At 39.4% G+C, this 288,358-nt stretch overlaps 2 protein-coding genes across 8 annotated transcripts; one reads left to right on the top strand and one right to left on the bottom strand.

The window, feature by feature from the left end:
* Nucleotides 1-60,010: 60,010 nt before the first annotated feature.
* MPDZ (multiple PDZ domain crumbs cell polarity complex component) lies at nucleotides 60,011-216,973 on the top strand. 7 transcript variants are annotated; one of them, XM_084898206.1, is made up of 47 exons: nucleotides 60,011-60,238; nucleotides 87,166-87,230; nucleotides 90,952-91,118; nucleotides 113,212-113,421; nucleotides 113,903-114,042; nucleotides 114,937-115,150; nucleotides 115,907-116,035; nucleotides 117,604-117,813; nucleotides 120,657-120,771; nucleotides 121,127-121,215; nucleotides 130,296-130,479; nucleotides 131,502-131,573; nucleotides 134,286-134,395; nucleotides 136,146-136,292; nucleotides 137,152-137,316; nucleotides 138,567-138,752; nucleotides 139,915-140,124; nucleotides 142,250-142,366; nucleotides 145,938-146,105; nucleotides 153,057-153,326; nucleotides 153,596-153,719; nucleotides 156,529-156,727; nucleotides 164,107-164,211; nucleotides 167,550-167,642; nucleotides 173,027-173,204; nucleotides 175,939-176,049; nucleotides 181,253-181,351; nucleotides 184,589-184,751; nucleotides 186,937-187,133; nucleotides 188,504-188,595; nucleotides 188,811-188,901; nucleotides 191,537-191,617; nucleotides 196,917-197,009; nucleotides 197,096-197,170; nucleotides 198,381-198,555; nucleotides 200,859-201,004; nucleotides 202,413-202,496; nucleotides 202,709-202,902; nucleotides 204,663-204,810; nucleotides 206,653-206,739; nucleotides 207,619-207,709; nucleotides 208,604-208,647; nucleotides 209,475-209,597; nucleotides 210,982-211,086; nucleotides 211,645-211,757; nucleotides 213,062-213,185; nucleotides 215,029-216,973. In XM_084898206.1, the coding sequence occupies exons 2-47, from the start codon at nucleotides 87,215-87,217 to the stop codon at nucleotides 215,173-215,175; spliced, it is 6,201 nt and encodes a 2,066-aa protein (XP_084754332.1). In that variant the 5' UTR covers nucleotides 60,011-60,238; nucleotides 87,166-87,214; the 3' UTR covers nucleotides 215,176-216,973. The 7 variants fall into 7 exon arrangements, with proteins under 7 accessions (XP_084754332.1, XP_084754335.1, XP_084754337.1 ...); XM_084898207.1 differs by lacking the exon at nucleotides 60,011-60,238 and adding an exon at nucleotides 60,334-60,441; XM_084898208.1 differs by lacking the exon at nucleotides 60,011-60,238 and adding an exon at nucleotides 75,898-75,920.
* Nucleotides 216,974-240,782: 23,809 nt separating this feature from the next.
* LOC311630224 (large ribosomal subunit protein uL15-like) lies at nucleotides 240,783-257,218 on the bottom strand (the record flags this gene model as incomplete). Its single annotated transcript, XM_084899098.1, has 2 exons — nucleotides 240,783-241,246; nucleotides 257,167-257,218. The coding sequence occupies 2 exons, from the start codon at nucleotides 257,216-257,218 to the stop codon at nucleotides 240,798-240,800; spliced, it is 501 nt and encodes a 166-aa protein (XP_084755224.1). The 3' UTR covers nucleotides 240,783-240,797.
* Between the last annotated feature and the right edge of the window lie 31,140 nt (nucleotides 257,219-288,358).

Here is a 288,358-nt window from a genome sequence, read left to right as displayed (position 1 = left end):
TATATATATATATATATATATATATATATCCCCAGGAGTACAAGAAAATAAATTATTCTAAATTTTATAGATATTAGAGATGTGCTGTTTATGCCTAAACATTTTCATATCTGAATATCAAGAAGAAAAATACTAAAAAATGTGATCTAGTCTTTTATTTACACAGTCTGCTAAGCCTCCATAAACCTGATTTTAGCAGGAAATCAAAAGGTTGTTTCACACTGTGCCGAATTCTTTGCTATTTTCTTTTTCTTTCTTTTTTCTTTCTTTTTTTTTTTTTTTTTTAAAAAAAAAACACACATGTTCTTTCTCTTAAAAAAAAAAAAAAAAAAAAAAAGAATCAATAGAAAAGGTGCAGGAATGGTGTGCCTAATTGTTGTGCACATAGCAGCAAATCATAATGAAACCCAACCAGGAGTGTGCCAAACTACACCAAACTGTGAAATAACTGAAGCCACACTGTGAGGCAAAAAAAAGATTTAGGTTGCTGGTAAATGTAATCTTTAAAGAGTATGTGAATAGAGGAACAGGACAGAAGTAAGTTGCATGCAATGTACTTATTTTTTTTTTTCAATGTGACTTTAAACTATTTTTTATTCTAAAACAACTATATATATATATATATATATATATATATATATATATATATATACACATGTAGTTTATATGCATGTTCTGTTATTTTTGATAGACGTCAGGAAATTAATTAGGCTTTGGAGTGCGAGGATATCACAGGGAAGTGGAGTGTCTGTCCTTTAGCTCAGTGGGTGCTCCATAGAGCAGAACAGCTGCAGCGACTTGAAAGGCTTTTCCATTGTGCCTGCTCACTGTGGGCCTGAGAACCGGAACTGAGGGAGGGCTACCAGTGCCCTTCCCCGCCTTTATGCGATGCGGGTGCACCTGCCCTTAAGGAAGGAGCATACTCTATAAGAAAAGAGAAAGCAAAGTTCTGCTCATGTCCTTCCATTTCTTTTCATGAAATTAGTGCTATGCATTCATATAAAAATGTTTAGCGCTGGTATAAAAATTCCTCTTAGAGCAATTCCTTTTTTTTTTTCCCAATCACATGATGAAAGGGACAAGATTTCTTACAAGTCACTAGTGGTAATCCTCCTAAGAAACATTTGTACAGACTAACATGAAACTGATGATTCTCTCTAAGACACCAAGCCCTCCTGGGGCTTGTTCCACATAAAAGCAATTGCCTTAGCCGTTCCGTATAGGAAATATTCCTTTAAATACTTGGAGGGGCAGCCACTGTCTTCCAACCTTTAAATGAAATCAGTCTTCTGTGCAAGTTTCCTTAAGTTTGACAGGAAACGTCCTGTCTTGGTTCAGGGTTTATTTGTTTGTGTCCTTGTCTTAAATTTATTGAGCACCTATTATGTGCCAGGTGCTTTTTCATAACTTGATTTTATTTGATCCTCTCAACCTGGAGATATATTCATTAATATCACCATTTTTAAAGACAATAAAAATAAATAAATACAAGAAAACAAAGTTTCAGGCAGGTTCAACAATTGTTTAGAGACTCCACATATAAGTGAGGTCATATGGTAGTTGTCTTCTTCTTGCTGGCTTATTTTGCTTAACACAATACTAGTACTCTCCAGGTCCATCCATACTATTACAAGAGGTAAGAGTTCCTTCTTTTTTTACAGCCACGTAGTATTCCATTGTGTAATTGTACGACCGCATTTTTATACACTGCTCTACTGATGGACACTTGGGCTGTTTTCAGGTCTTGGCTATTGTAAATTACGTTGCTATGAACATAGGGGCGCATATATTCTTTCTGAATTGTGTGTTGGGATTCTTAGGATATACTCCTTACAGTGAGATTGTTGAGAATTTAATGAACAAAATAAACGATGAACAAAATTAGAACCAGAGGTATAGATACATGAAACAGATTGACAGAGGTAAGAGGGGAGGGTTGTGGAAATGGGAGTGGATGAAAGAAGGTGGAGAGCTTAGCCAAAGAACATATGTGTAGCCCAAGGACATAGACAGCACACCCAGAGGGAGAGGGGGTGGGGACTGGGAGGGAGGAAGTGGCTAAAGGGGAGGGTATAATTGGGGACATCTATAATAGTGTTTTAACAATAAATTTTTAAAAATTAAGAGAAAGAATTAGCATTTGGACCCAGTTTTTGTCCAATTTCATAATCTATTCTATTTTCACAAACTTCTATATTTATCAAGAAATAATTGTCATTTTGTTCAGAACCATAGGGCACAACCATCCGTGGGCTGTCCCTATTAAATTTTTCAGTGTACAAATTTAGGAATAAAAAATGAGAGTGAGAGAGAGGTATACAGAGAAAAAAAAAGACAGGAAGGTGGAGAGGATGAGAGAGGAGAGGGAGGGAGGGAGGGAGGGAGGGAGAGAGAGAGAGAGAGAGAGAGAGAGAGAGAGAGAGAGAGAGAGAGAGAGAGAGAGAGAAAGGGAAAAGGAGAAAGGGAAAGAAAAAGGGAAATAGATCATGAATAGTAGTGATTGGTTCATTCTAGAGACAAACAACCCGCCAGCCCTGTGAGTTAACCCCTTGCCGGTACATTTAACAAAGAAAGGCAGAGCCTAAAGTATTGAAGATCAACCTCACAGCACGCTGGGATACTTGAGATCTCTAAGGCAATAAAAGGTTGAAACCAGTTTGGCTCAGTGGATAGAGCATCGGTCTGCGGACTGAAAGGTCCCAGGTTCTATTCTGGTCAAGGGCATGTACATTGGTTGCGGGGATGTCCCAGTAAGGGGGGGGGGGGGGGGTGGCAGGAGGCAGCTGGTCAATGTTTCTCTCTCATCGATGTTTCTAGCTCTCTATCCCTCTCCCTTCCACTCTGTAAAAAATCAAATAATATATATAATCATATATATATATATATATATATATATATATATATATATATATATATATATATATATATATTTTAATAAAGGCCAGGCAAATGATTTTCTGCTGTTCTTCCACTTAGCAAAGGTTTCATTGGCTAGTAATGTGTTCTTGCATCCCTTATCAACTTGAATGTTCCCAAGAATCACCTAGGGTTCTTATTCAACTGTTGATTCTGTCTGTATAAATCTGGAGCAAGCCCCCAAGATTCTGCATTTCTAACAAACTTAAGGTGACCAGACGTCCCGCTTTTTTAGGGACAGTCCCGATTTTTAACAATTTGTCCCGCGTCCCACGGCGTTTTAAAAAAGTCCCAATCCAAAAATCGAGACTGTTTTTTAAATGCCGCGGCACTCGGGACAAATTGTTAGAAATCGGGACTGTCCCGCCAAAAGCTGGACGTCTGCTCACCTTAAGCTCCCAAGTGATACTGATGCTGCTGATTCAGGGACCACGTTTGGAGTAGCAATGGTGCAGAGGAATTCATCAGCCAGGGCTTCAGACAGACCAGTACTAGAAACCCAGCTCCACCAGGTAAGCATATGAATGAAGGCAAGCGTCTTTACCCCTGAGCTTCCGTTTCCTCATCAGTAATGTAAAAGTCAGTAATATTTCATTAGTACTCTATGCCAGGCACTGGTTGTAAATGCATTATATAAATTAATTTATTTTATGTTTACAACAATTTTATCATACTACTAATGATGTTGAAAGTGTTAGCAAAAAAAAAAAAAAAAAGCTTAAATATCCGCATCAAAGCCAGGTGTCTAGTGAGTGGACTGAAGAGAATTTATATCCGAGGCAGCTTAGCTGAGGGGCCCACTCATTACAGCGACAGCACAGAGGAACACACTGCAGAGGTCTCACTATCATGCCTGTGAAATACCATGGTTAGTACACACTAAATCTGAGTTCCACTTTGCTTCCTTCCCTGCCTTCTTCTACACCGAGGTTGATTGTCCTTAAGCAGAATCTGCTGATAAAATGTAGAAATGGATACCACTTTCTGGGATGTGTGTTTCACCATAATCCTCTCATGCAGAATTTTCTTGAGCTGGAAGAAAGCCTTTAGTGCTTAGAGATTTGCATGAATTGCTACTATTGACAAAAGGAATTGCTTTGATCTCTCTTGCATTATTACTTGATCCTTTTGTTCGTTTCCTTTCTAGAGGTGCCAAGAAGTCTTCAATAGATAGAAAACTGCATTTGCTACAGCTATACCTTGCCTTTAGGAAAATAAAAATCTAGATTTATCGAATATAAAATAGTGGTAGTTCCTTTTAACCAAGAGATTTACCAGGGTCTCTTTTAAATAGTAAGCTCCCCTGATGTTTTTAAATTGTTTCATTAAAATTTTGTAATTAAAAGCAACCTTAAAAAAAGTATAACTATTGGAAGCAGGAAAGGCAAAACTATAGAGACAGAAAAACACATTAGTGGTTGCCCGGGGTGGAGAGGGGGATGGGACATTGCCTGTAAATTGAGATGAGGAATCTTTCTGAGGTGATGGAAATAATCTAAATTTGGATAAATTACAATTCTGTAATTTACTGAAAATATTTGACTTGTACAGTTAAAACAGGTGAATTTTACTTATTTTGTAGAATGTTAAATATACTTCAATTAAGATGTTTAAAATGGGGAAAATTGGCAGCAATAGAAAAAAATACTTTAGTTTACAGATAAACGTATCATATGAGAAGAATTATATAGGAAAGATGAGTGAATGAAAACTATTTTGTATTCTTTAGTGGCAGAATAGCTTTAAGAAGTAACTTCACATATTTTATATTTAAACTTAATTATTAAGCCATGGGTAAGCATGAAATTTGTTTCTCTTTGTCATGTCTATGCTGAAGAATGATGTGGTACTTCTTATAGTGGGGAATTTCTAGAATCCAGAGCTTATATTTTGGATATATTTCTCTCATATGCTAGAATTGCTTTTCTTTTCTTTTTTTCCACAATAGCTCCGTCTCCTGTCAGAGAAATTCCAATTTTTTAAAAATACATTTTTACTGATTTCAGAGAGGAAGGAGAAGGGAGGTAGAGATAGAAACAATGATGAGAGAGAATCATTAATCAGCTGCCTCCTGCATGTCCCCTATGGTGGATTGAGCCTGCAAGCCAGGCAGGTGCCCTGATGGGAATCCAACCATGATCTCCTGGTTCATAGGTTGGTGCTCAACCACTGAGCCACACCAGCTGTGCCCCATTTTTTACAGTTAATCCTAATTTTGATCTATTGTACCATCTATTTGGCTCTATGGAAAAGATAAAAAATCATGAAGAATTTGTCTTAAGAGTATGGTGTGTGAGGATGAGCAAAGGACTAGCAATATCAGATTTTTAAAAATTAAATTGTTAGTGATCAAAACAGTGTGGTATTAGTATATGGGTCAATAGACAAGGCAATGATATACAATAAAGAATCCAGAAATAAATTTAAATACGTAAAAGAATTTAGACTATAAAAGGGAGGAGTCTCAATCCATTTAAGAAAATACATATTATTCAATAAATTATGTTAAGATAAATGGTTAGTCAAATGAAAAACATAATTGGAACCTACCTTAATCAAGTGTAAATTTTTAATAAATCATAGATTTAACTGAAAAGATAAGCCATTAAAGTGAAGGAAACAGCAAAAGTTAAGGAGAAATCACTAGAAACTTGATATATAGTGTAGCATCCTTGGAGATTTGTGAGGAAGGAGATTACTACTCTGTACACTTCCAGCCTCATCCCCACCAATGAGCCTATCTTGGAGACTCTGAAGTCTTTTTCTTCAATTGCAACTTTCCCTGCTTTTGACCTATTCTTAGCTAAGACAGAAGGCATGTTAAAAATGCCTGTCCTTGCCCTTGCTGGTGTGCCCTAGGTGGTTGAAGCAGTCACCCCCATGCACCAGCACCAAAGGGTCATAGGTTTGACTCCCAGTAAGGGCACATGCCATGTTGCAGGTTATCTTTGGTTGGGTGTGTGTGGGAGGCAACTTATTGATGTTTATCTCACTCCCTCTCTCTTCTTCTATGTCTAAAATCAATTAAAACATATCCTTTGGTGAGGATTAAAAAAAAAAATGAAATGCCTGTCTCTGACTTAGTCTTCTGTTCTGTTCATATTTGCCCCTGTGCTCACCAGAAGATAGCAGTTCTTTTAATTTGGTAGTGTTTGATGACCTTGTATATTTCTTCTTCCACTCTTCCAAGGAAGAGTCTTTCCTTCGATTTCAGAAAATAAACATAACCTAATATTCATCATTGCCATCATTATTACATGGAAACAAAATATGAATTTGAATCCTGAGCTGATTTTCTAGTTCAATATCATTGTTATTCCTCTTTGTTTTCAGAACAACAACAACAAAATAATTGTCTATCTTAATAAATTGAATCAGAAGACCAGAAAGTGCATCTGGTTGTTCATGGGTTCATGCAAATAATATTTGTGCAACTATCTGGTTGATGACAACATAGCTTATTTGGTGATAACACGTGAACAACTGTAAGATGAGGTGGTACATAGAATTTTTCTACCTTTTTTATCTTCTGGAAAATAAAATCCCTGCCGGAATGAACCCTGGTTCCCTTAATGAGTTCACTGAGAGTCTCTCTGGCCTGCTATTGTTTGATTAAAAGAGCATAAATTGGGATGTTTGAAGGTTCAGAGGCATTTCCTATTGTAATTTTAATGAAGCCGTCCTAGGGTAGTAGCCATTACTGATCTGTGCTCGTAATGGGATTAGAAAGGTTTCATGAGTGAACCCAAATTACCAAATTTCCAAAGTTTTTAAATATTGCTAATACCACTGATCAAAGGTACATTTTAAAAGAATAAACATATAGGAACTAGAGAGAGTTTGAAAATAAGAAAAGCAGGTGCAAAATCAAAACTTTGCACAAGGAGTAAAAGAACTTACTAGCTTCAAAAGAAATTACCACACACATTAAAAAGCCCTACAGTTCACGGTAAATCTAAATTACAGTTGGAAGAGTGCCAGCTAGTTACAGAGCACAGAAAAGGTGAAAATCCCCAAACTAGAGAACAATTATTGCTGCCTGAGCTCTCTGCAATCCTTTCCAAATGTATTTCCAAATAAAAGTACTCGGGTTCTCTATTGGATGCCAATAAATGGTAAAACTTAAACTTGGGAACTTACTGCCCAGCAATAGCCCAGAGCTCATTTACAAAGTGCCACGAGAGGGTACTTTTCTCACATGACATGTGGTAGAAAGGATCTCTTTCTTAAAAAAAAAAAAAAAAAAAAAAGTCCTGCTTATCGGACATTCCGCCCTTTACTATCAACATTTTGTCTTTGCTCTGTCGGAAAGGAATAGTAATGACTAGTAGACAAGTTTGGTTATGAAACTAAGTAAGGAAGTTTCCACATTCCCTTACGACACCAGGTTTCTTCTCTGGTGGGTTGTAGGGTTTTTGTTCTCTCTCCAGAACACTGCCCTATGCCCACTGGTAAGTGATAAGCAAGGCCAGAAATCACTGTTCTTTAAAGCTATAAGGGAGCTTACAGATTCTAGCACACCTCCCTCCTTCAACAGATGTGGGAAATGGAATTTTAGTGTCTTAGCCAGAAACACACAGCTAGCTAATGGAAAGAAAGAAGGCCTTAATTTCCAATTAAGTTCTTAATAATAGCTAGCATTGTTAATTCGGTTCTTAATAACAACTCCCATTTATTGGACACTTTCTTTGAATAACACTGCAGTAAAATCCCCCACACAAATCTCCACATTTTATTTGTGCACACACCCATGTACAACCCTCGAGGCAGTTATTAGCACGAGCCTTCCTAGATCAAGGAGGTAAAGGAGAGCAAGCAGCATGCCCACGGTCACCCTAGTCCTGAGTAATGGATCAAGGATTTGAACCTGGGCCCTGTGAGAGAAAGAGCAATCAAATGGGCAACATCCCACGCATCAAGGATAAATCTAGATAAAAATCCAAGATGTGCTTACTAATAATTCTAGCATAAGTATGAAGGACTACATAAACAACTATCCCCAATTGGGACTGTACCCATGACTCTCGCTTCATTAATATTGTGCATACAATTCCAGAATAATACAGGTATGCTCTCTAGGCAAATGTAAAACCACACAGAATGCAAACTATCCTACTGTATTGCCTGCCACAGCCAGATCATTCTTCAGTTAGTATTTGAAAAATAGATTCAGTGTCAATTATCTACAACTGAGAATCAGTTACCTTTGATATAAAAGAGCAATAAGAATTTCTTCAAACCTTGAGTCACCTACGGAAGATTTGGCAAACAGCAGAAAGAACTTGGATTACCTACAATTTACCTGAGAAATAGTAAGTAGTACATAGAACTCATCTAAAATCACTTTCTTAAGAAACATTAAAAATGTTTCCATCATATCACTATGACGGTCTGTTCTTTGGAAGAAAAAGTGTTTCTTACTTGGTTTTTAAAACTAGGTATGGGTCCCCAACACTGTCGGTTGCCTAACCAACAGTCACTTTCTTGCCCCCTCATCCCATAGAATCTGAAAATGCACATCAATCAGGCTGGCAGGGCAGTGGTTAAGGGGTGATTAGGATGGCAGGCAGAAGCAGTTAAAGGCAATCAGGAAGGCAGGCAGGTGAGCAATTGGGAGCCAGCAGTCTGGATTGTGAGAGGGATCCCAGGTTGGAGAGGGTGCAGGCTGAGCTGAGGGACACCCCTGCCCCATGCACAAATTTCCTTCACTGGGCTTCTAGTGTGTGTGTGTGTGTGTGTGTGTGTGTGTGTGTGTGTATGTGTGTGTGTGTGTGTGTCTGTGTGTGTTTATGTGTGTATACACACAATATATATACACACAATAATGTATATTGGCCCACTTTAAGTGGATAGGTATTTAATTTTGAACATATTCTGAAAGTGCTATGTTTTTACTAACTCCACCATGTTTTAGTTTTTTATCTCATATTTTAGGTCTGTTTGTTTTGTGTATTTCCTAACTACATTTTTAGTTATAGTTGATTTTATTATTTTGTCTTTTAATTTTCATACTAACTTTTTAGGTGGACCATCTATTGCCTTTGATATATATTTGTCTTTAACAGTAAGAATTTTACTTTCAAATATTTTCTTATGTCCGGTTATTGTTTTTTTCTACTTCAAAAACAAAGCCTTTAAACTTTTATTTGTAAATGGTTTAGTAGTGATAAACCCTTTAGTATTTGCTGTCTAGGAAGCTCTATCTCTTCTTCAATTCTGAGTAAAACCTTGCCTGGTACAGTATTGTAGATTTTATGTCTCCTTCATAGACTAAATATATCCTGACAGTCCGTTCTGGCCTGCCAAGTTTCTGCTGACAAATCAGTTGATGGGTTTATGGGGTTTCCCTTATATGTGACTAGCTAGCTGTCTTTTTCTTGCTGTTTTCAAGATCCTCTCTTTAACTGTTGCCATTTCAAATGTATTATGTCTTTTTACAGATCACCTTGGGTTCCTCTTAACTGAGACTATGTGTTTCCTCTAACTGGTTAAAATATTTCTTTCACAGGTTAAAATATTTTTCAACTTTTATTTCTTTAAGTCTGTTTTCTCCCTTTCTGTTTCTTCTCTTCCTGGGGCAAATATTAGTAAGTTTTATGTTTTCCCAAAGGTTCCATAAACTGGCTTCACTATGTTTAACTGTTTTTGCTTTTTGCTGTCTTGAATGTGTGATTTACACTATTCTATCTACCATTTTACTAATTTGTTCTTCTGTATCATCTTATCTGCTGTTGATTTCCTCTAGGTTTTTTTTTTTAATTTCCATTATTATATTCCTTGTGTTTTTCTAATCTCCAGAGTTCAGTAAGCACTATATAACCATTACTTTGAATTCTTTATTGGACAATTTACATATTTATATGTCGTTGGGGTTTTGTTCTTGGGTTTTATCTTGTTCTTTCATTTGGAACATGTTTCTTTGTCTTCTCATTTTGTTTGACTTTCTGGGTTTGTTTCTATGAAGTAGACAAAGCAATCAGCTCTCCTGATGTTTAAAAAGTAGCCTTTCATAGGAGCAACTCCTTGTGTGCACCAAGTGTTCCAGCAACTTTGCCAGGCCAGTTCAAGCTGGAGAAGCTTGGCTGAGGTGTCCCTGGCATGCAGCACTAAGGTCTTCATGGCAGAGTGGCCTGGCTGGAGCTGGTCTGAGCCCAGATACTCTGGGGTGGCCTTGAAGACTGGCTAGAATTCTTGGACTGAGTTCCCTCTTATTATTCAGGTTGAGATGAAGCACTGTAAAAATGGTGCTTCATGGTGCCTCTGAACCAAGAGAGTTTCAGTGCTTCTCCATCCTTTTGGCAGATGCGTTAGGGTAAATTGATTTTCTTTACATATAGCCTCAGTGGTTTTCTTTTGTTTGTTTTTTTGCTATTCCCCATGGCAGGCAAGTCTGCATGTCAGCCCTCAGTGATTTCCCTCAGTACTGTAAGTCACCACATTGGAGGTGGGTTTCCTTGGTATGATATCTTTGTCTCTTCTACTCTACTGTATGTGGTCCCTCTGTTTTCGTATAGATGTGTTCAATTAGCCTTTGTTCTTATTTAGGAGGAATTGCTCTATATGTAAGTGGATATTTGGTATGTCCATTGGAGTAGGTGAATCCAGGTACTTCCTACACTACCATCTTGGATCTGGCCCTTAAATGTAACATTTCTTAGGGAATCTAGAATTTTTTTTTCTTTTTTATTATATTCACAAAATCATGAATAATTTTTGTTTTGGGTTCCTGTGCAAAATGACTGGAGAATTGAGTTCCACCTAAGTAAAAATAAGAAATAAGACTTAGCAAGCATGTCAAACTCACAGCCATTGGGCCGAAAGTTTGACATGCTTGTAAGGTATATCATATGTTAAGATTTGCTGGAAGGAGTATCAGGAGAGCTTTAAGAGTGAGGTGGGTGGGTGGTATAGGATATGAAGTAAATATATATAAAGAAAAAAAGACATATATATATATATATATATATATATATATATATGAAGATGGAGTATTGGTAAACTGGTTAAGCAAGCACAATACCAATTTCTAAAATTTAAGAGAGAAATTACATTTTAAGGTTGTTCTTAAAAGCAATCTGCATGTCAAGTAACAAAGCCCATATTAAAGATGTCTCTGCAAAAAAAAAAAAAAAAAAAAAAAAGGTCACATGAATTAGATTTAGTTTACAAAAAAATTAGTTTAATGAAGATGGAGGCCACTATGGCACCTCTTCTCTCTGGGATCACAGAATATGATATATCTTAGACTTCAGCTCTCTGGAATCTATTTATTCTGATATCCTGTTTCTCTCCTGACCTGATATTTCAGGGTTAACTTATCCAAAGAAAAGCTAGCCCAAATCCTCTTTGTGAGCCTTGGCAAGTTTGTAGTCTGTTGGTGGTATGGCTGTAGGCCCAATTCTCTTATAGTGAATGTAGTCAATGACTGTATGTTTTTGGTATGCGGTCTTGTTTATGTGTACCAGAGAAAGAACTTCTGCATAAAGGAAAAAGCCTTGAAGGTAACTGAGCTTTGCACCTACTGTTAAGTGTGAGGTGGACTACCTTCTTATTATACTGCCCAGATTTCTCTCATTTTGTTAATAAAAGCCAGACTCCCATTTCTATAGTTAATCATGGCAATGATGAGTAAGAGGTAGAGAGAACAGATGTGCAGAACTATAACACCAAATAATAATACTTATCCTTTGGTAATAGTTTTAAATGTTTGCTATTAAAGATAATGAAAAAAGGGCTGAAATCTTTTCTGAGGTGTTAATTTTTTGTGGCTCAGGTAAGCTGTTTTCCTTAGAGAGCAATTTAACACTACCATTCTACCATTCTGGAATTAAATCAGTAACTCAGATGCAGAGATTATCTTCTAAAAAATTAAACACACTTAACAACTGAAAAATTGAGTCCTATATCCAGATGTTTGACCATATACTATCAAACATCTGCATATTCATTCTACATTGGTTCAACAAGCTTTTATTGAAGTTTTTGGAAAACTATGTATAAGTGAACTAACACATTGAGAATATCAGACATGGAAGGAGACCTAGAGATCATCTAGTTGGTACATTTTAGAGCTGACAGTAGAGTGAAGATAGCACTGTCCAGGAGTGGATATAAAATTGGGACAAAGATTAGGGCCCCAAGAGATAAAATAACTTACTGAATTTTATTCTAGTCATGTTTGTTTTTAAGTAGATATAGCCAGGATGTTTTTAATTTTTACTAGTTTATTGGCTAAGTCTTTGGGGACGAAAAATAAAATACACTGACCCAAGTTCTCAGAGTCATTAGTTTGCCTCAAAAGGAAGAAATGAAGACCTCTTTCAGTTACCACTAAAACTCTGCCACTTTCCAAGGACTGACATTCATTCTTGTGGTATACATATGAAAACGATTTAGAGTGCCTAGCCATGGAAAATGTATTAGCTCAGTTCTTTGGACTTGAGTTAATAGGAGAACTTTAAGATTAATGGGACTAGAAATATTGTTGCTTCATTTGGCATGATCCTTACAGCATCTTCATATTCTTAAAATATAATATGTTGCTATGAATGTACTTTGTCTTTTCCCTTCAAATTTTTTTGCAAATTCTTAGGATGATTAAAACAACAAAAAATAAGGAATGATCCTTTTCCTGTGCCACACAAATCAAATGATATTTAATGTTGTTGATGTAAATTCTCTTAGAGACTTGTAATGCACAGTATATAGAAGTTATATATAATGATGTTCTTTAAAATTCCAAGACTGAATCAAATAATCTAGGGAAGTGGAATCTACTGTTCAGAAAATACTATCAGCCGTATTGCTGTTCTTTCAATAGTAAGATCTTAATTATTCATTTTTTCATACAATCAATCATCAAGTATTTATTGAGGATAAAATTGTAAGTCTAGGAATGTAGAATTCTTTGAAGCATGTTGCTTTCTCTAACTTAACAGTGTAGATAGAGACATTAATTTCATATTAAAATGATAGAAAGCAATAAAAAGCCGAGTAAGTTCTAAAGTGTACATTTTGAACTTCAAATTTTTAGCTTTTGAAGTAAATTAAAACCCATATTGGCAGAATTTTAGAATCCAAGATTATGTGTGCGTCTCTTAATGTAGGGTGCTGTTTATACACAGTATGGCCAAAGCCGGTTTGGCTCAGTGGTAGAGCGTCGGTCTGCAGACTAAAAGGTCCCAGGTTTGATTCCATTCTAGGGTATGTACATTGGTTGCGGGCACATCCCCGGTAGGGGGTGTGCAGGAGGCAGCTGGTCGATGTTTCTCTCTCATCGACGTTTCTGGCTCTCTATCTCTCTCCCTTCCTCTCTGTAAAAAAAAAAAAAAAAAAATCAATAAAATATATTTAAAATATACACAGTATGAAGAATGGCAACGTAGCCATCTAGGTTAAACTGCTAACACTTCTACCTGCATCAATATAATTTACGTAAATGATGTGTCTCAAGTAAAAAGGGTAGGGTTTGTTGTGGCAACTGTAATTGGCAAAGGAACAAGAAAGGGATTGCCATATGTTCAGCATTGAAAATCCCAGATATTTCCCATAAGTTTTCTCATTTGGTCCTCATAATACACTCATTGAGACATTACTAAAATTCATAGAAATAAAGTAATTTTCCCAAGATTACATATCTAGTAATTGGAGGGTAAAATTTCAAATCCAGATCCAATTACAATTTCAGTATTCTATGACAGCTAACTCATAGTAAATTTTCACGTATTATGCTGTTTACACATGAGTATTTAAAAATATAATTATCCCATAGTTGAAATGATATTGTGGGACCAAAAGAGAAGAGATGAACACAAGCTTAACTTTGCCATTGAATCAGGGATAATTGTCTCTCGGTCACTTAAATAGAGCGGCCCCTGCTTTGGCATTTATAAAAACAGCTCAACAAAAAATTTAAGTTGGTCATTTGGAAAATGCATAGCTTCCAAATCAAATGATTGCTTACTTCCCTTCTGAGATGACAAATTGCAATGATTAAACCTATCCATATGCCAAAGGGATAAACATATTTTAAGCCAAAACCTAAATTCAAAATAATATATTTCTCCTATACCAGTTTGATCATATATAAGTCTGAATAACAAATACGTGCTTTTTGTCCCATTTTGTATTACATTTACAAAGTTAGAGAAGTAGGGACATATTGTTTTAGAAGAAATTCTCAAATCTTCACATATGGTACTCTTCTTACTATTTTAGACATTAAAATTTTTAAGGGGCTATTTAAAAAAAAGTTTTTTATTTCTTTAATTCTAACAAAACCTTTGTAAGTTGGGTTAAAAAAAAACTCAAGGAATTTGTAAAATAAATTGATCATATAATGTTAAGATTGGGAGAGTAAGATCTTTAAATATGATATCCTTCCCTGGATGCCCCTATCAACCATTGTTCAATGTGTCAATATAACAATTAACATTTACTAGGGAATTCATTATTAAGAGTGCTTATCCACCCCTCATTCTTAGTAATCATTCTATTATCAAAGTTAAATATTTACTTCTGTTTTGACAATATCTTTCCCATTTTTAAAACCATTCAAATGCTTTATAAATGAATACTAATTTCCTGTCTCAGCTTTAGCAAAATTTACCAGAATACCCTGAGTCTAAAATCAATAAACAAAATATTAATGCAAAAAGGGACCTTAATGAGTCACTTTCCCTTACCTTAGCCCATATCTCCTCATTTTCCTTCACCCAGACCAGCCTTCCTCTCCTGGTTATCCCATTCCTCCAAGCCATATTCTGAGCCTAGAAAGGCAATGCATTTCTGACTCAATACAGTTGTTTGCTTTGCTAATTCAAAGATGCCTCAAATTTCAGTCTTACACATTCTTTCTGCTCATTGGTCTTAAAATAATATAAGATATCTATGCCTACATCTTAAACTCCAACAATGGACTACTATTTCTAATCTCAAGAGCTCCCTTTCTAGTTTAACAGATATTTTTGCTTTGAATTGAGAGAAGTCCTAACGCTGTATTTTCCAAACTACCTGGAAACATAATTTCTATGTGAGTTCTACCCTAACATAGACCTACAGACTCAATTCTCGCAATGGTATGCAGCATAAAGAATTGAGTATTGTGGTAGGTTCTCAGTGTTGTTTCCATTTCCTTCTAGCTGTGGGTGGTAATCCCTCATACTTTTATTGTGAAATCTAGTGGGTAGGATATAGTTACCTATGTGAATTCTAAATGTAATATAGGTCCATTCTGAAGACACGTTCTATTTCTTTTGATGCATTTTATTTTTACTCTACCTCACTTACTCCTCAGCGTCCCAGAGCCTACAAGGATATATATCCTATAGCCATACAAGAGTAAAAGTAAGTAAGAAAGATAAAAACAAACCAAGAGTGTTTAGGAGTGAAGTTATAATAAAAATGTAAACCATATTAACTATTATACTTGCTCCAAGACTGTAATTTTGGTTCCATGTTTTTTTTATGAGCCAAATTTGGGGGAGAAAGAGGAATCTGGTTATTTTAAAAAGAATATATTGTGTTAAAAATTAAATTGAAAGTATTATAAAGAGCTTAAAAGAAGCAAGCCATCACTGACACAGTTTAAAAGTGGGAACCCCATAAAACGTAACAATCAGCATTCTCAACAATATCTTTATGCCTAGCACACCAAGTTGCAAAAAAACAAACAACAACAACAACAAAAACTGTTTCTGATGCTGGCCCTCAATAAAAGCCAAGGGCATCCCAGCAGAATGAATGAAAGTAAAAAGAATGGCAGTAGGTGCCACAGTAGTATGATTGAAATATATTGATCTCTGAAGTCCATTTTATACAGATGTACTTTTTAGACTACATAAGGCAGATTGGCCTTTGACTGCAGCAGCCTTCACATCAGAGTGCTTCTCCCAACACTAGAAACTCAGTGATTTGTGTATCCTGCAGTTGATTGACATGGTTTTGTCTCTCTGTTTTGTCTTCCTTATAAGATCTGTAATGTAGGTTTAGAGTGTAGGCTTCATAGAGAGCATTGTCTACATCTTATAGTGAGCACAGTTATATGATGTGTTAAGAAGACACATCCTTGACATTTGTTAAGTGTTTTCCAAAGGTCTAGATTTTTAGTCTATTGTGTTATGTCTTTCAGAGACAGTCTAGTATTCTAATAGGTCAAAAATAGTATCATCTGACAGGCAAAGACAAGAGGCTCCCAAAGTTCTTATTAGTATACACAGAGAAAAAGGCAATGCGATGTTCCTAAAATACTTTAGGTGTTACAAGGACATGTTAAAACACAGGGTGTCTGGAAATGTCTCGTTTTTTCCTGATGAAATCAACAGAGGTAGGCCAGGATAGGAGAATCCTTATGGCCTGCAGATATGTAATTTGCACTGTTTCTAATTTGAAAACTAGAATAGATTTTTAATTTATGATTGAAAAGATTGAGTTCACCTTTGAACAGTTTAGGTAAATTAGATTGCCCCCAAGTCACACTTGAAAAGCACCACAACCACCACCATCAGTTTCAATTTGTAAAATGGAGCCAGTGAAATAGACGCTAGGGGCACATTCACACACCTAGCCTTTAAATTATGCATAAATAAGAACCACCAACACCTCCAGCAGGCAAATTAATTTTAAAGTGTGAGGATTTCTATTGAGAATACCGTGTTCAAAAGTTCAACTCAGCAATACCAGCAGGGCTGAACTAATGAATCAACTCTAAAGCCACAGCAGAAATGGAAGAGAGATCAGTGTTTTGTTATGGCCAATATTTCTCTGTGTCAGATGCCTGAAATCCACTAAAATATGCTTGTCTAAAAAAGCTTGGTGAATTTAACTTCCTAATATTAGAAACTACATGTTTAAAGGGTCAAAGAAATCCAAAAGAAGGTAACTAATATAATTCAAATTTAAATTCTTAATTTCCTCTCCTCTAAGAAAACATATAAGAACGTTATAAGGGTGAAAATGTCAATTGCACAAAGATTTAGAAGGCAGCAATGGGTCTATGAATTCTCATTAAATTAGTTCTATAAATCAGGCTCTATAGAATAACTGTAAAAAGCAAACCTTGTCTTATCCAGGAACCCCACGGAATGTATTTAAGACCTCATAAGATTCTATTACTGATGCTCTGTATTGTGCTAAGTAAGCCCATTTAAAGTATACACTTTAGCTTTCTTAAGCCAATGATTTTACAAGTTCATGACCATGACAAAATATATTGCTTTTTAGAATAAATATCCTTTATGCCTATCACAAGTACATTCTACCAATTTAATTACACCAACGTTTGTGGGACAAAGTTCTCAGAAACAACGATCGTGCTTAATGCCTTCAGTGACACCTACTGGTTATGAAGTACACCAAATTCTTGAAGATATTTGAAAATAATAATATCATAGGTCTTGATATATCACCCCCAAGTCTTGAAATCACCATCCACCACAAATTCTTTCTTTTCACCAGCTAACTCATTTCAGTAGCTTTTTAGTAACATAAAATATATACAAATAACATTTTCTTTTTGAGACGAAGGATTTGGCACGCAGGAGTTCCTGTTATCTTTGCTGAGTATGACGAATAAATGCCCTTTTTGTGGATAACAGATTGTCACAAATCATTTCATTTATGCTTATGCAAAACCAGATGTCTGTTCTTAGCCAAGATGTTCAAGAGAGAGGATGCTTCTGACAAACTGAGCAGAAAAGGAAGTGCAAGGGAGGCTTCCGCATGAATTGCAGATTTACAGGATGGTCCAACCAGTGCTTTCCCTGCTTTTGAGTTCTCATTATTCTCTAGTCTGTGTTACCCCATTAAGACATTGTTCACATGCTCTTCTGTTGTCACTGCTAATATTATATATAATAGAGTCCATTGGGAGATCATCCTCAAAAAGATGGGAAGATGGCAAACTGGATGTAATGACTTTAATCCTTATAACGACCCTTCAATTTAGGTACTATTATCTCCATTTCGCAGCAAAAGAAAGTGACGCTCAGAGACGTCGGATGCCTTGCTCAAAGTAATACATCTTGACAACATTAGGATTCTAATTTCAGTCTGTCTTGAGTCCAAACATCTTCTCCCATAATGACACATGAATTTGTTATCAGAAATCTCTTTCTATCTAAACTCTAGCCTTCGTGGCTGTTGGGAATATTCCATCCTCTGTAGGCTGCTCCCATCCCTTCCCACAAACTGACAACTCTAGCAAGTGATGCTCCTGCTCCTTGTCAGCACAGTTTCAAAAACATGGTTCTGCGTTTTGCCTGAAGGTTAAAGCTACCGGGAGGTGATGGGCCTATTGTAATTTTGTTGACAGTAACATACTGCCTGGACATCAAGCCTGTCTTTGTGGCTCCTTACTGGTAGAGCAGTGGTTTACCAAGAGAGCCTTTAAAAACTTCCAGTCTGTAAGATCCTCCAGTGATAGACACATGTCTCCATATGTCTGTCAAATCCCGGTGTGCAATACAGAGAATGAGCCCTACTCTAAGGACTTGGGAGATAATGACCTGTCATTGTGTTCATCATCGATTATAAGAAATGTAAAGAAATGTACCTGTGTGGTATGAGATCTTGCTGAGGGGGAAGATTGTGCCTGTGTGGGAGCAGGAGGTATATGAGAAATTGCTATACTTTATGCTCAATTTTGCTGGGAACCCAAAACTGCTAAAAAATATATAGATAGATAGATAGATAGATAGATAGATAGATAGATAGATAGATAGATAGATAGATATTAATCAGAATGAAAAAACTGGTAATACCTAGCAATACCTAGCCCCACCCACCCCTGGCAATTAACTCAGAATCTCTGGGAGTGGACTCTTAAAGTTCCCCAGGTGATTGTAATGTGCAGCCAGGTTTGAAAACTGCTGTGCTGTGTCTCCTATGTGTCTGGAGGGTCTCTGCCCTCAAGGTCTGAGTTTGTCCTATTCACCAACACTCTGGAGTGATTGCCATGGAGATTCCTTAGCTTCAGTCTCCCTTGAATTATGATGATACTTTAGGTTGGTTATATTGTTATTTATAATAAATATAATAATAAATTCATGGCGTTGGTAAGTGGCCAGGTGTGCAGCTAACATAGCAAATAACCACCCATCTCACTTCTGAGTCACTGCCCCAGAGCCTCTAACACAGGACCTTCTTGTGTGCCTTCTGAGACTTAGATTAGAGTTGCCAGCCACTCCACTGTGGCTCCAGATTTGGCACTGGATGCCTATCAGCTCTTGCCATCATCCTTCTTCAAGTCTATATCCACATTTGTTTATAGAGACCGAGCACTTCTTCCAGTGTTTCTCTCCTGACCATTGGAGTCCTAGCTATGCTGCTTCCTCTACTGTTAACCTGGTAGAGGTTAATTCCAGCTTTAGCTTTCATGAAAATGTCCATAGAACTCAGTACTAAAAGCATCCCATGACCGACCTCTAAGCACATTCATCATCCATGCACACCAGCTCCTAGGTATGAGTGAGCATACTTAAGTCCCACTTCATTTTACTGGACTGCAAGCCATCTGAAAGCAGAAAACACAACTATTCATCTTTATCACCTGGTACTGTGTCTGATAAACCTAGCTAGACGTTTACATATTGTAAATTAATGAATTAGTCTTTCCTTTCTGAGATTTTTGAAGTAAGTTTAGAAAATTAACATTACCTACTGCCATCTATATCATGGGTTTGGGCTGCTTTTTTAATTGTGCCAGTAAAAGTTTCTACTAAGTCATACCACTGCTTCACTTGAACACTCTTTTGACCAATGTCAAATTATGGAAAGCTCCACTAACTATTTAGTTGCATAAATTATTTGATGTTGTCTAAAGCAATCAAACGATTCACCAGAGGGCCATAATATGTCATTTTATTAAGCACTTCATTTAATTTTGGAATAAGGGATAAACTAATCCCAAATAGGGAAAGAGATCCTAAGGCAGAACATGGCATCTGCCATTAAGGCCCAACTCTACCATTGCTTAGGTATCTGAACACCTACAAGATGCTTAATGACTTCAACCACTTTATGGGGTTTATTATGATGTGTTTCTTGTAATAAGATTTATGTGCCACTTGCAGGTCACATCACAATAATGGCAATTATTTTGGTCATTGTTATCATTGGCATTTTCTTTACTTCTCCATAAAAAATTAAGTCATTACTTTTCCTACAATTCATAAATCTAGATTGTTTTTGGAAAGCTTTGCAACTTGCTGAATTAGCCAATAGTCTTAAAATATACTAGTTTTTCATTCCCAAGAATACATTGTTTAAAAGTAAGTTGGCCACTAAAGCTCAGAAATATATTGGCAATGTAAGGAAAGGTTTCATAAAGCAAATTGTGTATATTTATCATCTGTGTCAATCAACTAGGATCTAAAAAAGCACCGTTATGTTCTACAGATGTTTTATGAAGAATGGACCATCTTAGGTTAGCTTAACCACCAAGTCCCTATAATTTACTCCGACATCCTAATTCTCAGAGAATTTTGCCTCAGCAGTAGAAAAGAAAGATCAAGTCAGCTAGCTCTACGTGATATAGAAGAGTTAGACTTTGGACCAGATACTCCCCAATTTAATCTGCCTGCGATTGTTTTGCTGCCCTGTAAGTAGAAGATGGATATGTTGGAATAGGAACGCTGCAGCCAGACAGACCAGATGTTTGTTTCTGTCTGTTTGGGGCTGCGATTGTTTAAATACAATAAGACAAGGTCTAATGAATACTTGCTGTGGTGATGATAGTCCCTGCAGTGCTTCCAAGGTTGCATTATTTCATCTGAATTTCAGCCTGATGTCAGGGTGCTGGTCCCATTATGCCATTTTATAAAACATTTTTTTGTTGCCTAATTTGGTATACATTTAAATGTATATATGTACACACATAAATGTTTGTGCTTGTTATGTGAGGTATTTCAAGTAAGCTTTAAAACATTGAAACCATCTGATTTGCATTTTTCAACAAGAACCAACATTTGTATTTATTTATGGATACATTTTTGGCATAAGACTTTCTATTAAATTATAATAAGAAGCTTTCTCTATCACCCTGGGGTATCTGGCAACCAGCCTACCTCCTACCCAGATCAGTCTTCCCCACCTACCCCTGCTTTCGCACCCAAAATATGCATAACTTGTAGCTGTAGCCTTGCCTAAAGCTGGTGTTGAGGAGAAATGAAAGGTTGAATAAGGCAATTATGTATGAACATGGCTGTAATTCCCATAGTTTCCCAGGTCCCACAGGAATAGACAGATGGACCTCTTTGATTTTCTGTAAAATGGACACAATAGTATTTTATATTTTAAATCTTAAAATGTATATTTTATATCTCAAAACAACAGCCAAGAAAATAATTGAGTACAATTATTCTTATGCCCTAATCTTTAAATTTCCTAATTTAATCTAATTTATTTTACCAGTCTAAACTGGATCCATTACTGGTCCCCCAAATAAAAACTATTATTTGAAAAGTGTAATTATCATTAATTACTACCACTAAGGCAATAATAATAATAATAATAATAATAAGTGCTTATTTTTTTTCAAGCAATACTATCTACACACTCTGTCCTTTCATGATTTCATTAATTACCAAAATTCTACTAGGTAAGTTATGATAATGCCCACTTTGTAGATGGTGAAGCTGAGAATTCAAGATATTAAAGTTACTTGTTCAAGATTATATAATTAGGAAGTGGCAAAACAGGATATCTCTTTGAATTGTCATATATGTACTTTAGTATAGGCATAAGTGAGTCAAATATGTTATATTTATCAATGGCTAGTAAAGGTGAAAAACAAATTCTTCATGACCCAGCAATTTGGCTTTTACATAATTATGCTCCAGAAGCAATAAAATAAATCCTGGAATGTTTATCACAACATTTATGTTTTTCATTGCATTTATTGAGTTGACATTGGTTAATAAAATTATATAGGTTTCAATGTACAATTCTATGGTACATCATCTGTAAGTTGTATTGTGTACACACCCAAAGTCAAATCTTCCATCACTATATGCTTGACCCGCCCCCCTACCCTTCACTACCTCAACCCCCTTTCTTTCTAGTAACCACCATACTAGAATCCTTGTCTAAAAAACTCATTGCATTTCTTATAATAGTAAATTTGGAAATAACTCAAATTTCTAATATTATAAGCCAGGATATAGAAATTTAATCTCAAATAAAAGGAATAAACAATTAAAGATATATTTTAAAATATATATTTAATTAAAAGAACAAATTGCCTGCCCTAACCAGTTTGGCTCAGTGGATAGTGCATCGGCCTGCAAACTGAAGGGTCCCAAGTTCAATTCTGGTCAAGGGCATGTACCTTGATTGTGGGCACATCCTGATTGATGTTTCTCTCTCATCAATGTTTCTAACTCTATCCTTCTCCCTTCCTCTCTGTAAAAAATCAATAATTTTTTTAAATAAAAGAATAAGTTGCAGAATGAAATATATGTGAATATGTGCAAACAGGGCCTGTATGCTCTAAATTTATGGCAGGGTTACCTTGGGACAGGACAAGAATTTTCTCCACAGATGGGTGAAAAATGATTTCATCTTTATAATGTTGAATCACTTAGGCATATCAAAAGTAGCCAAAACAAATATGACAAAACTATCATCCTTTGTTAATTCTGGATACAGAAGTACTAGACTACGCCCTTTAAAAATAAGGATAAAATTATCTTCTTGTAAATTTCATATTTAAATTTTTATTTTTTGCAGTAGGTTTTGCTACTCCTGATGAATAATTTTAGCTTTTTTTAATCAATAAATTTAACTTAATTTTGTTGAGACTTAGTAGCTAAACCTAGAGATAGCTGTAGAACTAGTGAAAACTCATCAGCTTAGGAATTAATACTAATCTTTTTATTCTAGTTTTTGGAAGTTTAATACAATAGGAAAATGAAATATTCTAAACTTATTTTTAGGACCTGTTCTTTTATATTTATAGTGACAAAGTTTTTCCTGTCTCCTTGTTCATTAAACAATAATAATGTACAGTGAGTTATGACTAAACATTGTACTAATTTTTACATGCTGTTTATCATTTAATTCTCATAGCATTTCATAAAAAGGCAGTTTCATCTCAATCTAAGAGATGAGGAAATTATTTGTCACATAGGTGAAAGAAGGTGCTAATAGCTACTTTATAGATTGGTTGTAAAGGCTGAATTGATGTATATAATGTACTTACCCATAATAAGCTAATATAATTGATTTGAAAACAGGGAAAGCAAAGCTTAGAGAGGTAAAATAACTGGACTGGAAGCATAGAGCCAACAGGGATGGCTGTCCCAGGAATCAGGAGGACATAGTGATCGGTGCTTAGCTGCTGTCAGGAAGATTAGTTTAACTGTTGCTTTTTTAGTGCATAGCAACGAAATAGCAGTTACCATGTACTGGTTTCACAAAGATCCAAATATTTTATTTAAAAGTACATCGTATTGGTGAGCTTGAGAGAAGCAAAGCACTCGTGGTTGTAAGGAGTTTACACAAATTGTTATGATTTGTTAATTGGGAAGTTTAACCATCTCTATCAAAACTTATGCCACCTCTCTTCTAGTGGCATCCCTTCTACTTCGCTGTTACCATTGAGACAAGGACACAAGGAGACTCACTTCATCATCGCTGCAGCAAAAAGACTGGACAACATCAGTGACCATCAGTGGGGATTGGTTTAAAATAGGATGCGTTCATATAACAAAATGCTCCGTAACAATAGAAAAGAATAAGGCAGACCTGTGACACTGTATTAAACTGTCTCTCTTACATTTCACTAACTTTAAAACGGTGGATGAAAAAGAGAACATATAGCATGCTAGCATTTGTATGAAAACAATCATAACTATGTATGCCTATCTGACTCTAGAAATAGACATGGGGAGCTAAGAACAGGGGTTCCCTCTGAGGTGAAGTGCCACATGAATAGGAATCATGGCTTGGTGGGAAATGGACAGTCAATTCTACCAGTTTTGCCACTTTTGATTTTTACAGTGTGCCTGCATTAGTTTTGTAAAATATTTTAAACCAAAACAAACAAACAAAAAGCCCACAAAAGGTGTTTATACATAGCATCACCTATTTAAATGCAACATAGAAATACTCTGTATTTAAAGTGAGCCTCGCTCTAATATTTCCTTTCCCAGAATAAGGCACAGACGGGGGAAACCTTGGCAAGGAAACCAGTTTGTCTGGAAGGAGGCTGGGAGAAGCTGGAGCTCGGGTGACTGAGGAAGGAGGAGCAAAAGGGGACTCAGCTTTTCCTGTCCTGTGCAAGAGAAGATATCAGTGTGTGTGTGTGTGGGGGGGGGGGGGGGGGGGGAGGCATGAACTCTCCCAGAAATTCAATCACAATCCCAGCCCAGAGTCTAGATCCTAAAAATGGCAACACATACAACAAGGTTGCAACTTGCACCTGGAGAGGCAGGGGCAGAGAAGCAGCATCTGGGGAAAGGGAAGGCAGCGGGAGTGCCCTCCTGGGGACCTGCATCACCCGGGTTGGAAGCAGGTCATTGCAATTAGTTTGACAGGTGGTTTCCACGAAAATACCAGACATACAGGTAAACCTGTTGCTGGGGGCTCACAAATCCGATGGCCTGGAAGTGGAGAGCAGGGAGCCTTCTTGGCAGCATCGGGTATCATGGAGAACAAACAAAAGGCCAGTGAGCATTTTGGGGGCACCCCTCCATCCTGGAGCGTTCCTCTTGAAGTGGAAGTACCGTGATGGGAGTGCAGTGGGCGTGGCACTGATGTTTCAGGATCCCAGATGGAGTGGGCCAGCCATGCAGGTGCACGTAATGCCATTGACACCCAGGCTGCAGGGCTTAGGGAAGCTACGGTTTCAGTGGTGAAATATTCCCTAACGTAAAGTCCAATCATGACTTTTTTTTTTTTCTTACTGCTTTTACATCTCTGACGATATAAAAACATTTAAGAATTTTCTTGAGTAGAGGCCGAATACATCAGACCTTAATTTGGAAGCTATTGAGAGAGCAGTGTTACATAATCATGGTAGGAGCGATAGGAATTTGGCTATCCCTAGATAGGAGGGATCCAATGTGCTGTTTACAGCAGCATGGGGATATGCAGTGCTTTTTGCATGGGCATGATGTGTAGTCTGCAGGAGCCTGTGTGATAAATCCTGCAAACATTTCATTTTGCAACTGTGAGAACAAGCAATTCCAAAAAGAGTTAGAGATAGATAGAGAGAGAGAGAGAGACCGAGAGAGACACTGAGACACTAAATAATGTCTATACTTAGTGTGTGTAGGCACTTTGTAAAAAGAAAAAGTGAGCTTAAGAAATAACTTTAACTTCCCTAATAACAGAATATTTGTTGATGAAATACATGTCAGTTGACTCCTCTTTCTTTTCTTCACAAATAATCTAGTTGTTCTTAGTCATTAGCCATCCATTCTTACACTTTTGGTAAAAGAAGCAATTCCTCAGTTTTACTTTATTGTTACTTGGGAATTTTGTTGATTTATATTATGTCTCAACTGATGTAAACTTTCCAAGAATTATCCCACATTCTAGCTTATTGAACCACTTGCCAAATTGATTTTACTTATCAAGCTTCTTTGTTTATTTTTTTAAGAAGCTATAATGAGAGTCGATCAGATTTGGTCTTTTTCTCAAAGAAATACAGATTGAGTTTTAACAGATGTTCAGATGTTTTAATTTCCAGAGTTTGCAATTCCCACTTGGCTTTAATGAGTTCATTCAGCAATACTGGCTTTTACTAGACACTGTATGTTCTCACGCTTGGTTTTTCAGCTCTAAACCACAATGGGGTACTAGAAAGGAGAAGGAGTGTCGCGAGTCTATGGTGGGAATGGAATTCTCACATGCCTGTGGGTTCAGATGCAGAAGCAGCCTTAGCTGAGGTGTGGGAGATGAGGTGCAATGATAAATAAGAAAAGACCCCAAAAAGTAAACTTTCCACGATGAAATTTAGCAACTTGCCTCTTATCAAACAAATGCTAAATCTTCTCTGATATTTGTAACTCCTTTTTATTATAAATAGCTATAGGCCTGGTGCACGAAATTCATGCACAGGGATGTGTGTCCCTCAGCCCAACCTGCACCCTATCCAATATGGGACCCCTTGAGGGATATCCGACTGCCAGGTAGGATTTGGCCTAAACAGGAAGTCAGACATCCCTCTCACAATCCAGGATTTCTAGCTCCCAACTGCTTGCCTACCTGCCTGCCTGATTGCCCCAATTGCTTCTGCCTGCCAGCCTGATCACCCCCTAACCACTCTCCTGCCAGACTGATCAGCACCTAATTGCTCCCCTGCAAGCTGATTACCCCTACCAGCCCTCCCCTGCAGGCCTGGTCACCCCAACTGCCCTCCCCTCCCAGCCAGGTCCCGTCCAACCACCCTCCCCTGCAGTCCTGGTCCCCCCAAACTACCCTCCCCTGCTGCCCTGGTTATCCCCAACTGCCTTTCCCTACAGTCCTAAGTCCCACCAACTGCTCTCCCTTGCAATCCTGGGTCGTCAACCTCCCCACCCCCCCGTCCCAACTACCTTCCCCTGAAGGCCTGGTCCCTTCCAACTGCCCTCCCCTGCTAGCTTCATTGCCCACAACTGCCCTACCCTGCTGGCCATCTTGTGGTGGCCATCATGTGTCCACATGGGGGCAGCCATCTTTGACCACAGGGGGGCAGCCATCTTTTGTCTTGGAGTGAGGGTCAATTTGCATATTACTCTTTTATTAGATAGGATGACAGTTTTTCTTTATGGGGTATTTGCCTGAAATAATTTTAAATGAAAATAAAAGGTTCAATATTTGCAGATTCTATTCTTAGACTAAGTCAGATCAAATCGATTAGAATTTAATTTAAAAGTTCAGATACAATCTTTCTAGTTGTCTATTTCCAAAGTTAGGCTCTCCAGGAATATAATTAATACTGTTGGCTTTCATATGTCAATAACTCAGCAATTATATCAGTAGTTAGCACCAAATACATATTCATACAAATTCTAATAAAAGAGTAATATGCAAATTAACCATTACTCTGATACACCCACAAGCCATGCCCACCAGCCAATAAGGAGTGAATATGCAAATTAACCCAACCAAGAAGGCTGCAGCCACGGAACGAGCAGGAGGCTTGGATTTTCCGGCAATGGAAGAAGCCAAGCTTTCTGCACACCCTGACTGGCCCAGGCCTCCACTCAAGGCTACAAAGTTTCAATTATAGAAGATAAATAAATCCCTGATACCAGGGCCTCTGCTTGGGTCACCAGGGCATGTGGCCAGCCTGCAAACCACTACAGGCCCCTTGTCCAGGCTGCCCCACGCCCCAAGGAAACCCCCACCCTGATCTGGGACACCTTTCAGAGCAAACCAGCTGCCCCACCCATGCACCAGGCCTCTATTCTATCTAATAAAAGAGCAATATGTAGATTGACCATCACTCCAACACACAAGATGACTGCCCCCATGTGGTCAAAGATGGCTGCCACCATGTGGACAAAAGATAGCCACTAGAAGATGGCCAGCAGGGGAGGGCAGTTGGGAGGGACCAGGCCTGTAAGAGAGAGCAGATGGCTGATCTGGACTGAGGGAGAGGGGCCAGACCAGCCCTGGAGCCCTCCTGTGGTCCCTCCCTGGTTGGTCTACCTCCCACATCTCTCCCCAGCCCCAATTGTGCACTGGTGGGATTCCTGGGACTGGCCTGTGCCCTCTCGCAATCCAGGACTCCTCAGGGTTATTTCGGAGAGCCGGATTTGGCCTCATCCCACAGGTCAGGCTGAGGGACCCCAGTGGTGCACAACTTCGTGCACCTGGCCTCTAGTATAGACATAAAATTGGGATTCCAATACATTTTTTATGAGAACAGCCTTAATATGATACTAAGTTAGAATGTAGGCTACAGTACAGGTGACCGCTTTTGTCTACATTTGTATGCTCATGTGACTGAAAAAAAATTGAAGCTGCTAGTCCTTGAGCACATATTAGATTCCAGGCACTGTTCTAAGTGTTCGACAAGATCTGCCAATTACTAATTTACTGTCTCTCAGCTCCAACTTTGCCCTTTTTGTCTGCTCAAAGAAAATGGAACTAGACCCTGTAAGTATCTTTCTTTTCCCACCTGGAGCACTGTTAAACTTTGTCAGTAGAGGCTGCTGGAGAGACACTACAGGAGGAAAGGGTTTTACTCTCTGTTTTTCAGCTTTCCCCAGCACTGGTTCCTGCAATGCATGGTGAGCAGTTGCTTCCCTTGGCACCTGTCCTTCCCCCACAGACAGTTATCCATCATTTCCCAAGGAAGCTTCTTTTTAACAAAATAAATTATTTGACCTGAATTCTTTATATCATATGTGATAAACTACTCTCTACTGTTCTATTGACTATACTACAACCTTCTTATTCATTTTCCCCTTCTTATTCCTGAAATACACTTTCCTCATGTGGGTGCCTACCATTCTGGGAGAATCAATCTCTTGATGTGCCTGATATTCTTACTACCCTGAAATGATTCAGTGTCAACAGCAAAGCAATTTTTTTTTTTTACTTATAAGAAAAAATGGAATACTATACTTTTCCTGCATGCTTCTACATACATTCTGGCAACATAGTTGGAATCAGTATCCCTATATTAAAACAGATGTTTTAAGGAAATCTGTAATCACTTAAGAGAACTTCAGGTCAAAGCTCATTGTCTTAAAACAGTGGGGATTATTAAAGTTGTATATTATTAAGGATGTATACACTGAGATTTTAGTTTTTTGTACTCATATTTAGAATACTGTTTTCAACTGTCCCAAAAATTATGAAGTTTATTAGAATCTCATATGATCATAAGGGATCTTAATTATTCATTTTTATTAATTTTTTATTTGTACTTTCTTTATACATTCAAATATTCAATCAATAAACATTTATTGAGTCATAAATAATGTCTAGAAGAGAAATACATATACAGTTACTAGATAGTTAATACAAGCTTCATATATATATATATATATATATATATATAACAAATATGAAGACAGCATAATATAACTTTTATAGTAATATCATGCTAAAAAATTTGCTCAAATCACTTAGTCATCTTGGGCTGAAAAAATTGGCTTATTTCTTGCTCTATCTGTATTTATTTTCTTTTTTCATTGTTCAGGTTCTGCATCTGGTGTATTCCTCATTGCTCTTCTTTTTCACAACCTAAACCAGGAAGGATTTCATATGTAATGACCTTACTACTATTGTCAGGAAATTCTTATTCATTACATTTGCAATTACTTTATTTTTTTAGAATAAAAATTTTATTTCCAATAGATTTGGTGGTATGCATGCTACAGCAAAAGCTGGTTATTGTAAATAGTTTAATTTCAAATCTGCATTAATATATAAATTAGGCACTGATAGGGAATGATTCATTTCTGATAGATTCAATCTAGCAATATGCCAATTCTTTTCATTTATTGTAGACTCTATTTTAGTACTAGAGGTTACATTTTCATCACCACAAACATGAAAATAACAGCTACTCCTAAGGCAATGAGCTGTGAAATTCATTCCTCATTGTTGCTTTGAAGACATACGGATAGGTTGTTAAGAGAAAATCTGGCTTCATACAAACATACTATTTAACTGGAATCCCTCAGTCATCATCTATTGTTGCCCTGATTGTTTCTCCTCTTTTTATTTGACCTCAACCGATTAAACACCAGCATTTCTCAATTCTTCCACTAAGGGTGATTTCATTTCCTACTTCTGTGCACACAGGGTTAGTCAAAATGAGTTTGTCCAAATCAGCCTTGACTGGGCTGCCTCTTCCTCCAGTCGACAGGGGTTCTATCTCACTGCCCTCTTAGACAACTTTTGCATCTTTGCTGCTTTCTTGTCTCCTGCAGTGTGTGCATCTAGAAGCCTTCCAAGCAGGAAATAGGAGATTTCCAATTCTGTGAAGATCTCAGGTAAATCTCCAACTGAACCCAGGACCTGCCCCAGCATTCTGGCAGCCTGGCACAAAGTAGGGACAATTCTTCAAAAAATATATTTTTTATTGAATTTTTTTTTTTACGGAGAGGAAGGGAGAGAGATAGTTAGAAACATCGATCAGCTGCCTCCTGCACACCCCCTACTTGGGATATGCCCACAGCCAAGGTACATGCCCTTGACCAGAATCGAACCTGGGACCTTTCAGTCCACAGGCTGTCACTCTAGCCACTGAGCCAAACCAGTTCCAGCAGTAGGGTTAATTTTTGTTCCAACTCTCATAAGACCTAGGAGCAGCATACTGAAGATCATTATATGCAGTAAATAGAGAAACAATTATTTTTTTAAGAAAAATTTGTTTAATCCTCACCCAAGGATATGTTTCTTTTATTGATTATTTAGGGAGTAGAGGATGGATAGAAACATCAATGTGAGAGAGAAACATAGATCAGTTGCACCCTGACCAGGAATCAAACTCACCACCTAAGTATGTGCCCTGCCTGGGAATCGAACCCACTACTTTTAGTGTACTAAAAAACACTCCAACCAACTGAGGCACTCGGCCTGGGTAACAGTGAAACAAGTTTGTAAAAGACTGAGTTTTCCTTCACTATCTTTGGAAACAAATCAGGTCTAACTTCTATCTCCTGCACCAGCTATACCCTCTTAAGATCATTGACTTCACAGCCAGCTTTATTGACATCAATACGATTACTTATTTTTAATGTATTTTACAATCATATTAATACAGAGGTTTTGCTTTCCGTGATATATTTTATAAATGACTATGCTAGGTCCTTGTTACCAATAAAGGTTTTGTTTTTTTAATCGTTGAAGTTGTCTCTATTATAGGTGTCTGTGTATCTTGCTTTGTCTTCTTGACTATTCCTTCTTCTAAGGATCTGAGTGTCATATTAGAAGAGTAACTTCTAGATTGTTCCTCAGTAGGAAGGGATTTCTCAAACTCAGAAACACACGAGTGTCATGATACTTTCTGGGGTAAAGGTGACCCCAGTTTGCATCTTCAGGATGGTCTCCTGGAGCATTCCCTATTGGGAGCCCTGGACAGTCAGGTTAAAAGCCCAGCTTCCCTGAGATTATCATCCTGGCTGGTGAGTCCACAGGTAGATGCTCTGGTCCATAAACCCAGCCATGCTCAGCCTTCCAGTCATCCCTGCCAAGGTGCCAATGTTCCATTTGAAGCCACCTTGTATCCGCCAGACCAGCTTACTCATTGGCTGAACTATACCATGTAACCTCCATTCATGCCAGGTAGAACAGAATAATCACCCAGACCAGCTTGAATTCCTTTTCCTGCAAAATTATGAGATGTTAGAAAATGGTTGTTCTTTCAGCACATACATTTTTTGGATAGTTTATTACGTCGTAATTAGTAACTAGAACTTTCTTCCGTGACTGCAGCAGTTCGGTGGTTTTATTCTTTAGACATGTCATACCCATTTTCATGCCAGCAACACTAATATGGTAGATATTACAAAATATTATGCATTTGCTCAGCCAGGAGGTCATGGTTTGACTTCAGATCAGGGCACTTGCCTGGGTTGTGGGCTCAATCCCCAGTGGGGGGCATGCAGGAGACACCCAATCAATGATTCTCTCTCATCATTAATGTTTCTGTCTCTCTCTTCCACACCTTTCCTCTCTGACATCTATATATATTTCAAAATAATTATGCTTTCTACAGAATAAATTGAGATGCAGAATCATGTATTCATCAGGTGAAATAGGATTTAAAATGTCCAGTTGGCCATTTAATTAAGTGAATTCACAGATTCAGTTCAACTAGAAAAATATTTCCTGGCAGAAGAAACAGATTCTTCATAGAATGGTATATGGAGGTGCTACCCTTGCTCAGCATTATTTATAAAAAATAAAACACTAAAACTTTTCTTCAGGGTTAAGACAGAGGAGGTGAAGGAACATTAGGGAGGCAAAAAAGCTCCAAGTACATTAGGCAATTTATGAGTTTATCAGATAACAAATTCCTGATTTTTTTCAAGTCCTTTGGTTTTTGTGTGTTTTCCCCCTACGTAAGCAACGTGTTTCTTGCCTCTGCCATCATCACTATTTCATACTTGCATATGTAAGATACAATCTTGCCTCCTAAACTGAAGATAAGAAATGTGAAGAGGTATACTAGATTGTGAGCTATAATTTCTATCTGAATTTGAAAGATGAGAATCCTCACCAAAGAACACAGCTCACAAAGATCTTTGTTCTTCAAAGTAGTGATGCCCATGCCGAAACTGGTTTGGCTCAGTAGATAGAGCATCGGCCTGAGGACTAAAAGGTCCCAAGTTCAATTTCGGTGAAGGCCATGTACCTTGGTTGCGGGCACGCCCCATTGGGGGGTGTGCAAGAGGCAGGTGATCTGTCCCTCTCTCTTTCTCTCTGTAAAAAAAAAAAAAAAAAAGTAGTGATGCCCAAACCAGGCTATGCATCAGAATCTCTTAGAAAGTTTTTAAAAATGCTTTTGTCCAAAAATTATGATGTGGGATCTGTGAATATGTATGTCTGTATTGGACAAGACTCTATAAGTGTTAAAAAAAAAAAAAAGTAATTAAAAAAATTAACTCAAGCCGAAACCGGTTTGGCTCAGTGGATAGAGCATCAGCCTGGGAAATAAAAGATCCCAGGTTCGATTCCGGTCAAGGGCATGTACCTTGGTTGCAGGCACATCCCCAGTAAGGGGTGTGCAAGAAGCAGCTGATAGATGATTCTCTCTCATCGATGTTTCTAACTCTCTATCCCTCTCTCTTCCTCTCTGTAAAAAATCAATAAACTATATTTTTTTTAAAAATTAACTCAAACTGACAAGCAAAAGAGATAGTTTTATTAATTTACATTACTGAATCGTCTACTCTGTTAGATGTTGCTATTGGGGTATAGTTGCTACTTCTGAATAACCTGAGTAGTTTCAATTCTTTGTTTTAGTTATCTACTGATTGCCCACGGTGGAAGATGAGAGTATTACCATCTGTCACTTGCATGCCTCTCAAACTCTTCTATTCTTTCAAATATTGTTCAAAATTCAAGATTACAAATTCTACAGTCATGTAGATGCCTATATATGAGCCATGTAAGTACATTTTAAATTTTATATGTAAACTCTGCCTCTTAAAAGTATTAATCTTCTCTCAGTTTGTACAAATACATTGTCTTGAATGAATTTCATCTTCCTTCACCTGGCTGTTCGTGCTCTAAGGGATTTTCTTTTGCCTCTCTCTTCTAATCAGTTCCTTGCTTTCTGGCTCCCATATCTTGCTCTTTCTTGATTTACTCCCTTGTTTTTGTAAATGGAAGATAATATATTGAGACACAGTACAGTTGAAAAGCATTATTAGATACCCTTAGTTGTGAAAGCTAACTGAGTTTAGAATTACAAATTGGAAATATTCTCTTGGAATTTGAAGGCAAATTGCCTTTGTCTTCTAGCTCCCAGAAGACCTATTGCTCAAGTTCAGTACCGTTGTGATCCTTGATCTTTTATATGAAATATGCTTTTCCCTTTAGAACCTTCTAGGCTCTTATCTTTTCTCCAAAATATGTGAAATTTCAAAACGATGAGCCTTGGTTGGTTTAGATCTATTTTGATCCATTTTGCTGTCAGGGGACTTTATAATCTGAAAACTCATGACCTTTAGTTCTGGGAAATTTTCTTGAATTATTAGTTTGGTGATCTCCTCCCTCCTTTTGTTCTCTATCTTAGCATCTCTGATTGGTAAAAATTTGGACGTCCCAGACCAGGGGTCCTCAAACTTTTTAAAGTGGGGGCCAGATCACGGTCCCTCAGAGAGCTGGAGGGCCGGACTATATGAACTACTAATTCCTACTGTAACACGTTGGCTGTGCTCACTGCCCAAAAAACCTGGCGGCAGGATCAGACTCCCCTGGGGGCTGCATATGGCCCGCGGGCCGTAGTTTGAAGACCCCTGTCCCAGACTGATCGTCTGGTTTTTCTTATGTTTTCTCTATTATTTCCTCTATCTTTTTTTATTGTGGAGAATGTTACAGATGTCCCCATATTTTCCACTTTTTGTTTTATGCCTTATCTCCTGGCAGATTTCAACTTAATCCAACATTTTAAAAAAATATATATTTTATTGATTTTTTACAGAGAGGAAGAGAGAAGGATAGAGAGTTAGAAACATCGATGAGAGAGAATCAATGATCAGGTGCCTCTTGCACACCCGCTACTGGAGATGTGCCCACAACCAAGGTACATGCCTCTGACCAGAATTGAACCCGGGACCTTTCAGTCCGCAGGCTGGTGCTGTATCCACTGAGCAAACCAGTTTAGGCTTAATCCAAAAATTTTAATGCAGTTTTTCATTTCCACCATTGTTTTTTAAATTCCAATACTCTTTTTTTTTCCTTTTTTTTAAATGTTATTTTCTGAATAAAATCTTTTATTTTTTTTGTCTGAATTTTAATGGGGGTGGGGGGAACAGGGTTGTTCTGTTTTTATTTTGCATTTACCTATCCCTAGATGGTTTCTACAAAGTTATCCTATGTGTTTAGGTTTCTCTCTTCCATGTTTGAAGCTTTCCTCAAACTCCTGAGGTTAAGTCTCCAGTGGTAGATATCATCACCAGTCATCAAAATCTTATTTTCCCTCTCCATTAGAGTACAGCTGCTTACATCACTCCATCCCTGTCTTCTTCCCCTCCCTTAAATATGAGATTAACAGAGTGCAAAAGACGTGGTACCAATCACAGGCATAGGCCTTAGCAAGCCTGACAACTTTCACTTTATTTCTCTTGTATGGTTTTCACTACCATATAAGGCAGCCCATGAGGATTACTGAATAATGAATTAGCCTATGAAGGAGAAACTAGGTGCTCTGATCAATAGCTGACATCAATGGTCATTTTGGGAAATAGATGATATCTTGGTGATTTAAGCCCCTGCTGATTTCTCAGTTGAATACAGCTATCTCAATGAATCTGGCTGACACCACAGAAGGCGAAGAATAACCACATCAAGCTTAGCCCACTTTAGAATCATGAAAAGGAATACTTTAATACATATTGCATTAGGTCACTAAGCTTGGGGGTGTAATAGATAATGGAAGGAGGGGATGTTACAATATATATTCCCACTTTATGACATTAGGCTTAGCCTTATGACGTTTTAGCCAATGACATGTTAGCAGAAGTGATGTCTGTCACGTCTGAGCTTAAAAGTCAGTATATGGTTTGCCATGGTCCTTCCTTTCTGCAAAAAGCCAGCAATAGAGGCTGTTCTCCAGAAGCCTAGATCTCCAATTGAAGCAGACTTTGAGCAGAAAACGGCATTTCTATAAGCCACTGAGATTGGGAGGTCATGTGTGATTCCAGCACAACCTGCAAGGTAATCTCCCTTTCAGACTCTATTTCCTGGGGAAACTAACTTACAATAGTTTTTAATTTGTTTTATTATTAAAAATATTTTAGGGAGGACCTAATATCAATATCTTTAGGAATTTAACTTGGATAGATTGAATTGCTCAATAAAGAATGTTCTATTGTCATGCTCAAGAGTATAGGTCAGGCTGATAGAGCTCTGAGAGCAGAATTGAGGAGAAGACTGTTGAATACTGACAATTATTTTCTCAGCCTTCCCTTAAGTATCCCTATTTTCAATACAGTATCCTGGTCCTCAACTGCGCCCAATATCCTCCAGGCCAAAGACCTTTGGTTTTACTATCCACAAAGAATAAGCTGTCTTCTGCTGTGACGGGGAGCCTATTTCTACTTAAAGGTACTTTTTAGTTACTACAATTTTTTCACTATTCCTAGGTCTACAATGCAAATCAAGTAGTTTTTCAGCTCTCCACCTCTTTTCAACTTCCAGATTTTTGTTATTGTGATCTCTTGTCTTTGTGTATTCATGACTTCCAAAGATGGTGACAAACATCCCCTCCCACATCATCTGACCTTATGCCGTGTGACTGCCACTCTTTGCCAATGCCTATGCTATACCAGTTGTTAAACATTTTGAATAGACACCAGCTCAATCTAGTCAACCTCAAACAGTTGCTGATTCTGGACCATGGTGCTATGTCATTTCCCTTCGCTGGAAGGGAATGGATCCATTCACAAATGCATCCTTTCTAGTGGCCTCTAGATAAGAAATGACATTATTACTACTGAAGGCTTTCACTAGAGCAGCTTTTAGAAACACCACTGTGATTCTGAAAAGCTTCTATTAACCAAAAGATACTTTAGTGCTTTCAACTCAAGACTAGCTGGTATATTGTATAACTGCTTTTCAACTCTGATCATTGCATATTAGATCTGAATTCAAAGAATATAGATATGACTGAAAATAAACTAGGACCAAATCATATTCCACATCAGATAGCTAGCATCTAAAAAATATGTTGTGTTTGTTTAGTCCCCAATTTATTGTATCAGCTGTTTTGCTGCGTTTACTTTGGTAAAGCTGGAGCAGTTGTTGTAAGATTATTTTAGCGCAATAGTAAAAGTATTTTAATGTGTTGTAATTGCAAAGTCCTCTTAGGGATTGTTTTAAAAAAATCTCCAAAATGATAACATTGTAATCCCCAGTTCTACATTAAGGACCATATTCTTCCCAAGATACTAATGCATAAAGTAGAAGAGTAATAATAGGTACTTGAAAATGTGTACTCAGGGAAGAATAGAACCTTTTAAAATTACTTACAAATGGAAATCCATGCACAAGGATTGCCAAAATACATTTCATCACAACTAAAACTAATTTTCTGTTTTTGCAAATATAATTACACTAATGTCAAATGAATTCCAAGTGGTAAACTTAAGATAAACTTTCCTAATTCCACATTCACTTAATACCATGGATGGTGCTTCATGAACTATTTATTTAACTCAGTAGTTTTCAAACTTTCTGAGAGAGGTGGTGCCTGTCTTCAAATAAAATCTTAGCCAAGACTAATTGATATAAAACCAATAAAAATAGCTTCCTCTAGTTGAAGTGATGAGGAAAGGGCCCAGAGTTCTACCCAACAGATTCTCTGACTCTAATTCTGCTAATCAGTTTTCTCAGAGAGGTTCATGAAGCACTTCTAAGAGATAACTAACACTTTTTAATACCACTTATATCCCATTTATTAGGTATTTATAATATATAGGGATGGGCACAATTAGGTTTAAAGTTGTGAGTACACAAAACTCAGGGTATATTTTTGTATTATTATTTAATTATACTATTATGTATTATTATTATTATTATTATTATGCTACTTTTGCCCACTCCTGTATAAAATCTTACCTAATAAAAGAGTAATATGCAAATTAACCTTCACTCCACCACACCCACCAGCCATGCCCACCAGCCAATCAGTGCAAGTATGCAAATTAACCCCAACCAAGATGGCTGCAGCCACAGAGAGCAGGAGGGAGGCTTGGGTTTCCCCAGCAATAGAGGAAGCCAAGCTTTCCATACACCCTGGCTGGCCCAGGCCTCTACTCAATGATGCAAAGTTTCAAATATAGAAGATCAATCCCAAGAAAAATGGCAGCAGCCACGGAGCTAGAGAGAGCAAGCTAGGGTTGCCCTCGGCGACTGAGGAAGCCAAGTTTCCACCTGCCCTGGCTGGCTTAGGCCTCTGTTCCAGGCTACAAAGTTTCAATTATAGAAGGTAAACAAATCCAAATAGAATTTGGGGGGGGGGCGGGGGGAGGGAGAAAAGGTGGGGCATGGCCAGCCTGTAAACCACCACAGGCCTCTCGCCCAGGCTGCCCCCACACCCCAAGGGAACCCCACCCTGATCCAGGACACCTTTCAGAGCAAACCAGGTGGCTCCCACCCATGCACCAGGCCTCTATCCTATCTAATAAAAGAGTAATATGCAAAAGTTTGGGGAACACTGATGAATGGTATAGCTTCAGGTGGGAAGCTCCCTCTTAGGCAAAGTGCATTAACAGTACTGGGAAGAGGACCTAGGATGAAGACCATCTTTCCTTCCCACACAATGCAGCCAGGCAAGGCACCCTGAGTGTTCAGGTGGCCACCGCAGAGACTATCCCAGCAGACCAGCATTCTCACAGACAGCACCAGGAGCCTAAGGCGTGCCTAGGAGCACTAAAAGAAGTGCTAAATAAAGACTGTAATGATTGTGCTTCTGTATACAGGAAACTCACCAACAGTCTGGCAACAATCCAAAATTATGAGAGGCTGCAGTCCTGCATAGGTAAATGGGTTCTGAGAGGCATTATAAATATGATATTGCTGATTGTGTGGTAACATGCACTTGAAGACTGGTGAAGTATCAGAAACCTGTCACAGATCCATTACTGTGTCACTGCAAGGACTGAGTCAATAATATTTTACATTATGTTAGAATTATGTGTGCTTAGGTTATCATATGTCTGTGAAAACTGAGCAAGTTCTACTTACTTTCACTGACAGACATATATATGTGTGTACGTCCTAACGGAAGTATTTTAGACTTCAAACTTAGCTCTTATTTAGACATATTAGTAGGACTTTCTAATGAGAACTGAAGTACCTTGATAACTTGCCATAAATTTGCAAAAACTTAACTTAGAAGAATCATAGATTCAAACTCAATTTGCCTTTCACGTAAAATTTCTATATAAACATTGGCTATGAAACAGATTTTAGATGTTGCAAAATAAAAAGTATGAGCTTTATAAATGTCACTTTAGGGCTTATAATATTAAGTTGATCATTAAGAATGAAATGTGGTTATTCTATTCAACACAGTGTGCTGCAAAGAACAAACTGTGACTTGCAAATTATTAAGTTGCCCATAAGTACAACATTCTATGCCAAAAAAAATCATTAATGGTAGAGATTAGAAATTATACAAAGACCTCTGAGAAAACATAAAGTCCACTTTTACACATTGCAATTATACATTTTCATAAAGAAAATTTTGTAGTATTCCCATTATTTTAAATCAGTTTCTCATAATTACTCAGTTTAAATGTATGTGAACTAAGCGGAGCAATTCCATTTCTTCAAATAATTTTTTTAATAGATGATGTAGGTAATAATAAGTACATGTTAGAGTTATTGAAGAATTATAGATATCATCTATGATCTTCTGGCTCCTTATTTTCTCAATAAGATTGGCTCAAATCCTCAATTTGATAATATATGAATGTGCAAAGCTCTCTTGAGAATTTCTGCAAATTCCTGAGTGGCATTTGAACCTGTGGTCACCTCTGTTTTCCAGTTCCTGCTTGTACTGCATGTACTTTTTACTCTTCCACTTCATGACAATCCATCTGTAAAAACTGTCCCCTTTCATAGTCTGCACTTAGACACAGACACAGCACACAATGCTTGTGACTATAGATGCACTAAAGTTCTGTAGTTAGGTGAGAATGGAGAAGATGTTATCACTGTAAGGCAAGAAAGTCAAAAGGAATACTAGCCATCCTTGGAAATCCTACAGCAGGGAAATTTCTGCTCATTGCTACCCTATATTTTCCTCCCATTTAATACCATCAGATTGATTCTTTTTTTCCTTCTCTATCCTGATCTCTTCTCTTCACCTCCCTCCCTGAAGTAACGGGGAGCTCTCAGAAAAGAAGGTCTTCATGTCCTCTTGAAAACCTCCGTTGCTATCAGTCATCCCATCCCACACATGTCTCTCTATGTCCAAGTTCTGGAAACCTCTCCCTTCTCTCTCCTCTTCAGATCTAGGAATTATGAAAGCTCTGTTGTTTCTAACCCTTGAGTACTACTACACTTTCCCCCAAGGCATCCCTACTCTTTGCCTACTGTTTCTTTTTTAATGCCATCTGCTTCCTGCTGGAACCGTGGCTGATACATGTGTCAAACACGTTGCAGTTCCAGGCCTTCGCTTTGGCTGGTCTCTCAACCTGGATATCCTTATGGTAGCCAGGCCTCTGCTCAATGTGACTTCATTCAAATGTCTACGAGGTCAGGCTATCAAAATGGAAACCTCTCGCACCCCTCTATTTCCTGTCTTCTTGTTTTTCTTCATTGCACTTACTACCACCTGACTTTTTAAAAAATTACTTTCCTTTATCTGTTTCTCCACACAACCATTCTAAACACCTCAATTTGCCTGGGATTTCTTCAGTGTTGGAACGGAAATTCCTGTGTCCGGAGGAAAGGCCCCCTCCCCCACCTCCCCACCCCCACCCTCACCCCCACCCCCCGAATCCCTGTCAAACAGGGACAGTTGCTTATCCTACCTAATAGTAGGATGAAAGCGCTGTGAGAGCGAGGCTGATTTTTGGTTTCACTGCTGTATGTATCCTCAGCAGTTAGAACAGTGTCTAGCACTCAGAAGTAGCAAAATAAATATCTGTTGAATGAAAGAATGGGTATGCAAGATCACTGGAAAAGTGTGGTGAGGCGTAATCACCAATAAAAGAGCTGAAAAGCCCTTAGAAGCCAGCACAATCCTCATTTTGTACAAAGGGACACAAGTTAGTGGGTGTATCAGGGTCCAGGCAGAAAAACAGCACCTATGCCATCTAGTTTAATCAAAGCAATTTAGTATGAGAAATGAGGTACAAAGGCATTAGAAAAGCATTCAAACCAAAGAGGGAATGGTGAGACTTCCCATATGTTAACTACGTCTGTCTGCCTCTAGTGCCTTTAAGATGAAAGGACAAAGGGTTAGGGCAGGTTAATCAAAGCTCAAGAGCAGTATGAATGGAGGTCTCTGTATTCATCCAGAAGCAGCAGGAATCTCCAAGGAGACAGGCCCTGCCAGAGGCTGCCCAAAGCAAAGAGAAAGAGGGCAAAGCTGGTTTCTTCCTGCCCTTCCATTGTGGAATTGAGCTGGACACCAGTTGACCAAAGATCCTGAAAAATGTTGTTTGCAAAGATAGGTAAGAGATACATCTCTTCTGGTTCCATACGAATGTTAGGATTTTGTGTTCTATGTTCATGAAAAATTCCGTTGTAATTTCAATAGGAATTAATTGCACTGAATGGGTAGGTTGCTCTGGGTAGTCAGATATTTGAACAATATTAATTCTTCTAATCCATAAGCTAGGAATAGCTTCCCATTTATTTTTGTCTTTCTTATATTTATGTATTTGTTTATTTATGTATTCATTTATTTATTTTGGTTTAGGTCTTTTATCTCCTTTGTTAAATTTATTTCTATGCATTTTCTTCTTTTTATGCAATTGCAAATGGGATTATTTTCTTAATTACTTTTTCTGATAGTTCATTATTTGTGCATAGAACCACAACTGATTTTTATATATGGATTTTTGTATCCTGAAACTTTATTAAATTTATTATAACAGATTTTTTTGTGTGAAGTTTTTAGGGTTTTCTAAATATATCTTGTCATCTACAAATAGTGACAGTTTTACTTCTTCCTTTCTGATGTAAATGTCTTTTCTTATTCTTAACTAGTTGCTCTGGCTAAGACTTCCAATACCATGTTGAAAAAAGTGGTGAGAGCAGGTATCCTTGCCTTGTGTCTGATCTTAGCTTTTCAACATTGAGTATTATGTTAATTATGGGCTTGTCATATATGGCCTTTATTATATTGAGGTATTTTCCATTTACCCACTTCAACGAGAGGTTTTTTTTTATCATAAATAGATATTGCATTTTATTAAATGCTTTTTCTGCATGATCAGATGATTTTTATGCTTCATTTTGTTAATGTGGTGTATCACACTGATTGACTTATAGATGTTGAACCAGTTTGAATCCCTTGAATAAATCACACTTGATCAAGGTGTATGATCCTTTTAATGTGTTGTTGAATTTGGTTTGCAAATATGTGTGTATACATATATACATATATACATACATACATACATATATATATATATATATATATATATATATATATACGTGTGTGTGTGTGTGTGTGTGTATAAATCCTCATCCAAGGATATTTTTCCCATTGATTTTCAGACAGAGTGGAAAAGAAGAAGGTGACAGGGGGCGGGGAACGAGGGAGAGAAACTTAGACTTGAGAGAGACACATCAATTGGTTGCCTTCTACATGGGCCGACCTGGGCCTGGGATTGAACTAGGGACCCTTTGGTCAGCGGGCAACACTCTAGCCATTGAGCAAAACTGGCGAGGGCTGGCTTGCTAAAATTTTGTTGAGGATTTTTTTTTTTTTCATCTGTGTTCATCAGGGATATTGGTTTGCAGTTTTCTTTTCTTGTGGTGTCCTTTTCTGGTTTTGGTATCAGGGCAAGGCTGGTTTTATAAAATGAGTTTAGAAATGCTTCATCCTCTTCTGTTTTTTGGAAGAGTTTGAGAAGGATTGGTATTAAGTCTTCTTTAAATGGTCATAGAATTCACTGGAGAAGCCATCTGGTCCTGAGCTTTTGCTTATTGGGAGTTGTTTTGTTTTGTTTACTATGTTACTGAATTATTATAAAAGGATGTAACTCAGGAACTGTTGGGAGGGTTTTTTTTATCATTAATATAATATTCTTACTGGTAGTTAATCTGTTCATAATTTCTATTTCTTCATGACACAATCTTAGTCCATTTCTCTTGAAGTAAAACCAAATATAAAAATGTCTCCTTTCTTTGTGTCATTTTAAGCTACGGAAACAATTCCATTCACCACACATTCAGGACTAACTGAGAGATAATGCAAATTGTGGTCACTGGGTACTATTTGTAGCCTTTGGCTTTGTCTCTGACCTGCTCTTGCTCAGCTCCAGTTTCTTCACCACTCCAATTTCTGTACTGATCCTGATACCCAACTATCTTTCCTGTTTGTTACTTTGCTTCTGACTTTGGACTTGCTTTTCCAGGCTTGACTCGGTCACGCCTACATTTCCTTTCATTTGGCTGAGCTGACTGTGCCCTAATCTTGCTGTACTCTCCTCAGCACTGAACTTTTTGCACTGCGTCGTTTTCTATGGAGAGAAGGGAAAATATGCAAAGCCTACTCAAAATATTTCAGTTTTACTTGAAAAAGAACTATAGAATTAAGAAAATATCTGGAAAATTTATTTGTTTAAGCAAAGTCCACAATGATATAGGAAAGGATGATGATGTTGGGACAGTCTTTTGAAAATAATGTCTAGAAATGTAGGCAATTTTCATAGACCTATAAAAGGCCAGAACCATTTTTTTTTCTGGGACAGCTCTAAAGGGTCACCTGAGTTCCAGAGCACCCTGTAGGATATGCAGAGGGCTATATTCAACAACTTCCTTTGCCTAGTTCTTCTTTCACAATCCCTTCACCCAGATATTTACCCCAAGAGCATTTCCCAATAAATCTCAAATTCCCCAGGGAATCAGAGTGATGAAAAGTATTGATAAAGAATATACAACCAAAAAGTCAAGATATGAAGATACAATTATTTCGACAAAGAAATAGCTTATTTCTGTGTGCAGGTTTTGATGGCACCTTCCTCTAAAAAAGGTAATAATCAATATCAAAGCAGAGAATAATAAAAAAAATGTTACCAAAACATTTTTTACAGAAAGAATGTTGGGAAGAAATAACCAGAGAAGAAGAATTACTTTAAGAGCAAATAAAATTTCAGGAAAAAGACATTTGAAACTGTTCATTGGATCAAATCTAGTGCAAAAGTTGGTTGGGTGAAATGGCCACAGAGCAATTAGATAAACGTAATTTTGATGGGTGGGTCAGGGTTAGGATTTTCTATAATCACATATTACTCTGCTGAAAAGTTGGATGTGGAAGAAAAACACTGCATGCAAGATGTGAAAAGAAGCAAAAATATATCTAGAAAAACAAATCAATAGTACATCAAGTTGGAGGAAAAGAAAGAAAGAAAGAAAGAAAGAAAGAAAGAAAGAAAGAAAGAAAGAAAGAAACTACAGACAATTTTACTAGTTCTCTCTGTTTTCAATGAGGGGGAAAATTTTTCCAGAATTTAATTCTTGAAGTGGATACAATCAGTTCACACCAAAATGTATGTACTGCCAGAATGGTCTAGACAATATTTAAATACCCCACAAAGGCATGCAGGATGCTGGTGATGGTTGGAGTGCATCTATGTGGGTCAGGGAGTAGTGGAGGTGATGGTGGGAATGCAGTTATGGTGTTGGTAGTATAGGAGCTGCAATGGGGAAGTCTTCACACTCCTCATTGAAAGTAGCAGTTATGGCATTGAGAGATAATGTCAGTGGGGACCCTATGAAGCCCTGAAATCAGAAATAATAGGGGATTGGAATTGTACAGTTTTATAAACTATATATAGATTGTGAACACATGATAAAGGAAAACCAGACTTTGGGTTAAAACTGTTATGAACATGGCCATAGAAAAGGAATAATGTTCCTGAACATTTTTATATCACCCCCATGTTTATAATTAATTCTCTGTAGTATGCTCACTCCTTCCCCTCTTTGCCTTCAGATTCTAAGTTTAGGCCTGGATAAAGCCTTAAAACACATAGTCCTTGATCTGAAAAAGAAGGGAGAACGAAGACCGTGTCCTGAACAGATCATTCCACTTGGCTTTTTGGTCTTTAAGATTTGTGAAGTTGATCATTTTCTTCCCCACCTTAAAATTCCTCAGTAGCTCCTTAATGCTCTTGGAAAAAGTTACCAAGGGTCCCGTAATCATGGATTACAGCAGCAAATCCCCCTGGCTGTCATCATGTAGCCTGCCTCTCTTTGGAATGTGATTGCCCTGGGAGCAGGAGCTGCCTAGTCTTGTCCCTGTGAGGATTTCATACCAGGTACTCAATTATCCTTTATTGAAGAATGAGTGGCAGTCATTCTCTTATCCCTGCTGTGTTTAAGGTTATTAATTACGTAGTAAAAGTGAAACACCAGAGTAGAGGGTGCAAATGTGCCTCAAATAAAATGAGGCACAGGACACTCCTTTTGATTTTAGTCACCTGATAGCAGACTTTTCTGGGCTCTAAATTCCACTGGTCTTTGGAATGAATATAGAAAAGATCTTCCTCAGACTTATTCCTCTTTCTCCCATCCCATGTTTACCTGATGTGTCTATGTAAAAATAAAAAATATATAGCATTAGTTCAGTGACTCTGCATGCTACCTATATATAATTATCATATGGCATAAACCTTTTGGACATCACTACATATACATCAAGTTAATCCATTTTTAAATTTTATCTTCTATTAAATAGCATTCTGAATATTATTTATGTAAGGTCAGTCTTCACATGTCATGTATATGTGATCTAACTGAAACATAAATAAAAGAAAAAAATCTCAAAATTTAATTAATATTAAATATTAACAAGCTCATACTTGTTGAATAAACCATAGCACATTTTTTTCAATAATTGAACTATTTCATAAAGACCAGGCCATGTATCACTGAGATAAAGAGCCAAAATTCAGAGAATATTGTTGAGGCAAAAAGCTCTCTAAAGTAGAAACTCAAATATTCCCTTAAAATAATGGTAGTGATTATGTTTGCTCTTGTCAAACTTTTTACTGTTCTTCTCTATTCTGCAATCTCATTATTGAACTAAGATTACTAATAATGTACCATGTTCATTCATTTTATATACTTTTAAAATAAAACATGTCTATGTTTACCTCATCCTCTTGCAGCAAAGATAAGACTTTCAGAGGGTAACTATTCAGTCTATGGATAATTTGAGTCTTTCACTTTGAATATATATATATATTTAATTTCAGCAATCATTATCGCAATGGGAAGATTAATAACTAATAATAGGAAGGCATAGACTTTAAAAGGTTTGGATAATAACATAATGCAGCATATACTCTTAAAGTCTTTTTACTTGCCTATTCTCTTCACTACTCCTTTTCATCCAGTTTCCAGCTTCCTCTAAGCAAGCTACATTTTAAAAGTATGACTGATAAAGCAGATCTGAGAATTCACTTAACACCCTATCATAACTTAACTTGCTAAGTGACCTCTGGCTGACTGATTATAATTCTAAAGAGAACTTTGGGAAAGAAACACATCTTAAAACCACTACTCTTAAGTATTCAGTTCAAAATGATAGATTCCATAGAATCTGTCATTGTTGCTATGTGTAATAAAAGATGCAAATAAATTCAGATTCTATTAAAAGAAAAACAACCTAAATATTCTGTTTGGGTTATGTTTTAGATTATCTAATATTCTGGATTTTCATAAGTAAAAGTATATACTTAAGGAATTATTTTATTAGGTGAGAAAAAAATAGTAGTAGAGATGCCACATTATTTTCTTACTTTTTCATTACAATTTTCATTCAGTAATATTTTGTGTTAGTTTCAGGTGCACTGTATAAAGTGTTCCCTCTGATATTTCAAGTACCCACCTGGCACCGTACTTGGTTATTACAATCTTATTGACTGTATTCCCATTGACTATTTTGTAACTGTTAATCTGTTAATCCTGCCACCCTTTTCAGCCAGACCCAAAGCCTATTCCCTTCTGGTAACCATCAGTCTGTTCTTGCATCTATGAGTCTGTTTTTATTTTGTTTGCTCATTTATTTTGTTCTTCAAATTCCACATATAAGTGAAATACATAAAGTATTTGTCTTTCTCAGTCTGATCTATTTCACTTAGCACAATACTTTTGTAGTGCTCTCATAATTGGTAAGATGTCATTCTTTTTTATGGCCAATTAATATACCATTGATTATATTTCCACCACTCTTTTATCCACCTGTCTTCCACATCTTCACTATTGTAAATAATGTTGCAATGAGCATAGGAATGCATATATTCTTTTCATATGTATATTGGCCATCTATATGCTTTTTTTTGACAAATGTCTAATCAGATTATCTGCCCACTTTTTAATTGGATTGCTTGCTTTTTTGTATTGAGTTGTATAAGTTCTTTTTAAAGTTTGGATATTAACCCTTATTGGATGTATCATTGGCAAATATATGTTTCTATTCAATAGGTTATCTTTTCATTTTGTTGATGACTTCCTTTATGCAATAACTTTTTAGTTTGATGTAGTTCCATTTGCGTATTTTATTTATTTTTCACCCCAGGAAATATATATCAGAAAAATATTGCTGAGAAATATATAAAAAAACAACAACACTGCCTATGGTTTTTTCTAGAAGTTTTATAATTTCTAGTCTTACATTTAAGACTTTAATCCACTTTGAGTTTATTATTCTATATGGTGTAGAGCACATATGTCAAACACAAGGCCCGCGGGCCAAATCCAGCCCGCCAGGCCTTGCAATGTGGCCCGCACCGCGCTGTCATCACTGCACTCTGCTGTCAGTTTATGACATTGTCAGTTTATGACTGTTCAGTAAACCATTCGGCCCGCGATTTAGGCTGAATTTTAGATTTTGGCCCCTTCTCTGATTGAGTTCGACACCCCTAGTGTAGAGAGTTGGTTTACTTCCTTTTGTGTGTGTGTGTGTGTGTATGTGTGTGTGTGTGTGTGTGTGTGTGTATCTGTCCAATTTTCCCAACACCATTTATTGGTGTTAGGAAAACACCATTTTCTCCAATACATATTCTTGCCTTCTTTGTAAAATATTGTTTGAACATTTTAGTGTGGGTTAATTTCTGGATTCTTTTCTGTTCCATTGATCTATGAGTCTGTTTTATGCCAGTACTATGTTGTTTTGATTAGTTTAGCTTTGTAGTATAGTTTGACATTAAGTAGTGTGATACCTTAAACTTTGTTCTTTTTTCTTAAGATTGCTGTAGCTATTCAGGTTCTTTGTGGTTCCATAGATATTTTGGATTATTAGTTCTACTTCTATGAAATACTCATTTGACATTTTGATAGGACTTTTGTTGAATCCGTAGGTTACTCTGGGTAGTATGGACATTTTAATAATGTTAATTCTTCCTAGTACAATATGTGGTTCCATTTATTTCTATTTTTTTTCAATTTCTTTCTTCAATCTATAATAATAAAAGCATAATATGCAAATTGACTGAACACCAGGACGACCCTCAGGATGCCCTTCCCTCCTCTGTGTGGCTATCAATCATGGAGCCCTGGCCAGGTGGACAGGGCCTACCTCTTTTGGGTGATCAATCATGGGGCTCCTGGACTGTGAGAGGGCACAGGCCAAGCTGAGGGACCTCCTCCTGTGCACGAATTTCATGCAACAGGTCTCTAGTATTTTATAATTTTTCAGGTCTTTTACCTCATTGGTTAAATGTATTCCTAGGTATTATTTATTTTATGCAATTGTAAGTGAGATTGTTTTCTTAGTTTCTCTTTCTGATAGTTTATTATTGGTGCATAAAAATGCAACTGATCTCTGAATATTTTTGTATTCTGCTACTTTGATGAATTCATTGATCTGTTCTAGTAGTTAATTTTTGGTGTTTATGTGCGCGAGTGCACGTGTGTGTGTCTGTGTGTCTCTGTGTGTGTGTAATGTTTAGTGTTCTCTCTATATAGTATCATGTCATCTGCAAATAATTAGAGTTTTATTTCTTCCTTTCCAATTTTCATGTCTTTTAATTCTTCTTCTTATCTGTGGCTAGGTCTTCAATACTATGTTGAGTACGAGTAATGAAAGTGCACATACCTGTCTTGTTCCTGATCTTAAGGAAAGTGTTTTAGTTACAAAGCTATAATAATTATAACATGATATGGATGTAAGATATATAGGCATTATAATATGTAACTTTAATTTAAGATATCAGAATCATTATCAGTGCCAATTTGTTGTCCTGAAGCTTTAGAAAACCCTATATCTCTGAACTCAGGTATATTTGATCCACATATTCTAAGTAAGAGTACTAACCACATCCCTATGGCACTTACTAAGAAATGTAGCATTGATCCTCCTCTCCCCTTGCCATCACCTATCATCAACTTCTAAGATAAGATAAAAAAGAGTAAGAATTCAAAGAAGGGCTTTCAGAGTGAGGCTTTCTTTAAAGAAAACTTCACACTTGGTAGAGAGCGTTTTTCCTTCACTCATCAGAGTGGGCAGAGTCTTGCTCTTCACCATCTCCCCAGACAAGTGAGGGGAGCTTTTAAGAGAATCACTTACTAAATCTGATTTGTCTGACAGTGGATCAGCATTTCACTTCTCAGGCGGTGTGCTTGCAGTTAGGATATAAAACCAAGCTCTTGCCTGGTGCCACTGTTGAAACAGTGTGGTGAGAAAATCTTTATGGAAACTTTATCTGGGTCTTCTGGAGTTTGGGGAGCACAGAGATTACTGTCTGATGCTCCCCTTGAGGAGTTTGAATGTGAGGGCTGTTACAATGCCTGTGACCACAGGTCCCAGACCATGCTGCAGAAGTGTGTGGAGCTAAGATGCTGACTTTCTCTGTGGTGCCATATAGGCAACTTGGAATGTAGTGAGTCTAGGCTATTACCATTTTGAAAGGGATTCCCTGAAGAACTTACTGTCTGGATGAGTGAATGCTGGGAAGAGGTAATGCGGGAACTCATGAGTTGAAGTGGAATTTAGCAAGATCAGAAGGAATGTATCTCATCCCTATAATCGGCAAATGTCCAAGGAGCCAGCATGGAGAAGGACTCCAAGCACTCACTGCCTTACCCCATGAGAGAAGGAGTTAGCCTTTGGCTATCTTCCATGGAAAACAGTTTTCAACATGCAGCCAAGTGAAAAGATAATTTCCTTTTCATCTCCTTCCCAACTTCTTACCCTTAACTTGGATGATCCAGAAAGAGCAGTGAGTGAATGGAGAGGAGACAGTGAATAAATCCTATAATATCCAGCTAAATCTGGGAGCAAACAAGAGCTCATTTAAATGGAACCCCAATTAAATTTTTAAAATTTTATTTAGATAGGAATTTTTCATACTTGAAAATGAGAGCTATTTGTACTCCAAATTTGCTATGAAAGCATTGGGTGACATGGTAGCTTTAAAATACATCTGTGCCCTAGCCAGTGTGGCTCAGTTGGTTGAGCATTGTCCTGTGTACCACAAGGTTACCAGTACAATTCCAGGTCAGGGCACATGCCCAGGTTGCAGGCTTGATCCCCAGTAGGTGGCATGCAAGAGGCAGTTGATGATGTTTCACTCTCACATCCATGTTTCTCTCCCTCTCCCTCCTTATCTTTCTTTAAAATAAATAAAACACATCTGCAAATTCTTCAATACTCCTTGAGTCAAGAGATAAACTCCTTGTACATGGCGAGCGTTTGTGGTTGCCGTGACGAATTAAGTATAGCAGAAGTTGCACAAAGTGAGTTCTAAGGCTGGGTCAGATGAGGAATGCAGCTGGCCTGCTGGCTTCTCTGGGGCACTTGGTCTGGGAGCCTTTACCTACTACTATGTAAGAAGTTCAGCTATTTTGAGGCTGTCATGTGCAGAGACCACAGGGAGAAGTCAATAGACAGACAGAGAGAGAGGGACTCAAGGACTATATGGCTGCAACTAGGGAGAGGCAAGTGAAGGGATTGTGGCATTCACCTTGGGTGCAAAATTCAAGGTGAGGGGGCACATAAAAAAACACCCAACAACCAAGGTAAATAATATTTTAGTGCAATATTTTTTAAAAGATCAAAACAAATATAAATGATGAATAAAGCATTCACTTTGTAAATAAAGGCGGAATCAGTATTCCTGATTGTTCCTTTAGTTGCTAACTCCAGTATGGCTTGGCAAGACACTGTCACACCTCAGATTGACTGGAATGGATACAGGACAACTTTCTGGGGTGACAGACATGTTCTACACCTTGGTTTGCTTGATGTCTACCTGAACATATATAATGGTCAAAAGTCATCGAACAAGAAACTGTATAGGTAAGATCTGTACACTTGCTGAAACCAGTTTGGCTCAGTGGATAGAGCGTCGGCCTGCAGACTGAAAGGTTCCGGGTTCGATTCCGGTCAAGGGCATGTACCTTTGTTGCGAGCACATCCCCAGTGGGGGTGTGCAAGAGGCAGCTGGTTGATGTTTCTCTCTCATTGATGTTTCTAACTCTCTATCCCTCTCAATCCCTCTCTGTGTAAAATCAATATAATATATTTAAAAAAAAAGATCTGTATACTTTATGGTTCGTAATTATACAATTCTCTCTATGTGTACATGTTTTTAGAACAGGCATGCGATCCAATTCAGTCTAAGGAATGTTGGAGGAATGTTGCAAGAGGTTCGAGGGACGGAAATTTACTTTTTAAAGGAGAGCAACTGCAAAGTTTGGTCTCTGGAGGAGCATTCTGTGTGGATGCCAGAGCTGGGATTCCCCTGGGTATCTATCTGTTTGCTGTCCTGAAAAGGAAGTTAATGCTTGGAAATGGGCAGAGCTGAGAGATGTGGGCAGGGCGAGCCCTCCCTGAACTATGCAATTTCCTGCATTCGCTCTGTGCCATTTTAGTTACATACATCAGCATCCTTTTTTTTTTTTTTTTTTTTTTATTGTATAACTCAATTTGGGTTGATTTTTAATAACAAATTCCAGAGACACACCGAGAAAGCAATAAACAGAATCAGTGAGGCAATAGGAGCTAGGAATGAGCAGAAGTTAAGAGATAAACAAATGGAGTGCAGGCAGCCTTGCAGGCAGTTCCTCCCACTTACCAGGCAGGCATTTTCAGGGTGAAGGACAGGAAATGAGATAAGACAAGATCTCTGCTCTCCTGGAGCTCACCTTCTAGCTGGGGGTGGGGACAGGAAGAAGGACAGTACTAAATTAAAAAGTGATAAATACTAGAAGGAAAATAATACAAGGTAAGGTGGTGTGGAAGGGGCTAGCACATTTGCTGGAGAGCCAGAGTAGCCTTCTCTACAGAGGTGACATTTGGGCAGTGACCGGATGAGGAGACACTAACCATCTGAAGCTCTAAAGGAAAACTTTCTAGGTAGAGATATAGAGATACAGTCCTGGAAGACAGGAAACAGAAAAAGTGTGGAAACTCCCTAAAAACTTCACTGTGCATATGAATCATTGGAGATTTGTTTATCGATAAAATGCAGATCCTGATTCAGGAGTCCAGGGTAAGGTCTGAAATTCTGCGTTTCTAACAAGCTCCCAGCTGATGCTCATGTATCTGGTTTGTGCACCATACTTGAGAGCAAGGCATTGGAGAACTACTCTCCCAAGTGTCGTCTCCTGCCTGGCCCACAAAGGAATTAAAAGTTACTGTAAAGGTCTTTATAGCCATCTAACATTGATGCAACATCCAAACATGTAATTATCCTTCTAGTCGTTCATTTTAAGTGCACTGGTCAGTGATACCTTGGAAATTAAAAAACAAAAACAAAAACAAACAAACAAACAAAAAAACTCTGACCCTCTACAGTGTGAGAAGCACTGTCCTAGGTCCTAGAGTACTGTGGCTGGAGGGAGCTAACCTACCTACTAAAACTGCAAAGAAGCTGAGAACATTGGAATACCAGGTGCAATGGAGAGTGAGAATAAAAAATGTTAGGCACAAACAATCGACATTACCATAGCAACCACTATCACATACACCCATTCAGACAGACATACACACACACACACACACACACACACACATACAAAGAGGGAGAGGGAGGGAGGGAGGAAAGGAAGAAGAAGAAGAAGAAGAAGAAGAAGAAGAAGAAGAGAGAGAGAGAGAGAGAGAGAGAGAGAGAGAGATTGATTCTATTCAGAACTCCTAGAAACCAGGCATCTTTTTGTCAGACAAACACCCAAATACGTCCTCTCTAACTACATCAAATAGAAGTGAGCAAAGCCTTCCTCATTCTGAACTTTAACTTTAGAGACTCCTGAGTGTAATGCTGCCATCTCCCCAGTCAACAAGCCTTTCAGTGTGGACAGTCTAGAGCTGCTTATTTCCTCATGTTTAAGAAGAACAAAACATTAAGGATTGTTAGACTTCCAAGGAACCAATGGAAACAAACATTGTTTGCTAGAGCAGAAGGAAAGCTAGGCAAATAGGGATAGGACCGCACTGAGTCTTAGTTGTGGTAGAATTGCCACAGAAAGACTCCAAGAAAGCCTGGTCTCTAGAAGTGCATCCTGTGGAATGACCTTCCATTGCTCTCCATATGCTTGTGATAGAACAGATTTCTCTCTGTGTTTCACCCATGGAAACCATTGCTAACTATTCTTTCACAAACTCCTGCTAACTGAGGTCATCTCAGTCAGTGTATTCCTTAAAACTTAAAAGCATCTTTCTAGCTAGCTCACTATGGATGGCTTAACATGTATATTGTATGAGCTTGAATTATTTTAGTTGCATATAACAGAAAACCTAGTTCAATCTAGTTTAAGAACTAAAGGATATTTATTGGCTTATGGAAATGGAAATACAAGGGGTAGGATGGACTTCAGGTAATCTGTGATCCAGTGACATGGAGGTGATCTCACTCAGTTTTTTTCCTCTATTATTTTTCTCATCTCAAAGTAGCGGTATTACCAAAAAGATACTATATAACTGGAACAAGTTTAAATATATATTTCAAAGAGGAAGGGAGAGGGAGAGAGAAATAGAAACATCAATGATGAGAATCATTGATTGGCAGCTTCCTGCATGCCCCCTACTGGGGATCGAGCCCACAACCCAGGCATGTGCCCTGACTGAGAATCGAACTTGGACTTCCTGGTTCATTGATACATGCTCAACCGCTGAGCCATGTCAGCCGGGCTAGAGCAAGTTCTTTCCATTGTCATCACTGCTGATTTTTCTTGACTTTTGTTTGGACAACTGACTTATACCTTCATAGCATGAATGACCCCAAAGAAAAAATTTTTAGGAGAGAGATTCCAAAATGTCATTCTAGCCAGCTTACATTAACTTGAGTCAGAGAGTCTGGAACAGTGCTTGGATGTGTTCCAGCCAAAAGGTAACCTGGTCCCAAAGCGAGCTCCCACGATTTCCTCACTGTGCTAGGATTCTGTGTGTACAAAGCTAAGGAATTCCAGGTCAGATGGTCATGACCTCCCAGTGTCTTATCTTTCTCCCTTAGAGGGATGAGACCCAATCAGACACAAGGAAGGTTTCAGTCCTTCTATTCTTCTATAAACAGTTTGTTATATGAATAGAGACAGATAGCTCTCTATGTTCTCAAGTGAGATATAATTTTACATTTTTCTCATGCCTGAGATTTTTTTTTTTTAGCCAATCCTTCCTCCTAATAGCTTTCTGCTAGACACACAGATTCATTATCCTAACATTCTTCTCTTTATTCTTCATTGTCTTTTTTTCTAAATCTTGTCTGTTTTCAGTAGAGGGGGAAAAAAAAAGTTAAAGATTGTTTAAAATGGTCCATTTTCCTAACATGGAACCAACTGAAAAAAAGAAAAACATTCTAACTCCTTTCTTTAATTTGATAAACTAGAACCAACTGGAACAGGCAGACTATAAGCAGGCAGACTATAAAAATCTTCTTGCAAATTATAATAATTAGACTGCATATTGGTTATAAATATGCAGTTTATAACAAACATGCCATCTAGCTTGCACTTAAAAGAAGCGTTCGTAAGAAGAGTCAGGGCTGGTGAAATGTATGGAGATAGATCATTGCCCCATAATTAGGATCCCCCCAAAGCCACTCAGTCCTTGGGAAAGGATTTGGCTTGTACTTTGCTGACCCTGGAGCCCTGCAGTGACATGATCCATGAGAGACTGCCTGTTGCCCACCTCTGAGTCAGCCATGGTTAGAACAGAACCAAGGCTGAGTGCTTGTGGGGCAACTTAGAAGGGTTCTCTATATCTTGATGGATCAAAATGGAATTCCCAGGATCTGTCTTTCCAGCAGACACTAAAGTTTTGAGTAGACAACTTGGGCCTTTCACCAGTTTCAGAGATATAGAGGAGCTACAAATGTAAAGTAATATTATGTACTTGATTCATGTTTGTACTTGTTAAATCATAATAAAAAAAATTTTAAACCAATCCTGGAACTCCCCTCTACTCCCCCCCCCCCTTTTTTTTTCTTACAAAAATTAGTCTGAGCATTATTCCAATTTAAGAGGGGGGAAAAAAAAAAGATTTTCTATGGAGGATGCCTCACTAGAGATAAAGGTGGAATGCAGACAACATTCCTAGTTCCTTCATCTTCAAATCCAGAGGCTGTGATTGACACTTAATGGAAAGAATTGTTAATCTATATAAATGGGGTGAGTGTCAACAGAAAATAGCAGCCCTGCTTTATGTGCTTAAGACTTTGGCTTTCTCTATAAAGTTTTATTTCTAGGAAATCTGGGAGCCTCCAGGTGAGAACAAGCACAGGAGGACCCAGCACTAACTCTATGGTTAACTTCAAAAGGGGAAGCTGCTGCTTGGACGCTTCCTCCAGGGCAGTATTATTTTATGGAGGAACTAATGTAAACAGAGTGGTTTACTGTCCTCCAAGTCACTGCTCTTCAAAGTAGGATTCCCTCTGCTAAAGGAGACCAAAACAATAATCTCATTTGTATACTTGAGATAAACCAGGGGATTTCCTTCAACTTGCCTCTAATTCAACGTTATGAGCACTTCCATGTGTCATTTTCCAAATCTGGTCCTTCTCAAATGCAAAAGGAAAAGGTGCAGGAAGTGCTAGCTGCTAGGAGAAATATAGGGGGACCATTGCTTCACTAGCTATTAAAGGCATTCTCAGAGTCCTCAAAAGTAAAATGATACATATTTCCCCTAGCAGCTAGTACTTCATACTATTTCCTTTGCGTTTGAGAATGACCAGATTTGGAAAATGGACAAATGGAAGTGCTTTACTATTCAAGGAATAGGAATGCATTGGAATTTCTAAGCATTAAGAGGATCTTCTCCAATGAGTTGCCCTGAGATAATGACTGTATGGCAAGAACACCAAAGTTACACATAGACAAATTGTTTGTTATTGCAGGCATATATTCATCCCATGTCATTGAAAGATGAACTGAGTGTTACATTGTGGAGTTTATGATCTAGCTGGGAAAGGAGATATTGCATAAGTAATGATAACACTAAATATACAATTATAAAGTATGATGAATACTGTGAACAAAAGTATAGGATACAATGAGAATGTATCACAATGGGTCTAAGCTAGTTTGTGGGAGACATGGAGTAATGTCCATGGCAGTGCCATTCACTGAGACACTGAACTGTGAAAGATGAGAAGAAACATCCTGAAATGGTTCCATTTTGGATAATCTAGGTTTGAGACAGGCAAACAGGGATGTCAAACACTCAAATATATGGTGAAGTCTTGATTGAAGATAAAAATTTTGGAATCTTTCACCAAAAGATGATAAGCTAGAGGTGAAAATAAAAAAGAGGGTTTATCACATAAGGAATTCCAGAACTTAAAGGTTAAGGAGCCCTGGCTGATGTAGCTCAGTTGTTTGGAGGGTCTTCCCATTCACCAAAAGGTTAGGGGTTCGATTCCCCGTTGGGTGCCTACAGATGCAATTTATCAACGTTTCTCTCTCATATCAGTGTTGTTTCCTCCCCTCCCCCACCTCACTCTCCCTTCCTCTCCCTCACAATTCAATGAAATTAAACACATACCCTCAGGTGAGCACTAAAATAATAGTTATGTAGAAGAGGTTAGTTGGCAAAGAAGATTGGCGAGTGAATGACCTGATGACAGAGGCAGCCTGCTGCGAAGCTAAGGAAGCTTAAGACTCTGGGTCCTTCTCTGGCCTCGGAGGAGCCCTAAGCAATGTTTACATGGTCCTATATTTTTGTAACATTTTCAAAAGAAAGATCTCTCTCTTTTTTTTTTTTTTATCAAAGCAAAGCCCCAAATTGTATAAGCTTCAGGTCCCACACATCTGCTCCTGAGTAACAGGAAAGAGCACAAATAAAAATGTGATTGCATGGACTGGGCTGGGGTCAGGACTTCTGAGGAGGATGTTCAACTAACCATTATGGGTGCTTCTGAGAGGACGAGACATATGAGCAGAGACACATATCCATTGGATTTATGTAGTGGGTGTTCATCACTGCAGTGATTTGGGTAGGAAGCCAGATGGAGTTAGTTGATTTCAAGAAAGTGAACCATAAAGAAGAAGGGAGAAAGAAAGACTGGTAGCAAGAGAGAAGTGGACTGGGGAGGAAAGCGCTCTCTCTCTCTCTCTCTCTCTCTCTCTCTCTCTCAAGAAAAATTTGATCTTAAGTGCTTTGCTATTAGAAGAGGAGGAATCATTTGGAATTTCTAAGCAAAACAGAACCCTCCCCAAATGCTCTGAGATAAAGCTTTTTCCATGGCAAAAGCACAAACGTTATGGAGAGGGAAAGTGTTTAACGTGGCAGGGGGAGCTTGGGAATTCTGATGGAAAGGATAGAGATGTGTTGAAGATACAAGAGAACAGATAAGCTCAGCTGAATTTTCCCTTCATCAGAACTTGACTTTCATTTGCACAGGACCCAGAGGAAGTGAATATCCATAGAGTCTGAAGAAATCTAGTCGGTGTCTTATTTCCTCAGTGGGCAAATCTACATTGACCATGCTTGTTAAAGCACAAGGAGCTTTGGATTGACGGCACCCAGAGTACTGAGCTCACGTTACTTAACTCTCAATCATTTGCAGGCAAACAATCTGTTTTGCAGCTTTCAGAAAATATCCAGTCAAAAGCTCCAAATACCCCTGGACAGCATGGCTCAGTGGTTGAGTGTCGACCTAAGAACCAGGAGGTCACGGTTCGATTCCTTGTCAGAAATCAATATATATATATATATATATATATATATATATATATATATATATGCCCAAATCAATTTCCCTCCAAAGCCTTGTGTGTGTGTGTGTGTGTGTGTGTGTGTGTATACACACACACACACACACACTGTGTTACCTTTTAAATATTTGGTGAATATTGGAGAAATGCAAGGGTGTTTTTTTCTTTTATTGTCTGTTGTTTTTTTTGTAGACAAACAACAAATTTACATGTCTACCAAAGAAAATAGAACTTTTATTCAGGATATTAAAGAGAATTTTTTGTTGTTATTTGTTTTTTAGAGAGAGAGGAAGGGAGAGAAATAGAAAAGTGAATGAGACAGAAACATCATCACATTTTCCATTGATGCCTTCTGCACACTCCCTACTAGGGATCAAGCTCCCAACCCAGGCATGTGCCCTGACAGGGAATGGGATGTGGACCTCTTGGTGCATGGGTTGAGGCTTAACCACTCAACCACACCAGCTGGGCTAAAATAATATTTAAATATTTTAAACTAGAATCCTTGCACTGGGGCGGGGGGTCCCTCAGCTCTGCCTGTGCCCATTCGCAGTCCAGGGGCTCTCAGGGGATGTCTGACTGATGGCTTAGACCTGCTCCTTGCAGAATCCTTAGTGCTGCCATGGAGGCAAGCCGCTGTGCTTGCCAGCCTATAACCTGGCTTCTGGCTGAGTGGTGCCCCCCTATGGGAGAGCAGTAACCATCAGGGGGGCAGTTCCTACATTGAGCATCTGCCCCCTGGTGGTCAGTGCACATCATAGCAACTGGTTGTTCTTTGGTTTGGTTGATTTGCATATTGCCCTTTTATTATATAGGATTGGACTTCTGAGTATTTGTTGATGTATACTCTAATATCAAGTCTATGTATTGAGAAAGAGAGCCATTTTCTTCCACAGAAAAGATTACTGGGATTCAGGAGCTGAAAGTATGAAAAAAAGACAATCTTTTTCTTACGCCTTTTAAATAATTTACTTATTTATTTAAATTTACTGGGGTGACATTGGTTAATAAAATTATACACATTTCAGGTGTACAATTCTATAACACATCACCTATATACACTGTATTGTGTGTTCACCACCCCTAGTCACGTCTCCCTCCATCAGCATTTATTCCCTCTTTAAGAAAAGACAAATCTCAAGTGGCACAAAATGGAAATAAATGCTTTTCCCAGCACCACGCCATTCTGAGCTCTTCCTCCGTGTTTATTGTTTCTGTCTTTTAATGGGAACACATGCCTAAGATTTCACATTGATTTGCTGAAAGGAACTTATGAAGTGAAATTATTAGGGCCCCTTCACCCCATGCCTCCTCATTACAGCGCTTCTCATGGCATTCTTCTGCTTTCATAGGCTTCCTGTGCAGAAAGCATCCACAGGGCAGTCCACATGATAAAACTTTTTTTTTAAAAAAAAGTCCCTAGAACTAGAAATAGAGGTTGCCAGTTCCGACAGATTGTGAGACTTACAGATTAAACTACGGGACTCCAGTTAAACTCGCATTTCGGTTCATTCATGAAACATGTGTTTTCTGTATGTCCCAAACAGGACACGGGCCACACGTGTCTAAAAGAACGATCCCTTTCTGTTTGACACCCTATGTAACCAGGCGTCCGGGTCCCCTCTGGCCACCTCGCAGGGCCTGCTCCCCACCTTCCAGGCCCGGAGCCCCGGAGCCAGTTTAAAACTCGCGCCATTCCTGGTTTGGTCCTGGGCATCCTTCAGCAACATGCAGCTGCGTTACCACATGCAGCTGCATTACCACCATTTGTCCACCAACCAGATCTGAAATATCATGGCTGACATGTACACATAAGGAACTATTTGACATTGAAATGGGGACTCAAAAGAACTGTTGGCCGAGAAAGGAACTCACTACAGACTGGATCCATTTGCCTCTCAGCATAACCATTATGGCTTGTCGCAGTTTCGGTTCTCACAAGGGTATTTCTTGGATCACATGATCTCAAGCATCTAGAGCACATGTGTCAAACACAAGGCCCGCGGGCCAAATCCAGCCCGCCAGGCCTTGCAATGTGGCCCGCACCGCGCTGTCATCACTGCACTCCGCTGTCAGTTTATGACATTGTCAGTTTATGACTGTTCAGTAAACCATTCGGCCCGCGATTTAGGCTGGATTTTAGATTTTGGCCCCTTCTCTGATTGAGTTCGACACCCCTAATCTAGAGGAAATAATGAACAACATAGACTGATGAACAAAAACAGGCCCAGAGAAAGAGAAGCAGCGATCAGACTCTCAAACCTCAGAGGGAAAGTAAGGGAGGGTGGGGCAGGTAAGGGGAAGAGATCAACCACAGGACTTGTGTGCATGCATGTGGGCCTGGCCAGTGGCCATGGACAACAGGGAGTGGGGTGGTGGGGGCGTATTGTAGGGAAGGATTTGGGATGGGAATGGGAAGGGGGGGGATGAGGACAATTTGGTGACACCATAATCAATAAAATAAATAAATAAAATAAAACAAACAAACAAACAAAAAACACTCAGACTGACCGCAGGCGGGGCCGCGCCCCCTGATTGGCTGCGGCGCGCCCGCCCCGCAAGCTGACCGACCGCGGGCGTCACGCAGCCCGAGCCGCCCGGCCCCGCCGCCTCCGCAGCGCGCGCGGGGGGCGGGGGCGCGCTCGGCGCGGCGCGGCGCGGGCCGGCGGGCGGGCGGGCGGCGGGATTAAGTTTCTCGGCAGCGCGTGACCGTGGCTGCGCGTTTCTCGAAGCTCCTCCCCGGGCCGTTACTTCGAAAGCCGGAGGACGTGGGCGAGGCGCGGCGCTGGGCGTCCCCGGCGACCCGGCCCCCCAGCCCTCCGCCCTCTCTGCTTCCCCTCCACCGGGGGCGGCCGCCGCGAGCCGGGTAAGCGGCGCCGGGACGGGCCGGAGGGCGGAGCGCGGGCCCGCGCCCTGTGCGCGCGCCGGGCGGGGGTGCGCGGGCGCGGGGCGCGGGCTCCAGGCTCGGACGGAGGGGGGGGGGCGCGGGGCGGGGGCGGCTGCGCTAGCCCCACCCCGCGAGGCCCTGGAAGGGAAGCGGCTGCTCCCTTGGCCCTTTAAAAGGATGAGGTCTGGAAGTTTCTTTCCTCTGCTCCTGGCTTCCCTCCCCCTCTTTCCCCCCAAACCACAGTCCCGGGTCCTTCACGCCTCCCTCCCCCACCCGCTTGTTTCTGTTACTTTCAGGGGCTGGGAAGTTTGTTCCTTTCCTTCGCCCGGGGCGGGGGGCGCGGTGCCAAGAAGGGGGGCCCGGGCCTGGCGCGCGGGCTGGGCGCAGGAGCCTGTTGCTCTGCAGCTGAACGGGGGCCCTGTCCGCCGTTATGTGGCGCCGGGCCGTGCGGGGCGGGTAGAGGGTAGAGGGTGGGGTGGGGGTGGGGGTGGGGATGGGGGTGGGGATGGGGGGGAGGATGTCCCCGCTTTGGGTCTCACGCCCCGCCCGCTGGGCACCCAGACCGCGCCGCTAATGGGCACCCCCTCCCCTTGGCGTCTGTGCCTTGGCGTCTGCTGCCCACGCCGGTGCCAACGTTTTGCTTCACATCTTCCTCTCCCCCACCCCCTACCCCGTCCCCGTGCAGCTGGGGGAGTTGGGGGAGGAAGAGCTGATTTTTATCTGTGATTTCGCAGACCGGGGTGCCGGATGCGCCCTGGGGAGCGCCCTTAGGGAGACGCTTTGTGTCTTGGGAGTTGCGTGAGCGCAGGCGGTGGTGCGGGTGTGCATCGTGGCCTGCGCTCTTTGCAGAGGCACAAAGGCCAGTTTCGTGCCTGCAGATCCCTTGGGGATGGAAGCTGGGGCCGCGGAGGAGAGGAGGGGCCTGCGCGGGTGGGCGGGGGCCGCTGCTGGTCAGGGGTTCGGGGGTAGAGACTGGTTGGGATCTTCAGACCTCTGGGTCCGTCTCCTCCGCGGGTGGGGCTGCGGAGGCTGCTCTGCTTGGGAGGAGCCCGGGCGGGGGCGCTGTGGGCGCCTCGCATGGGGAGGGTTCGGGTGGCGACTCGGGTTTCACTGGTATGTATCCTCAGATGAGGTGGTCACGGCTTTGCCAGGCCAGAAGGAACCCCCTCCGGGTTGTTTTGGTGTTGAGAGGGGAAGGATGCGTAAAGTGGTCTATCATCCAGCTTTGAGGGACAGCTGTGGTATAAACATCCTTCTGTGTTTGGGAACATTTAGGAAACATTTTCACAGAATAAGTCACACCTGATCTGAGGAACTAACCAGGGGATGGTTTGGGGCTTGGGGCAGGTGTTTATAATGAATTTTTTTTTTTTTTTTTTTTAAGGGTTGAATTATCTGCATGTGTAATATATGCATTTAGTGCCTGGTAGAATTTAAGTAGACAATTGTATTTAAAAACCCAACAAAATTTAAAGTTCCTTGGCTTGAACTTCCATACAATGCGGAGCCCTGGATGGATGCACCTGTGCCTGGCCTGAGGGAGGGGTGGAAAGAGTTTAATCTTGTCTGGGATGCCTAGATATGCTGCTCCTTAATGGAGTACTTTTCAAATGCGTTTTTCTGTCTAGATTAGGCTCTATCCCTGCCCAGACTTCACATTAGGTTCAAACAAACAAACAAACAAACAAAGGAGAGGGTGTGCAGATTTAAGGGCCATAGGCCAAATTGGCCTGCTGCAGTGGTTTTTGTCCCCAAGGTTTAGGAGTTAGGAATGGTTTGTACACTTTTAAATGGATGAAAGACACAAAATATTATTTCTCATGTGAAAACTATATGAAAATCAAATTTGCCTCCGTATTTAAGTTTGGTTGGAGCACAGCCACACTTAAACCTACTGTCAGTGTCTCCTCCTTGCTGTGCATGGCTGCCTTCACAGCTAGTGGCAGAGTTGAGTGGTTGCATAGCAGAGACAGGTGTATAGCCTTCAGAGTCTGAAATAATGTCCTGTTAAATACCGTTACTCTGTAAGGGAAAGTATTGTTGAAATACTCCCTTTGTGTGATAGGCGCACTGTTTAATTTTATTGCCTCTCAGGCCCTGTGTCCGGTGCCCCCTCAACTGGCAGACTTCCGCCGTCCTCCAAAGTAGACTAATTATAAATCATCGTGTGGGATTTTCTCATTTCCAAGTTTCATCCTTAACTTTTTGGTATCTTCCTCTGTTGGAATCTAGGATAAAATGGAGTTTCTCATGAGCAGAAATTGTGTGTTTACATATTTTTAACTTTAATATAGATGGCCATATTTCAACGCGTTCTGCAATGAGTTCTAGTAACTTCTAACTGTTCTGGTACCTGAGTAGGTTTGAGGACTATCGTTGTGTTTTTCTTTAGGTAAAGAGAGCAAGGGGCTAGAGCATGTCATGGGTTCTTTTCAGAAGGCAAGGCAAGCTAGTGTGAACTTTTCCCTACTCTTTTCTACCTCACTTGCTAAAACTAACAAAAAAACTGATGAAAAAAAATGATGAAGCGTATCTCCATCGTATTAATAGGTCAATCAGATGGACACCATACCTCTTACGTGTGTTCCTTTTCTTTTTTTGGCAGTATTTCTTCCCCTCTTCAGTTCCTGATTTTTCTTCTCTCCTTAACACATCTTTTCCTATTATCTCCTAGGCCTGACTGTTCTGGCTTCGGAAAAGAGAGATGTCAGTCAATTTTTATTGTGCTCCACATTCCTACATGTAGATGCTTGGCCCTTAAAGATGTCTTTCCATTTTAGATACCTTTTTACTGCACATACACTGTGAGGGAGTAGAGGCTTTTTCCAGAGTGTATTATATCCCAGCAAGGTGGGTGTGCTCAGGACACGTGCATGGAAATCCTTGAAGAGTAATTTGTCTTGATGCAGGACTTTAGTCTTGAGCTGGTGGCGGGGAGGCTGTGCTTTACAAATGAAGAAGGGAACACTTTGTCTAGAGTTAAGATGAAGAGATTTAGAAGCCAACGTGTGAGAATGAATTTACCTGGAAGGTAACTGTCTGAGTTAAAGGCAGATTGTTCTCTCCAGATTGCATCCCAAGTCTGACATCATAGACTTGACTCTTTTAGGTTGATTGGCTCCATTTTGTATATTTTCAGCACGCACGAAGGATTCTGTGACTTTTGTAAAATATCTGAGCCCATAACAGAGTTCTTAAAGTTGATGTGTTGGTCTGGAAATGTCCCCATATATGCTGGAGCAAACAACACACCTGCCAGGGACAGATCCTGTGCCTCAAAGGAAAGAAGCAGAGAGCTGCCATAGATTCAGAACTGCTTGATGGTGCCTGTGAATGACTGTATCCTATATCATGATTATATTTCCCAATCAGTAATATCTGCTCGAAGACCATATGTTTGCCTAAAGTAGGCATTAGTTTCATAGAGTTACATTGTTACATACATTATTTAACCCCATACTTACAAGAAGAAAGATCTTTTTTTCTCTTGTAAATTAGTGTCATTCATAGGAGAGCATCCACATAAATACAGTTGGGAATTTATATGTAGTATGGTAAAGTTGGTATACTGAGATTAACTATAGTGAAGTCCCATATGGGCAATTAAGAATGAGATGAAAAAATACTTCTGGATAAAGGAAACTGATGCTGAGAAATCCATTGCCTTCCTGTGAAATATTTCCCATGAAGCTCCGAGGTAGTTACTCATTTAGTAGGGAGTAGTAGATGGATTCGAAGGCATATTGTATAGGGCTAGAAATCAATATACTGCTATAGTTTATTAATTGGAGAAATACACAGAGAAAAGAATAAAGTGTTTTACATTTAATAAAAGTTATAGGGATTCAAATAAATTCGATATCAGCAAGGGATTGCTTGCTGACTACTTGTGGATGGCCGCCTTCTCCCTTGTTTTAGCACGGGCTCCCATCTGTGTACGCCTCTGTCCAAATTTCTTAAGAGGACACCAGTCCTAGTGGGTTAGGCACCACCACAGTGACCTCATCTAACCTTACCTCTTTAAAGACCCTATCTCCAAATACGATCATATTCGGAGGTACTGGTTAGGATTTCAACATACAAATTTGGAGACATAAGTCAGCCCATAAAAGAGTTCTTAAAGAGATGGCAAGGCTCTCATAGACTTAGCCTGTATGTAATCTGGTGACACCTTGAAGAATAGACTAGTTCAAGGTAATGGAGAAAGGTCATGTAGGGGCTGTGATGGTAGTGTAACTAAGTATTATTGTGTAATTTGATGTTTGTGAATAAAGGGAAACTGCCATGTGAGGATAAGGTATTTTAGCTTTGGCCTGAGGCCACTTGTTTTCTTTATCCTGGTGCTTACTGGGAAATTGGCATTCATTCTTGTACACATAGAGTCTTAATTTTTTTTTTAAAATATATTGTAAAATATTTTCATGATAGTTTTGGAGTCTGATAAAGCAGCATTTTTTTTAAATTTTTTTAAATTACATTAATCTAAAATCTATATATCCTGTGCATGTTTTGTGGGCAAATATTTGGCATAATCTTTTTTCCCTAGAAATATTCCCATTTTTGAAAAGATAAAAAGATTTTAAAAGTAATAATATGTTTTCTGTATCACAAAATAATGAAACTGTTTTTAAGTGTTGAAATTATAATTATTGATAATGTTAAAGCAATTCTTTAGACTAAAACTCTTAAAACAATTCCTCCAAATTTAGCCAGCTGAGTTAAAAAAAAAAAAAAAAAAAAAAAAAAGGTAAAAGGAGACAAGTTCTTGCTCTTTTCTTTTTTTTTTTTTTTCCCCCCTGTGGTGGTGAAATTTGTTTGGTCTAGGGTAGGGGTGTCGAACTCAATCAGAGAAGGGGCCAAAATCTAAAATCCAGCCTAAATCGCGGGCCGAATGGTTTACTGAACAGTCATAAACTGACAATGTCATAAACTGACAGCCGAGTGCAGTGATGACAGCGCGGTGCGGGCCACATTGCAAGGCCTGGCGGGCTGGATTTGGCCCGCGGGCCTTGTGTTTGACATATGTGGTCTAGGGAATACATATTTTTATCTCCTTTTAGTTTGATTTGTATCTGTGAAAACAGCATTCATTGTTATTTCCTTGTAAACAACTCCACCTCCAGATCTAAGGTGATATAAATAAATGCATGAGGGGAACATGAAAAAGAAAACACTTGTAAGAAAAGAAAAAACAGAAATATTAGCAGCATACACACCAAAGAGAGAGTGAGAGGGATAGATCTTGAGGAAAAATGTATTTAGATTCTGTTGATGACTTAATGTTGGTCATTTGAATATGTGTTGATATAGTTTACCCATTAATGCTTAGATCTTAAAACTAGAATAAAATATGTAAGATAATTATTTCTTCTGTTAACTTTTTTATGATTAAAAAAGCATATTTAAAAAATATGTATATGGAAGACATAGACTAGCTCAAAGATGGAAAAAATTTACCTGTAATTCTATCACCTAGGTGCAGCCTCCTTTCCCCCAAAGAAAACACGTATTTGTAAACTGAGGATGCTACATTATTTTGATATAAAAATGGGAAACCAGAGATGTTGATCAACAGATTTCATTGATTGATCATTTCCTCAGTGAGGAAATGGGGTCTGAGGTTGTTAGACCTCCATATCTTCTTTAATAGCATCTGTCTGAACCAATGTCTCTTGACTCTGAGGAGGTTAACTACCATGTGGCACACAGGACACCAGTGGAGAATGCATGTTTAAATCTTGATTTCTGCTCAAAATTATTTGTTACGTGGACTACAGTTAACCTTAGAATAGCTTTATCTTATGGAATTGCGTGGGCCCCTGGCATGCCTTACACCAGGGAGCTGGTTGTGGAAATGGTCAGGAAATCTGCCATTCTGTGCTCTCAGAACATCAGTGACCTAAGAAAACCGCAGGGATAGAATCATGAAGTTAAAAGATTTTTTTCTATGACTTAAAGACGCTATCTGATCTATACCAGGTATGCCCAGCTTTTCTTGAATGTTGCTAGGCCTCCTTAGCAGGTCCAGTTTGTCTAAGGTATAACCGGGTAAAGTTCACACAGCCTTAGGTGAGGAGCTCCCTTGCTATGTCTCACCTCTCCCAGCCTTCCATGAGTATTTAGTCTTAATTAGTCAAAGTGTGAAGTCTGCCTCTGGGGGACATTTATTTCCCACTGTAGGACCCAGGGAGGCCTCCACTCTGGGATTGCGTGCAATTGGAATTCTGCCTTTCCTCCCACCCCACCCACTTCCTTCCACATGCACGGTTTTGCTGGGAATAGTTAAATAGATATTCTATTCCCACTTAGAAAAGTAGAGCACAGAACGGCTCTTTGTTCTGATAGAATCTGCTGACTCTATAGGTTGGGTCAGGCTAAATCACAGAGTACTCTGAGATCTGGTCTGAAGTAGGAAAACAAAAGAACCAACACCCCTGGGCCTGGGTTACTGGTCCCTCGCCAGCTCCATTAAGTTCAGGGGACATTGGTGGGGGCTGAACCAGGACATTCAGGCTCCACCCTTTCTCCAGTCGGAGGCAGGGTTGTTTAATCGTGGCACACTTTACAATGGGCATGGTGAACTGCACACATTAAAAGGGTGCAATCTGTTGAATTTTGGTCTGTGAGAAACCATATTCCCAGTCAAGACAGTGGACATAAACTATGCTCCTGCCCCCGTGTAAGCCTTGCCAGCCTCCCCCTTCTGCCTGTCTCCCATCTCCCATGACTTGCTTTCTGTCCCTGTAGATTAGTTCACATTCTCTAGAGCAGTGGTTCTCAACCTTCCTGATGCCTGACCCTTTAATACAGTTCCTCATGCTGTGGTGACCCCCAACCATAAATTATTTTCCTTGCTACTTCCTAACTGTAATTTTGCTACTGTTATGAATCATAATGTAAATATCTGTGTTTTCCGATGGTCTTAGGCTCTACAGCAACGGTTCTTGACCCACAGGTTGAGAACCGCTAGCAGGATTGCCTAAGACCATCAGAAAACACAGATATTTACATTATGATTCATAACAGTAGCAAAATTACAGTTATGAAGTAGCAACAAAAATAATTTTATGGTTGGGGGTCACCACAACATGAGGAACTGTATTCAAGGTGGCAGCAGTAGGAAGGTTGAGAACCACTGTTCTAGAGTTTCATATAACTGGGATCTCACAGTATGTTCTTTTTGTTTGACTTCTTTTACTCTGTATTTTGGGATTTTCCCAGGTTTTCTGTATTAATTTATTATTTATTACTGAGTACTAGATCATTATATAGATATACCATTCAGGAATATTTAAAATAGTTTAGGATTCTTTTATGCTTTATACATTGTCTTGTAGAGTATTTGCTCTTGGTTTCCACTGTGTGTGTCAGACTTTTGTGGTTGATGGTATTTATAAATGTAAAAGTTAAGTGCCTTTATTTAGTGTTACTTGAAGTTTGAAACTATGTAAGTCATACTTTTAAAAAACCTACCAGTAATTGTAAAATGAAGAAATTTAAAGGTTTCTAATTTTTAAAGATATCAAGTGATTTTTTTTTAAAAAGTCACATGAGTATTGAGACTCCATAGCTTTTGCATCCTGTCTTTTGAAGAGTAGAAGCACAGCATGGTGAGTTTCCTAAGCGAGCCAAAGCTTTGTTGTCCAGACTGCTTGCCTAATACTTCTGACTTGCTAATTTTTGGCACTTCTTTATTTTTTATTGATTTATCTGTCACCGCTTGTGACAAATTTATGTGACAGCCATATAGTGAATTGGTTAACAAAGGAGTAATTTGGTGCCTACATTATCCAAATAATTGTCATGCAGTATACGTTACAACCAAGACCATCAAACATAGTAAGAAATGAAGTGGGGATAATCATTATAGTGTGCAAACACAGTATTCTGGAAGAAATTATTCAGACTTTTTGGGTCCCTTTAAGCATTTATATGTCTGTCTGTACTTTCTGATCAATTAATTGAAATTAAGTGGCAAAACCCAAAAACAATACAATTTTAGGCAGATGTGCTCTCTAGATTATCAAAAAAAGTAAAAAATGATTTATAATCTTACTAACACTTAGTCCTTGGAGTAGCATAGTAAAATACAGTTAATGAACGTTGTTAAGTAGTGGGTGAGTAAGAAGCAAATAGTTTTGTTTATTGAAAGAGAATAAAACCTTTTAAAATGTTTTCAGAGGGAAAATACTAGTTTTCAGGACGGCTCTAGTGCTCTAGTGAGTCCTATAGAATTACATATGGTAACTAAATAGTGTAGCCTATTATATTTATCTGTGAATCAGTAATTAGGGAATTGAATTGGGCCATGCTAATTTATCTTTTATGGCTAGGATGCTAGGACTCATGTTCAGGTAGGTTCATATTAATTTGCTTTTTTAATATATATTTTTTGTATCTGAACTACTTGCAGTCTTGTGAACATGCTGTAAACTGTGTAAACTGTCATTCCTTTTGGCTATTTTTTTTTTTTTGCCTTTGCACAGGTGGTCCAGGCTTTATTATATTGTTTCCTGTGTGTGAATGTGCGCTCTTTGTTCCAATCTTTAAGGTGAATTCATTCTTGTCACAAAAACAAATTGAATATCAGGCAAAAACAAAGGATATTAATTTCAATAATTCCTCATGTTATTGCAGCAAAATAACTATATATCAGTTCTTCTTCTCCTGTCTTCCCCTTCTATCATCTCCTCAGTTTCAAGAATAATCAACCATAGAAATACAGAATCACCAGTCAAATATGTAATGCATTGCATAACATTACGAGATAAATATTATCATTGCAGGCATAATAAACCATCAAGTTTTTCCTAAAAGTAACAACTTAAAAGTTTGCCTAGACCAGTGGTCAGCAAACTCATTAGTCAACAGACCCAAATATCAACAGTACAATGATTGAAATTTCTTTTGAGAGCCAAATTTTTTAAACTTCTTCTAACGCCACTTCTTCAAAATAGACTCATTGAGGCCGTGGTATTTTGTGGAAGAGCCACACTCAAGGGGCCTAAGAGCTGCATGTGGCTTGAGAGCCGCAGTTTGCCAACCATGGGTCTAGGCTCTGGATTTATCAGTTTGTATAAGGTTGCACCTGGCCTGTAATTTCTCATGTCTATTTTACATTTCACTTATTTATTTTTACTGTTGGCTCTTACAGATGCCCCAATACCCTCCTCCTCTGCTTCAGTGTATTCTCAGCAACGCACACTTGCACATTTCCGCTGACTAACAAGATTATCAGCTGATTCAGACAGTGACAGCTCTTTGCTGACAGAGGAATACAAGTTTTTTTCCTGGTAATTCTTTAGTACAGATTATGGAAAACACTAGTTTTATTAATGTGGACATTTTTTCTTGAGTATGTGCGTATTATGCAAATACGCATATGGACAGTTTTGTATTTTTTACAGTATTCCCCTCCATATACAGAGAGAGACTTTATCTTTAAACTTGCTGGTATGTTTTTTTCATTCCACTAGAATTTTTAACTTACCTCATAGATAATTGTGTGAAGTCTGTTTAAGATATTTTATCTTCTATGTAATTTGACCTTATTAAGGTTATTTTCCATAAGTAATTTATTTTCATGTTGGTATAGGAAGCAAAGTGATGTCAAGTAAGCCTTATCAGCTAAATAAACATGATTTCTGGCCTAGTATTTTGAGTGCTTGTGAGTGTGATATTTAGTGTGATCAAGCATGAAGGATCTTTATTTCTTATTGATTCTACCACTGAAATAATTCTAAAATAAAATATATTTTTAATGTTCATATTGACCAGTGTTCCATCCTCCCTCCGTTCTCCCCTTTTGTTCATCTCTATGACTTCTTACTGAGAAATCAAATCTGCTGTAACTTCAGCAATACCTGGAGGCTAGGGATTTCCTCCTTTTCTATTTCTGAATTCTTTTCGCCCTAGATTCACTCTTTCAACAAATATTTATCAGGTGTCTACTCTGGGCCAGCCAATATTACTGGTTCTGGGGATATAACTTTGTGAGGGGGGAAAAAAAGGAACCACCAACAACAGAACAATAAAAATCACCGCCCTCGTGGCACTTAAATTCTGGTAATTCCTATTTTACAAAGGTATTTCAAGATCAATATGTCGGAAAGGAATACATTTCCACTCCTTCCTCTAAAAACAGATGACATTCCTATTTCTGCAGTTTTTCTTTAACCTAAGGATGTCCCAATGTTTCTGGTTTCCCAGATTAAAAACTTTGAGAGTTGATCTCTGTTGCTCTCTCTCCCTCATTCCACCTGCCCCCAACATACGTCTAGTGGTCATTGAATCTTTTTATTCCCTCTACTGAGCGTATCTCCTTTCTTTTTCCTTGCCACTGCCTTATGCTAAGCTTGCCTTATCTTAGATAGGGCTGCTTTAACAGCCTAACATGTGGTTGTATTGTCATTAGTTCTTTTCTCTCTTTGGTGAATTATTTGTCCATTGGCCAGCATTGTTTTTCCAGAAAATAAATTTTAGTAATCTCTCCTCCACTCCCCATTGTGTATGCTCACTGTGCCTGCCTTCAGGGCAGAGTCCCAAGGAGACTGAGGAAACATTGCTTTTCTAGCTCCTGTCTAGTTTGGTGGCCTAGTATTATAGAACCACGGTCATTAAGTTCTCTGTGTTCGTTACGGTTTCATTGCCTTCGCAGACAGCCTTCCCTTAGCAAGAGATGCTTTTACTATTCATCCTTCTAATTGTTCGTCCTTCAGGATGATTCACATGTCACATTTCCTCCAAACTCTGACTCATGGTGCCAGCTTTGGATTCCTCTGTCCTCGCACAGAATTGAGTGCACCATGCTGCAGTGTAATTACTATTTTCCACTGAGTCCAGAACTCAGAAGTTAGTTGCTGTCCTTATTCTGCTTTTGTCATATGCTTCCAGATATAGACAGCTACAGCTTTGGAGCGGGTGGAGTTTATAGAATTCGGGATGCTCCTTTTACATAAAAAGTAACAAAATTATGAATTAAAAACTAGATTAAAAGTGCATGTTTATTAAAATGGGAGTGGAAGGATCCTGTGCCCCATGCCTAGGGAAATGTAAGTGCTTAGTTAAAACTTGCAGAAGTAATATAGTGGGGGTTTTTAATATGTTATATTATAAAAAGCATATTTATGACATTTTTCTGGCTGTTGATTTTTTTTTAAATGTTTTTCATTGATTATTAGAGAGAAATGGAGAAGGATAGAGAAATAGAAACATCCATGAGAGAGGAACATCATCAATCAGCTCCTTCTGAACACCCCCCCACTGGTGATCAAGCCTGGAACCTAGGCATGTGGCCTCTTGGTTCCTGGGTCTGAGCTCAACCACTGAGCCACAGGGCCAGGGCGGCTATTGATTTTTTTTAAAGTTAGGACACAGTGGTTAGCCATTCTGTTGCTAATGCTGTTGTTAGTAAGAATGCCCAGAGTTTCAACAGCATTTGTCGTTTTCTGAGCAAGATCAGATTTCACTTGGGTGGGAAATGATTCAGTCCTTTCTGTGGTCTGTAACCTCAGCTGACACCCTGCTCCAGCGCCTGTTAGCCTGGTGAATGCTCAGGAATTTTCTGAGTGCTTCCTAAGTTATCTTGCTGCCATTCCATCTTTCTACCTCTTCTCTCTCTCTGCTTCCTCACCTCATTATTTCTTTTTTCCTTTCCTCCCCTATATGTTTATCTGGGTCTTGCAGTGCAGCAAACTTATTCCATCCCCATCTATCTTTTCTGGTAGATAACACTTTTAAATAAGTGTCAGTTCTTTGGCAAACTGAATTTTGGAGTTTGCAATTATTGACTTCACTTCTTCCTTTTGAAGTGCTGTAGGGGGTCATTTTGAAGTTCCTCAGTAGAATAAAAAGTATGTTTAGTTTCCAGCAATGGGAAAGGAGATGTCTTAAAGCCACATGCTTTATTTACAGCAGAGGGAAAACATGGTGCAATTTACAAGTAAGTCCCAGTCCGGAAGTGATTGACTTTTATGTGTTTTAAGGGCTTACTTATTTAATAAGCATCGTTAATCTGGTAGCAAATTGGAAACAGCAAAACAGAGATTAGTGTCCAGAGATTAATAGAAGTCAAAATGATGATAACGATAGCTTTTGTATGCTCTCCACCCTGGAAGCACTTAGTTCTTTACTTGATTCTGAATTACTTTATAATTGACTATTGTACTATAATAAACCTTTATTTTTTTGTCATAAATTCTTTAAAAATTGAAAACTATATAATGAAGTGAAAACTATATAATGAAGTACACTTCATAGATGAGTGATAAATTGATAATATTGAATATAAATTTACTATTTTTAGAATTATCAAAATCATACATGCATTATAAAATTTTAGACATCACCTCAGAGAGATGGTAAGAGATTTGCAAGTCCCACCACAGAGATGACCATAATAAGTGGCTTGATGGATATCTCTCAGGCTCTGCCCCTCTCATTCTGTTTGTCTCTGTCACAGGCAGACTCATTCTCACGTATGTGGATTCTGCCTGCTGACATCACATGTGTATGGTCTAACAGGTAGGATCCTGGATGCAGACAGTGAGTCCACGTGTCTCATATGAGAGGGCCCATGAGGTCTTTATCTTCAGGCATGTAGAGATTCCTGCACTCACGTTAGCAGCTGTTCAGCTTACCTCATCCATGTGGACCAGGACTGGTGGATCCCATCCCCTTTCCATGGACATTAGTGGTTTTTTCCAATTCCGAAGGCTATTTCATCAGTGCTGTGATGGGCAGTCTTGAAAATCCATCTCTGAACGATTGTGCACAAGTTTCTGTGGGGGAACCTCCTGTTTTAAGACTTTATCCCAATGAATCATTCATTTTTAAATCAGTGTTTTGGAATTCTTAGGATATATTTCCAGAAGTGGGATCACTGGATCAAAATGCAGTTCTTTAAGAGCATTTTATAAAGCGGTCTGGGAACTGAAAGCATAGCTGCCTAGGACTAGTTAATCTGAAGGTAAATACCTTTTTGCTCTTCTGGTGTGTGTGTGTGTGTGTGTGTGTGTGTGTGTGTTGTTTTTTAATCCTCGCAGGAGGATATTTTTTTCCATTGATTTCTAGAGAGAGTGGAAGGGAGGGAGGAGACTGAGGAAGAGAGAGGGAAGGAGAGAGAAAAAGAAATAAAGAGAAACATCAGTGTGAGAGAGATACATCAATTGCATGCCTTCTGCACAACACATGCTTGGTCTTGACTGGGAATTGAACCCTTGTCCCTTTGTCCCATTGGCTGATGCTCTAACCAACCAGAACTTGCTTTCCTTTAATTTTATTAGAGCCTAGAACTATGATTTGGTGGAAGGGACTTGCTTTGATGTCAGTCAGAATTGGGTAGGCTTTAAACGTTCGCTCTGTTACAAACTTCATGAATGGAAGGGAAAACAGTTGATCTCTCTGAGCCTCAATATTCTTACATGAAAATTGGGAGGAGCTAATACAAAGCTGGAGTTAGGTTGCAGGGAAATATATGTGTGCAAACCACATGCTCTGTTTAAGGAGATGTGAAAGCTTTTTCAAACAATAAAATGAATGGTGGTTGATTGTCTAAAAATCTCACAGAAACTATTTTATACTCTGAAGAAGTCATTATTACAGTAGATGCAATTGCAATCAATTCTTAAATACAGTGTTATCATTAGTTTTTATTGAATAGCAGTTTGTAGACATGTCAAATAAATGACTGCTTCCATTTGTGTTCCAACCAAACCTACATTTTAGACATCCAAGGGTGAATATATATTTGAAAACTGTGACCTCTTGAAGGGAGTATTTGGTGATAAATTTGTAACTGAGGAATAAAATTGTAGTTGGTTCTTATTTGTTTTTAGTCAGCAAATTGGCATGGAAATTTAAACAGTTTATTACTTAGGGAATCTACTCAGGATACACACCTAATCTGATTGAGTAATAAGGCTTTTAAGCCTATAATTTCTTATTTATTCTCTACCTGCAAATTTTCTTGGAGCTGAATTAGATTATTTTGGGCTGAAATGTTCAGGTACTTGTTGATGTTTTATTACATAGACTTTCAGTACCCCCACATAATAATGGCTGCAGAAATGTAGTTGCTTAATAAAATGCCCAAATTACGTGACCTTGAGAAAGTTAGTCATCTCTTTGACCTTGCATTTCTACATCTGTGAAATGTGTTAGCAAGTTATGCTTTAAAATGAGTAAAAGCGCACAAAATTTTATGTCTTCAGATAAGAAATTATTAAGCATTAACAATTTGTTAAGCATTAATACTTTATCAAGCATTAATAATTTCAGACAAATTTGAAATGACTTCTTCTGGATGAATTGAAGAGTTCTAAATTGCTCCATGAAAAGTATTGCAGAGAAAGAGATCATTCATGAGCCCTTCTCAGTATCTCAGTACACGTGTGGTGCTTCTCAGAGCAAAGAGCTAACACTAAACCCACTGGGGCACAGACCACTGGTTCCCACAGACATGGTACAGGAAAGAAAAACAGCCATGTTCACCAAAACCGGTTTGGCTCAGTGGATAGATTGTCAGCCTGTGGACTGGGGGGGGGGGGTCCCGGGTTCAATTCCGGTCAAGGGCATGTGCCTTGGATGCAGGCACATCCCCATTGTGGGGTATATGGGAGGCAGCTGATCCATGTTTCTCTCTCATTGATGTTTCTGACTCTATCCCTCTCCCTTCCTCTCTGAAAAAATCAATAAAATATATTAAAAAAGAAAAGGAAAAAAGAAAAACAGCCACGATAGACATCACTCCAGTGTGCTGTTTTCTTCCCAGAGGATTTCCTGTCAGAAATTTGAGCCTGTCTTTTTCAAAGTAAGGTTTGAAACTTGATCTTTATTCCTGTCCAAATTCAGCAAAGGGAAATTATGAAAGGCACAAACTGAATTTAGGAGGCACTGATTGATGGGGAAGGACAAAAATATCTATTTGTAGTTCTTACAGCTTGGTTAATACTAAGTAGGCGACATGACAGACGGCTCTCTTCATAATTTTTGTAGAAAAGATTCCAGAATGGGAGAAATGATTTGGAGCGATAATAGGGAAATGGGGTGGCGGGGGCGGGGGAGAATGGGGGTGAGGGTGGGGATGGGAGTAAGGAGGGGGTTGTAGAGTGACTTTAAAACCTATGGGGAAAAGCATTAGGAAGTGGTCTTTGGTGAAGGGCATGGAAGTGAGGTAGTTGGGTGGGGAAATAAGTTGAAGCAGCAAGGTTATAATATTTTGTTCTACCTTCCCACCTCCCAGTTCCACAGGTTTGTCTGTATTAGAAAAGTGGTTCCTGTTCACTACACTGTAGGAGAGTGATTTTCATCCGATGTGGATGCAGGAATTTTAAAAACATTCAATACTGACTATTTGGTCATGGCACTGACCTCTTTTCCCTTAGATTGTCAAATTAAAAAAATGAAAACAGACAACACAGCAACAGCTGTTTGGTGTGAATGAATCAAAATTATACCTAGTTTTTGTTGTTGTTGTTTTTGGCTTTTTGTCAGATCAGCAAAAAATATAAAATATTTTGTTTTAGTGCTGTATTATTTTATTTTAAAAAATATATTTTATTGATTTTTTTTTTACAGAGAGGAAGGGAGAGGGATAGAAAGTCAGAAACATCGATCAGCTGCCTCCTGCACACTCTTCACTGGGGATGTGTCCACAACCAAGGTACATGCCCTTCACCGGAATCGAACCTGGGACCCTTCAATCTGCAGGCCGATGCTCTAGGCTAGGGGTGTCGAACTCAATCAGAGAAGGGGCCAAAATCTAAAATCCAGCCTAAATCGCGGGCCGAATGGTTTACTGAACAGTCATAAACTGACAATGTCATAAACTGACAGCGGAGTGCAGTGATGACAGCGCGGTGCGGGCCACATTGCAAGGCCTGGTGGGCTGGATTTGGCCCGCGGGCCTTGTGTTTGACACATGTGCTCTAGGCACTGAGCCAAACCGGTTTTGGCAAGTGCTGTATTATTTTAGTAATTAGTTTATGTGTGCCATGAGATTAAAAAAAAAAAGGTTGGAAATCGCTGTTTTAGGACTTTATCCCGAGGAATCATTCAGTCACAACTGACAAATCCACATATTGTTCTGCCCCATATCAACATGGAGACCTCACAAATTCAGTGAGAATCCTGTCCCTGGGAGGGGGGCTGAGAAATGACAGGTCTTCTGTATGGTTACCTCCTTCAGCACCTGGCAAGCCCTACCACAGGACAGCTGCCCGCCTGGTGGGTCTCAGAGGGACACTGAGTACTCCTGCTTTGTCTAACAACCAGGGGCATGGCCTCCCTGGGCCCCCTGGGGAGCTGCCTCTTTGCAGGCAGCAAAAGGGCAGGAGGCGGGGACCCAAAGCAGTTTCTCCGGAGAGCTTGTTGGCAGTGGAGGAATTGCACCTGGGAATTCTGTGGCGGGGAGTTAATCCCTGTGCACAGTTTTTGTTTCTCCAGGAATAGAATGTGGCTGGAGTGAGTGCTTTAGCGGCCTCCGTGGTTTGCCTGCAAGGACAGCCCTTGGAAGAATCCTCTGCATTCCTCTTACAAAGCATGGGGGCCTGTTGCATCTTGGTCTTTAGCACAGAAAATGGGATAACAACAGGGGCAAACTGCCCAAGAAACCTGAGTCCCCCTGACTGGAGTGAGAGAGCACAAGAGTCTAAATCTTCATTCCCAGAGTCATCTAAATCTTTTCTCTGAGTCCTCATGTTTAGTGTGAATTAGCCATTGAGGGCCCCTCTCCTATAAGGCTGTCTTAAGAGCGAACATTATAGATAGAAAATATGTAAAAGGGTGTCCAGAGAGAAAAAATTGGAATCCATAGTTATCTAACATGTATCTATGTATTCATTTTGCTTATTAAAAAAAAAAATCCTAGATGAGGGTGGAGGAGGAAGGAAATAAATACAATAGATCATGGAATAGATTTGTGTAATATATTTTAAAAAATGAAAGTTCAGTCTTTCATATAGGCAGCTGATTAACAATAGCAGCCGAGATTTTAATTGCAGAGTACATACAACTAATCTAACCATACCTCAGTGAGCTTTAGCTTGTCAGTGAACTATATGTTTTGGGGGACTAATTCTAAAATTGACTTCATAGTTGGGTGTGAGCAATAAATAAGGAAGCTTAACTCAAAAGCATCCCAAAATATAATTAGTTATCCTGGAAATGTCTGTGAATCTGGTAAAATGTCTTTATAGAGCTATTTTGTGCTTTAAGGAATCTGCAATTAAGGTAAGAACATTATAATTTTAAAAAGACAAGGAACCTTTCATCTCAGGCCAACAATCTTAAAAATGAAAGGAAGTAACTTTCAAAACTGAAATGATTGAGTGAACACGTTTGTTAGTATACATACATTTGCTGTGTAAGTATGGCTATCATAAAATATTTTCACTTTTGTGTTACATATGTTTTTCTTTGCAACAGGTTTGGTTTTTCTTGTCCATTTTAGGAAATTCCTAAGAAAGGAATGAGATATTATTTTTACCAGAATTTGATTAGAGTGTGTGGATTCTTGGTCAAAGTAATGATTTTGATTTATGTATGTCTGCGTACTGTGGATTAATATGCCACTTTTTCATATTAGAGCAGTGATTTTCAATTGATGTGTCTCTAAGGAGTATACTCGTATGCCACAAGAATTTTTAAAATGTAGTTCTTGACTATTATAGTCAGGGGCACTAACCTCTTTTCTCTTAGATTGTGGGGGGAAAAAAAATGACAACAGCTAACAGCAATAGCCATCCAGTGTCAATGAATCAAAAGTATACCGTGTTTTGTTTTGTTTGCTTGTTTTTTTGTTTTAGGTGTGTGTGGGTTTTTTTGTGTGTTTTTTTTATGTCAGATTGTAAAAAAATATATTTTTTGGTGTGCTGCAGAATTTTAGTAATTAGTTTATATTTGCTATGAGATAAAGAAAGGTTGAAAATCTCTGGAATAGAGTATTTCCTAATTTTTATTATGAAAAATGTCAAATGTAGATTTTAATAGGTACATATTTATCTGTAGCATATATTATTTTATACATTTTGCAAATATAGATAAATGATATCAAACTATACTTATTCTGCAAATCTCAGTTTCATTTTTAAACAAATTTTTTAAAAGATGGAGTCTTATTTTATATATATTTTTATTGACTTCAGAGAGAGAGAGATAGAAGCATCAATGATGAGAGAATCATTGATCTGCTGCCTCCTGCATGCTCTCTACTGGGGATTGAGCCTGCAATGCAGGCATGTGCCCTTGACAGGAATGGAACCAAGGGCCCTTCAGTCCACAGGCCAAGGCTCTATCCATTGAGCCAAACCAGCCAGGGCTCAGTTTCATTTTTGACATCTGCATTATGAATCTATTCTTTAATAAGTGAGTCTGACCCATTAGTATTTATTATGAGTACAGAAATCTAGATTCATTTCAGTTGCCTTGTTTTTGTGTTTATTGTTTTGGGTTTGTTTGTTTGTTTTGTTTTCTTTTTCTCTGTTCCCCACCTCTTGTAGATTGTTTTAGTCTTTATTTCATCTTTTCCCCTCCTGGTTTATAAATTACAGATTTTTTAGTGTTTTTTAAATTTTGACATACATATTTGACTTCTATTTCTAGGGGAGCTTGCAGTGAAACTATTACTTCTAGCCTTCCATGTCTGGAATATTTTTGCTAAAAACATCATTATTTAAAATATTGCTCTGTTACTGTGGTTTCATTTTGTAGAATGAAACCTTATCAATCGAATCTAGCCTTGCTATTTCAGTAGTGGATGAATGTTTGTTTAGTTGAAACCTAAGGGCTTTTCTCAGGCACTGATCAAACGGAATACTTCATAGCATTTTATTCATCTGCCATAATAGCAGCTACCCTGTGCCTTATTTTTCTGATGAAATTAAGGATGCTTAATTATCTCAGTGGTCCTATCATAGTTATCTTTGCTTATAGCTCCTTTTATTGAAGTAGAGTGTTCACATGGAGAAAGGGCACTTCTTAAGCTGGAATGCTTGAGGGGATTGCTTTGTTTGGGATGTGATGGTATGCTGCTGTACCAAACAGGTTGTTTGAGTGGAAGAAAGAGCCTTACGCTAATTACCTGTTGCCAGATGGAGTTCATTGTAAGAATGGGTGCCAGTGACTGCATCGTAGGAGCCAATCAGCCCGTTTCCACCCCATTGACTGTGTTGGGTCTCCCAAGCTGTGTTCTTCTATCTCTTATCAACTGACTTGTTTTGTTCTCTCATAACTCAGGCTTGCGTGTGCCTCTTCCTCCTTTGCTCATCCTCCTTCCATCTTTTCAGCTCTGGCTCTACCACTAGTTAGTGTTTTCTCTGAACGTTTCTCTTCTTAAGTTCCTAGTAGAGACTCTACCCCATTCTGCTTTTCGGATCAGCACTTAGACTGTCTTCCTTTGAGTGAGGAGCCCAAACCCTTGTTCCACTGGTTCTGGTCGCAGGAGAGGGGCATAGCATAGTGTGCAATAATGTATTTCTCGGAGCAGGAGCTGTGGGAAAGTTGAAATCTACAGGGTAGGTGCAACAGCAGGTTTATAGTTGTCCATGGGAAATAATACAATAACTAATAATACAAGAATAAACTTTGTGTGTGGAATAAATCTACTTTTGCCCCGACCTGTTCATTTTGGGTTGCCATAGCAAATGCCATAGGCTGGGTGGCTTAAATAACAGAAATCGATTTCCTCGTGGTTCTGGAGGTTGGGAAGTCTGCCGTGAGATCTGGCAGGTTTTGGTTTCTGGGAGAACTGTCTTCCTGGCTTGTGGACGGTCACTCGGCCTATCTTTGGTGTTTGCAGGGGAGGCAGGAGGGAAGGAGGGAGAGGGAATTATCTCTTTCTTACAAGTTCCTAGAAGTCTTATCTCCAGAAACAATCACATGGAAGGTTACAGCTTCAACATGTGAGTTTTGGGAGCATACAGTTCAAGTCATAGCATCATGGTAAGGTACAATAATTCAGCCTTTGAAACTCTTGATAAGGACAGATTTTATTTCTTGAACAGTCATGCCACTGACCTGCTAGGCTTTATATATTCTTTATGTAGGCGATTGGTATTACCATTCAACCAGCAACTCAAGCAGGAAAGCTGGAATTCATGCTGGACTCATCTTCATTACATCCACATTGCCAGGTCCTGTTACTTATGGCTCTTAATTAATTCTTAAATTTGTCTCCCATTTTTATTTACTTTTCACTTTCATCTCCATTTTTAAAAATTATCTCTTCCCTAACTTTCTTTTTTTGTCAGTTTCTCTTGCTTCTTCCAAGTCTTCCACGCCATTATCAGAGCGGGCCTTTCTGAAATAAAATAACTCACTGTAACAAAATAAACTTCAAAATCAAATATTTGAGCTGGTTAAGCATGGTGTGCAGGGCCCTCAGTGATTTCGTCTGTACCCACCTTTCCAGCCTCATCACCTCTGCCTCTGCCCTTCCTTTTCCTTCAGCCCCAACCCAGGTGTGTGAACCACCTTACAGTTCTCAGAAGGCACAGTGCACCCTGGCCTACAGGAGGGAGAGCTTTCATTATTCCTTCTGTCCCAGGTCCTGCCTCTTCTTCAGGACCCTGGGCAGGGGTCTCAGAAGCTTTTTGGTTCTGGTTTGGTGTCCTTGTTTGCTTCTAAGTGTCTGTTTACGAGTTTTTTCCTTTAGTCACTTGGCCTGTGAGTCCCCAGACTGTGTCCTCCTCATGTCTCTAACTCTGCCACCCACAGCATGCCATTCATGTAGGTAGCCCATGTGTTGTTGAATCAGTAAGTAACAGAATTTGAGTTCTTTTTTTAACCCTGGGATCCGCATTTTCACTTTGGACAAGTGGTTTATCTTTCCATTTTATAAAGGAGGGCAAGGCTATTAAACAGTATTTATAGTGTGTTGTAAAGGCAAGGTTCCTTGATACCTGCTTGTCTTTGGTGTGTGTGTGGGGGAGGAGGCAGGTAGTGTAAAATAGAGTTAATAAATTCTGTTATTGAAGGAATTAAAAAATTCATAAATGTCAACTTGAAAATAAAGATATTGTTTGTGAATGGTTTTTCAATCAAGCCTATAAGAACGAGGGAGAAGTTCAGAACAGATGCTAAATGGCTGAGTGTTTTCTGTTGGATGAATGCTTGATGCTGCTGGGTAGTGGGTCATTCCATGTTTTTGGAGCAATAGTTCATTCAGTCACATTATACTAGAATATGAATTTTGACTGTAAGTTTTGTTGTCATGGTCAGTTCATTATATGACAAACTGCCTGCAAATGACGACAGCCTTGCCTTTGCTGCTGACTTCAGGTGGTGCCCGTGCAGCTATGAATGGGACCAATGCTGGATTTAGATGCAGTAACAGGTGCTGAGCGACTTTGACAAGCCGCAAACGTCGCAGCCAGCTTTGATTGTTGTGCTCCTTTTACAGTCCGAATTGTTTAAGAAAACTAGAAAATGGTATGCATTTGGGACAGTTTCTCTTAGTAGAGTTATTTTCAGCCTAAAACATATTTTCACTTGTTAGTTGCCATATAATCTGCATTGGGCAGAATGGTTTGTTTTATGTCTCAAGCACTGATTGTCTACTACATAAAAGCTGTGCCTACACATTACCAGTACAGCTTGTTGAAAAGTAAAATGACTAGTCATTTATTAAGTTTCCGTTTATCAGTAAAACCAAATATCCTACTTGATATTTATCCTCTGCTGATACTGGTCTTACTGACCCATCGTTGGAGAATTCTATGGTATCACAGCTAAAGTCTTTAGAGATTTCTAAAGGATTTGGCAACTCTGACATTATGTTAAAGTTTTGCAGGAATCATAAAGACCTTAAAAACTATTTTGGAAATTTGAGGTTTATTCTAAGGTACTCTATATATATAAAAGGCTGAGTGATTGTCATATCCAAAACAACCAGATGACCGAAGGGCTGTGTGGGGTAACCAGGCTGCCTGGGGGGTGGGGGTGGGGGTTATTGAGGGGCAACCAAATGACTGAGCAGCAGGCTGCATGGGGTGACCAGGCCTGCAGGACGGGTAGTTGGGGGCATCCAGGCCAGCAGCGGGAAGGGGGGGGCAGTGTTGGTCAACCAGGCTGGCAGAGGGGGGCATTGAGGGGCAACCAGGCTGGTGCAGGGCAGTTGGGGGTGGCCATACTAGTATGGGGGGCAGTAGGGGTGACCAGGCTGGCAGGGGGCTATTAGGGGTGACCAGGTCAGCAGATGGGGCAGTTGGGGCTGACCAGGCCAGCAGGGGGGAGCAGTTAGGGTCAGTCAGGCAGGCAGGCAGGTGAACACTTAGGAGCCAGTGGTCCCAGATTGTGAGAGAGATATCCCCTGAGGGGTCCTGGATTAGAGAGGGTGAAGGCTGGGATGAGGGGACCTCCCTCCCCTGTGCACAAATTTTGTGCATCGGGCCTCTAATCTATAGATAAGTAAGGTTCTAGGTAAAATAATGGATACCAAGTTAAATTCGGATTTTAAAAATTATTTAAATTTGAGTTGTTTTTGCACACTTTTTTATTTTTTCAAATATATTTTATTGATTTCAGAGAGAAAAGGGAGAAGGGGGAGAGAGAGAGAGAGAGTTAGATAAATCAATGATGAGAGAGAATCATTGATTGGCTGCCTCCTGCACACAACCGGGCCTGTGCCCTTGACTGGAATTGAACCCGGGACCCTTCAGTTTGCAGGCCACCATTCTATGTACTGAGCCAAACCAGGTAGGGCTAAATTTGTATTTTAGGCAATCAGTAACTTAGTGGTTAGTATAAATATGTCCCAAGTATTGCATGGGATATACTTACACTTCAGGTTTTTTTTTTGTTTGTTTGTTTGTTTTTTAATGTATCTGAAATCCAAATGTAACTAGGAAAGAGGAATGAGAATGGTAAGGTGAATTATCTCCCTGTCAACAGGTAGGATATTGGGGAAGTTAAATTGTTAGTTAATTCTGGAGCCAAACTGCCTGGGCTGCAATCCTGGCTCCATCACTTACCAGTGGTATGACCTTGGGCAAGCTAATTAACCTTTCTGTGCTTCAGTTTCTTCAAAGTGTATGGATGAGGTGAGGGCTAAAGCACTTACTTGTGTAATATGCTTTGAACAGGGCCCAGCTTGTGGCTGGTGCTGTGTTTGCTGCTATTATTACTTCTTCTACTTTAGCATTAGTGTTGACTCCTTTGCTATTGTACCCACATCTCGTGTCTTCTCTTTACTGCCCCTGATTCATCATCCTCACTGGTCACAGGAATTGCCCTGAAAAAACCTTCAGAACGTGGCATTCTTCTGACATGTATTGCATCTTTTTAAAGTCTTATTCACTGACTATGACCCACTGCTACCACTCAGATACCGTCTACTTCCATGTAGTGCTGAGATGGGTACTGAGAGAAGGGTGATGGTGGGCTGGCGAAAGGGTAAGCTGGAGGAGTCGTGTCTGCAGTGTGATGGGAGTAGACTCCAGCTCTGCATCTCAAAAAGTCTGTGATTATAAATGAGTTGCTTTATATTTAGAACTGAATCGTTGGGATAGCGGTATAGGACATAGGAACACATTTTTTTAAAATCTCTTGTCTCTGCCATGGTTAATAATGGTGAAATCTGGAAAACCACACACACACACACACACACACACACACACACACAGAAGTCACATTTATTTTAGGGACATCAGAACAGATCAGATAAACTGAAATTAATTTTCTATCCCTGAAATCCAGAGGCATGGGGCTCGCATCTGAGTGCTAATATCAGCATCCTGCAGCTTGAGCCTTTAAAAAAAACTATGAAGATAAATATTTATCTGAAAAAGTAATTTGTTTTTTCACATAACGGACTTATAGATGAACTCGGATGCCAGTGTTTTTCTCAGTTGGGAACTGACTGCTCTTTCTCTGTAGACTCCTAAATCAGTGGCCTCTGAATTCATAGAGCGCCTCCCCCTCCACCTCATGCCCATACTGTCCATACTGCCTATCTTTCTGAGGGTAATGTTTTATCAGGGAAATAGAATAGAACCAAATGTTATTGTGTATACCAAGATGTGGCTATAATAATAAATTAGTACCTATGTATATCATTTTACCCTTTCTAAACTTTATGAATACCATTCATGTGAATTAGAGATTTTCAAGTTCAGAAAAGATAGGTAAGTAGCTTAGACACATGTAGTAAGTGGTCAGGCTGAAATCATCAGACTCCCCAAGCCATGCTCTTTCATTGCTACCATGCTTCCTATGGGTAAGTTAATTCAATATAACCATGTAGAGCTGGGCTTCTTTATATTGAAGTATCTGCACTTATATTTTTTAATTGTCAGACATTAATAACTTTTTTGAGGTGTGTGGAAATTAATTGTATGCTCTTTTATGATGGAATGTTACAGTCTCCTTGTCAGTAACAATAAAAAAAATATGACTATATAAGATATTGCTAAAATAAGATCTTGCTGCATTTTTTCCATGAAATCATGTCATTGGAGCCTGATATTGGACTGCTCATCTGTATGGGCTCAGCATTAATCCTGAATATATATTTCATAGTTACGATTTATGTAGTGATCTGGAAATTGGTAGATTTTATTTATTTCATTTATCATAGTATTAGAGGCCTGGTGCACAGAATTTGTGCACGGGTATGGTCCCTAGGCCTGGTCTGCAGTCAGGGCCATCTTCCCTGCCTGCTGACAGCAGGCCTTCCCCCTTCACCCCTCTCACCACCCACCACCAGTTCCCCATTCACCATTGGTATTGGAGCCTGCCGGCCAGGGGGAGGGACCAAGAGGTTGGCCATTCCTGCCCGCTGTCCCTGTCCCCAATGCCAGTTGCCCTTTGTGTGTGGGGCCATTGGCAGGGCGGGGTCTTGGCCTGGTGCCGCCCGCCATCCACCCCTGGTTCCCCATCGGGCGATCAGAGCCTGCCTGATCAGGGCTGCGGGCTGGGGCAGCTCCTGTGTTGAACCTCTTGGTGGTCAGTGTGCTTCATAGCGACCGGTCGTTCCACCCTTTGGTCGATTTGCATTACCTTTTTATTATATAGGATACACAACGAGTAAGTGTGTTTTCTATGAAACTAAGGTTCGGGTGCTGGGCTCCTTGCTCGAGGCCACACCACAATTCAGTTCCAGGCTAGAGCTAATGTCCTCTCGTTATGGCACTTTTTATTTTATTTTATTTTTTGTCCTTGCCCAAGGATATTTTCTCTATTGATTTTTAGACAAAGTTAAATTGAATGAAAGGGAGGGAGGATGGAACAAGAGAGAGACGATAGAGAGAGGAGAGAGGAGAGAGACATGGATGTGAGAGACACACATTGATTGGTTGCCTCCTGCACGTGCTCCTACTGGGGCAAGGGATTGAACTTACAACTGAGGTATATGCTCTACACCAGGAATTGAATCCAAGACCCTTCAGTCTGCAGGCCAACACTCTAAGCCCTGAGCAAAACCTGCCAAGGTGAGGGCACATTTTAAAACAGGTGTCAGTGGTTAGGTATTTGTTTGAAATGGAGTTGATGTTGTAGATAGTGTATTCTAAATTGAGGTAAGGAAAGTAAGTATTAGTCTTTGTTATTACACGGCTAATTGCAGGCATTAATGGTGTATGCATGTGTTCATATACATCACATACTTCCATTCCTTCTAAATGCATTTTCTCTTAAAGAAATAATAAACTTGTTTCTTCTCAAGGAGATCCATTTTCTCCATTGACGGAATTACTGGCTCAGTTTCCTACAAGACAGAGGGTAGCTGTAACTATGGAGACATTGTGAAAAATTCTGGGGCAGCAAAGATTAAAGATGGGCTAGTGGTGTGGGCATTGTCAGTGGAGATGTGCTTTAAACTACCCAGATAAGTATTGTCAGGGAAAGATGAGATATGTGTTAATTGAAGGAGTTGAAAAGTGTTTATCTTTTTTTTTTAATGGGAAGGAAGAGAATATTATAGTCAGGAGGGTATTTTGAAAACCTTTGAAGAATCTCCTTTTATTTAACACTCTTGTACCTAGTTTTTCATCTCTGCTTTCATGTATTGTATTGCAGTGACTCACATTCTGCTTGAGTATCACAGTTCCTTTCTACTTGGGATACATCATATCCCAGGTTAAGTATTATATAATACTCCCCAGTTAAGACTGAATATGCAAGGCCAGGGCATCCTCTACTTTTTATGTTGTCATTTTTTTTTGCCCACAGACTTTGTCATGCAGAGTCTAGTTAGCTTACTCTACAGGTAAGGATATTTAAAGGAACCCAAGGTTTTAGTGTTCTATGTTGAGGAACTCTTAAAGAAGATTTGTATACGTTTGTCATCTTCTTTAAAAGACGCATTTTTACCTTATTTTGCAAGTATTACCTGCAAATAAAAGGTAATTTAGAATTAGTTCTAAAATGATTACTTTTTTGGCCTATTAGGAAACTGTCTTATAAGTCAACAAGATTTTAAAGGTCAATGGAATTATAATAGCATCAAGTGCTTTTTATAATATACTAGAGGCCCGGGTAATGAATTCATGCACAGGTGGGATCCTTGGGCCTGGCTGGTGATCAGGGCTGATCAGGGCTGTCTCACCTACTCCCAATTGGGACCAGCCGGGAGGAGGGACCTTGGAAAGTTGGCCGGCTGGGGGAGGTTGGATGTGGAAGTGCACTGACAACCAGGGGGCAGCTCCTGCCTTGAGCATCTGCCCCCTGGTGGTCAGTGCACATCATAGCGACCTGTCATTTGGTTGATCATAATGGTCACTTAGGCTTTTATATATCTATATCTATATCTATATATCTATATCTATATCTATATCTATATCTATATCTATATCTATATCTATATATCTATATCTATATCTATATCTATATCTATATCTATATAGTTTCAGAGTATAATCTTAAAGTTTTGATAAAACATAACCATTTCATTCTAATTCTTTTTCCCCCTAGAGTTCTATTTTGGTTGCTGTATAGAGAAGAACACTGAACTTTGATAAGAAAATGTTAGAAACTATAGGTAAGATCTATTCCTTTCTGACTATTTTTTTAAAAATTGAATCTCATTCCACTGGGATCTTTGAAAAACAGTATGTTCTATATAACAGAATTATACCTATCATAACTTAGTTTTTAAAAGTCTTTGTCGCCTAGCATTTTAGTAGATAATGTGTTTCTACATTTGGACAATTTCATCTGAAGTATTATAAAACATTTATAAGCAAAAGTTAAAAGCACATGAGATGTTTTACTAAGTATGGGTTTTATGCTTAATGTAAACTCACTTCTCATATATGAACCTAATGTTGGTTCATGTTTATTTCTGAATAGCACCAGAAAGTGTAACGGTATTTTTAATACTGAAAAAGATAATTTCCAATGCCATATTTTTACTTTATAGCAGGTAAAATACTTCTGAGTGCTTATTTTTAAGTTGCTAAAGATAACAGTAAGAAAATGTAGGCTGACGAGCTTCAGTGATGATGTAAGGCAGTTTAATTTCTACATGAGATCATTTAAGTTGAAATAATGCAGATTTCCCCAGATCATGTGTTAATTTTTTACATTGTTGTTTAGCTTTAGAGAAACTGGTTTGTGGAACTATTTAGTTTTGGGTGTGTCAGGTGTGGTACACCCAGTGGCTGTTGTCCTTCATCTGACACCACAGTCCTCACCTACTGCAGGGAACCTCAGGTGTGAGTGTGGAAAGGTATGGGATTTCTGTCTGGCACCTTGTTGAGTGCAGCTGGTGTCCTGGCTGCTGTGTGTGTTGAGGGGTAGAGTGAGAGTGGGTGGTAAAAAAGGGGAAGGGACTGTTTTTCTGATTATGGGAATCATTACTGTGACTTTTATACCTAGTGCTGTGCCAGTAATGAAAATGCATGGAGCACAGTGCACAGTGCACATTCCTTATCATAAAAAAAGAAAATGCATGGTGGTCCACTTCCTTCAGCACCCATTTGCCACTAAAGTCCCACATGAGGAGGACTGTTCTCCACATAGGAAACTTCCTCACAGGAACTTGAAAAGCAAAGGGGAAATTTTACGTTATTTAAATTATTTCTTTCTAATTTTTATTCTGCAAATTATTACTGAGTTGCACACCTTCCAAGAAGTGACAGGATATGACCCAGAATAAAGTTCTCATGTGCCTCTTTTATCATTATTTGCTTTTAAAATTCTGCATATGAGTAAATATGGCTTGTTTAAATTTGTATATGTTTGTGAACTCACAGTCAACATTAATTCATGCTTTAATTTCCAGTTTCTGTATAATTCCTCCTTTAATATTATAAAAAGTGTATCTGGTGATAATGTACATATAATAATGCAATAAAGTACAGTGGTGCCTCGCATAAAGAACGCCTCGCACAGCGAACGCTGCACACAACGAACTTCATTTCATGATTCATACAACGAACTTCGTTTCACACAACGAAGTCGCCCAAGCTTCCACGACCGCTTTGCCCGAGCTTCCACGATCGCTGCCGATGTATTGCATCCTTCCGCGCAGGCACTGCAGGCAGTCGTTAGTCACTGCGCTTAACTTAAGCACGTATCGCGGCAATCGTTCTTCATTACGAATTAAATCACGCACGTATCACGACAGTCGTCCTTTTAAGTTAAACTCAATATTTTTTTTATATCATGGCTTCTAAAAAAAGCAGGAAGGTGATTTCTGTTGAAATGAAACAGGAAATAATTAGAAGGAGTGAATGTGGGGTAAAACAGTGTGACCTCGTCAAAGAGTTTGGCCTCAGCAAGACCACCATTTTCACCATTTTGACAAATAAGGATGCAATCAAATCAGCCAAAGTAGCCAAAGGAGTATCAAAACTATTTCATGAAAAACATAGGTCTTCAATCCACGAGGAAATGGAGAGGCTATTAGCGATTTGGATTAAGGACAGGCAGGTGAAAGGTGACGTAACAACCCAAGATATTATCTGTCACAAAGCCAAGAGAATTTATGACGATCTAAAGAAAAACGTCCCTGGAAGGAGCAGCAATCAAGATAATGAAGAAGAATTCAAAGCCAGCAGGGGGTGGTTTTTTAGATTTAAGAAAAGGTGTGGAATCCACAGCGTTACTATGCATGGTGAGGCTGGCAGTGCTGACAAGAAAGAAGCAGAAAAGTTCTCTAGTAACTTTCAAAAATGTATTAAGGATGAAGGATACTGCCCACAACAAGTGTTCAATGCCGATGAAACGGGTCTTTTCTGGAAAAGAATGCCGAGCAGAACCTTCATTACAAAAGAGGAGAAGAAATTGCCAGGACACGAGGAGCAACAATCAAACAATCAACCAATCCCAACTGCTGACATCAAGAACATCCTAGTCAAATGGAAAGCAGTTCAGGAGTTTACCAATGCCCACTATCCGGATTCAGCTGAAGCAAACAGGATCAACGATCTTTAGTCCGATACTCTTGTCCGTTATTTCCTGCAGATGTTGGAGAAAAGAGAAAAACAAACGACTTTGGACAGGTTTTTCATGAAACCATCGGCCAAAAAGCAGAAAATGGATGAAGATGTGCAAGATTCGGTAGACTCTACTTAGTTTGTCTTAAAATTAAAAAAATGTGTGTTTTTTTTTTAAAAAATTATGTTTTTAGATGTATCTAAATAAAAATAATAACAAAAAATTTATCTTTTTTTATGTCATCTTAGCATATTTTATGCTACAGAACGAATTATTTTTTTTAACATGTATTGTTATGGGAAAACGCGTTTCACATAACGAACTTTTCGCATAACAAACTTGCTCCTGGAACGAATTAAGTTCGTTGTGTGAGGCACCACTGTATATGTAAATTTGCTATTTAAATTCTTGGAAAAACAGTTCAAGTATTTAAAAAAGTGGTGCTCTTGAAGAGATATGCATTATTGTGATGTATTTTCAGGTAAATTCTCAAGTATAGAATGTTTTGCTCTTAATATGTGAAATTGTCTTATTTTGGATGTTATAACATTATCCACATTCACTTATTTGTGAGTTAGTTATATTTCTGTTTTTTTATTGTGTGTAAGTAAAAATTTTAAAAGCTAAAAATATCAGCATTTGCAAGGTCCCAGAACATTTAGTATTCAGTAGTTTTTATTAAAAAGTTCAAGTAGCCGAAGCCGGTTTGGCTCAGTGGATAGAGCGTCGGTCTGCGGACTGAAAGGTTCCAGGTTTGATTCCGGTCAGAGGCATGTACCTTGGTTGCGGGCATATCCCCGGTAAGGGGTGTGCAAGAGGCAGCTGGTTGATGTTTCTCTCTCATCAACGTTTCTAGCTCTCTATCCCTCTCTCTTCCTCTCTGTAAAAAATCAATAAAATATATTTTTTTAAAAATGTTCAAGTAGCTGGCTTTAGAACTCAATTATACTTTATCTGACTTAGTTTCTGTACTTTACACTTAGCTGTGTTGTAGCCTACACTCTAACTCCTGCTTCCGAACAGACTCTTAGGAGAGACCTCCAGGTTGGAGGGACATATTTACAGTGACACCTTTCAGTCCCTCTTTTTTTCAGAGTCACTTTTATGCTCTCAAAAGGAATTTTTTTATGCTGGGGGGGGGGGGGAGGGGAGGCTAGGGGGAAGACAGAGGGGGGAAAAGGAGACATATGTACTACTAATTACACCGTTTCAAACAATAATAAAAAATAAAGTCAATGTTTTAGGATGTCGGTGAGCATGGGTTGATTGTGTGTGCGCGTCTGAATCCTGATACTGACTGATGCTGCTCTTCGGTGTAGACAAAACCCGGGCCCTGCAGGCCGCAGAGCGCTTGCAGGCCAAGCTGCGAGAGCGCGGGGATGTGGCGAACGAAGACAAGCTGAACCTTCTGAAGTCAGTCTTGCAAAGCCCGCTCTTCAGTCAGATTCTGAACCTCCAGACCTCCGTGCAGCAGCTGAAAGACCAGGTAGGACATCCTTCACCCAGAGCAGGCGTCCACGGTATGGCACAGATCTTGGGGAAGGCTTGTGTGGTTCCGAAAAGCTGGTTTTTATATGTGTTAATGAGTAGTTAATGAAGTCATTTAAGCCTCCAAACGAGACACTCGGATTCACTGTGTCTCCCGCCCCCCCCCCCCCCCAGTTATTTTTGTAAAGGCTGTTGCTATCTACTGTAGATGATATGACATTGTGTTGAAAGCTGTGTGAATGCTAAAGAATGAGCCCCTCCAGGAGGAGGGGGTAGTAGAATATGTTTAGGGTGGATGGCTGTAGACTTGGTTTCCATCATCACCGCCGCTCATTGTTCCCGTGGTCTTGCTCTTTCAGATTCAGACATTCAGTACACTCACAAGATTTCAGATAAGCCTGGATTTGCATGTGTAATCGTGTGTGAGGAAGGGAAATCACCTTTATTTTGACAGTAAAAGGAATAATTACATTGTCATCAGTTAGAGGAATTGCAGTTCTCACTTCTTAAAGAAGTGTAAGTAGCAATTCCTTCCGTGACAGCATCAGATGGTGACAAACACTAGAACTTCTAAATGTAATAACACAGTGGTTTTTTTTTTTTCCCCTGTAAAAATCATGAGCATTTAAAAGTCCTAGCATTTATATTAAAACCGAAACATATCGCAATGACAGAATGAAAATTGAAGTCAGCTGTTCTTTGGATTCACTTATTTTAATCGCCATTTCTCAGGGTGTAAAGAATATATTTTTAAAGTGGTGGTTATCCTCACAAGGCTTAAAGTCAGCCGATGCCTCCATTCCAAGCTAACTCCCACTCTGATATTTTTCACATCACTTTAATCGTAATGGATGGCTTGCTAGCAATCATTCTGCTTCTGCCTTAAAAGTTTAAAAATGAAACTTGAAGACTAGTTTTATAATTCAGTTGACAGTACAGCTCCAATGAAAAAAACACACACAAAAAAAAAACTAAAAAAATGTGCCAAATGCAAAAAGAACCAATAGTAGCAATAGAGAAGGAATTTGTTTAATGTCATGAAACTTCTTAATCTATATATTTTGGTAGCCAAAAATGTAAATCAAGAAGAATTTTTAATTTTTTTTTTCTCTATTGAGTTTCTATGTAGAGGTTTTGGAGAACCAGTATCCTGAATGTAGGTGTGATCAGGATGTTGAAAACTAGAGTGTGTGAAGTTGAGCAGAAGTCTTCTCCTCTTAGTGTAGTGCAAAGATATGATTAGAATGAGAGGAAAAGTTGAAACAAAAAGTACTAGTAAGTATATCATGAAATACTGCAAGTCTAATGAGATAACTGTCAAAATACCCCTTCCAGTCAGCCTCATGTGAGCCGAATAGTGTTTGTACTTCTCAGGTCTGCGGAAGTGTGTTTGTACTTGTCTGCATAGAAACTCGCTAGAGAAAGAGGCCTATGTGTGTGGAGCTTGCTTTCCCGTTTCCAGGTAGAAGTGGTGGATGGGCCCCACAGGATTCCGATGCACCCTCCTTGGGAATGTATGGCGCACAGTGACATCAAGTCTCCTTGTCTGTGACCACATACAGGGTGATGTTGTGTTAATGGTCGACGCTGACATATTTCAGGACTACGTAAGCCGTGAGGTTGATGACTTCTTAAGTGCCTTTGGCCTTTTGGCTCTGTGGTCCCCTGTCCAAGCACTGTAAGGGACCAAGGAAGCTATGTGGCCCACACGCTGTGATAAACAGCAGCTTAGAAACGTTGTATGACCAGAACTAGAACTCGGTTTCCTTGGCCTCCCAAGCCCCAGCCTTTGTCCTTTTTTAACTTGGCAGCCTGTCTCCCATCATCCTCCCTCCCTCAAAGGCAGGTGCTTAGCTGATAAACATTTAGCGTCTGTTAAAACCCCTGGTAGCTTCTCGGTTGTATTGAATTGTCAAGTTAGTCTCCATTCTTTACTAATTCAATTTCATTTGTGTATAGAACTAGATGATTTTTTTAAAAAAATATATATTTTATTGATTTTTTTACAGAGAAGAAGGGAGAGAGATAGAGAGCTAGAAACGTCAACGAGAGAGAAACATCGACCAGCTGCCTCTTGCACACCCCCTACCGGGGATGTGCCCGCAACCAAGGTACATGCCCTTGACCGGAATCAAACCTGGGACCCTTCAGTCCGCAGACCGACGCTCTACCACTGAGCCAAACCGGTTTCGGCTGAACTAAATTTTTTTTTTTCCTGTATGACTAAAGTAACATTTCAGAAATTTGTATTATTTTTTGTTTTAAAGTTTAAACAAAAATATTCTAAACTTTATGCTAGATTTAAATTTTTCCATATAGTTTTCCAACTGGTAATTTGTTAATATGTGTAGCTTACTATTTAATCAGTGCATCAAAGGAATGAAGTTTTTTTGTGCTTTGAAACCAGTAGCTACACAGATGTGATCAATGGCTAGCTTTTGTTTAGACTGTCCCTAAATTATCTTTTCAGGTGTATCTGTATGCACATTTTATAGATGCAAGTGACTATCGCCATCTTTTTTTAGTATATGTATATTTGACCCCTCTGATTTTTCTCCACCATAATTCTCCAGTCTTTTCAAAATCGAAGGGAGTGAATAATTCAAAAGCTTAAGGTAAATGCAGCATATTGGAGAACATGATCATATTGTCGCTTTACCGACAGATGCTGTCTTGCCATGTTGAATTAAGCGTACTATTTCTTCCCTCTCAGATCCTCCTCATTACTTCTATTCAATAATGTTTAATTTTTCTAATTTGCTCTTCAGTATTAAGACTGCCCTTAGATATCAAACTGTTTCCCTTTGGCAAATTAAGCACTTGACAGGTGTGTAACTGAGAGGGCAAAGAAAGCCATGCCCTGAAGGGATGTGCTATTTAAATATTGTCAAAAATATTAACAGGTCTGAGAGTATAATTGATGCCTCTGTTTAACTCTGCCACATTGTGCATTGTTCTAACCGCCAGCTAAAAGGATGTGTGCTATTAAACCTGAATAATCGCTAATGGCTCCGGTTTATTTCCTACTGCACGATTCCTGTTGAGTGAAGAGAAGGAAAAAAAGAGAAATGGGACTGTGTGTCAATGATCTGTCAAGCACACATTCTCCAGTCGTGTCCTCCCTGTCACCTAGCCATCACGGCTAATAACTGCAGAGCTCAATGTGTATTCATGACAAAAATCCAGCCATTGAGGGGCAAATAAACACGTTAGCGGTTTGATAATAGGAACTTGTCAGCCATGAGAAAATTGGATTTGCATATTTATTCTATGATGTTTCTCCAGTCCGGTATAGGTGCATGCTACTTTCCTGATGAATTAATTGCTTTGCCTTATGCACTGACCACAGGCACTAAATCAAACATCTTTTACCCTGAGTTATTTGTGGGAAAACTGTGGATTAAAATTATTCATTTTTAAAAAAAATTTATTTATTAACTTGATTGGGATGACATTGGTCACCATGAACATATACAATAGATTTTAGGTGTGGGTTTCTGTGTTACAAGATCTTCTCCTGTCACCCAAAGCCAGGTGTTGTCCTGTCACCCTCACCTTCTCCCTCCACCTCTTTCCCTCTGGCAGCCACCACACTTCGGTGTGTGTTCATGAGTTTCAGTTTTATATCCCACAGATGAGTGAAATCATATGGTCTTAGCTTTTTCTGATCAACTGATTTCACTTAGCATGACGTTCTCAAGGTCCATCCGTGTTAATAGAAATTTGGGACTAATTTTTAAAAACTTATATTGCTGAGTTTTTCTTTTTTTAAGTTATGGCAACAGAGACCAATGGTAAGATTAAAGAAATAGTGTGGGTAATTCAGGTTATAAGAGCTGCTGATGTGGAAACCAATCTCAGCGGCTCTGAATATTCTAGAGGTCTCTCCTTGTAATGATTGTCAGATTGTCAGAGACTAACACTATCTTATTTTGTTTTTGTTGTTGTTGTTTGATAGTCCCAGGCTCCTGGTTCATTCAGCTTTCTCCCAGAAAAGTATTGGCTCCTATACATATCATCTATTAGTAGATGTATAATGTATATATACACAGAATTAAGCCAGATTTTTCTAAAATTTTCCATGAAAATTTTGACATCACTTGAAAAAGCTGGAGAGATACTGACTTAACATAAAATCAAGTTGGAAATTACTCTTTTGTGTTAGTGAACATTATATTCTTTTTCATTTTTATGCCTTTAAAATACAATTTTATTTACTTCAGAGAGGAATAGAGAGAGAGAGAGAGAAAGAGAGAGAGAGAGAGAGAGAGATCAATGATGAGAGAATTGAGAGAATTGGTTGGCTGCCTCCTGCATACCCCTACTGGGGATCAAGCTCACAACCCAGCCATGTGCCCTAACCAGAAATCGAACTGTGACTCCTGGTTCATAGGTTGACTCAACTACTGAACCACACTGGATAGGCTCATTTTTATCCTTGAAATATGGTATTAATGGTATAAATTTTTGGTTTGTATTTCTATGTTTCTAAGTTTTCCCTTAGTTTGCTTTTTAAGATTTACCTGCTTGGTTTATATTTATTTGTTTCCAAGTTTTACTGTTCACATTCCAAAAACAAGTTTGACAAAACTTCTGATGGCAACACGTGTTGCCTAACAGTTGATTCAAAGATAAATCTAAACAAAGATCAATTACAACTATCAGAGAACTAGATATTTCCAGGACCTTGGGTTACTAAAATTGAGTATGTCATCTAATTCCCATTTCCCAGGGGAAAGACAAGACAAAATAAAACAAAAAAAGATGGAGAATTATATATTGCTTGGTGTGAGACCTCATTCAGCGAACCAGATTTTCCCTTGACAATGGGAGGATGCTTTTATAAAAGAAGGCCCCTAATTATTTAATAATAAACGTTTACTGAGCACCAAAATATAAATAAACTGTAGTGAATGCGGTAGAGGTTCTCATCATCTAGTCAGGAAAACACAACATATATATTCTTATGGAATCAAACAGAAAAACAAGGAGGTAGGTGGCACGAGAGGAACGGGTTGCAACTTTGACTTGAAGTTCACATTGGAGATAGCATGTACGATGGGTTTTGAACAAAGAGCGGGAGCTCTCTGCAGAGATGGGGGGATTATTTCAGGTGGTGGGAACAGTGTGTACATGGGTATAGAGCAGTTCTCAGCCGGGTGTGATTTCACATTCTCCCCTGCTAGGGGACCTTTGGCCATGTCTGGAGACATACTTGATTGTCCTAATTTGGGGATGAGGATGGCATGCCCCTGGCATGTCATGAGCGTGCTGAACACCCTGGCTGCACATAATGACCCTCCCACGCAGAATAGTTGAGTCTACCAAGTGTGCAGGGCTGAGGTTGCCACATTGTGAAACAGTCACACACAGACCTGTATTATCAGAAAAATAGAATATGTGCAGGCTTTTGCCAAGAAAGGAAACGTTCCAGCGAGATTGTGAAGGATTCTGCCGTTTTTAGGTTTTTTTTGTGTTTTTTTTTAAAACCATCTTTGCTCTTTTGCATTCAGCTTTCTGTGTCAAACTTCATTGTATTAAGTTGAAATTGTATTAATCCTATCTTCTGATCATTCCATTAGATACAATATTTTAACAATTAATTGTTGTTTTTTTTATTTTCCCAAATTTTAAAAATTCTAGTAAAAGACACATAATATAAAGTTAAGGTCAGAGTTTTAATAACAGTTTGATAGATAAGAGTATCAGTTATAATGGTAAAATACGTCAGTTGGTCTCCTAAGAGATGATTCATGCCTGGGTTGTGGGCCTGATCCCCAGTAGAGGGCGTGCAGGAGGCATCCAGTCAGTGATTCTCTCATCATTGACTTTTCTATCTCTCTCACACTCTCCCTCTCTCTCTGAAATCAATAAAAATGTATATTTTTTTAAAAAGAAAGAAAATAAACCTTGACCCTATTAACGGGAATTATCTAAAAACGGGAATAGAATTCTTCCCAGTTCATATTGCTTGTGAGAATGAAAAGAGGTTTTTCTTATCCCTGAAATGGCTTTACTGTTACGGGAGAGTGTTGCAGCCAGGTACCAGAGAAGTGTCTGGGTGTTGAGATTCTGAAGTACAGGGTCTTTAGAGAAGTTTAAAGAAGTGATTCTTATGTTGCTACATTTACCATAAAGTTTATTTACTGTAGGAATTTAAACTACTTTATTTTTGGTACAATAACAGCTTTTAAATGTTTGTTCCTTTAACTAAAAAGTTTGTAAATATAGAGCCTTTGAACGGACTGAAATTCTTGTTTTATCCTGGGCGAGAAGGCACTGTTCAAGCTTTTTATACAGTGCTGGATTAAAATGCAGCACCATCTTGCCATTGGGTATGCGTGTGTGTCTAAAACAGCAAATGGTGTTAATTGTGTAGTGTTTTTGTGACAAAGTTAAATGCTCTTTGGAGGGAAAAAATGTGAAATTCACTGGGTATAACCTAAAGGAGTTTTTTTAACCTAAGAATGTAAGAACATGCAGCTCGCCTTTGAAGCTATTGCAAAACAGTTACCTTTAGGAAGCCCTCGTGTACTGTGGGCTTTGTCTCATTTAACCAGTCCGTCAGCTCAGAGGTAGGTGGGGTTATCTCTATTTTGTCCCGTGAGGAAAATGGGGTTTAAAGATGGTATGTATTACTGTCCCACGACTATTTGTAACTACCAGTTTGTACATCGTAGTTCTTCACTTTTTTCACCATCTCACCAACCACTCTCACATCTAGCAACCATTAAAATGTTCTCTGCATCTAAAAAGGAAGGAAGGAAGGAAGGAAGGAAGGAAGGAAGGAAGGAAGGAAGGAAGGAAGGAGTTATATAACTAATCTGGACCACAAAATTATTCACGGGTCGATTTAGAAGAATATAAGTCTGTCTGATCCTGAAGCCAATGCTTTTTTACTTTTATTTTTATTTATTTATTTATTTATTTATTTATTTATTTATTTATTAAATATTATCTTTGTACATATACCATTGCCCCCCCCCATAGCTTTTTACTTTTAATTGCATTATTTCTAAACTCTTAATTCTCTTAATATAAAGGAACAAATAAGTTGGGGGGAAAACAGTTAATAGCCTTCCTAAAGAGAATTGCACTTAAGCAAAACATTTTATAAGCTCAAATTTATTAAGATTGTCATTTGTCTTAAATTCTGCCCCCTCATTTTAACCAGGGGGTTTTTAAAATATAAAGTAAAACTTTCATTCTGGTTTTATTTATAATTATGCTCAATTTTAAAGTAAATGAAGATAGTGGGATGGAGAGGCAATATGGCAAAGTAATATTAGTCTTCATGTGTTCATTGTTATATACAGGGGTTTACAGTGGCGATTACACAAAACAGAATGAACTGTAAACCCACTTTTTTCAATATGAACTGTAAACCCACTTTTGCACATACTTGCCTGTAAGGTTTCGTTTTATTTTTATTTTCTCTAAGCAGATTGTGAACAGTGAATCCATTTTGTCTTCTGAAAATGTAGGACTGGTAGGAAAAACACTGCAAAAATTCTAACATGTCGTTTGCCTAAATTTTCATTTCCTGATTACTGCTTGTCTTGACATTTAAATTAGATAAACTTCATTTTGATATCTCCTCCCCTTTGATGTAGAAATTTTCTATGTCAGCATTTTTTGATAAGAACATTATTTTTGCTTAAGCTACGTTCTTTTTACATTTTTTTTCCCCTTGGCAGTTTTGCTAAGAAAGCACAGAAGTGTTGAGATTTAAATAAAGAAAAGACATTCTGCAAATACCCGTCAACACACATGCCTAGGCTGGGTGTCTGTGCTGCGCTCCACTTGCCATTTGTTCTTCACAAGCGTGCACAGCAGTGAGGGATGGATTGTAGTGCAGGTTTGTTTGGAGTCCACTTACTGAGAATGAAAACCGTGCCATTTTCATCTTTGCATACCTCCTACCTAACAAGATACTTGACTCACACTCAGCAAATGACTACTTAATGAATGAATGCATTCATAGTTTTAAATATCCAGACTGTTGTACATTAATAATTTATCTTTCCTTATTAGAGAACTAATTTGTAACATAAATACATTAGCCAAATAAATGAAGTGGCATTGAAAATTCAGAATTTTTCTCATAGTAACCATATTGAGAAGATGTTACTCTTTCCCCTCCTCTTCCTTTTCCTCGTCATAGCAATTAGTAGGTGTTAAGTTCTTATTGTGAACTATTCTGTACAGTTACCTGTTTCATCACTACAGCAATATTATGAAGTATATAGTGTTATTTTCCACATTGTAAAGATAGGGAAACAGGGGCACAGAGAAGTTAAGAGGCCAAGCTAGCATTTGAAGGCAGGCAGGCTGGCTCAAGAACCCAGGTCTTAATCATGAAGCTGTGTCATGTTCTGTCTCGTTGTCTTCATAAACATCTTAATGAACATATTTTAATTATATCCTTGATAAGCAAGGGTTTATATTTTAAAATGAAAATGCACATGTAGTGTGTGTGTGTGTGTGTGTGTGTGTGTGTGATCATTGACCCTCTTTTTTTCCTTCTTTAGTTGTAAAATGGGAACTAAATAACTGGATCTAGCAACTCTAAGGCATAAGCCTGATGCTTACCAAGCACTTAATATTCCTTCTTCATTTGAAATTTAATTGTCTAAGGCAGTAGTTCTCAAACATTTTGGTCTCATGACCTGATTTTATTCTTAAAAATTACTAAGGACCACAATGCACTTTATTTATGTGGGTGTTTTTTTTATACATGTATTTATGAGGATATAAATTAAAATTGAGAAATATTTAAAGATTTTGTTAATAACTTTAAACTATCCGTAATAAACCCATGATATTTAAAAACTAGTGGCCCAGTGCATGGATTCATGCACCCACGGCAGAAGGTGGAATCGCATACCTTTTGAGGAATCAGGCTCTCTCCTCTCTGATTCTGGGGTGGTGTGTCACCTAAGAACTGGAGCTGCTAAGTCACCACAGCTCAGCAGCTCCTGCATTGAGCGTCTGCCCCCTGGTGGCCAGTGTGCATCATATGTACCAGCTAGTCAGGCAGTTGGATGGTCAGAGGGTGACTTAGCCTTTTATATATATAAATTAATGAGAAGGGTGGCATTGCTTTACATGTTTGCACATCTCTTTAATGTAGCATAATAAAGACAACTGGATTTTCATATCTGCTTATACAGTTGATCTGTTTGGATTTGTGATATTACTTAGTTGATACATTTAGAGAAAATCCGATGTCACACAGATATTTAGCTTGGAAAAGTTGTAATGTAGCCTTTTTAGATACTTGTGGTTATTTTTCTTTGATAGGGCTACCAAGATCTTCTTGGTAGTTTCTTAAATTTTTCCCCCCACTGATTCCCATTTTATTTTATTAATTTTTCATTTTAATTTATTTATTGATTGAGGTATTACGTATTTGTCCTCACCCCCCCCCCCCCATTACTTTCCCAACCCCTCCCACTCATGCCCTCACCTCCCTGTTGTCTTTGTCCACTGGTTAGGCTTATATGCATGCATAAAGTCCTTTGGTTGATTTCTCACAGTTAAGTTACAATGTAGAATCTGAAACCAAATCAATTAAAATTTTGTATTTTATTAAAGTCAAGTCTGTTTCTCTTGCTCTTTGAATATTTTATTTTATTTTAAATGTGTTTTTATTGATTTCAGAGAGGAAGGGGGAGGAAGAGAGAGAGAGAGAAACATCAATGATGAGAGTCATTAATGGATCAGTTGCCTCCTGCACGCCCCCCAGTGGGGATCAAGCTGGCAACCAAGGCATTTGCCCTTGACCTCCTGGTTCATATGTTGATGCTCGGTCACTGAACAACACTGGCCGGGCTGAATATTTCAAACTTATGTATAATTTTGTATATCATATTGGTCATCTGGAGAATGTGAAAAGTGGAAACATTATGTTTCATTGTATAATACAAAAAAAAATTACACTTGGAGCCTCTCATCTTATCAACAGAGTCTTTAAATTATGGAAAGTTGTCATGCTTAAGGTGGCAAATACAAGTTTTCCAAAATTCTAATTATCACTTGAAAGATCAAATTTTATTATGGCAACAATTGCTGTCAGTTGTTTTCCTTGAAGTGACAGGCTTACTTCCTTCATTTTCAAGACAGTATCTGCCATATACCTAAGTAATCACTTTTTGATATTTAGTAATTTTTTTAAATAATATCTCACGAAAAAGCATAGCTAGTTCAGATTGCAACTCAAACAATAGTGGTTTTCCTCTAGACAATAATTGTATTTTTTATGCAGCACAAGTACTTAAAAAGACATACTGTACTCCAAGCATGTGAAACTCGCAGCCTGTGGGCCACATGCCTCCTTTATTTGGCCTGGGTTAGCCTTTTAGTTTGACATGCTTGCTGTACACACTTGAGTCAAGATATTAAAAGATAAATAATTTCACTATTAATTTCATTATTCCATCAAGAACTTTTTCTAGTGATTCAGTGGGTGGGGGAATAGACTGTTGCTCCTGATGCGAGGAGATGAGAAGAATTTGCTGTCATTTTCCTTTTTCATCCTATCTCCCCCCCCACAGCAATGCAAATAATAATAAATAAATAAAAAGGTGTTATTAAAATAATCAAATAGTGTGACAAAGAAACCACTGATTTTGAAATTAGGGGAATCTAATTGGAATCTTAGTAGAAAGTCAGGATAGATGAAAGAATCCTGTTATATTTTACTTTATTGTTGGACCTAACTTTTTTTTTTTTAAGTGGTAAGCTTAAAAACATTTTTATAACACTACATAATGAAAATAGTTCAAAACAAAACTGTGACTTTTAATTTCAAGTTATTTTCTCGTCTTTATCAAAGTGTTCATATATGTTTTAGGAAATTGTTGATGGGGTGTCTGATCCTTTTGTGTATAGTATTTCTAAGTAGTTAAATTTAGACCTTCTTTAAAATTATTTTATAAAATATACATGGAGTACTCTGCATTATGCTGCCTGATGCCAACATTTTAGTGAGTATGCATTTTAATCAATATATTTTATGATCTAATTTTAAGAATGAATACAATCTTTATAGATGCAGTTTTGGATGAAAACTAGAACATGACCTGCTACTTGGTCTTTCACTTAAGTTGATGACAGTGTGTAAAAGTACAAAGTTTTGTGCTTGATTTTGTCACTTAATAAGCTAATTCAATCAGCATTGGCTTTGGTTGGTTGGTAATCACCCATATATAGTTGACTACCGAAAGAGAGAAGACAAGAATCTTACTTACTCTTTAATACATTTTCTTCCTTAGGTTTAAGTGTTCTTGGCTTTCCATCTTGAGTTTCATCTTTCATAGTTTATCCTTTTTAGCACAGGGGGATTTTGAAACTATGTTCTTTATACACAGGGACAGGAAGAGAAAATTTTCATTTTGATTACTTACTAACTCCTTAAATATTCATTTTAAAACAGTTTTTATTTAGCTAAACATTCTTGGGTGAAGGAATTATTCTCTAAAGTCAATCTCCTTACCTTTTAATTTGATCAGCTAATGATAGTCAACAGCTACTTTAAAATATCTACAAACTATAATGTGGTTTTTAGACCACTGTCTGCTTTGCTACTCAAAAATCGTATCTAGTAAAAGAAAAGTGGGTGAACTAATCCTGGTGGAGTAGTTTCATAGGGTATTTAACATAGTAGTGATTATAGAAAGCATTTATTTGCCTCTTTCTCTTCAACTAGAGCCCAGTGTCTTGAATATTTGAGGTGCTCACTAAGTATTTAAATGAATGAAAGGAAGGTCTCATAGAAAATGTAAAATTATGCTTATTTCATTTGAAAATGTCCCTCACCCCTTTATAACTTGCTGCTACATTTTGTATCTTGTGTACTTCAGGAGCTGTGAGCGACTTTATGTCCAAAATAGTCTCATCACATTAAGTTAATCCCCTTTGAACATGCAACTCAATTTCTTTGATTAGCTTTAAAAAATAAGGAGCATTAAATCAAAGTGCCATCATCAATTATTGTGCTAGGGATTTTGCCTGTTCAATAATGCATCAGAGTTGTGCTCTAATCAGTATTTCACTGAAAGATTTATGTAAAAGGAGGTTTGGTTTGCAACCTCCTTTGGTTACAAACTTGAAATGCAGTTCTATTATGTATAAAAAATATTTTTCCTGTGATTGCTACAGTTTTAGGTGCTGTATTTCATTGAATACCCTCAACATTCCATCCATCTTTGATTTCATATTTGGGACCAGTTCCAGAGAGTGTTTCATAGCATTTTTGACAATTCACATTATTTTTGTTTTGCAAAAAAAAAAAAAAAAAAAGTACAAGGTGCAGGTTTTAAAAAGTCTCCATTTTTATGAGGTTCATCTGTTTTGTCAGGTTCCCCAGAGAGTGCCTATTTCTTATTTCTCATTATATTAAGGAATTACAAACAAAAAATGGGAAATCAAACTGGCAATATAAGTTTATACATTTTTTTTTGAAGTCTGTGAAATCAGGATTGCAAAAGAAGTGGTCATTTTTCTTGCTTCAAAATAATATACATTTGGCTTTCAAATGATCGAAATGTAATACCCATAAAATGTCCATAGTGCTTGGATCATTTTATTCTCATTGCTATACTGAGCAATCAAAGTTGCAGTAACAGAACCACAAGTAAATTTTGTTTGATCCTAAGCAGTCATCTTTGTAGACAGTACTTTGGAGAGATTGATGTTAGCCATTAAAATAGAACTAAACACATTAACTTCCTTTTCAATTAACAACCCAGGAAGGATAGATGAAACTTAAGAAGACAATATTTCAATATTTTTATAGCAGATTGAGTTATGTGACTCTGCATATTTGAAGAATTTGGTTAAGCTTAAGTACTTAAATCATATTAATATAATAAAAATATTTAAGTAATTGATTTTTGGGCTATTTTTGGAATGACACTAATTTTATAGAATATGTATTATTATTGAAGAAAAAAAAATCATAAAAAGCAGTTTATAATTTTGAGATCTCTCAATTATGTCAACCTAGTACCAGGGTCTACAAGTATAAGATAACATAATGGTTATTTTTTCTTCTTATAATTTGAACTGCAGATAAATGATTACAAGTTTCAAAAATGTATAATTGTTGGGGGTAAAATGCATTTGCTGACGATTCATGTTGACTTGAGTACCTGTTACATGATTTATTCTGGGGATGGAAATCAGCCCGTTAAATCCATAAGAAGCCTGAGGAAGGTCATCCATCACAGTAATAGAGTGAGCTCCATCTTCAGATGGACATGTATTCTCTATTGCCCCCTTTACTTAGGGTGAATGCCTGGTAATTGAACTGTAAATTCAGTGTCATAAAAGGTTTAGCGTGATATGTAAAGGCTATTTCTACTTTTTTTAAAGGGAAATAGTTTTATGTCATCCATTGTAATGTCCAGGTTCTGTGTTCTGGTTGTATTAGTTATTTTTCAAACTTTTAAAAAAAATGTTCAAAAATAGTTTACAGTAAAGGGCAAAATTATATAGCTCAAGGATGTTTTACAAATCAAATGTACACATATAACCCTTCACCTAAATCAAAATACAGACAGTTACCACCACTCCGTAAGACTCTCGATGTCCCCTGAGTCAGTCCTAATATTCTGCCTAAAAGAAATCACTATGTTTTGTGTAGCCTATCTGAGATATAATTAATATATAACATCTTGTAAGTTTAAGATACAGAACATGATATTTGACATACATATATATTGTGAAATGAATGCCAAAATTGGGTAAGTTACCCATGAATTTACATAATTACCTGTGTGTGTGTGTGTGTGTGTGTGTGTGTATGTGTGTTGAAAACATTTAAGAATATTTAAGATCTACTCTCTTAGCAGTTTTCAAGTGTGCAATACCGGATCGTTAACTGTAGTCACCATGGTGTATAGATCCCCGTAACTTATCTATCCTCTAACTGGAGGTTCGTACCTTTGGCCACCATCTCTCCATCTCTCCCTGCCCCAAACCTCTGGCAACCCCCAAGATGCTCTCTTTCTATGAGGTTAGCTTTTTTAGATCCCACGTAAAAGTCAGATAACACACTGTTTTGACTTTTATCCCATAAATAAGTATTTGAATTTTATATAAATGCAGTCTGAGTGTGTGTGTGTGTGTGTGTGTGTGTGTGTGTGTATGAGTGTGTGAAAAGAGGTGATATGCAAATTAGCTGGGAAGCCTTAAGGCAGGGGTCCTCAAACTTTTTAAAGTGGGGGCCAGATCACGGTCCCTCAGAGAGCTGGAGGGCCGGACTATATGAACTACTAATTCCTACTGTAACACCTTGGCTGCGCTCACTGCCCAAAAAACCTGGCGGGCCGGATCAGACTCCTCTGCGGGCCGCATGTGGCCTGCAGGCCATAGTTTGAAGACCCCTGCCTTAAGGTGTCAAGACCTGCTCAGGAGGCATTGCATACGCAGATGGCTGGGAGGCTATAGGCCTTGGAAAAGGCCGAGTATGCCATCTGAGGTGGGGGGTTGTGTCTGCTTCCCAAGCCTACAGCCTGGGAGGGAGAGGCTGTAAGCTTGGGAAGTGGCTGAGCCTGGAATCGGAGGAAAGGGGAAAAAAATCAATGGAAATTTATCCTCAGGTGAGGATTAAAAGAAAAATAAAGAAATGCCATATCTTATGAAAGGCACAACTTGAAAATGCCTAAAGAAAGTAGTCATTTTTTCATGGTGAAGGGGCTGGATTCCGTGTTGATGAAAACACCTTGGTGGCTGTGGTGACTGGCAGTGGCTGCAGCAGCAGGGTGATGGGGCTGGCACCTTCTTCTGATCAGCCTGATTGCCTCCTGCAAAGGCAGGCCAGACTGCTCCAACAGGGAGCGGGCCTAAGCCGTCAGTAGGACATCCCCTGACATATATCTCCCAGTATGTGAGAGGGGGCAGGCTGGGCTGACGGACCCCTCCCCATTATAAGAATTTCATGCACCAGGCCCCTAGTTATAGATAAAGCCTGTTTTTGCATGGACATAATTTTTTAATCTCTCTACAGTAGATGTCCAGGAGTATAATTACTATGCTACATGGTAAATGCATGTTTAGTACTTTTTTTAGAAACTGACAATTGTTTTTCAGAGGGGTTCTAACATTTTACCTTTTTACCAGCAATGTCTGAGCAATCCATTTCCTCCATATCCTCTTCAGCATTTGGTGTTGCCACTGTTTTTTTTTTTATGTAATCATTTTGATAGGTATATAGAATACTAGTATTCCAGTGCACAAATTTGTGCACAGGTGGGAGTCCCTCAGCCTGGCCAGCAATCAGAGCTGATCTGGGGGGCCAGCCAGGGGGAGGGACCACAGGAGGTTGGCTGGCTAAAGGATGTTGGCTGTGGGAGTGCACTGAACACCAGGGAGCAACTCCTGCATTGAGTGTCTGCCCCCTGGTGGTCAGTGCACATCAAAGCAACCAGTTGACAGGTCGACCGGTCTGGTTGTTTGGTGGCTTAGGCATATATATATATATATATATATATATATATATTCTTTGTGCTTTTCTTTTGCATTTATCTAATGTGTAATGATGTTGCAAATTTTTTATATTCTTATTTGAAATCCATATATCCCCATTGTTGGAAAGTTTTTACTGATTTTCTAATTGGAAATATGTACTTAACTATTAGTTTTAGTTTTCTTTATATAGGCCTGATATGAGTTGTTTGTCAGATGCCTGTGCCCTTAATTTATTTGTTTTTTACTTTAATTAGTACTTTCACTACTTCCTGGAAATCGCAAGGAACTTAATGCAGTTAAGCCCTATTGACTCTACTCCTGTGTTTTGTGTGATTATCCTGCAGTACTTTAAGTTTACATATATTTAAACCTCAGCCCTAGCCAGTTTGGCTCAGTAGATAGAGCATTGGCTTGCGGACTGAAGGGTTCCAGGTTTGATTCTGGTCAAGGGTACATGCCTAGGTTGCAAGCTTGATCCCCAGTAGGGGGAGTGTAGGAGTCAGTCAATCAATGATTCTTTCTTATCATTGATGCTTCTATCTCTCTCCCTCTTCTTTCCTCTCTGAAATCAATAAGAAAAAATATATTAAAAAATAAAACTCAATAAGTTCAGATTGTTTATTGTTTTAAGCAATTTCTATTGATTTACTAGTCCCAATTTTAAATTCTTCTTTGTGCTCTTCAATCTTTTCTGCGTTAGGGAAATTGAACCAGGGATCATTTTCTTTCCTTGAAAGGAACGGTGGTGGGCACAGGGGTGGGTTCAACCCATCCTCCATGCCCCGCCCAGCCCTTCCTGCCACGGCCTTCAGTCCCATGTCTGCCAGCAGCCCCACTCCCACTGCCGCCACTGCTCCCACGTGCTAACAGGCACTAGCCCTGTGTGCACCCACAGATGGCACCTAGCGAAAGGGACTGGCACTGGGCATTGGCAGCGGTGTGAGCAGTGGCTCAGCTGCCGGCTCCAGGTGTGAGTGGTGCTGGCACCGGCAGCAGGTGCGAGTGCTAGGTGGGACTGTGGCATGCAGGAGCAAAGAATTTTCAGTAACAACCAGAGGCTCGCCTGATGACAGCGACTGGTGTCCTGCCTTGCTCCACCATCCTGCCACTACCCATCGTGTTCCACCCTCTGCCACCTGATGCCAATGCCTGCCATGTTCCATGCGCACCCCTGGTGGTCAGCGGACGTCATAGCAACTGTTTGTTCAGTTGCTCTGATGTTTGTCTATTTGAATATACCCTTTTATTACATAGGACATATAAAAGCCTAAGCAACCGGTAGGATGGAACAACCAGTCGACCAGTCACTATGATGTGCTCTGACCACTAGGGGGCAGATGATCAATGCAGGAGTTTCCACCTGATGGTCATTGCACTCCCACGGCCAACCTCCCATGGTCCCTCCCTGATTGACCTGATTGCAACCACCTGTGGCTCCTTCCCTTCCCCACCCCCTCCCTCCCCAAGCCAGCCAACCTCCCTCAGCCCCTCACGCTGTCTGGCTGGCACCAATTAAAACCCATTAATTAATTTATATATTTATTTACTATGAACATAAAAGGCCTTTTTAGATTGAAATATTCAGCCAGATGTTAAATATTAAACACATAGTGATTTGGTAACTATTGCTCATTTACTAGCAACTGCCATAAATTATACAGATTGTTTATCTATATGTAAAAACCACTATAGTTGTGTTTCCTTCTGTTTGTTTAATATTCTAAACAGCAAGTAGGTTATTTTTATTAAACATTTCTACTGTATGCTGTGAACAAGCTTACCAAAGAAAATAAAATCCATTCTCAATTCTCAAGGAGAGCAGTTCAGAATGCTGTTTTAATAAAGTCATAGCAAAATCTGAAGGGGGCTTTGTGCTTTTTTATGGGCATAAACTTGAAAATTTAAAAACAAGCCTTTTGTATGATAACATTAAATTATAGTTTTTACATGTGTGATCCCTTTAATTTTTGCTTTTCTTTTTTTTTTTTTTATTCACAAGATTTATTTTTTATTTTGTGTTAATCCTCACTTGAGGATATTTTCCCATTGCTTTTTCAAATTAACTCTTTGAGCTGGGACCAGTTTGGCTCAGTGGATAGAGCGTTGGCCTGCGGACTGAAAGGTCCTGGGTTCGATTCCGGGCAAGGGCATGTACCTTGGTTGCAGGCACATCCCCAGTAGGGGGTGTGCAAGAGGCAGCTGATCGATGATTCTCTCTCATCAATGTTTCTAACTCTCTATCCCTCTCTCTTCCTCTCTGTAAAAAATCAATAAAATATATATTAAAAAAAAATAACTCTTTGTTATATTACATATGTCTCCCCCCTCCCCCATTGACCCCTTCTAGCCTACCCCTACTCCCCACCCCACCCTAATAGGGCCTTCACCACCCTATTATCTGGGTCCTTGGGTTATGAATATATGCATACAAGGTATTTGGTTGATCTCTTCCCACCCATCCATCCACATCTGCCTTCCCTCTGAGATTCCACAGTGTGTTCCATGCTTCTATGTCTCTGGATCTGTTTTGTTCATCAGTTTATTTTGTTCATTAGATTCCATGAACATATGAGTGAGATCCTGTGATACTTTCTCTGACTGGTTTATTTCACTTAGTGTAATACTCCATTTTTGTGAACCTCAAGGGCCAGGAGGAGACAGGAAGAGTCATTAACATTGGCTAAACCTCTCACATATTTGGAGAAAACACTGATATTTAACACTTTTATACATTTTTATATAATAACTAGTGGCCTGGTGCACGAAATTTGTGCATGGGGGCTAGGGGGTGTTCCTTAGCCCAGCCTGCACCCTCTCCAATCTGGGACCTCTCGAAGGATGTCCTACTGTCGGTTTACAGGGATCGGGCCTAAACCGGCAATCGGACATCCCTCTCACAATCCGCGATTTCTGGCTCCCAACTACTTGCCTGCCTGCCTTCCTGATTGCCCCTATCTGGTTCTTCTTGGCAGCCTATTTGATGTTTAACTGCTCCCCTGCCAGCCTGTTTGCCCCCAACTTCCCTCCTCTGCCAGCCTGGTCACCCCTAACTGCCCTCCTCTGCAGGGTTCATCACCTCCACTTGTCCTCCCTTGTAGGCCTGGACCCACTCAACTGCCCTCCCTTGAAGGCCTGGTGCCTCCCAACTGCCCTCCACTGCTGGCCATCTTGTGTCCATATGGGGGCAGCCATATTGTGTGTTGGTGTGATGGTCAATCTGCATATTACTCTTTTATTAGATAGGATAGGTACAAGGGTGGGGCCAGCTGGTTTGTCCTGAAGGATGTCCCAGATCAGGGTGGGGGTTCCCTTGGGATGTGGGGTGGCCTGGGCGAGAGGCCTGTGGTAGTTTGAAGGCTGACCACAACCCCTGGCGACCCAAGTGGAGGCCCTGGTATCTGGAATTTATTTACCTTCAACAATTGAAACTTTGTAGCCTGGAGCGGAGCCAAGCCTTCTGCTTGCTCCATGGCTGCCGCCATTTCTGTTTGGATTTGTTTACCTTCTATAATTGAAATGTTGTAGCCTTGAGTGGAGGCTTAGGTCAGCAAGGGCAGGCGGAAAGCTTGGCTTTGGTCATTGTCTGGGAAAACTAAGCCTCTCTCCTGCTCTCTCTGGTAACAGCCATCTTGGTTGGGGTTAATTTGCATACTCGTTCTGATTGGCTGATGGTCGTGGTTTGTGGGTATAGCAGAGGTATGGTCAAGTTGCATATTACTCTTTATTAGGTAGGATATACTTGCTCTGGTCCTATAGCTTTCCCCTTAGGATGCCCTTCCATTTTGTCTTACATGTATCAGAGCTTATACTTCATCAGTTGACTTCATATGGACACACTGTGTTCTTGGAATGTTATTTTTCATTGGGCCTTTCCATAGTAAAAATCCAAATATTTTTCCTATGAAATACCCTGTAGGCCTTAGGTCTGGGTGTGTGGGATCTTTAGCATGTCAAAAACTTCATTATGCCATCTGCTTCTACCTGAGCAGTGTATCTTCTGCTGGCAAGCTTCATTGAAGTGCCATGGCTCAGGATAAAAAAAATAAGCAGGTTTGGCATAGGAAGCTTGTTTTTGAAAAAATAATAATTGATCGTGTGCCTGCTCTAGATTTAAAATACCCATTTGAAAGGATTCCCAGAAGCCTCTTCTAAGCATATTGATCTCTTTTTCATCTGTGGTTGAAGATAGCAATTATTATGGTTGAATAATTGGTAACTTTGGTAAGTTGTTGAGTTTTCTGTTTTATTTTGAAGGATATGTAACTCTTAGGCACAGATTGGTGATACATGGTGAAATATTTTGATAACTTCTGATGATGGCAGCTCTTTATCTAATATTTTATTTGCAGAAATTATATCTTAAATGACTTCTTTCTATATATAATACAAAGATGATAAGAATGCCATGATGAAAAAAAAGCTAGCTAACTTATACTGTGTCTGCTATATACTGTGTGTGACTTTGCTAATTTTGTCCCTTGTAAAATGAAAATAAAGTTATTTGGACGCTTGTTGGGGAGATGATATCAGAGTAGGCCCTTATAAAATCCATAGACATTTATTCTGCAAATGTTTGTTGAATGTCAACTCTATGTAGGCACTCTTCTAGATAATGAGGATGTAATTCAGAGTAAAGTAGTCAGATTCCTCTGCTGGAGAATTCCACAGTCTAATCTGTCTTGACAGATTGGGATGAAAGCTTTGTGGCAGTAGGGTACATGCTAGGTGGCAACAAGCACCATGAAGGAAAACGGGGCTGGGCAAGCTCCTGGAATACTTATTTAAAAAGAGGCACAATGCTTATTTAAAAAGAGGTGCCGGCCGGGACCGGTTTGGCTCAGTGGATAGAGTGTGGGCCTGCGGACTGAAAGGTCCCGGGTTCGATTCCGGGCAAGGACATGTACCTGGTTGCGGGCACATCCCCAGTGGGGGGTGTGCAGGAGACAGCTGATCGATGATTCTCTCTCATCGATATTTCTAACTCTTTATCCTTCTCTCTTCCTCTCTGTGAATAAATCAATAAAATATATTTTTTTAGAAAAATAAAAAAATAAAAAGAGGTGCCAGGGAGGACTTCTGTGTGGTGGCATTGAGCACACTTAAATGGAAGAAGTAAGCCTGTAGATAGTTGGGAGAAGGATGTGCCTGGCTGATAAAGGGGGCAGCATGGCAGTTTGAGGAAAGGTGAAGTGTGGTCAGTATAGCTGGAGCTGTGGGGACACAGTTCAAGGGGATGAGTTCAGAGACTGATTCTGAAACGCAATTGGTATCGCCTTGCTGATAAGTAGTTACAGATATAAAGTTAGATTCCAGACAGTATATAGAAATAGGAAATCGTGATTGGCTGTTTGCACTCTGCTGTCAATTATTTGGCTTTGGCTTGGGGCTTCTATAACAGGCACACAAAAGTAAGCATAGAAAGAACACTTTTCCAGAATGGGATTATTTGTCATTGTTGTTGTTTACCTTATATCATTGTATCTGGAATTTGCCAGTTTGTGAAGTTTGAAGGTACCGTCCTCCAGATTGGCATCGCTGCCTAAGACCTTTGAGAGCAACAGCAAAGGAGTTAAAACTCCAAATACAGAGTTAGACGGAAGACCCTCCACAAGACAGAACCAATGGCCAGTTTAGGAGGTTTGTTCCCAAAACTACCCTCCAACATTTAACAAGAAGGACCAAAGAACTTACTGAGCTACTAAGCTCCTGGGTGTGGTCTATTTTAGGGAAATGATACAGGTCAGATATTAGCTGAAGGAAGAGACACATAGCTCAGTCTGGTAGGATTTCAAATCAGAGCTTTTATTTTTCTTAGGAAGTATCTTCCCCCAAATCTATGCATGGCAGTATGCGTGGCGCATTGCCAGCCAGCAAGCTCACCTGAGCTCTGTGTTCGGAGTTTTTATTTGAACATCATTTCATGGGTATGATTCATTGATTGATTGCCCAGGTGGCTGAACATAGTCTAGAATTGGAGCTCCTATCTCCTGACCTTGAGGCCTCCCATGAATAACAAAGACACTCTTATTGTCTGGGAAACCCCAGGAGTTTAGCATTTACTTCCTAGGAGCCAAAGACAAAAGGCAGACTGCTCTTCTTCGGGGAAGACCAAATTCTTTGCTACACACATTGCTATAAAAATTCATACAATATGGAAAGGAAATGACCCCCTGGAGTCCCATGTCTCTGGAATAACTAGTGTTAGTATTGCTTGTTTGTTTTATATTGTTCCAGCGTTTAATAAAGTTCATTGAATTGTACATATTATTGTACAACTACAACTAGCTTTTTTTTTTTTTTTTTTTTTTTTTTTTTACTTTAAGGTGTATATGGGTGTGTGTATGTTTTTGCATGTATTTTAACAAGTAACCTGAAGTTGAACACTGGATATAATTAGTTTATAAATATTTTGTCATCTAATAAATAATGGTGCATTGCACATCTACACAGTTCCTTGCATGTTATTGTAATTTTTCTCATTGAAATAAATTTTTGAAATAGAATTGCTTAATTAAAAGGCATGACCACTAATTCATTATTTCTCCTCTTGGGTTGTTTTCTGTTTTTAATAGTTTATGGAATGTTGAAATTGTTAATGATTTTTATATTACTCTTAGGTAAACATTGCAACTTCAGCAATTTCAAATGTTGAATGTACCCATATTCCACATCTCAGCCCGGCTGTAATTACTACTCTGCAAAATGAATCATTTTTGTCATCCCAAAACAATGGAAATCTGGAAGTACTTACAGCTTCAGGTACTCCAACCATCAATGGGAAAACTGCTTGTGATGAATTTGATCAACTGATCAAAAATATGGCCCAGGCAAGGACATTTTTTCTTTTTAGGTGTGATAGAATGTATAATATCTTAAGAATGTAATCAAGTCCTGGATAATTTGAAGAATATTTATATGTTTATCTTATGTAACATGTTAAATATACATTAAATATATATGTATTAAATGTAGTGTTAAATATATTTATTAATACATTTATAAAGTCTGTAAAATATATAATAGGAATGAAAATGAAGTAGATTTTATGTGTTTGAATGGCTCAGAGATTTTCCTGTTTTATTTCTTTAAATTATCTCATTTTCAACTGAGTATTATATGTTATGTTCTGGAAATATTCTGCAGGATAAATAAAATGTCTCATTCTAGGTGGTGAGGGACCAAGATTATTTTAGGAAAAATATTAATTTTTTGTTGTTGTTTTTTTTAAACCAAGTAATGCCACTAATAAGATGACTGTAAGTGCAAGATTAGCTTTTAGTTTTATTTCTTGTTTTGCTTCCTATGTAGGGTCGCCATGTAGAAGTTTTCGAACTCCTCAAACCTCCCTGTGGAGGCCTCGGGTTCAGCGTGGTGGGACTGAGGAGTGACAACCGGGGAGAGCTGGGGATATTTGTGCAGGAGATCCAGGAGGGCAGTGTGGCTCACAGGTGAGGCTGGCGGCCTGCTGGTCTGGGTTTGATACTGTATTTGGGAGGTGTTGATCCCCTTGGGACAATGGTCAGCAAACTCATTCATTAGCAGACCCAAATATCAACAGTACAATGATTGAAATTTCTTTTGAGAGCCAAAAACCGTCTTCTGCGCATGGGCCACGAAGTCTTAACACAACAGTACCTGCACCACGCCCGCACGTGGTATTTTGTGGAAGAGCCACATTCAAGGGGCCAAAGAGCCGCATGTGGCTCACAAGCTTCAGTTTGCCAACCACTGCCCTGGGAGAATGTAGAGAAGCAAAATGAATGAAAACAAACAAGAATCCAAAAATAAGGAGATTAATCAGTGTTTTTTTTTTGACATATTGGCATTGCTATGATAAAAAGTAAGTCCTTTTGAAAGAAGAGTAGCTAGCCATTCAATATAGTCATGACTTAATCACTTTTTAATAAGGAAAGAAAAATTTGATGGGGGCATGTTCTCAAGGTTAATAAATGGACTCTTCTGATTAGATCTTAAAATTACTTTTTAGAAAACTATGCATGTAACCCATGATGATTTAAAAAGAGATTTTATTAATATACTCAAAGCAACAAGTAAATCTATGCCTCCTTGCTTTTATTTGTAGAAGATAGGAACATCCAAGTTACAATGCAAAGGCTGGGCAGCTGAAAGAAGAGAGCTCTAAAATGGGAGGTGGCGGGGAGTTCCTTATATCCGCTGGAGCCAGAGTATATGCCTTTAAGAAGTAGAAGTCCCAGCAAAAGCTACTTAATTGTGGACATTAGGACACAGAACTAAAATAATCTGATACTACATGCCAGGAAAGCTGTCATTGTCTTGGGAGCCATCAGATTATCTTTTATCTCCTTTCTCATTCTTGATAGAGATGGAAGGTTGAAGGAAACTGATCAAATCCTCGCTATCAACGGACAGGCACTTGATCAGACGATCACGCACCAGCAGGCCATCAGCATCCTGCAGAAAGCCAAAGACACTGTGCAGCTCATCATTGCCAGGGGCTCCTTGCCTCAGCTCATCAGTCCCATAGTTTCCCGCTCCCCATCCGCGGCCAGCACCATTTCTGCTCACTCTAATCCGGTGTGTATGTAAGATTTTCACAAGGAATAGAACCCATTTTTCTACTTCTTTTTAAAATTTTTTTTACAGGTTTCTAGATGACTATTTTACATTTTCCTTAGCTTCTTGGTATCCCTTGAGTTTTTGCCTTTTTATCCTTTTATCTCTCCCTTGCCCGGATAGTTATTATTTAATTTTGATAAGTTTCTGGCTTCTAAAACAATTTTTGCCATCTTTTGTATAGTTTCTCTTTTATTTGGTAACATCTCTTAAATAAAATTAAAAAATAGACCTTTTACAAAATTGACTCTATCTGCCGACAGATATTATTTTGAGTTTGCTTTGTAATTTGTCTATTATACTCTGATTATTGTTATAGTTAGCTGTCTATGATGGCTTTAAGAAGTAATCTAATTTGGAATCTTGCAAGGCAGGATTATGCAGAAAAAAAATAACACATAAAAGCTTTTTTTCTTGATCTTTCTTTTATTAAAGAAAAAAGTTCTACAAACAATCTCCCAAATCAGTGCCTATCTTTACCTTGTTAAATGTGGTCACTGTAAAATGATGTATTGATAATTTCAAGATTGATTATGCAGTAGCAATCTTTTGAAAGGGAAGTGTAACTAAACAAGAGACAAGTCTTGTGACTCGTTTTTATGTTTGAGCTCAATTATTTAATACTATTCATAAATAATTTCCACAGAAATCTCAACTGTAATGAAAATTTCATGTTTCCCTAATTTGTTCAGATTCTTATAGGAGCTTTGTTTTCAGGTTCACTGGCAGCATGTGGAAACTATTGAGTTGGTGAATGATGGATCTGGTCTGGGATTTGGCATTGTCGGAGGAAAAGCAACTGGCGTCATAGTAAAAACCATTCTGCCTGGAGGAGTGGCTGATCAAGTAAGCTACTCCCAACAGGTGTTCATGCTGTTTTATTAAATAACACGGCTTTGTCTTTTGCATTATCTGCCAGAAAGAAGAAACTGTGGCCTTAGACAATATCAAAGAATCGAGTTAGACTTCTGTTTTGCTGGCCTGTCCCTAAATTGTATTTTTAGAGAAATACCATTGAAAGGGGAAGATTGATCTTTAGCTAAAGGAATAGATCCCCAGACTAAAGCCCAAGTTATGGTTTTGATCATTGTAGAGGTAGGAGTTCTTTATTTTATGATCGTAAATCAAATTTATAAACCTAGTCAACTGTTTCATGGCCATATGATTCTATAGGAAAAATATATACTTTGCTGCAGTAGGAAAAAACACAAGATTCATCTGTCCTTTTAGTGTTGGGTCACTGATGTTGTCTTTGTCCATGAAACCTGGCCTGTTTTTGTCACTGAGAGTTGTACATTAAAGAATTACCATTTATGCTGGAAATGCATGTTGGCATATGTGACAAAATTTTAGTTGCTTATTATAATTTATAGTTTACTTAGACAAGTTCAGCTAATGCAAGTATATTTGTGCATTGGTTGTAACATTTCATAATGATGTTTGCTTTTACAGGTGTATTTGAACTTACTTAGGAGTCTTGTTCATCAAATTTTGTCATATTCATATGTGAAAGTCAAATTTATTGGCAGAGATATTGACAGTAACACAATAGCTTGACATTTAAGAAAGTATTAGCCAATATCTAGCAGTATCTGGTGAAATCCTCTTCATTGACAGACTTGTGATAAATAAGTTTTATCTTCATTATAGAGCCACATTGTTCAATACTGTGGGTAATTGCCAGATGTCGCTTTTTAAATTCAAATTTAAATTAATTAAACTAAATAAAGTTACAAGTTTAGTTCCTCAGTTGGTCTGGCTACATTTCATGTGCTCTCTAGTTGCATGTTGCTTGTAGCTACCGTATTGTACAATACAGGACATTTTCATCCTTGCACAAAATCCTAGTGGCCACTGTAGAGAGGCTTATAAGACTGCTTACCACTCCCCATCTATATGAATTTATACCTCACCATGATATCATCTGAAGATGAAATCTTTAGAGATATTTATAACTTAAATGGCAAGGCAGAAAATTGTGGTGTTAATTCATTGCTTTCTTGTGGTTCATACTATATTTTGTGTAATGTATATTTGTATAGTGACTTTTACTATATCTTTATTTAATGGCATTTTCTTCCTCTAACCCTCAAAAAAATCACAAAATGTCTTAATATTTTCTTATATCTAGTGGGTAGCAATCAAATTGAAAAGCTTATATCGGCTATCAATTTAAGGAATATTTGTGAATTTTAGTTACTTATATCACATTGAGTGATATTAGGCTGCTTCAAAAATGTAGTAGTTAAAAACAAACAAACAACAACCAACAGTTAAAATCACAGCCACATGTCTAGTGTCCCATGATTGATATCTCATATTGCTGATTTTTTTTATTCTCGTCCCCTCATTTAAGACTTCTCTGATGAAGGTAATGAAAGTAAAGCCTGATAAACCAATCTCTCTTTGTTCAGCATGGGCGGTTGTGCAGCGGAGACCACATTCTAAAGATCGGTGACACAGATCTGGCAGGGATGAGCAGTGAGCAAGTAGCACAGGTCCTCAGGCAGTGTGGAAACAGAGTTAAGCTGATGATTGCACGAGGTGCCCTAGAAGAGCCGGCGGCACCCCCCTCTCTGGGCATCACTGCGTCCCCATCCCTGTCCTCTACACCGGAGATGCGGGTAAGTAGGTGAAAATTAACGGGGTAGGTCATAGACAGTAGCGCCTACATGATAGGATGTTTGTTTTGAAACCAGATTTATTAATGTTTGTATATTAGTGATAGATGCACAACCAATTGACCCAGACACTAGTGTGGTGAAGGCCTTAGGATGGGGTGGCAGGTGTGGGCTAGAAGGTGGTCAGTGAGGAGATAGAGGGGACATCAAAAATACTTTGAACAATAAAGATACATTTTTAAAAAAATGAACAATAAAGATACGTTTTTTAAAATATAGAGATGTTTTGGCACAATATGTTATTAATTGGGAATAATGTGTAAAGGTGAAAAATAGATTGCTTAAAAGATTCTAGATGACTGTTTTGCATTTTTCTCTAAGCAGTACATTTCTGAGGATAATGTTCTGTAGTACAGAAAAGTTTTAAGGAATTATTTGCTACTAATATCTAAACTGTTGGATATTTTCTCTTACATTGAAGGCCCTCAGTAGGGTGTGGTAAATAAAGCTTACTAAAACCTTTTAATATTGTTTTATGTTATATCATACAACTGTTATCAAATTTATAATGATGACTCATTATCTTTCACCCAGTTACGATAAATTTTTAAACACAAGTTATGTTTTTGAAATTGTAACGAAAGCTTTACCCATATGCGTAGCTTCCCATTTGTTTGTAACGGTATAACAAGAGCTAAAAAATTTCAGAATTATTCAAATGTGGTGGTTATCACAAATATTTCAAATCACAACATGACTGTAGTGCATAAAAAAATCAACAAAATTATTTTATCTAGAAATCATATATTTAAGGAGAGAATTGCACTCAATTTTTAGATTAGCTTTTAAGCAAATGTAAGTTCTACATTTTTCTCCAGTAGTTCTAAAAACATCTGATTGTTTTTCTATTGAAGTTTTTTTCTAACCAGTTGCTTTGAATTCTTTTTTTAGTATCCTAACCTCCTCCACAAACCCTTTTAAACTTTATTAGAACACTTGAAATTTCCATGATTCTCTTGTTTTCAGGATTGAGTTTGGTTGCTATTTTTTGCAGAAAGAAAGAAAGCTTGTTTATGAAAGTATTTAAGTGGCATTCTTTTGTGGTAAACAAAAACATTTTATTCAGCATATATAAATGAATGCAATACCGAGACCCACTTGATGTAATTGAAAGCTTAGAAAAATATCTATTCTGTGCATATCATCATTTCTGAAGCTTGTGCCCCTTTTAAAACCATTCGATAGTCAAATTGCCACCCTCTAAAATAGCACTCGCATAAGTCTTATTAAAAATAGAAAACACATTTGTTTCCATTGAAGCAGATTTCATCCTGTCATTTTCTTGTAATTATCTAAACTTTAAACTTTTTGCTAAGTTTGCACAGATAATTATGTGCAGTGAGAAAAACTAAGTGAAACTTTACCATAAAATTATATGTCATTTAGGTGAATTATCAGTGAGATACAGTCAGAGTTTACTTAAAAAAACAACAACCAGAAAACATTACCAGCTAGCCCCAACCAGCATGTCTATTCAAACTCATAGCCTGAATTCTGTCCTGATCTTCTTAGCGTTATCTGTAAAATACTGACACCCCTTTAGTATATAATGCCAATAGCTTAAGGAGAACTTATTGCATTAATCCACTAATACTTAATTCAGGGATTCTTGCCCTTAGGCCCATATAGAATTAATAGCAATGCTCCATGTTAGAGAAACTTGCTTTCAGCTATCATTGCAGGAAGTAAGGAAGTCATAGTAGAAAGGCATTCTTTCCTTACAAATAGCTTTTACAATTGAAGTATGAATTTACAGAACAAATACAGAGACCATTTTAAATGGTTCGTGGGTACATTTTACTGATTTAAAAAAAAAAAAAAATCATCAGTCCTAGCTGGTTTAGCTCAGTGGATAAAGTGTTGGCCTGTGGACTGAAGGATCCTGGGTACCATTCTGGTTAAGGGCACATGCCTGGATTTTGGGCTCCATCCCCAGTAGGGGGCGTGCAGGAACCAGCCATTCAATGATTCTCTCTCATCATTGATGTTTCTGTCTCTTTCTCCCTCTCCCTTCCTCTCTGAAATCAGTAAAAATATATTTAAAAAAATACTCAGTCTATTAAGAATATTTCTGAAGGATAGATGAAGGCATACTTAGGATCAACTACTAACTTGGGATAATAGTAGCAAAGTGTCCTGAGAGAACACAGGGGCCCCATCATTCCCTGGGGCTTTACATTCTGCTGAGCATTTAAGAGCCGGGGTTCTGCAACCAGCCGGTCTGCATTGAATTCTGCCTCCGCTAGGATGCTTCCTGTTTGTCCTTGGAAAGGTTTCTGTTCCTCCGTTTCCCCAGAGAAAAGTTGGCAGCAGTTGTGCCCACCTCAGTAAATGTTAGCTGCACTTGTTATCCTTATTCCTGATAGACAGCTGAAAATTAGAAAAGTTCAGTAGTAAAGCCAGATTTGAACCTGATCTGAATTAAAAATGTGAGTTCTTTAAACCTTCTATATCCTTCTATAACAAATGCAGATGAGCATGTTGGAGAATGGAATTTGATAATAAGAAACTATTTGATTTCTGAAGTTTTGTATACACAAACAGTATTGTATTTCTGTGATAGGGGGAGTGTTTCCTGCTGACATTCCCTTCAGCACAAAGGAATGATGCTCAGTGCAGGTTAACGACGTTATCGAGACGGAAGTAGTAATCGCACCGTGACCCTCCAGCAGAGTTCTCTGACAGCTAATTACACCTTATTCCAAAATAAAGATGTGGCTTTTTGAGTTACCTTGTTTATTTACCTGTTTATTTTTCTGTGTATTTACTCATCTATTTTATTTTAGGTTGATGCTTCCACTCAGAAAAGTGAAGACAGTGAGACATTTGATGTAGAACTCACTAAAAATGTCCAAGGATTAGGAATTACCATCGCTGGTTACATTGGAGATAAAAAACTAGGTAGTTTTAAACACTGATATATATTTTTTAACTTGACAGTTGCCTCTAATGCAATTATCTTATGAATTATTGAATCATGCTTGTATATTTTTATATTATTAGATAAACAGATTGAAAACTTTTCTAGGAACAAGTTAATAATATGTGAATGTATGTGATTGTGATTTTGTATTTATGAGACAAAACCATTGTCTCATCCTCTGGCCTATTTCTACTACTGGTTTTGTTTGTGTGGATTGCTGATTCATATTTCCTCAAAATTAGGACTTTATATTTGGATATTAGAGGATGGATATTATTTGTTTGAGTGATTTTCATAAATAGTAAAAAGAAAATAAACTATTTCCAATCTTAGAACCTTCAGGAATCTTTGTAAAGAGCATTACAAAGAGCAGTGCTGTGGAACATGATGGCAGAATCCAAATTGGAGACCAAATTATAGCAGTAAGTAGCACATTTAATTTTGCTTGTTAATTGTCATCGTTGAGAAGTGCATTCTCCTCCTTTACACAGTTTTGAGAACTACATTTAGCTTGATACTAATTTAAGCTTGCTTTGTTAATTTGACTCTCATTACATTGACCAGTTTTATTTATTTTTTTGGAATTAACAGCATTCAATAGAAGCTTTACTGATTTCACTTATAAAGGTGGGGCTTCATTTGTGAATAATTTGTGATATATCTGATTTCTGGTTGTAATATGAATGTAATAGCTATACATTAGTTACATTCATGTCATAGTTAGACTTTAGTTGCAGACACCATGGTAAAGACCAGTTGTCATAACTTTTGGTTTGCTTGAATCTGAATTTGGGATGTGTGCATTTTCTTCCAGGTTAGCAAAACAACACTGTTATTGTTGACTCCATCACCAAGGCTACTTTTAGCTCTAAGACTATATAAGAATAAAGAAAAGGTCCAGCCCCTCTAATCAACCCATCATTCTTATTGTGGTAACTTCAGTAGGCTTTGAGTACGTGGTTATTCAAGGCAGTGTACAAAAGAATCTAACTTCCAGTTCAGTGTTCACTGGAAACAGGACTACTACCTAACTCCTCCTTAGAACACAAACCAAAAGGATCCTGCAAAAGGGGCTTCCTGGTTAAAAACTTCAAGAAAAACTGCAGGTTATATATTCTCTTAGGGATTCAAAATGCACATGGAAAAATCAAAGACTGAGAAGTTCTGCAATAGAGAAAGTTATTCAACACTTTTACATCAGTGTTTCCTAAATTTCTGTAATAATGGGTTCTTTCTATCTTCAAACACATGTTAATATGATTTGGAAGACATTTTGAGGAATGCCAGTTTAGTTTAATGCTAGAGGCCCAGTGCATGGATTTGTGCACATTGAAAGGAAATTAATTAGAAGATGGCGGTGGGGTGGGACTGGGTGAGATGGCCTGGACACACCCTGGAGCCAACATCTAGCGGTCCCTTACCGGCTGGCTGCACCTAGGGTGGCACTGGGGCTCGAAGGGCATCTGCGGAGTGAGTGGGATGTCTCCGGAAGGTGGAGGCCCTCAGCCTGGCCTGTGGGGATCAGGCCAAACCTGGCAGTCTGACATCCCCCAAGGGGGTTCCAGAGTGTGAGAGGGAACTCTGTAAAGATGCTGTTGCTAGGCAGCTTCTGAGTTGAGCATCTGCCCCCTGGTAGTCAGTGAGTGTCAGACCTACAGGCAGTCACTTAACTATATATATATATATATATATATATATATATATATATATATATACATACACACACACACACACACACACATACATACATATACACACACACACATACACGGTTAAGTATATATATACATACATACATACATATATACACAGACTAGGGGCCTGGTGTATGAAATTCCTGCACTTGGGGGGTGTCCCTCATCCTGGCCTCCACCTTCTTGCAGTCTGGTACCCCTCCTTTCTGCCTGCCTGCTCGCTGTTCCTTTCCGCTAGGCTCGAATGCTCCTTAGTGCTGCTACAGAGGTGGGAGAAGCTCTTGCCACTGCCACTGTGCTTGCCAGCCGTGAGCCTGGCTTCTGGACGAGCGGTGCTCTCCCTGTGGGAATGCACTGACCACCAGGGGACAGCTCATGCGTTGAGCAGATGCCCCCTGATGGTCAGTGCCAATCACCATGACCGGTTGTTCTGCTGGTTTCGTCGTAATGGTCGCTTAGGCTTTTATTATATAGATGTGTTTGTTTAAGCTTAGTTAAGTATCTGGGGTTTTCTTGGGATTATAAGAAAGTAGAATGCTAGGATAGAATAGTTCTTGGTCACAGCAGCATTATTCACAGTAGCTAAGATGAGGAAGTGACAATTGGTGTTCATCGAGGGATGAATGGCTAAACAAACTGTGATGTACATACAATGGAAAATTAATGATACATAGAAGGAAATTCTGCCACATCCTACAACATGGATGAACCTTGAGGACATTATGCTAAGTAAAATAAGCCAGTCACAAAAGGATAAGTACTATTTGATTCCACTTAGAAGAAGTGCCTAGAGTCGTCAAAGTCATAGAAGCCGAAGACAGAATGGTTGTTTGGGGGGAAGGGGAGGGAGGGGGAAATGGGGAGCTGCTGTTTAATGGGTACAGAGTTTCACCTTGCCGGATGAAACATCTGGAGATCTATTGTATGACAGTGTGAATATACTTAGCACTTCTGAACTGTATGTATGTTTAGAAAAGGTTAAGATGATAAGTTTTATGTTACGTGTTTTCTACCATAATTTAACAGGAAAGGTAGAAATGTCCTTTATCTCTGACATTTGCTCCTGTATTCAACTCCCTGAGTTCTGGGGCTTAGTTCTGTACTGCTCCCAAAAGGAGCACCTGTTCAGCTGTTAATCGACTCTAAAGATCAGATGGTGCTTGCTGGATCCTATAAGGAGCCTTCCCATTGCATCTTTATTTTAATGTACAATGAAAATTAACTACTTTAAGTTTTGTTTTTGTTTTTTTTGAGGAAAGGAGAGTGAATAGATACAGACTCTAAATACATATTTGATACTGAATTAAAAATTGAAAACACAGCTCCTTATTTTTTTCCCCCTCAGCTGTATAATTTAACTCATTAGAAAGCTTTTGAAAATTCTCTTGAGTTATAAATCACATGACAACCAATTTACCCATTTAAAGTGTATAATTCAGTAGTTTTCGGGTACTCACAATTGTGTATCAATTATCACAATCAATTTTAGTATATTTTCATTATCCTAAAAAGAACCCCCTTACACATTAGCAGTTACTCCCTAATTCCTCCATCATCTCAATGCTAGACAACTGCTGATCTAATTTCTGTGTAGATTTTCCCATTCTGGACATTTCATGTGAATGGAATCATACAGTAAGTGGTCATTTGTGATTGGCCTCTTTTGCTTAGCATAATTTTTAAAGGTTCATCCAAGTTACAGCATATAAAGAAATCCATCATTTCTGAATAACAATCCACTGTATAGGTAGACCACATTTTATTTATCTATTCATCAATTGATGAGCATTTTGGTTGCTTCTTCTTTTGGGGGGGATAATGCCTCTATAAACCTACATGTATAAGTTTTGTGTAGATGTAAGTTTTCATTTCATGGATATATACTTAGTGGAATTGCTAAATCATATGATTCCTTTTTGTTTAAGTTTTAGTTAGCTTCTTTTACCTACAAAATTGCAATAAGGAAACATCTCTTGTATAGTTTTTTTAGGAAAACCATATGAAAAAATTTTAAATACCTAGCGTAATACTTTGCACCTAAATGCAATTTGATAAATTAAGCAGGTATTTATTAAGGGCCTGAAATGAGGCTCTTATACATTTGAAAGAGTCTCATAGTAGCTTCCCTCCTCCTTGTCATTCTTTTCATTCTTATATCAGTGGAACTTTAAATATAATTTTGCTTAGGCAAGGTCAGTGATAAAGGAAATTGTTGACCCAAAAGTGGAAGCAGCCTTCTTGTGAAATTTTTTTCTTGCAATGAAGTCACCTGTATTCATCATCAATGTTCTGATTTTTAACTTTTAGCAACATTTTTAGAAGCACCTTAAATGCTTAAGGAGCATCATGAAATGCCTTGATTATGCCTTAATTTAATGTAAAATATCACCATCTTGTGGACTTTTGAGATACTGATAGTCAAGCTCTTCACGCCAGTTGTGTTTTCACAGCTGCATTTGTTTTTCTCAATCTCTGTTTTGGTAACAGCTATTTTGAACTATACATTATTTTCATTTTATAATTGTTGAGGTGGTGAGATTAATAAATTATCTCTTACTATTTTGAGGAATTATTATTTTATAACATTAAAATTTTTTTTGTAGGATTCATGTTTCACAGATTGTACTCTGTGGACCCCTAGGGTTCCACTATAGACTTTACAGGGGAAAAGAATAGAATAAATGAACACAGTTTCCCCCACTTTATTAGTCAGTATGTTAGAATTATATGATAAAAGGACTCTACTTTTAAAGTTGGCCAAACTTGTCATTAAATAAAAATACGTACACTCCTTTTTAGATTGATATACAGAGAACTTGGCTAAAAGCAGTATGAGGTTATGATTAATTAAAATATTATTAAACAAGCATGTGAATATGGAAAGATGTCAGATGTTGCCTAGTATGTTCTGTGACTTTGCACATACTAGAGACTCATTGCATGAAGAGATTTGTACAATAGGCCTTCCTTCCCTTGGCTTCCTGCACTGGTTTTCCTCCTGCACCCGGGACCCAGGGCTTAGCTCAGGCTGGAGTCTGCCATCTTTGTCTTTGCTGCAAACTCCAGAGTCTGCAGTCTTGTCTTCGCTGTGTTACTCTGCTCCTGTAGATCCCTTCATCCTCGCCCTCCCTCTCATAGCAGGCGTCCTGCCCCACCTGGAGCAGCTGGGCAGCCTTCATCTTTGGCTTTCTAATTTGCATACTCACTCTGATTGGCTCTCCGCATAATGGAGGTACGGTCAATTTACATGTTTGTCTATTATTAGGTGAGATAGGTATAGGCTGTGTTGGAGGAGGGCTTGGCCAGCTAATTGAGCGTACTAAGAAGCTGGGATTTTTGGCTTGTTCTAGATAGTTTTTCTCCCTATAACTGTTCCTGTTAATTGATACATCTGTACTGTGTACTGTGAGAATGTTAGATCTTTTCTTGAGATAACGCAAAGGCAATTTTCTGATACTGCAGTCTTGTCCATGGCACCATTGGATGTGAAGCCACGGTTTAACTCTTCCTTCTATGATGAGGGACCAGAGCTGGTCTGGGGTCTGGTTTAGCTCTGGTGACCTTGTCTCATAGGTATGATGGGTCTAATTATATGGAACAGAAACTGCTCCCATGAAAGCTTGGGGTTGTCATGTTCATTAATCACTTCTTCACTCTGCTACTAATCATATCAGCTTATGAGTATTTTCCTGGTCCAAAGTGCCATGCACTGTAATTTTGGGAAGTACCATTAGTCCTTTATTACGGATGGAGATAATAAGTAATTTGAACTGAAGTCTGGAATTAAAAAGTCCATGATTATTTCATTAGAGCAGTTTCTTTGGTGCTACCACCATCTCTGACATTTGTTTTCTTGGGAGATCCTTGTAGAGATATTTGTAGAGATATTTACATAGCAAATGGTGATTTTTTCACCCAACTTACTCTTCCCTTTGGCCCTTTGTTTCTCAGCAGTTTACTCCACAGATTCATTCTTTTGGGTGCCATTGTTCCTGAGGGGTACTGTGTGCCCTTGATGGGTTTCAACATGGCCTGAGCCTGGCTTTCCATGGCAGTGGCATTCCTCTGGTATCTTTTCCAACCAAGTCAGGCTGTTGAGCAGTCCCCAACATAACAGCAATTTTCTCTTGCTTCACAGTCAAAGCCTTTTTCTTATTCTTATAACAATCCCCTGCATCCTTCCCTCTTTGAGGTGACACAGCTCTTCTGAGTTGGGGTCAAGGAAGAACCATCTAAGTGGGTGTGGTAAAGACTCAGAACTCTTCTCTCTTTAAAACAAAAACAGGCCTCTTAAATTTTCCCTTACTTTAACAACTCAGTTCTTTCATGTCCTAAATGTACACAACATTTAGTTGTTAACCACTTAATTTAAATTTCTTCTTGATGGCCCGTCTCACAACTTAGTTTAGCATGGGGATATGGATAAGAGTAGCATCTCAACCATAATTTCATTTTCACATATATTACACTGAGTATAAAGCTCCCAGTTCATCATTTCTTCACCATAAGTTCTCTGGATAGCCTGCTTATTCTGCCTCTAAGGTGGATTCTTTTTTCTTTTAATCTTTGATATCCAAATATTATACCAGGATATGTACAGATGTTAAGTGTTTTCATTTTTCATTTTGTTTTCTGGTTTTTCATGTACCTCTTTGATTTGTAGACTCAGGTAAATTTCCCTACCTCCTAATCTGATTTTCCCCCCTCACTTATTCTTTTCTTGTGAATTCTTTTCATAATTATGTTAATTTATTAGGATTAGACTATATTATTAGTCTTATTCCGCTGATGATTTTTATCTCTTTAATCTTTTCCTCTGAAATATGGAAAAATGGTATGTTCCTGTCTTCCATTTTCTGTCAATTCTATTGACTGCCATCACAATAAGTTATGTTTTTCATTTTAGGTAGATATTTTTTTTGTAACTATAATCCATACTTCCATAAAAACAAGGAAATATGAATCTCTTTGAAGGGAAGTTTCAGGAAATATACTTTTTTTTCTTTTCACTGCAATAATGACTTCATTGGAAGGCACTTGCATCGAAGCTTCAGAGCACTCACCCTCTTTTGGACTGGGCCATCTAATTCCACATGTTGTGACCTTTAGTCACTGTCAGTAATAAATATGCTGGTATAAATGGAAGCTGAGATGGGTCCTGGTGAAGACTGTGTAGGTTTTTATCCAGATGGCTCAGGAATTGGCAAATCAAGAAGGAAGGGGAAAGTTCAGATTTACCGTTTCACTTAAGATTAATAAAATAGAGAGAAAGCCAGTGCTCGAGCATCACGATGGGGCCTTTGCCCTTTGTCCTGGGCGATTGTCTTCTGTGTTTGTTGTGTGGCCATGAGTTGGTTGGGATTGTGTATATACACACATTGTGTATGCTGTGATTTTATAACATATATGTAATTCTGTGCTGCTGCATGCTCCTCCTAGCTTGGGATGGCCTCCTGCATATAGTGTATATTTTGGAATTACTAGTTAGGGTCTTTTTACTTGGGTGGGTGGGGACTTGATTCTGTGTTTCGTGGAATGCCTCAGACTCTGACAGGAGGAAGATTTTCATATACATTTTACTAATTTTGTTTCATATCTGACACTTCTATTATAGAGAAAGGGCAAATAGCAATATTAATATTAGACACACACACACACACACACACACACACACACACACACACACACACACTAGAGGTCCAATGCACGAGATTCTTGCATTGGGACGGGAGGGCGGGGTCCCTCAGCCCGGCCTGCACCCTCTCGCACTCTGGGAAACCTTGGGGGATGTCAGCCTGCTGGCTTAAGTGTAATAGAACTTAGGGGAGTAGGCCTAAGCCAGAATGCAGACATCCCCCAAGGCATTCTTAGCCCTGCTATGGAGGCAAGAAAGGCTCCCACCACCATTGCTGCGCTTACAAGCCATGAGCCCAGCTTCTAGCTGAACTGTGCTCCCTTTGTGGGAGTGCAGTGACCACCAGGGGGCAGCTTCTGCATTGAGCATCTGCCCCTAGAAGTCAGTCAGCGTCATAGCAACCAGTCATTCTGCCATTGGGTCAATTTGCATATTAGCCTTTTATTATATAGGATCTTTCTAAATGCGAATCAACAGGGTGGAGGTATGAGGAAAGAGGAGAGAGTTAGACATTTGTTCAAGTTTTTATGTAGCTCAGAAATATTATACAAGTTTAAATAACTTGCAAGTATTAACATTTTGCCATCCTTCTCTTTTCTCCTCTCTTTGTGTATACATGATATACATTGTTTTATATGTGTACTATTCATTGTTTCATATATAAAGAATATGTACATTATATGTGTGTATGTAAAACAAATGGGATTTTTAAATGTTTAATTAAAAGTTTTATTACCTACTTCTTAGAACCTCTGCCATAAGGGAACTTCATCTTGGAGACTGCTGATTTATGTCTTACTCTGATTCTCATATGTTTAGTAAATATTTGAGTGTCAGATGTGACCAGCACTGTGCTTAAAAAAGCTTGACACCTACACAGCCATTTAAATCCATTTCATAATTCAAAATAAGTGTCAGCGACTTTAAATTTCAACATCGAATGTATTGTTCCTCTTTTCCTAATTGTTTTCAATGTGACTGTACAAATATTTAGAAATAAGGTATTATAATATGCTTTTATTTATTCCAAAAGGCAATCTGCTTTACAAATCAATATTTGACACCAGTTAGTGGCTCTGCCTACTCAGGGATGAATATAAACTGGCAGGTGGCGCTGTGTTTTGGTGACACACAGAGCCTGTCCTCTTGGAGCATGCAGTCAGAAACCAAGTAATAACTGACATTTAAAATTAAAATCCTGTGCTGTGAAGGAGAAATGCTAATGGGGGAGCTTTAACTGTAGTCTGGGACAACAAGCTAGGTCAATGTGGAATAACTATTGGATTGAGATCTAAGACATGGTAGGTGTTTTCTAAGTGAGCAGATAAGAGAGACCATGCATGGAGCGGGCTGCCCAGAGAGCCTGGACTGAGGAACAGAGCATGCAGAGGCCTCGTGGCTGAGGGAAGCCCCATGTGTCAGAGGAAAGGAAATGAGGCCTTGGTGGCTGGAGGACAGAGCAGCAGGCACATCGCTCAGGATGAGGATAGGGATGGGGTGTGAGGACAGTGACGCAGGCCATTCTGAGAGAGAGAGATGGGAGCACCGATTGTCCTAAGGAGTTTCTGTGTAAGGCAAGTAGGTTCATGTGATTATATCTTCAGTTTGGAAAGCTCACAGGGGCCTCTTCAAATGTCTTGTCATTTGTGAACTAGAAAAAATCACATAAGTTTTTTTGAAGAGGCAAGGAAATTAAAAGAAGTGAAGTTTTATTGTCTTTCCTTTTCTTAGAGAGAGAGTGTGTGTGTGTGTGTGTGTGTGTAATGACTTTGGAAAACATTAGCAATCTAAGTGACCACTTTTGTCACTGTCTTCTCTGCTTTTCTGTCCTGCATAAAACTGGGTTCCAGACTTGACGGTGCATCCAGATCACCTGAGGAGTAGAAACAAAATATTTTTAATTATATAGAATCCTGGGGCCCATGCTGGAGCTGTTAGCTCATAATTTCTAGAAATGAGACCCCATAATCTGTAATAGGCAAAACAAGCAAAACCCTCCTGAGTGATTCCAGTGAATGTACGCTCGTCCTGGGCCCCAAACAGTCATCAGCCCGTTTCCTTCCAGGGGAATCCTCACTCCCCATTCTTCTCATGCTGACTGGCAGTAACTGCCTATCTGGTGAACCTTAATACAAACATCCATTCAATTTTTAACATGCCTCGTTCTTACCAGGTCGATGGTACAAACCTTCAGGGTTTTACCAACCAACAAGCCGTAGAGGTATTGCGGCACACGGGACAGACCGTGCACCTGACACTGATGAGGAAAGGAACGGAGCAGGAAGCTGAGCTCACGGCAAGGAAGGACGTCACAAAAGATGTGGTCTTGTCTCCTGCTAATGCCAGCGTCAGCAAAGGTAATGCCGTGTTGCCTGGTTTTCAGTTACACCTTTACAGCGTTTCATTGTTTTTCTAATTCTAAAATCATTTAAAGAATAGTTTTTAGCCGAAACCGGTTTGGCTCAGTGGATAGAGCGTCGGTCTGCGGACTGAAGGGTCCCGGGTTCGATTCCGGTCAAGGGCATGTACCTTGGTTGCGGGCACATCCCCGGAAGGGGGTGTGCAGAAGGCAGCTGGTCGATGTTTCTCTCTCATCGACGTTTCTGGCTCTCTTTCTCTCTCCCTTCCTCTCTGTAAAAAAAAAAAAAAAAAAAAAAAAGAATAGTTTTTAGTCTTCGCTATTTAGTATGAACCAAGTTAAAAGGAAGTTTAATAAAGTTGGGATGAACTGGAACCATGTGTGTTCACTGACTATAGAACGGACTTCAGAATAAAGCCGATCACTTCCAGTCCTTTTTTTTCAGTCACCACTTCCGAGTTGGAAACACACACAGTCATTGACCTTGCTGTCCCTGCCTTACTTTTTCAATGTCCTCATCCTGTTTTCTCCTTAGGCGGAGCCTATCTGCCTGGATTATGCATGTGAGCCCCAGGATGTTTCTGGCTCCTTAGTCTTTCTTTGAAGGAATGGGTTTTAACTTCCCAGTTAGAAATGTCATTCACAACCTGCTTACACATGAGTGTTTCTGGGAAACGCTGACATCCCTATGAAGCTCCCGGGCTCAAGGCTTACTGGCAGAAATCAGGCTGTTGGTTGGAAAGTGCTGCTTCATTTCTCAAACTGCTAACCATCCGGGTATTTGTGGTGTAAACTACCTATCACAGTAGGAGGAGACAGGAAGGCCAATCCCAGGAGGAATTTATTACTTCTTTGTTCCATTAACACGAGAACATTCCTTTAAGAATAAGTGGCTATTGAAGAGTTTCTTTACAAAAACAACTTCTCATTTAGGCATTCAAATATATACAGTAGGGTTTGAAAAATTCAAATGTGTGATTCTCTGACAGATATAACTACTAAAATATTCTTCTCTTTAAGAAAATTATGAAAAAGATGAAGATTCTTTATGTTTGAGGAGAAACACCAGCATAGTACCCATTGAAGAAGAAGGTAAACACCTGGAGCCAGGCTGTTTTGTGCTTTATATACTTTATAGATAAATGACTTTTATAAATGTGCATAAGCCTCTAGGGACATATTGTAAATTATAGAAAAACACTTTCAAAAAAGAGATGTTTGTAAATCCTCATTTATACATGTGATTAATTGCTCTGGAAGATTAAAATAGTTCAATAGCTGGCATATTTTCTACTTGATCTTTTCTTCTGCATTTTTTAAAACTAACAACCCTTTGGGACTCAATCAGTAAATACATGGTTTTTATTTCAACCCCAGTATGTCTGTACAGCCAAAATATGTCTATCTTAATGAATAAACAAACATAAAATTATAAAGCATATTTAAAATAAATACAAGGGACTCTGTAAAGCAGGGGTCTTCAAACTACGGCCCGCGGGCCACATGCGGCCTGCAGAGGAGTCTGATCCGGCCCGCCAGGTTTTTTGGGCAGTGAGCGCAGCTGAGGTGTTACAGTAGGAATTAGTAGTTCATATAGTCCGGCCCTCCAGCTCTCTGAGGGACCGTGATCTGGCCCCCACTTTAAAAAGTTTGAGGACCCCTGCTGTAAAGCATACGATACTAGGAACGAAACTTTCCAATTTGGGGAGGCTTTTTCTTCTCCATTTTTAAAAAAGTTCTGAACTTTAATTTTAGGAAATTGGTTCCAAAAGGAATATTAGAGAGAAATCAAGCCTTTCTGAGATTTCTTTCACTTATAAACCAGGTTTCCATGACTCTGTTTAAACATTTTTTAGAACAACATTGTTTTAATATGTAATTATGCCAGAATGCTGTGGTGATCTTTTTACACTGTGTGCTATGTGCCTCTCTTCTCTGTCAGGCTGTTCTTGGTAGTTTAGTAGCTTAAATCCACTGAACAAAGAACAAGACTACAAAATAGTTTTCTTGAAGCTTTGTAGATCTTTAAAATATCTACTACTCCATTATTAAATTATTTATTTTTGCTGAAAATTTTATTTACCTTTATTATTTTAAAGCAGTATTTGTGTTTGCAAAGATATACCTGGAGGGAGATGTGTAAGATCCACTGGTGTTAATTGCATTCTGTCATTTTTTCACTAATAGGTGAAGAAATTATTTAGGCTAAAGTGTAAGTGAGTATCAGGAGTAGGGTGAAAAGATAAAAATGAGATAGTAAGTGGGGATGGGTGCGGGCATTGTCTGGAAGCTCAGACTACTTAGTTGGCTCTGTGTGCAAGGATAGAGGGGTGAGGCTGAGAATCTCTAGACTGAGAATCAAGACTCCCAAATTCCTTTGGAAAAACTTGTGTTCTAATGCACCCATGCTAGTGCTTGGTCCCTAGACAAGGGAGTAAGGTACTACCTCCACAGAAATCTGACTCATTGTGTGAGCCGGGACAAGTTATTTGGCTTCTCAGTAAAATCAGAGGACTGGACTTAATGATTTTTTAAATCTGTATGAAATTTTGACTTGGGGCAGTTGGGGAAGGAGGACAAGGGAGGATTGTGCATGTGGGTTGTATGAAGACAGATCTCAAATTTGTTAGCAGCAGCATACAGATTCCCCCCTTTGTGCACTCAGAAGCCCACCTGTTTGAGTCACTGCCCAGCTCTGGGTGGACAGCAGAGTCAGAGAAAGGGTGAGTGAGGAGTTAGGGCTCTGAGCTGACTCCTCTGTCTAGCCCTTATCAAGTTCAAAGAGTCTGTGTTCACCCCTGCGTGTTGATGCCTCTCTGGACTGAATTTAATTTTGAAAAGAAAATACTCATTTGGTTGGGCTAGTCTCCAAATCAAAAAAATATATATATATAGTTTATTATTTTCAGTTTTTCAAAGAGAAATCAAATCATTTTATTAATTCAAGGCATAAGATGTGCAGAATAGACCTAGAGTGAAAGCTCATTAATTCCATTAAATAGGAGGCAGTTAAGAAATTTGAATTTTACAACACTCTTTACATTTGAAATTTGAATGCTAAAAAAGATATTGAAGTTTTAACTTAGCGTGTGCCTTGTAGAGATTTTTAAAAGACAACCTTCATGAGGAAGAACTATGATGAAATATGGAAATATTTGAATATGACTTGCAAATTCTTTTCAACCAGTTTCTTACTTTAGCTAAATATTTTAACTCAATATTGTTTACATAATTTGTTTAGTGAATTTCTTTCCAATTTTTTTTTTCTTTTTACCAATTAGTGCAATTCCAATTATGGGGTTTTATTTTAATGTGCATTCTGTTTCTCAAGTTTTTCTTATTTTTGTATTCATTGTACATGAGTTGCATATATTATTTGTTAATTTCTTCTGTTTTTGTGAAGGTGTGGCAGGGTTCTTCTTTACTCTCTAGAACCAAATGAAAATGAAATAGATAAACTAACATAAAAGGCAGCATGGTTTTTTACTATAGAGACACCAAAAACCACCAAGTGAAACCTGGAGGGACTTGGGGTCCTGGTTCATTTAAATAAATGTCAGATAATATATGGCTACTTTAATGGAAATGTGGTCAAGATTTAAAAGACTTCTCAGAAAAGAAAATAGTGTTTGAACATGCAGATGTTAGGGTTCTAAATATGAAGAGAAGTAGGGTACCTCGTCTGTTGGATGATGAGTCACACTTTGTATGATAGACAGGTTCTGATCTCCCCTGGTACAGAGTGTTAAAATAAGGATAATTTTTGTGGGTTTGTCACTAACGTAATTGTGTTGACTGTTTCAGGGTATCCCTTACTGCTAGCTGAAATAGAAGAAATGGAAGATGCACAGCAACAGGAAGCTGCCCTCCTGAAAAAGTGGCAAAGGATTATGGGAATTAATTATGAGATAGTGGTAGGTCCCTAACTTCCTCATTTGTAACTATTTGATCAAGAAGTTCATGAGAGCAATAAAAGTGTTGGTCATAAAGAGTCTTTGAGAAGTAGCAAATGCCCAGCGTTTTTTTCAAAGATCTAAATGTGCTGACTCAGGTATTTAAAAAATTCAATTTGGAGAAAGTTTGATAGTAACCAGGAAACTGAAATAAATGGCATTGAAGTTTTAGAACTCATAAATCATCAATGTTTTAATATTCCTTCTGGTAGTATATCTTATATAGATACTAGGAAGGTTGTTTTTCTGATTATTAAGTGGGATTCATAGAAAGAATCAGAAAAGAATGACAATATTTACTTAAAGATAAAATAAAAATGAATCATGACCTATAAACAAAATTGTAAAAATACTTTTCCTATTACCACTCATATATTTACTTAAGAGGTATGTACTTCTATCTGCTTTTTTCATATTACTAATGCCATATTGAATGTTTTATATTTATTAATACTTTTCATAGCTAGGATAGCAATTGTCATTTGCTTCCTAAAAAGAGGTTTAATAAAATGGCACATATTATTAGCCTTTAGATGTACACCAGCAAATTTTAGGGATTTTAAAAGGAAAAATGTAATACTAGGTTAGGTTGAATTTATATTATTGCTTATAATATCCATGTAACTCTAGATTAGAAGAGATAAAAGACAACAGATTTCATATATTATTAATAATTAACATTTTTGGAGCACTTTGTGCCAAGCAATATTCATTGAATACTCATGACAATGACCATTTTTTTTTAAACATTCAAGTTGCTTAACAGTCAGTTAAGAAATGAGTAAGTACAGCTGTTACTACCATTCTAAATTGCATTGAGGAAAAAATACAATAAAGCCCGGCTTCACTGTGGTTAATTTAACACGAAAAGAAAGTTGAGATGTTCCGTCTTTGAGGAGGCTTGTTTGCATAACTGAGACTCCACCGCTTCTGCTGGTAACTGAATAGTGAAGGGGACCTTTTGACTAGCCAAGTGTTGACTAGTCAGATGTCAGACCTGAGACTGGGAACTTTTAATTGCCTTTGTGCACATGGCACTCCCAGTCTGTCAAGGGCAGAAGTGTGCTGTAAGTAAAAAAGAACTAAGCTATTTACTGGCTCTCAAAAGTAAATTAGACGTAGATCTGACTTTAAATTGTTGGCTGCGTAGTTGAACAGCATAAACGTAATCATAGGGAGAGTGGTGCAGTAGAAAGGAGGATTGATGGGCATTGTGAGTGGGGTACTGGGAGACTTCTCAGGGGAGGTGATATATAGAATGGGATTTAAGAAGTGAGAAGGATTTCATCCAGCATTAGATTTCAGCGTCAGGTTTACTGCACGCTTGCATTTGCGTTCCACACCCTGTAAGACAGCAGCTTTGCAGAGTTCCCTCTGGTATTCCGGAACCCCTCAGGGGATGTCAGAGAGCGGGTTTTGGCCCAATCCCTGCAGGCCAGGCCGAGGGACCCCACCTGCCAGCAGGACCCCGCTCGCTCAGTAGAAGCCCTTTGAGCCCCAGCGCTGCCTCAGGTGCAGCCTGCAAGGAAGGAACCAGGAAAGGTTGGCTCCAAGACGTGTCTGGCCCATCTCACCCAGTCCTGCCCTGCCAGCCATCTTCTAATTAATTTCCTTTCAATGTGCCCGAATCCATGCACTGGGCCACTAGTAAAATACATATATGAGAAAAAATAAAAGAATATTAGAATTGTGATGATTTTTCTTTTTTTAGGTCGCCCAAGTGAGCAAGTTCAGTGAGAACAGTGGTTTGGGGATAAGTCTGGAAGCAACAGTGGGACATCATTTTATCCGATCTGTTCTACCGGAAGGTCCTGTTGGACACAGTGGGAAGCTTTTCAGTGGAGATGAGCTCTTGGAGGTAAGGAGCTATGCCATTTTACCCTCCCTCCCCAAGTAGAATTCTTAAAAGGCTGCAGGAGGTCTCATGGTAAGTAAGTTCTTATTTAAATTTTCCCTCTAAAGGACACTCAAGAGAGATCTACACATAAAATCCAACCCGAAGCAGACATTTCAAATCTGTATTTGAACTGATTTTCAGACCTAATTCCATGCTGAGTTTGTTTGTTTTCATTACAGGGAACTATAAGAACTTCTTAAAAAATTTTAAAACATTTATTCAATTTTTAGAATATGCAATACATTTACATATTTCAAAATCACAAAGAATGCAAAAGCTTTACAATAAAAAGCCTTTTTTTCCTATTCCAATTCACCCAGTTTCTATCTCCTTCATTAACTAATTACATTTGTTTCTGTGCAACCTTCTGGATATTTTTAATTCATAAATACTAAAGTTTGAATGTATTATTTTTCCTCATTTTTATAAAATGCATGCTAGTGCACAATATGTGCCATTTTCCATTTTGACATTTTCTCTTAATAATAACATAAAATGTAAATTTTAAAAATAATCCATTTTTCCCATTCATCCTTTGAGGAAGTTTTTTATTAAGTCTTTCTTCCAAACTACTACTCTGGGAGATCATACGTGGATGCAAAGTTGGTGAGCACTTTCTGAGTGCTGCAGAAGGTCCAATTCCAACAGACTCTAACCTTGTGCGTAAAATGTTTGCAGTAGTATTGTTACAAGTCTAACTATAGTTCACAGGAGAACTGTGGTAATAGTAAAATTTGTATTTACTTAGTGCAAAATTGTTCTCTAAAGAATATTCATGCTATGAGAAGTTCTTTCTTGGACAACTTCTCTTTTTCCTCAGGTGAATGGCATCACACTGCTTGGGGAAAACCACCAGGATGTGGTGAACATTTTAAAGGAGCTGCCGATAGACGTGACCATGGTGTGCTGCCGCCGCACTGTGCCCCCCACCGCCCAGTCAGAACTGGACAGCCTGGACCTGTGTGACATTGAGCTAACAGAAAAGGTATTGGATAACGGATAGGAGGCCAATCTGAATATGGAAAGTATAAGTGGTGTTTGAAATTGTTTTTAGGCCTCTTTTTTATTGGGTGTTTGGTTTCCTTATATTACGCCATGGCTTTTAAAGATAGACCTCGGGGTCAGACAGACCTGGGTGTGAATCAGGCTTGGCACTTCCCAGCTCTGGGACCTTGGGCAAGTCACTTCACTTTTCTGAATCTCAGTTTTTTCCTCTGTGCAATGTAGGTCATGTTGCCTGTCTTGGAGCATTACTCTGCAGCTAAAATAAGGTCATGTAGGCATATTTTATTTCATTGCCCACAACATGCTTATATACCTTATTCATACTACCAGTATGAAGTCAGTACTTACATTGTCCCCATTCATGGAGGAGAAAATTGAAGAATGTAAAAGTATATACTATCTTTGTGGTGAGTGATACTTTTATGTAACCTACTGAGCTCAGGACCTGGCATACAGTACTGCTCAGGGAATGGTTAAAGTATGAATGTACACATCATTTCTGCATATACTGGTCTTACTTGCACACTATTGATACTTTAAAAAATGAGAAATTTGAGCTCGTAACATTACATGTCAGATAATACTCTGTGATATCCAGAAACTCCCATTTTTCTGTTTGCTCATTCTTTTCCATTCAGATCAAAATGTCAAGAAATGGAGCTCATTAGTTTTCCTGAAGACTCACAGTAGATACCTGAAGTTATGATTTTGACTTTGTATCTTTGCAATCTAAGTGAAATCCCATGTAAGATACAGCCAGAGATGATGTTAGGATTTGATTTACATTATACTGAAGGAATAATTTTGAAAACTTTGAAGAATAAAGTGTATAGTTTAATATTCACATGGGTGACTAGAATAGGGTAGAATAATAAATGTAAGTCTAACTTGTATAGTACCCCACATAACCATACACATTTTATGTGATATAAATGTGATTCTTGCAATAAAAAAGGTGAACAGATTTGCATCCAGTACTTTCAAAAGTAAATATAAATTTCCAAAAATCCATCTAATTTTAATGCCTGTTATAAGTTAGGTATTTCTTCTTGTCTAGTAACTTTAATTCCTAAGGGTTTCCTGATAAATTATTGCTGCCCTTATTTGAGAGTGTTTTTTTTTTTTTTTTTTTCTGGAAAGACACTAAGAATCTCCCTTTTTCTTGGAGTGCTGTTATGTGTATCGCTCATCTACTGCCTCTGAAATAAGAGCTGTCTGGTCTGTCACCAGCCTCATGTAGATCTCGGCGAGTTCATCGGGTCTTCGGAGACCGAGGAGCCCACGCTGGAGATGCCCGATGTGGGTCAGGATGCAGCCAAGGTTCACGGACCTCTGGCCATGTGGGAGACAGATGTGCAGCACATTGAGCTGGAGAAAGGCAGCAAAGGACTTGGCTTTAGCATTTTAGATTACCAGGTAAATCTATCCAACTTGTAACAGTTTTTTTTTAAATAGAAGATGATATATACGGAGGCATGTTGTTGATAGCAGAGAAAAGGCAGATACTATTTTAGTCATCAAAGGCATTTTCTTGTTCCTAGTAAAACCTTCAACTAGTACTTTATATGCTTCATTGATTATCATAAAGAATTTTTTTAAAAACATTGAATTCCTTGAGCTCTTTTATATTGTAACTCTTGAGGATTTGAAGAATACGCAGAATACATTTTAGGAATTTTGTAGAATCCCGTGGGGTTTTGTTTGTTGTTGTTTTTTTGGACATTGGGGAGTATGTCCAAACTATTGTTATTTCCATGCACTTAATTGATGGTTCATATTTTAATGGTAAGACAGAAATTATTAGATATTTATTGTGTCTGAAGTAAATAATAGTTTTATAATTGGCTATATTATAAATTTCAGTATTCCTGTCATTTGACTAAATTTGTGAATAAGCTTAAATTGGTCAAACGTGACCTGCAGCCTTACCAGCACTGTGTTCTGTGGTGTGAGTAGCTGAGGGAATGCTGTGGCCCATTGGAGAGAGACAGCCGTTGCTCCTCATTAATTAATACTGAGCCAGTCGCCGTCTCCCATGTCTCCCGCGGGACGTGTCCTTCATGCGGCCTGATTCTGGAGCCTGTGCGAATGCAACGTTGCTGTACGTCTTCCACGGCATCACCAAACTCTCTACCGCCACTCCTTCCATTTCCTTATTTCAAGAGAGTGGCCCTACTACCTTCAGTATACTCACAACTACGGGTGCTCCAGAGCAGTTATTTTCTATTACACAAATGCTGGTGTTAATAATTCGTATATCTGACATCTGTCTACCCTCAGATGATAGTTATAAAATTTGACAAAAGTTAAAATTATTTTAAACTTATCTGTGCAATTTGAAAGGTCAACTCAGGAACGATGCCAAGAGATGGGAGCTTTGTTTGGGGTGAGTGCTTCCTAAACTCCAGAGTGGAAGGAACTTTTGCCCAGATAATTCATTAGAAGGGTTAACGGAATTTTTCAAAGACACTGGAAAGAGTTACCCATCCATCACAGGGCAGGGGGAGCCGCCTGTAAACGTATTTCCCAGTGTGAAATGAAGCTGCCTGCTCTGTCCTTTCTCCATCTCGTCTGTCAGGACCCCGTAGACCCAACGAGCACTGTGATCGTGATCCGTTCTCTGGTTCCTGGCGGCGTTGCTGAGAAGGATGGGCGCCTGGTTCCTGGTGATCGCCTCATGTTTGTCAACGACGTGCACCTGGAGAACAGCAGTCTGGAGGAAGCTGTGCAGGCCCTGAAGGGCGCCCCGGCAGGAACGGTGAAAATAGGAGTTGCCAAGCCTTTACCCGTAAGAATTTGGATTTTACCGATTCTTTTCAGTATTTGCAAACAAAGTGGCTTGTGCGCTTATTTTTAGCTTCACATGTTCTTAGGATAGATCTTGACTTTCAGTACTTTTTTATCAACACAGTTGTTACTGGCTTTTGAGAGTGAAGGTTTAATGTTGAATAATATTTTTTTAATATAAAGGAAATTAGACAGGAAGTTCAGAAATAAATCTGTAGCATTGCTTTGTGCTTCACTTTTGACCTTTTGTATTTGATGATGATGATGTCATAATACAGAATTGAAATATTTTCAAAGAAATAGTGCCTCAGAATATCTATACCAATAGAGTAGAGTATTAGAGAAATTAATAGCATTAACAACTAGCAGCGGGATCTTTAATTTGGGTGGGATAAATAGAATCTCTGTAGAGTGGCTTGAAGTCCCGCATTCTGTCAATTTCAACACATTTGTTGTCTAATTACTGGGAAGCAAGAAAATGAACTTCCCAAAGTGATTCATCAGCAGGTGGCTTCCTGAGGGAGGGAAGACCCCTCCTCTCATTAATTATTGCAATATTAAAAATAACTAATGACATGCTTACATAATATCAATACATTTAGTAGGTGTAGTGATTGCAGCACAGCACTTTAGACTGAATTGCAGTGAAATCTGAGAGACATTCTCACTCTGGGAGATTTCCCCCCCCCCCCCCCCAGTATATAAATATATTCTTAAACGAAAGGGCAAATATACCTTCTCCTAAGAAACCACAGACACACGGATATATTTGCATAAACATCAAGGAAAAATTTGTTGACTGTGAAGTAGTAAGCTTTGTTAGTATGTTTTAAGTGTTAATTACATTTTTGTGTCTCACTTTTTACTCCACAAAGAATTGGTAACCTATGAAAATATATTTATTAAAAAAAAAAAAGGGAGGAAGGGAGAATCCTTTCTGAAATCAAACCTGAAATCAAACCAGAATTGTAGAAATCACAACAGAAGATCAATATGAAGGTGATGTAAGAATGAAGATAGGCCATTGGGACTCTGCATACATAGGGTGTGGCAAAAGTGGGCTTCCAATATTATAATCAATAAATAATAATATAAGAAAAAACTGTTTCACATACTCATGTCTGTAAACCTACTTTTACCCCACCCTGTGTGTTACAATTGACCATATATTTGGTTCTGGTCTTTTTGTTCAACAAAGAAAATGGCAAACAATTCCATATTTATTTTTACTGCCCTTAGAAGAATCCATGCCAGTTATTAAGAAGCAGACTGTTTTTTTCTAGCTAGTTCCAAAATAAATTTCTTTCATGAGAATGCTCACTATTTTAAATTTCATATGCATTGCAATAATATGAAAAAATAGCTTTTATATTTAGTGAGGTTTATTATCTAACAAACTTATATTTGTGGAACAAAAAGAGAAACTTTTTCCCCCAAAATACTTTGGTATGTAATTGATGATACAGGCTGATGTAGGCATGACAGTTATCTATAATAATCCATAATAATAAAAGAATAATATGTTAATTAGACTGACGTCCTTCTGGGCTACCTTCCTAGGGCTGTGAGGGAAGCTCAGATCCTTGGTGCCAGAGGGAAGCGGGTGCTGGCAGCCAGGGGAAGGAAGGCCTCTTCTTGCATGAATTTCGTGCATTGGGCCTCTAGTCTTAACTGTGTTGGCCTATTTTCTCTGAGGTTGGAATACAGATGTTAGTGTATTAAAAGTTGCCTTATTTTTATGTGAAGAAGTTGTTGAGCCAGAATATTTGTCAGATAAAAATGACCAGATGATTACTTTGATATAAAATATTATGTTGTTATATTGTTGATTTTGATCATCTTTTATGAGAAGAATGAAAAAACTTAGTTGAAAGGGATTCTTACCTAGTAGATGATGTTGGTATTTGAATAAATATCCTCATGCATCTTAAATACAAATGTTAAATATGAATATAATATTTATGTTCTATGTTAAAGTCATGTGGTTTCATTTAAAAACTTTCCCATTTTTTTTCTCTCCTCCTTTATCTTTTTCTCTCTGTTCCCTCTCTCCTCTTCCCTCTCTTTCCGTTCTCTTTCCTTTTCATGATCTCATCCTCACTCTCTGGACTTCCTTCTCCCTGCAGCTTTCTCCAGAAGAAGGTTATGTTTCTGCCAAGGAGGATTCCTTCCTCTACCCCCCACTCTCCTGCCGGGAGGAAGGGCTGGCTGACAAGGCCCTCTTCAGGGCTGACTTGGCTCTGGTTAGTGGCCACAGCTTTTCAAGCTTTCTTTCAAAAATCTTATGACTTATTTTATCTTGCAAAATATTCTAAAGTCTTACTGTATTCTTTGTTCATTATATTTGTGAAACGAAACATTTCTCACCAACTCCAATAGTTCTAATAATTCAAAATGTGAAGAAAAACAAACCTATGTGAAAACTATTTGTTGGATTCGTGGAAATTTTATTTAACAAGGCAAATGTCAACAGTAGAATTAATCTTCACATCATACCAAATATTTGTCAGAGCACTTGTTTATTCTCATTTCATACTGAGTCTTTCTAGGCATTTGTTACTATGTAGTATTTAGCCAGAAATAAGCATTTTGCCTACCTTTTAAGGATATAACAGGTCTCCATGGACATTATACTAATACTAGAGGCTTGGTGCATGAAACCCTTGCACTCGGGGAGGGGAGTTCCTCAACCTGGCCCACGCCCTCTCACAGTCTGGGAGCCCTCCAGGGATGTCCACCTGCCACAGAGGTGAAAAAGGCTCCTGCCACAACTGCTGTGCTCGCCAGCCATGAGCCCGGCCCAGGGCTTCTGGCTGAGTTGTTATCCCTGTGGGAGTGCAGTGACCACCACGGGGCAGCTCCTGCATTGATCATCTGCCCCCTGGTGGTCAGTGAATATCATAGCAACTGGTTGTTCCACTGTTTGGTTTATTTGCATATTAGTTTTTTACCAGGTATACCAGTGAATAATACAGATTTTATAATAAAAGAAAACAAGATAATTTCAAAAGAAATATCAAAAATGCCTTTTTCAAAGTAATGTCCATTGCTAGCTACACATTTCCAACATCTTTCATGTAATTTGTGGATATTGTCCCAATAGAACTTTTCTTGTTCTGAGGCAGACCATTCAGAGACCCAATTTTCCACTTCTTATGTTTTGAAATACTGCTCAGAAAGTGTGTGTGCCATCAATCAGAACAAGTGGTAATCTGAAGTAGCAAGGTCTGGGGAATATGGTGGGTAGGTTAATACTTCCCAGGCAAGATCTTTTAAGTTGTCTTTAACTGGTTTTGAAGTATGTGATGGTGTGTTATCATTAAGCAAAATTACTTTGCCATGTCTTCTGGCCCATTCTGGTGGTTTCACAATCAAAGCTGGTTCATTTTGATTATTTGTTGTCCATAGGGATCAGTATTAACCATTTCCCTGTTTCACACCTTCCTGATCCCACCAAACGCAGAGCATTGTCTTCTTTCTGATGTGATTTGGCCTTGCAGTCCATGTTAATGGTTGATCTGGAACAACCCATGATTTTGTGAATTTTGGATTCTCAAAATAAATCCACTTTTCATCGGTGGTCACAATTCCATGCAAAAAGACTCTTTTTTTTGTGCCATTGAAGCAGCATTTTACTGATGACTTTTCGGTTTTCCATTTGTCTTTCGTTCAGTTGATGTGGCACCCATTTTCCTTCCTTTAAAATCTTTCCCATTGCTTGTAAACAATCAGAAATTGTTTACTGACCAACGTTTAATCTTTCTGCAAGTTGTTTTTGAGTTTGACATGCACCTTCATACAATAATGCTTATAATTGTTGGTCTTCAGATTTTTTCTGTTGACCTGGACATTGTTTGTCTTTCATATTGAAATCTTCATTTTTAAAGCATTTCAACCAGCGTTCACAAGTATCTTGAGATGGAGCATATTCACCATAAGCTTCCCAAAGTATACGATAACTTTCTGCAGCACTTTTCTTCAAAATGATGAATTAAAACTTCCCACAAATGCTCTTTTTTTGGCATGAAATTCAACATTTTTAATCATAAAAATATCTGTGATGTTAATGCCTTCAGAAAATTTGACCTATGAAATATTGAAGCTTGCTAATCAGTACAGCAAAATAGCATACATATCAAATAGCATGTATATCAACATATGCGTAACTCTTATTGAAAAAAAAATGTGCATTACTAACTGGTACACCTGGTATTATGTAGGATTATGTTAACACTTCAAAACTAGATAGTTTAGAACTCTGAATTATATAAAGTACTCTGGTATAAATATGTAAAATAGTCTCCCGCCATAGAAAATTCTTTTGAAATGTTGCATTTCAAATGTACCATTGTCTCTAAAAGTGCCCAGAGAAATACAATTTTTTTCTAGAGTTGACACAGTTTCCTTGAATCTCCTTAAATGAATATCAAAGAGAAGATTAGTTTCACTTTTCTGTGAGCTCAACATCTTATGGTAGGAAATGTCCTGGGTCTTCTCCCTAACTACATAATCTTCTATTGGTCACTCAACGTTCGTGGACCCTGGTGTTTTTATCTCGACAATAATTAGATTAATTGATTGTAGGATCTCCTTTAAGATTCTGAGGCATCAACTAAAGGTACACAAATTATTTTAAGACTTTTTTAATGTTACTTATATTTTTCTATTATAATATATGGCCCAAGGCTTAGTTAATACTATCTGTGAAGATAGCAGATGTTAAATATTTAATGTTTGGATTATGATACATAATGTACATTCATAAAGGATAAATATCCATGTAGATACTAGTGAATTTGAGCATGTATTGAAAAAATGTTTTAGAGAAGTTCATTTTGAAGTTGTCCATTAGTATTCCTTTAATGTTTTTTGCAAGAATATGATCTGGTTTTAGTGCAACTTCTCCTGGCTAAATGTGTAAGTTGAAATCACAAAGATAGACAACATATCAGTTTTTGCCATTAAAGCAGAAAATGCTGGTAGTATTGTATAAGGATAGTATTTATTTCTGTTCTACCTATTCTGAGATATAACAGTGAGTGAATTGTAAGGAGAGCTTCAAGCTTATCATGCTTTAAATCTTTCACTTGGTTCTGCCACAGAAGATAGTAATAGGATTTTTAGGTAATTCGTAGTGAAATTTGCTACCTCCCTCTATGTGAGTTTTCCAACAATAGCTGTTTATAACTTATAGTTTTACCATAACTAGATCATAATTAGGCACCTTGTTTGCTAGTGTAATTTCAGCATAAAATGCCAGATTTTTCTCTTTGGTTTCTGATGATCACCATTAAGTTTTGGGTCTGTAACTTGAATGGTTTTTAAATCTATTTAAAGGCATTTTAAACAAAATATATAATCTCGGTGCAATTTACAAATAGAGGATTGTCTGGCAGTCTGTTGAAAAAGTTTATGTGAGTTGAATAGGAAAAGAGCTGACCTCATTCATTTTATTATGAAAATCTAAAATTTGAGCCGGTATTATTTTAAAATAATGTGACCTTGGAAAAAGGCAAATATTTCCCTTAGTTTATGACATTTCTAAACTTAGAATTTATCCAGGTCCTTTATTGATTGTTACCTTTAGCCCTTTATTGGTGGAATAAAATACCCTTTGATGCCAGCAGGCTAGGCTACAGGTGAGTAGTTCATCCTTGTACTCTTGCATTAGCCTCTGAAGTGTTGAAGAGGGTGAAGAGGTCATGTAGAAGATAGCAATGACAAAGGAATGATACTAGGGACCTTTTGGTCTCAAGTGGAGACTTTGCAGTGGAACAGAATTTCCAACTGACATTATTTTTTTTTTATCCCTAGGTGGACACAAGCGATGCTGACTTAGCTGATGAATCTGCATTTGAGTCTCACTACTCTCCCGATAATGACAGCGTCTACTCTACTCCTGCCTCTATTTTGTCTCTTCACAGCAGTGCTTGTAGTGATGGCCTGAACTATGGTCCCTCCCTCCCATCGTCTCCTCCCAAGGTACGAAGGGAATGCCGTCTCCGTTGTGGGAGAACCTGGTGTGCACTTTCCCAGAGGGCACTGTGTATGCAGGGCTGAGTTGTAGGAGTAGCAAGCCAGAGACATTGTGTTTCCCAAGTCATGGATTCATTATTGGATTAAAGTTCAGTTTCACTTAGGTGATATTGATTGGGTCATTTGTAGACTCCCAGGGACTGTTCAATTATAGGGTCTGTTGTGCAGAGTGATGGAAACAGAGGTTCAAAGCTATCATTAGGGTTTTCTTGTTAACATAAAAAACAATTGGTGAAACTTATTTCTCAAATTGTGTTTTTAACCGTGTCTCCTTTGGAAAAAGTATTATTATTTTGTGCATGCAGAGTTGGATAGTAAAATATTTCTTGCGTTTATTTAATATTTACTAGCTAAGTTAAACATAAGGCTGTCATGTGGTTTTATGTAAAATGAGACCAAAGAATACACAAAAATCATCGTGAATAGTAAAATATGTTTAAATCACTGGATATGAATGAAGAATTTGGTTGCTATTTGATATATCTGTGCCAATTCTATATTAAAAATACATTATTGATATAAATGCTCCAGCTTTGTTCATTTTCTTAGTGACATGATCTATAATGTTTAATAAGTAATATTTAAAAACCTACCGACTCTTTTGGGTGTTAAATGGTATCTTACTATTTAATTTGTGGTTCCTGATTACTAGTGAGGTTGAACACTTTTTCATATATTGGCCATTTGGGTTTCACTTCCATCAGTGGCCTCTATGTTTATAATGGGTTGCTTATCTTTCCATTGATTTGTTGGCATTGTTTATATTTTCTAGACATTGATGTACAAAGCAATTCAGTGTGTTTTTATGAGTGTGTCTATGTGTGCATGTGTTAAAAAATACTTAACAAGTGTAGGAATAGTATCTTTCAACTTCAGGAAAGAAGTTATTCTTAAAGATAAAAGGAATCATGGAATTTAGTTTAATACTTTTATTGTTATAAGTAGAGTGATTGAAGAAAATATGGCAAAATGTTAAGATCTGTTAAATCTTGGCAAAGCTTTTATATGTGGATATATATGTGTCTTTAATTTTCTATGTTGGAAATATGCCACCAATAACAGTTAAGGTAAAAAGACTGGACAATAATTCTTTCTTGGATATGTGAAATATATATTTTCCACATAAGTTCAGTGGGGAGGGAATTTGAACCTATGAATAAGTTGGAAAGTAGAATTTTCCTGTCTAGTACAGTTTTCCTGAATTAACAAGTTTTTTTGGCCAGAACAATCAAAGCATTTTCTTTTATGTTTGAGTTACACCTGTTATCCTTGCAAATGATGCTGGGCAGTCTCTTTGAATTGGTTTGCAAGGTATAATCTTGAATGGAGCATCTGCTCCTCTCTCTCCCCACCTGAGCCTGCCTCTGTGACTGCGTCCTGTCTGGACCCTGTTCAGCCTTTCCTGGCCTCAGGGCTGGAAGCTGAGTTCATCTCCTAATGGGGTCTCCTAATCCACAGCATAGCACAATTCTTGCCAGTGGGACAGATTGTATTGTTTAACTTTGTAATTGTTACTTAAAGGGATTACACAATCTGCATACTGAGAAGCATATATTTTACAGGGCAAATGCTGGCTGCATGCAGCACAACATATTGGCTTACTGAAGTCTGTTTGCCTCCTATTTTTTTTTTTCCATTTCCCAGGCAGTTTACTCTTTTGTTGAAGCAAATTTTTTGGCAAGCTGGCTTATCAACTGAAATATTTAAACTGCAAAACAACAAAGAAAGCATTAATGAGGGTGTTTTAAAACAAATTGTGAAACTCCGGTGTGCTTTTAGTTTTCTTTGAGAGCAGCTCTGTCCCTAGGAAGTGGTGAATCTCTGTGGCGTTTTTGTTTTGTTTTGATTTTGTTTTTTTCTGTGGCATCTTTTTAGCATGTAGATATTTACTAGAAAATTGTGTGTAAATAAATAAAAATTAGATGATGCACACATCTTTTTGTCTCTTTGCACTAAATTTATTTTCAAAAGACAGAATAGCAATTTGTTATGAAATTTCAAATGGACTGTTTTTCTTAAAGTGAGCTCAGACTGCGACTTTTTAATTGATGAAATAAGATTGGATAGCATATGATAACTGATGTGAAGAAGGATGAAATAGAATGTGAGGATCTCAGTGATTCCTCAAGTTTTTGACCTTGCTAACTATGTAATAAGTCTTAAATAGCCTTAAATTGTGTCTGGAAGCACCCAGGGATTTTTATCTGCATCCTTACATCGGTGAGAGGTCTCCTCACCGTGGTCAGGTGTGCTGGAAGCACTGGTCCCCCAGAGCAGAGACCCACCCTGAAGGGAGCACTTCCCCGGTGCAGAGCCTGGGCCCTGCAGCAGCTCAGACCCTCACAGACCTCAGCCTCAGGCGGAATGAGCTCCTCTGTACGAACTATTGATATATCCTAAGGCAGCCAGTTCTGCCGTCTTTTCCTTTTAAAGAAGTGGTGTCTCCTTACTTTGATTAATTATCATATCATGATTTAAAGGAAATAACCATCACTCACAAATCTAGAAAAATATATCTGCTTCTGGGGCATTTGGATTAATAGAAGCAGGCCATTGAAATGTGGATCTTAAAGACAGAAAGCCAGTGGGATTTTTTCTTTTATACTCTTCTAGGTTTTAATTTTTTTTATTAATCTTTCTTATCCCCGTTTCCTCATCACCTTCACTGACATAAACAAATGCAGAGATAATTGTTTTCAAACTTAAATGCTTCTAGACTTTTGTTTAAAAGCTCGATATATTTTGGGGGCTAGGATGCTTTCATTTATTTTTTTTCTATTTTGGCTGAAAAATTACACCCAATAAAAATGTAATTGCTTTGTAATGAGTCTCCCCTTCTAATCCTCACCTGCAGGCCCTGCCCTCGCTCTTACTCCAGGCATGAAATGATTACTAGTTGTACACGCCCTCAATTTCTTAGTATCAGTCCCCTAGGAGATGCTGTTGATTCTGGTGCCCAGTGAACTTGGTGTTTGTCAAGATAGAAACTCCTTTTTGCACCTCCTACACCAAACACATCTCATGGATTCTGTAATATTAAAAAAAAATTTACCAAATCTTCACTTACTGTCATTCTGTAGCCTAGAATATTGCTATCTTTACATCCTTGTTTAAAATATATGTAATTTTTGAAGGAGAGGGTTAGTGTCAAAAACTAAATCACTTTAGTCAAGGTGATGAAAGTGGTTGTGGAGATCCTAGTGACAGAACTGCACATTTTCAAAATATAAAAGATGTTGCCTTTCTGCAGAGGAGGGCCAGTGCATAAACAATAAAGGATGAATACCCTATCTCAGAAAGAGTGGGAACAAGGTAAATTGGAGTAGCTGTGCTTATGGCACATTTTCCAAAAGTCTTGAGAAGCCTTCAGTGGTGGACTGCTTATTAGAGAAAAGCAGGTTGTGTCCAATGAATGTTTAAATTTAGCCAGCTTATGTAAAAATATATTACCTGGGTAAATACTGTGCCCAAGTATAATCTCAGCTTATTCATTACACTTAAGAAATACACCTGTTTCAAGTAACTTTGACATTTTTTATTTAACCTTTTCCCCATTTCCCCCCCCAGAAAACAAGACTATATCAAGTGGAGGCACGTGTTAGATGGATTTTTGGTATCTCAGCTTCATTTAGATACCAGGTTGCAGTTATTTTTGGACATATATGGGGGAAGAACGGTTTTTCTTTTAGATCCATAAGACTTTTAAAAATAAAACTCGGTTGGTTGTTCAGCAACCAGAAATGTTTCTTAAGTAGGCTTATGTTGTCTGCTGTGTTGATTAGCTCTTTCTCTTTGTGTGTCTCTGTTAACTCCTTCATGAATAATGCATGGAAATTTGTTACTCGGTTTACAGTAAACCCCAGCTAAGGAGGGCAGCTTGTACTCTTTTTCTGATGAAAAGTGGTTTTTGTTGTTATGTTTATTTAGAGATTGGGAGAGATGACTTACTGCTAGTTATCCTGATAAATTTAGAATACAGAAGCTAACCAATTGCCTTAGTAAGTAAACTGCTATTTTTAATAAGACTGAAATAATCAAACTTGGGTGGATGAGCTGACAGGTTATTGATTAGGTTCTCTGAGTGCAGAGGAGGATATTTTTCTATCATTCTCTCCCCCCCCCCGAGGATTCTAAAGATGTTATTTGCTTGTTTGGTATTTCCATTTTTCTCAGTTCTTTGTACCATGGACATGTTAATTCCAGAGAGATGACAACTTTTTTGAGGGAGTGGAAAGATAATTGTGTTGGAGCAATTGATTACCCACTTAGAAAATATGAAAAGAGACCCTATATCTCACACCACACCCTGAAATAAATTTTAGATGATTTAAAACCGAATCTGAAAATGAAGCAATTATAAAATAGAAGAAATATACTATAAAGAATTTTGTTTACTTTGTGCAAAGGAATGACTTATTAAACAATATTGAGTAAAACCCAAAAATACACACAAAAAATTTGACAAATTTAATTGTGTAAAGAATTTCATTAAAAAATACATAAAGAATTCTTGATTACATATAGAATTTAACTCCTGCATGTATAGACCCTACAAACTTAGAAGTAACAAGCTGGGGAAAGATTTTTAGTGTATATATCACAAAGGCCATATATTTACAATATGTCAATGCCCACAGAAAGTGAATACCATCTGAGAAAATCGTTGGTAAAGTATACTAACATAAAGAGAGAGTTCACAGGAGGCATACTAATGGCATGTCCTCACCTATTGTCAGGGGTGCACGTAGTAAAGTAGTAAAGCACTGAACCCCTAATTGGAAGCCCATTTGATATGCACAGCATTGCAAGCTTATGTATCATTTGAACAACAGCTCTAATTGCAGGAGTTTATACTAAGTAAATTTTCACGGCTCCAGAGAGATGTGCAGTAAAAATTAGTAAAGATGACTAATACTTATTATACAAGGCACTTTCTAGTAAGTCGGGTATGTTTTTAGTACTTTGTAATTTTAACTCTCTCTATCCTCCCACCATTCCTGTACTAGGTCCTACTATTTTCCCTGATTGATAGAGGAGAGAATCAATGCACAGAGTACATACAAGTAACTTGTCTAAGCTGAAAGCGGTACCTCCTGGTGGAGCCAGCATCTCAACTGAGGCAGCTTGGCGCCAAAGTCTGCACACTAGGCCTTTCCAGACTTCGGACTGTTTTGTAGCTTTAAGAAGATTGAAGTTGACTTTTATTCATTGGCATGGAAATCTCTCATGTCAGGGTATAAATTTACTTCAAAAGAGCAAGTAGTGCCCTGGCCAGGCATTTCAGTTGGTTAGAGCATTGTCCTGTTCACCAAAAGGTTGAAGGTTCACTTCCTGTCAGGGCACATACCTAGGTTGCAGGTTCAATTAAACGCACAGGAGGCAATTGGTCTGTTTGTCTCCTACATTGATGTTTCTCTCCCTCTCTTGCTCCCTCTCCTTCTCTTCCTTCCTTTCTCTCTGAAATCAATAAACATGTCCTTGGGTGAGGAAACCCTGTGTAGAGTATGGTTCTGTTTAGGTTTTTAAATGTATATATGTGCTTGGATGTGTGAGTGTGTACATTTGGATATATATGTGAAAGAATTTTAAAATCTGACTCATAAACACACAACTGAAGCCAACCACGTTTTCCTGGGGAGAGGACCAGAAGTAGGAGCCACACAGGAAGACTTTAATATAGTGCGCATACACACTATGCACCTCTATGGCTTAAATCTTTTTCCGGTGACAGTGTATTCATATACTCCTTTTATACTTTCAAAACATCCATCGAAGAATTGAAGAGAAAATTGATAAGTTTATTCAACAGCAGCAGTTCATGGAGCTACTGCTTTCCCAAAGCATATAAGTGATATAGTATAATATATCTATGTATATTTATGTAGAACTATAGAATTTTAGAGTTTAGGGAATTTTAGAAATTTATATAAAGCTAAGAGAGGTTCTTTAATGTACAGATTATTAATGAGAGAGCCTGAATTAGAACCTACGTCTTATAATACCCCATTTTAGTGTTTCTTCTGTTATATCTTGCACAATATTTATGAAAAGTTTCCCTATAAATAATATGAATTGTGTGGCTTTCTGTTCTTCTCCATAAATACTTATAAATATCTGTTGAAATAATTTTACCTCCAAGGTTTTTGTGAATCTGAATCAATTAATGTCATTCTCTGTATGCATTTGATCTTACAATATTTAAAAACTCAGGCTGCTCTTTAAATAAGATTTGGAAATACACTGAGTGGCCAGATTATTATGATCTCTGAATGCATAATAATCTGGCCACTCAGTGTGTGTGTGTGTGTGTGTGTGTGTGTGTGTGTGTGTGTAAATATATATGTGTGTGTGTGTATATATATACTAGAAGCCTGTTGAATGAATTCGAGCATGGGTGGGGTCCGGCCAGCTTGCCAGGGGGAGGGGACATGGACAGTTGGCTTGCCTGTTGGTCTAACTCCTGGTCGAGGGGACAATTTGCATATTAGCCTTTTATTATACAGGATATACACTGAGTGGCCAGATTATTACATATTCAGAGATCATACTAATCTGGCCACTCGGTGTATGTTACTTGCTTTCCCATTTAAATTGACTCTGAATGCTTTTATTTGTGAGCAGAACATACTAATTTATCTTAATGAGCTCATATAAAGTATAGTGTACAGCATGAGATGTATGATTGCAGAAAATGTATTGAAAAGCATTTATAAAAATAAAGGTATGTAGAATATCAGCTAAGTGATGAATTTGTATGTTTGCTAATGCTTTTTAACTAATGAATAATTAATGTTGTGTTTAGGTTTCTTCCCCAAGTCGTTAAAAAAGGATCCTACAAAATACATTGAAGTAATTCTGGCCATCGTTTTTTCTCCTTTTTTATTCTCTCATCATCAGGATGTTACTGACACTTCTTCAGATCCAATACTTGACCTGCACGTGCCCTTGGAAGAATTCTACACCCAGAACCTCCTGCAAAGACAGGATGACAGCCCACCTTCCATAGACTTGAGCATGGGGCCTGCTTCCGGGTTTACTGTAAATGACTATACCCCTGAACAGCAGTACGGATGTGAGAACACAGGCGTGTGGGCTGAGCCTCACCTACCCAGTGAAGTTATATCAGGTGCAGAGCTTACTTCTCTGCTGCCGGATCCAACGGGACAGGTACCATTTTAAAGACACGGTGTGCGTGTGTGAGGGTGAGGTCCTGAGCTCAGGGACAGGGAAGTATGCTGGCTCGGCTCCCCACGCGGAGCTGGCGCTCTCCTGACGCTGCGGTGTTCCAGAAGCCAGCCAGCCTATGCACTGGTCTTGGTTATGGGTCCTCATGGAATCAAGCACAACCAATGAGAGACCATGTGTGATGTTGAAATCATATTCCAAAGTCTAGTTTCCCTTTCCATGTGCCTTTTTTTTGTTTTTCTTTCCATCAGGGCTCTGAGTTCCTAAATCAACAGAGCTCTCTGGCCTCTACTGCTGAGCGTGCCATGCTTCAGAATATGTCCAGAGAGTTTTTTGAGAAGACGATTACCATAGCAAAAGGCAATTCTAGCCTAGGTAAGTCCCTTATTTTCCACACATACCTCCCCAACCAACCCCCTCACAAAGAGGAAAAACTGAACCTGTTTTGATATTTTTGGCTATAGATAAGAAAACAGATGTCCTAAATTTTACTGTTGTTTTTGTGGTTTCTCTTTTTATGTACTCATTATTTTTCCTGAAATGGTTAACAGGTTTGTTTAGTTCAGACTAGCTTAAATCCCTCACTCCCTTAATTACTTTTAAGTATGTAGTGGCCTCATTTACATTCAAGTAAAAGATACACGGAATTGTTTGTGTATGAAACAGCAAATCAGAAAAGGAACTCTTAGAAAATGAAAAGTCAGCAATTTGGAATCCTAAATTCTTTGGAAAAGCAAATTATTAGCTTTTTTGAATGTTACCAGTTACGCATTAAGTCATTTTGTATTTAATTTCTTTCATTCACTGGAAGAAAGACGAAAAAGACAGCCAGGTGTGCCACTACCAAAATATAAATGCAAGTTATAATAGTCCTTCCCAGGTGGCGGAGTTTTGTGTCCTTTCTTAGCCAGCAGGGGTGGTGGCTAGTTAATAATCATACAGCCTTCAGATTTGGGCAAAGAAAACATTCCGTAAAGATGAAATCCTAATTTTAATAACTAAAGCTCTATTGAGGCAGAGCACATTTGTTTTGTTTTTTTGTTGTTTTTTTTTCTTTCAAGTTAAGCTGTCATGTGACTCAGCTCTGTCCCCAGTGCTCTCCGGTGGGAAGTGAGATGTAGGATGTTAGAACAGGTACTCTGAATGCAGAGTGTTGTCCAGGACTCTGGGCAGCTCTGTGTCAGAGATGCCGCTCCTTCTGGGATGTGACCAGCCATGCCCTTTACATTGATATCTCAAGGCAGGGTCTTGTTTCCTTGTTAAATCTGAGAGTTGGCAAAGAGGTCCAGCAGGGCTTACGTGGTGAGTTGGATTCTAGTCTATGTCTCGTGCTTGATTCTGTTCCATTTGGTGGTGGCTGGGTCCTACCAACAGCACTAAATGGAGAATTATAGGAGAGGCTTGCTTTGGCTGATAGAGGAGTGTGTTATGAAAGGTCTATCAGTGAATAACTGAACACTTTTTCTTAGATTCACAGTCTCCCCTTCACTTACATGAGCTTGTGTTTAAGTTTTGTTTTCTGGATAGGTTCTGTAAAAGTTGTCATAACCCATTTGTTTTGATTTCATGAATCACTTTTTTTTTTTTAACTCTGTTAAATTTAGTAAGGAAATGCCATACGCAGATGTATGCACATATGTACACATGCATATAGTGACCTTTTAAACTTTTAATCCTGATGATTTTTGGTAGGTCTGTAGTCCTTTCTGTAGTTACATTGTATTAAGACTTGAAGGTAATAAAGTAGGAGGGAAAGAAAGGTCTATCCTCTCTTCACAGATTAGGTACAGAAACATAAACAGACTCACTCATTTTTCTGAAAGCGCTCAGTCTTTAGGAGATGGAAGCAGAATTGAAACCTCAGTCTCTCTCTGATTTCCACATACTACACAATACACAGCAGTGCTTGAGTTACCCAAGGCTACGTGGAAATTGCTGTGATTACAAGTGTCATTGTGAAGCTGAATTATGATTTCCTTTAGCCCTTACAGAACAATGTAGCTTTCGATTAACATAGAGATGCATCTTAAATATATTTTGTGAGTTGTGATTTGTGTATGTTTTGTACTTTGTTGGGCACTTTGGGCCAGGCACTTTGAAAGGTATTCTACATAAGTTTTTATTATGTATTTATTTTCTCATTTAATACAACCCTAAAAATAGGCATTATACCCATTTTACAGATGAGTAAAATGATAAAATGAGGCCTATTGTGAGGTTAAGTCAGTGGCCCAACGCCACACTGATTAGAAGTGGTGGAACTCAGATTTGGAACCAGTTCTCTAGTTCTACAGTATATGAGCCTAGTCTAGAGTTAGTAAGGAAATGGAGAAGGATGAATGGACTTAGGATAAGTTCTGGAGATAGAAAAAGCAGGACTTGGTGATGGATTAATTATAAAGGGTGAGGAAGGTGGGAATCAAGATTGATTTCAACATGTCTGCTTTAGCAATGGAGAGCAGTATTGTGGTATCAACCCCCAAAAAGAGGAAGACATGGATAAACAAGGGTATGGCAAAGCTTGGGAATTCAACTGTATGCATACTAAGGTGGCATTTCCTGTTATGTATCCAGGGAGCATGTCAGAAGGGCAATTAAATATCTAGATCTGGAGCTTATAGAAATTCAGATTTGGACATAAAATGGGAGTAGATTAGTATTAAGTTCACATCAGCTTAGTTCAGTAGGCACTGTGATAGGCACTGAGGATAGGACTTAATACATGCTTCTTGATGTTAGGAATTCTGTTATGCTTTTTTTTTTATCTCAAGCCACCAACATAGCATTTGGCACATAGTAAGCATATAAGAAGTCTAAACTGAATGAACAAATGACTTGGGAATAAAGTAGTAGCACAGAGTTTCTCGATGTTTTGAACTAATTTTCCATCCATGGTCCTGTTTTTTATTCTCTTACACATATAAGTTGGACTCCCATTGTGAAATTGATTTGATATTGTGAAAACATGTCCCCTGGGAGAGCTTTCTACATTAAGGGTTAACACATCAGTTTGCCTAAAATACATCCCTCCCCTTCAGTGTAGGCTTGTGTATCTTTCATTTTGATTGTTTTTTTTTGGCTTGAAAAATGAGTGCTAATTCATAGGGATTTATGTGACTTTCAAATGAAAGTGAATTTGAAAGTCGCAAATGTAATCCACATCTGTGTTCCTCCGTTACCACAGGGATGACAGTCAGCGCTAACAAAGACGGCTTGGGGGTGATTGTCCGGAGCATTATTCACGGGGGTGCCATCAGTAGAGATGGCCGGATTGCCGTTGGGGACTGCATCTTGTCCATTAATGAAGAATCCACCATCAGTTTAACCAACGCCCAGGCCCGAGCCATGTTGAGAAGACATTCCCTCATTGGGCCTGACATTAAGTAAGTATCACTGAGACTCCCCTTTGGCTTGGGAAATTCAGGAATTTCAGTTTATTAATCAGAGGTGTGTTTTTTCCTCCAAATACATCTCTGTTAGATATATAAAAACTACATAATTACTTAATATAAATTACTTACGGATTTGACTCTCCCTGAATAGTTTTTGATTTTCGATCATTTTTAAGATAACACTGCTGAAATATTTTAGGACTGCGCATGCATGCCCACACACTCTCAGCTCCTGGATGGGTGGCTGTTTGCAGGAGGATGCTGCCCCTTCCTGTGGGGGGAGCTGTGGGCATGAGAACACAGTGCTGTGTCTGAGGGCTGCATGCCATAATGGACAGCAAAAGCTTAAAGGTCATCCGTGAGAGTCTGCGGTTCAGACCCAGGTGGAGATTCCAGAGAGGATGTGCAATGGTCTTAATGAAAGACAGACATGAGTAGCAACCGGAAGCTGTGGGAGGGCGGTGACCAGGGCAGCCACATGCTACTCATGTTCCGTGGTTCCCTGGGGCAGCTGCAGAGAGGATGCATGCACCTGTTCCAGCACATTCCCATGTCTGAGAGCAACTTCACCCAGGTCAGCAAGAGAGAAGGAGTGATGGATGTGCACACAGTGTACGAATGGTCACTGTGGGCACTGCACGTACCAGCCTCAGCTCCCAGTGCTGATGTCCTGCTGCTGGCACCAGCTGGTGTCAGCTGTGCAGTTGGTGCCAAACATGGCCACAACCGGGGAAGGGGACTCAAGTCAGCCAAGAGCTCCAAGCCGACCAGGCTGCCTCCTTTGAAGTCTGTAAGGATGTCCATCTACCATCATGAGGGAAAACAGCTCCTCTTGAAGCTTGTACTGGCTGCTCTTTTTACCTACAATTAAGCCCCCTTCAGATGCAAAGGCAGAATCAGTTTGCACACTGGGAATTCTTGGTATTCTTCTGAAATGCCAGTGGAGGCTTACAGTGGTACTCATGCCCTACCAGCTTGTGATATGATTGATGCACATACCTGTGTTGGAAGCAGAAGACAGGAAGAGTCCAGTGACCACGACCTGGTCAGTGCCAGGAGCCCTCCCCTGGTTGCTGAGGTGTCTGGGGTCACTTCTCTCACTTATGCTAGTGGAGAAGGGGTCCAACAGTATGTTTCATGCAGACACTCTGCTTAGGGACTGGCTGTCTTTCCCAATCCTGCACCGGCAGGGCCTGGCCAGGCTGCAGTACCAGGGGCAGCAGCAGTAATACTGTGTGCAGTGTGAGTGTGGTTGTAGGAGGGAGATGACTAGCCGACCTGTTACAGAGACCTTAGAAGGCCCAAAAGCTGGACCCTGCATCTCAGCCTAGCTGTGCAAAGACAGTGGAAGTGAACAGAATGGAGGCCAGAGAGTCTGCTATTACTGAAGCCCTTAGGAAGAGAGAGGAAATGGAGAACAATCCCACCCGAAAGGCCCTGCCATTCTCCTAGGATGTGAGAGAACAAGTCAGTCGTAAGATCCCGTGGAACCCCTCAGGGAGGTTGAAAGGAGACAGATGAGGACAGCCCAGGAGTACAGCAGCCTCAGCATCACCCAGAAGGGCTCTGATTATCTCAAACAATTGAAGGGGAGCTGATCTTCAACTAGTATTGGGGGCATACTCCAGGGATCCTTTCCCTCGTCTCCTCCCGCCCCATCCTGCAGCTCCCCTGGAATAAGAGGGAGCACTCTGGCCATTCCTGGAAGTCCTGCCTATCAGCTGGAATGGGTTTCCAGTGAGTCCACCCACCCCTGTTAAGAAGGGGAAACTTAACTTTTCTCAAGTGAGCCACTTCTTTATTTATTTGATTTAAATAAATACCTGCTATTAAAAAAAAATACTTTAAAACCATGTTGTTTTCTCTTTTTAATTTTACTCTTTAAATGATCTTTGCAAAAACCTTAGATATGAGATATGTAAGATATCTCTCACAGAACAGGAGGGTCCACTCTTAAAATCTTATAACATTTTTTTGATCGGCCCTCCATAGAAGGAATTGTGTACTGCCTATTTGACCTGTATGGATCCTAGAGCTAAGCCAGTTGTTTGAAGGCCAGTAATGGGCAAGACCCTATAGCACAGTGCCAGTCAGAGCAATAATTTACCTGTGCTGACCCTCAGGAGCCAAGAGAATTCACCAGTATGATGATAGACTCTGAATGTAGGTCATGTAGAATATTCTTTGAGGAAGTGCTTAAAATGTCCCCCATCATTCCATAATGCGCCCAATGCACGTTACACATGTAGTTTGGTTTTTAAGGCATCAAACATTTCCTGAACCAACATAAAATTAGTTCAAGACTTTGTTGTCGTACCTCTTCCATGAAACAGCTTGACTGTTCCCTATAGCCATAACCATTGAATATTTGCATTTATTGTATAAGGGATAAACTAGTAAAATAAGATCTCAGGGAAAGATTGCTGACCTCAAATTAATGTAATTGTTACCATTAGGGAGACTTTTTTTTGTATGAATGCTATTTTATTGACTGCATTCTGTATTATTCTTTTGCAAAGTACAGCTTGATAGAGCTTAGGTAAGAAAAACAATATTTACAATCTGGTTTTCATTATGCCTTTAATAAAAAGTAGAAAAATATATATTGTTTGGAGTAGATTTCTCTCTCACAAAAAATGTATTATTTCCAGGCAGAATTTCACTAATGGACTTTCATATTTTTGTATGTCTTTTAATATTTATGTTATGGAACAGGGGTCCTCAAACTTTTTAAAGTGGGGGCCAGATCACAGTCCCTCAGAGAGCTGGAGGGCCGGACTATATGAACTACTAATTCCTACTGTAACACCTCAGCTGCGCTCACTGCCCAAAAAACCTGGCGGGCCGGATCAGACTCCTCTGCGGGCCGCATGTGGCCCGCGAGCCGTAGTTTGAAGACACCTGTTATGGAAGGAGATCTTGTGACTATTCCATAATTTTCTTATTAATAACATGAATGCAAGTAAACTTCATTTAAAAATCAGTGTCTCTCTATTCAGAAAAAAAGAGAAATAGTAGTACTTTTCTCATCACTTATGACCCAGTGTCCATTTCTCTTGCTTAAAAGATAAATGGTATGCATCCACATGGAGACTCTATGGCAGAGGTTTAGCTCATACAGGTTACATGCAGCATCAAATGCTGATGACCTGGTAACTGATCACTTGGTTTATTGAGTGACAATGCCCCTTTGAGCTTGGGCTCTCAGTGCCATAATCGGTGCTTGGTTTTAGCCTTTTCCTCCATTCTAATTTTCTGAAGGTCTTCAAAGGTAGCCCAAAAATGAGACCGTTGTGACATTGATTTGGCATAAGTCGTGCATTTACCCTGATCCAAAAAAAGTATTCAGTACATTTTCAACTCCAAAGGTCTTCTTTCTCCTTTTCTCATGTTTATTGCTGTTGTTTGTTTTGTTTGTGTGTATATGTGTGTCTGTGTGTATATTTTCCCACCCTTTGTCTCAAGACCAGAATTTACTCTGTCATGTGGACAGCAGCATGATGATGGCCTTGGGGGATGTCTAGAGAGCTAGCTTTATAAATACTTGCTTTGAGATCCCAGGAGGCAAAAATGTACTGTGATATCTTATAATAAAAACAAACAAATAGAAAATAAGAAAAATCCCACAGCCTTCCCTCCTCTGGAAATCAGTCAATAAATCAATCAGTTAATTGATATCTTACACACACACACACACACACACACACACACACACTCCCAAACATACCAACATGAGACTGATTTCTTCTCAAGTGTCCTACTGTAGCTGTGATTCAGTTGGTTATGGTTTGACCATTGGGTGAATGGTGGAAAGAAATTAGAATCATATAATCCTTTTTCAGAAGAAGAAAAAAAAAAGTGCTAAATGATAAAACAAATCTCCCTTCAGTCTGGCCAGGGCTGAGCAGCATGTTCCATGCATTTTGCATGAAGTGTTTTTGGCCCTGTGCCTTCCAGATCTCTTGCTTTCATGAGCTAAGGGTTTAGAATTACCTTGAAAGCCATGAGTAATCCTCCCAAAAGGGAAGTCTAGGCCTCCATTACTCCGAATGGAACCATGCATTGCCCCTGGCTAATAACGCTTTGCAGTCATTGCCTGGATTTAGGCTCCATTCCTGTTTCTTCCCTTTTATTTCTTGTTATGAATTTAGCTTAATCTGGGGTGGTGCTAGAGAATTGCATTGGAGGGACTCAAAAAAAAAAAAAAAAAAAAAAAAAAGACTTACGGGTTCAGGTACACGTCTGATTGGTTTTAGGAAAAGCATTGCTTGCTGAGACAATGCACTGGGTTTCTTTTTTGCCTTTTACGATAGAGAGCTAGGAACGTGGTGACTGTGCTTCCGTGCGTGCCTGGGTAGCTAGTTTGAGTTTCCAGAGTTCAAGAACAGCCAGTGTAAGTTCCAGGTTCCATTGTTTCCTATGGAAAACCAGATGTGAACCCTCGCCAGAATGCATTCTGTTTCACTCCCCACCCCACCTTGCCAGGAGCTCTTAGATTTCTGTATTAACAGCCAGGGTTTTGCGCCTAGCAGCAGCTGCTGGTAACATCTGCCAGATAATTACCGAGCGGCATCAGAATTCACCTGCCTTAACCTAACGTGTGGGATGAATTCCTGATCAAGGAAGAAAAGATTGATTGCAGTTACATTTCCCCATGCTTGTTAATAATCATTGCTATAGACACCAGTAGAGAGCAGATGCTTTTCTGGGGGAGGTGTAGATGGGGAGGGAGCTGGGAAGGGGGAAAAACAACCAGGAGCACCCACTTTTAACTACATATGTGTGCATCGCATATTCAGCACAAGACACTGACATTTGTTAACACCATTGTAAAAAGATGCCGTGACGTATGCTTCACATTCTAGATTTTCTGCAGCACCTGCTGACGATTGAGCCCCTTTTTATGTGTGAGTATCGGTGATTCAAAAAGCTCATTATGGCTGTGTGTTACAACTTGTCTGTGAAAACCGTTTCATGCTTTTGTACCATCCCCATGCAGGGATAGAGCCAGGCATAGATTCAGGGTATACATTTTGGCTTCTTTTTTTTTTTTTTTTTTTCATTTTATATTAGGACATAAATTACAACAGAGCTGTGGGTTTGTTACATTTTCACATTGCACTGGTGCTTGTAAACCTGTTTGAAAATCACATTTTCCAACTACTTAAGATGTTAAGCTCCTTTGTCAGGAGTGATCCTGCTTCATGTGCAGGCACAGGCTCTGGGTTAAGAGCTGCATCACATGTCGGCATCTTTTTTTCCTTCCACTCCAGGTCTAACCAAAGATTAGTTTACATGGAGGAATTTTTAACATAACTCTCAAATTTGCAGTTTCCGTGTTATTTGCACAGTTCCCAATTTAATTTCGCTGATTTGCTCTGTATGTGCCGTTGCATTATGGGATGCTTGTTCTGGTGGCCAGGCTGTGTATATCGGGCTAAATATTTATGAAAACTACCCTTTTTAACCTTTCTCACTGTTACCTAAAATAGAAGAAAAATGTTTGTAAAGCTCCCCATCCCTCGCCCTTTGAAAACCATCTTTGAACAAGTATAGATGAAAATTCATTTCAATATTGTTTAGTTTAGGGATATCTTTTCCTTCGCAAACCAGTTAAAAATTAAATGCTTTGCACTGATTATCATTATTTCACCATTGTGTTCAACCCCCGCCCCCTTTTCCTGGCTGTTTTCTAAATGTTTTAGTTATATGTGATTGATTATATGGAATCTTCAAAAACCATACCAGTTTTCTTCAATAGACTTTGTGGGTTTGGGATGTTACGTTTATCTTTATTTTTTATGTAAAATACAATCAGGGTTCTTTTCCAATACCAAGTGTTTTGAATTTCTGACTTTTTTTTTTTAAGGGCTAAATGTAAGTTTACTGTTGAGTTAATCCACAGAGGAGGTGTTTTTATAGACTAAGTTGGGTCAGAATTAGAGCACCTCTCTTTCACCCAGGCTAGTCCTCAGCCCAGTGACCTGTGCTTTCTGCTCCAGTCTTTCATCCTCCAGGTAAAGTGTCAGGAAGAGATTTCCAGGGGCCCCTGGACTGTGACCAGCTGTGAGGAGGCTCGCTGATGCCCTGCTAGAACGCTGCCTTACATGGGTATTATGCCTCTAGTTTACAGGAGTATCGTAAAAGGGTGTCCTTTCTGTGATGGAGAACACGGGGCTGGAGAGTGGGATGATTTACGCTCCCATCACGCTCCGGACGAGCAGCATCACAGCATCTCCTGACTCCAAACCTCGGTGACCTCACAGAGTGAGGTCACTTTTTATAGAATAACCGCTACGTCTGAAATTATATACCTTCCTCCGCAGTAATTATGACATTGATGTAATTCGTCTTTTATTGCAACATGAAAGACAGCGCTTTCATCCTGCACTCTGGTGCTGAGATTTTATATGCACTGCCGTTATGGGTGGGTTATGGAGAGCTGGTTTAACCATCTTTATGATTTTTATATATTCTTTTTGTTGGGCAAACATGCTGAACTGGCTTCAGATGCAGTATTTCTCTTGCCTTTTCATTAATGTGAGGATTTTGGAACAGCCTACTTAAGGCTATCAACTACAAAGACTTCTAGGACACCAGTCAACTTGACTTTTCAAACGTCATTTTCTGAGTTATAGTTGTGGTCAGCATCTGACTCTGTGCCTTCCACATTATGGGCTTTCACCCAGGACTTGTTGAACTCGGGAGTGATTGTTCAAGTGTACACACGAGGCTTTCCTCAGAAACCCCATAAGGAGCTCATAAGGAGTTGCTACAAATTAGAAAGAGCGTCTTTCCATAAAGCTACAATCTTAACTTCAGACTGGAAGAGTTCATCACTTAACAGAGCTAATATTTACCTGTTGATAATGCTTGTTAATACCCATAATTAATTCTGTCTTGTGTGAGACTACAAAGTTATTTACATAAAATAATATAAAAACTCGGTGTTTTAATAGTGTATGGCTAATTTGTTTCTGCTGAAGATACCAGGAGTCTTTGGATGAAATCAATGTTATTACTGATAATCATCTTGCTAAGAATTTATAGATCTTTCTAATTCCAAAATGTTGTTTTAGCCTTCTTATTTGGGAATATTAATAATGTTGCTTTTTCCTCACCAATATGATTCTTGGAAAGCACCTAATTTATCAGCAGAATTTGAGATTTAATTTCTGTTATTTTTACATATAGGATACGTTGTCTTTTTCGATGTTCAGATTCTCTGCTGAGTAAGCTGATTAAATGAGTTGTGTGATAAAGCAGGAACAAAGAGGCAGTATAATTTATTTCTGTATTTTGGAAGCTTTACCTAACAGTTAGCCAAAACATTTCTTCCCTTTGCTTTCATGGGTTATGTTCTGTTGCAGAATTACTTATGTGCCTGCAGAACATTTGGAAGAGTTTAGAAGAAGCTTGGGACAACAATCTGGAGGAATAATGGCCCTGGATATTTTTTCTCCATACACTGGCAGGTAAATGAAACAGTAAATCTGCCACAATGATGAATGATATAGGTGGTTATACAATTTTGAATCTAGAGTCAGGGAGGGCTAGCAATGAAAGAGGATTCTTTTCCTTCTTCAACATTAAGAAAAATTTTACCTTTCCCCCGCTGTGCTTAGGAAATGATGACATACTTTGGAAAAATATATGAAAATTCAAATCAAGCAATTAAAATAATCTCTAATTATTCCACTGAATATGGCACTTTTAACATAGTGAGTTTAGAGACATCACCTTGGTTATGAATATTGTTTCATCAGTTCCTTGGAAGCTACAATTTGTGTAGTATTTTATCATGCTTTTCTCTATTTTGTATGTATTTTTAAATATCTTCAGACACTTTATTTACTCCTTTTTAACATTCATACAGATTGAGAAACACTTTTAATGATTATTTTTTATTCTTGGAGAATGTTAAGCTGAACATCTTGGTATATATGCATGTTAGGAAACAGAGTGTATGCCTTTTATTTATTTTTTACTCTTCACCAGAGGTTATATTTGTATTAATTTTAGAGAGCAAGGTCTGCATTGTACTGAGTAGGAATCATTGTACTGAAAGAGAAGCATTGATGTGAAAAACATCAATCAGTTGCCTTCCATATGTGCCCTGAGCAGGGATTGAACACACAACCTGAGTATGTGCCCTGGCAGGGAAGTGAATCCATGACCTATTGGTGTGTGAAATGATGCTCTAACCAACTGAGCCACACCAGCCAGGGCAAATTTATGCCTTTTCAATGCTCTTGGGACACAATGTATGAAGAATAATACAGAGAAATGGTGTTTTTCCCCCCCTGTGGGAAAGATAGGAACTAGGTTTTGATGCTGCTGCTGAGTTCAGCACAGTGAGAGAAAGAACGTTAATGCTTTTCCAGGAAGAATGTGCTATGTTACACTCTCAGCCGTGGGCCGGTTTCTTCAGTTGCATTGGCAGCTAAAGACCGGGATTCTAGTTAATCATGCTGCAGAGCAGAAATGGCTCTGTGTGCATGCTGAGGTCTTCTCCGAAGAGCTCTTTGGTTTCTCTGGGAAGTCAGAGCATCCCAGAACACTTGGGGGTCCAGTGACTCTGCAGGCATCATGATCTGACATTATTTCCCCTTCAAATTGCGCATGACCATAGTAATAAAGTGCTGAAGGGGAGATATGTGTTTAATAAAGGGAAGGAATGCCTGGCCCTGGGGACCTCAGATATTTTATGGGAAAAGTGGTATTCACTCCGCCCTGTCTATACGGAGCTCAGCCACACTCCACTCTGAATTCCCCGTCAGGGTTCAAGCTATCTTCCTGGTGCTTTTTGCCAGGACGCTAAAAGCAATCACTCCCATATCCCTCTGAAATATCATTCCGAATGGCTTAATTAAAGAATATGCCAAGGTAGCATGGTATTCCTTTTAAACGCTGAGATCTTAAACGCACTCAAAATGCGTCAGAGAGCACCACTGTGTTCAGCACTGCGCTTCCCGGCACAGGAAGCAGAGTGGCCTGCATTGTGCAGCGCTGTCCATGGCTGCCTCCCTGCAGAGAAAGTATATTTTCCATTCATGTAAAGGTGCTCAGCACAAAACGGTCTGCATTGTACAGCGTAGGAATCAGCACCAGAGGAAGGTGGAGTGACTTGGCCACGTTCTCACCATTCACACGTGGCAGAGCCAAGGTTGGAATGTGAGTAGGTAGGCTCCAGGTTTGGAACCATTGGGTCCAAAGAAAGAATTGCCCAACCCGCGATACAACTGTGGGCAGCACAGCATGGAGGTTCGGAGCTCAGGTTTTATGGTAAAACGGCATCCATTTAAAGCTCAGTGCTTCTACTTTCCTGTGTGACCTTGTGCCAATGTCTGGCACCTACATACACAGGTAAAGGTATTTATATTAGAGGCCCTGTGTATAGGTGGGGTCATACATACTGAATGGCCAGATTATTATGCGTTCAGAGATCATAATAATCTGGCCACTCAATGTATACTTTCTGTAAAAGTCAATTGAAAATCACTTTTGAATCAGAATGTTATAGCCTCTCCTTTCAACTAAACGTGTGAGCATGTTTCTCTAAAAATCCAATTTTTACTAACAGCATAGGACACACCATGCTCTGTTACTCTTACATGTTGCTTGTCTGAACATATTTTGTTATATGCCTGACATTTGGCAAATCGAAACTCCTACAGAAAGTGAGCGGTGACCCTGAACTCAGGTGCATTGCAGGCTGCTTCCTGTGTGAGGTGATCTGGGCCTGGCCCCTCTGATGGGCTGAGGCTAGACCATAAGCACTTCCATCTTTCTTCAGCCACAGAAGGGAGCGAATCAGGCCATTCCTGGGAAGCAGAGGCGCTGAACTCCTGAGTGCTGGCTGATAAGTTTTTTTAGGGTAGGAGTTCTCAACCAAGGCTGTGCAAGGTCACAGCCCATATGGTGCTTCTGTCTTCCTGCACGTGGAGTATAGTTAAGAAATACTTGTTGAATGGTTATTTTCTTTAAATTCTGGATTTATCCCCTTCTCATTTTAGTCCTTTATTCTCCCATGTATCATCAGGAAAGAGAGTAGACAAGATTCTTAGTATTCACCTGTATCTTCAGAATAAGTTATAGATTGATCCTTTTTTTTTTTTTTTTTTTTACAGTTACTTTTTTATTGAATTTACTAGAGGCCTGGTGCGCAAAATTTGTACACTTGGGGGGGGGGGGGGGGGGGCGGCACAAAATTTGTACACTCCCTGAGCCCGGCCTGAACTTTCTCACAGTCCAGGAGCCCTCTGGGAATGTCTGACTACCTAAGCAGGCAGTCGGACATCCTTAGTACTTGCGCAGTGGTGGGAGAGGCTCCCACCACCGCCGTTCAGCTCAGCAGCCATGAGCCAAGCTTCTGGCACTCTTATTACCAGAGGGCAGCTCCTGCATTGAGCAGCTGCCCCTGGTGGTCAGTGCGTGTCATAGCGACTGGTCCTTCAGCTATTAGGTCTATTTGCATATTAGCTTTTTATTATATAGGATGGAGGTGACATTGGCTATTAAAATTATACAGGTTTCAGGTATATAATCCTACAGGGCATCTTTTTTGTATTGTGTTTACCACCCCAAGGCAAGTCTCCTTCCATCACTGTATATAGGTTGATTGTAATATAAAGTGTGGGTTTTTTTATTTAATTGGGTTTTATTTTCCCTGTAGTGTAAAATGTTGTATACTTTTTGGTCAATTATGATGAAAATAGAAAGCAGTTCTGCCTTTTTTAGCCAAATCAATAAAGGACGGTCTTGCATGGGGTTACTGGGATTTTTGGGTACTCACTGTATAATTCTTTAACAGAGACATTCCAGAATTACCAGAGCGAGAAGAAGGAGAGGGAGAAGAAAGTGAACTTCAAAATGCAGCGTACAGCAATTGGAATCAGCCCAGGCGGTAAGGACTGTTTCTGTCTTCAGCCTACTCAGTGTTTAAAAATAGGGAGGCGTGCTTTCAAGTGCTGTATGATAACTGGATAATGTGACATTGGGCAAGTTGTTTAATATTCTTATGTATGTGTACAGTGGAGAAGAGAATATGTATCACACAGGGCTAGAACTAACATGCCATAAAAGTGTTTGGCATATATTAGGGATTAAATAAAATTAACTAGATAAAACTGTTCATAGGTGGTTGGAATGGGTATTTTCTGTAGGGTATAATCTTAAATATAGCACCAAATGTTAATTTAAATTTTTCTTGCATTTGTACAAACTATATATTCAAAAAGCGTCTTTCAGTAAACATCTTGTTATCCCAGGCTGCTGTTATTCAAACCCATGTTTTGTCTGTAATCAATTTAATGGATAACAAAAAAAATGACTTTCCTAAATATGATGGGATATATCACTATGCCACATTTTTGTGTTCATGCTAAGTAAACTCAAGTTCAGTTTAATAGAAATTTATTGAGTTCTGATTATAGACCCAGGCAAGAAGCATATAATTTTGTGACTAACAGGGAAGAATAGATATATACCCTGCCTTCAGAGAAGCTATAATTTTTTTTTTTTTAGGTAGGCAGCATATAGATACATACAAAGCAATTAAAGAAACATGTAAGGCATTTTATATAAAGTGTAAAATATGGGTAATCATGGGACACTCCCTCATAAATTTTACCATCACCTTGTACCTTTCCCTTAATACTTAATCTGTATTTTCCAGTAGTAAATATTTATTCTACAATAATAATAATACTACTTGCTGAAACCGGTTTTGCTCAGTGATAGAGCATCCGTCTGCGGACTGAAAGGTCCCAGGTTCGATTCCGGTCAGGGGCATGTACATTGGTTGCGGGCACATCCCCGGTAGGGGGTGTGCAAGAGGCAGCTGGTCGGTATTTCTCTCATCGACGTTTCTAGCTCTCTATCGCTCTCCCTTCCTCTCTGTAAAAAATCAATAAAATATATTTTAAAATAATAATACTTATTCTACAAGAGAGAATAATTTCTGCTATTTAGAGATATAAATGAATATGAAGCAGCAGCCATAACATTTAAACATTTTCTATGTTGAGTCACATATAAAGTCTAGAAAACTTAGATTGCTTTCACACACAAAAAACTGTAAGCTTTTCCAGCCATTCTAAATGATTTCTTGATCTGAATTCCTGAAAAGCTGTTAAGCCCATTTAAAAAAGTCACATCTCTCTACATTACCCATAATGAGAATAGAGTATGTTCTAGATCTATGGCAAAGAATATGAATTATAAGATATTAAGTTTCTTACTTGAAAATGGGAGCAAAATAAAGTTGATTAAATTATTTTGTAGTTGGTGATCATAATGACAAACTTGAATTTAGTTGGAGGACAATAATCACAAGGAAAAAAAGTTCGGTTGGACAGTTTTAATAACATTGTGGGAGGAAACATAGATTTTAGAAGGCACTGTGCAAAATGTTTGGAGTAATCAGAGCTGTATTTGAATTCTAACTTTGTCACTTTCTAAGACAAGATTCTCAATCTCTGCTAGGTCTCAGTTACTTCATTTGTAAAATGGGATTAATAAGAGAACCTTTTACATTTTGGGGACAATTCAGTGTGATCATTCATTTAAAATTCTTAGCAGAATGAATTTCGGTTGTTGGCCTTGTCAACAGTCACCATATCATCATCACTGACAACTAAGCAAATAGAAAGTATTGAACACAGGAATCATTACGAAATATTCTTGTTTTTCTCATTATGAAATATTCTTATGAGAAAGAATTAATGTGACTTCTGGACGGGAATATTTTTCAATTTTTGTCCTAATTTTTTTTAACCTTTACATCAGCCTAAGAGAAGTCCCTAAAAGTGGTAGCTACCTTATAGAGAATGTCTGGAGCTTCCATAATGCTTAAAGAAGATACTCTTCTATGTTCTCTATAGAAGCATTAGGTACTTTGGGGGAGGGGAGAGTTCATGAAGTATTATGTTCATATACTGCTATGAGGAAAGTTACCAAAATAATCAGGACTTCTAGTAAATTATGAATGAATATCATGAATATGTTTTATAACATTGGAAACCTGCTGGGTCATTTATTCATGCAATCAAAAATCCTCCTTTGTGTGGAAATAGAGAATATTATTTAGCAAAGTGTACATTTTAAAATTGTAAATAAGCTGTGTTCCTATTTTATTTGGCATGTGATTTTCATTGTATCAGTTTTCATCTTGTTTACTTTTCTTTCTCAATCCAGTGTTTTGGAGATCTTTCATGTTGATTCTTGAAACCTAACTCATTCAGTTTAGTTGCCATGCATTTCAATACGACTATGCCATGGTTCATTCCCAGATTGATATTTGAATAGTTAATAGTTATTTACTACTATAATAATTCTATACAGTGACTATATCAATTTCCTTATAATTATGTATGACAATTTATCTAGGTACATACCCCAAAGTGAAATTTCAGGCTTACAGATTAAATGTATTATATGCTTTCCTAGAAATTGTCAACTTTTTTACAAGATGGCTCTATCACATTTCCCTTCTTTTTCCAACTTGAGAGAGTTCCCTTCTCCTCACATCCTTACTTACTTCATCTTCTGGTCATTTAAAAAAAAAAAAGTTTTTGTCAATCTGATGGTTAGAAAATGGTGCCTTTTCTTGATAAACATGTAGGTATAACGGGATTGAGGTGGTGGGGTTCACATTTAACCATGTGTCATAGGGATTGAATTTTACATATTGCTTAATTACATCATGTCAGGAATCATAATCATAGTAAGAGAAATAGACTTTCTGGTTGTATAATGTGTGTCAAGCTTTGTTTCATACTTTATATGTTTTCATCAATTTGGTAATCATAGCAACAATCTCATGAAGAGACTTTTACTGGCTCCCTTTCACAGATGAGGAAAGCTAGAGAGAGACTAAGTAGGTTGCAGAGGGCCCACAGTTGTTAGTAGCAAAAAAGCGGGACTTGGACCCAGATAATAATGCTGAGCACATGATAAGCCCTCAATAAGTGTTTGCCACTGATGTTATTTTTATTATCAGGAAAGTACAAAAATATCACTTTTTAATTTACACCCACTACAGAGAACCCTAAGAGATATTTTCTTTCATTCTTCCTCTTTTTCTCTCTATTTCATTTTTTTTTTTAAGAGAAGAGTTAAGGAGGTCCACGCAGGTTCTGGATTCCTAGATATTAAATACGTGACTAAATTTGCTGACTTCCCTACTTTGCCATTTTACTTTAGCAACCGCTTTAAAGAGACAAGGAAGTGTGTTGGTTTTTGTCTTTCACAGAATCCCTAGACTGAAAGGAGTGATGAAGAGCATGTTAAATAGTTTAAACTATTCCCACAGATTTTATGAGTCAAAGATCATGGTGAGAGCTTTGAAACTAAAGAGGTAGAGTCTCTGCTGGAGTGGAGGGGGAAAGGAAGAGTGGCGGGAGTTGCTTTTATGGAAGTGGTAGTGATATCAGTCAGATCAGGTAAGGTTCTTGTCTGTCACTGTTAGTTCCCAGGTCTGCCCTGGAAAGAAAGACTTGTACCTATGTCAGCTTCCAAGAGAGTGGTACAGGAATGTTCTCTCTTTCTCTCGATAGCTTTGCTGAGCTTAGAACTGTCTGTTCAGCCGGGACCGGTTTGGCTCAATTGATAGAGCATCGGCTTGGGGACTGAAGGGTCCCGGGTTCGATTCCGGTCAAGGGCATGTACCTTGGTTGCGGGCGCATCCCCAGTAGGGGGTGTGCAAGAGGCAGCTGATCCATGACTCTCTCTCATCGATGTTTCTAACTCTCTATCTCTCTCCCTTCCTCTCTGTACAAAATCAATAAAATATATTTAAAAAAAAAAAAAAACCAAAAACTGTCTGTTCAGGGGTAGCTGAATTTCTTGATGACTAAGTGTCTACAATAATAGGCTCCTGAAACATGGTACCTTGGTCTGTACTCCAGCCTGGAGTGTATACGTTTGATATTTACTTTAAAAAAATCAGCTTCAGAAACGCATTAGTATTTATCAGACCCCATAGAACACATAATTGGCCAAGTATTTTAAATGATCTTGTCTTACTACTGGCAAAAGTTTAATAATAATTGAGGAAGTAATATTTGCAAAATTAAAATATAAAGATATTTTATTCCATTGAATTTAAGAAGTTATTTTTTAACCATTTGAATCATTTTTATAACTGCGGATTAGTGACATCAAGTATGTTCCTACTGCTGTGTAACCATTAACACCATCCATCTGTGGAACTATTTTCATCGTAAAATTCAAACTCTGTTCTCATTTAATAATTCCCCATTTCCTCCTCCCCCACCTTCTAGCAGCCACCCTTCTTCTTAGGTCCCTATGGATGTGGCTATACGAGGTACATCACATAAGTGGAATCATATAGTATTTGTGCTTTATTTCACTTAGCTGTCTTATTTCACTTAGTGTGATATGCTCAAGATTTATCTATGTTGTTGGATATGTCAGAATTTCCTTCCTTTTAAAGACTGAATTAGTTACAGTTATTTGTATATACCATTTTTCTTATTTATTCATCTTAACATGGATACTTGAGTTGCTTCTACCTTTTTACTTTTGTGAATAAAACTTCCATAGAAGTGCTTGTACAAATAGTTTTTTAAGAGCATGCTTTGAATTAATTTGGGTATATACCCAGAAGTGGAATTTCTGGGTTATATGGAAACTTTATTTTTAATTTTTGAGGAATGTCCATACCATTTTAAATTTTTGAGGAATGCCCATACTAGTTTCCCAGTGGCTCAAGCTTTTACATTGCTGCCAGCAGTGCACAAGGGTACAAATTTCTTCAGTTTCTCTATTTCCTTTTCAACACAAATTTTCTTTTGTTTTTCTTTACAGTAGCCTTACTAGTGGGTATAAGATGGTACTCAATATAGTTTTGATTTGCATTTTCCTAATGATTAGTAGTGTTAAGCATCCTTTCATGTACTTATGGGCCATTTTTATATCTTCTTTAGAGGAAGTCTATTCAAGACCTTTGCCCATTTTTTAATCAGGTTATTTTTGTTATTGAGTTTTTTTGGTTCTCTATATATTCTGGATATTAATCCCTTATTACATATGAAATTTGCAAATATTTTCTCCTGTTCTGTGGGTTGCCATTTTATTCTAAGTATCATTAGACAATCAAAAGTTTTTAATTTTGTTGAAGTCCGGTTTGGCTATTCTTTTTGTTGTCTTTGCTTTTGGTGTCATTTCTAAAAATTAAAAAAAATAATAATAATTGCCAAATCCAGTGTTATCTTATTTTTACTTTATTTCTTTTTTGTGTATTAGCCTCTTATTTATTTTTTACAGGGTTGAACTTTGGAGAGAACCAAGCAAGTCCTTGGGCATCAGCATTGTTGGTGGACGAGGAATGGGGAGTCGACTAAGCAACGGTGAAGTGATGAGGGGCATTTTCATCAAACATGTTCTTGAAGACAGTCCAGCTGGAAAAAATGGAACCTTGAAACCTGGAGATAGAATAGTCGAGGTACCCTCCACTGAGCTTTCTGAGCTAAAATTGCCCCCCCTCTTCCATGCTCTTGACCAAGGAAATCATCACCATTATACTATAACTTGGCCAAACATTAGAGAAAAATGTGTCTGCAGTTAATGCATTTCTTATTTGTTTCTTTCCACCCATAATTGCTCCCTTCAAAATACAGTGACAGATTATATAACTTGATGTACAAACTGATGTTTGAAGGTACAACCTACCAGTTTAAAAATACTGGCCCTGCGATAAAATAATTAAGTTCTGGTTAAAAGAGCAAAGCAAATCTCTTGGGGAAATAATACTTTAATAGTATATATACACACACACAAAATATGTTCATCATAATTAAGTTTCCAATGAGATTTTATTTCTAAAAGTACTTTATAGTTATTTCATTCTAAACTTTATTGGATGACATTTTTTTCCAATTGAGTCTTTTTTTGTGCTAAGACCCTGATTACCTTGCCTATAAATGCCCGCATCCTAGTCTAAGCATAGATTCTCCTCCTCCTCAGTGCTTTCCATTTGTCCTTCAGGGCTGTGTGTGTGCCCACACATGTGTGTGCCCATGCATGTGTGTACACATATAAGTGTATTTTGTTATATACGAGAGAGAAGCATTTGGTCAAATTGTACCTAATTCTTTAATTCAAATCCAAGTTTAATATTTTACATAGACTCTTCCCTCAGGAGTCACTCACTCATTTGCTTAACAAAATATTCCTGGAACAGCTGTTGCATTCCAGGCTGTAGCAGGCTCTGGGCATCCCACAGTACACAGGGCACTGTGCCTGCCTGCCTGCCAGCTGGGACAGGCCTGACAAGTCACTGCAGAGCAGTGTGATAAATTTTTTGAGGAGGAAAAGTATGGTTTTAGTGACTGAAGAGGATAGAGGAAGAGATACCTGCCCCAGATTTGCTGTCTTGTTAGGATTTTCAGAGTAAACTAAAAGAGACAATTTCCAAATGGAAACAGATTGCTTCGCTCTTATAATGACCATTATATTTACTTTATGCAAATGATTGACCCTCATTTTCAAAGTCCATACAGCTTACACATTAAAATGCCTTAATTGTTTAAAAGAAGATTATATGTTAACCATTATTTTAAAAATAACATTTGGGGGATTTTTTTGTTCATACTATGATTGATTGATTGATTGATTGAATATTACTGGGAGAAAGCAGGGGCTATGTATGTGGGGGTTTTTTCCCCCTCCTCTGACCACTTACAAGGAAGAATGTTGGGTTTTCTCTTTTTTCCTGTGAATGTACTTTCACTAGATGGCATCTTAGCCTTCTTCTAAAGAACTCTTTTTAGTTGGAATACTATCTAAAATTTCCATTTTTAGATTATCACAAAGCAGTTTATATTATGAATACTTCATTATTAAATATCTTTCACGTAAATAAAAAAGAAATATTTATAATTATTTCTAGAAAGGATTGATCTTCGTTTGCACCAAAATATTGTTTCAATATATTAAGAATGTTGAAGTATCCCTTTAGAATTGAAAATGATTTTTGTGTGCGTGGGAAAATACTGAATGCTGTTTAGCAGTGGTTTGTTGAGGGCTGTTATGTTTTGGGTCTTTTCTCATAAACAAGATAGTGTTAAGCTTCTGAAATCCTAGGGATTCTGTAACATGTTTCTACTAAGAGTTTCTGAAAATGTATGTAGATTAGATGAGCAAATACCTGCAAAGGATTTCTAAGTAGAGTTCTTTGAACATGAGCTAAGATACTAAACGTCCAGTTAAACTTTCCCACTAATGAGATGTATAGTACTCACCACTACTAACTTTTATTCTATAGAAAGTTAGCAGTCATTTTCAATACCCACTGAAAGAGATGTTAAATATTTTCTAAGTATCCATCTGAGGGTGGTTTTCAATTAAATATATGTATGTGTGTTCTAAATATGATAATGTTCTATGCAGAGATATAATAATTTTATTTTCCAGAATTATGTCCACTCTGATTTTGCTATTTTGTTGTATAAACTATATTGTGGTCATTGGAAATGATAAAACTATATGGTATCCTATAGTTTTTAACAGGATTAGCATTTGGCCTTTCAAACTATTTTCCTCCCTCACAAACCATGGTCAACAAAAGGTTAGAAAATAACTTTCATTTCCAAGCTATTGGTATGAGAATTACTAACAAGTAAGCACAATTTCTTGGCTTCTAGCTCCTGCCGTGTCTACTGCAAAGATTCTTTTGCAAATCTAACCTCACCATAACCTGTAACTTCTGAACGCCAGAATTTTGTTTTTAACTTCAAGCATCCCTGACAGAGAAAAATACACAATGCATCAGCCACCCACTCCCCAAACCACTCTCTAATGATTTGGAAAATATTTGTACAGTGACTTTCATGATGAAGTTAGGACTACTAGGCAGTTCCCTCATATTATTTCTTTCATTATGCTGGTTTCTTAAAGGAGCAGCCTAACAGTGTAAGGAAAGCAGAAGCAGAGCCTTGATTCTAATTGATGGTTATTTCAGTTGATTATTGAAGACAGAGATCTGTGTCCAAAACAAGGGCCCACAAGTCTGCTGAGCAGATGATAAGTTCGGAAGCCTCACAGACAGCCTCAATTATTTTCTATTCTGATCCTGATTTCCCAGGAGTCTCCCCCAGGATCCTCAGAACTCCAGACCCACAAAATGTTCTCTTGTTCTCTAGCTTCTTGAAATGTTAAGCTGAGGCCTTCCATTGCAGGTGGATGGGCTGGACCTCAGAGATGCAAGCCATGAGCAAGCTGTGGAAGCCATTCGGAAAGCAGGCAACCCCGTAGTCTTTATGGTACAGAGCATTATAAGCAGACCAAGGGTAAGCAAACGCAGAGGGCAAGGGAGGCACATCCAAGCAGTGTTCACCTTGGAATCCAGGGTGCCCAGGGCCAAGTTGTCTCAGGAAGCAAAGAACCCAAGTCTTGAAATCTTAGGAAACGTGTTAAAAGATTGTTTTTTGCTTGTCTTTTTAATTGAGTTGTGGAAACGCCTTCTACCTTGTTTACTAAGCACTTGAAGTCTGTTTTCAACACACAGGAAGTAGGATTCACTGGTGGCCTATGATATCTAGGTGGGCAATTGTGAATTTCATTATAGCCACAGAGTATTTATAAGAGGAAGTGGTGGAGTCTTTTACAGGATAGCAGTCTGGGACCTCTCGGGAAGTCCCTTAGAAGCCAGCGAGATTACATTTTCTTTATAAATTTATTTCCTTAGATAGAAATTTTAATTTATGTGATCCCGTGGTCACCTGTGAATGATCTTTACTGTATTTGTCTATCCCACCGAACATTAAATTTCCACATGGTGGATTTTGTTTAAACTGTATGTTTCCATACCAGTGACTTCATAACCACTACCTCCCAGCCCCAGTCACTGTATAGCTCTTCATTGCTGTATGGTGGACAGACACGTACCAACTCACTTCACCACCAGTCATCACGGGTAAAATGGCTTCCCAAATATCTTTTAAAAGCATACATGCATTTAGTGACAGTTGTTGATGGGGACTATACTATCTGAGGCTTGGTGTATGTGATAGGCCCTCGTGTTGCTGAAGAGGAAAACCATGCCAAGCGTTTAAAACTACTATTTTTCGATGCCTTCTTTATGCCTCGGTAAAAAGAAAACTATTTTAATGTTCAGCGGTTCTTAACTATATGTGGATCGCAGCCCCCTTAGCAAGTTCTTCAGAAGCATACATGGTCACTGAAGGGCTTGCACACCAATTACAGGAGTTGCCTAGGTGTAAGTAAGGATCCCTGACAAGCTGGTTCTCTTTGAGATACTTTTGTTAGCTTTTGAGGTTAGCTGTCTTTAAAGGGAAAATGTCAATATGTGTGAGGGGAGGTAAAAGAATGATGTAAAACTTAAAATGGGGGATTTTTATAGAAAATGCATTGAACTTTTAAAATTCAGGATTTAAGATATCAATGCCCAAATGATGGTGGAGATACAGCACACAGCTCTGTGGTGAGCTCCGTCCGTCCTCTGAGCCATGGAAGACAGTGACTGGATCTGTCCCCTGTCCTTCCCTTTGTTGCTGAGACAGGTGTAGCGGTGCTCTGGGTGTACTGTAAGGAATGAGTTCCGTAGTTCTTCGTGGAAGCCTTTATCTTCACATCTGCAGTTTTTAATCACTCGGTTGTTTATTGTTTGGTAATAATTATTCATTCAGATAAGAAAATCTGCCAAATAGAGGGCCGCATCATACCGCATTCTCTTCACATGCTATTCAGTTTGTTTAAATAACTATAAATCTTCCTGCAGTTGTTTGCATTTGTTGTGTTAAACATAGACACAGCATGGTAATGTTGGTAAATGGCTATTTAAGTTAAAGCTATTTTTTTTGTGTGTGGGTGAGTTTTATTCCTTTTTTTGTTGTTTCACTTTTAATTTCAAACTTTTATATCATTAGGACAATACTCTAAACTGCTGAATAGGATTGTCCATATTACTTTTTTAAAACTTAAACTGCAAACATTTCTTTCAATGCCAGTCACATTTGCTAATGAGCTGGGAACTGTGTGTGGTTTTTTTTTTTCTTTCATGCACCTGGAAAATATTCTTGTTTCATTATATGTGGTATAATGATGCCTGATTTTATAGCAATCATTCCAGAATAAATTTTGGGTAGAATGGCATATTTACTCAAAAAGGGTTCAGAACATGCTACCCCAAAATATGGCATGTTGGGCCTTGGAAAAAAAAAAAAAAAAAAAAAAAAATATATATATATATATATATATATATATATATATATATATATATATATGTATAAAGTTGATTTTTTACAGAGAGGAAGGGAGAGGGATAGATAGTTAGAAACATTGATGAGAGAGAAACATTGATCAGCTGCCTCCTGCACGCCCCCCATTGGGGATGTGCCCGCAACCAAGGTACGTGCCCTTGACTGGAATCGAACCTGGGACCCTTCAGTCCGCAGGCCGACACTCTATCCACTGAGCCAAACTGGCTTTGGCAGCTCTTAAATATTTTAAGCTAAAGGAACTTGAGAAAAGGCGGTTGGTTGCTGGAATGACTCTGGTTTCCCTTCTCCTCCTGAAGCAGCTTGTCAGTGGGTGGTGCCCTTCCTGCCTGGGGAGAGGAGCATCCTTGTCTCCCAGGCGGAGGGGAGCTGAGAGGAACTGAATGAACTGATGTTGACCTCCCACTCCCCCAGTTCACCCCACTCAGCTCATATTCTTTTGTCCGATGACTCTTTCCCTGACCACCCACTCTTCATCCATCCTACTATACCCTTTCTCAGGTCTTGATTTCCTTCTGAAGGGTCCGTGTCCCTTAAAACTTATAATCAGTGTGTGTATACTTTTCTCTTGTGGATCTGTTTCTTATTACAGAGATCCAGCTAGAAACCTAAGCGGGGTACAGGCATCTTTTTCCCCTTCTCTCCAGGTGCATGTTGCTTTGGGAAATTAGAGTTAACTTTGTATTTGAAGTGAGCTATACTTTGTATGCAATGATTTACTTCCCTATGGAAAGAAATCGAGTTTCCCATAATCTCAAGGGAAAAAATCACAAACACCTGAGTCTCTTAACAGCAAATGTGGTATTTGTGGATGGAATGGGGCTTTAAGGGAATCTTATCCAAAGGCTGAAAAGCCAGTCTGTGGCTCTCAGGCTGTAAGAACAAGACTTCCCAGGCCCAGCCCTGCTCAGCCCTCCGGCATGCTCTTCACAGGATTCCGTTCTCCTGCACCATCACAGGAAACGGTGGGCCCGGGAACCTGGGCCAGAGAACGGTTCTGCCTTCCCCATGCCGCTTCTTAGTTAATAGCATTCCTGTTTTTATCAGCCCTTGGAGCTATCAACAGAAGTTTCATCATCGATTTATTAATAAACAAATATAGTCTGTTTCTATAAATCTTTCCTTAATAGTAGACTCATCCACTTCCTTTGCTGTGCTCATTCTGTACTTTTATATTCTAATCTTGGGGCCAAATTCTAATCCTATAAGAACTACATATGAGAAAAAAAAAAGAAGAAGAAGAAGAACCCAAAACAACACAAAAAAACTGGAGTCTCCTTACATACTGTCTTTCTTGCCGTTGTGGTTTCATTTTACGTTATTCTAAAGGAAACACAACCAAATAATCCCGTGTGTGGGGATTGCAAATCATCTGGGCCTTCCGCAGCATTGGGTTTTCTGCCTGGGAAGCATTTCTGATCTCTGCCTAGTCCTTTCTCCCACCGTGACACTTGGTCACGTTCCTGGGCATTTGTGACCTTCCCTTTTGTAAAGCAGCAGTTGGCATTTTCAGCTGAAAAGCAGAGCACAAGTTGAGATGAGCAGAAATGTCATGGTGCCCGTCTCCTTTTCCTGTCTCCTCTCTGTAGGAAAAACATTGCTGGAGAGCAGATTGGAGGGTGAGGTGGCACACGCGTGAGCACAGGCGCTGGGGGCGGGCTTCTCCCCAGAGAGTGCTCCCAGGCAGGCCGCTGTCACATGACTGCCTCTCCGACTCCCCACGCTTGCCAGGAGAGCTTTTTTTATAGAGGGAAGCAACACAAACATTTCACTGGAGCCAGAATGAATTTTAAATGTCTGCAGTTTCTCCTGAAAGATGTAGTCAATGAAAGAAAAAGATAGTGGGTATGAAGAGAAGAATTTATTGTGTTAAGGAAATTACTTAAAAAAAAAAAAAAACTATGAAAAATGCTAAATTCTATCTGGCAGTCATCCTGCCTTTAATGTGTATATTCAAAGGCAATAGTTCTAGCGTGGTATATCACAAGGCAAGCCACAAAACCTAGGAGAAACACTCTAAGGCCGCTCTTGCAATGGTACTCAGAGCCTCATAAATGCCCCAGGAATGTGGGAACTTTTATAGGGATTTTAAAAATATATATCAGTGTTTCTGCCTTCACAAAAAAAAAAAAAGTAGGCAGAAATAGAGAGCACCACCATATGTTGGTTGACTTTTAAAAAATGGTTGATTTCAGTTTTTAATTAAAAAATACTATTGTTCTTTAGCAAACTTAACATCTAGTCAAAGTATGAAAAATTTCCTTATTGGGAAATGAGATGAAAGACTAATGAAGTTTATCCCTGAACTAGCAGACAAATGTTTAATTTGCATTCTGGCAAAGTTAAACTATTTGTTTTACCAAAAAAAGCATAATTTGCTTTTAAATGTAAATTTTGAAAACTGATATGATTTCAATTTTGAAAGATACTTACTGATACACAAGGACATATATATTATACCAGAGGCCCCATGCACTAAGATCTGTGCAACAATGGGCCTTCCTTCCCCTGGCTGCCAGCACCGCCTTTGCTCCGGCTGGAGCCGCCTTTTCACTGCCCAGAGGCCCAGAGCAGCTGGGACGGTGTGGTTCGCCCCCCGGCTGCTTGGCACCTGTGTATGCAAATTAACCCACCATCTTTGTTGGGTTAATTTGCATACTCCTGATTGGCTGGTGGGCATCAAGAAGGTACGGTCAATTTGCATCTTATTCTTTTATTAGTGTAGATAAAGTGGGAAGATATATCTGTATCTGTCTGGTAGTGAAGTCATTCAGTGAAAACAAAAGAAACTTGGGGTCCTTTGGACCAGTGGTAGGCAAACTCATTAGTCAACAGAGCCAAATATCAACAGTACAAGGATTGAAATTTCTTTTGAGAGCCAAATTTTTTAAACTTCTTCTAATGCCACTTCTTCAAAATAGACTCGCCCAGGCCGTGTTGTTTTGTGGAAGGGCCACACTCAAGGGGCCAAAGAGCCACATGTGCATCATGAGCCGCAGTTTGCTGACCATGGCATTGGACAGACTCATCTCCCACAGGGTTTGTGGCCCCAGATTGAGATCAAAGTGTGGATTCTGATCACCAGAGATAAACCTTTTGCTCCAGACTGTTTCATAAGATGTTGTTATTAATACCAGATCTGACATGATCTAGTTTTGCACGGTTATTTAAATCAATAAGTACTTTGTTCTTAAAACTGAGTTTGTTTGGGATCCATTTCCTTGGGCTCAGCGCCTCTTATGTTTCCTTTTAGAAATCCCCCTTGCCTTCCTTGATGCACAGCCTATACCCTCAGTACAACTTCAGCAGCACTAACCCATTTGCTGATTCCCTGCAGTTCCTCGCTGACAAGGTTGGATAATGCCCATTGTCTTACCCTCGCCTTTTGCACATGTTTTGTTCTGTGTTACTGCTGTGCCTTTGTCCCAGTTTACTGTTTACTAGATTTGGGCCAGGGAGAAAAAAAACAAAACACGACAACTGTGTGTTTGGAGTGGGCATGTAAATCCTTTCTTAAGCGCATTTTCTCGCCAGAACATTTTTTATAGCTGAATCAGATGGTCCTTCTGAAGAGGAAGGGGTAATTGTGAGTTCAGTGCCTTTTCTGTATTTTGCTGTGCATTAAATTTTCTGGTACTTAAATCTTTGTTAGTTGTCAGATATATGGACTATTGCCACATAATTTCTTTAAAACTGTGTATCGGTTTAAAACTTTTAACAGACCTAAACAAGGTGGTCCTAAAAGCTCTCTGAGGAGTTAACCACTCCACGGAAAATGAGTCCGTGAAATAGTCATACAGTGCATCCATGTCAGTGCTTGACTCAGGAAATGTGTAGCTGTTGCAGTGCTTGTAATCTATACTTGGGATATCCTCTTAACTGACGGAATTATAAATCTAAAACTGAAACAAACAAACAAAAAATTGCAAGGCTAAAGATACTATAATGTGATTGTGAAAAGGAAGAAAGCTGTGAACAGTTTCTCTCAGGAAGCATTTTAAGAATATTCATTGGAATTTCATGGTATGATAACAAGAAAAACCAAACAAAGGCTATGTCTCTGAAGGAATATGTTTTCTGTTACCGTAGGAATTGCAGAATTCAAGTAGAGTTGTCTTCCATTGTTCCCCAACTAACCCTTTTGCTCCCACACCATTTAAGGTTTGTCCTCGTGTGAAGTTTTCATGAGTACGTGGTGTGCTGTGTGTGTACATTACACTGTGTGCGTACATGGCATGGAGTGATTTCAAGTGCCGTGTTTGCATGTTTACCAATGAAAAATAACCCATCTTTGTTGAGCAGCTACATTTTTATTAATAGATTTCTAAGAAGTGTCAGCGACAAGCTACTAGACTGTCTCAGTGAGAATGAATGTGTTAGGGGCAGTGGAATAGAACACCTGGTTGCCTTTAGTTAACATAGGTGTGGATTCCTTTTATGATTCCTCAGCTATGGTAGGGGCACTTTTCAATTTATACTCTCAGCATGGAAATATTCCTACGATCCTGAACAGTTTGTGGGCAAGCAGGCTGTGTTTATTTGTTTTTAAGTAAAATAACAACTCAGAACAATTATGCAGTAAGTAATACTTATAAAATGTACACCCAATGATTTATTAAAATATGGGAAAGTTAAATTGATTTTATTCTATTTTTAAAAGTTAAATGAGCTTAATTAATGTTTGCTAACATTTTCCACTGTTACAAAGAAGTAATTTTTTAATTTTAATTAGAAAAATTTTAAGTTACATATCCCCCACCAACTTAGTATGTTTAATGAACCTTTATGGGGTCACGTTAGGTTTTTAGTTTGTTCACTTTTTTTTTATTTATTTATTTATTTATTTATTTTTATTTTTTTTAAATATATTTTATTGATTTTTTTACAGAGAGGAAGGGAGAGAGATAGAGAGCTAGAAACGTTGATGAGAGAGAAACATCAACCAGCTGCCTCTTAAACACCCCCTACCGGGGATGTGCCGGCAACCAATGTGCATGCCCTTGACCGGAATCGAACCTGGGACCTTTCAGTCCGCAGACCAACGCTCTACCGCTGAGTCAAACCGGTTTCGGCAGTTTGTTCACTTTTTATTTGTACATTGTTAATTTGAGAGTTTTGTGGCCCAGCATTTGGGACGGTAACAAGGGGGTTATTTGCACTAGTGACTCTTATCTGTTTGGGCAATTGTGTGTAAACTGAATATTTTAATACAGCACATTCTGTAATTTGAAAAATCAATTGCCCTGTAAGTCTCTCAGAAAAGCAGTAGTAATTCATGTTTATTATGATCATTGTGTGCTAGCTTAGAATCCTGAAGGGCTTTATGAATTATTAAAGAAAGGTTACATTCAGTGCCATATAATTTTATTATTAGGTATATTTTGTGGTATTCTAATTCTGACACCAATTAATAATCCCTAAGTATTTGTGCCTATCATTTTGTGTGTTCTGTAAGAATTTTTTTTTAATCACAGCCTTTTTTCCAAATATACACATGTGAAATAAAACAAGGCATGTTAGAGGGATTTTTTGTGTAGAATGAAAGGTAAAAATAAAGAAGGATAGGAAAGTAGAGATTCAAGGCATCAGGGATAGTGCTATACCAGGGTTGGAACATTAGCCAGGTATCTCTGAGCCTTGAATTAGGTACTTAACTGTCTTACCATGGAAATTGAACGAGACAGCCTGCATTATGGAAAGTACATTGGGTTGGGTTAAGAATTAAGCAAAAAGATCTCTAGTGCTACTTTGTGATTTCAATCAAAATATTTCACTTTTCTTGGTCTCAGGTTATTAATCCACAAAATGAATTCATTGAGTTAAGGTCCTTCTAAACTCTAATATTTTGTTTGATTATCTGCAACTTGATGATACCAAGTCCTTTCTTTGGATCAGGACCTCTGTGGGCAGCAGGTGTACCCTTCTTTGGGTTTATATGCAGTTTTTTCCCATGTTTTCTCATTTACCTTTTGAGCTACTTAGGCAAGGGAATGATGGTGCCATCCCTCAGACCCACCTCTGTGTCCTCCATGCTAACACTGGCTCCCTGGGAGACGAACCTGCATGTGTAACATTTTCAGGGATGCATTGACTCATTTGGAGAGAGGATTCGGGTAGCAATAAACATTATTTATACGTAGCCTCACTAACATGCTTTGAACATCTTTTTTTTTTTTTTTTTATTAATGTGTGGCTATTTTTATTCTAGTTTCTTGGAAGATTTTTCTAGACGCCCCCCCTAGATCTTGCCCAGACCCCTGGACTTTTATTAAAACTTTTAAATGAAAGTTCTTTTCCAGAAGGGGAAGTTCTATAATTTTTCACCTTAAGTTATTTAAGTTATTGAATAGTTATCACCTTAAAATACCAAATAACAGTTTAATGAATTGTTTTCTGCACATACCACTTCTTTTGTATGAAGTTTACCTGAATCCTGTCTACCAATTTGTAAATATTGATATATCTATTTTCCCCCCATTATTTATGTATCATATCTCTTAAAGCCAGTTTTTTGTTTTTTACATTATTTTCCTTTGATTGTTTTCCCTTTGATGTGCGCATACCCACAGCATTCCTCTTGTACCTACAGGCACCCAGTCAATCAGAAATGGAGCCAGAGAAGGCTCTATTGTGCCATGTGCCTCTGCCCCCTCCTTCCGAGTTTGCAGAAATGAGCAGAGATCACGCCCAGTCATCTGCAAGCAGGGTCTTAGAAGAAGGGGACAAAGAGGATGAGTTTGGCTACAGCTGGAGTAAGTTGTCTTTTCTAATGCATTTAATTGTCAGAGGTACTAAAATAGCTCTGTGTTTCTCAAGGCTGATGCCCTGTATGAATAAGAATGTTTCAGCTTTGGATATAAATAATGAAGTTTTGTGTAGGAACAAAAAAAAAACAACTACAACTCAAAACACTGTTTGTTTTTGCTTGAATACAGCATGCATTCCCCAGGCATGAAATCATTTTCTTCCCTTCCTTCCAGTCTGCATTCCAATGAAAGCCCACTTTGCCATTTACATGAGAACTAAAGAGGGCGGGGCACTCTCTCAGAAGCTAGGACTGGGCCAGCTTCCTGTGGTCTTGAACCAGTAGTCTTCCCTCTCTGGGTCCCAGAGTCCTCCCATTGTTGCTGTTCTGCCTTGAATTTTGGTATTTTCTCTATTAGGGTGGTAATACAGTATAATTGTTGAGGTAACAACTTTGGGCATTTGGCAGTTATTTAACCACCTCTTAAGTATTAGCTTAGTGGTCTGTCCCTCTTTTTAAAATTCAGTGTTTACTTCCAGTTGCTAACATTAAATTAGATAATGTCTGAGGAATGCTGACCACAATTCCTGATGTGCAGGAAGCATCAAAGGCAGCTGTTGTTAGGATCACGGGGGTGTCTCTTGTTTTCTAAGGAGATAAACCATCTTACAGGGCAATATTAAAAATTCAGCCAAAAGTTATAACTGTGTCAGTACTTTAAAAAGTTTCTTTTAAAAAGTATAATTATTTCCTTTAAGGTAAATGGCATGCTTTTCAGAAGTAAAGAATGTAAAAGGTGTGTTGCTAGATTCTAGGATTCGGGAAATGGCAGTTTGTGAAATTGATCCAATTAAGAATCAATTTAGAATATATGTCATCAGCGATGTAGTAACATTTTCTAAAGTTTACAGTTCTCAGTTTATTTTCAATGAAATTAGAGTATAGTACTAATCCACCAGCATATACTCTGAGGAAAACATTAAATGGAATATTTCAGTTACCTATGGTCATGTCACAAGCTACCCAAAATTTCATGGCTTAAGAAAGCAGTTTCTTACTAATTTGTCAAGGAGTTGTGGTTGAGTGGGTTCACTTGGAAGGAGCCTCTAGCATGGCTCCCACACAGCCTGACAATTAGTGCTGCTACTGGCTGATTCCTCCATTGTGCCTGTGGCTGGGGCTCTACACTTGGCCTTGCCTTCTCAGTTTAAAGAACAAATTCTAACCATTGAACATGTGGGATGGGAGATATGGATGGTCTAATCTACTTTGGACAAGTATCCAAAAGCTGGGACAGGTACATCGAATTGTCCTGACCTGATGGCTCTGTGCAATATTGAGCCCATTCCCTTTATTCTGGATCTATGAACCGAGCAACTGTGCAACATGATGTGACACACAGTGTAGATTTTCCTGTGGGAGAAAAGCTTCCACTGACCAATCAAGATGAATACTCCCACCCTGGAGTTGGTTAGATCATTGTCCTGATACATCAAGATTGCAGGTTTGATCTCTCGTCAGGGCACAGGAAGCAAACCAAAGAATGCTTATATAGTGCAACAACAAATCTTTCTCTTTCTCTCTCTAAAAAATCAATAAAAATATAAATTAAAAATAAATGGTCTGGTCAGCATGGTTCAGTGGTTGAACGTCAACCTATGAACCAAGAGGTCACAGTTCAAATCCTAGTCAGGGCACATGCCTGGGTTATGGGCTTGATCCCCAGTGTGCAGCATGCAGGCGGCAGCCAATCAGTTATTCTTTCTCATTGCTATCTCTCTTTCTCTCTCTCCCTCTCCCTTCTCAGAAATCAGTAATATATATATATATATATATATATATATATATATATATGTATTAAAAAGTTGAATACTCAGGTGTTCTGTTCTCCTAAAAATGATAAATTAAATTTCTGTTTTAATCACGAGCTGAGAGTTTGTTAATGTGATCACTCTTGGACCTGATTACCCAGGTACACTGATTAATCAGACATTATACTCTCTGCACCCTCAATGCAAAGAAATCCCTTAAAATTTCGGTAGTCCAGGAAACCCAGGTGGCCAGTCTATTTCGCTTTTCTTAACTGCAAAGCATTATTTTGGTACATATAATGCCCTTTTGAGGTTATACTAAGTAGCATTTGACTATGAGTTAACTCTCAATACCTATACTCTTCTTGTTGTTACATGTAGAAAATATCAGAGAACGTTATGGGACTCTGACTGGCGAGCTGCATATGATTGAACTGGAGAAAGGTCGGAGTGGTTTGGGTCTAAGTCTTGCTGGGAACAAAGACCGATCCCGGATGAGTGTCTTCATAGTGGGGATTGATCCAAATGGAGCAGCTGGGAAAGATGGTCGGTTGCAGATTGGAGATGAGCTTCTAGAGGTAATTTCTTGTGGAAAATGCTGAATTTACTTTTGCAGAATCGGTGTAGAGGAATCATTAGTTTCTAGAAAATTCACCTGGGCCTCATAGAGTGAGGGAGAAAACTATTGCTTGCCTAATAAAATAGATGCATTACAGGAAATTTGGCACTAAAGCAAATCTCTACTAAGTAGAGTCCATGTTCCCATTAACTTTAATTTAAAGGTCATGACTATGTAGCACCAGAAAAAAATTTTGCCTCAAGACAGTAATAAAGATAAAACTTCAGAAACTTTTTTGTGTGTGTGCTGCATTTTTATTAAGAGCTTTTGAAAAGCCAAATGACCAATCACTCCCCATGATGAGATTGGCCCACTGGACATTCTGAAAGTTGTATTGCTAATAGTACAAGTGACAGAAGTTGGGTGCCTTGGGGTCAAGGTTAAGTCTAAATAATAAAACAGTAACTCAGCCCTCCAAACAAAATAAACTTGTGGACCATACTTGATAGGTTTTGAACTGTATCTGCTTGTTTTGTTTGCCATTGCCTCATAGGCTGTGATCCATGTTTTTATATCACCTTAATGCTCTTCCCGTACTGGTGTATTTCTCTATTGGTTAGAAAGGCTCAGTCAGCAATGGCTAAATGACTAGAACAGCAGTCACCAACCGGTGGTCTGTGGACACTGGTGGTCCGTGAGGTCCGAAAGGTTGGAGACCGCTGGACTAGAAGACCAGTTTTCATCAGGTGCAGTGCTGCATAGACACATGGACTGCCAAATCCTGACTCTATCAGCATTGCTTCTCCCAGGGGCCCATGCCCAAGTCTTGAGCTTTGAGACAAATTAGAAAATATGAGAGTATAGGGCTTCTCTGGATGCAATGTGCAGGTCACATGTGCTCCCACAGAGCCCCTGCTTTGTACAAAGTGCACTGGAGCCCCATGCCCGCCAGGAAATTCAGTGTCTGCTCTCCTTTAGTCAGTCCAAGTGCTGTCTCCTTAGCTCTTGGAGCTCAGACCATATGACACCATTTTAATGTTGGCTTCTAAATGAGGTTTTCTTTATTCACCATCAAAGTCAGGTTCATGATCTGGAAAGGATGGATATATATACATATATATATTAGAGGCCCGAGGCACAAAATTTATGCAAGAGCCTTGACCCCGGCCCCTGCCCACTGCCTCACGGTCCCTGCCCACTGCGACTTTGTCTGGAAGAAAGGATGTCCGGTCTAATTAGTATATTATGCTATTATTATCATTATTATTATTGTTATATATGAAACATTATTTTAAAATAAGAAAAATATTATTTCATTAGCTAGATCAGATGATAAAAATGTACAAAATTAAAATTCCAGGCTCAATTAATGATATTCATTTCCCATAGATCAATGGGCAAATTTTATATGGAAGAAGTCATCAGAATGCTTCCTCAATCATTAAATGTGCCCCTTCCAAAGTGAAAATAATTTTTATCAGGTAAGCATTTTCTTTTTCTGGTTTTCTAAATAATGTTCATTAGCCTTTCAATTCTGTTATTTTGAATGAAAATAAAGCATTTATAAATGTCTCAGTGTTGCAGTTCCAGGTCTTTGGGGTTACAGAATTTTCTCTATTCAGTTTAGAGTCTTGAAGTAAAATGTTGAAATAATATGAAGCATTATGATGTGATAGGTCAGTGCATTTCCTTTTAGGAATAAAGATGCAGTGAGTCAGATGGCTGTGTGTCCTGGAAATACAGTAGAATCTCTGCCTTCTACCTCAGAGAATCTTCAAACTAAGGAGGTATGTAGCTCGTGTTTGTGTCTCTGGGAAGATTTGATTGATATGCCACTTCTTAATTCAGTTAACAATTATAGAACCCTTACAAGGCTGTCAAAGAAAATAAGTCATAGGCATGGCCCGCATGGAAGTTATCACCCTGTATAAGAAGCACTCAAGCAAGTAAGCTCACCACTAACATGAAGGCTATTAGTAAAGTTCCCTTAGGGAATAATGAAGGTAGAAACGAAGGTGCCAATTCCACCCTAGAGAGAGAGAATAGGATTTTATAGAGGAGGGAACATATAGGTTGGAAGTATCGATAGGAGACTTGGGGGCACAAAGAAACAGAGGGTTGAGGAATTGTGTGGAAGATCTAGCAAATGCAGACAGTTGAAAATTGCAGAGCATAATGCACAGTGTGAGGCAGGGAATGGGGAGCTGGCAAGGCAGGCTCACTGACAAGGGAAGGAAAAGGGTCAGATTTTAGGATTTTGACGAAGATTTTGTCTTGGAGGCCATGTTGTTGGGAACTCAAAGAATCAGAACTGTAATATTTGAAGACATCTCTGGAAATGGTGCAGAGAAAAATCGGAGGTTGCTGGGAAAAAACGTCAAGTAAAGGGAAATAAGAAAATTTTCAGAGAAGTTCAGGAGAAAGATAATTAAGGTCCTAACTGATGTAAAAAATAAATAAAGAAAAAATGGAAATGGTGACATCAAATGTGTAGGAACCAAATTGACATTACTTCATCACCAACTAAATGTACTCATTAAGGAAAGATGAGTAGCTGAGAATTTATTTTTCCAACAGGTAGTTATTGGGTGTCTGTCTGATTGGATCAGGTACTGTTCTTTGGGCAGGGAATAGACTGGTGGGTGAAACAGATAAGATGTATAAGGCTTCCAGATGTCTTAACTTGGGATCTTGATGGATGGGTGACTTTTACAAAAATATGTAAATAAAAAGAGGAATAAATATTTGTAAAACTAGAAGACATGTATTTTGGCAGCCTAAGAGTGAAGTATAGTTTACATTGGGACATTCGGTCTAGAGTGTAGAGATGCAGATTTGGTGTGAAAGCTGAGGCACTTGACTACAGAGAACATTTAGAACAGGGTCAAGATCAGGATTATGTAGTAACAATCAGGAAGAAGGCTGTTACACTTGGTCAGAGATGATGAAGTAGAGCCAGGTGGATGTGCTGCATAGCAGCTGATGAGACCACATTTCAAGAGGAGTGGGCCCTGGCCAGTGTGGCTCAGTTGATTGGGCATTGACCTGTGTACCAAAAGTTTGCTGGTTCAACTTCAGATCAGGGCCCATGCCCCCGTTTGCAAGCTCCTAGTACATGAGGCAGCCAATGTTGTACTCTCACATGAAAGTTTATCTTTTTTTTCCTCGCTCCCTAAAAATCAATTTAAAAATATTTTTTAAAAGCCATGGATCATCATTGTCCCTATAGTTAAAGCTGGTAGATCTATCTATCTATCTATCTATCTATCTATCTATCTATCTAAAAGCCTAATATGCTAAGTGTCTGACCGATTGGTCGACTGGTCAACTGCTCAACCGGACACTATGATGTGCACTGACCACCAGGGGGCAGACGCTCTGACTGCTAAGTTAGCTTACTGCTGGGGTCCCGCTGATAGGAACTGGGTGATACAGGCTGGACACTTCCTGGAGCCTTCCCATGGTCCCTCCCTAGCCTCTAAAATATTTCTTCTAATTAATTTCCTTTCAGTGTGCACAAATTCATGCACTGAGCCTCTAGTATATAAATAACAACCCACCCAAACATTAAAAAAAAATAAAATAAAAAATAGAAGGGTATATTCTACAACCTTGAATATTGCAAAGAGATGAGAAAATGATTAAAGAATGCCCACTGGGGTTGGCAGTTAGGAGATTATTAGTGATTTCTGAGAAAGCAAATAATGGGTAAGAAGTTAAAACAAAGAAGGCATTGGCTAGAAGGTGACAAAAAAAAGTTTTTGGTGGAAGTTCTGTTTTTATTTGGAAAGCTTTGGCTACATGTTTCTGATGAATAAAAGGAAGTGATAGAGATAAAAAATAAAAAGAAAATTAGAGGAGCCATGAGGGTCTTCAGTGAGAAAAGGTGTGTGAAAGGAAATGCTATTCCCTCAATAAACATATAAGCATTTGGATTTATCTGTGCATAAGACAAGTGAACTATTGTGTCCTTCTGGTGAACTGAATCAAGTGGTTTTCCATGATTGTAAAAGGGAACATTTTATTTTCATATGGGTTGTACCAAGCATGTCCCTTAGTGAAATGGAATATTTAACAATTTTCAGGTAGAACATTTAATAGCTCCTAAATTCACTTGATGGCTAACACAGTAAAGAACAGTGAATGGTACCTCCTTGGTGTTCTGTGTTTCAGTGAGTTTCACTGTTTTGTAGCTGGGTTGCTACTAGATTTCATTATAGTGTAAATCAAGGCAGCTTGGAAAACCACACTGTGCTGTCTAAACACCCCTCAATAATATTTTGGAGAGAATATACTGTTTTCTGCAAATAGTAATAATAAATTGTAATATATAAAATAATGTTTTATCTAAATGGCTCTTATATTTGAACAAGCAAAAATACATGTCACTCCATTGCCCATTTTGCTGTTTCTCTCTATCAGGCTGAACCAAGTGTTACCACTTCCGATGCAGCTGTGGACTTCAGTTCATTTACAAATGTGCAACATCTGGAGCTTCCCAAGGTAAATCTGCTTTGAATTGGAGTGAGATGATATTTGCATTGCTGTCCTCATCCCCTGGTTCTCAAAGTGTGGTCTCCACCAGCAACACCCCTCAGCATTACCTAGGATCTTGTTAGAAATGCAAGTGCTTGGTGCCACTCAGACCTGCTGAGTAACTGGGTGGCCCACAGTCTGTGTTCAGTAAGCCTTCTCCGTGATGGCAATGAGTGCTGGAGGGGGAGAACCACTGTGCTAATTAATTGATATTTGAGTAGGGACCCTCCTTTTCCTCCTTTATGGCGCCCCAAGGTATGAGATTTTGTGGTTCCTCCTTTGATCTATTTACCAGGGATCTGCCAAGAGGGAGATTAAAGAATAAACAGAAATGATTGTTTCTTTTCCTTCATAAAACTGAAAGCTCAAATTGTAGACGTTTCGCCGATAGATATCGATGAGGAATTTGCTTTTGAGAAGATCAGAACCTTACGTTCAAATGACCACTTTAAAGAAGTAGTTTTCTGAATAGAAACCTGTACGGGCTGTTAGGGGCTGCAGGGCCGTGCTGGTCTGCAGGTGGACAGAGGGTGAACGATAATGCAGGCAGAAAGAGCACTGGAGAGCTGAGGGAGAAGAGGACGGAGGGAGGAGGAGTGGGGGATAGGAGGGTTCTTACATGAGATGCTGCGACGCTCCAGGTGAGAGGCAGAGCAGCAGGATGCCGAGGCTGAGCGTTAGAAGCAGTGCCGCAGGGTTGAGTCCCCACTTCAGCTGGTATACACTTGACCCATTGTGTGATCTTCATTGGCCTCAGTCTTCCCACCTGTAAATTGGAGAGGACAATATGATCTTTGATGTAGGTAATTGTAAAGATTAAATGAGTTGTTTATCAAGTGGCTGGCATAATGCCTGCCACATGGTCAGACCTTGTTGAACATTTAGGAGGGGAAAAAATACTGTGACTTTATTAGTTGCTTTTTTACAATAGATAAATCTGCATATACGTGTAAGAGAAGTCTTTCTTAATGGGCAATTCGTGTTGTAGGTTAGAGAGAAAAGAACAGAAATCATTAAGGCCTTTTCCTCTTCTACCAAAAAAGTCTATACACTTCCAGAATCCCTCATTCTATTTCCATGTAAGAGAACTAATACTTTCCTCTTTTCCCTGCTGATTTCAGGGTTGTGTTACTTTTCCCAGGTCCCAAATGAATATGTTCCTTGTAAGCATCCTCTACTTCATCAAACTGACTTGAATCAAAAGCCCATGGAGATTAGTTTAAGCATTCATCTCTCCTTGCCTTTGCTTATATCAGGCTGTCCTTCTGCTTTTTTAAAAGCTTATCCAAATCCTGACATAACTCAAGACTTAACATAATCTCACCTCTGTTTATTTAGAAACATTTCTTCAGTATTCTGGCCTATATAATGCTTACTATTAATGTCTTAATTTAGTTGTCATGTAATCAAGAACATATCTCTTTATGCTAAATTCTCAGGTGAGTGTATTATCTGTACATTTAAATTGCATGTTGAGAGAAGTAATAACTCTTACACTTTCTCTCCCATTATCTTATGTGGAATTGTGTTCCATAGTTCATACTAAGCATTAGGGAGGGAAGAGTGAATGTATGCTTACACATAGTATGTGCACAAGGGGAAAAATGTTAAGATCGGGAGGGTCAGAAAGGAGAGAACAATTGTATGAAAATTTGAACTCATGTAACAGGTCATTGTGAGTTCTGTTTTGACTCCTTAGAAATTCTCTTGACAGGTCTGTTCTCTTTTTCTTTTTAATTCTTTTTTTTTTTAAGTGGGAAAATAAAAGTATAAACAAAAAGCTCATTATGTGTATTTGATTTATAAAGAATACCTAGTGGCTTCCTGAAATGCTAATTCAGTTTAACAGACATATTTTTTTTGTTAAAGACTTCTTTTTAGCACATTTTGCTGTAGGGAAATACATATACATTAAAGCAGGTAACAACATTACATGATTGCCAGAGATCTGTTTCATTTCCACTTAATTTTATACTGTGACTGGAAGCTGAGTGCATGAAATTTGTGCACGGGTAGGGTCCCTAGTGGCTGCTGGCTGCCAGCTAGGTCCTTCCTTCCCCAGCTGCCTGCCTCCACTGCTGGCCGGGCCTCCTTTCCCCAGGTCGAACTTCCCATCAAACTCCTGGTCGAGGGGACAATTTGCATATTAGGCTTTTATTATATAGGATGACAGTCTTCAAATACAATTAAGAGTTTTTTCTTCTAAATTTTAGGGTCTTTTCCAACTTTAAAACAGTCCTCCTGATAATATAATTTCTGTTTACTTTTTTTTTTTTTTTTTTTTTAGCTCTTTAATTATACAACTGTTCCTCCATAAATACATATCCTTAATTTTTTTCACATTTCCCTTATGGTGATGTTTTATATATTTTATTTTTGGTGATGTTTTAATAACTAGCTCAAAACAAAGATTCTAAGATCTATTTTTATTAAGGACTCTGTGTGCTGTGGCTGAAGTGAGGGGGCAAGTTGAGCAATTAGAAAATAAATTGCACACTCACACCCCATTATCCTTACTTACATATAGACATTACTGTCTATAGATATGTATGTATTTGTTTTTGTAGTATATTCTAAGTGGGATTGCAGCATATTTATACAAAAACAGACTCTATCAGTCTTAAGGAAAGGATTTGTGGCCTCAGGACAGTTGACTTTGTGGCTCAGCAATGTCATCAGATCCCATTCCTGCTGCTTCTGCATAGCTATACACAGTGGCAGCTTGACACCAAGACTGGTTTTGTTCATAGTTTAGAGTGGCTGCGAACCATAATAGGGGTCAAGGGCCACTTCATTCTCATATAGTAGTGGTTGGGAGATAGAGTGACTGTCTCAAAATTCTAAGCAAAACTCCTAAAATTCATCCTAATTGAACCAGTTCAGATCATATACCTTCTCCTGCAGCTGTCTTCAGTCATTCAGACTCTAACTGTGGACCTTCTTCTCTGTTGCTACATGGGAAATTCCCTCCAAAGTTAACAATTAAAACATTTATTACCGTTTCTGTGGGTCAGGAATTCGGGAACAGTTTAGCTGGATGGTCTGGTTCAGACTCGCTTGCACAGTTGCCAGAAAACTCTCAGCTAGGGCTGCAACTCGTTTGAAGATTTGGTTGGGGCTGGAGGAGCCACAGCCAACCAAGATGGTTTACTTACAGGGCTGCTAGCAAGACGCCTTACTTCCTCTGCATGGAGCTGCCTTAGTGCCCTCATGGCATGGTCCCTGGCATGGCAAATGACCCGAGAAAAAGAGCATGGAGGAAGCTCAGGTGCCCTTTCTGACAAACTTGTGGAATTGCACATTATCACTTCTCCTTTATTTTGTTTATTACCATCACATCACCACATCCCTTCTTGAAGGGAAGAGTATCAAAGGATTGTGTACATATTTGAACACCATCACTGAAAACATAGGCAGAGAGAGGGGGGTGGGGGGAGCTATTTGAGGCTGCAGAGGGAGCAGGACTGGATAGCCTAATGAAAGAGTTTGTATATGAGTTTGTACAAAGGAGTAAGATGAGAATGAGTGTTAAACAGCCAGCAAATGCCTGCTGTAATAATAAAGAACTTTCTTGACAATAGAAAATAATATAACAAATACTCTGTCTCACTATGGAGTATATCTACTGTATATCTCACTGTAGATATAGAGTATTTCTTATTCAAACAAGTGTTTCTTTGTAATCATAGGAAAGCTCCTTACTGTGGAAAATCCCAAATAGAGGGTAACCAAATGATTTACGCTTGGCCTTGGCATTGGGATTTGCCAGTGTGGTAGCACACCGACCTTCCCACTCCTCAATCCTGATTCTTTGCTGGATCGGAATTTGGGGTTTCAGAATACTAGCATGTTTAGAGAATTCATCTGAAGTAACTTTGGTTTTGTCCTGTAGATTTATTAGCAGAAGGAATGTGTGTCAGAACAACACTGTATATCAAGCTTTCAAGGCCTTTCTTATTGCACTTGTTCCTCACAGCAGCCTTGGGCAAATGTTATTTTTCCTTTTTTGTTTGTTCTTAGATAAGAAAGTTAAGGTTTAGAGATATTCAGTGGCATATCCAGATTTCTACAGCTAGGCAGGAAGTAATTTGGACCGAGTTCTGTTCACCCTAAAAGTGCAGTTTTGTCTTATATCCATGACAGATTGCCTGGAGGAGAGCAGTGGTGGACAGATTTACAGGGAGAGCCTACAGGTTGGCAGGTGTTGAGTATCTTCCTCAGAAAAGCCACATGCTGGCAATATTTAAAACTAGGGAACCTTGCCTGGATGACATGGTCATGATCTGAAAGGCCTGATAGCAAGCTTGGGCTCTTGTACACCTTTCAGAAGGAACATAGCGAGATTCCCTTTTCTCTTTTTTGCTTCACATTTCCCTGGATGGAGACTGTAGTGGAAGAGGAGCCCAACTCAAACCAGAATGAAAATGTTAAATCCTGTTTTAGTTTTGTTAGCATTAATATTAAAGGTAGACAGTCTTACGGAACATCTGGTTTTGATAAGAGCAAATGTGGAAAATACAAAGTAGGTGTGGCTGTCTAGCCTTGCCAGGTGTTCACGGCAGGTCCTTGGGCTCAGAGTTGAGAGTATTTTCACTCTGCACCAGATCAAAACACAGGTCCCTAGAGAAACCGCGCTGGGTCCGGAGCCCCAGAAGGGACACAGCTTGCAGCAGTCATGGCAGCCTGCCTGCTAAAGAAGGAAGCGCAGAGGGGGTGAAGGAGCCAGGCTCCACTGTTATTTGCAAACCTATGTCGGAAGGAGGAAGCAGGGGTGTACTTTGATTCAGCCAGCCAGTTAGAAAATTCTCAAATATCATATACTCTTTGAATCATGGATGCATTTTTCTTCCCAAGATATTTTGCTATAGTTACTAGAAATATGTTGCTGTATGCATATGCTAAAAATATTGGAGGTAGTAGACATTTGGGAGAAGTGAAAATACCGGGTTAGGCCAAAGTAGGTTTTCAGTTGTGGGTATGGAAAAAACAGTTTATTCCCGTATTATTATGGATTAATTATTGTATGATTTTCCATAGGAACAACTACTTTAGTTCCACCCCAAGGAGAATTTATTCCCATTTAAAAAACTTGAAAGATTGCTTAAGAAATGAAGAAATTTCTAATAGTAGGTGTAAGAACAGTTTGAGTTTCTTTTTATAGCCCCTGGGTAGATGATGATGTTCAGAAATTATGACCACATACCTTTCCGTCTGAATAAAGTTGATGTTTCAGATTTTCTGAGCAGTCCTGTTTGTATTTCTCTAGGATCAAGGGGGTTTGGGCATTGCTATCAGTGAAGAAGACACACTCAGAGGAGTCATCATAAAGAGTCTGACAGAGCACGGAGTCGCGGCAAAGGTGAGGCCTCACCCTTTCCACGGCAGAAAGTGGTGGAGGAGAGCTACTTCTGCAGAATCATTCAAACCTGCCATGCTTCCATTTAGGATGGGCGGCTCAAAGTTGGAGATCAGATCTTGGCTATCGATGATGAAGTTGTTGTTGGCTATCCTGTTGAAAAGGTATTTTTTTTTTTTTTCCTTAAACAAAAACTGAATGTGCTGTGAACCCATCCTTAAGCATGGCCATGGTATGTGCGTGGGGCTCTGTGTACCTCTGTGTGGTTGGCCACAGGAAATTAGAGCTATGTGGTTATAATAGACAGATAGCCTTAAGGAAGAGAAGAGATTATTTGGAAGTCCTTCAATTTTTGTTTTCTATTTTTCAGTGAAGGCAAGGTTGAGCTATTTTCTGTTGCCTGGTAAATCCAGTGGTTAGTGGACATTTTTTATAAGTGCCATTTCCATTTTCTCTTAGGAAAATTTAGACTTCTAAACAAGGGTCAACTTAAGACCAAGGGAACATTTTTTATGAATGTTAGGTCCCATAACTAGCCACTATGCATATTGCTTTATGAGCAGGTTTTAGGACTCAGCCATTAAATAGGAGATAAAGCCAGCTGAAGTTAGTCCACACGGTATGTATAACTTTCATTGGGATTAACATTTATTTGTACCTGCGTTTCCTCTTCCTCAGAAGTGTTCCTAATCCTTAGGAATCTCATGCAGAATTGCTAGGAGCAGGACTCCTGAGAGTTGAGTATTTCCATTTCTACATTGGCCAGCAAGAAGCTGAAACCACTTGTTTCATTTTGTTTTAATTATAGAGGTTGATCCCTTAACTCACATAACTCCATTTGACTTGACTTTTCTGTTGCATAGTTTTCGTTATTCTGCTTTTTTTGTTTTCAAATCTTTATTGAGAGTATTACAGATGTCCCTTCCTTCCCCCCATTCCTTCCCTCCACCTAGTTCCCATCCTGATTCCACTTTTCAGATGTTTGTGTAGGCGGCTTCAGATTCTCTGTAGAGCCAGGAGTGGTAAAATACTATATATATATATCCATGGTTGTAGTGATCCAAAGAAATGGATATACATAATTGGAAATATACAAAGTTAAAAGCCCTATACTTACATAAGGAAGAGTACAGTCAGAACTGGACTTACAGTAGAAAGTACCTGTGGCCTCAATATTAGACAATTAAGGAAACTAAAATGAAACTATAATCATTCTTTCTTGGCCCATCAAATCTTGACAAGGAAAGAATTTGCCTCTGACTTTTCTCTCCACCATAGATGGTTTTAGATTCCAACTATAACAGTGACTTAATTGTATACGTCTACTAATTTGTCTTTGAATTTTGTTTCCCCTTCACACCAACCCCCTGCCAGTTTATTAGCCTATTGAAAACAACGAAGACGACAGTGAAACTTACCATTCGGGCTGAGAATCCAGATTCCCAGGCTGTTGCTTCAGCAGCTGGTACAAGCAATGGCGAAACAAAGAACAGTTCCCAGTCTCCGACGGTCCCAGCACCTGGCTCCCTGGAACCAGAGCCTGTCCAAAGTAAGGGCTGGTCTCGTGAGTCCTGCACACCTGGCACCCTGGGCATGCTCAGGCCCAGCAGCTGTCTCCACGTGGGAGCCAGCCGCCCGCCTGGAGATCAGTGTTGAATGGCTGTAGTTAGGACATCCAGCACCCTTTGGTGAAAGCTGTATAAAGGGCAGGAGTACTGACCAGTAGATGGGTGATGTGTGTGCTGTGCATTAACTGGCCTTAGGAAACCCATCCACTGCTCTTAGTGTCAGCCTCTTCATCTCCAAAACAGAGGAGTGGTACCCTTTGTTCCCCAAGGACCTTTGGCTAAGAGTACCTTGACTCTAGGTGTCTTACTAATGAATTAAAAACATCATTTCGTACATTTCTTTTTTTTTTTTTTTTAATCCACACCTGAGGAGTGAGGATATTTTTTCCATCGATTTTTAGAAAGCGTGGAAGAGAGGAGGGGGGAGAGAGAGAGAAACATCAACATAAGAAAGGTACATCGATCGGTTGCCTCTCACTCGTTCCCAGACCAGATGTGACACGTGCCCTTGACCAGGAATTGAACCTGCGACTCAGTCCTTGGGCTGACGAACTAACCGATCTAACCGTTGTGCAAAGCAAACCAAGGGTGTACATTGTCTGTTTTATATTGAGCAGGATTAACTTCTCTAAGCCTCAGTGTTTGAAAGGGACACACTGTATAATGGATATAGTGATGCCACGTGATCAGAGGAACCAAAGTTGCCTGTGGGAAACAATGCTAGTCATTGCCACAGGTGTTTGTAGTCAACCCGAGCTCTGTCATTTGGGTCTAACAGTCGATCCTGTCCAATGAAATGGTTGTCTGTGGCCAATGGGACAACACTTTTCTCATTAAAATGCCAGTCTGTTGTATTGGGACAAACTATTCCTTCCTGTTATCTTTTTAAGAAAAAGTACGCTGGTGATTACTAAAACAATAAGTTTCAAGCTTTGCAGCACTAAAGAGGCACATTGACTTTTTCTGAAATTGGTGGTAGGGGGGTGGGGGGGGAATTGGCTTCTAAATTGCAATATTCAGTTCTTTGGAAAGTTTTTTTTTTTTTAAGGAAATAGCAGTTTAAATTATACATATCTAATGAAAGTGATTATTTAGAAAGACAGGGTATTGCAATGAGTTATTTAAAGATTGAATGGAAGTTTTCTCATTTTTTTATTTTATGTTGATCCCTAAATAGCATTGTCTATAAAAATATGAACTGCTAAATTAAAACATAACTAAAAGAAAACATCTTACACCTGCTCGTACCATTTCAGGAGCAAGAAAATAGTCTGTCCCCGATTTCCTAAAGAGAGCATCTTGTCTATAAAGCTGCTTTACCAAGTGTCCCAGCCTTCCCCAAATATGCTGTTTGCTGGCTGCTCTTTGGTGTATCATTAAACACAGGGAGTGAAGACTAGAATAAAATGAGGTGTGAACGTATGTTCACCTTGGTTTTCATGATCTATTCTTGTCTATCCAAGTATGAGCATACTAGCAGCCCTGTGCATGAATTCATGCACCACTAGCTCGCCAGTAGCTGGCTATAGCCCTCCAGTAGCTCTCTGCCTGCTGCCCCACCCTCCTGTAGCTCCCTCTGCCCCCGCCCTCTCTCATAGCTTGAGGCCCTGCCCCCTTGTAGCTCTTGGCCCACTGCCCCACCCTCCTGTAGCTCCCTCTAGCCCCACCCTCCCTCTGCCCCCTTATAGCTCTCCGTGCCACCCACTTGTAGCTCGCTGCCCCACCCTCTTGCTGATCCATGATTATTACACAGTCGATCGTTGCACTTCACGTCATAATGACCATTTGCATATTACATCTTATTTATATAGGATATGTAGCAGTATGTATTATATGAGTTTATAAAAATCCAGTGCGATGCAGGGAAGATACCGTGAGTGCATCTCACCTGACATTTTATAAGCTCCAGTATTAAGTTCAGTTGCGTAATGCTCGGACTGGTTGCAGAAGAAGAGAGACTCTGGGAGAAGAAGAAAAGGAAACAGAGAGGAGCCCTGTAAAACAGGCGCCGTGACCAAAATTGTTCACGTCCCTTGTGCCCTGTGGCCCTCCCGGACTGTGTTTTGGGTCCTGCCACACACCTCAATTCTGAGCTCTACCAACCATGATTCCATAGGAAGTTTGTTTGGCTCCAGTGGAATGTGGGATATTGGAGTGAATTTGAAGCCTTCTTTGCCCCCAGTCTTGGGCCCATTTTTCTCTCCTCATTCTCCCAAAGACAGACCAGGGTGGTGAGTGTACTGCATATGCCTTCTAATCAGTCTGTATCTCATTTCATGCTTAGGTACAAGCAGGTCGTCAACGCCGGCCATCTTTGCTTCTGACCCTGCGACCTGCCCCATCATCCCGGGCTGCGAAACAACCATCGAGATTTCCAAAGGGCGAACAGGGCTGGGCCTGAGCATCGTTGGGGGGGCCGACACTCTGTTGGTGAGGACACACCCGGGGATGCGCTGAGACACAGGCAGCCCTTCAGCCAGCCCTGAGAGCACTATCGGGGAGCTCTCTATCAATTTTATTAAATTACATATAAAGGCTTAGAAAAATGTATCATTCCTTGTTATTTCCATTTGTAGGGAAAATATTTAATTGGGTGGGGAGTGAGGTTTTTATTTTTAGTAGGCCAATCTGACTTGAGTGAGATTCTATTATACTTGTGGTTGTGACTTTCAGGTTCAAAATACTTCTGTGAGCTCACCAGTCTTTGCTGTATTTTCACTTACTTTTTACTGGACATGGTTGGGTTAGACACATATTGAGAGGAATCTATACATTATTCATAGGCACATTTTTATTTTTTATTTTACTTATTTAAAATCCTCACCCAAGGATATGCCTTTTTTTTTAATTTTTTTATTGATTTTAGTAGGAGAAGAAGGGAGAGAAAGACAGATGTGAGAAACATCTACCATGTTTCCCTGAAAATAAGACATCCTCCAAAAATAAGGTTTCCTTCTGAGTGAAATATAAGGTATCCCCCCCGAAAATAAGGCCCCCCTAGGCTAAACATGAGAGATTTGGTCCACTGATTCTGAAAGAAATGGAGTCACAAGAAATTCACCAAGAAATTCAGGAATTGGATTGTTATGATGATGTTCCAGAAGATGATGACATGATTGTCATTTGAATAAATAAGTAAATTCTTGATACTGTAGGATTCACAGTTTGTCTGGTTTGTGTTGACAACTACCGTACTACCGTATACAGGTAATAAATTTCCTTTATTTTCATTTAACAATAAATGTGTACTGTATTCTTCTTCATGGAAAAATAAGACATCCCCTGAAAATAAGACCTAGCGCATCTTTGGGAGCAAAAATTAATATAAGACACTGTCTTATTTTCGGGGAAACAGGGTATCAGTTGCCTCCCATACACTCCCAACTTGGGATCAAAACTGCAACATTGGTATATACCCTGACCAGGAATCGAACCCAAAACACTGTTGATGTATGAGACAATGCCCAACCAACTGAGCCTCTTGGCCAGGGGTAGGCAAATTTTTCTAAATGTCAGAAATGCTTGGGAAATCCAACCATGTGTGGACAGGAGAAATGATGTATATCTATTTATGCATGTGTGTGTGGATTCATATATTTAACCATTTTTTCTTTAAGCCTCCCGATCATTAGAAGTTTAATCTTCTTTGAGCCTTTTTAGCAAAAACGTCGTTGTTCTACTTTTCTTTGAATTTTGATGTGTGATTCACATATGGACCCAGTGAGTGTGTAACCCTTATCACTGTCTGTAAAAATGCGGTGTGTCTTGACCCCATTTCTGCTCACCATCCCTAGGGAGAATGGGATGAAACATGGGTGTGTCTTGTCTGGGTCCTTAGGGTGCCATTATTATCCATGAAGTGTATGAGGAAGGAGCAGCATGTAAAGATGGAAGACTGTGGGCTGGAGATCAGATTTTAGAGGTACAGCTGCTGTGTGTTTGACCTTTATAGTTAACAAGGAAAAGGCTACTCTGGGGAGGATGGCCTTTGTGTGTCTGTTTCTCTTTTCTTTCTTCCCTTTATCCCCTTACTATCCCTCTACTCCCTTTCCTCCCTTCTCTCCTCTCCCCCCTCTTCCTTAATTTTCCTTAACTCACTGGGTTCCTCAGAGACCATGTCCCATTTCTGTACAGGTGAATGGCATTGACTTGAGAAAGGCCACCCACGATGAAGCCATCAATGTCCTGAGACAGACGCCACAAAGAGTGCGCCTGACACTCTACAGAGACGAGGCCCCGTACAAGGAGGAGGACGTGTGTGACACGCTTACCATTGAGCTACAGAAGAAGCCAGGCAAAGGCCTGGGATTGAGTATCGTTGGTAAAAGGTGAGAGAAGGGCAAACATAGTGACCTGTCAGAAATGATTTAGTCTAAGGTATTTTAAAGAGAACTGCCACAAGTAGAGTCTTTATCAACAGCTAGTGTTCTGTCAGAATGGAACATCCAAAGACATAGGTTTTGAATTTTTTCAGTGAGTATTCGGAGGGCTTTTGAAAGTATCCAACAAAAAGCTATTTGTTTTGAGTACCTGCTATGTGCCGGGAAATATATTAGATTCTGGAGAATAGAGTTAAGTAAGACATGGTACCTGATCTCAGAAAACTCACAGTTTGGTAAGTGAGAATTAAATACATTCTTGCAAAAAAGGAATCTATTGATGAGTGACAGAAATGCATTGTGGGGATCCATGGAAGCAGAGGCGAAATGGACCAAATGACTCTATTTAAAGGAAGTAGATTAGGAAACTTCTTTAGAGAGAGGTGCCTGTGCTGAAGCTAGAAGTGGTCAATGATAGTTGGTTTCTGAAAGGGGATGGAGTATATTCCAGGGAGAGGGTCAGTATGAACAAGAGCATGCCACCAAAAGGGAGCAGATAGTAACTTTAGAGGCTGTGTTGGTAGATTGGTGCATATACATAATTTATGTAAATATTTAAATATAAGAAATATTAACAAATATATAGGACAGTAAGTTCCAACACCTTTATTCTGAAGATGGGAAAGCAGATGATCAGATGGTGAAATGGCTTGAGGCCACTATCTTGGCAAGAGCAAGTGGTGCAGTTCACCTTTCAGTTGCCTTTGCATCTCAACAAGGAGTTCTTGGTTTATTTATAATTTTTTTTAAATGAAATATTGGAATAAGTTAGTATTGTATTTGTTCATTTTGCATAAATCTCTTTTGATTGAATGTTCTATCTATGATGATTTAAAATAAAAGGCAAAACAGCAAGGGTACTTAAGTTTGGGGTAACAAATGGTCTTAGTTTGAGATACACAATTATTATTCTTTTTTAATAATATTAATGTTGATAACAGCAGCATATTTTTATAGGCACAAGTCTACATCTGTTTAAAGTTTCATTATGGTGTAGAAAGGATAATAGATTTAATACCCAAGGACTGATTCTTAAATCTCATATTTTGCTATGAGATCCATACAATGAGTATTGTAGTAGCCACTTCTACACATAGTATATAATTGTTGAATAAATATGCTTATGCAAGACTTATTTAATCTATGAAGTGTGTATATATATGCCTAAGTGACCAAATGACCAGTCGACTGTTGCTATGATGCACACTGACCACCAGGGGGCAGATGCTCAATGCAAGAGCTGCCCCCTGGTGGTAAGTGCTCCTACAGCCAACCTCCCATGTCTGGCCAACCTCCCTCAGTCCCTCCCCACGGCCAGCCAACTTCCTGTAATCCCTCACTCCAGCTGCCCAGCCAACCCTCCATGATCCCTCTCTCCTCACCCCCTTAGCCCCTCACCAACTTCCCACAGTCCCTTCCCTGGCTGGCCGGCTACCCCCACCCCCCAATTGGCCCTCATCTCCACCAAGGCCAAGGGACCACATTCATGCACAAATCTGTGCACCAGGTCTTTAATATATAGCATATATTATAAGACATCAACTATTATTTACCGTAAAAATTAATTCTGATAATGTTGCCTCAGTGTCAACTTGAAAAAAAACTTGTAAAAGTAAAATTTTCAGTTAAATAATTTCAGCCTTTTAGTAAATAAGCATTGCGTTACAATTGAGAATAAGTAATGTTGAAAATCAAAATTATATTTGCAGAAATGACACTGGCGTCTTTGTATCAGACATTGTCAAAGGAGGAATTGCAGATGCTGATGGAAGACTGATGCAGGGAGACCAGATACTGATGGTGAACGGAGAGGATGTCCGTAATGCTACACAGGAAGCCGTTGCCGCTTTGCTAAAGGTAAAAATCAAATGCTCAGAATAATTGTGTGCCATGATTTAGAAGAAGGGGAATTTAACCGTGAGCTAGCTCAGTGCAACAAGTACTGACTCCTCTTTCTTTAAAATGTTCTCACAAATAAGAGATAAGTAAGAAACTATATTTCCATAATAAATAATCTTCAATACACAAAATCTTCATGCACATGAGATTTGTTGCAGTGTTTTTGGTAATAATAGAAAAACTGGAAGCTATACAGTTGACAAGACTATGGCAAAGGCAAACGGCAAACATATCTGTTTAAAAGTCATGTTCAGAATAACTGTATTAATTAACATGAAAAAAATATAGTAGAGAAGGTGAAACAAAATTTTATTTACAGTGTAGAAATATCTATGTAAAATAAAATCTTATAACAAGTCTTTTAACAATAATTATGAGTTGATTATTGGAACTATAGAATCCTTGTTTCTTATTTTCATCATTTTCAAAATTTTTATAGAAGAGGAATTGCTTTTATAATAGAAAATTTGACTTAAACAATTTTTTTAAATTTTTTTATTGATTTCAGAGAGGAAGGGAGAGGGAGAAACATCAATAATAAAAGAGAATCTTTGATTCGCTGCCTTCTGCATGCCCCCTACTGGGGATCAAGCCTGCTACCTGGGCATGTGCCTTTGGCTGGAATCGAACCTGGGACCCTTCAATCCGAATGCTACTGCTCTAACCACTGAGCAAAATCGGCTAGGGCTAAAACATTTTTATAATAATAGATTCCCTTGACATTTAAATGAGATAAGTTGCAAGTAGATGAAAGAGGTATAATTTCTCACATTGAATAATTAATGCATGGAATTTGTTAACCCCTGCAGCTATATAAGCTGGAAGTATAAGTAGGTTCAAGAAGAGTTTGATAAGTTTCTGCCCCTCTCCCCAAAATACCAAACAAACAGAAAAACAACTTATGAATAGTGCATGCAGGTCAGGTTTTGACTTTTCAAAATTTGATTTGTGATCAATACATTTACGAGTGAAACATCTCTTGTAACCCCTGTCAGAGAAGCAGCATGACAATACCTATAGAAGTACTAATTTGTGCTAGACACTGTCCTAAGTTATCACAACAATCTAGAATGGTCTCCATTTTTAAATTGTAGAATAGAGATTTATCAAACTAGACATCTATTAAGGTCTCACAGCCAGTAAATCACATAGTCTGATTTAAAATAGCGTGTCTGACTGCAGAAGCCCAGCCGTCCCACACCCGCTTGCGCTGCCTCCACACCAGACTGTGGAGCATTTCTTGCAGCCTCTGATGTAATGCTTTCCCGTAAAGGGCCACCGGGAAACGGTCTTCAGTCCTTGTTTTGTGTTTATGGTAGCATGGCTAATTTAAGCATTGTTTATTCAGGAACAGTGGAACAATAAAAGAGTTCAGGCATTTATCTGCGTATCTCGGCTATTAAGAGCAAAACAAGTTGCTTTATTGTTTGTTTTGTTTTTAGAACCCGAGTTATTTAGTTCATTTAGGCTATCTAAATCAGTGTGCTTCCTGAGATAATTGCACAGATCTCAGTGTAAATTATGAGTCTCCATGTAAATTATGAGGTCATAAGACAGACATTTGGTGTGGCTGTTAGTGCTTGTTGTTACTACTTTGACTAATTCTATTTTTTTAAAAGAGCCTTTCTACAAAGCATTGAAGGTATCCTTGCCTATGGAAATTTCAAAAGGAACTTTCAAAAGGAACTTTAGAAATTTTCTAAAATGCCTTTAGAAACTCAGTCTTGAAGAATAAAAAGTGCTCCTAAAGGCGACTGTAGCACTTTATTTAAACATTTCCATAACTCCCTGCTCCTCCAGTGTTCCCTAGGCACAGTGACCTTGGAAGTGGGAAGAATCAAAGCTGGACCTTTCCATTCAGAGAGGAGGCCCTCTCAGAGCAGCCAGGTAGGTAGCTCTGGGATGCACCTGGGCAATGCAGGCCACACGCCAAACGGAACTCTAAGATGGTCTTGCCTGCGGGCTGGTTCAGGGTCGTGGACACAGGCCTGGCTCTCCGCAGCTGGGCACAGTGAGGCACAGAGTTTGAGGTAGGGAAGAACAAGAGCTGAAGGACAGGTTAGCAAGGTGTAGCTCTTGAGTAGTGTGTAAGTGTTCTAAGGAACTTTATTTTCTGGCATGATTCTTTTTTCCATAATCTCAAAAGTTAACCAATTAATGTAGAAAAGCCTATCAAGATAATATATTTTTAAAGAATTTTATAATTAACAATGATCCATCAGTACTCAGCTGAAAAGAATCCCAGGTAAGTGAACTGCAGGTGCACCTCGCACATGTAAAACACGGTGTTCCACCGGTCAGGTCTCCTGTCAGGCTCCTCTCCTCAGTCCTGTCTTCTGATGATAGAAGCCCATTTTCGTCAACTTGTCCATGCAAACCCCTTGTTCACCCCTCACTGACGACCATCAGTGTCCTGTTGAGTGGTCCCAATTCTGTCTTTAAGCCGCATCCGTGTACAGCATCAGTTTAAACTTAGGAGGATTAGCTTGAATGAGATTGTGAAAACCCACTAAAACTTGAAGTAGACTGGAGTCGTTTTCATCCATCCTTTGAGCTTCAGTTTATTTAGGTCAGTATGCAAAGTCTTCCTTAGAAAAGAATATAAAATCATTAGAAACTGCTTAAATGCCCACCAGTTATCAAACGCCAGGGTTACTTCACAGGTGTTTCTCTCAGGATGCATTAAAAGACTCGATTCTGAAATAAGTGGCCTGGAGGGCTATTGTTCTCTCACACTCTCTAAAATAACTGTTTTTGCGTGTGTAGATGAGCGAATGCAGCCTGTCGTCCTTCACTTTCCCACTGTCTGGGTCCAGTGCCTCTGAGTCGCTGGAAAGCAGCTCAAAGAAGAACGCATGTAAGATTGGTTACGTGTTTAAGCATGACTTACTGGTTTGAATTTGACAGATTGTCCTTCCTGCTTTAATTTACCTCTGAGCTCTTTTTCCCCCAAATCTTTCCACGTACTATTCCAGGTGGAAAGATGTGTGTTGGCAAAAACTCAGAACAACGTGAAGCTATGCCTACAGCAGCTTTTCCAGTTTTATGTTTACCCTACAAGACATACCAAACATTAGAATCGCATTCTGGGTTTGTTTTTGTTTTTTTCTTTCCTACTGAGCCTATTGGTATATTGGATTTTTATTTCCGTCCCCTGTTTTATGTAACACCAATTAATCAGAAGATGCCATTAAGAGAAGCCTTCTTTTTCCACGAGGACTGCAAAATTTTTGATTGAGAAAATTAATGTGATCCTCCTGTGTTTTAATTACATGAAATCTTGATGCAGAGGGTTTTTGGCTTGGAGCATCAGTTGAAAGTTGTTCAAATTGGAGAAAATAACCAGATGGCATTCTCTGTTTGCAATATGACTAATATTCTAGAAACTCAGGCATTTCCGTCCGTGAATTCTTTTTAATGCACCCATGACTTTATTCCTCTCAGCTGTGCACATGTGTCTTTCTGTCCAAAACACATTCTGTCCTTGCCTCACTCAGAGGGGATTATTTAGTTATTTAACTTCGTGCTTGACATAAGAAGGAAGAAATGGGACGGCGTGTGCATTTTTCCAACTGGAGGAATAAGGAGTTCTTGTGTGAGACAGACTTAATCATGGTTTCTAGGAACTCCAGAGCCCTTTTTAAAAAAAAATAAAAATAAGGGTGTGTCATGTAGTCCCATCCAGCTCCAGACACTGACTGAACTTTAAAAATGCTTTAATAACCATATTTTGTCTCTTTCACCTTTATAGTGGCATCAGAAATACAGGGATTAAGAACAGTTGAAATAAAAAAGGTAACTGGGGGTGTGTAGGGGGGAGGGGGTGTGTAGAAGAAAACAGTGCAAACCCTGTTGACTTCACAAGCACCCGCATAGGTGTTTTCCTAGAAGCTACCTTGCTGTTTTATCCAGTTGACAGTGACATACGACACACAGGAGAAATAGCCAGTCAGTCTTTGCTGGCTTTTCTCATTATAGTTCCTTGTTTGAAGAGTCATTGTTGGCACAAGCTGTATTGTCAGGAACGGCATCAGTACAGCCCCGGCTTCACACTGATGAGTAGGTTGTTGCCTTCAGCAGTTAGTTCCTATTTCCAGAAACAGATCCCCTTGACAGCTGTGCGCCAGAGAGAAGATAAAAGCAGCTACATTTATTGAGCCTTTTCTGTGTGCTGAACACTCTTGTAGATGCTCTGTGCACCCCATCACCCTCTCATTTAACGTGCACTGCAGCACTTTGTGAGTGAATGTCTAGGATTCGTTGAGAGGAGTGGACTTGTTCCAGGTCCCAGTGTCTGTGCGTGGGGGTTCCTGGCTTTGAGCACGGGTCTCTCTGGTTGGAAAAAGTGTGCCCTTTTCACTTCATCAGCTCACCTACTCTTTGTCAGTTCACAACATGATTTTCACATCATGGGCATGATTTCTTTTGCAGATGCTTTTTTCCCTAACTAAACCACACTCAGGACCTGTGTCAAATAAAGTAATGCAATTTTTTTTTTTTTAGCTTCATTTTTCACCCTTACACCTAGAGGATCAGTGACCTATAGAATATGGTGCCAAAGAAATCAAAAGTCAATTAAAAATATTACATTGACCAAAATAACTCTCTCTATTCCATGGCAGGGGCCTACTGATTCACTGGGGATCAGCATTGCTGGAGGAGTGGGCAGCCCACTTGGTGACGTTCCTATTTTTATTGCAATGATGCACCCGAATGGGGTGGCAGCTCAGACCCAGAAACTCAGAGTAAGTTGAACTAATGGCCTTGTTCGCCTTTGCAAATTTGGCCGAAGTTTTGATAAACCTTTTGAATCTGCCATAGGTTGCAGGCAGTTTTAAATGTCCATATCTGCTCTGAAATCAGCAAACCCAACCAAGGCAGGGCTTGCTTTGAGGAATAAAAGATGCAGAAAAGTAAAAGAAAGGAGAATGTGCTCTTGTACGCAAATTTTCAAGCAAATTAAATCAGAAGATTTGCTGTTGTTTCTTAATTTTTCTTCTTGCTTGAGACTCCTTAGAGAAGATGTCAAAGAAAATAGGGAGTGTTTCAGCTTACCAGTATGAGATGAAAATGTCTTCCTTACACATTTCATTGGTTTAAATGCTGATTTAACTTTATGAAGTAAAAAATGATCATTCATGTTGCATTGGATTATCAGTTTTGCAAAAGTTCAATATACAAGCATGGACAAAAGTAAGTTTACAGTTGTAATAAAAATGCATAATACAATAATTCAGAAATAATAATACCAGAATATACTCTTGTGTTTCAAGAAGTCACAAACTGCAAGCCTCCTGTAAACGTGCCATAAGTTGTCAAACTGTACAAAACCTGCTTCAAAGTTGAGGGATTATCCAAACATAAAGCACTATGATGGAATTTATGTGAACAGTTCAGTTGTGAAATCATTGAATATTCCATTCACGTCTATAAAGTAAAATCTGTGTGGCCTCGTGTCAAAATGGTCTGCAAACATAGCCACCTCTGAGTTTAAATGTCTAAATGAGGGGTGGTCCAGTCTTCTTTGACATCTAAATATAGGAACAACACTTAAACATTGATTGTTACATGCAGTACAAGGGGTCAGAAAACCCTTCTGTGATGGGCCGGTGACCCTTTTAGGGCTTGTGGACATGAGGGTCTGTCACAACTTCTTAGCTCTGCCCCATGAGTCACCCAGGTAAGTATGGCAGACTTTGTTCACCAAAATAAGCAGTGGGTCAGACCTTTGGGTCACAGTTTGCCCACCCCTGACTTACATAGTCATTGTAATGTGTATAATAATAATATCCGGAGAAATTCTGGTTTCCAAAGAGCATCAGATATCTTTTTTTTTTTTTTTTTTTTTTTTTTTTTTTTTTTTTTTTAATAGGAAGCAATGTTTTACCCAGGAGAAACAAAGAGAAGAGTGATTTTCCCCCTCCCCCCGGAGACTATAGCACTCAGTCATCATGTGTAACTTTGTCTTATGGTTGCAGCTGCTTGGAATTAGCGGTCTCTTTGGGTAGATTCCCATTGCTGGTAGCAGTGTATGTGTGTGTGCAGGGTAGGGAAGGAAGGGATTGCTCAGGCCTCAGTGTCCCTCTCTCTCTGGCTGCTTTTGCAGATGGCTGTTTCTTACTCTTGCAGGTTGGGGATAGGATTGTCACTATTGGTGGCACCTCCACTGAGGGGATGACTCACACCCAAGCAGTTAACTTGCTGAAAAATGCTTCCGGCTCCATCGAAATGCAGGTAAGATTTTTCTCCCAAGCATGACTCAGAATATGGGGAGCGTGAGGACACATGAGCTTTCATGTTAAACCAGTAAAAACGCTTAAGTCTCCTGCTCTTATTTAATTCACCATTTCCCTTGAACAAAAATGATTACATTGAGAGTTCTAAGAGAGTAGGTTAGAAATACATTCTGGCACATGTATCCTGATGCATTTGTTGTTTCACACATTATATCCAAGAGAGAAAAATGCAAGGTCTTAGCAAGAAATGGTCAATTGTCAGAATGGTGTAAGTGGCTTATAATCTAAAGATCTTTAAAAATTAATTGCATATGAGACCATGTTTGAAACCATCAAGGATCTTGATAGAATTGAAGTAGTAAAATATTTTTATTGTTCATGAAAGAGGCCTCTGAACCTTGTGAAATTTCTTTCTCTTGGCTGTATGTTATATTAACAAATGAGTAAATGTCCAATAAGATACATGTTTTAGTCGAAATGCTGCTTTTGAAGAAAGATTACTAATCCTTGGCCATATGAACTTGTGTGTTTCTCTTTCTCCTCCTCCTCCGCACAGGTGGTGGCTGGAGGAGACGTGAGTGTGGTCACAGGGCACCAGCAGGAGCCTGCCAGTTCCAGTCTTCCTTTGACTGGGTTGACATCCAGCAGTATATTTCAGGATGATCTAGGGTAAGCTCATGTATTATGGTCTGTATGTCCCTACCGCCCACATAAAGGTGAAATAAAAGGAGATGAGGAATAAAATATAAAAATCAAGTGTTTCTAAAATTTTAAGTAATTATGGCATGGATTTATTTTATCAAAGATAGATAAACATGTCACTGTGCATCTTACATTGTCAGCTCTGAGTTTTGGGGGAGTACATTTTAGTCTTGATGTCACTACCCTGTATGACATGGAACAAGCCAGACTTGTCCTTTTAAAAAATCCAACATTGCCTATTCAGTCATCTTTTTGATTAAAAAAATTTAGTTATTCGCCACCTGAGGACAAAAGAATTAGAACAGAGAAAGAGGAGAAGAACGGAGCATATTAGCATCTATACTAATGAAAGAGAAATATGCAAATTGACCATACCTTTGTGACGCCCACTAGACAATTAGGAGTGAATATGCAAATTAAACCAACAAAGATGGCAGGTTAATCTGCATACACAGGCACCTAGCAGTGGGGCCAGGATGCTCTGGGCCTCTGGGCAGCATGGGAAGGTGGAAAGGAGGCTCTGGGCTTGAGCAAAGGTGGGAAGGCAGTGCAGGCAGCCAGGGGAAGGAAGGCCCATTCTTGCACAAATCTTTGTGCATTGGGCTTCTGGTTTTTAAATAATTTGATTCAGATTTTACATTATTGATCATTGATTTTTCTTTCAGAGCTTGGGAATACTGGTGTTTATGACTTATTCCGAGATGGTCCCCTACACTTTAGCCCTCTCATTTCATTCTATTTTATATATTTTTATTGATTTCATAGAGGAAGGGAGAGGGAGAGAGAGAGAAACATCAATGATGAGAGAGACTCACTCATTGGCTGCCTCCAGCATGCCCCCTACTGGGGATCGAGCCTACAACACAGGCATGTGCCCTTGACTGGAACTGAACCTGTGACCCTTCAGTCCACAGACCAATGCTCTCTCCACTGAGCCAAAGGGGCTAGGGCAGCTCTCTCACTTTAACTAACCTGGAAAAAGAATGAGCTTCTCCATGCAATGAGCTATGAATATGTTAATTTAAGAGAACTGATAATGAGTAATAGAGTTAGGGTGTTAAATAGAATTTCACTGGATTATGTAAATTTAAAATGCTGAGCCCAGCACGCACTGACTGACAATTCAAGCATGCTCAAAACACCGGAAATGTCCTCACCATCAGTAACAGAGAATGATGCTAGTTTTTTATAATCCTTAACTTGCAGGTGCACAGTAATATGTAAATTCTTAGAATCCAAACACTTTTTTTTTCCCCTTCCTTTTACTATAGACCTCCTCAGTGCAAGTCTATTACCCTGGACCGAGGACCAGATGGCCTGGGCTTCAGTATAGTAGGAGGGTACGGCAGCCCTCATGGAGACTTACCCATTTACGTTAAAACAGTATTTGCGAAGGTAAGATGGCAAATTTTAACCACCCTCTCCCCCCACTAAACATTCATTAATCATGGTCAGCAGCTGGCTTATTAGTTTATGGCCCGAGGTAACACCAACTGGTTAGCAGTTGATCATTTTCTTTTGGAACTCCCTACAGGAATGGATCATTAAATATTTTTGTACAATTTGAGATTTAGTTATGTTTTAAGGAAAATAGGCTCAAACTGAAATTTCATGGGAATTCTTGACAATATTCATAAAAATATTAATGACTATTGGACAGTAATGCCTGATTTTTTTTTCTTTTGAAAACAAGTGGCATATGACTGAATGTCTTTGGAAAATAGGGCATTTTAAATATCTATGCTCTAATATGCTGGCATTTTTCTTTTTTTTGGCATTTTTTTGTGGTGAACTATAAAACAGGAACAGAGAAGTATATAAAATTGATATGCATATTAGTTGGGCATTTACTTTGCAGTTTAATGTCATTGAATAAAATAGAAAAATAGTAACAAATATTTTGAAGAGTATCCAGAAGCTCTCACTTGCAATAAATCAGAATTTTCAATTAAGAAATTTATTTTTTAAATAAAGAAAAATCATTAGTATATAGTTGAAGTATATAGAAATCTGTTCTCTGTTAAGAATGTTTAGGATAAGAAAGAATAAAGTTACTGTAGCATCGGTGAAGTATTAAAACCATTTAAACCCAAATAGTTATTTGTTTTATGTTTTTGAGGCATTTTTGGGGAGCTACTAAATTGGAACAAAATTTCCTGTAGGAGAAAATCTAGAATCTGAACTCTTTACAGCAAAGGAACACCACTTTTATCAAACCTATGGAATGATTTGCGACAGGGGCTTGAGATTAGTGCTGTGGTCTATAAAGTGCCTACCGATGGAGGTTTCATTCTATTATTTTTGAAAAATAATTATTTTAACCTGTTTAAAGTGCTGTATATAAGGCAATCAAGCTATAGACTTAATTTATGAGATTTTCTTAAAGCCACCGGTAAGTCCAAGAATACAAGCATCTTTGCCAGTGAATGGAAGAGCCACACAGTCCTTTTCCTCGGGCTGGGAGCAGTTTATTTAAGGCATGCTAGTTAGAACATATTTTAAGAATTTCATCATTATGGATTCTCATTAACTTCTCAGTATTTTAATCTTCCATTTAATTGCATAAATGCCTCCCATAAGCATGCCTTAAGATGTGGTTCTTTTTTAAACAGCAATGTCTGTGTTTAGTCTTAATCATTAGGCCCACAAAGAATTTGAGCACTCCACCTCCCCTTGGGAAATAAAGAACCAGCGAAAATGAGCTGCCTTTTTTGAAACCACAGAGAGAATTTACGTTAGAATTGGCAGGATTTGTGCCTTGCCCTGCCCTTGTCAACGTGCATGTGGACTTTATGCTCCTGCAAACCTTTAGCTTTCACAGCCCTCCTGCCCTTGTCCTATTTTAAAAAACTGCTCTTGTTCCCACCTAATCCTTTGTTTTCTTTTCTAATCCTCTGCAGGATAAAAAAAAAAAAAAATCCTAGATTCTGTGAAATCATTTCTACTAGGCAAATTCCCAAATACTCTTTATTAATTTGGGTTCCTACCAACAAACCATTCAGCCAATCTCTTGACTGCTAAATGCTCTCTCAAATAGGCATTCCATTGCTAGAACCCTTGAGGAGAAGGGTCTCCTTTGTGTGAGCTCATAAATGCTGAGGGGCGGTGGGGCAGCCCGGGAGCAGGGAGAGCCCAGCGGACCTGCAGGTCCACTCATGTTCTTGCCCAGGTCTTGTTCAGTGTGAGCCTGTGTGGCAGCGCTATTTGAGAAGTCCATGAGCCTGCTTTGCATTTGCAGGGAGCAGCCTCCGAAGATGGGCGTCTGAAAAGGGGTGACCAGATCATCGCCGTCAACGGGCAGAGCCTGGAGGGGGTGACCCACGAGGAAGCCGTGGCCATCCTGAAGCGGACGAAAGGCACCGTCACCCTGACGGTCCTCTCCTAAGCGGCCGCCAGAACTGAGCCAGCACAACCCCCACTCTCACCCCGCCCTGGGGGAGGGCGGAACTGGCCCTGCGGGAGCCTTTCCCACGCTGGGTTCCTCCTGCTCTCCAAGGCTGTATGTAGGGAAGGCGCCATTCACAGGTGTCAGTGATTTCCTCACTGACAGCCTAGCCTCATGTCCTCTCCCTCCTTACCTATGGTGACCGTAAACTCACAGGTAGGACTGTCTGCATAGTGAAATCACTCGTTCTTCCTGAAGACACCTGGCACTGTAGAGTGACACGGGCAAGAAGTATTACATGCTAAACTGGTTAGTAGAGGAAGAAAAAAAATAATTCTAAAGCTAGCCATGAGAAATGGCTTTAGTCAGGGTGAAAATGAAACTATGAAATAAAGAAGGAAATGTCAAGTTTTGTAAAAATGCCTCGTTTTGTCAATCTACCCCTCTCCCTATTACTAAAAAAAAATCAGTTTTTTTTTCTATTACAATTTTTAAATAGTACTCAATATTTAAAATATTTGAATATTATTTTTAAAAATTGCATCTCCCACCTTAAATATACACATATATTGTTCCCTCTGAAAGTGGGTTTTTGAGATGGAGGAAAGAGCAGATATCTAAAGCAGTGTCCCTGCGTTTGAGGCACATCTTCAGGGTCGTTTTCATTTCCGACCTGTTATAAAAGGTCCCGGTGATTCCACAAGTGAGAGCATGGTGCCGCCCGTACTGCCTGTCATTTTTCTGGGAAGCAGCTGTGCTAACTGAGGGGGAACATGGAAGGCGCTCAGCACCCCAGCGCTGGCTCTAACGGATGCAAACACTAAAAGCGTGTTCGCGCACTCCGCAGTTGCTTTTCAGTTAGTATCATCTTAATGAGAGAGAAGAAAGCAATGCGTTTGTAATTATTTTGGTTGTATGCCATTAGAAAATCTATAGAAAAATTAAAGGGGATTAACATAACTTTACCCCATTGCTTTATATTAACATCTTATAATACAATGGTTTCAGACTAAGGGAAACAGATGGAGCTGTTTATTGAGACAACTGGTGAGGAATTATCATGTGTTCATTCCCGTTTTAGAGCGTGAAACTCCTACATTAGAATATATAAAGTCACTTTAAATATTATCTATATTTGTAACAGAGGTAGTGTACAGATATTTTATTGCAGCATTTTTGTGTGAATGCAGAATTGGAGTGAATAAAGAAGAAGTTTCATGGTGCACAAATAAAGAAGCAGGCATATTTTTTTGTTTGTTCTTTTTACTGGGGAAAAGTTTTCTTGTTCAAGGTTTATAATTTAAAATTGCTTTTTGTCATGTCTAACTGAACATGTGGCATCCATAGTTACGATTAGGGGAACTTTGGATGGCGGTATTATGAAAAGCTCGATATTCTTTACATCCAGAACTGTTACTGATGCTGAAGACAGACTCCTCATGGAGCAGAGGAAGATAAGCAGCGTTAGAGAGAGACATCTGCCTGTGCGTGGTATTCAGAGGTGCTATTAATGCAGTAATATTATAAGTTCTACAGTGGAGTCCAAGCTGAAGTGTGTTCAGGTGGAAAAGTCATAATGAGAATTATATTAATAAGCATGAAATGTCTGCTTTGAACACTGAACAAGGATGGGGAACTTGTGTTGTATTGATTCTGCCCTTAATTAGCTAATGAGCATGTGCATTTCCTCTGATTCATCTCATCTGTAAAATGATAGCCTATTTTATCTCAAAGCGTGTATCCAGTTCTAAAATATAAGAATTCTGCGATTCTTAGTTACATAGAATGAATGGACAACGCCACCATGGGCACTTTGGGAGCTGTTCTCCTTATTAACCAGTCATTGTAAACGGAGGTACTCGATGGAACAAAATTCATTTTAGTGTCTCGGTGACACATCTAGCTCCTTAGTCATCCCTTGATGGTCCTCCCTCATGAACGTATGTCAGGTGGGCCACTGGGAGCTGAGCTACTCTCCTTTGTAAGTTTTAACTGGTAAAGACTTTTATGAAGGACACTATGTTAGATTCTAGGGAGACAAGTTAACAAACCAAAGTGAGTGTGAGTAAATGTGTGGGAGTTACCTAAGGAGAACAGCTCAGTGGGTATCTGTACCAGCCTGATGCCTACCCCCAAATTCATGTTCATCAGGAGTCCCGAACTGTGACCTCACCTGGAAATAGAGTCTTTGCAGGTGTAATAGTTAAATTGAGGTGAAGTCCTACTGGATTACAATGGGCCTTAAGTCCTTTGTAGCAGACCGTGTAAAGATGAGGGGGAAAGAGAACTCCTGGGACCACAGTGGTTGGAGAAACAGAGGAGTTTGCTCTAGGGTCTTCAGAGGAAGCTTTTCACCTTGATTCAGACTTCTAGCCTCCAGCACTGTGAAAGAATGCACTTCTGCTGTCGTACTTTGTCTAGTTGGTGGTGGTTTTGTTTTGGAAATTAGTACGGTATTTTATATATTTTTAAATCCTCAGCTACTATCTGCGTCTGTCTTGTAGGAGAGGCTCTATACATTTTTGTTGAACATATGAATGACTGAATTACAGACTGTGATTCATTTCACGGTGTTACCTTGTTTTAGTTAGCTAGCTCCAACCTCCATACTAAATGTAAAAAGAAACAAAAAAGAAAGAACAGTGAGAATGCTACTGTAGGGATATGAAAACACCTGGGGAAAACTCCCCTTCTGGATTTCCATTAATTAACAAATTGAAGCACATGAAAGGAAGAAAGGGAGGAGAGGAAGGAAGGGAGAAAGAAAAATAGTAAGAGGAAAATAAGATAGATTCATCGGCTTTGGAAAGAAGTGACAAAGGCTTATGCTTTCTATATCTCTTTTTCTGGAAATATAAGAGTTCTGTGCAGTGAAGGAAGAAAGTGTTTGCGTGTAGAGATTGAAGGCATGAATTTTATAGTGTTAATGCCATGCACAACTCAAGACAGTGGATTGACCGTAATTGCTTCAATATAATAGCTTATGACATTAAATCATAGTGGAGAATACCCCACATTTCTGATGTTCTTTGTGACCCCTCCAACTGGGTGGTGGTGATGGTGGTGGTGGTGATGATGGGTCCACCTTCAGCACTGGCCAATATGTAAGAGCAGGAGTAGCAATGAGGTATAGCCAGTCAGTGGAATTCGTACGTCAGAACAGTGATTGAGATGGAAGCATAAAAACATAAAAATTCATGAAAGATGAAACAAGCTCATAAAGGGGTAGTTGTTATTGTTTCCTTGCTTGGTTGGTTTGTTTTTATGAATCTCGATCAGTCAGATCTTGATAGATTTGAAGAAGCAAAGGGACCTTTCCCTGCTGCCTCTGATCTGGTCCAGGAACTTTTGTCTGAAGATGAATGCTCCCCAGGGTTGAGAGCCTTTCTCCAGGTCTCCTGTGTGGGTGAATGGGGGAGTGGGAAGGGTGCCTGCAGTGAGATAGGAGTAAAGTGGCTTGCTTCTTTCTCCTTTCTATGTGTCTAGGTGTGGGAATGTCAAAACCATCATCACCTGCTCTCAGCAGCCCTGGTGTTGTTTCATGTCAGCCACCGCTACTCTGGAATGCACTTGATTTGTGCAGAGATGTTCCTCAACGTTGTCTACTAGGGATGAATGTTTAAGGGAATATTTTTGTAAGCTGGGATTTGCCTCTTTTATCTAAAGAGGAAAGAAAGAAATGTTGGCAAGAAAATTTCTAAATGAAAGAGCATGAAAATTAAGCATAGCAAATGTTCTTAGAGTGATTATATGTATATATATATATATATATATATATATATATATATATATATATATATATGATTTCAGAGTGGAAGAGATAGAAACATTAGTGATGAGAGAAAATAATTGATCAGCTGCCTCCTCCAAGCCCCCACTTGGGGATTGAGCCCAAAACCCAGTCAGGGCACCAAACTATGACCTCCTGGTCCATAGGTCGGCACTCCACTCAATCATTGAGCCACATTGGCCGGGCCTTGGAGTGATTTTTATATACTTGGCACTGTAGCTTCTTTCTCCCTTCAAGATACAGGTATTCCATAATTGCCTATTTTTATGTAAATTAGAAAGTAAGTATGTTACTTGTCTAAGAATTCTATGTATCCCTCCAGCAGAGAGTTCAGTCTTAGGCCCGTTACAGGAATGCTATCTAGAAGGAGTAACGTCTGTGATTGTGAGCTCGGGATCTCTCACTGAAAATGTTTCTTGAAGTTGCCAGAAGTACTGCCATCCTGTGTGCTCAGGCTGCCTCAAGAGGGAGCTTCCATGCTCCTTTAGCACCGGAGTTTGTTCAGAAGGTTGTGTCATTTGTGAGTACGATGTGACCCTTTCCTCTCCGTTCCCCCATTCTCCACCTCCTGTGTGGATTTTCAGAAATAAACATTACCCTTGGTAAACATACTTTTTCTCTCTCCTTTTGTTATCAATGTACTGGAAATTAAGATTTTCCACTTGCGTCTACTTTGAAATATTTGGCATTCAAAGTTCCACTCTCTTAAATTTAATTAGCTGAAAGGTACATCATTCCATGCAGTAGAACTTAGAGTTACCTTGCTTTGGAAAATTAGACCACTGTCTATCAAACATTAATACCATGTACAAGATAAGCTATCGAGAAATGGTTGCAGTTTGTGGTACGTATTATATCCTGGAAGACATATGATACTATAAATTCAATAAATTTGTTTCATAGCCTTCAATTTTCATTATTATATGATCATGTTTTTTTCTTCTGAAGTTGGATACAGATCAATTTATACCATAATTTGATTTGTAATCCTTCATAGTGCTTCCCATGTCCTCATATAATGCTATTATTAATTATTAAATATTTTCCTTTAAAGTGGACTGATTTTTAACTTAAATGTGCTTCTCACTACCTTGAATGAGAAAGCAATACATTTGACAGAAATCAATACATTAACTCTGAGCAAAAGCCATGTTCTTAAATTCTACGAAGAGACTGTTGCCTCACAAGGACCAGAACTTGCTAGAAAGGGAAAGGGGCGCATGTTAGAATGGTGGTGGTGACTGAGATTCTCACCTGGACTTCGGGAGCTGCAATAACACACCTTCTTCAGTATGTGGTTCCGTCTTTTCCAGTGCCTTGTCAGTGCCACTTAAAATGACCATCGCATGATTTTACTCTCTTTGGAAAGACTCTATTGTACTCAAATCAAAAAGGTCCTTTTTATAGACACTTGACAAAGATGAATCCAAACCAGTCAATTTCTGTTCTTAAAAGTGTTGTTAGTTAATGAGCTTGTTTAAGATTTTGTTTATCAGGCTTTCACTAAGACCAGAATTAGGTCATCACCTTCAGTGCTTTAGTGTGGGCAATCTGAGTTTGAAATAAAGGACACATGACATAAATTAATGGCTTAAAATTAATGTTGTGGTAATATTAAATAAAGCTAATTCCTCTTGCACCTGGAGGGCTATGCAGATGACGGGCATAGCTAATTATGCTCCCTGCTGCCTTTAAGTGTACTGATAAAAATCTCTCAACTGAGTCTAAAATATGTTCATCCACTGGCTCCAGACAAGTTTGCGTAAGGCAGCGATTTTCAACCTTTTTTCATTTCATGACACAAGCTAATTACTAAAATTCTGAGTCACACCACAAAACACATGTTTTTGCCAACCTGACCAAAAAAATTGGTATAATTTTTATTCATTTCTATTGAACAGGTATTGTGTTAGTTGTCATTTTTTTTTTATTTGACAATCTAAGGGAAAAGAAGTTAGTGCCCCAGACTAAATAGTCAGGTATTGCGTGTTTTAAAAATTCTTGCTGCACATTGGTTGAAAATCACTGTTGTAAGGCAACACAATACACAAAAAAACAGCTTAACATGCTTTTTAAAGGAAGAAACCATGATCCTATAAGTTAAGTGAAATAAATGTTTACCTACTTTTTGAAAACAAGTCATTATTATAATCATGTTCTTTGTCCTTTCTGTAAATATAATAAAATATGTTGATCCCATTAGAAAAAGTTTTTTGTTTTTTTTATCATACCAGTAAAGAAGTACTTAAGTTTACACTTTTACTTTTTAATGTCTTCATATTAGTTTAAATGATAAGTTTACTGATAGAGTCATAAATAAGTGAATTTGGTTTTTTACTCTAGGTACAAACTGGATGAGCCAATTACCGAACAGGTATTTATAAACTTGTTCAATTTTTTAAGAAGTAGCTACTCCAGAAAAATATGTTGCTGAATTAAGCAAATATGTTTTTGCTACAGATACTTCAGAGATGTCACTGGTCTTTTTAAAACTCACTATGTGCTGTCTTCACATAAGGAGTGGATTTCTATGAACTTCCTTTTGTTGCAGTTGGATGCCTGTGCTGGTAACAGCACAGCCAGCAATCTCTCATTTTAGCCTGAGAGTGACTTTAAATGCTTTTGTAATATTTGCTCCACAAAACTGTTATTTTTTCTTAGGTTTATATTTGTTACTTACCTTTTAAAAACAAAGGGAAATTAAAATATCCTTTGTCAGAAAGTTTCTGTCAAAAAAGTCTGGAGCAGTGCTCATTTTATGATAAAAGATGCTGGTCCATTTTTGGAAAGGGTAAGGAGCATATAATGTCTTCATCCATTACGCTTTAATCTCAGGGTTAATAGAGGAAGTATATGTTCGAGATTTTTATTGTCATTTGGAGAACTAATGAGTAGGAATTATATCCTATCCATTTACATTTATTTGTAAGGTCCTGACTGTAATTCCTTCTGTTCAGTAGTTGATTTTTTTTTCTAAAGCTTTTCCTTTGTGTACATTACAGGTAACTGTGTAATAAAATCCCGAATGTCTGAGCTCCCACTTTGATGGCCTTGCACGAATGTAAGTCATAGCTGATGAGTATCTTGTGCTGAAGGAACTCTATAGGTTTTTCTGAGATGTAGTGAGATGCATGAGCTACTGGGTTCTCAGGGCCCAGGTGGTACCCTGGCTTGGCTCTTGAATAGAGATAGTAGACCTCTCTGAGCCTCTACCACCTGGACTGAAAATAGGATTGAGAACATCTCTCTCTAGAAGCTCTACTAGGACCAAATGAGATGAGGTATCTGCACACAATGGCACTTGATAAACAGCACAAATACTGTTAATACTAGAGGCCCAGTGCATGAATTCGTGCATTGGTGAGGTCCCTAAAGAGGTTGAGGGTGGGACGGGACATGATCGGCTCTCCAGGTGGGCGGTAGGATGCCCTTGCTGGCCCAGGATCCAGATCTGTCCCACTCACATTCACTCCAGTTGTCGGGAACTTCCTGGAGACCCCTTTTATATTGTTTCTTCCTTGTGGAGTGTCTGGGGAGGAGAAGTGGCCACAGTGTCCAAGTCCTACTTCCAGGAGGCCAGAGGTGCTTTCGGGATCGGGCCAGTGGCACTGGTTCTGACGGTGCCTGGCCCATTCTCCAGATATTGGACCTGCAGGACTACTGAGGGAGCTACTGGCTGCTGGCGGGTTGGTGGGCCTCCAGTACAGGTCTCAGCTGAGTGGCGCTCCCACTGTGGTCAGTACACATCCTAGCAACCAGTGGTTCTAGTCCTTTGGTCACTTAGGCTTTTAGATAGATAGATAGATAGATAGATAGATAGATAGTAAAGTCAGTGTAAGGTAAGGGCTGTGTGGTACATGTAGTGGAATTGTGGAGCTCATCTGGAATGCCATCCCTAGTATTAACTCCCATACCAGCTTTAAGAATAACTTGTAAAGTGCCCTCTTTCTTTCTCATTCTATAAATTTTCTCATAATTTCTCATAGAACAGGAAGCAGAAATGATCCCAGGAGAACTGTGAACTGCAGAGTCTCATTGGTTGGTGAAGTGAATGTGCCACTTCTTAATTTTTTTAAATAATATACATTTGGAATGAGGGTTATTAAACCCAGTAAGGGGTTTCTTAGTCAATCTAAAACCCCCATTGCTTGAATAATAAGATAAGTATCCAGCTTTAAAAGTAAACAGGAAATTATATAGTATTCATCACTCATATCATCTCTCTTCCCTAGTCCTCTATGTTAAATTAGGATAAGTTTTATTTTTATCCTTCATTGTTGTTTTTGGTGGGTTTTTGTTATTGTTTGTTTGTTTGTTTGTTTTGGTTAATCCTCACTTAAGGATATTTTTCCATTGATTTTTAGAGATGTTGCTACTAAGGTTACCCATTTTTCAACATTCAAATGAAAAAAAGAAAAAGTTACTGATAATAGGACCTTAACTTTTCAGATGGGGATTCAGAATACTGGAAAGACTGGAAATTTTGTCACTAAAAAATTTGAATGGGATTATAGAAAATGTTCCAAATTTGAAGGAGGAGGGGAAAAATACGTGATTGGAGCCTTGAACTTTTCCTGGACTAGAACCAGGTATTTAGTTTCTCTAAACATATTTCTTCATGGAGATCATATACCACATTTTTAAAAGTTGAAATATTAAATATAGGTGAATGTTCTTAACATTTTAAAGCATAGAGCCTTATTATAAACTAGAGGCCCAGTGCATGAAAATTCATGCTCTGGAGGGGGGTCTCTTAGCCCATCCTGTCCCCTCTCACATTCTGGGAGCCCTGAGGGGTGAGAGGCAGCCTGTTGATCAGGAGAAGGCAACGCCCCCATCAGACCTCTGCTGCTGTCACTGCCTGCAGCACAAGCCTCAGCTGTCCCTGGTTTCATGAACCTCGGGTAACCCTGGGCGGCTGGGCAGCTGCCATCTGAGGCTTACCTGTGCCTCAGGCCAGCCCTGGGCAGCTGCGGGGCTAAGGAGACTGTGGGAAGCGGGTACATGGAATAGCCGGGGCCACCTGGGCATGGCCCAGCTGTGCCGCATGCCTACTACCTTGGTGGGGTTGAGGGGACTGGGTGCCACCATCTTGTGGCTGTGGGCACCGCCATCTTTGAGGGCATGGCAGTCAATTAGCATATTCCTTTGTTAGCTAGGACTAAAGGCCCTATGAACAAAATTAGTGCAAGAGTAGGCCTTCCATCCCCTTGATGCCAGCACCGGTTTCCCTCTGGCACCCAGGACCCGGGCTTCCCTCCAGCTGCTGGCAGGCACCTGGCTCCCATGCTTCCCTTGCAGCCCTGGCTTCTTCTGGAAGGTTGTCTGGAAGGAAGTCCTGTCTAATTAGCATATTACACTTTTATTATTATAGATTGCAGCTAACCCACATGTTTATGTTTATGGCTCTTTTGATTAAGTTATCAAATTGACCAATGCTATCTAAACATGTTATGTTACTTTCCTGTAATATAGTCCTAGAAATTAGTCATTTTTACTAATCCAATGCTTTACTAATGAATAACATATATCCAAAAGCAAGAGATGGTGCATAATTTTTTTCTTTGAGGCATTTAATTTTAAAATATACACACTAGATACATTAAAGATTAAACTCACACCCATTTCCAAGTATGATCTTCCCACCGTTTTTATCATAATTGTCTCTGGGAACTACCCATTTTATAATAGATGCGGCACTGTATTGTTTTATTTTGTTTACATTATGGTTTCTGTGACTACACTGAAAATAATACTTGCTCAGCAGTGTAGAAGGAAAGCAAAAGAAAGGGATGAAGAAGGAAAAAAAAAGTTAGTTTAGAAAAAGAGGGAAAACCATTATCCTCAAGCCTATTCTGATAAAATTTCTACCATTGTATATGGAAGCTAAATATGGACTTCTTCAGAGTCAATGGGAAATGAACAGGCGGGATTAATTTTAATTCTAGTTTGGGAACAAAAGGAAGAATTTACAAGAATCTCTTATGTTGCATGTAATTACTAAGAGCTTCATAAGTGTTTAGTGATTACAAATGAATGATAGAATCATTTTTGGACAGATGAAGGAAAAGGAGACCAAGAAGAACATCAATAGGGGCCAATGCTAGTTTGCATTTTCTGCCTCTTCTTTTCTTTTCAAATGCTTTGTTTTACTTTGAGAAAATTAGACTAAGAGAATGGTGATTCTTAGAATATGTGTCTCAGGGGCACAGAGGGCAGAACGCATCTGCTGCTTGTGTCCACAGGCGTCCCCAAAATCTAGGTCTGGTGGGTGGTGTCCGTGAGCACCTGGTACCTGGTAGATGCTGGCTCGATGGTTCTAACTTTTCTGGAGTGTGAATTCTTACTAATCAATTAGAGTTGCTCCCAAGATGGATATTTATTATTTAAAAAAAAAAAAAAAAGAAAAAGTATAAGATGTGAATGTTATTTTATCAAACACACTTTCCACAACATATCACACTGGGTGCATAGTATTCTATTCTTTATCAAGTAAAATGACCACTTTTTAAAGTATGTTTGTAAAAAAGTTTAATTCTAAGTATTTCAAGGCCAAAGATCCCAGCTAGGTTTACTTTTTTTTTTTTCCTTTCTGCAGAGGAAATTTTATGCACAAAATGCTGAAGATGCAGTGATATCACTGATAGAGCTAGAAACAGAAACCAGGAAATGATTTTACTTTTATCAGTCCTGTGTCACAACAGAACCTCTTTATTAGCTAAAACACAAAAGAAGCACTCACAAAATCTATTTTCAACATAAGTCAAAGAAAAATTTAAACCAAGTCTTTAATTTTACCAGAAATAAAAAAATCATATTTTTCTTCTAAATTCTAATAATTATATGCAATAATAAATCAATGGAAAGCCAGGCTTCTAAGTATCAAGTTATTTTATTTTCTGTTTCATCATATAAATTTATTATTCAGAATACAAATAGCTTGGGTTTATCACTTTTGTATTTTCTTACTTAAAGTTAGATTTTAAGGAAAGGGAGATTTTCTTAAAATTTGACTTCAGAATTAATTGTTGTAGTGCTCGGTTATATTCCTTTCCAATAAGCACAGGAAAGTTTGTGTATATACCCTTGTCTATGCCCTAAGCATTTACTTCAAAAAAGAGCTAACTTTAGTCAAAAAACAAAACAAAACAAAACAAAAACAAAACAAACGAAAAGAATATAATCACATCTTCAAATCTGAAAAAAAAAAAAAAGAATATGTCTCACATTCTCCTCCTTCATATTTTAGAAAGAAATACAGTCTCCTTTCCAAAGAGTCTATTTAGCCATTGAGAATGAGAATGATGGGCAGGGGTGAGGAATTTAGGGGTGGGTAATGCAGAATAAAGCTGAAGTAGCATGGGCTCTACTGCCCTCTAGTGGTTGTACTCTGGGAAAAATTAAACTCATGGATATCCTTTAATCCATAGTGGGTTTATTTTTCCATTAAGAATTTAAACTGAAGAAAAAGGTCTTTAACCAAATGATGATAATTCCTAACGTTTCAGGAACAGTCATATTTTACTTCATTATTTATACTTACCATTTGGTTCTTTATTTTTTTCAGGTCATTATGGAAGCAAACCAAATACAGCTTCGGCATGATGAAGGCATTGCTGGAAATTTCCCTCACAGCTCCCCAGGTTCAATAGTCTAGTTTCATAACCACATACATATCCCCCCCCCCAATTCTTTCTATTTCATGTGAATATCTAACTTTCTTTTTAGACATTGAAGCTCAAGCGGTAAGACAAACCTGGCCCAGGGGTGTCACTGTCGCCCTATATGTGAACAAGGGAATCAAGAGCAGTTGTTGAACCAGTCTGCATTCAGACTGGTGCAGCCACTGTGGAGAACGGTATGGAGTTTCCTCAAAAAAGTAAAAATGGAACTCCCATTTGACCCAGTGGTCCCACTTCTAGGAATATGCCCCAAGAAACTAGAAACAACAATCCAAAAGGATATATGCACCCCTATGTTCATAGCAGCATAATTCACTGTAAAGATTTGGAAACAGCTTAAGTGCCCATCAGCAGATGAGTGGATTATAAAACTGTGGTACATCCACATAATGGAATACTACACTGCTATAAAAAAGAAGGAATTCTTACCATTTGCAACAGCATGGATGGAGCTGGACAGCATTATGCTAAGTGGAATAAGCCAGTCAGAGAAAGATAAATATCACGTGATATCACTCATTTGTGGAATATAATGGACAACATAAACTGATGAGCAAAATCTGGAGATTCCCTGAGAGCTGGCACCACCCAACTTGCGAGGCCCACACAATCCATTCCAAGTGGCTTTTCTATACAAAAGGACTGCCTTGGTTCATGCTGTAGAATTTCTTAAAATCTCTGAAAGGTCCACAAATCCCATACAGGGAGCATCTGGTGTCCTGATCCTGTTGCTAAGCAGCTCCATGCCCAGCACTAGTGACAGTTGGCCTTGTTTTATAGCTTGGCCTCTTCCAAGCACCTCCAAGCCCAGCATAGGCGACAAACCACCTACAGATAGCAAGTTCTTACCTGGTGGAGCTAGGCAGGGCAAAGGCAGCGGCTGATCTTGGCTGAGAGGCCTACCTGAGAGGCCCCAAGAGACAGATTCAGACCATGCCAAAGCACCCACAAAGGACATACTCAAGGGCAAACTCATTAGGCACCAGAGCCCTGATGAAGTGAGTCCTGCTCCATGGAGTGGGCCTGCACATCACCCCTCCGTTGTTGTTGCAGCCAATCTCCACAGCCGAAAGACAATTCCTTCCATTGACATGCCAACAGCAATCAAGGCACAACTACAACAGGAGGGTGCACATAGCCCATAGGGGGGTGCACCTGAAAGGTTGCAGCACTGGGTCCTACAGGACACCTGACACATAAGGCCACTCTACTAAGACCAGGAGATATATTAGTATCTAAATAACAGATTAAGTGACAACATGAAATAGAAACAGACTCGTAGATTGGAGAACATTTGGACAGTTGCCAGAGGGGTGAAGATTTGGTGAGGATTAGTGAAAAAGGTAAAGGGATTAACTATCACAAATCTGTAGTTATAAAATATTCATGGGATGTAAGGAACAGCATAGGAAAAATAGTCAATAATACTGTAATAACTATGTATGGTGCCAGATGGGTACTAGACATATAAGGATGATCACTCTGTAAGTTATACAAATGTCTAACCACTGGGTAGTACACATGGAGCTAATATTATATATCAAATGTAATTGAAAAAAATAAAAAATTAAATAAAGAGCAACCACAATAGTAGTCAAAATTCAATGTTGGTTAGTTTGTCTTCATTCACTGTCCCAAGACTCAGTACCTGGGATGACAATAAACTGACAGGAGATTTGCCTTATAATGCCATGAGGAGGGCAGATAAAACATATAAACTCCAACTCACAGACCCACAGTAGATGATCAGGATTTGACCCAATTTAACACGCTAGAGAGATGGTAGGCCATTGGAATACTGAACTATATTCATGTACAAGAACTTTCCAAGTGAGAATAGCCAACTTGGAAACAAACTTGACCATTAAAGGTCTGGCTTCTACTCTACACCCTACCCTTCCAATATCAATGAACTTATTTTTGCTGCAACGTAGTGGGTGGGTATGCCAGAAGCTGACCCAATCTTTCCCTCTCCAGGATCATGCTTTCTGCATAGTGGCTGGTGTACAGAGAAATCCTTTTACCACTCACAAGTCTGTTAATTCCTCAAAAATAATAAACACACCCTCTTTACCTTCCTTGCTTTTAACTCATGTCCAGTTCCTTTATATGAAGAAAAGAACCCCAGAACCTTTCCCCTAAAAATATAAAAAAAGGTAAAACATATTATGGTCTTCTACGTGATATCTTTTAAATTCTATGGGTTAAAAAGCTGAAGGAGGCTCAATCCTTCTGTCCAAAAACTCAAACTCTGTTGGGAAGAAAATATGTAGCTAAATAACTCTCTCAGATCAAAATGTGGTGTGGCACTGGTGTGTTTTCTAAAAATCTATTCCTTGAAACTTGAGTCTAGTGAGACTGGGTTTGGAAGAGTATTCTATACTCAGTGAGGAGTTATGATATATTGTTATATATGACCACTGTGATTAAGTCTGACATATAATGAATCACTTTAACTGAGTTTAACCAATGTTCCAACAACTTATATTTGGACCACAGAAGATTTTTGTTAATAAGTAATGTATAATGTTTGAAAAATGCTATACCAGAGATAAAATTTACAGGCAGTGGAAGAAAGATGAGTTCTGATTTAAAAAATAGTTACTTTTTTTGCCGAAACCAGTTTGGCTCAGTGGATAGAGTGTCGGCCTGTGGACTAACGGGTCCCAGGTTCAATTCTGATCAGGGGCATGTACCTTGATTGCAGGCACATCCCCAGTGGGGGTTGTGCAAGAGGCAGCTGATCAATAATTCTCTCTCATCGATGTTTCTAACTCTCTATCCCTCTCTCTTCCTCTCTGTAAAAAATCAACAAAATATATTTTTTAAAAAGAATATAATACTATAGAGAAACACTTGAAGAAATATCACATTCCTTAGAAAACTTGATTAGATATAGTTAGACCTTCACCTATGATTTTGAATATTTATTCCCCCAAACAATGCTGTGCACAAAGTAGGTACTTAAGTTGTTCAACAAACATTAGCATTTATTAGATGTACCTAAATTCCAAACACTATGCTGGGAACTCTTATGCCTTCCTTATAGGAGCTAAATTTTCTAGAGTAATAAATGTTTACTATTGCTCATTGTAAGGTAAATTAATTTTAACATTCATATCTACTAATTCTTTTTAAGTTTTCATTTCTTCACCATGACACACATTGTTTTCCAGTTTAAGTGAACTGAATTATTTCGGTGGAGAATTTTTAAACAAAGTTTGAAGTCATTGCAAGCAGAGTGTCTTAAAATGTGTTATCAGTAACTGGTGTGAGTGATTTTAATTTTCTCTGAATTCCCTATATGTTGTCACCAAAATTTCCTTTCATAACTTCTACAGTTTTGGCAAGCTGCCCTTCCTGCACAAATTCACTTTGGAGATTTGCAAGGGATTTAATTCTGGATGTGGCCGAAGACTTGACAAGCAACTTCCTGGAAAGACTATGCAGTAAGAGCTTTGTGAACAAAATCATCCTGGCTCAGTTGAACCACTCCCCTGTGTGTAAGTCTATTATTGCTCATACGGTGGTTCAGTTTGCATGGGACCTTCATAGGGGACTACAAGGACATGACCTTAAAGAGACAGTGGCCCTCCTATCAAGAGAATCCTATCTAATAAAGATGGAATATGCAAATTGACTCACTCCACGACAAAGATGGCAGCACCCACAGCCAGTAAGGAGGGAATATGCAAATTGACGCAACAAAGATGGCAGCAGGTGGGCTGGGATGCTTGCCTCATTACCATGGTGATGACACCAGCCACTCTGGGCCTCTGGGCAGTGCATCCGGGCAGGCTCAGAGCAGCCTGGGTGGAGTGGAGCACCTGCTATGGGGGGTGGAGTGGGGCAGACAGAGGGTGGAGGGAGCTACAGGAGGGGAGCAGGGCCAGAGGGAAGGTGGAAGGCAGCTCCGGATGGAGCAAAAGTGAAAGGCAGTGGCCAGCCTGAAGACCTGGGTCCCTGGTGCCTGAGGGAAGAAGGTGCCCGCAGTCAGGGGAAAGAAGGCCTATTCTTGCACAAATCTTCATGCATTGGGTTTCTAGACCAGTAATAATATTTTAAAAAGAGACTCCTTGAGAGACAGCCACAGATGATGCTAACACTTCTTTAAAAAAAAAAAAAAATCCAAGTTAATCTCAAATATTTCACCTTCATCTGCTTAAAGCAAAAGAGAAATCCTTAGACCTTAAAGAGAGCATTAGTTTTTCAGGGGAAGTGATTTTTCCAGAACTGGAAATCTGTCAAAATTTCTATTTATCTCATGAATATTGCCCAATTTGATAAAATATATTTTTATTTGGCAAGTCTTACTAAGGAAGTATCTGTGTGTGTGTGTGTGTGTGTGTGTGTGTGTGTGTGTGTGCGCGCGCGCGCTCCTGCATGCACACACACGTGGAGGTGTGTCTTTCTTTCTACTGATAAAATAATGCTTAAATGAGATACTTGATAACATTAAGCTGGAAAGAGGATGGTCTTAGTTAATCCAGGGTTAATCCAGTTTAACGGCCTAATTTGGACCACTTTGCCAAGATTCCTTCGGTTGAACTTGAGGACCAGCTCCCCCTGGAGAGTATCAGACAATGACTCCTCTTCTGGTGTGGCCCAGTGTAGCCCTCCTCTCACACACACGCTGCTAACGGTAGCATTACTTCTGGGTGGTCTCCAACTTGTTAGCATTTTGTGCAGGGCTCTCTTTCCTATTCAACCATTGCCACTGAGGGCTTATGATGACTTGTTTCATTCATACAGTATAAAACTGGATGATGGCAACAATGATGCCCATTTTACAGATGAGGAACATAAAGATCAGACAGGCAAGTCATTGTTTTACGTCTCACGGTTTAAATAGGGGCAGACTGAGACTCACAAAGCCAAATGAAAGGGTCACCATTACTGATGGGAAAGTTGAACAGCCTTCTTGCACCTACAGACTGTACCATGCCCTCAGCCACATCATTAAAACTCAGAATGCAGCTGTTCTGCTCAAGTCTTTAAACCGGAGGGTTGCACCGAGATTTACGCCTAATAAGTGCCTGTGATATTGCAGCTATTTAATAAAGCGGCAAAACAAGTCTCAACAGCCCAGATCTTTATCTGCCTTTAGCTGAAAAGGCCAGTTACATTTTAATCCCAGTTATAAAATAATTGTTCTGAAAGCAAGCTCACACATCTCTAGAAAGATTTTTATTCTTTTTTTGATGCCCATTCTTTTTTTTTTTTCCTTTTTTTTTTTTTTTTAAGTAAAGGACAAATTGAGCTATATTAAGTATAGAAAATTGTGTAGATCTCACTAATGAATAGAGTCTGCCATTAGGAGAACCAACTGTAATCAAAATAATATTTAATAAGGCATAATTTATAAGTACAATGTACCAGATTTATCTGTAGGAAATCAAAATGTCCTGGCTAATCTGTATGTCACTTATTTCCACTATCCCCCCAAATCTGAATGTGTGTTTTTTTCACATTCCCCTCCCGTCAGTTACCAGACGCATCACAGGCAGTCCCTGGCCTGCTTTCTGTCACTGCGGACTAGTTTTCCTGTATTAAAATTTCATATGAATAAAATCACGTAAAGTATGTATTTTCTTTGTATTGGCGTCTTTTGCTCAGCCTGGTTGTGAGGTTCTTTTCCAGTTTTCAACTGTTATGAGTAAAGATACTAAGAAAATTCATGACAAAGTTTTTGTATACATATAACATTTTTATTTCTTTTGGTTAAAACCTACAGTAGAAGTGTAATATATACACTTCTCATAAGAGAAATATATATATATATATATATAATCTTCATCAGAAACTTCCAAACTATACCACTATCAAATGTGAGTTTCACTATCAAATACTAGAGGCCCGGTGCATGACATTCCAACACTGGGTCAAGGGGATTCCCTCAGCCCGACCTGCACCCTCTTGCAGTACAGGTCTCCTCAGGGGATGGCTGCCTGCTATCTCAGGCCCCCTCCCTACCCAGCTTCTGGCTGAGCAGAACTCCCCCTGTTAGAGCGCACTGACCATCAGGATGCAGCTCCTGCATTGAGTGTCTGCCCCCTCGTGATCAGTGCATGTCATAGCGACAGGTCATTCTGCCATTCGGTCCATTTGCATATTAGCATTTTATTATATAGGATGAGTTTCACTTTCTTCATATCCTCACACTGCATATGGTCACTTTTTTTTTTCTTTTTTGTTTTTAATATATTTTATTGATTTTCCACAGAGAGGAAGGAAGAGGGATAGAGAGCTAGAAACGTCAATGAGAGAGAAACATGGACCAGCTGCCTCCTGCACATCTCCCACTGGGGATGTGCCCGCAACCAATATACATGCCCTTGACCAGAATTGAACCCAGGATTTTTCAGTCCACAGACCGACGCTCTATCCACTGAGCCAAACCAGTTTTGGATATGGTCACTCTTTTTATTGTAGTTATTCTAATAGGTATTAGGTGTGCAGTGGTTTTACTTAGTCTTCCTTTGCATTTCTTTAATGAATCATCATGTTAGGCAACATTTCATGTGCTTTAGACCTTTTTTAGATTGATATTTCTATCTAGTATCAGTTTTCTACTGGTTAAAGGACTTCCTTTAATATTTCTTGTAAATGTGGATCTTCTGATGATCAAGTCAGCTTTTGTAATGAAAATGAAAGTGTTTATTTTTGTCTTAACCTTTGAAAGATATTTTTACTGGATATAAAATTCTGAGTTTTCAGGATATTTTTTTTCCCCTTTTACCATTTTAAAGAATTTATTGTACTCTTTTCTCATGTACATCGATTTTGATGAGATATTTGCTGACATCTCTATCTTTGTTCCTAAGTACAGAATGTGCTTTTTTTTTTTTCTTTGACTGCTTCTTAGATGTTTTTCTTTACTACTGTTGTTGATAAATATTGTTAATATTTCTTATACTAGGGGTTCATGGCTCTGTAAGTTTATAATTTCAAATTTAATGCCTTAGCCATTATTCAAAAATGCTTTCTCACTTGTCCTCTCTTTCAAGGATTCCATACTGCCCTTTACCTCTTTGCACACAATATGCCACAATTGCCTAATCCTCGCAGCTACCAACTACATGGTAATATTTAGTCTAGTCCAGTGGTCGGCAAACTCATTAGTCAACAGAGTGGTTTGCCGACCACTGAGCTAGACCATTGGCATGAGGTGCTATAACTTGTCCCTTAGTTTAATAGTGCTCTTTTAATATTTAAAAATTCTCTCTCCTCTGTGTCAGTTCTGAGCAGTGTTTATGGATTGATCAATCACATTATAGGTCATGTTTTCCTATCCTTCAGTTTGAGTTGGATGTCAAACATTGTGAATGTTATTTTGTGAGGTGCTGGATAGTTTTTGTATTTATATGAATACTTTTTTTTTTTTTTGAGTTTTATTCTGAAACACAATTAATGCACTTGGAAACAATTAGGTCCTTCCAGGCAGCTCTTGCTTTTTAAGATTTGTTAGGTGATAATGGAGCAGTGCTCCGTTCAGAGCTAATTATCCTTTCTTTGTACTTTACTCAGTGCCTCGTGAATCATGAGGGTTTTCGCATATGGCTGCTGGTGGGAATAAGAACTCTTCCCATCCTTGTGGGGGTCCCAGGCATTATTACCTAATTGTTTTAAGTGATTCTTTCTACAGCCTCAAATAGTTTTCTCACCTGCATACACCAATCGGTACTCAGCTACATACTTGAAGTGACTCTCTGCAGATTCCAGAGTCTTTCTCTGCGTAGCTCTCTCCTCTCAGGTATTCTAGAAGAATTTCTAAAAATTCTAGCTACTTTGGTCTCACTAGACTCTCACTTCTATCTCTTTTTTTTAATTAAATATATTTTATTTTATTGATTTTGTACAGAGAGGAAGGGAGAGAGATAGAGAGTTAGAAACATTGATGAGAGTCATCAATCAGCTGCCTCTTGCACACCCCCTACTGGGGATATGCCCACAACCAAGGTACATGCCCTTGACCGGAATCGAACCCGGGACCCTTTGGTCCCCAAGCCAACGCTCTATCCATTGAGCCAAACCAGTCTCGGCTCTCACTTCTATCTCTTTAAGTCAAAGAATTTCTGAGCTCTGCCTGGGTTTCCCCTTTCTGCACCACAGCGTGGAAACTCACCTCATTTGATTCCTGCCTCTCAGGGTCATTGACCTTTATTACCTCAGGTACAGTGTCTCCTGAATTCTTATATATTTTGTCTGCTTCATATAATTTCATGTATGAGGATAAATCTGATATTTTACTGCATTTTTGCTGGAAGCGGAAGTTCTTAATTTTGTGTATTTGGATTTTTATTTGGTATTGCTTTCTTTGCACTTAAAGGACTTTTTGTGACCCAATGAATTCTCTTAGCTTCAATTTTGAATGAAATGTTCTTATTCTCCCTTTATTTTTGAATGACATTTTCACTGGTTTTATAATTATAGAATAAAAGTTTTCATTGTCATTTACCATTTCAAAAATGTCATTTCTTTGTTCGGCATTGTGAGCTGAATTGTGCCCTCCCAAAATTCATATGTTGAAGTCCTAGCCCCCAGTACCTCAGAATACACCTGTATGTGGATATAGGGACATATAGAAAGGAGACTTTGCAAATGCACCAGAAGAAGATGGCCATCCACGAGTCAAGGAGAGAAGCCTCAGAAGGTAACCAACTTGCCAACACCTTGATCTGGGACCACTAGACTCCGGAATCATGAGGGAATAAATGTCTGTTGTTTAAGCCACACCTTCTGTGGCACTTTGTCATGGCAGCCACAGCAAACTAATTCATTTGGCTTGCACATCTTCTGTCAAGAAATGTGACACTATTTTCATTTTTATTGTTTAATATGTAGTGCGCCCACTTTCTTCCTAGTTGCACTTAAGAATTTATCTTTATGGGGGGCCCCCTTTCCCCTCCTTACTTGGGAGTCTATTCTGTGGGTCTTTGTCCCTCTGCCCATGTGGGAGTCTATACTTGCTCTTCAATAAATCTCCACCTCTGCTATACAAAAAAAAAAAAAAAAAAAAAAAAATTATCTATATGTCTGTTTTCCTGCAAGTTGATTATGGTTTGCCTGGATATCGGTTTTTTTGTTTTTGTTTTATGTGCTTGGTATGTGTTACAATTACAGATTTCACCAGTTTGATTTTTTTTTAAAAAAAGCAATTATTACTGAAATATTTTTATTATTACTGTTCTTCTGGGACTTCAGTTACATGTACATTAGGCCACTTAATCCACAGGTTCTTCCTTCTCAGTACATTTTCCCTGTGTGGGGGGGTTTTTTTGTTTGTTTTTCTTCCATTTGTCAGTTTATGTTGATGTGCCTTTAATTTTAGTGGCCTTTTCTTCTGTAGTGAATTGTTAAATTTCAGATATTTTTGAATTCTAAAAGCAATGTTTCTATAATGCCCTTTTCTTTCTTTATGAGGTTCCATCTTCTTTTAAGTCCTGAGTAAATTTATAAAAAAAAAACATAGAATGTCTTTGTTAATTCTTTTATTTTTGTTTCTGCATTTGTCTTCACCTGGATAATGGCAATATTTTTTTGTTTCTTTGTGTGTTTAGTAAATTTTGATATAGTGTATGCTAGCCTTCTCAACATTGTTGTTTTCATTTTTAGACATTTGATATAGATTATTTTTATACATAATTGGATGTTTTATTTTGGTGTCTTTTTTAAAAACTCTAGTGAAGGTGGTTCTGACAGATAGTTATATAACTTACACATCAGCTTGATACATTAGAATCTTGCTTTCAAGCACTAAGGCAGGTCTAGAATAGCTTTTACTCTATAGCTAGTTTAACTCTATGACTAAGGCATATATTTTTAAGTGTCCATATTAAATACCCTGCACTTTCAACAAGGACTCTACTCTGGCAGACTGGAAAAACATGCCCAGCCCTGCGGGAACTCTGGAACTCTTCGTTTTACAGGTCTCCAGTGGTTCCCTTGTGGAGTTTTATCCTACATGTATGCAGTGTTATGTTTAATTACAGATTCGAAAGGACTCCTATTTGGGTTTCTGGAGGTATTTTCTGCATAGTTCTGTGTCTCTGCATGAAAATTCAAGTTTTTCTAGCTTTCCCAAACTCCCACTTTGTTGTGCGAGCTCTGTTAACCTGCACTATGGTCCATTAAAAAAAAAAAAAAAAATCTTAAGACTTTGGCCAGAGTTGGTTAAATATCTCCCCATCCACTGAATGGTTGCAGGTTCAATATTCAATCAGGGCACATGCCTGGATTGTGCGTTTGATCCCCAGTCAGGGAGCATACAGAAGGCAACCAATCCATGTTTCTCTCTCACATTAATGTTTCTCTCTCTCCCTCTCCCTCCCCCTCTTCCTCTCCCTTTCAATTTCCCTCTTCCTCTCCATCTCCTTATCTCTCTCTTTCCCCCTCTTTCCCTCTCCCTTTCTTTGCATGACCTCAGCTGAGGAATTTTTTAAAAATATATTTTATTGATTTTGTATAGAGAGGAAGGGGGAGAGATAGTTAGAAACATCGATGAGAGAGAGTCATTGATCAGCTGCCTCTTGCACACCTCCTACTGGGGATATGCCCGCAACCAAGGTACATGCCCTTGACCGGAATTGAACCCGGGACCTTTCAGTCCCCAAGCCGACGCTCTATCCATTGAGCCAAACCAGTTTCGGCTCAGCTGAGGATTTTAAAAACAAATCTTCAGGCTGTTATCAAACAAATCTTCATGAGTATAGGAATCATCCCAATTATTTTCTCCTCCTGGATCACTGTCCAGTACTGCCTATGTTCCTCCATCTGAATACAGTTTTCTCTGATATTTTGACCAGTTTGCAGGTTATTTTCCTTGAATAGCAAGATGGCAAGTCCAACCCCACTTATATTAACATGGCCGGATGTTGAAAGCCTACAACGAGAATTTCATTTTCAACAATTTCTGTGTAAGTTGTATTGTGGAAAGGCAACAGTTCTATCAAAAGTCTGTTTTATATCTTGGTCAGATTCTGTTTTATTTCTAGATATATTCACACATATGTCAAAAATATGAATCAATGCTGAATAAAAAGTACACTTAAGTATTCATGTAGACAGAGTCTAGAGAAATTCTAAAAATCCACATGCCCATCTAAACTAATAAAAGGATAATATGCTAATTAGACCAGGAGACCCTCTGGACAAAGCCATGGTGGCGGGGGCAGTTAGGGGGGATCAGGCCGGCAGAGGAGGGCAGTTGGAGTTGATCAGGCCAGCAGGGAAGGGCAGTAGGGGATGGCACTTGGGGGCAAGCAGGCTGGCAGGAGGGGGGATGGGCATTTGGGTGGTTAGGAGCTAGCAGTCCCGGATTGTGAGAGGGATGTCTGACTGCTGTGGGATCGGGTCTAAATGGGCAGTTGGACATCCCCCAAGGAGTACCAAATTGGAGAGGATGCAGGCTGGGCTGAAGGACACCCCCTCCCATGCACGAATTTTATACACTGGGCCTCTAGCGTATTATAACTATCTTCACAAATCCCTGTGCTTGTAGGTAAGTGTACAGTGATAGCACGTGACTTTTATCTGAGAGGATTTGCAATAACCTTGGAGAAAATAAAAATGAAAGACAGTTATGTTTATCTTAACGTATACTTTTGAAATTGATTTTAGCATAAGAATAATCCTTTCAAGAAGGAAAGGGAGAAACACAACAAATTTACATCCCGTACCACATATGCTTTTGAATATATTTACTGAGGTGTGAATGGAATCTATGTGAAACTTTTAAAAAATTTAATTAAACATTTCTTCAGCACACCCTATGTTTCAATTAAGTGTGGTGTTAGGAGCCAAAAATAGAAGATTCATATTTCCCAACTTTAAGAAATTTACCGCTTAGTTGGGGAAATATGATAGGAAAAGAAACCAGGTAGAGCCAAGTGAGTATAAGTGTGAGAAGTATACTTAGGTCTCTGTAGTCTGTGGAGAATTCAGAATTGTTGATACACATTATATCCGCCAGAACCTGATGGGATTCCATTGTGTTAAGGTACTTTGTTGGGGCCGAAAGCAACACAAGGCATCATGCCCTGCAACCTGCCATTTTCCTTCCTCGAAAGGGGTCTGGCTCTCAGGGGCATCCTTTCCACTCTTCTTGGGCAAGGAAAGGTTTAAGGTGCTCAGAGGGAAGCAGCATTCAAAGGTCCCTGTTCCCGCTGACAGCCATGGCATGCACTGGAAACCAATATTCTTTGTTTACATTTCTTTTTAAAAATATATTTTTTATTGATTTTTTACAGAGAGGAAGAGAGAGGGATAGAGAGTTAGAAACATCAATGAGAGAGAATCATCGATCAGCTGCCTCTTGTTCACCTCCTACTGGGGATGTGCCTGCAACCGAGGTCCATGCCCTTGACCGAATTGAACCCGGGACCTTAGTCCGCAGGCTGATGCTCTGTCCACTGAGCCAAACCGGTTTCGGCTTGTTTACATTTCTTAATCATCTAACTGAAGGTTTTCCATGTCAAGTCTTAAGGGGCACGCTAGGGCAACTTAAAGAGCAGCGGGTGTGGTTCAGTGTGAGAAGAATCTCCGAGAGAAAAGAGATTGGTGGACAAAGGAGAGGTGCACTTGGACTTCAGGCCATGCTGCGCAGTAGAGGGGATCATCCCCAAATTGTTTCACAAAGTGTAATTTATAGCACAGTGTCATTTGTGTTCTATAAGAAAATACTGTGAGCATGAATATTAGAAATTTAATGTTGACCTAGTTCTAACACTATGTATTTCACCAGAAATTAGATGCCTAACAAATCAACAGGAGTTTCTTCCCTTTTCCAGACTCCCACTGTGGACCCATGCATCTCCTCTCTTTTCACCCGTATCTTCTGTCAGGTTCCTGTTTCCCAGCCCCTTGTCTCTCTTAACCATTGTTTCCTTATTTGTGTGTGTGTGTGCGTGCATGAGGGAGTAGATTCATATTTCTGAAAGATCTTATTAAAACCAGTACTTGAACATCTAAATGAAGGCAGTCTTCCACATCAATATCTTGGGAAACGATGCAATATGCTAATAATACTGTCCTTGCTCCTAACCTTTTTGGAATCCATCTTTCACAAATAGGTCATGCCATCATCATACTTAATTTTGGTTTTTAAAACAAATTCTGTTTATAAACAAATTTAGAAAGGTGTCTAAATACATTTTCACTTAAGTTACCTTCTAATGACTTGATTATTTCAGAAACTCTAAGAAAAAAATAACTTTTGCTCACTACAGTTTGTTAAGGTGATCTGAAAAAAGGAGTTTCCCAAGCATTTCATAAATGATATCATCACACCGCAAAGTTCTGGCCTCTTAAAATAAATGTGACGTTTAGTTTTTCAATTTGAGTGCATAGTACAGATTTCCCATACATCTCTCCTCCCAACCTAACACAATTGTCCTTATTAATATCTTGCACTGATGTGCTGCATTTGCTATGATTAATAAACCAATGTCGATACATTATCAGTAACTAAGTCCGACTTTACAGTAAGGTTTACCCTTGACTTTGGACAGCTTATGGGTTTTGACAAAAGCATAATGCTGTTTATCTGTCCTTTCAGCACCATAGAAACAGGTTCATCATCCTAACCCCCCTGTGCTTCACCTGTTCATCTCCTCCTCCCCCGACCTAATTATTCTTTTGATGGCTCTACCTTTTCTAGAATGTCATATAATTTCCTATCTGTAGAGGGCCCCTTGGGAATGCACATGGATGACCTTTAAATTAATGTCAGCTGTATCCTAGGTGACTGGCAAGGCTGTCCCCGGAAACAGCCTCCCAAAATGTAGGAGACCTTATCAGTAATGATTTCTTATCTTTATCCATGTGCTTGGAATGAGGAATGAATAGGACCTTGACTTACCCAGGTCTTCATATGCTAAATCCCAGGAATGAGGGGGATGAATAAGACCTGGGCACACCCAAAACTTTTGGACCTTAAAGGCCCCTCTGGAAATCAATAAATGCACTGTGTTGTCTGTGGTGGGTGTTGATTGTCCCTCCATCAGACTGTCAGCCTCCACTGGCACCCAGCTTTTGGATCTATTCCTGCCTCTTGTCTCTTTCTTTCTTTTTTTTTTTTTTCTTCTTTTTTTTTTTTTTTTTTTTTTTTTTAAGGTACTGGACATTTTAATGGAACTTCCCTCCACATAGCTTCAAGCTACCAGGACACAGGCCCCACCAACACCCTTAATCTTCTCCTCGTTTCTTCTGCTGAAGAACTTGGCCTTCACCATGACATCCTGCTTTGGGAGCTTTCTCTTCCCCAGAACTTTGTAGTAGCCCGATCGCACCACATCAATGATGGGAGCAGCTCCAGTCTTGCTTTTGGCAGCATTTACCCGAGTCTGCTCACTGACCAGGGTCCACAGTTTATCAAGGTTGACAGTTGGGCAGAAGCTCTGGTTCCTTTTTAAGTGGAAATGCCTCATACCAACTTTCCCAAAGTAACCTGGGTGATATTTGTGGAACTTGATCCTGTGATGATGCAAGCCACCAGCATTACCTCGGCCTCCCGGATGCTTCCTGTGCTTGCCGATGTGGCCTTGGCTGTGGCTCACGTGGCCCCAAAGTTTTTGGGTCTTCCTGAGTCTTGGTAGCCGAGCTGCAAGAGAGCTTGTCTCTTTCTTTTATTTCTTAATTCCCAGTTCCTCCACTCAGGAACCTGTTCTTCTCCCTTTCCGTGCGGGATGTGGAAAAAGGAGAAGCACCCCACTGCACTATCATCTATCTAAAGAGAATAGATTCCTTCATGGTTTTGGTGTCTCAATAGCTTAGTTCTTTTATCACAGAACAACAGTTCATTATATGAATGCACCAGTTTATTTGTCATTCACATATTGAGGGGCTTCTTGGTTTCTTCTAGCTTTTGGTAATTATGAAGGAAGCTGCCTAACATATGCAAGCTTGTATGTGGGCATTAAGTTTTTTAACTCAAATGGGTATGAATGCTGGGTTCTGTTTTCTTTTAGTAATATATGTTTTTATATTATATATTGATTTTAGAGAGGAAAGGAGAGGGAGAGAGAAATAAAAACATCAATGATGAGAGAGAATCATAGATTGTGTGCCTCCTGCATGCTTCCTACTGGGGATCGAGTCCACAAGGTGGGCATGTGCCCTTGGCCAGAATCGAACCTGGGACCCTTCAGTCCACAGGCTGACGCTCTATCCACTGAGCCAAACTGGCTGGAGCAAAGAGTAAGTTTAGTTTTGTAAGAAACTGCCAGACTTTCTTGTACAATGCTTGTGGTGGTTTGTGTCCCCACCAGGAGTGGAGGAGATTCCAATGGCTCTGCACCCTCCCCAGCATTTGGTGGTGTCAGTGTTTTGGATTTTAGCCATTCTGGAAAGTGTCTAGTAGTATCCCATTGTTGATTTAATTTACAATTTCTCTTATGTAATATGATGTTTAGAGTATTTTTACATGCTTATATTCCATATGTATATCTTCTTAGGTGATACATCTATTGAGGCATCTTTTGCCCATTTTTAAACTGTGTTGTTTTCTTATTGTGGAATTTTAAAAGGGTCTGTGTCTATTGTACACAAGTAACTCTTCAGTTGAGTATTTTGAAAATACTTCCTCCAAATATATGTATGCCTTGTTTTTCATTCACTTGACAATATCTTTCAGAAAATAGACGTTTTTAATTTTAGTAAAATCCAACTTATTTTTCTTATATTTTGGCATATTTTTAGGGTTACATCTAAAAACTCACCCTCAAACTCAAGATCACCTACCGTGTTTCCCCGAAAATAAGACATCCTCCGAAAATAAGACCTACTTACAGTTTCCTTCTGAGTGAAATATAAGGCATCCCCCCGAAAATAAGGCCCCCCTTGGCTAAACATGAGAGATTTGGTCCACTGATTCTGAAAGAAATGGAGTCACAAGAAATTCACCAGGAAATTCAGGAATTGGATTGTTATGATGATGTTCCAGAAGATGATGACATGATTGTCATTGAATAAATGAGTAAATTCTTGATACTGTAGGATTCACAGTTTGTCTGGTTTGTGTTGACAACTACCGTACTACGGTATACAGGTAATAAATTTCCTTTATTTTCATTTAACAATAAATGTGTACCGTATTCTTCTTCATGGAAAAATAAGACATCCCCTGAAAATAAGACCTACCACATCTTTGGGAGCAAAAATTAATATAAGACACTGTCTTATTTTCGGGGAAACAGGGTAGAAGTTCTCCTATGTTATCTGCTAGGAATTTTATAGTTTTGCATTTTTTCATTTAGGGTTATGATCCATGTTGAGTTTTTTTTTTGGAAGATGCAGGGTCTGTGTTTGGATTCATATTTTTGCATATGAGTGTCCCGTTGTTCCAGCTATTTGTTGAAAGACTATCCTATTTCTTTTAAATTGCCTTAGTTTGTTTTTCCTAAAGATCAGTTGGCTACATTTGAGTGGTTCTGGTGTTTTTTCTGTATTTAAAAAGTAACACTTACTAGATTTTTAAAAAAATGAAATGAAATATGAGAAAAACACAAGTGATTTATGAAAGAGAAGGCCGCCATTTCATAGATGATTAAATGAAGTTGGTTTTGCTTCCTTTTTCTAGAAATCTCTCCAAAGCAACAGTGATAATGGCAGATGCAAACACAGGTTATAACTTTGATGACGGTAGGAGATTTCTCTTTCTACTTTAAATCACAGTATCTAAGAACAGGATTGCCAGGTGTAGTGCTGGTTAAATGAGGATGCCAGGAGACACCTAGATTTTCTATATGGGGCTGTGAATCTCTAAGCAGCTGGAATTCCCCAGAGTTTGCACAACCTCTTAGGAACAATGCATTCTTTGGAAGGGGAGGAATTGGTAATTGGGCTAGTGGCAGAAACTTTGCTGATAGTTGTTTTATACACAAACACACACACACACACACACACACACACAAACACACACACACACACACACACACACACACACACTCCTGTGCCTTACCCAGTATAAACCATAAAGAATTTTTCCTATTTTGGAATGCTGGCCTTCCATATAGGCACTTCTTTCACTGGTAGAGGATACACTTATTTCATTCAAAGATACACTGATTTTATTTTTATAGAAAGAAGCCAAAGAATAGTAATAAAAATATTGCCTGAAACATAAGAAAATTGTGATCAAACATAGGTATGCATTTTTAAATTTTAATAAAACACTCTCCTTTTTATATCAAAGTGGATCAAAGCTGGAATGTGAAGACTCGGATAGCTTGCCAATTTCACAATTTTCATCTAAAGAGCCCCAAGGAGATGGAAATACTAGGAGCCACTGACGATGCAACTACCTCCCCACTCCTTCATGGATTAGGTGCAGTTATCCTGAGGTGAATATGATTTAAGAAGGGTCATAATCCAAGCCATCCCTCTCCAGTTCCTCCTCCATGTGCCCACCTTGGCATCGGCCTTTCCTTCCCCTAAGACCTGAGAAACAATGATATGCCTCTAGGTTGGCAGGGCACCTGTGTGCCAGCATGACCAGGACCGCCTGGAAATGGCTGCTCTGGTGACCTGGCCTAAGCCCCTGTCCTATTGGGAGGTTTGTTGAATTGCAGAAAGCCTGGCTGTGAGACGATGGTCAGATGAACTGCTGTGCCTGGGAGTCGCAAGTCGCAAAACTGTCCTCACTGGAGATAGCAGACACAGTACCAGGGTCTCTGAGAACTGGAGTAAGTGCTTTTAGTCCACTTTGGAGGGAGGATGTGAAGAACACTGACGATTTCCTGGGAAGGCAATACCTTTTGCTCCAGTAAGTCCAAGTCTGAGGATTAGACTCCACGAGAAATCATCTGTGTGACGTAGGCACGTTGACCTCTGAGAGCTGCTTTCCCTCTCGGTGGAGGGCATGGGATGATGTTGGCACCGCCAGGGGTTAGCAGTGTGAATGCTGGGGAAGTACTTAGGTACAGTGCCTCGCACGCAATGGGCAGCATCGGGCCGGGGTGTGCAGTTCCACGGGGCACCCTTCCCAGTGTGGGTGGCGGTGGAAGCTGTGGAACGCAGAGGCCCTAGGCCAGTGGCTGGCAAACTCATTAGTCAACAGAGCCAAATATCAACAGTACAAAGATTGAAATTTCTTTTGAGAGCCAAATTTTTTAAACTTAAACTTCTTCTAATGCCATTTCTTCAAAATAGACTCGTCCAGGCCATGGTATTTTGTGGAAGAGCCACACTCAAGGGGCCAAAGAGCCGCATGTGGCTCACGAGCCGCAGTTTGCTGATCACGGCTCTAGGCAGCCAATTAGGACAACTACTCTTAGCATTCCTGGCTTCTCCGTTAGACACAGGACAGGAAATACACTCTTTGCTCTTTCTGTTTAGTTATTGTCACTTCATAGCCTCTATAGGCAGCAGGGCTCATTTTAAAAGGGCCTAAGCTAATAAAAGAGATTCCCTGGTCACTGTCCCCAGTTTTCTTAACTAATTTGGGGGAAAAGTGAATGAATTAAGGGACTTTCCTCCCCATTCAAATGAGGGTGTTAGACCAGATCATCTAATACTCTTTCCAGAATGCCCTGATGGACAGCCTGGGTTCCATTTGAGCCTTTTATCCCACCCAATACAGTTGCCCACAGGGATCTTGTTCTCAAAATGGCAATGACATGCATGGAACGTGAACTCCCAGAAGACAGGGGAAATGGGCCAGACTTCTACACATACGTGGCATCTAGGAGTTGGCAAGAAAAGGAAGCTGTCAGACTAAGCTTAAAATATCCCTCTTCCTTGATAAAGTACCAGTTCAATCTGCTTAATCATTACTGCAGAGAGAGCTCAGGGAGCAAGCAGGTTATGGGAAAGAATTAAAAACCATGCTTATAATTAAAGCATACCATCTTGTCCTCTTTTTCATCCTCCTCCTCGCCTTCCTCCTCCTCTTTGCAATTTGAAGGAGTTGAGCAGTTGGCTCAGAGACCTCAGGAGGGGCTGGAGCTGTGTCCAGTGGGAGCACACCACTATCCCCATCTCCCCGTAGTTACCCACAGTCATGTATGCACAATGAGGACACATAAGCCCCTTAGGAAGGAAGACCATCACACCCACTCCCATTTTCCTAGCAGGTTTTTTAAATCTTCAATAAGTTTTTTGTTAGCTGGGAATGAATGTCTGAATTTAGGCTTCAAAAATGTTCCTCCTCCTCCCCCCCTCCCCAATCTGTATAATTACTGTTGTTTTCCTGAAGCCTTTCAAAATACTATAATTAACAGATTGGCAGATAACCCATATAACTGCAGTTAAGGCAAATATAGTATGCAGCTGTCTTTGCATTAAGTGATTAAATCAAATAGCATAGTTTTGAAGTGCATTTATAAAGCATAAATTTACCTCCTGGCAAAACTGTCTTAAGTAACACACCCTACACCATCTGTTCACTCAGTATTAATACCATATTTCCCAGGACTATAGCTATGGAGAGCAGAGCTACCAGCTGTGCAGAACCAAGAGGTGCTGAGGGATCCTTTCGAATACTCAGCAAGTTTCGGATACTCTTAAGAATGCTTGCAGTGATGGTGCATCTGAAATACTATATGCATATAGACACACATGCATGCACATACACCTATATTCATGCACACACGTGCACATGTATGCTCATGCACACACCCAGACACATACCACTTCAGAATACAGATGACTGTATACCCCCTTTCCATGAACAGTCAATACACTGGTATGAATTTAAATGCATTTATTCAAGCACTTATTCCTGCATCCAGTTATTCATTCTGTGGTGATTTATTGAATGCCTCCCTTGGTCTGACTAGGGTAGTAGTAAGTGGTAGGGATTACAAAGGTGAATGGTGGTGGCCCCTGCTCTCATGGAGCTCACAGTCCAGCACAGATATCTCATTAGTAGACTAACTACAATAAATTGTGGTGGTTGTGAGACAGGATAGAAACCCAAGCAAATCTAACCTCATGTAGGGTTTATAAAACCAACACTTACACCTATTTTGCAATTCAAGAACATGGACAATAAAAAGGTTCAGTCTTCAGGAATATCTCCAGAACTGGCTGTGAGCAGCGGCAGACTCAGTGATCAACACAGAAAAAGACATTAGCAATCTGGGAAGGAAAACGGAAGCTAGCTGGGAAAAGGAATGCTAAATTGGATGATTCAGATGATTGCACAGGGTGGTAGAGATTCTGAGCAAGTGCTGAGGAATGGGAGGCTGGTTCTTGGGTAGTGGTCAGCAATCCTGGCTGCACATTCCAACCATCTGGGAGTCTTCAAACTGCCCAGGGCCAGGCCCCACCCTGTATAAATTAGATGAGGCAATCTGGGGAGGGGGCTTGGGCATGTCTCTCTCATTTCTACATGCCTGAAGTCATTTTAACGAGCCTTGGACGCGCAAGGATGGAGCTTACGAAGTCAGAATGTACAGTGAGGAGGGAGTGTGCAGGTCACCGAGGCCAGGGTCCTCATGTCGTATATGAAAACATGGAGGTGCAGAGCAGAAAACGGATTTCCAGGGTCTCACCGCTAACTCAAGGCAGATAGGGAACCAGTTTTCCAGTTTCAAAACTGGGGGTCTTTTTATTTCATGTCACTTTCCCAATTTTCAGCATGGAGTGAACATCAAAACATTCAGCATGGAGTGAACATCAAAACCCCAAAACATTCATTGTTTCATTAGTTTTCAAAATGAGAGTACTTTTGGGGATGAAAGCAAAAAGCAAGCATATTAATCGGGTGGAAATGAAAAAATCAGATATTATTTCGTGAAGGAAAGTGGCAGTAGGCAAATATTGTGGTCTACATAAAACACCATGAATGCAAGCATCTAAGCTCATCTTTTCTTGCTGTTATTATATGCTAGCTCTTCAACAGTACCACTTACTTGACCTTCTGAGGGACTAGTATGCAAAACCTTTTCTCCCCAAGAATCCATTTCTCTCCTGGGAATTGTGTTGCCTTCTCCTTAGATAGACCCCAAGCATTCTTGCTGTTTCATCTAAAAAGATTAAGACTTGCCTGGACAGTGTTGCTCAGTGGTTAAGTGTTGACCTAATGAACTAGGAGCTCACAGTTGGATAACTGGTCAGGGCACATGCCCAGGTTGCAGGCTTGATCCCCAGTGTGGGGCATGTAGGAGGCAGACAATCAATGGTTCTCATATTAATGTCTCGCTCTCCCTCTCCCTCTTTGAAGTAAATGTGTATATATCCCCTGATTAAGTCTGAGTGACACAGCTGCCAGGCTGGCCTGCAGGTTGAAGGCTGCCAAAGCAGATCTTCTGAGTTTTGTTTTACATCAACATTTATTACTGCATCAGCAGCCACATTTGATGTGCGTGTAATTTATTAGCACTCTTTATCTGGAGGAAGATCCAGATTCCATACTTCTTATGAATCACATACCCTCCGGGCATCTTTCTAATCTCACTTTTGTTTACTGTCACTTGTAAAGAACATTTCGCCTTGCCAATTCATAAAGAAGACGAGTATCTGGCCTACACCAATATTTTTCATTTTATTAGTCAATGGGAGTTGGCTTTAAACTCCTGGCTTATAATTTATAACCGGAACAAGCAATTAAATCACTTTAGGATGTGTTCAAGCACAGCTCAAAGTTTTAACGAGGCAGCTCCCTTCTCTCGGAGCCCCTCCCTGTCAAAAAGGCTCTCACATTTTAAGAAGCAGCAGTCCTCCTGGTCTCTTTTCCCCTGAGGTCACATGTGCATTGAAACACTTTATCAGAACAGTCTTGTGGGAAGTGCCCTGAATCTCCAGGAAGGAAAAAACAAAACCAAAACCAAACAAACAAAAACAAACAAACAAACAGGGAGTCCCTGGAGGTCATGTAAAAATGAAGCGAAAGGATGGCACAATTATTTTGACAGCAGGTGGGATCTCCAAGCTGTTAATTAAGAGACTAACCATGAAGAACATGAAGACTCAAGTTTCCAGAGGTTTGCTGATTCTCTGCTGGTATTCTGAAGAGATTTGATTGTACGGTACTATTTTTAAATCTCATTTTATAGCTTTTAAAAAAAAACGACAAAGGAAGAACCTGAACCACATGGTCATCCCTGAGGGGACAGGGGTAAAAACCACTGTGTGCCAGGTTTCCCCGTTGTACATCACGCAGAGCTGCGTACCCTGTGGACAAAAGACGGCTCATGTTGAGAATTAGGTGATAAAAGTAAACATGCCTGTGCTAGGCCAACTACTACACCAGGCGATTTGCTGCCCTAGGCAGCAGGCTGATGGAACACATAGTTGGATGGACAGACTTAAGAATAAAGAGATGGGCAGGCGATATGAGTACTCAGGTGACCACATACAACCCAATATTAGCTAGCGAGGCCACGTCCATGCCAACTAGGGAAGAGCGAGAAGAACCAAGAGAATTGCAGAAATGGTGGATACCCTCACTAATGACGATGAAAATATCGCAGGCAGCACTCTGAGTCCTTTCTGACAGGGCCTTTGTCAACCCTCAGCATCTATCCCAATTCTTGTCAGTCAGCAGTGGGAGTTTAATAACGTTGGGAAAATAGAGGTGAAAGGAATAAGGAAGGACTCTTAGGTGCAAAGGCTATCAAATTCCATATTGGTGAACATGAATGGGATTTTCCATTAGAGTTGAAAAAAAAAAATCTTAATCTAGCAGAAGGAATACAACTACATTAGAAATAAGAACATAGACATTACTCTAGAAAGCCCAGAAGAGGCCTTCACGAAGGGGAGGCAAATTAGAGACAAGGCTGAGGCTTATGTGACATGGGCAGGGCTGTGTGGTCTGTGACAAACCTGTGGGGCCCAGTTTCTTATATAAAATGGAGAGTTAAACTAATGCTCCCCTTAGATCCTTTCCAAGTTCTGGGCTTCATTTTTCAATGCTTGTGCTCCATTCTTATCTGATTCCCTGGAAATAAAGGTGATGATTTTCTCTGCGGGGGAAGGTAGGCAGAGAGCAGAAATATTGGTCATTATATTATTTTCCAGCTACGTTGTGATTTGAACCATTTTTCTTGTTTCCCAATGTGATTTTTTGTTATAAGCAACTCTAACATGCTAAGTCTCTGCAGGATTTCTTAAAAGCAACACCTGGAAAAATGGATTTGAGACAAAAATTGCTTGTAAAGAAGTCTCCAAAAACACAGCTATATGTTGATATGTTTTTGCAACTACCTGTGTCAGGTGCCAAAACCTTTGTATTCTTTCTTTTTGAATGATAATCATTCAGTAATATTTAGTACAGGAGGCCCAGTGTACAAATTTGTGCACCAGCGGGGTCCCTGGCCTGCGGGATCAGGCCGAAACTGGCTTTCCAACATCCCGAGAGGTCTGGGATTGTGAAAGGGCATAGGCCAGGCCGAGGGCCCCCACCGGTGCATGATTGGGGCTGGGGAGGGACCATGGGAGGGCTCCAGAGCGTGTTCAGCCCTTCTCTCTGAATCCCGATTGGCCAGACTCCAGCAACAAACTAACCTATTGGTGGAAGTGTTTGTACTCTGGTGGTCAGTGCATGTCATAGAACTGGTTGACTGGTCAACTATCTGCCCCTTTGTGGTCAGTGCACGTCATAATGTCTGGTAGTCGAGTGGCCTTAGCATATCATTAGCATATTATGCTTTGATTGGGTGACTGGATGACCAGACTACCAGACACTTAGCATATTAGGCTTTTTTATAGGATGGGACTGTATGAGAACTGTTAGTAGGGTCACCTAAGACCATTGGAAAACAGATATTTACATTATGATTCATAACAGTAGCAAAATTACAGTTATGAAGTAGCAACGAAAATAATTTTATGGTTGGGGTTGGGGGTCACCTCAACATGAAGAAATGTATTTAAGGGTCGTGGCATTAGAAAGGTTGAGAACCACTGCGCTAGAAGGTCACCAGGTGAAGGCTGAAATGAGGTGGGGCCGCCTTGGAGTTGGTCCTCAGCAGGTCAGCATTATGGGGCAGTGACAGTGACATTAACTTGAAGAAATAAGAAACATGGAACTCTATCTTGGTTAGGAGAATCAAGCGGTAGGCTTGCAAGACTGTCCCATGGATTATTGAGCCTGGTGCTGGCTACGTGCACTCAGAAAATAAAGGGAATCTTTTGAATAAAGACATTTGAGGTCCTGTAAAGCTCCTACTGATTCTGTTAGTATTTTTAATAATAACTATTTATCAAGTGACTAGGGATTTTTACCTCTGCTTACCAGATTAAGAAACTGAAAAGGAAATAAGTAAAATGACATTTCTGAAATTATGCAGCTGATATGTTGCAAGGTAAGAGTTTGAAATCATGATATTCATGTGATTCTTTTATTTTTCTTCTTTTCCTCACTAGAGGTTGTGTGTGTGCGTGTGTGTGTGTGTTTGTGTGTGTGTGTGTTTAATTAATATTTTAGAGAAAGGAGAGAGAGAAAGAGAGAAACACCGTTGTGAGAGAAAAACATCCATCAGTTGCCTCCCATATGCACCCCAACCAGAGATCAAACCTGCAACCTAGGTATGTGACTAGGAATGGAACCTCAGCCTTTTGGTGTACTGGACGATGCTCCAACCAACTGAGCCACCTGGCCAGGACTGATTCTTTTAGTTTTTGTATTTTTAAACGTAGTGTACATTTTTATTTCTTTGGATTTTCCCAAAAATTATTTAAAACCCATGACATAGTTACAACCACAGTTGTTTTGTCTAAGGCAGAACCTAATAAAACTGTTGTAAAATTGAAATTTTTCACTTTAAAGAGGTGAGTGTGATGGTGACAGCTGTGGACACCCAAATCTGTTCCTCTCCAAGGGATTTCAACTCAGTGGGACTGATAGATGGGCCATTTCTTAAACTATTTTATTAGTAAACAATTTGAAACTTACAGAAAAGTTGCAAGAATGATAAAGGCTTTTTCAATACCCTTCACCCAGCTTTACTTAGTGTTTATCATTTGTCCAATTTGCTCTCTTTCTATCTCTATGACCATAGTTCTTGTTCCATAGTTTTGAAATGCAGTTGCAACCATCATGACCCTTTGCTTCTAAATTCTTTGATGTTGATTTCCAAAGGAAAAGGATATCAACTTGCATAACTTTAACATGGACACTCTAGTTTTAATTGATCTCTGTCTCAATTTTGTCCCTTAACCCACCCAGACATTCCCTTACAGCATGTTTTTCCTCCAGTGATGGATCCATAGAGAATAACCTACGGTGCTACTTATTGTGCTCCTTTAGTGTACTTCACATTGTGTCCCTTTAGTCTCCTGATGTTTGTCTTTTAGGATGTTGACATTTTTGAATAATGCAGTCAATGAACCATTGTTAGAGCTTCTTCTTCTCACCTGGAAATAGTTTTCTTGGAGTTCATTTTTTGCTTAAATTTTGAAGGGTATTTTTAGATACGGGAGTCCTTTTGGCCTTTAAAATCAATCAGGGAGCCCACTGGTGTGGCTCAGTGGTTGAGGTCTACCTATGAACCTATGAACTTGGTCAGGGCACATGCCTGGGTTGTGGGCTCGATCCTCAGTGCGGGTCATGTAGGAGGCAACCAATCAATGATTTTCTCTCATCATTGATGTTTCTGTCTCTCCCTCTCTCTTCCTCCCTCTGAAATCAATTTTTAAAACAACATATTTTAAAATAAATGATCAGTCAGAGATACAGTTGGGCCACACATAATCATGCCAGAGACAGTAGGATGAATGAAGGGCATGCTCTGAATAGAAATATGTTAATCCTGGAGTGAGAGTCAGTCAGGTTGGTCTGTCCTTCGTGGGCAGGCAGCTCTGGAAATGCTATTAAAATAGAAGAAAAGTAAAAAAGAGGAGCTGGCATCTCCCGAAACTTCATCCCAGGGATGGAAAAGGTTTGGGAATCTTGGGCAAGGTGTGACTTGTTAGCATTAACAAAGGAATTGCAAAAAAAAAAAAAAATCAAAGTAGGGAAATTATCAAGTGCTTGAGTTTTCCACTTAAGATCTTAAGAATTAAGACCATAAGTAGTATGAATCTCTTAAACATCTGGCTAGCATGTTATAAATGGCCTCATCAGCTACGTTTAAACAGCTTTATAGACGTGTAACTAATACCCCCAAACTTCACATATTTAATAGATACAATTTGATAGGTTTGAACATATGCATACACTTGTGAAACCATAAATACAATCAAGGCAATAAATATATTTATCACCTGCAGGGCAGGGCTGAGCCTCTGAAAACCTCTGATCAGACACTATCCCATATGTGATCGAAGATGGAACAGAGATGTTCCTTATGCTCTGAGGATCTGTGCCCTTCAGCAAGGGATTTCTGTTGGGAATATCAACTAAAGACCTTATGCAGGAAACCTTTGTTACTTGAGTTTTCAGAGAAGAAACAATGAAAAATTATTTTTTATCCATGTTAAAAATGAGTAATAGGGATGAAAAAATGGATCTTAATTGTTTTAATCCAGAAAGGAATATTATTCATAAATATTGAATGAATGAGCTTGCCTAGAGAGAGGATTGAGAATTAAATCCTAGACTTTCATTGTTTTCTTGTCTTTCAGCATCAATCCAGAGCCAGGAAGAGGATTAAGGGTAGAACATTAACAGGTAAGTTCCTGGCCATCCAACTCTGTGCTTTCCAAGGATTAACTTTAAACTCTCCTTTCCAGGTCCACAGTCTCTGAGATGTCAGTTTCTAGAGGAAGATCTTCTCAGAAACAGCCTTTAGCAGGGAAGTCCAAGATCCAAGGAAGGACATTAAGAAGCTAAGAGGAGGGGGAGATAAGAGATCAACCAAAGGACTTGTATACATGCATATAAGTACAACCAATGGACACAAAACTCTGGGGAGGGAGGGCAATGTCAAAATATGTACACAGATAATAATTTAATAAAAAAATATATTAAAAAAAAAAAGAAGCTAAGAGGTCTCAACTGACCTTCCAGGACCACAATGCAAAAGGAAGAAAAGGAAGGAAGGAAGGAAGGAAGGAAGGAAGGAAGGAAGGAAGGAAGGAAGGAAGGAAGGAAGGAAGGAAGGAAGGGAGGAAGGAAGGAAGGGGGGAGGGGGGGAGGGAGGGAGGGAGGGAGGGAGGGAGGGAGGGAGGGAAGGGAAAGAAAGAGGAAGGAAGGAAGGGAGGAAGGGAGGAAGGAAGGGAGGAAGGGAGGAAGGGAGGAAGGAAGGAAGGAAGGAAGGGCCTGGGAATTGCTCAGATTCCCTGCTCTGACCACAGAATTGAGAGAATGATGGAGCTCCCCCCTCGGTGATGGTGTGAGATGTAGTGAGCATCAGTCAGCGTGATGAGACAAACAGCACCCATAAGATGTGTGCACATAGAAAGATTTATTTAAAGAACTGGCTCACTTGATTATGAATATTGCAAGTGTGGAATCTGCTGGTGGGTGAGTGGGCTAGAAACCCAAGAAAGAGCTGATGTTGTGGCTCAAGGCCCAAAGCCATCTGTTGGAATATTTCTTCTTGCTTGGGGGAGGTCATTCTTCTGTTCTATTTAAGTCCTTTAAGGGACTGAATGAAGGTCACCATTATACATGGCCATATTCTTTACTCAAATGCACTGATTTAGATGTTAATCTTATTCAGAAGTGCTTTCACTTAAAAAACCCACTCTGTATGGGTTTTTTTGACAACTGCATAGTCATATATCTTAATTTTTTCCCGTAACTATTTTGTTTTGCCCCAACTAATTTCAGTTTCCACTTAATGCAATATTTGTGACAAATCTTCTTTCTTTTTTCCTTTATTGCTCCAATCACATTACTAACTTTATTATCTCTACTCATGTCTTTATTTGAAATTATAAAATTTTCCATGATTATGTTTCTGGACTAGAAGAATAAGTTTATAATATCATTATTCTGAAAGCATTCATGTTAATTTAATTATCAATTAAGCTTACATAGATATCATAATAACCTGCCATGTTTTCATAGGAAATTCAAACAAACACATTATAGTGTTGCATTGGTGAATAGAAGAAAAAGAAAGCATTTGAACTGAATCCATTGGCACTGACTAAATCAACAATTATACATGGCACTAGAAAAGATGGGCCAGTACCTCACACATAGTACAATACATTACAAGATGCAACAGTTAGAGCAAAGTGGAAGATGAACATTAATTTATATATTAAAAAATAGTTTACACTAGTCTAGCAATGAGCCCTTTTTTGCTTCCAGAGCTAATGTGAACAATGCTGTGATGAACATAGGAGATCAGATTTCTCTCTGGGATCCCTATTTCAGTTCCCTGGAGATATATAAATATATCTATATCTATATCTATATCTATATCTATATCTATATCTATATCTATATCTATCTATATCTATCTATCTATCTATATATATATATATATATATATATATATATATATATCCAGAAATAGTGGGATTGCTGGATAATATGGCAGTTCTATTTTTAAAAAATATATTTTATTGATTTTTTTCCAGAGAGGAAGGAAAAGAGATAGAGAGCTAGAAACATTGATGAGAGAGAAACACTGATCAGCTGCCTCCTGCACACCCCTTACTGGGGATGTACCCACAACCAAGGAACGTGCCCTGCAACCAAGGTATGTGTCCTGTAACCAAGGTATGTGTCCTTGACCAGAATCAAACCTGGGACCTTTCAGTCCACAGGCCGATGCACTATTCATTGAGCCAAACCGGGGTTAGGGCAACAGTTCTATTTTTAAGTTTGTTTGTTTTTTGCTTTTTTAATGTTTTGAGCATCCTCCATACTGTTTTTTTAAATATTTTTATTGATTTTAGAGAGGAAGGGAGAGAGAGATAGAAACATCAGTGATGAGAGAGAATCATTGATCAGCTGCCTCCTACACATTCCACACTGGGGTCGAGTCCACAACCCAGGCATGTGACTTGACAGGGACTGGAACTGTGACCTCCTGATTCATAGGTCACTGAGCCACACTGGCCAGACCTCCATACTATTTTTTATAGTGGCTATACCAGTTTATACTTCCATCAATAGTGCACAACAGTTCTCTCTTCTTTTTTTAAAACAAAACAAAACAAAACAAAACGTTTTTTATTTTTTTATTTTATTGATTTAGAGAGAGGAAGGGAGAAAGCGAGAAACATCAAGGTGAAAGAAACACTGATTGGCTGCCTCCCGTACACGACCTGACTGGAGATCAAACCTGCAACGTGGGTATGTGCTGTGACCAGCCACCCTTTGGTAAACAGGACAGTGTTCCAACCTGAGCCAGGCCAACCAGGGCTGCATTCTCTTTTCTCCACATTCTCACAAAATCTTGCTGGTTTTTAAATAACAGCTCTCTGTAGAAGACATACAGATGTCCAACAGGTCCATGAAAATGTGCTCAGCATCACTAGTCATCAGGGAAATGAAGATCAAAACCACAGTGAGCTATCTCCACCTCAGCTGTGGACTGAGGCTGCAGACTTTCTAGGAAGCCCCCAGCCAGTATCTGGGCACCTGGCAGGGATTCTAGCACCTGGCCCTTTGGGCAGGCTGTGTCCAATCATCAGTCTTCTCTTTGTAGTTCCAGTTGGGTGTGCTGAGAGTTTGCCCCAACCTCCCCTACCAGTCCCGCCCCCTTCCTGCTTATCAGTCCCAAGCGTCAGATCTGCACTGCCATCCTAGGTGTTCCTTGCCCAAATCTGCTTCCCTCTTCAGTCTTTCATGGGCACCCTCACCCTCTTCCCCCCATGATCCTCTCTTGCTGTCCAAATTCCATTTTCATGTCTGCTTCCAAGTGATACATTCCTTAAATTGTTCTCTTTTTCTTCCCCTCTGTGGTTGCTTGAAAATTTCAGTGTCTCCCGTCCCTCCTTGGGGACATTTTTAGGTTTTCTGGCAGTAGAATCCCACCTATTTTTACATATAACATACTATAATCTACTTTACTGAAGTCTTATTTATCAAGAACTCTAAAATAATCTGTGTTCCCATCTTCTAAAGTCTTCCCCCCTCCCCCCTCTTTTTTGGTAATCCTCTGTATTTTAAATGTAACCTAATTCAAAGGATCCTAGAGTCGCAGCCACCTTGCCCAGCCTCCTCCTTTCATAGATGCCACGATGGAGCGGAGAGCCAGAGCAGTTAAGTGATTCATCTCAAACTGCTAGGACCATAAAATGAATTTCCTTTATAAGTTAATTGTCTCGAGAGAATTTCTCCACTCTCATGACATCTCTAATCAGGAAGTGTCAGCTCCTGGCACTAAGCTGCTCATTTACTCATCTGATTAAATTACTTTCTAATATATTTAACTAAGATTATTTTACTCACTGAGGTTTGATAGATTAGCTCCCTGTATGTGATGAGTGGCTTTGCCCTGAGGGTATATATTCCATATGGTCCAGGGAAAGATCTTTGTGGCTAGATTAGCAGGTAACAGGATGATCATGGAAAGCCCATTGATATGTACATTCTTCAATGAGGCTAGGCCGGCAAGTTAATACAGAGTGCGGTATCCAAAGACCCAAGAGGGTGGGTTGTGAAAAATGAGTTCATATAACCTAGAGCATGTTTTCTGAAAGTGCCCTTCGTCTCTTTGTGCTACCCACAGGCCCCGCCTCCTTCTTCTTCATCCAAATGGCTATTGCTCTGATTGTCCATTATGCCATCAACAGTTACCCCCAGGGGACAGCATCTAGGATTTCCTAGGAGGGCATTATCAGCCTCCTTCCCTGCAGACAGTGTGGTGCATCTTGGGAAGAGCAACTCAAATTAACTACCAAAAGGTAAGATAGAACTGGGGGGTGCCTCATCAGACTTGAGTAGGAGGCAAGGAGGGAGACAGTTTATAACAATTATACTTTATGGTCTTGAAAGGATTAAACACATACACACCCAGTTAATTTGCCCCCCCCCCCCCCCAAGAGGCATGCAAGTGATTATCTTCCCTTAAGTAATTCTGTCAAATGTATCCATGTTTTCATTAACTGCTGAAATAATTTTTTTCTATCCATTGTAGGGTTATACTGTACTTTTTTGTGTTAATAACTATTTATCCTCTTATCTTATACTATTACAATCATTAACTGTGGTGTGCAAATGTGCTAGTTATTACTGTCTAACTTTTGTTGGGAAAAAAAAGCACAATACGGGAGTGAAGGTGAAAAACCCATCACACACAAAGCTTGTAGCAGAGTTTCCTGCCAAGTGGCAAGGCATTGAATTTCTGACATTTAGTTCCTGTGCCCAACAGCTATGCCCTGTGGTTTTATTGAAGGAGAATACTGATCAGCCCAGGCAACAGAATATTCTTGAGAAATACACATCTTGGAATTTTTTTTTTTTTTTTTGGGGGGGGGGGAAGAAAAAAAGAAATTAGAGGGAAAATATCCATGAATTTTTTTCTCTCTTTCCTTCCTCCCTTCCTTCCTTCCTTCCTTCCTTCCTTCCTTCCTTCCTTCCTTCCTCCCTCCCTCCCTCCCTCCCTCCCTCCCTCCCTCCCTTCCCTTCTTCTCTCTCCTCCCTCCCTCCCTCCCTCCCTATTTCCTCCCTTCTTTCCTTTCTTCCTTTCTTAATGGGAAAAAATTTACTGTGGACCCAGAAGTCATCAGATGTAAGATATAGGTAAGATATGGTAGCTTCTGGTCAGCAGTATCCATGTGTAAAATTGGTTCACACACACACTAAGTGTCCAGTGTCAGAACGAACCATAACCATAGGAAAAGTTAAATGCTGGTAAGTGATTAAAAAAAAAAAAAGGCATTATGTGGGAGCAAATGCATGTATACATGGCTCAGCTACTGAAAAAGAGTCTTCTAGCTGTCAAAGCACTTCAGGGAGCTTGTGGATAAGCAGTATCTTGACTATGATTTTTTTTGTACACAATATTTTAAATGAAACAAAATCTGGGGAAAATGTAGCAAGTGCTGCCTCTTCACTCTGCAGTATGTTAATGTGTCAGATTGGCTGTGCCGTTGAACAGCTTGAGAGAATGGCAGTATTTTAATAATATTATGTTAACCTGGCCTTTGGAAATACTCTATTTACCTGTAAGATGTTATTAGCTGAAGTACCTGAAATGCAACGTCTATAGAGATTTATCCCTCATTATTTATTATTTGTATTAGCAGAGTAGCATTTGTCTATTTTTAAGGAGAGGAATCTAATAAATTTGGGGAAGGGAGTGTTGATTATGGAAGGATAAAAACAAGGTGACTGTAGGGTTGTCATGGTTGAATACAGGATCCAGTAGTTTCTTACCATGTCACTAAAGGGCTAGTGCAGGCATTTGTGCTCAGGTGGGGTCCCTTAGCCTGGCCTGCAATTGGGGCTGTTCAGGGCCTTCTTGGCCAGTCCCAGGGCTGATGGCACCAGCCAGCCCATGAGAGGGACTGCAGGAGGTTGGCTGTGGGAGTGCTCCTGTATTGAGTGTCTGCCCCCAGGTGGTCAGTGCAAATCATAGCAACCAGCCAACTGATCCTTCTGTCCTTTGGTCACTTAGGCTTTTGTATATATAGACTACAGGCCCAGTGCACGAAATTCGTGCATGGGGGTGTGTGTCCCTCAGCCCAGCCTGCACCCTCTCCAATCTGAGATCCTATGGGGATCAGGCCTAAACAGGCAGTCTGACATCCCTCTCACAATCCAGTATTGCTGGCTCCCAACTGCTTGCCTGCCTGCTTTCCTGATTGCCCCTAACCACTTCTGCCTGCCAGCCTGCTCACCCCTTAACCACTCCCCTGCCAGCTTGATTGACACCTAACTGATCCCCTGCAAGCCTGTTTGCCCCTAACTGCCCTTCCCTATAGGCCTGGTCACCCCTAATTGCCCTCCCTTACAGGCCTGGGTCTCCCTCAACTGCCCTTCCCTGCAGGCCCAGTTATCCCCAACTTCCCTCCTCTGCCAACCTGGTCACCCCTAACTGCCCTCCCCTGCTGACTTGATCACTCACAATTTCCCTCCCTTGCAGGCCTGGTCCCTCCCAAATGCCCTCCCCTGATGGCCATCTTGTGGTTGCCATTTTGTGTCCACATGGGGGCAGACATCTTGTGTGTTGGAGTTATGATCAATTTTCATATTACTCTTTTATTAGATAGATACTTTGTGACCATGAGAATGAAAAACAAATGTTGACTCAGTTTCTTAATATTTGCAAACTAAAGGCAGCAATAATGGAGCATCTTAGAAATACATACATTATATGCAATCCATTTTTTTTTCTTTTTTTGTTCTAAAACCATTTTCATACACACTGTTGAAGAAGGGCCATTGACCCAAATTAAGTCTCTGAAGTACAGAAAGGTGTCTGTGCTCAGCTCTAAGGTGCACTTACTTATGCTTCTTGTGCCTGGTATATTAAAGAAATCTACATGTTTTTGCCCAATGTGGCTCAGTGGTTTAGTGTTACCCTGTGAACTGTGGTTTGATTTCTGGTCAGGTTGTAGGCTTGATCCCCAGTATGGGGCGTGCAAGAGGCAGCCCATCAATGATTCTCTCTCATCATTGATGATTCTATCTCTCCCTCTCCCTTCCACTCTGAAATCAACAATATATATATATTTATATATATTTAAGTCTACATGTTTTATGACATTTCATGTTTATCTTATTTTTTTTCCATCAACTAATTTGTCTATAAATGAACAATCTAAGTTGCTTGACTTACAAGTGCCTTAATCCAATGTCATTGGGAAACTCTCCGGCAGCTGCCCAGCCCCTCTCAGCAGCATTTCCTCGGAGACTGATGGAAGGCTTGTCCACTACACTGAATTATGCATAACTGGATGGCGATTTCTTGGCAGGAAAAAAAAAAAATGTGACACAGTCAATTAACATTAAATATCGACTAGGCTTTCTCTTAGGACATGAATTAAAGAAAGAGGCCTCTTTTTCCAGAGTGACGTATGGAGGCCTTCAGTCACGTTCGCACAAAGGAATTTAGCTGTCCCACCTTAGTGCAAAGCGCTGAATCCACGACGCCCCAGTCAGCCCCCCGCTGCTGGCTGGTTCCAGAAGGAAGTCCCAGATCTTTTCAGCAATGATCCCATGACCAGGATCTCCCCACGCCTGTGCTACTGTTCCACTCACCTCGCACGGCCTTTGGCTGAGGGGGCCTGCCCTCCACCCACAGGCTGTGGGTACAGGCAGTTCTGAAGCAAATTACAATGTCAACGATGTCAACCATGAATCTCAGACCAAACCTCCCAGAAAGAGGCCCCTTCCAGCCTCCCCAGAAAGCCCAGCGAGCGACCCGATAGAGGGGAAGAGTCTGGGGGAGAATGTACGGGAGCAGGAGGCACCCCTCGGACAGGCAGTTAGCAAACCTCAGGAGGAACCAACTCCACATTCCATGTCCGTTTGTTGTTTGACTTCCTTATTTGCGCCTTCTTCCCTCTCTTTAGTAACACATTGGAAGAGAATAAAAAGAAGGTCTCTGCTTGTCAAAGCAGACTTAGCCAAGCTCCGCCAAGGAGGTTATGAGGACATGCCCATTGCAGACCTGATGCCTCCTACCAGAGCCGGGCTTTGCAATAGCCTGGATCACAGTCTCTTGGGTCCTTGTGATGCTGCAGCTGACAGTTCATCCTGAGGCCTGGCTAAGATGTGATAGGTCCGTGCTGTCGCAGGGATGGGCATGAAGCTGGCTGTTCATTTCTCCGCAAAGGAGTTTTTCTGCACATTTAGGACTGCCGTCTCCGATGGTGTTCCAGTGCCCCCTGAGGGCTGCTCGGTGTAACTTCAGCAAACAAGCATGTGGCTTCACGTGAAATATGCAGAGCAAAGCCGGGGGTGTGGCTGAAGTAAAAGATTAGCTGCCAGTCACCAGGAAACCCAATGTCATTTGAAGTACGAGGTGTCACAAGCCGAAAGATAGAAGCCGTAAGCACATGTAATATTAATAAAGCAATTACGGTAAGTGCTGTAACATTCTGCTTTGCAAATCTCTTGCCACTTCAAGAAACATCTGTCTCCGCCACTAGAAATTACTGTTAAAAAAAAAAAAAAAAAAACACCACCTAACAAAACAAAACAAGCTGTGCTTTGTGTTTTCGCTTTTCATTCATTCTCCTGATCAGCCAGCCCCCTGCCAGAGCTTCAATACCGATTTCAGAGTCTATTCCCTGGGTTGGTTTTCCAACCCATGTAGCCAGTTGTGCGCAGTGAGCAGAGGGGCAATGAGCAGATCCGATGCATCATGCACACTGCCTGAGTCTGATCACACAGTGTCTCCGGAGGGTGCAGAGCAGATTCCAGTGACCAGATGAATCCTTACTTAACAGAAACTGACTTGAACTTTACCTTCCTCAGATCCTGGAAGTTGTTGGTCCCTTATCTTTTTCGGTTTGGTAATCCTCATCCAAGGATGTTTTCCCATTGACTTTTAGAGAGAGTGAGTGAAAGGGAGGAGGAGACACACAGACAGAAAAACATTGATGTGAGAGAGATGATTGGTTGTCTTCTGCCTGTACCCTAACCAGGGCCAGGGATCGAGCTTGCAACTGAGGTTTGTGTCCTTTACTTAAAGAATAGAACTTGGGACCCTTTGGTCCAAGGTCTGTTGCTCTATGCTTTGACCCAAACCAGCTAGGGCTGGTCCCTTATTTTTTATTTATTAAAAAAAAAAAAATTCCTTCTGTGACTTTGTTACTGGTCAATAAAATTCAGGGCTGGCTGAGAGAGAGGGGAGTCCCAGAGACCCCTGGCCATGGTTTCAGAAAACCCAAGACCTGGGTGCCCTCCCTGTTTGGTCAGGTGTGGCACAAAGTCTCTGAAAGTCTCACTGTCTTCATTTTGGAATAAAGAGTTTCATTGTCCTCCAGCTGTTTCGAGGTCAGATGGAAAATGTTTGTGGAAATGTTGTGGGCATAGTAGAGGCACATAACAATGGGAGGACCTTCAGCGTGGAGCATTGGATCCTGGGATAAACCCTGGTTTCTTAGAGAATAATCGAGAAGAAAAGAAGGAAATGACGACATACAGATAACCGGGTGTTGAACGTTGTATGATTGGGGGGAAAAAAAGAAGAAGAGCAGAAATTGGTTTGGCTCAGTGGACAGAGGATAGGCCTGCGGACTGAAGGGTTCAGGGTTCAATTCCGGTCAAGGGCATGTACCTTGGTTGAGGGCATGTCCCCGGTGGGGGGTATGCAGGAGGCAGCTGGCCGACGTTTCTCACTCATCGACGTTTCTAGCTCTCTACCCCTCTCCCTTCCTCTCTGTAAAAAATAAATAAAATATATTTTAAAAAATAAAAGAAGAAGAAGAAAAGAAGATATGCCTGTAGGTTATTATATGGAACTCAAGCAGGTCTTCCATTCACAAAGAAACAATAAAACAATGTGATTCAGAAAAGAGGATGAATGAAAGTTTGCTTCACGTGTGAAGAAAGGAAAACAATAAGGCCATTATGGTTTCTTAAATGGAAGATTCACACAGAAGGTAAAATTTCCAAAGCCCAAGAGCTTGGGGTTGTAAGTCTGAGAGAGCGATTAGGTTGAAACACCATTCGCTCAGACGTTTAAGTTAGAAACCCTGAGGAGTCTACTTGGATTCCTTGTTCGTACATCACAACACCCTGATTTAAGTGGACACCAAATCTCTCTTCTTGCTATCATCTCTTAAAATGGGCTTCTTCTTTTTATTCTCCTCCCCACTGGCTTTGTCCAGGCTAACTTCTTCTTCTTTTTTTTTTTTTTTTTTTTTTTTTTGCCGGGACTGCAGTGGCCTGTTGAATGATCTGCCTGTGGTCTCTTCCTCCTTTCATCCTTTCATCTGTTCTCTCCAAGTTGGTAGCAGATTCTTTGGGAAATCCACCTGGTATGTCGTTTCCCACTTACATCTTCCAACGGCCCCTCCTCAGCAGCTGATGGGAAGCCACGCTCTTTCTGTGGCCCGCAAAGCCCTGACATCCATGGAGCCAAGCCGAGCTTTTTGGCTCCAGGTGTCCGTACACCGGCCGTTCCTTCCAAAGGACTTTCGGCTCCTGGAGAAGGAGGTTCTTTGGAGTCTGGCAGTGTGTTCTCTTCACTCCTGTCCTCCAGGCCCCTCACTGCGTATCTCCTTCCCTCTGGCATCTTAGATAACCTGGAGCAGGCCCGGTGCTCACTTCCCTCGCTACAGCTTTAGAGCGCCGGGCTCCGCGTATATGAGACACAGCATCGTAGCACAGTGGAAAGAACAGAGCTTTGGAATCGAACGGACCTGGGTTTACGCACGTGCTAGCTTATAACCTTCCGTGCCATGTTATTTGTATTCTCAGAGCCCCGTACTTTCCATTGGTCAACTAGGAATAGCAATGCCCACCTTCTCTGAGAACAGGCGGTAACACACATGAAATACCCTTGCAGTACTTGACTCCTTGTAGGGACTCAGTAAATGGTAACCCCGGTGTGTTTTATTGTAATTGCTTTGTTAATTGAATTATCTTCCTCCTCTCATTTAAGCTATCACCTCCTTGTGAAAAGGGGTTATATCTTTTTTTTTTTTTTTTTTTTTTTCCTTTTTGTTCATTTTTCTGGCCTGTGCACCGGAAAAATAAGTAAAGTGTGCTGTTTCCATTATGTGGGTATGAGGTTGCAAAGTGCCTGACACATGCAAGGGTACAACAAAAATCTGCTCAGAGGATGGCCAAACAAGTAAAATAATGAAAACAAATAAGAACAATGCAATCTTGAAATCTTGGACACTGGAGCGTTTGTACTGTGGAGGGATTACACATACTGGCATAGATCATGTCTACACATCGCAAGCATATTTGAAACAGCATTCGATTTTTCTGGTTCTCAAACCCTCCTGAGCTGACAAATTAACCTGTGTGCTGGCTGTGTCTCTCCCAGAAGAACAGCCAATAAGTAGCACGAAAGGGGAGGCTCCATGGGTGACATGGCCCGGGCTGATTTACCTACTTCCTCTGGCTGTTTGAAGATGAACTCTGTGATACCTACACCACATTGCATTTGACCCTGAGGAGCGGCATGGCGTGTGGAGCAGGAAGTGGAAGGAGAAGGAGATGCCAGTCAGTCAGAAGCCAGCCAGGGGCATGCCATGAAGTTCCTATGTGTAATGCATACTAAGTCCTGAGGGGATTTATGTAAGGGTTTACACAGGGATGTGATAGAACCCTATGTCTGCTTAGGAACATTTTCTGGTGTGTACTATAATAGTATAGGATGCTTCCGAAGCGAGCAGATGTAAAGCGAAACGTTATGCAGGAGGTTGTGGAGTATCAGGCGAGGTGATGGAGACATGGCGAGGCAGCTGCAGGGGTGGTGAGCTGTGAAGGCACAGAGGGCCTCCGGCTTCAAAAGGCCTTGGGCCTGCTTTAGTGCTCTGTGGTCACCTCTGGAACATTGAATAATTTTTGAAAAAGTGACCCCGCGTTTTCATTTTGCCGTGGCCCTGCAGGTTCTGACCGGGTCCTGGCAGAGGCTCCAGGGGGGAGCGCATGAACCATGGGCTTCGGGACTTGAGTGTTCCGCTGTGTCTTTGCTTTCCCTCTGGTTACTTCCTTGGTGTCCTCAGATTGACCCCTGTCTGACCCCAGTGAGCTGTGAGTATTGAGGTGAGAGGCCTATTTGAGCAACATAAAAGGAAAGAGTTAATAGTTAGCCTTCGTCCTTCAATAAGGAAGTCTGGAGGTCTAAGCCAGGCAATGGAAAGTCAGGATTTATTGAGAGTGGAAAAAAAAGTGGTCCATGTTCTTTTTTTCACTCCCTGATTAAAATATACCATTTTATTTTATACCCCAGCTAGGGGTAAAATTGCGTAAAGGATATGGAAAGCCCAGGGCCATTTCCTTCCAGCCTCGGATTGTGACAGAAATTCATGCAGGGGGAAAGTGGTCTCCTGGCAGTGAGGTTCCCACGCTGGGCGAACCTCATAGCCCCGTGATGACACAGAGGCAGCGATGAGAGCCCGAGCTTCTGCCTCTGAGCAGCTGCCAGTGTTTCTCAATGACTGGCACACATGTGCTCTCCCCTGCCCCGTGCCATGCAGCACTCCCAAGATTTGTGGCAGTGTTTGACCTTGGAGCAGGAGAGAGAAATTCCCAGTCCCAGTTGCGGTTGGATTTCCTGATGCCCTTTTGGGATGAGGGCTTAGAGTCAAATTTAAGATAAATAAGATAAATAAGTGAAGTGTGCTATTTCCGTTACCTGAATATGAGATTGCAAATTCATACCTGCTTGCCTATGCATCCACCACTGTTTGGCACTAAGAAAATAGAAATATGAAGACCGTCTTAATCTCAAGAAACTGATGTGCCTATGAAAGTAGTTGTTAAGTATATAAAATTGCAGCTTTATGTATATATAAGTTTACAAGTAAATAAGCTCAACAGAGCTTTACATTATTAGAAGTTGCATAACCACAATATAAGTCAACAGCTACATTTTGTTAAAAATGGGACATTTTGCATTCCCTAATGGCCATAGCATAGACTTTAGCTTTATAATGATTCATTATTCCTTTCTAACATTTTTTATTGTAGCTTTCCCTTTTATCTTTGAAGTCAGAATGACTTGTTTTTATGGGACCTGAAAGGGAAATGTTAACTATCAGCATGAAAAATAGGTTTATCCCCACCTCCCTGGTTGGTATGCACCTGTTGGGACACGCCAGGCTTGTGCAGTGCTCAGTACTTGTAAAACTCTGAGTGTCCTCTCTCAATGCAAAAAGTGTGGGCCCATCACTTTGTGGTGTTTATTGTGTTGTGCTTTCTCAGAGCTCTGTGTAGATGCTGGCAGTGATGCCTCTCCATTCTGAGGTTCTCAGGTGCCCAAGTGTGTTGGCTGGCGCCCACTGCATTTATTACAGACACTCCTAATAGGACGGACATAAGATTAGCCTGCGAGCAGCTGCATTTCCCATAGCTGACCTGCCACCTTTGAGCTTGTGTTAGGAACCGATAGCAGGTATACCAGTAGCCTTTTTATTATTTGTAACTAGAGGCCCAGTGCATGAAATTCATGCAGGGGTAGGGTCAGTGATCAGGGCCGATCTGTGGGCTGACCAGCAGGATGATTGGGGGGCCTCCCTGCTGACACCCACCTTGGCTGGCCTGGGGCCTGTGGGCTGGGGGCAGCTCCTGCTTTGGGCATCTGCCCCCTGGTGGTCAGTGAACGTCATAGTGACTGGTTGTTCCACCAGTCATTCTGTCGTTTGCTCGATTTGCGTATTAGGCTTTTGTTATATTGGAGGATTGGCCTATAAGCGCGGTATTAACACACATTGTTTTGAGTTTTGTGTTATTTCCCTGATTATTGAAATTTAACATACTCTAGAAAATTAGGAAATGCCAAAATTCTTAATGAAGAAGTAAAAATAAGGGTGTTTCTTATAAATTAACTTTTGATTTCTGTCCTGAATTATTGTATTTTTCTATAAACTCATAATTACTTCCAGTGAGAGTGTAGCCCATACTGTCATTGTTTTAAAGGCTTCACATTCATTTAATTTTTACAACCCTATAAATTTTGTAATTTTCAGCATTTTTGATGAGGTAACTGAAGCTCAGAATGTACATTAACACTTCCAATGTCGCACGTGAAAAAAGGGCAGAGGAAGGACTTGAACTCAGGGTTGTTAAATCCTGTGTTTAGTTAGGATACAGTAGGACCTAGACTGAGCTTAAATGGTACATATGTTTTGTTTTCTTTATTTTTCCCACTGACATTTTAATGATACCACCAATTGGTATCTATTTGTCATTAAATATTTTTATAAATATAATCCCTAATAACTGTAAACTATTCATTATTTGAAATTTTTATAACTCATTGATCTATTTGTAGTTCGTGTGTCCTTCTCCAAACAGATCTAGTCTTGTAAGATTTATTTTATTGATTTATTTATCATATGCTTATATATTTAAAATAGAGGCCTGGTGCTTGAAATTTGTGCAAGGGGCTTCGCCCTTGCAGCCATGGCAGCTTGCCTCTGCCCTTTCAGCCCTGGCTTCATCCAGAAGGTCATCCAGAAGATTGTTTGCCTGTCTGGTCTAATTAACATGATTTTATTATTATAGGTACATAGTAAAATATAGATTTTCTGGTTGGGGGAAGAGACATTAATTAACTATGTTACATTTTAACTTAGATTTTCCTGTGTATCCTCATTTCAGAAAATGTACACTGAGGGGGAGACACTTCTCATGATAGAAGAAATGTAGAAACCACAAATGGTTTAGTTAGTGAAGGAGATGCAAGCATTCTGTGCTCCCTGAAAACCCCAGAAGATGGCACCTTCCACATGCCCAGTAAGTTCCAAACTCTCAGGTGAGAGCTACAGGTGTCTTTGAATCACTGTGATGTGTTCAAGGTATTTTCATTTGTTGAACACTCTGGAGAGGTTGGGATGCGGTGAATATTAATATCCGGCAGGTGTGGCTGTTCCTTGGATTGCTCTCTGAAGAATGTGCCAGTGCCGTGGGAGAGAATATGGGGAAGAAAAGCAGGGCTAGGGCCACAATGAAGGCTCTGTTTTCAAGGCTTTACTTCCTGAACGTTGAAATAGTTCATGTGAAAAGAGGCACAGGCCTGACTGAGAATCACCTAAGAATGAGAGCATTTGAAAAGTAAAATATGCCTGGTGGTTGATTTTTCAGATATTCTGTGCACATATACTGCAAATGTATAATTAGAGTGGATAGTGGGATGAAAGTGATGTAATTAAAAACAAGTTTGTTTTTAATTTTCAATGATTTGAATATACTGAACTAAATTAAAATAACTAGATAGTGTATTTTTATGAGATCTTGTCTAAGGGGAAGTATTTAGAAGCTAGCAGTTAAATGAATATAGGAATTAAAGGTAAAGCTTCTAAAAGATTTTTGAAGTTATGTTTTTACTTACCATAAGTATATACATTTTTTGTAACGTCAGGAAAATCTTTCCCAGACTTGAATTATTAAAAAGGTTTTTTTGGTGGATTTTTTTTCAAGGTAGAGGAGCTTAAAATGGATTGGGTGATTTCCAAGACTTTCCAAACAAATCTAATCTGGCTTAAGACTATTATACATATTTTTCAAAGATAAGGCAATCTGAAAAAACAAAACAAAAAACACATTTTCATCCTTACTTGAGTAATTTTTCCACTGATTTTTAGAGAAAGTAGAAAAGAGAGGGAGAGACACACAGAAAGAAACATCGATTGGTTGCCTCCCGCATGCACCCTGACCAGGGCTAGGGATCAAGCCTGCAAATGAGGAACATGCCATTGACCTGAATCCTATCTGGGACTCTTCAGTCCTAGGGCCTATGTTCTATCCATGGAGCCTAACTAGTTTGGGTGGAGAAAATTTAAAAGGTTAACAAGAGATGGATTTTACAATTTTACTATTAAAAAGCCTAGTCACTGTATATTCAATTCAACTCCAATAAAAATTCATACAGGTTTCTTTATTTATGGGTAGAAATTGAAAAACTAATTCTGAAATTATATGGAAAAGAAATGTACCCAGAAAGGCCAAAATTATCCTGAAAAGGAGCAACATTAGAAGACTCACACAGTCTGGTTTCAAGACTTAATAGAAAACTACAGTAACGCAAACAATGTGGCCAGGACAGGCAACTCTCATTGGAACAGAACACGTACCGTCCGTTCATTTTTCAGCACCGCACAGACAGTCAGTGAATTTTCAGGCACAGCTGTTCCGGGGAGTGAGTGGGGTCTTCTCCACAGAGAGCCAGTGTGACCTGATGCCCGTGGGAGAAACAACGAACGTAGACTCCTACACCGCACACAGAAATTCATTCAAGGTGGACCGCAGACCGAGACATAAAGCTACAACCACAAAGCTTCTGAAGAAAACGTGACTTCCTCACAGCCTTGAACTCATGTAGATTTATTGGGGAGGGAGGGTGTATAGGAGGGAGTACAGATGGCAGAAAACATAATATAAAAGATAAAATTGTACATTATGAGAATTAAACTCCCATTCATCAAAATCATGGGAAAAAAAAAAAAAAAAGAAGAAGAAGAAAATGGAAAGTAAAACACACCCTGGGAGAAAATATTTGACAGTGCACAGATCTGACAAATGCTTCATATCTAGATTATAGCAGTATCTCCCACAGATTAATATAAAAGGATGACCCTGTTTTAAATGGGAAAGTATTAGACAACTTTATAATGGGAGATTCCTAAATGACCAGTAATTATGTGAAAAGATGCTCATGGAATTGCACATGAAAACCAAAATGAGATTCTACTTACAAAGGAGAATGGCCAGAACTTTAAAAAGTGACCAAACAAGGACCATAGGGGATGCAAAGCGGCTCCTCCCATAAACATGGGTGGGAGGTGTAAAATGTTCAGCCACCACATTCGTGTCCACCTGCAACCTCAGGAGGTGACCTCATTTGGAATGAGCATCCTGCAGGTGCATTCAAATTAAATGAGGTCATAGTGGATTAGGATGGGCCCTAAATCCAATGACCTAGATCATCATAAGAAGAGGGAGGTTGAAATACAGGGACACAGGAGACATACGGGAAGAGGCCATGTGGGGATGGAGGCAGAGATTGGAGTTATGCTGCCATGAGCCAAGGATTGCCAGCAACTAGCAAAAACTAAAAGAGGCAAGCAAGGTCGGAGTCTTCCCTGGAGCCTTCAGAGGGAGCATGGCCAGGACAACATCTTGTAGCATACACTTTCAGCAGTTCTAGACACCTGAGCCCTGAGAGAATACATTCATGCTGCTTGAATCCACCCAGTTGTATCACTCTGTTTAGGCAATCCTAGGGAATTAATGCTACTTTAGGAAACTTTGGCAATTTCTTATAACCTTGAACATATGCACCTGCTTTAGGACCCAGCAAATCCTCTCCTAGGTACCAACCAAAAGAAATGAATGGCCGAAACCAGTTTGGCTCAGTGGATAGAGCTTTGGGCATGTACCTTGGTTGCAGGCACATCCCCAGCAGGGGGTGTGCAGGAGGCAGAGTGTGTCTCTCCCCATCACCTTACTATTCATGACCCATGTTTCTCTCTCATCAATGTTTCTAGCTTTCTATCCCTCTCTCTTCCTCTCTGTTAAAACTCAGTAAAATATATTTTAAAAAAAGAAAAGAAATGAAAGCATATGTCCACACAAACACTTGTTCATAGCAGCTTTAGTTACAATAGCCAAAATTGGTAACAAATCAAATGTCCAAGAAGGAAAAGAGGGGAAAAAAAATTGTGTTATGTTTATATGATCAAAGCAAAGCAATAAAAAAAGAATAAACTGCTGCCTGGCATACCCGGTCAGGACACATGCTCAGGTTGTGGACTTGATCACCAGGAAGGGGCTTGCAGGAGCCAACCGATCAATGATTCTCTCTCATTATTGATATTTTGATCTCTCTCTCTCCCTCTCCCTTTCTCTCTGAAATGAATAAAAAAATATATTCTTGAAAAAAAGGAAAGAAACACAGCAAAACAAGCCAGACATAAAAAGAATAAAGGTCAGGCAAAATTCTGCTCAGCTAATAAAAGTCAGACGAGTGGGGGGCAGGATTGATGTGAGAGGACCTGAAAGAACCATGCAGGTGTTGCAGAAGTTTAGTATGTCTTGTGGTCGTGGTGTTTATATTAGTGTGTACACATTTGTCAACACTCATCGGACCATTTACTTAAGTGGATGCATTTATAAACTGTAAATTAGACCTCAATAAAAGTATTAATAAAAACAAATCTTGGAGCATTTCACCGTATATAATGTTTGCCTCGATTAAAAAAAGAAAAGAAAAGCCTAGTGTAATTCAATGAAAATATTTATCCTTTTTTGTTTTTGAAAATTACATTAGCTGTCTTCTCTCTGAACTCACTTCTAATTTTTAGCAAGTACATGATTTTCAGGTAATTTATCTTTGTTCTCTCAGTTTCCCAATTAACCTTACATGTAAGCATCCATACGCCTTATACTCTGTAGAAGGATACTTTTTATATGTTGCCAAAGTTTAGGCCTCAATTTCCTTAGCTGGGAGAGCTTTAATAACTCATCAGGACGTAATTTGTTCTGTTGCCTATTTTGTTTAGGAATGAATAGGTCACTTGCATGAGCCAATTAAGTATAAAATAAAAAGACCTGTACCTCGGCCCAACAATAAACAGCTTTAAAAAGCATTCAAAATATTCTTAGCTACTTTTTCAGATGAGAGGAATATACAGAATTTGTCCTGTTTGAAAACAAAGAAAATACCACCTTTTTGAGGTGGTCAGTACCCGGTTCTGGTCTGACAGCTTCTTGGCAAGGATTATATGTATGAAGGGGGGCCTGAAGGGAAACACAGCCAGAGTGGGAGCAAGGGGAGGAGAGAGGGAGGCACCTGGAGTGATCTGATGACACACTGTCCCACTGCTTATGTTTTGTGGTGTAGCACCAGCGCCATCATGTGTTCATCACTGGAACTTTAGAGGAGGGAACCAGTTCTTTTCACACTATATCTGAAAATGGAATAATAAACCAAAATCGTCCAAGGAGCCTGAAAGACCTCCAGAAGGATATCTCCGTGCAATGGATTTTCATCGAAAAGCAGGACGGCTTCCTGACATCTTAATGAGTAAAGCATTTGGACTCAGGTTTGCTCTCCAGGTACCTATTATTTGCTCCTTTATTCATCAAATATTCATAGAACTCTGTGCCAGAGACTGTGCTGGACAGGAGAAAAGCGGGTATCGTGTTCTAGCGGTAAAGAAAAAAACCTGCAGAAAAATATATTAGAGCGGTGTGACAGGTTCTCTAGTGCAATTACAGGGACAGACCATGACAGGAGCCAAATGGGAGCGTTCAGTGTTTGTCAAAGGTGCCATCATGTCCCCCTCCTCAGTTGGGGCTGTACTTGCACTGTTGCATTGAAAGCTTGTGTTGGTCCTATTACTTGGATCACTTGCCTATACCCTTTTCAAAATCTGGCTATACTTATGAATGAATTGATTGATTCAATAATTACGGATTGAGAGCCTACTGTGTGTCAAGTACCATAATATGCTAGGGAGACAGAGGCAGAGGGGAAAGTCAGACGATTTCTTCTTTCATTAAATTTAAGTGTAGGGGGTGAACCATCAAGAAAAAAATGAGAATCACACACACACACACACACACACCCACACACCCACACACACACACACACACACAAATCAAGCTATTTTTTTAACCTGTTTCTCCTGTTTATTTTTTACTTTTGTACTTCCCACCCAGTTGTCCATTCCCCATTCATTAGATTGTAAACAATTATTTCAAACTATTTCCAGTTAATCTGAGAATTTTAAATCAACCTGACTTCCTCAAGGACTTTGGGGAATTCACTTCCCATTGCTCAGAAGGGCACTTGAGTTTCATTCACTAGTTAAGCCACAAAGTGGGAATTTGTGCTGAGACTTCCAACTGTGGGTCTGTTAATGACTTCTTTGTCAGACCTACCTCCCAGTCTCAGCTTCTCCTGGCTGCTTTCGGGTCATGCAAATGATAAACATGAGCAAACGAGAATTTAAAATCAAACGAGCAGGTTCTAGGGCGTTGGCAGCTGCTGTGTCCACGCCACCTTCGGCCGCAGTAGTGGCAGTCACCTGGAGAGGACTGCGGCCCCAGGCGGTGGCCAAGGAGTCGGGCCAGGATCGGCTCTACTTCTCTGCTCCAAAGAGGGATTCAGAGCTAGAAAGAAGGACTCTTCTCATGACCTGAAAATTCGAAAATGAAAAGATAGGGTCTGCATGACAGAGTCTGCCTGTTTGTTGAAATTGCTGGGGAGAACACCCATGTGATGGTTTGCTCTCAGGAAGTTGAGACTCTTTAGGAAGCCATGGCTGCATCTCATGTCAGTGTATTTCACTAGGTCTGCTTCTTAGCTGCTCAGAGTTCATCGCTGGTGTTTATAACGAGGTCATCTTTCCAACTTAAAAAAAAAAAAAAAAAAAAAAAAGTACCCCTGCAGTCCTGCCTGTGCTAAATCACCAGAGACTCCATGTCCGGGGAGAGGGGCCAGGAAGCCAGACTCTACCCTTCAGACTCAATACTTCCCCACCGAGGTAACCAGCCAGGGCCAGTGCTTGTAAGCATTGCTTCTTTGGAAGATTCGGAAAAGAATCATCCATTCAAATTTGCAGAGAGATTTTTTTATATATAAAACTGAAGGTGGAGAATGTATTATTTCACATAACATAATTTTCATGCGGTGGCAATGTTCTTTTAGCTCCAGGTGTTTCAAACTTTAAATACTGAACTGTCTCTAGACTCTATAAATTTAAAAGAAAAATATCTATTCAGAGTACCACTTAAAAGAAAAACAACAACAACAACAAAAAAAAAAACCTTAGTCTTTGAAAAAAGATACACACACAAAAAAAAGCTTGTGATCCACAATGGAAAATATCCTCTGCCTACATCTTTCGTTTATATGAGCTGGTTGAAGTTGCTAAAAAACTTCACAGCCTACATACATTTAATAGAAAACCTGTGATATTAATTCTTTTATTCATCTCCAACTGAAGCCCCTAAAGACACAAATCTAATCATTAGGTGCTTTTACAAAGGATAGAACACTGACGTACCATCCAAATTTTATTTTATTTTATTTTTTATTTATTTTTAAATAAATTTTTATTGTTCATATTATTACAAATATTCCTTCCCCCGCCCCCCCTCACCATTGCTCTCCTCCACCAAGTTCACACCCCACCCTCTGCCCTTTCCCCACTCCCCATTGTCCTCATCCATAGGTGCACAGTTTATGTTCAGTCTCTTCCCACATTCCCCTCTCACCTTTCCCCCAAGAATCGTCAGTTCACTCCCCTTCCATACCTCTGATTCTATTATATTCAACAGTTAATATTGTTCATCAGATTTTTTTTCAATTTCCTTGGTTTTTAGATTCACTTGTTGATAGTTACATATTTGTTGTTCATAATTTTTATCTTTATTTACTTTCTCTTCTGAAAGAACCCCCTTCAGCAATTCATATAATTCTGGTTTGGTGGTGATGAACTCCTTTAGCCTTTTTTAATTAGTGAAGGTCTTTATCTGACCTTCGATTCTGAGTGATAGCTTTGCTGGATAGATTATCTTTGGCTAAAGGTTCTTACTGTTCATCACCTTGAATATTTCTTGCCATTCCCGTCTGGCCTGCATGGTTTCTGTTGAGAAATCAGTTGACAATCATATAGGTGCTCCTTTATAGGTAACTACCTGCTTTGCTCTTGCTGCTTTTAATATTCTCTCTTTATCTTTTGCTCTTGGAATTTTAATTATGATTTGTCTTGGTGTGGTCCTCTTTGGATTCCTTTTGTTTGGAGTTCTGTGCACTTCCTGGACTTGTAAGTCTAATTCTTTCTCTAGGCGGGGGAAGTTTTCTGTCACTATTTCTTTCAGTATGTTTTCGATATCTTGCTCTCTCTCATCTTCTGGGACCCCCATAATTCTGATGTTGGTTCGCTTGAAGTTGTCCCAGAGGTTTCTTACATTATCCTCAATTTTCTGGATTCTCTTGCCTTCTAGCTTCTGCGGAGGAGTGTCTTCTGGCTCTTTATATTCCAAATCTTTGACTTGATTCTTGAGATCTTCCATTCTGTTTTTAGGACTCTGTATAATATTTTTTATTTCAGACAATGTATTCTTTATTTCTTGTTGATCCCTTATCATTTCTTGTTGATTCCTAATTAATTCTAGTTGATCCCTTTTCATATCCTCATAGGTCTTATTGATCTTTTCTAGGAAATTCTTGAAAAACCTTATAAGTGTAGATTTGAACTCTATATCCAGTCGCTTTTTGTCCTCCATTTCTTTCGTTTGTGATCTATTTCGTCTCGGCATTTTCGCAGCTTCCCTGATGGGGCAGGGTTTCAGGGTGGAGCCTACAGCTCTGGCTTCCTTCAGCCCTGCCCTATGTGGCTCCTGAGTCTCAGGGTCCTTCAGTACTCATTGCAAGCGCCTCTGAGAGAAAGGTGCCCTCGATTTTCGCCTGCTACCAAACAGTCTAGGCTCTCCCCCAATGAGCCCAGTATTGAAAGTGGAGTTGGAGGTGGTGTTCAGAGCAGTCTGGAGTCCCTGTCTCCTTCCTGCCAGGGCAATCCCGCAGCACAGCCAGCCGTCCCTTCTCTGCACGCAATGTGCGCGTCTCCGGGACCTCCTTTCGCCGCTCCCCCGTGGTTCTGCCTTACAGCCCAGCTCCCTCTGTTTGAGCCTGGGTCCCCGGGGTCTGGCCTAGAACTGGGGTTCAGAGCAGTTGGAACTGGGGCCCAGCACAGTCAAAGCTTTTATCTCCTTTCTGCTAGGGAACGCCAGCCAGGCACTCAGCCTCCCTCCTCTCCGGCTCCGTCCTCTCCCGTGCGCCGCATGTCTCCGTACCTTAGGCTTTTACAGCTCTTCCGCTCTTCCTTCTGGTTTTCTCCTTGCTTCTCATTGTAGAATTTCCAGTCAGTTGACTTTCCTGTAGTTCTGGGTAATGTCCATTTTATATTTTAGTTGTATTTTATTGAAATTGTTTTGTGCGGCTGCGGCTAGGTGTTTACCTGTGCAGCCATCTTGGATTCCCCACCATCCAAATTTTAAATGGATATCTAGTCACTATTACAACAAGTTCAGTAAAAGAACTGAATGTTCATTTAAAATACAGGTTAAACATGTTTATCAGACACCCAAAAGTCACTGGAAAGCATGCCAGGCAATTTGATTTTTGAGGTTTTTTTTTTGCTTTTAAGACACATGAACAAACCGTTTTCCCTTTTGAGAGAGAAACGTGCTGCTCTCCTCTGAGCATGTGCCTCTTTAGGGTATGAACTGCGTCCAGAAAACCATCATCAGTAGAACGATGAAGCATCCTCGCTGCTCAGCAGCACAGGATGTACTGGAGCGATAACCCTTCTCTTTGTGCGGGCCAGGGAGGGACAGGCTGCATTAACGGGCATGCATTTTTAAAGGAGCAGCTCACAACCAGCTTTGCAGTTTTATTGCAACCCTAGCTAGACCTAAAAAAGACTTCAAGATGTAGGTCCAGCCTATATGTTACATTAATGGTCTAATTAATCAACTCTTACAATGAAAATAACACTGTTTTGTTCACAAGGCAATTGTATAGTGCATTGTGCCTTTAATATGCCATATTTTTCTGAGCTTGGATTTAAAAATCAAAATATAAGCTCCATAGAAAAAATGCATTGTTTACTCATTCTCACAAAGAATAGAAAGGCTTTTATAATTAAACTAGAGGCCTGACGCACGAAAATGGTGCAAGAGCAGGTCTTCCTTATCCATGGCTTCCCGCTAGCACCTGGGACCAGGGCTGGCTTCCCTCAGGCCCTCGCTTCGTCAGGAAGAGCATACAGAATGAGGTCCAAAAGACATCCGGTCTAATTAGCATATTACCCTTTCATTATTATCGATACTGAGTAGAAAGAGTTATTTGCAGGTTATTACTTCAGTTCCTTGCTCTAAAAGTCCCTCACCTATGTCATTTAATAGCAATCATGACAACAATAAAAACAATAATACAGCTGTGGTCCCAGAAAACAGTGTGCCAGATCAATGTTTTAAACTCCTCGCAGACACTAATTTATTTAACCCTGGCAGCAGGGCAGCAGTGTTATGGGGTCGGTGTTACCCCCATTTTAGAGAAGAGGAAGCCAAGTCACAGGTAGGAGAAGTAACTTTCAGGATCACACAGAGGGTGTGAGTCAGGACGGAGTTTTGTCAGGTCTCCTGGGGCTACTAGCTAAGTGCATCCTCTCTACCATCTTTACCTCCAGGCCTGGAATCTGCCTTCCACTTCACATCGGGCTGCAGAATATCCCTCCTGAACAGCCCACCAGGTCGTCAAGCTCAGCGTGTCCCAGGTACTTGGTGCCTCCACCCTTATCTTTAATTGTATAGCCTACCTTCCCAGTTCTCATGAAGGTACCATCATACCTCACTCTTCTTTCCCTCTCAGTGTTTGCTGCAGTTCGGTCTCAACTCCTTGCCATATGCTATCTGTGAAATAGCCTTAGCTGCTCTTTCTTCTTCCCTATTCCCATTCTCCATTCTCTCTTGGGCACTGCTTATCTTTCACCTGGCCTTTTAAAATTTACCTTGAGCCGGCTGGTGTGGCTCAGTGGACCTATAAACCAGGAGGTCATGATTCAGTTCAATTCCTAGTCAGAGCACATGCCTAGATTGCTGGCTCAATCCCCAGTAGGGGGCGAGTAGCAGGCAGCCTATCAATGATTCTCTTTCATCATTGATGTTTCTCTCTCTCTCTCTCCCTTTCCATTCCTCTCTCTGAAATAAATAAAACTATATTTTAACAAAATAATTTTACCTTGAATGGCTCTTCCTATCTCCATTCCTCAATCCTGCATACTAGTACCCAATGAAACTTATAAAAACGTACTTTAAATCAGTTCTACTAAGATGATCCTAGTAGCTTGCCTGATAAAAGTAAGGTTTCCAGTCCTCGCCATTCATATCATAACCTAAGCTTTGTTTCAATCCTCACTCCCATTTCACCTTTCTATCCTTATCTGTCCTTTGTTTGCTTGTAAAGTGTAAATTTTCACTTATTATTTCTGATCCACCACCTCAATACCAACCCACTGCTTCCAGCTCACTAATTAGTATCTCTCCCGTGTTCCAGATGAGATAATCCACTGATTGGGCAAGGTCTTCTCGCCTAATTTTTCCTATCTCCCCCTTTGTCTTCATCCCCTCTGCTGTTTCTTGGGTCAAGCATTCTTGCTTAAGCTAGAATAATATTTCCCGACCAGTCTTCCTAGTTCTGTAATCTTCATTTAACCCACTCGGCAGGACTGCCATTTTAAAGCATGTACTTTTACCTTGAGAACATCTTGTTCAACAATTTGAATGGGTTCCTGTTTACTATAGATCAGACTCCAAACCGCTGCCATATGGCACAATTGCAGGGAGCCCCACTCAGGTGCTAGTCTGTGGGAGTCTCCGCTTGGTATTGAGCTGCGTTTTGAGAACCAGCAGTAGACATGCTATTATATCACAACCTGGTCCTCCACACACAGAGCTACACCACCAAAAAAAAAAAAATGAGAGAGAGAGAGAGAGAGAGAGAGAGAGAGAGAGAGAGAGAGAGAGAGAGAGACCATGTTCAGGAATACTGGGGAAGTATTGCATTTATAGAAACAGGTTCTCTTTACTATAGGACTTTCAAGGGTCCTTAATATGCTAGAGTGTGTTATGCATCCCCCAAAAGCACCTCTATGGAAAGGGGTTTTGTATTTCTAGTTCCCTCTCAATCACTCCCCAGTATTTCCCAGGACAGCACAGTTCTGCAACCTAGAGATGCAGAAATCCTGCCTTTCCCTTCTCCTCTCCACTCCTATGGCAGGTCAAGTGCCACCTCCTCAGAAAGGCTTCTCTGACCAACTTGGTTAAAGCTGCCACCCCTTGCAGGTGCTAGGATTATTGTCTTCATAAAACCTATCACAATTTCATACTTATTGTTTATTCATTACTTATTTGTTGTTTTTTCCTTTAAGATGTAAAATCTAAGGAAACTGGCATGGAATTTTTAAAATATGTTTTTATTGATTTCAGAGAGAAATGGAAAGAGAGAACGAGCAATAGAGACATCAGTGATGACAGTGAATCATTGATCAGCTGCCTCCTCCATACCCCAGACTGGGGATCAAGCCCACAACCCGGGCATGTGCCCTGATTGGGAATCGAACCATGACTTCCTGGTTCATAGGTCGACACTCAACCACTGAGCTTGCTGGGATGGCATGCGGCTTGTTAGTTACTCTCTCTCCACCTAGCCTAGTGCCTGATACACTTAATACAGTTTTCTGTTTTTGAAGGAATATATTTCCCCCCCTAAACGCCTTTTACCCATCTCTGTGCCTTTCAACCCACCTGACTGAATGTAGGCTCATGTTACAAGGCTGAAATATGTTTCCTCCTCTCTGATGTGGTCCCTGGTGGCCTGGCTCATCCTAAAGTAATAGATCTTACTCTACTGCATGTTGTCATTGTCAGTCTCTGGACAACTCAGCTTATTTTGGACAGTTCATGATTTTTTTTTTCTTTTTACATAGGAATGATAGCTTATCCCCTGACTATAGAGTATTTGCCTATAGCCAGGACTGCAGCCATACTTTGAGTCTCTCTGAGGATCCAGCAAACAGGGCTTCTCAGGTAAACAATAAACACCTATTCTGATTAAATAGGTCTTCCTATTCTGCCACTCTCAGGAGGAAGTGCTGTGCTCAAGTGTGGGGGCTCCGTCCTGGCAGGAAGTATAATTCATGCCGGGAAGGAGGTAGACAGTAGGTGTCTACAGAGGAGAATCTGAGGCTTGCATTTGGCCCTCCTGTATGCCCTGCTTTTGACCTTGGCAGGTGTTTGGTACGTCTTCCCTGCCAGTAGCAACCTGGAACAGAGGCAGGGGACAGAGTCTTCGTTCTGTCCCGCAGAAAAGGAGCCGGAGGAGTGTGGTCTGCCCTGGAGGGAGAGGCTGTGGATCCATAAGGGGAGCAAAGGAGAAGATGCCTCTTTCCAGCCTGCAGGTGGGTGCTCTGCACTTACATAGCGGTTTGTGAAATGTATGGGATAGGCTGTATAGGGACAACGTTTCCTTACAAAATGGTTAACTTACAGTATTTCAAGCTGTCTCTGCATATAGCATTTCATGAACAATATGACAGGGGAATATGGAAGACATAACTGATCAAGTAATTCTGATGGCCAGAAGATTTTACCAATTAAACATAATAAAGAGGATTCTGTTTGAGTGATGGTGCTTCACATTCTCACCTTTAAAATGTTTTCTTATTCTCAGAAGTAGTAGCTATAATTGGAAGGAGGAGGGTGAGAAGGTACAATGAAGAAGTAGGTGAAAGGGAAGCTCCGGGTTCAAATAATACAGCGTGATGATCTCTTTCCTTCAATTCAACAGAAACAGCAAAACCTCTCTGACATCAGGGACCCTGGACTGAGATGTGACTTCCTGTAACAAATCAACAGCCATGTGCATTTTTTAAAATATATTTTATTGATTTTTTCAGAGAGGAAGGGAGAGGGAGAGAAAATCAGAAACATTGATGGGAGAGAAACATTGACCAGCTGCCTCTTGGACACCCTCAACTGGGGATGTGCCTGCAACCAAGGTGCATGCCCTTGACTGGAATCAAACCTAGGATCCTTCTGTCTGCAGGCCAACGCTCTATCCACTGAGCTAAACCAGTTAAGGCAGGCATGTGTATTTTTATGGAAGTTTCCTAGATGTTAATTTATCTTTAAAATCATCTCAGCAATTCCTTTTTCTTTTTTCCCTTTTATTTAGAAATGAGACGTTCTTTGCTGAGACAGGTTAATGTATTGGCCCTCCACCCGAATGATATGGATTAGGAACATCTGGTGACTCTACCCTTGTTTTTTATTCATGGAAAGCCAGGAAGGTTCTGTGATTTATAACTTCTGTGCCTTTTTACACACTGTCCAATTTTTTGGTCGAATTTTATTTCATTTGGAACATGTATGTGATGACGTAATATGCCACATATGAAAGTTTTCTAATGAAACCAGCCCGTGTATCTGCTGCATGGCAGGTCACATGGCTGGTGGGAGCGCCATCTGGAGCGGACTCCACCTCAGCCTCCCTCAGACCACCCTTTCTCAGCCTTGCCTGGGACCTGAGACCGACACTGCCCACAGGTGGGTTCTGCAGACTCTAGGGCTGGGAGATGCTCTCTGGACAAAAGGGTTGGATCATCAGATCACTTGAGGAATTGTGGAATGTGAAACCTTTCGGAAACTCACTGGGATTGATAGTATGCTAAGGCTTTGACAATTTCCTAGAGCCCTACAACATTGCGTCTGCCTGCTCCCTTTCCTGGACCTTATCGCCCATGTCTCTCTGTCACTCTCTGGTCTTTGACTGTACTGGTCTGTGGTTCCTCAGGCCACACCAGGCTGTCTTTGCACCCATTGTTCACTCAGCATGAAACTCTCCCCCTTCCCTCCCGGTGCCTGCTTGGGTCCCTCTCTCCCTTCGCTGTCTTTTGTGAAACACCATCTTCCCAGTGAAGCATTCCTTAATTACCTCCTTTAATTTTGCATACTGTTCCCTGCTGGCACTCCCTCCTGACCTTTTCATTATGTTTCTCCATCACACTAGTCATCATGGCCACACTATTGCTGCACTAACAGACCACCTCAGATTCCCCTGGCATGCAATCATACACATTTACTTAGCTTAAAGGGATAGCATGTAACTACTCTGTCCTGGGTTCATGCCCTTGTCTGCGGCCAACTGTGGGTCATCTAGCAGCTCTAGGGATATGGGCTGGGCTTGTTCACATGTCTCCTGGATGTTGGCTAGTGTAGGAGACCCCAGGAGATGACTGGCCCGTCTTGGCTCTGTAGCATGTGTCTCTCATCCTCAGCAAGCAAGCAGAGGCGTATTCTCCTGAAAGTCACCGGGAAGCAAGAGCCAGCAAGCCTTTCAATGTGTGTAAATCAATTTGCTAATGTCCTATTGGCCAAAGCAGGTCACATGGTCAAGCCCAGAATCAGAGTGAGAGCGCACCACTGTGTTGCACAGCTAAGGATATAGATAGAGAAAGAGTGAATGTTTTTGCAAACTAACATACATATCAGAACTTTCACTTAAATTCCTCCCCTCTTCCGCTGCACTGGAATATAAGCTCCATGAAAATGAAGATTTTTATCAATTTTGCTAACTACTTTATCTTTATTCTACTTACCTAGATCTGTGTCCAGCATATAGTATGCACTTGGTAAGTATTTGTTAAATAAAATCCATTTAACTTTAACATTTTCAAATGTTTTTTTTAATAGATTCCATTTTTGGGGAAAGACATATAGAATTTTATTTGAAACAAAAGACTCTTCAAATAGCATGTGACTTTCTTACTGATAATGTAAACTCCAGTAATTAATGGTAAACTATGGTTCTTACTAATAGGAAAAAGCTATCAGTATTTATGTTGTCTCCTTGCATTCAACTAAAGTTTAGTAAGTGACATTTATGTACCAGGTTATGTACTAGATGCTGGTGGTGATGGAGAGAAAGAATACAGCCCCAGCCTCTGGATATTCTCAGTTGAGTTGAAGAACAAATCTATAAAACAATATTGAGCAATGTGATATGCTTCACTGTAATAGATTGAAATAGTTCCCAAGTACACAGTGGAAGAAGTGTTCAAATCTGCCATTAGATATTAGATCAAACATGTCAAACTCAAAGGCTAACATGGGCCAAATAAATGACAGATGTGGCTGCTGGACCTTGAGTTTGACATGCTTGTATTGCATTCTCACTTTGACCTCCATCACTATTTAGATTAGGGGTGTCGAACTCAATCAGAGAAGGGGCCAAAATCTAAAATCCAGCCTAAATCGCGGGCCGAATGGTTTACTGAACAGTCATAAACTAACAATGTCATAAACTGACAGTGGAGTGCAGTGATGACAGCGCGGTGCGGGCCACATTGCAAGGCCTGGCGGGCTGGATTTGGCCCGCGGGCCTTGTGTTTGACACATGTGATTTAGACTGATAAAGTTATTTTCCCAGTATTTCTGTTCACACTGTTTAGTCTCTTTGTCCACTCACATATTCACTCTTATCTTTTCTTCTTTCTGAATCCTACCTATCCTTTAAGTCCGACCAGCAATGGAACATTCTTTGACCAGGTTCACTTATAGTTTTCTCTGAATATATCTGAATGTCATAATATTTATTGCCTGTATCATATTAATGTCTACTTCCTGGAAATACCTATTCTACTGTGCATGTATGTTTTCAATAGGCTATTTAACTCTCCTGTTGTTCACCTTTTCACATGTGGATGTCTTGTCTTTTCAAAGAGTTCATAATCATCTTGAGAGCAGAGATTTTTGTTTCTTTATTGGAATTACTGGATAGAATGCTTGCAATAGTAGGCACCCAGATCACTAATTAGAAGGATATACTAAAAAATGAGCATTTTATTTTATTTATTTTTATTTATTTTTAATTTTTTAAAATATATTTATTGATTTTTAACAGAGAGAAAGGGAGAGAGATAAAGAGCTAGAAATGTCGATGAGAGAGAAACATCGACCAGCTGCCTCTTGCACACCCCCTACCGGGGATGTGCCCTCAACCAAGGTACATGCCCTTGACCGGAATCAAACCTGGGACCTTTCAGTCCGCAGACTGATGCTCTACCGCTGAGCCAAACTGGTTTTGGCTCCACCCTTATCTTTAATTTTGATGTACTATCCTCCTCTAGGTTGAAAACCAGTGACTACTTTATATGAAGCTGTAACCACAAACCAATATTTTTTAACAGGCCAAAACAAAACTTGCAATTTTAATAGAGTTTGGAAATGAATAAGAGAATATTTTAAAATGCCAAACTATAAGTGCATGGGAAATAAAGAAATTTCTCTATTGGCAAAGAAAATGTTGAAAAGGAAAATAAAAAAAGAAAAGCAAAGATGAGTTACCTGATGTTTTGGGCTCCAGGGCAAAGCAGTGGAGCATTTACCTTTTAATTAGTTTTGAAATTTCTGCACACCTGCATTACCTATCCATCAGCCCCCCAAAATTGCCCTTTAGGGGTAAATTCTGCTTAACATGGTAGTTGATGTGTGGGAAACCCCCCAAATTAGCCACAAAACTAACAAGTCGATTCATTTAGAAGAATTTGAATCTTATATTTGACTTGGATGACTTTGAAAAAAATCAGAAACCAATTCATCAAATATTCTTAGTACTTACTGAAAAAAAAGTATGTTAAAAGTCAGAGCATGATAAGAAAAGGGAAATTATCAGTTTAATCATAGCCATAGTAATTAATTTATAATCTATTCAGATCCTATTTAGGACTTTGTCTCAATACATCTCTGATGTATTAGGCTATAGGCCATTCTGAGCTCCCTTTTGCTGATTCTCCATTCTCTAAGGAACTTGTACACTTATTCATGGCAATAACATTTTAAGGAGGGGATGCTGTGTATAGCTGACAGATGGAATGATTGCTTATGAACTTATTTCCCAGTTTAAGTGAATCTATGTGGTTGGAAGTCTCATGGCATTTCCATAGTCCGAGTCATTCATTTCTTTATTCCTTTCAGAATGAGCTGACGGGTGTCTCCCACCTACCTGACTGAGGAAACTGCGGCTGGACTCGAGTGATCTCACAAAGGTCAGAGTTCAGACCTAAAACTACTTCTTTACTCAAGAACTGGTGTTGGCTATAAACGTAGTAACACAAACACATATGCTAGAACACATAAATTTTAAAAGAGAGATGTTATTTTTGCCATTTTCTTTTAAACTTGAACCTCTTCTCATATTTCCCATTCCTTTAACCTAAATGTAGATATTATAAGGAAAAAGATTGTTATTTGATTACATTAAAATCAACCAGTCCTACCTAATGCAAAAGACAAAAAAAAGGAAGCAAAAGGTGTTTAGATTGGGAAGGAAGATAAAATTATTGTTGTTTATATCTTTGTAGATAATAAAGGGAATTAGCAAAATAACTCCTGGAACGAATGAGCAATTATAGCAAGGTTGTAGGATACAAAGTTAATGTATAAAAGTTAATCACTTTCTTATATACTAGCAACGAAAAATTGAAATTTGAAATTAAAAACAAAAAACAATTTACATTAGCAGCCCCCAAAGTGAAATACTTAGGTTATAAATCTGACAAAATATGTACAAGATCTATGTGATGAAAGTTACAAAACTCTGATGAATGAAATCCAGGAAGACCTAAATAATAGAGAAATAGTTCATGCTCATGGATGTGAAAACTCAATATTGACAAGATGTCAGTTCTTCCAAAACATGATAAATAGATTTAACACAACCCCAGTCCAAGTTATTTTGTGGATATTGACAAAGTTATCCCATAGGTGAAATGGAAAGGTTAAAATGCCCCATATAGCCAACACAATATTGAAGAGGAAGGACACAATTGGAAGATTGACACTACCTGATTTCCAGATTTACTACAGTTACTACAACCTAATCACCAGTGTGGTATTGGTGAAAGATCAGACAAATAGATCAATAGACACAAATAGAGAGTCTAGAAATCGGTCCATATTAGTATGATCTTTGACAAAGGAGCAAAGCAATGCAATGGAGGAAATACAATCTTTCCAACAAACAGTCCTAGAACTACTAGACATCCAGATGTGAAAAATGAATCTTTACACAAACCTTATACCAGTCATAAAATTAAAATTGTTCATAGACCTATGAATGTAAATGTAAAATGCAAAACTATAAAACTGGAAGATAATAACATAAGAGAAAACCTAGATGCCCTTGGGTAAATTGATATCATTTTTGATACAAGACAAAAAACATGATACATGAAATAACTAATTAATAAAATGGACTTCATTAAGATTTAAAATATCTGATTTATGAAAAAAAAATGATGCCAAGAGAATGAGAAGATGAGAAAAGACTGGGAGAAAATACTTGCAAAAGGCATATCTGATAAAGAACTATTTATCAAATATAATAAAGAGGTAATATGCAAATTGACCATCATGCCCTCACAAGATGGCTGCCTATGACCAGGCAAGCATGGGGTTAGTGAGGGACAACCAAACGACTGAACAGTAGGCTGTGTGGGGCAACCAGGCCGGTGGCAGGGGGGGGGGGGCAGTAAGAGACAACCAGACCAGCAGAGGGGGGCAGTTAAGGGTGACCAGGCTGGCAGGGGGGCAGTTGGGGGCAGGCGGGGCAATAAGGGGTCACCAGGCCAGCAGTTGGGAGGCGGGGGGGAGTTAGGAGTGAACAGGCCAGCAGGAAAAGGGCAGTTAGGGGCTATCTGGCCAGCATGCAGAGGCAATGAGGGGCACTCAGGCTGGCAGGGGGTAGGCAGTTAGGGGCTACTAGGCAGGCAGGTAGTTAAACAATTAGGAGCCAGCGGTCCAGGATTGTGAGAGGGATATCCGACTGCCGGTTTATGCCCAATCCCTGGGATCAGGCCTAAACCAGCAGTTGGACATCCCCCAAGGGGTCCTGGATTGGAGAGGATGCAGGCTGGACTGAGGCCCCCCCCCCCCCCCCGCCCCCCGCCCAGGCATGAATTTCATGCACTGGGCCTCTAGTATAGAATACAAAAGAGCTCTTAAAACTCACCAGTAAGAAAACAAGCAACCCCATTAAAAAATGGGCTAAAGATACATCACTAAAGAAGATAGATGGCAAATAAACTTATGAAAAGAAACTCCACATCATATGTACTTAGGGAAATGAAAACTAAAACAATGAGACGCCATTACACACCTATTTGACTGTGAACACTGATGTCAAATGCCGGTGTACAGGTGGTGGGAATGCATTGTGGTACAGCCACTTTACATGACACTTTACTTCCAAAACTAAATATACTTTTACGATGTGATACAGTGATCATGCTCATTGGTATTTACTCAGAGGAGCTGAAAACCTGCGTCTATACAAATACCTGCACACTGATGTGTATGGCAGCTGTATTCACTGTTGTCAAAAGCTGGAAGCAACCAGAATGTCCCTCGGTAAAAGTGAATGGACAAATAAACTGTGATACATCAGGGGTGGGGAATGTCCAGCACGCTGGCCATAAAAGGCCCATGGAATCTTTTGGTCTGGCCTTGCCAAGGCATCAGGGGGAGGTAATTAAATATCTGACCAGCCGGGACTGGGTTAGCTCAGTGGATAGAGGGTCGGCCTATGGACTGAAAGGTCCCGGGTTCGATTCGGGTCAAGGGCATGTACCTCAGTTGTGGGCACATCTCCAGTGGGGAGTGTGCAGGAGGCAGCTGATCGATGGTTTTCTCTCATCGATGTTTCTAACTCTCTGTCCCTCTCTCTTCCTCTCTGTAAAAAATCAGTAAAATATATATTAAAAATAAATAAATAAATAAATATCTGACCAAATATAGCAGGCTAGTTTTTAAGTTGATAATGTTGTATGGACCACAAATGGTGTTATAAATATCCAAATGGCCCTTGGCAGGCAAAAGGTTCCCCACCCCTGATGGATACAGTCAGATATGATTCAATGCTAAAAAGAAAGGAGCTCTTAGGTTGTGAGAAGTTGTGAAAGAACTGATTTGCATGTTACTAAGTGAAAGAGGCCAATCTGAAAGGTATGCAATGTATGGCTTCAAGCATGATGTCTGCAAAAGGCAAAACTATGAGGACAGTGCAAACATTAGTGTGTTTCTGGGGGTTTGGTGTGTGTGTTTGGGGGAGGGAGTCTTGGAGTGGGTTGCATAATAGGAACACAGAATTTTTAGGGCTCTGTTTGATGTAATATTTCAGAGAACATTTTTATACCATATATTATTTTCATTAATTTCTGCAGACTTATTCTCACACTTTCAGTTGGAGATTTTCAGGATAGGGTGGAGAAGAAGTATAACCCCATTCTTCTCTCTCTCTTTCTTCTATAAATGTTAAAAAAAAAAAGAGGTATTTAGTCCTTAAAGACCAGTGTAGAAGTTTATGAATATCTATTCTATAGTATAACATGTAGATACATGAAGACATTTATTTTCTGTATTATTTTATCTTCCCAAATGACAAGGAGTTCCTCAAGGAACTCTAAAATATGCCCGCTGTGTGCTCTTGGCTCATTGCACCTCCAAGTTTCTGGCATGAACCAGAAAAGGAAATGAAAGGAAAATATGCTCTGTTCAATTTGATAGGAACATCTGCATTTTGAAGAAACAAGGTTTCCATATTATATATTGGACTTTACACTTTTGCAGACTCCTTTTAACTTTTCATACCACAGGGCAGAAACGGGCAACTTAGGGGCCATTAGGGAACTTTGCATAGCCAGATGAACTTGACAT

The sequence above is a fragment of the Pipistrellus hanaki genome (assembly GCF_964339955.1).
Source record: "Pipistrellus hanaki genome assembly, chromosome: 11".
Classification (NCBI taxonomy): Eukaryota; Metazoa; Chordata; class Mammalia; order Chiroptera; family Vespertilionidae; genus Pipistrellus; species Pipistrellus hanaki.
This window is presented reverse-complemented; position numbering and strand designations above follow the sequence as displayed.

Excerpts from the sequence above, each read along its gene's own strand:
- MPDZ (XM_084898206.1), top strand. Across the intron at positions 197,171-198,380 it reads TTGGCTATCCTGTTGAAAAG|TTTATTAGCCTATTGAAAAC; the intron begins GTATTTTTTTTT and ends ACCCCCTGCCAG. Across the intron at positions 206,740-207,618 it reads GGCCCTCTCAGAGCAGCCAG|ATGAGCGAATGCAGCCTGTC; the intron begins GTAGGTAGCTCT and ends TTGCGTGTGTAG.